This window comes from Falco peregrinus, chromosome 2, assembly GCF_023634155.1.
Source record: "Falco peregrinus isolate bFalPer1 chromosome 2, bFalPer1.pri, whole genome shotgun sequence".
In the NCBI taxonomy this organism is placed as follows: domain Eukaryota; kingdom Metazoa; phylum Chordata; class Aves; order Falconiformes; family Falconidae; genus Falco; species Falco peregrinus.
Window position 1 is genome coordinate 21,697,506 of NC_073722.1, and position 278,457 is coordinate 21,975,962.

At 39.5% G+C, this 278,457-nt stretch overlaps 5 long non-coding RNA genes across 5 annotated transcripts; all 5 read right to left on the minus strand.

Annotated features, from left to right (window-relative positions):
• Positions 1 to 112,388: 112,388 nt before the first annotated feature.
• On the minus strand, positions 112,389 to 117,479 carry LOC114013776 (uncharacterized). The gene is made up of 4 exons (XR_003556956.2): positions 117,229 to 117,479; positions 116,410 to 116,782; positions 113,476 to 113,613; positions 112,389 to 112,737 (listed from the first exon to the last, which is right to left on the minus strand). It is a non-coding gene; the product is annotated as an uncharacterized LOC114013776 (long non-coding RNA).
• Positions 117,480 to 117,555: 76 nt separating this feature from the next.
• LOC114013784 (uncharacterized) lies at positions 117,556 to 157,001 on the minus strand. Its single transcript, XR_008746101.1, has 10 exons — positions 156,884 to 157,001; positions 150,792 to 150,830; positions 149,954 to 150,019; positions 143,004 to 146,065; positions 134,118 to 134,279; positions 132,765 to 132,856; positions 129,936 to 130,046; positions 127,770 to 128,056; positions 119,249 to 127,542; positions 117,556 to 117,758 (listed from the first exon to the last, which is right to left on the minus strand). It is a non-coding gene; the product is annotated as an uncharacterized LOC114013784 (long non-coding RNA).
• A 1,521-nt stretch (positions 157,002 to 158,522) lies between these two features.
• On the minus strand, positions 158,523 to 183,540 carry LOC114013785 (uncharacterized). Its single transcript, XR_003556964.2, has 13 exons — positions 183,227 to 183,540; positions 181,303 to 181,488; positions 180,113 to 180,245; positions 178,135 to 178,264; positions 176,956 to 177,245; positions 175,674 to 175,774; positions 174,743 to 174,843; positions 168,651 to 168,793; positions 165,661 to 166,719; positions 165,504 to 165,562; positions 164,098 to 164,284; positions 163,806 to 163,949; positions 158,523 to 159,845 (listed from the first exon to the last, which is right to left on the minus strand). It is a non-coding gene; the product is annotated as an uncharacterized LOC114013785 (long non-coding RNA).
• Positions 183,541 to 183,792: 252 nt separating this feature from the next.
• Positions 183,793 to 189,189, minus strand: LOC129783704 (uncharacterized). The gene is made up of 3 exons (XR_008745524.1): positions 189,048 to 189,189; positions 188,518 to 188,612; positions 183,793 to 187,776 (listed from the first exon to the last, which is right to left on the minus strand). It is a non-coding gene; the product is annotated as an uncharacterized LOC129783704 (long non-coding RNA).
• A 1,798-nt stretch (positions 189,190 to 190,987) lies between these two features.
• Positions 190,988 to 221,056, minus strand: LOC114013789 (uncharacterized). The gene is made up of 6 exons (XR_003556976.2): positions 220,986 to 221,056; positions 213,021 to 213,172; positions 203,772 to 203,824; positions 193,643 to 193,770; positions 191,835 to 192,008; positions 190,988 to 191,191 (listed from the first exon to the last, which is right to left on the minus strand). It is a non-coding gene; the product is annotated as an uncharacterized LOC114013789 (long non-coding RNA).
• Positions 221,057 to 278,457: the final 57,401 nt, after the last annotated feature.

Here is a 278,457-nt window from a genome sequence, read left to right on the forward strand (position 1 = left end):
GGCCTTTAAGAGGTGATAAATGTGGGCAGTAACCTTCAAACTAGAACTGATTTTGGATCTTAAAGCTCATTTGTTTTCAGCAGAACACATGCTTCCAAATGTAATGAGCTGCTGAAAACCTCCTGTCTGCTGAAGTCTGGACATGAGAGACGTGTGTATTTGATCTGACTGAGTAACTCCAAAACAAGTTTCTTACTGAGCAACAACTGTCCCTCTAAGCTTAACAAGTGCTATCTTGTTAGCTATCTTGTAGGTAGAGCCCTGTAAGATTTCAGGTGTAGGTGATGAGGTACAAAAAGATTCATTTCCAAAGGTGTTATCTTTTTACATTCTTCAAATGTCTGTGAATGTAGAGGGCATCAGCTGCTCGTGGCATTTTGCAGCATCAGCTGAAGCATCAGATGCCGTGTGCGCTTACAAACGAGGGTACAGATAGAAGCCTGAGAAATGAAACGTGGAAGGTGCTAAACGAGGAGCACACTTCTGGAGTAGGACAGAAAGAGCACATACAGGCCTGCTTTGCTGAGGCAGGCGATAAATCTGCCTCCGATATTAATTTACGGCAAAGCCAGCCTTCCTCATCACTATGAATTTCAGGAGTTCACACTCATATGCTTTCTGTGTCTTAGAGGCTTGTGGGAGTGAGGAAAAAATCCGTATGAAACATGTGGATTGACATACCTCTTTATAACTCATCTACGTGGATATATTAAGTTGTCTAATTACAAGATTCAGGAAAATTATTTTGTATTTTTCCAGAATCCTGAAAAGCAAGGAAGGTAAAATGTACAGCCAGCAGGATTCTGAACAGGCAGAGGTAAGAAGATGCAGTTTTGGTTGATTCTTACCACGATCTCACGTTTTCGGGAAGAAAAGGTTCTGTGGTTTTAGAATTAATTTGTTATCAAAGACTGTTGAGGTTTGGGAGCAGGAATCATTAAGAGGTTTTCTGTTATTTGGAGAAAGAATTTAAGAGGCATTTCCTTGGGATCCTCTGCCAGGCCTGTGGAGTATTCAGCTACAGGCTGAAATGTAAGAATTGAAAATGCAGAAACAAGTACATGGAAAGGTACAAAGCAGAATGAAAACCCAAGTTGAAAATAAAGAAAAAAAAGAAAATATGTGTTCTTACTGTTTGAGGTCAAGCCCACTGTATCTGTTGCTTTGCAGAACTTTCCCACAGAGCAGTTCGTTTCTATTAAAATATGTTTCAAAAAATACAGTTGGAATCAATGAAGAATAAAAAGGTCTGTGTGTGGAAATCATCTGGCATTTAGCTTCAGTGTAGTGACCTTGCATATGCGGCCTTCCACTGAAGATTTGAATACTTGTTAGACTACAAAGAACGCTCCTTCCTCCTTGCTTCTTTCCTGAGCATTAAGCGCATCATGTCTCCCCTCTGCCTGCCTGAAAAATTCCTCCCTGAGGAGACGATCACTTTGCCTTCAGGAGGAGCATAACGTTGCCTTCTCATTTCTGCCGTGCAAAAAGCTGAATACACAAGGGTGTATACTAACAGCAGAGTAATGCCACAGCCCTTGGAAGAATGGCTGTTCTGTTTGTAATTTATTCACCAAAAAGGTCAACTCCAGACACAGCATCTGTTTTCCACCACGATCCTGATTTCACCAAACAATTTTGCATGCTGCTGAAGTTTTCAGGAAAAAGACAAGATTAATTAACTGTTTCAGGGGACTTTCAGATATATCCTGAAATACTATTACAGTTATGTGCACACAGCAAAATCATTCTGGATGAGATTTAGCTCGGTGTCTTATGGGAAGGAGCTTGGGAAGAGGTACCACGAGGTGAGGAAACAGCTAGCTGGAAGGAGAACCATTATGGGATAGGATATGTACAGTTATTAAGCTGGAGAATTAATCCTTCAGTAAGAGAAGGATACAAAGTGAGTTTATTGCCTCAAAATGTGTTAGTTAATATTGGTAACGTGCATCTGTCTGTTTCTTGGCTGTGTGCTTAGCATCGGTATTGGCTGGTCTCATATCAAGTGAAAATGATGATATAAAGCAAAGTGATTAATGGCTGAGACAATTGGAAGGTTATTTTCATCTTTTACAGTGCTGCTTTATGTACAGCATATAAGCACAGTACATGAGGTACTCTTCTAACAACACAGATAGATGTTTTATTGATCTCCTTCTGTTCCACTTAGCTAACTATGCCTATTTTCAGTGAGGCATAGCACCAGGATAATCAAGTATGCATTTAATGTTAAGAGTGCACATAGCTGTCTGGGAAAGCTAGGTCTAATGCATTCAAAGAAATAGCAGGCTTCTAAAACATATGGTGAAGGGAGGAAGAGCAGGGAAACAAAAAACAATATTCCGAGGCAGCGAGGTTAGAATGATTTAAAGCACAGTGGAGCACCTAAAAATAGGAACTGTCATTTAAAATGGCAAATGCAAATTTTACTCTGAAATTAAAGTCATCTAGGCAGATTTTGAAAATGAGAGTTGTGTCTTCTAAGCCATTGATATGCTCCTGAAAACACCCAAACCGACAGATTTTATGCAATGTAAAAATAAAGCAAGAAGAGAGGATTATGAAGTAGAATGGTGAGAAATAAAGGGATTGTGTCTGTATACATTTTCAACGTTTTTTTCTACTGGGACTTTTCACATAAAAATGTAACTGCTTGGTAAATATTGAAAAACGTAAATGCTTGAGCTGGCTGGAAACACAAAAATGTGATTAGAATTTGATTAATTATTAAAAAACAATGTCAGTAATATATTTTCCCCGTAGACATAGCTACAGTTGGTATAACACATATTAAGATAATTGAGAAAAACTTGTCTTTATGTACAAGAGTATACATATTATCCAAATAGATTCAATTAAACCCATATCAACAGTGTCTCAAAAATCAGGAAACAGCTGATATTAGCAGTTTGAGGGCATACTTAACTTATTCCCACTTGTATTTTGGTAGTATTAATTGCATGGGCATATTATTTTTTTCTGTAGAAAATATCATAACCATACAGTAATTTTACAATAAGTTGAAACATACAAAGGGGAATTAAACTAATTAAATGAGCAAAAGAATAAAACCAAAAGACATCGATGAACGCTTTACTAAGGACATCTCGAGATCAGCTGCTAGGTTTAGTCTTTCCTTTATATTTTTCTTAACAATCCTGTGAAAAAGTAAGTGGAATAGTAATTAAATTACTAATTAGCTTCACAGTTCATACTATATTGAAATTATTAATTAAATTCACAGTTCATACTCTACTGTGAAGCGCTAAGATAACGATGTGAAGATAAGTAAATCTGTTAAACTGGATTCAATAAAATTAACGATAGTGAAATGAAATGCATTATAATCCATGATTCCCCTTATTATTATCACATCGCGGAAGCCACTTATGTAAATGTGCCTTAAGCATCCGCCCAGTTGACAACATAACAGTCCCTGGGAAGCATTTTGCCCCCCTTTTTTACAGAAGGGTCACTCAGGTCCTGGATGTACAAAGTTATTAGCCTGAAGTCCCTCTGGAGCGGGGATACTAATCCAGGTTTCTGTGTTCCAGGTTAGCATCTGGAGCACAGAACTGCAAAGGGAGCATTTTACTGTAAATCTGAGGGAAAAGGAAGACAGCCTTGATTGTAAGGGCATTTATCATATTTATTAATTTTCATTGTGCTGTGCCGTAATTTGGGAAATCTTTAAGAAAGGGGGTGGTCTTAAAATTACATCTGAAGTATGCTCTATGCTAGGATTTCAGTGAACATAATGGTGGAGTAATTACAGCTAATAGGGTTATGTTGGCCCTAAAGATAGCTAAGTGCGAGTCTAGCATAATGAATTGTTCTGGTTAGATCAGTTGAACTACATTTATGCTAAAAAATAATGCAGGTTGGGATGTTAAGAATGAATACTAGTTTCAACTTCTATGTATTTATCAAATACGCTTCTCTGAATCACAGTGTTATGTCACTTTCAGATTACTTGATTTAATTGCTTTTTTGCAGTGATGTTTATGTAGTTTTTCAGAGAGGAGAAGATAATTAGTGAACCCTGTTATGCAAAATGTAACAGGAACCAATTTATGCATATGTCTTGCAAAGACATTTTCTCATTCGTTATTGACTACCCAAGTTTAGAGTTCTAGGAAAGTTCCCTGGGTGAATTCTTCCTTTTTCTTCCACAAGTTAGCGTGGTCTGAAAGCATTACAGTGAGCTTAGACCTGTCCCTCTGTTAGACATAGTATCTTTGTGACCAGTTTGTCCAGCGGTGGCAATGACCGGTTGGGGTTTGCACACCTCTGTGAAATTATCCAACTTTTTCAAAAGTGGACCAAGCCGAAACTGCAAGTATTCTTGTTTCAGGAGTAGCTGGTGTCTCAGGGTCCTAGTCCTGCAGCCACTCTGATTCTCTCAGCTAGAGATGAGAAGACCAGGCAGCTCTGTCTGGAAAAGTGTACGTAAGATCATGTTTCCTGGACATCTGTACCCATTAACAAATTTTGTAATTACTCTCACCTAAATCTCTAATTGAAGCTGATAGCAATCTTAAATTTGTTGTGAAAGCATTCATTTCTGAGGATATTTCTATTTGGTGGGCATCATGCTGAATGTATTTTTCAATTTGTGACTATTTTTCATCCAAATTCATATATGTGCTTATGAAAGGAATGGCTGAACTTCCTTGTTAGAGAAACAAAATTCGTACTGACAAAAGCTGTTTGAAATAAGCTGAATAGTTGTAATTGGACAACTCAAGTTTTGGGGAATAAAAGAAAAAATCATTCAGCATCTTCTTAATTATGAGTCAGACAGAAGGAGCCTACCAGGAGGGTGTCAGCTCTGAGGCTGGGCTGCTTTGCAGCACTGAGCAGGTGTAAATGAAGAGTTTCTACAGGAAGAAAATCAGCATTTTGGAGACTGGAAAACTGTTCATCTGCAATACAGTGTTTTTTTGTTAGGATCCTTGCAGTGATAAAAAGTGTATGGTCAAGGAGAAGAGTTGTGACCAGTTACTCAAAATTCTTGTAGTAGGACCTCAGGAAACTTTTAAGAACCATGTGGGAAGCGTATTTAACTGTGTAGGATGCAAATATGTTTTAAAATATTATTTTAAGCATGGAATTTGGCAAAAGAATTAGTATAGTCTCACTGACAGATAGAAAACTCAGTTATGTTTTCCTCCTAGAGAGTGATAAGGTACCATTGTTGGATTGCTGGAAGAGGCATTGCTTTAACAGTGTGCATGTTTTGATGATAATGAGCCAAATTTACTCTAAAACTTATGTTCTGATGACAAAGTCTCTTGTAGAATAATGTAGGATATTCAACGCAATTCAATCCTTCTGAGACTAAAATATGTCACTCTTTTAATTGATACATATTTTGAACGTAGCCAAGTATTGTATTGGTAGGGTCTGTTGTTTATGATACAAATATGATAAAAAAGGAGCACTAGCTCTCATAGGAAAAGTGAAATTGATTTTGCTCTTTATTGTGAGTGTCAAAACGATGGAGAAGGAAAAGAAACAAGGTAAGCAGTGAAAATCAGAGGTTTAACATGTGGTTCATGTTAATAGTTTAAACTATTTGGAGTCAAATTTTGACACAGATGGTTTATATGTTCAGACCACAGATTTACCATCATGAATGTCAGCGTAATTATATTTAAGGAAAAATAGAATAAATGTTGTGTTAGTGTTTCCTGAGACTTGACTTGTTTTGGTTTTCATTCTCAAAAGATGCTGCTACTCTGGGCTGGTTCTTAATGAACCACTCTTCAATTGCTGGTAATGTTCGCAGATCAAGACCCTTTGGAAAATGGCAGGGGTTTTGATGGGTTAACTCCTGTAAGGGCAGTGGCTGGTAAGAAGAGTATTTGAATGTAGGAAATTGATTAATACTGCACCTTTTTGCATCTGCTTTTTTTCTTTTGTCCTCATGCTAATAAGACTGATAGTGCCGTCTACATGAAAACGAGAAGGATTGTTCTCTAGTGTAAGTACAAGGTACTATTGAAGATGCTTGCGGCCATGTGTTTCTCTATCATCCCCACCATTTGTATTTTTGGTTTTGGGGATTACAAATTTATAGCAGCCTCTTCCAGGAGCACTGTTCAAATCCCTTTGGTTTCAGGCAACTCTTGTCCATTTTGGGAAAAACACTATTTTTCCTTTATTACTACTGATTTTCTCTAATATCTGTGTTTTGAGGACCTGCGTGAGTAGTCTGACTGAGAGCTACGTCTTTCAGTGTGCATAAGCTATAATGATCTTCATTGACTGACTTCACCCAAAAAAGTCCAGGAGGACTGTAGTTAATGCTTTATAATGTATTGAATTAGATGTTTCTCCCTAAACCTTAGGCATTGAACATTAGCTTGTATCTCCCTCAGAACAGCTGCTGTTTCTTTCATACGTACCCTACAGTAGCCGAATACTCCTGCCATTTACTACACAAGTACCCACTCCTCCTGTAAATCCGAGTGCGTACTGGCTGAGATAGCTTTCCTTCCCATTTAACACCCACCATTTTGCCATGCCAAATCCTTTATACCCGAGACTTCAGATTTTCCTGCCATAGCAACCCGGTATGGTTATTATGTGTTTTGTCAATACTTTAAGTAGCAGGAGCTATTTGTGTCAAAAGCATTGAAAGTCTTTGGACTTTAAGCAGTGCTTAATCACCAGGCTATTATGGAAATTGCTTTAAAGGATGTATTCTGTGGGATCCAGTGCCTTTGGTTCTCAGAGAAGGTCACCAAAATGTGCAAAATGAAATAACATACTGAAAATCACATATTTATGGAAAGTACTAGATATGAGAACTACTGAAGTAAACTGGTGTGAAGGGGGAATTTTTGTATTGACTGGAAGTATTTTAAGTCAATATATGAAGGAAGAATGTACTAAACTGTATTATAAAATTACCATTAATACAATGAAGTAATGAAGCTGTAAGTAAAACTGCTCGAGTAGCAACCGTAATTATTGCATAAATTAAAAAAAAATGCTTGAGAGAGAATGCTTGTCAGGCGCTTTATGCAATAGGCTACTTGAACTACATTTTTCTTACCAAATATCCAGTCCAGGGTGGTAATGGTTTCTGGGAAGGCACTGATTTTGTCTGAGATATGTGTACTCTGCATTTTTTTTAATGCGTTGTGTAAATACTCAGTTTACTAGTTAGTTAATAATGATTAAAAGGTGATTAAATAAAGGTACTGGCTGGGTATAATTAGCACAGCTGTTTGTGGCTCCATTTCAGCTACCGATACGTTTCTTTCATGACAGCCATAGAGGACAGAATGAAGCCATTGGGATCAGCTCGCGGATTCCGATCGCGGGATCTGCCTCCCTGGTAGTTCCTGGTGGGCGGTCGGGCAGAGCCGGGAGGAGCAGCAGGGCACGGTGCCCTTTGCTTGGGCTGCCCTCGTGCCCTGAAGCCGCGGCAGCAGCCCTGCTTGGGCACTGTGGGCAGAATGGCACCAGCTGGAAGGAGGCATCCCTTAAACAAACCAACCCAGTCACGGCAGCAGCCGAAGACACTTCTTACTCTGCAGGAACAACAAGCCTTTGACTGCATATTTGAGGGTGGGAGGCAACAAGCGAGGAGGATGAGTGATTTCATAACACTGTGAAAACACTGAGCAGCAGCAGCAGGTCTCAGCAGTCAGGTGTTATCTGAAGACTTACAGGGGTTTTTTTCTTTTTCTTTTTTTATTTTTTGGGGGCTTTTTTGTTGTTGTTTGTTTTCGATTGTGGGGTTTTTTTCTTAATGTGTGGGAGAAGTGGGCTGATTTGTGATTGGGACCCCTAGCTGGAGTTTTGAAACTTAACAGATCAGACTCGTTTAGTTGCAGTACCCTGCAGATACAAGGCATCATTTAGCCAGCCCAGTCTCCGATAATTAGTGCCAGAGCTTCATAAATATCTAATTTTATCAATGCCTCTGTGACTATACAGGGATGAAGTCATAAGCTACTCTGGGTGTAGACTATAAATGAAGTGGTAATATTAACTGAATGTGATGTAAATCAGGGCTCTTTAGAGCTCGTCGGTGAGCAGGAATCAATATTAAGGAAATTATAAAACTTCAAACATTTTTTGCTCTGATAAATAAATTGATTACTTTGGGCTCTTCTGGGAGGAAGCATAGCACAGTAGTTCTGCTAGTGCTGGAGTGGAAATCTGGATGTCGGCTTTTCACCTGACTCTGCTGTAAAGTAATCACAATACCAGTAACTTATATGTGCTTGAAGCTTTCTCTATAAACACAATCCTAGTGAGTTTAGGTCCTGACGGTCTCATTTCGTTTAATGTTCATCATTTACATGCACAAATAAATATGTACAGATAAATATGTCCTGGAGATACATCCTACTTATAATAAATAAATAGAAATATTGGTAGTTCATAGTTTTGGGATTAGACTAACTCTTCTTTTTAATACACGTTTCTATTTCTCATTTGTCCAGGTATCTAGAATTTTCCCCCATTCCAGCCAACGCAACAAGCCATTTCCTCTTTGAGAAAACTGCCAATTATTTCTATTCCAAGAAAGCTCCCAAAAGAGCACTTCTCTGTCTCCCAAGGCCAAGATCATCGCTCGTCGCCATTCTCACTGATCTGTTGGAGCAGGCGTACTCCTGGTATCAGGTATAATGATGTAGCCTTTTGTTACTACCATCCATTGTAGCTTTCCCCCTGTGCTGAAGTATCAAAGAGTGTGGTGTGACACCTCCCATGCTCTATCTGGCACAGTCGCAGCTGTTAATGTCATGCGCTGAATACATGTAGCATGGTTGTGGGGCTGTTGCAGTGCTCCAACAAGGCAGTTTTCCAGCAGGACGAGTGGGTGCTTGGGGATCCAGCAGCCCTGAAACACACCTTCCCTGAAGTGGTCACAGTGGGGTGGCGCATCCCAGGGGAGATGCAGATCCTGCCTGCCGTGGGGATGCCTTGAGCTGGTGTAGTACAGCGCTCACACGGGAGAATGCTTGTCTTGCCTTCCCCACTTTCACGTGAGAAACGAGAGAGCTAGATCCTATCAATTTATTGAAGGTCCAGTTTTTCAGATTCACTGTCTAGTCTGGGCTGCTTTTTTTCATATGGAGGTACAATCACCCACACATAAAATAATTCACATTAAAGATTGGTGTCCATCTATTACACCTGCTTCTGGTGAAGACTAGTGGCGGTGTATGAATGCTCAGGTCAACAGATGAGGCTTCTCCTTTGGTGCTTTGGGAAACCTGGCGACCTTCCTCTCTTTTTGTGACTAGGAGAGGAAATAAAGGTCCCAAATGAATGGGTGTGTTTTCCTGACACCAGACAGCATGTATGGCCATAGCTGATGATGGATGTGGAAATTAACTCCCAGACCGTGAAGGAGTCTGTCTTTCTCCACTTGCTATGGAAAAACCTTATGAGCCTCCTGGTTTAGACAGCCGTGTTGAGCATCTAAGGCTGGATAGAGCAAATACTCCTAATAATGGAATTTGAATATACGATAAAAATAATGCCGACAAAGGGAACTGATGTCAGAAGTGGTGTGATGGTGCAGCCTGCCCTTAGCAAGTCTAATCAGTACGCACCACCGTTGGCATCCTGCACCACCTGTGCTCGGGCTCCCAATGGTTTTCATATCCAAGTGGCTGAAGTTATGGCAGCAACATTAGGAATTACTGCAAAAAAAATTCAAAGGCAAGGAAGAAGAGCACTGAGGAAAGCAAAACCTTGTTTGTGATGTTAGAGGCTTTATTATATTTAAGCAACAGCTGAAGGAGCTTGCATTTCGTTGGGGTTTATTTTATTCTCCCATCTGTTCTACCCTTTTCACTACATACTTTCCTTTTTCATTTTAAATTCAAATTCTGATTATAATGGACTTTTCTGAAAGGCTTTGGAGAAAACATATGTGTTGATGAAATGAGGAGACTTGTGAAAATAAAGGTTTTGAAGGTATAAGTGTTTTTTGGTCAGGATGTTTAAAGAAATGCAGAAAAAAAAATGTGATAAAATAATCCAAAAATACAGAGATGTTGCTATAAGGGCAATTTTGATTTCTTTAAGAAATTTTTTGCGACGTTGCAATTCTTCCTGAAAACAAGGAAAACCAGATTTTTCTATTCAAGTAATTATATAACAAGGCAGATGAACATACATTCAAATAGCTTTCAAGGCACAAAGACTTTCTCAATTCATTTTCTGAAATAGCTTGTTTTTTTCCAAGGACCTGACCCAAGCCTAATTAAAATCAAAAGTAGAACTCCAGTAGCTGATAAAATACATTAATCTACTAATGTCTGTTAAAGTGAGTATTGGGGGAAAAAATTTCAGGCAAAAGGAAGTGAACAAATTTCAGCTAAGAGGAAATTTTGGAACTTTGTGGTTCAGAAATGTCTGCATAGCAGCACATTTCATTATTGCTGGCAATGTTTGCACAGCTTAGAGGTGTGAACCCCTATTTAAATGCGTATTCCCTGAATAATGGATTTTGAAAGTCTGTCAGAAAATCAGCCCTCTTAACACAGCATTTAAATCTGTACTCAGCCTTCAATATTGCTGAAATCTCAGTGGGACTTAAACTTACGCTTAAATGCTGTCCTTAAGAGAATGTTCCTGAGGAAGTAATTTCCTGAAACATGGCCTATAAATGCTGTGAAAAACAGCAAAGCCGCTTTGTCTTCCCATTTCATGAACCTCAGATCAATTATAGAAATACCGATTTTCAAAAGTCCTTCGGAACGAGCTCTTTCCCTGTCACGCATGTGACACGCGTGTCAGTCACATTTCTAGCCAGCAATTTGAAAACCAGCCTGCAGAAGCAGCTACCTTTGTCATAAATTTAACTTGACAGCTTCTCTGCAGGGCTTTGAATTAGGATCTGTTTTATAAAAAAAAATAAAAATTAAAAAGAATGAAAGTGTCAGTCCAAATGCAATGAGAAATTGCTGTTTTACAGGTGACCTAGACATTTTTGCTCAGAGTCCGTGACAATCAGGAACTTGCAATGGTGAATTTTGGACAAAAATCCCTTGAAAAACCTCATTACAGTGACATAAAAATCCCTGGCATTGCTGTTTGAGGCGATGTGTGTGTTGGATGCCAGGCACATCTGAGGTCTAGTGGCCTTTCCCACTGAGCTGAGGGACGAGAGCAGGAGGTAACAGAGCGCATCTAGTGATGCTACTCAAATAATCCCATCTCTTCCACCTAAAAAAAAATTAACAAACCCCTCTGGTTTCACTGTTGGCTGCTGGAAGCTTGGACTATGAAGCGGTGGGAGATGGTGTGCCTGGGAGGAGGTGCCTGAGGCGCAGTGAAGCTGTCTGTGTCCCCGGTGCAGGCTGCTGAGCCACGGTGGTACCATCGTTTGATCTGCTGCTTGTAGCCACAGTCCCTGGCTGTCTCCCAGAAAAACCCTGGATGGGTTTTAAGTCACAAGTGATCACGTCTGACCCCATGTCAGGATTGCCACCGCTGCCTTTATCAGTTGTGGTAAATGTTATCTCCCAGGCTCCGGAATGGTAAGTTTTTGTGTGGGGTGTGGAGAGAAAATTTATAATTGAGTTTCATGCTTGAAAAGTGGTAAAACTAACCCCAAAGCAGGCATTCCGTGTCAGCTGGCGCAGGGGCTCGGCAAGCCTGGAGCATCGCACACAGCAGGTGCGAGCGGGGATGGGGAAGCCCCTGTTCCTGGCTACTTTCTGCAGTCACTTTGGCTTTCTATTCATCACTGGAACATATCCCTGGAAAACTGGAAATGCTTTGGAAAGGCACAAGGGGTGAGCGTGCAAAGGAGGCCGGATAGCATCCCACACACGCTTTCTTTGGCTGTGTACCACACCAGTGCTCCTCACCCACTGCCTCTTTCTCTTCTATTAAAGCTATCACTGTGGCAGCTTAACCAGGTATGTGCTAAATTTGCAAAAGATATGCTTTTCTTTTTACAGCTATTAATTATAGATGGGCAGCAACTGAGAAATGATGCAATTGTAGAAATGGGTGAAGGTCAAAAGTTTGTTGTGAGTTTTTCTGCGTTGTAATTATTCTGATAACTTTGTGTGATTTATGTGATGATCGTTCTGCAGAAAAAAAAGATTTCTATGAAAGTGGTTTCAAACACCCTTCAGCCTGAGAGAAGCTGGGGGGGTGAGAGCTGAGGCTGATGCTACCTTGCAGCCATCAGATCCTTATGATGGCTGCTCAGAAACTCTCAGCCACCACTCCTTTAAATGCAGGGTTTTTTTTTTCTGATTCATGAATTTTGAACTTCAGGACCTTCCTGTAGCTAGAAAATGTCTGAGATGGTTAATTGCCAAATTGTCTCCCGTGCTAAATCTCCAGCAAACAACCACTGTGAACTAAAAGTTAAAAAGAGCCGGAAAACATTCTCCTTTTGAAAACATCAAGAGACCTTTTTTAGAATCTATGTTATTCTTTTACACCAACTATTTCCATTTAATATTTACAGTTCAAGAAAGGAAGATTGTAAATTAAGCTTTATTTTGTAAATTCTGGCTCAGCTCCTGGTATCTCACTATCTGGAAAATAATGGTACCTGCTGAGAGCCAGTAGTTATGAGCCACCATCTTTTGTAGCTAGACAGAGAATCAGGGGCTGGAAGAACATGGGAGATGTCGTTCACTTACCAAAATCATTGCTATATGGGTATGGTTCTGAGAACATTTTGAGATGGTAGAAAAAAGGAGAGGACATTTTCCCCCAAAGGAATCAGACTTACGGAGTGAAATCTTACCCTTTTGGATCTGATAACAGAGTTAATGTTAAATACAATGGAACCAGACAAATACTTGGCAAAAAGAGACTAGTAGAGGTAAGTAGTCTTATTTAAAATTAACTAGAAATCTGTCAAAGAATTCAAGTATCAAGGGGGAGTTTTAAAAGCAATAAGGCACCTAATTTTGTGACTCAGCTCATCTTTCAGGTTAGAAACCCACTGGTTTCGTGTCCTCAGGAACATCTTTGTGGACTTCTAAATGCAGCTGAAAGGGGAAAAAAAACAACCCACATTCATGATTGTTTTCTTTTGCTGTTGTGTTTTGTGACTTCTTGTTAGATATCTTTATAAAAGAGATTTGTAGCTGAACCATATATTTAGGTCAGTGATGCTTTTCTGTTTGTAAAACTCTTGAAAAAGGCTCAATCTGAGATCTTCCAAGTTACAGAATTTCAGAGTTTCACTCGTTGATACACAAAACTTCGTTGCATTTTCTTAAATGTGTTGATGCTAAGGTGGGATGTGGTTCTGGATCTCATTAACAAAGCCATTGGATATAACCAGATTGACAACTGTAGATACAGAAACCAACTGCTGTCGCCTTGCAGTACGGCAGCCCCTGAGCTCTGCAGTTTCTCACTAACAGGGCCTGATGCTGTGAAGGGGGATGGAAGGGTGAGTTACTAAGCTGTCGGTGAGGTGGCTCACAGGTACCTGCTGGAGGTGGGAAGGTGGTCTCTGACAGCATAAGGGATGGACGGAGTGCCCGGGGTAGGTGCACTGAGCTGGCACAGCAGAAGGGAAGAATTCTTCTGGTAGAGGAAGTCGTTATGGAATTATATTTGTAAGCTCTCCCCTGCTTTACATGTGTAAGCTGTGCTTTGCCCAGCTATCCCAGCTGTGCTTTTCCATTCTGATTAACTTCAGGCCCTGAGCCAGTTAAGAGTGCTTCAAGAAGCTCCCTTGAGCTGCTCACTGGAACAAAGCCGATGACAAACTCTGTTCAACAGTTTTGACACCCTCATACTGAGCCGGTGTGTGCCTGAAGGCAGCAGGAGGACCCGGCTCCGTAAGCCTTTCTCACGTTGCTCCCGACGGCATTGGTGCTGTTCAGGGGTGAAGCAGCCCTTCCATCAGTGCCACGCTGGCTCCCGCAGCGGGGCTTCGTGCACGCTTCCGCTCAGCACACGGGAGGCTTTTTTCATGCTTTTAGAAAGCATCGTTACCTGCTTTAGTGTTAACACCTCAGCCTGCCTTTGCTGCGTCCATATTGGCTTGTTCTTGTTAAAAAAAACCCAACTAAAATATAAAGGGCAGCGCCTTATATTCACACCCTATATTCAGTGGGTGTCTCCTTCCCCCCTAAGTCTGGCAAGATGAAAGCTCACAGCTGGGCTGTACGGTTTCACTAACAGTACTGTAGCTGCGTTCCCTCCTCTGCTGTTCTGAGATGCAGAAGGTAAGGCGTGCGGAAGAACCAGCTGACAAGGCACAATGTTCGCTGTCAGCACGTTGTTGAACTGGGCGTCGGTCTGTCTGGGAGGCAGAGGGAGGGAGCGCGGTGACACTGCTGCCAGGCTGCCCTTTTGGGTTCAGGTAACTTGTGCTAAAGTTGTCCTGCTGTTCCACACCTCATCTTCAGCTGCTCGTCACCCCATCCCTGAAATGACCAGCCTCTTTGATCCGTCAGCGTCATTCCATGTGTGGCCTCTCCGTAAGCCGGTGTTGCCCAGCTGGGCTGTGTTAGGTAACCCCTGTCGTTAGAAGCGGTTTAGCTGTTGGATTCATTTAGGCAGAACTGGGTTAGAAGCAATTACACATGCCATTAGTTGACAGTTTGGAGAAGGCTGTAACCTCCGGTAGTAATGAAATGGGCGATGGGATCAGCAGAAAGTAGAGCGATAACCCCTTAATCCAGCAAAATTGCTGCCCTTGCTTAGCATCAAGGACCCTATGTGGGCAGGTTGCATTCCTTGATACTGGGAAAGTAATACAATTATATTATCTGAAAGACTGACAGTGTTGCTGTTCTACCTGGTACTTAATAGTGGCAGAAGCAGCCTTGCAGTTATGCTCAGAATTTTCTGTTACATTAGGACAGGGGTCCTCAAACTTTTTAATCAGGGGGCCGGTGCGTGGATGAAGTGGCAGGCAGTCGTCTGCGGCTGCTTGGTTCCCCCCCCCCAACCCCCGGCGGGGGGTGGGGGGTTGGGGTGGGGTGTCTGCAAATACTGGGGGCTGGATTGAGGACCCTGGGGGGCCGTATCCGGCCCATGGGCTGTAGTTTGAGGACCCCTGCATAAGGAAGATAGTCTTCTACCAACAAGAGGTGTGGTGTAACTCTGGAGTAGTCAACGACTGAAAGCTCAACAGGTTACCTGCATCCTCATTAGGTAAAGAAAGCAGTTGTCATAAGTGTTTTACTAAACAGTAAAAGTGAGGAAGTCAAACAGAACTGAGATGGGGTGAGTTACAGCAGGTTACAGCATCTTATCAGTGTGAAACTTGCATTGAGTATGTGAGAGGATGACATTGGAAGGGGTGTCGTAAGCCGTGTGTTTTCCGCGTTCCTGATCACATACTAGTCTGTGACCTGGAGAGTGTCCGTATTTTTGTGCATGGCATGATTTTCAAATTTGACTATGAGAAGGGCTTTTGGTGTCAGCTGCTAGAAGAAGGAAAGGCTGAGTGTACAGAAGAGTCTGAGGACCAGAAATATGTGTGCAGGACCTAGGAGCTAACCTTCAAAAAATGACAGAAATTTTAATCTTCAATGCTTAGGCACTGCAGTGCTGATGCAGCCAGAGGATAATATTTTAGGTGCAAATACTATCTAGTATAGTATAATAAAGTCTAAATTTATTTTAAAAATAAACCTGATTTTCAGTGCAAAATTCTATTTGCACTTTTAACTTTATGAAGTCTTTACGAACAGTTATGGGAAGGTGAATATTTTTCCTAATTACACTATTTTTATTTTTTTAATTGTCAGTCTCTCTGTGAAGCGTCTTGCTGGGCTGTCCAGCAGAGATGGGGGCAACCTCTGCCATCCTGGCTGGGACAGGAGCTATGGGAGGTGAGATGGCAATGAACATGAAAAGAGAATGAAGTGTTCCTGTCATGTGGGAGACTTTCATACAGCCTGAAAGATAAATATAAACCAAAAACTAATTCATTAGGTGCAAATGCTTGGAAGCGTATTAGCATTTTCATGTTTACTTAGACTCATGCCTAATTAGTTTAGTTGCTGTAAAGTTCTCTCAAGGGAATAAATTACTGAAAAAAATCCCTTCCCAAATATTGTGTTTAGCGAGGTAAAACAGCAGATCTTCAAAGAGCCGCAGCAATCCAGAAGAAATGGCACATTCTCATGTAAAGGATTATCCACCCTTTTTTTTTCCCCACCAGGAAAATGATTCCATAACAGGAAAAAAAAAGCGAGTATCCCTCCAAGAAAAAGAGGCTGCTTTGGACATTTTACATCAGTATTTAAGCGTGGAGGTAGTAGGACATTGGCTTGCCTCTGAAGGTGGCTAATGGATGTATGAAAACCAGGCAAAGATACAGATTTTGCATTACAGTTTCTTCTAAACAGCATAATGCCACGTGTGTCCAACATGCACTGCCTTGTGTGTGTCCGGGTCGATTAACATGCAGTTCTGGGCATCAAGCATGGTATGTTTCAGAAAGGTAAGAACAGCGAAAGATCCCATTCTGGGGATCTTTCTTTAAAAAAATGTGTTTCTGGCTAATAATTCTGCCTTGAAGAATCAAAAAAACCCCAAACACGTTCCAAAAGCTATACCCCCTCCCAATTTTAAGCAATGCAATTAAACACAGACCTAGCCTAGGGCTTGGTGAGCAGCGTGCCTGGCCACATGTTTTAAGACCCAGTGAGAAGAGCAGCGTTTCTGCAGGCGTGTTGAAGTACTTGTGCTTTGGTGGGCACGAGAGCTGATCATCGGGCTGGCGGTGGCCGGGGGAAGGACAGAAAACCTGCTTGTGGCAGGGCTGAGTTTCTTTGGGCTTCTGTGTATTGCATTTTGTAGTTGTGTCCGAGTTCTGTGAACAGATGTGTTTTTATAAACCTAAATAAACAAGCCAGAGAGCACATAAACACCTGGGTTGGCTAGCAGACGGGTGGTCATCTGTTTGAGCCTTCAATTGCATTTTCTCTATAATTAGTTGTCTAATTGCTTGTCCAGGGTTGTAGCTAATGTACTTACACATGTAATTAATTATACTTTAAAAAACAAGTCAAACAACCATTTTCAGTTGTTTGTCCTTTTTTCTTCATTTGTGGAGTGTCAAACTATCAGGCTACGGAACTATTACAGGTTTTATTTATGGACTGCATTATGACTCCATTCTGAATGTGTCTGTAAAAGGACATACAATACCTAATTATTTCTCAGGCTAAAGAAGAGAATATTGAATATCACTTGCAACTAAGTTCAGCATTGTGGCCAGTGGTAGGCAGGGTACCTCCGAGGCTGGGGAGAGAGCTGGGACATACTAGCGAGCCATGTTTTTTTGTTTGGTTGGTTGATTGGTTGGGGTTTTTTTAATTATTATTTTATTTTATTCTTATTTTATTTTATTTTATTTTATTTTATTTTATTTGTTTTATTTTTAAGAAATGGGCCCCATTAACGTGGAACAGGATGTTTGACTTTCTGAAAACTGAATTTGGAGAGGGAGCTTAGACTTAGTTTTGTGAGACATTTGGCAAACTTTGGTGGTGGATTAAAAACTTTATCCCCTGTGAGAGAACTCTGATATTACAAGGTGCCTGAAGAACAGCTTTGCAAAGCCTCTCTCCACTTTGTGTGGTGTAAGATGATGGTCTCCACAGAGATGTGTGAGACACAGACCGTGGGACAGGGCAGCTGCATGTGGCCTGATCCCCAGATGCAAACCCTGGTGTTTCTGAAACCATGGTTGCTCAGTGTTCTAGCTGAGCTGTTGGTTTTCCTCCCAAATTTTCTTCTCTCATCCATGGTTAAATCCCTGTTTGTGCTTTCATTTGTGCTGGACTCCAGGATCCCTGTGGGCAGGATCCCCTTCCTCCCCATGCCAGCACGTGGGTATCCCTCACTACCCATTCCTCCCACATTTCCTCCTGTTTCCTCTGTTGTCAGGGGTCTGTGGAGCCACCACAAATCCCAAACCTCTTCCCTCTGTCTGGGATATGTCATCCTGTGGCCAGTGTTTTTAACTGTGACAAAGAGAGACCAGGCAAGCTGCTGCTCTGTTATTCAAGCTGCACAGTAAAATCAAAAGCACATAAAAAAGAAAAGCATCACTAATGATTTTTGCAAGTCTGTCCAATATTAATGGAACTTGAAAAGAACGACAATTTTGTTTTGAAGACCATTTCAAATGTTGTTCATCAGTATTTCTAGAATTAACTGAACTTTGGGGAAAACTCACAGGGTTTACAGATTTCAGGTTTGTCTGTAAAACAGCAAGCCACGTTCAGTCTGTGCTGTAGTCACCAGAGGGTCTGAGTGAAAAACAAAGACTGTGGAAGGAACCTGTGGAAATAATTTTAAAAAATATTTGCAGCTGCTGAATGATTTACGGGACAAATGGCAGGGAACTGATATGGCCGTGACACTGTGAGGTCAACGTGCACCCTCCCAAACCCATGTGGCAGTAAGTAGTATTGAGAACACTTATGTCCGATGCAAAAGATTAAGAACTCACAGTATTCTGGGAATAGGACTACTAGGGCCGCAGGCTGAAGATCTTGGGGCATGAAAGGTACCGGATTAGATGCCATCCTCTGCTTTAGTCTTACACAAAAATGCTTTGTTGTGGTCAAACTCAACTCTTGGATTCAGAGTCAGTATCAAGCAAATCAAACTGGGTGACACCAGAGAGAAGCAATAAGAAACCTCATCTATTCAGGCACCTCACTGAATAGATGGAAGGAGTCTCACAGGGCACCTCTGCATGGACTGGTGCAATGCTGTGCCAAGAAATCAGGTCAGGCTCAGAAAGCAGCTGCAGCCCCTGCGGCATCTGCAGGGGCTGTGCCAGTGCCCCAGCCACACTCCTGCAGGAGGTGCCAGGGATGCTGCTCCCTGTTCAGCCACATCGCATACCCATCGCCTGTCGGGCTACTTCAGCGGAGACGGATGAAGGAAAACGAGCCACAACAAAGTCTTAAGCCGCAAATAGTGAAACATATATGAAATATTTGGATTAGGAAAAATAATGAAGTCAAAAGTAAAACTGGCAGGACTGACTCACTGAAATACTAAAAACGAGGACTAGAGCCCTGTCCAATGGATTCCTCTGGTGGACCTGTCAAAATGAAAAACACATTATTGCCAGTTCATTGCCCATTAAGTTTGTAATTTTAGTGACACATTAAGGGTGAACAGTGCATGTTGCAGAGCTTAGCAGGTGTATCAAAGGACCAGCACTCACAGACTGTGAACCTGGTAATTGCAGTATAATTAATTTCTCATAGCTTTAAAATATGGTATCTATATCAAATGTAAATTTACCTTTATTCTTAACCATTAGGCAATTAATATAGCCTGACCTTGAGAAGGATATGAATTAATTACGAGGGAAGTGACTCCTTTAACTTGTATTTCTCTGACCTAAATCTTATAGTTGTATCTAATATAAAAAATACCGAAATATGGAAGTCTGCTCTTCAGAAAACAAAGGAAATGAAAAGAAGTGAAGATGCTAGTCAGCAGACAAGGAAAACAGGCAGGCTGTAAATACAGCGAAAGGAAATAAGTCTGAGCAAGAAGATGGGCTCAGTGGCTGAGCTAGGCTGTGGGATCACTGATGGTGACTGGAATTGGATGGTTTGGGAAGAGCTACAGAAATCCTGCAGTAGGCAATTACAGATTCACCTTTCAAGAGGATGAATTTCTTTCAAACCCTTGTTACCCAGAGACTCCAGATTGTAGTACGAGATTTTATGTTCTTTCTAAAGCTGTTTTAATGATGGTTAAGAGTTAACTCTGAAGGCCCTTATTGGCTGTAGAGAGATCCTATTCATCCTTGAAGCCTGCCAAACCATTAGCTTCAGTAATATGTTGCAGTAGTTAGATGAAAACTGCCTTAAGAATAGAAGCAAAAAGGAGAACATTTAGGAACTTAAAAGAACTTGGAATTGATTTTGGTGTGTACTTAACTCACAATGACACTGGCAAATAGCATTTCATTAGAGAAAATATAGCTAGGTCTCAGCACCCTGAAAAAAAAATACGACCCCCCCCAAAAAAAAAAAACCCACAACCCCAAAACACCCTTGCAATGATTTGTATAGACTTCAGATCAGGAGTAAAAAGAGGAAACAACAGAATAAGATGGCTAAAAAAAGATAGTGGCTTTCCAAACTCTGAAATAGCTCCCAGCTAACTGGTGAGATGATAACAAAGATGCTACACAGTAGCTTCAGTGGTGTGGAAAATACAGGGAGCTAGATTGATTTGCCCAAACCTAGGCATCCCACATCAGGGGAGATGCTCTGCAGTACCTCAGCACGCTGCTGCCAGGGGATGATGGACACACACCATGGGTGCCAGCCCCAGGTACCTTCAGAGCCTGTGTCCACATGGGCCAGTGGCCACCTCCTGTCCCTGGTGGAGCTGGAAGCCACTCAGAAGAGGAGATGAGTGCAGATAATTTCCTCTGATTACCTGTATATCAGACTAATGATCAGTATGAGGTGATACTAAAGAAGCGGTTTCACTGCAGTGAGTGGCTGTGATTCCCACAGGTAAAAACACTGAATGTTCTGCAGAAATGTCTGAGCTTGGTTATTTCAAGCTGTTTACATAGTTAGATGCAAAACCCAATAGAGGAAGTTGATTCTGTACAGAACTATTTACCTGAAGCCATTTGGTGATGATAGCCGATAGTTATTACTCAGGGTAAAGCTCGTTGCATTGCTTCATTTCTGTCATTACAATGAAATACTGCTTTGCTTCAGATCTGGAGCGTGGCATAAACACATCTTCTTTCTGACTGGTTTTCTGCTGGATGTAACTGCTGCTTTATGCCATCCGCCACTGAGCTGCATGTATAATTTTTTCTCTCTCTTTGACCCTCCCCTGCCTTTTTTTCCCCCATTTTAATTAATATGATCACCTGGCTTATCAGAAATGGCCTGTGCAATATACATGAATCACCTTTTTCAGTTGGTAAGCGTATTTCATGTAGCAGCTTAAGGCACTGTGCAACGGCACGCAGTGTGAAAATAAGGCTGGCAATTTTCAGGGTATTAATCGGCTGGCATAATAGAATAAATCAAAAGAGATGCGATAAGAGAAAACTTTGTTCTTTCATCCCATTTCCAGCTGTAGGATTTCAAAATGCTTTTGGCTGTGGCTCTTTTCAGCACTGGCTCTCCAGGCATCCTTGTTCCAGTCTCTTCGGTGGGGAAGGCAAAGGAGCAGAGAGGGGAATTGTCTGAAGCCATTGAAAAAAAGTCTGTCAAAACTCAGCACAGAATTTTGTGATCTTAACAGGGAAAGGTCTCACCTCCCTTAAAGGCAACTGTCTGGGGACTGGCAAGGCGGGGCGGAGAAACTGGATGAGCACGAGGATGTGGGGCTGTGGGTGTCCAGCTGATGAAAACTCTCAATTCCGTAGCCAGTGTCCTGCGAAGGCACGTGTGTATCTGAAGCTTGTAATGGTTCCAAAAATCTTTTAAACTACTTAATGAAAAAAAGGGGGAAAAAAAAAAAAGCTATAGCTTTAGAAAACTGGTTTGTTCATACAATTGCAGCTTCCAAAGGTTTAAGTGGAGAAGATGGAGAAGGTTGGGGGGGGCCTGGAGAAGTCAGCTGTCTCCTCAGGTCCCTGTTACTTGCAGATGCAGCCCCCGCTTTGTCCCTGCCTGACACAGTTCGTGGTGGTAGGGCAGGCATTTTGCCTGCACCGTCACAGCTTTTGCGAAGGCAGGTGCCTTGGTCTGTCTTGCATTATTTTTATTTTATAATTGATCATTAAATGCTGCCCTTTATAAAATAAAGATCAGGCACAGCAGCTGGGTTATTTGCCTTTGAAAAGCTGTTACTATGCACACAGCATGCCTTTCTTCTTGTCACTAATAATATCACAAAGATGTAAGGAAGGAAAATGCTACACTGACATCATGTCATGTCCAGTACAAACGAAAACACCATAAACATTCAGAAAACAAAGAAATAGAAACAGCTTCATTGACAAATGCTTCCACTGGGCCATCACAAAGGATGGTATCGAATGCATGGTTAGTATGCATGGATGGAGGCTCGGGAAATATTTCTGTAGAACTGTCAAGCTATTTTTAAAAATTGTTTCTTCTTGCAAGTCACCTATCTACCTCCAGATTTGTCCTGGTTTTGTTCCTCAAAAAGTAATTGAAGCAGAGGTAGGACACGTTAGTGGTTATACTTGTGCAACATGACCTGAGCCCCTAACAGCATCTGTCTTCATAATGCCAGAGCCCACTTTGGCCCAGTAAGCGTATATGAAACCATAATGTGTGTAACAGTCTGCAAATTCTGCCTCAATTAACCATACCGACCCTGTGAAAAATAATAGCATATAGAAGGGGTGGGAGAGGCACTGATCTGACCCACCCCACCATCCACCAGCATACAGGCTGAGGTCAGACCCAAGTCAGTATGTTGTCTCCAAGGGTGTGGGGCAGCAGGTGCAGCACAGATGAGAAACTGGAAAAGTGTGTGGTCATCCTATGGCAGCCTTCCAGGCCTCACTGGGAGCATTCTGGAGCCTGGAAATGAATTTAGAATTTCAGCCTGTGCTAGGGCATGGGTAGAACAACTGGTCCCAGACACCGTCTCGCCGTTTTGACAATCGATACTGAACACCCTGAGCATAGCAGGAGTTGGGGAATGCCAGGTAGAACCGAGCATGTCACTGGACGCTGCAAATGTTCCCATTTCGCAAATGCTATGTAAATACACAGAGGCAGCAATGTGAACATACGTTACAAGCTAAAGAGCTAATTCAGAGAGGCCAAGCAAGTGTGTGTGGGTAACTGAGCATGCACACATCAATATGTATGCTTGTGGGCAGAGGTATGTTTAAATACACAAGAAGCACTGTAAAGAGAAAAGTGAGCACACATATGCATGCCTAGTTCAAGATTTCACAGCAGCATGCAAAATCATGATAGTATCACCCTAGTAATTCTTCGGAGTTCAGTTTTATGGTGCTGGTGCAGCAGCAGAGCACTGAGTTATCAGCAGGAATTGAAGTGTGGTGGTGAAAGGCTGGTACGTGTCGCAGCACTATCAAAACTAGCTGACTGCAACAAGGCTTCTGCCATCCCATACCAAGTTAACTTCAATAAGTAGTTCCCACGCCTTGCTCCAGCACAGCCACTAATCCCCCACAAGGTTTTAAAAGTTTGTCTATTGCTCATGCTGTTTCTTCAGCCTCTTCAGGCCAGCCCACCCTGCTTCTTGCCTCTGCTACATCCCTTCTCCGGGTTCCTCTTCCAGCCAACCTCTCCTCATCCAGACCCCTTCTTTTCACTGCTTCTCCTTGTCTCTCCTATATCTGGGGTACTCTCTCTCCTCCCTGTGTTTCTTCTGCATCTCTCTTCATCCAGTGCTCCTCTTCCATACCCGTTAGAGCTATTTAACTGCCTAGCAGGAACCAGCCACAACTGCACGTTATCCATGTCAGCCAACCCACCACCTTGAAGCCAGCCCACAGCTGAGTATTATCAATGTTAATTAACCTGCTTTCGTTCCTTTATAATTCCTCTACAGGTAGGGGCTGATGGGAGCCCAGTCAAGGAAGTTTTAAAGTATTTTGAGTAGAATGGAAAGCTAGTAGTGGAGGCAATGGGTTTGGGAGTCTTTGTAAAGGAGAAGGTGAGTGGAATGCTGAGCACAAGGTCCTGTGAGAGGCTTTAGGAGTCACTCCTTCCCCAGGGGCTTTTTCTGTTTGTCTCAAATTGATGGGGTATGGACACCTATTACCCTCCCAGGTGTCTCTTTCCATTATGAATGCCCACCACGCTCAGTCCCAGGCAGGGGTGACCTCCCTCTCCTGCCAGAGGCTTCACCTACCTTCTTGCTCTGTGCCCGCTGCACAGAGCGAGGCTCCTCAGAGGGCACAAATGAGGGGCTGGGGGCCCATAGGGTGGGATTTTGAATCTCTGCTTCACCACGTGTCGGCAAGACACCTGTGTCATCCTTGCTTTCCTGCTCCTCGGTACATTATAACTGGCTCTTCTCAACTGTTCCCTTCAGATACGTGCCACACAAATGAATGTTTGCAGTGGACAGAGTGGCAGAGAAAACAATTTTTAATTAGTAACAATTTACAAGTAGCAGTCCATCTGCACATGCAGAAAAAAAGCCTAGAAGCATGTAATCTACATTATTTCAAAATAGCTTAGTCTACCTCTTGGAATATTTTTTGTATTGTTAAATAAGATTAAAGTGTGATTGATGATCTCCAGATCCAAATCTAAACTACCTGACTGCATCTACAACCCTGTCATGAAAGCACCCAGTCATCAAATACCACATCTTTCCAAGGCAGCTCACATATTTCTAAAGCTCTCCTTAGTAATTAAATGACTTCATCACTATTATAAGAAATGTCACTGATATGGTTAATGAAAGCATTAGGCTAGTGTTTCAACTGAGAGCTTAGCAGGGGATGTTATATTTTGGATTCTCGGTTTTAAAATGTCTGCATTTTTTTTAAATTGGAAGGCTAATCTGAATGTAGAACATGCAGGTTTTAAAAAGTTGATTAGCATTTGAATATTTCTTTTTTTCCCCTGCAGTGGCCTTTTCAGATCTGTTCTTAACACATTTAGTACAAAAGTCAGTTATCAAGAGTAATACATAAAAAAGATGGATGAAGAGATGTAGAACATTAATATATGGTGGTGGTGGGAGGCTTGACAGCTGTCAACTTTGCCTGTGTGCATTTATCTCATACTCTGTATTATTTATTCATCTGAAACACGTTTGAAAATGAACCAAGTGAAAGGTAACATAAGGTAAATTAAGCCTGTTTAGGGCAACTAGAGATCAGAATGGGATAAAATACTTGCAGGAGCAGAGCACTGGGTATTGGTGGCTGCTTCGATACATGAAGTGCTTCACTTAAAAACATGACTTGAATTATTCAAGAGTAGTTAGCATCTCTAGCCCCAAAGCATCTTCAGTTTGTTCTTCTGAATGTGCACATAATAAATATTTTAAACACTGCGTCTTCAAATGATTGAAGGAGGCAAAAGGAGGAAAAAGTTAAGAAAGCAAGCAATGAAGCAAGAATCTAAAGAGAAAGATGGGTACATCCAGGATACATTTATTGCAGGATTCACCTTGTAATGGAACACCACAAACGCATTAAGAGAATGGCAAAATGCTATGCAGGTGAGGATACTGGGGCTAAGCCGGTGTGTGCTGGCAGAAGCATAACTGAGCCCAGACAGTGATTAAGCATTCTTGCATATCTTTTCAGGTAAGTATAACTAGTAGAGTTTCACATTTTCTCATCTCCTTGTGTTTGATTTCATGTAGCTTAGCTGAAGGCAGTGGAATTGTTTGGGATATCCATATTTTTCAGCTGCTGTTGGGTGTTGAGCTGGTGTATTGCCACTGCTGCTAGGTGTTGCATGAAGGATGTTGGGTTGACCTCTGTCTGCATAGCTTTGTGCTGTAAAGTGTTCTTACCACTATGATTTGCATTCCCCTGGCTCAATTTTATCCCTGTTACATGGTAATAAATGGCTTGGGAAACCTGGGTAGAGTTGTATTAATCATAACAATCAAGGGCTCTGGCTTGAAAAATCAACATTAAGTGCTTCAAGTTGGATTTCTTTTTTAATGGCTGGTTAACTAATCCAATTAAGGGCTCTTGTACTTAATATTTTGCTGGTATATTTATGTGGGCAGTAGGATTTCAGGCACTATACAGCATACAGGTAATGTCAGTGTGATTTGTTCTCATCTTCTCTGTCCCCTGCTACCAGTTAGAACCCAGCTGCTCTTCACAGAGCAGTGTTGTCCTAGAATTACATCTGCAAGCTAGAGGCTAATCAGTAACTCTACAGACTCTGGGTGGCTGGTTTAATTATATTTTAGTATATTTAATTATAATTACATATTACATATCACATATAAGTGCTATATATTTATAAATATATTTATCATTGATTATGATATAATTATATTTCATTATAGATCTGGTTAAATCAATGGCTGTATTGAGTATTCACAAAAGTCAAACCATAAACCAACTTTTTTAGGTGAATGCTTGGGGTTCTCCTTACAAAACTGAAGGAAGCCTTCGTTGAGATGGCTACAGGTAATAATGGCATTTTTTGAACACAGAGGTCTGTATTAGAGCTCTCTGTTGGGATGTGGGTGCACCAGTGTAACTTTTTTTCCTTGGAACTTGGCACTTTGGAGTTGGGGAACCCTGTCAGCAATAAGTAGATCAGTTTTAAAAGGGTTGTTTCTCTCTGGTTTTGATGAATCCACCCCAGGTTTTGTAAAATATGTGAAGATGTATTAGACCAGTGAGAATGAATGACTCTGTAGTCAGAGGGATCTACTGAGACAAGGGAAAGATCCGAATTCCAGTGGCTACTTCAATTAATACTTAACCATATTATACAGTAGAAAAAAATGCACAGTTCTTTCAGCCTAGTTATCAGATACAATATTGCTGCCCTGTTGCCACCACCACCACAGGGTATGTTAACAGCTACACTGCTTTTCTTTTCAGCGGTTGCTCACAAGGAGAGGCTTGGCTATCTTTCTACACTCAGTTTACACATCCAGAGGCACTTCAGTAACTGTGAGTAGCTGGCAAATGGAGTTTTTTGAAACTGGGGACTCTGGTCAAGCCAGGTTTGGAAAACATGAGCAAGGTAATTACGTGTTGACATTCAGGTCATTCGGAGACACAGACCTTGCACTGACTGTATCCTCCTTGGAAGCCAGGAACTTACTAGACTTAGTGAACTTTGTTAAGTAAATATTTTTCAGCTCTTTTTCAGGATGGCATTGTTTCTGCTTTTCCATTTTAAAGATAGCAAAATTCTGCAGGCAGTCCTATAAAAGAAAAATATATTTTGTCGTAAGCTTAATTTGTTTTGCTGTATTGCCTACTCACATCTCTTTACCTCCTTTTTGAAATATGGACAGAAATGCAGGTATTTACTCAAAGCATGTAGCATGATTACTGCTGCCTCGGATGCATGAGAATTCTTAGTATCTTTACCACATTTCCATAATTCACATGTTTTCATGAGATTTGAGATGAGACATTCTTTCAAAATAATTTCTATCTGTATCTTTTCTTTTTATATGATAAATATGTCTGGAGAGCTGTGTTGCTTATTCAATTGGAGATTTACATTACTTCAATGCCTAGAACTTGGTTTCTAAGTGGCATGGAGATTTTCTAGCATGGTCTTAAAGTATCTATTTCGTAGTGTGAAAAGGCTTTTCCTGTCCTTTCAGATTACTAGGTGACTGATGTTGGTTTAACTTGTGTTTGATATTGGTCACGTGATTGTTCTTTTTGGTTGGAATTGACACAAACAGCCTGAACCTTTCAGACTGCCTAAAGTATTGGTTAAAAATAACTAAATTTAGCAATACCTAATAGTAAAAAATCCACTGACTTTGAGTACCTGTGTTTTATACAGGCATATTTAAACTCATTTAACTTTATTTAGTTCAGATTTTTGTTCAATAATCTGAGTGTATGGATCCAATAACTATGACCTGTTACGTAGTACCATTCTGTGGTTCTGGCTTTGTCTGTATTGTCGGTGCACGAATATGAAAAAAACAGGAGACATTAATTAGGTGGCCTTTGAAAGAAAATACAGCTCAAGCTGGTACTCGGATTTTGTGTCTAGAGCTGGATTTCCTTCTAAAATGTTGAGTGTGTAGAGCCTAATACGGCTTCTGTGTAGCTTAGCCTCACTAGTGTGTTGCTCAAGGGTCAAAAATGGACGACAGCATTTCTAAAACGCGAAGTCCTGGCTTTCTTGGCAATGCATTCATGCAGTCTGGACAGAGAATATGTTCCCCTCCAAATCAGCAGGTGTATTCAAGTTTCACCTCGTGCATTCTGTCTGTGCTGGTGGGGCTGCTGGGCAGCACCCTGGGCTGGTGGCAGGTATTCGCTCAGGATTACTGGGAGGGATGAGCAAGTCTTCACAAGTGTTTGTGAGGTGCCAAACAGCACAGCCTGCTGTCTGAATTATTTTTGACTAAATTAAAGATGCCTTTAGTTTATAACTGTCTTATTCCTAACCAGTGTGCAGAGTTGAGGTGACAACAAGGAAAAAGACTTTCCGAGTGTGGGGTCTTAGTTCTGGGGGCTTTTTACTTTCAATACAAGGTGATTTTATTTTTTTTTAAAATCTGATTCTGTTTTGGTTTGATACGGACTAAAATGGCAGTATTTTAGAGATTTATTTTTCAGTATGTAATGAATTAAGTGATGCTAAGAATGGAATGAGTTCTAGCAGTAGAAATGGAAATGATGCCGTTACAAACCAAGCAGCCATGACGCAGAGAGAAGAGAGTACATTTTTCATGCCACTTGATCAACCTCAAGCTAATGTAAATGTACCCCCATTTCTTCTGAGGAGAAAAAAAAATTAAAAAATGTTTTATTTGTGGGTTTAGGAGTTATTTGCTGTGAAAGGAGCAGTCTCCCCTCGTGCTCCAGGACAACAAAAGCAATGCCATTAATCTCCTTACCTTTCAGAGTGTCACTCATCCTTCATCAGCAATTTTGAGAAGCAAGATGGATGTTGTCATTTCAGTAATTGTATGAGCTTGGTTATTCTTTTGTACATTAACTGAATTCATAATTTAGTTTTCTTAGAAAAATAGGTTAGGGACCAGCTTTGGAAGGTATACTCATAAACAAAGAGATGCTCTATTTTCCTTTGTTTATTAACTCCATCATGTACTTCCTGATGCAGTTTTTATTCTTGAGACTATGCCTTCATTGAGTTCAAAATACTAGCAAAGTTGCAAAATAAAGTTGCCAAGTGACAACAAGGAATTAGTTTCCAAGTCCCAAAGCCCTCCAACGTGTGGCAGTATACACCTAAGGACATTCCATGTTTTTAGGCTGGCCACACAAAGCATATGCAACTTAGCTAAAAAACACTTCCATTTATACTCTTCTGAAATCTGTGAAAATTCTGTGTTTTGCAGCCGGCCCCATCCTTTTCACACTGGGTGAGGTTTCCCACACTCCTGGGTCTGTCCCTCCCCTTGCCCACAAGAGGAGGTGTCCAGATGAACAAAACTATTTCTGGTACAACTTGAAAGCAGACTCTCAGAGGCTTTCTTCTGAAACACAGCCCTGTCAGGTGCATTGAGGCGCAGAAGTAACGTGAACTGAAATTGCAAAGCGGACCTCAGGATGGGCCGGTCTCAAAAGCCTTCAGTGTGAGAACTGAGGGAGCTGCTTCAGGGCACAGGTCTGGAGGATAAGTTCTCCTCCCCTTTAATTCATCGGTGGGATCCAGCTAGACCCACATCTGAAGCTGCTTTGACACATCAAGTTGAAGTTTCGTCAGTGTTTGCCTTGCTTTTGAGTTTCTCTGTCTTTAAAACGGGGGATAATAAACCACCCCCCACTTGCCTGTCTCACAGAGGTTGTGCATAGGGCAATTTGAAGATGAAAAACACAAAAGAAATGCTAATTGCTATTAATGTAAGTCCATACAGGGATAAAACTGTAGCAAATGAAGGATAGATGTCCCAGATTATTTGATAGGTACACTCTGTGGAAAGTTTAATACCCTTTGAATGCTTCAGAGTTCAGATCTTGGTAGTTCCAGAAGTTCCGTCTCTTTGTTTCATTTTCCCCCCCTCAGTAGAAAGTGACAACAAGCTGAAGTATTATTCCAATATCTTCTTGTTTGTTGTTGTTTATAAAAGAGCTTCTGGCTAAATGTTCATTACATTTTTTTTATGTCCCAACTAATATATATCATGACTTTGTGGGTGCGCTAAATAAAATGACCCATTTAAAAATTTGGGAGACTGTGTGAAAGGCATTGTATGCTGGAAAACTGTACAGATGCTGTATGTAACAAAAGCAAATCTTTTTTTCATTGGAAGGAGAATGGCAAAATAATAAATTGTGGCTGGTGACATTTCCCTGTGCTACCATCTATTTGTAACACACTTATTTAAAGGCTGTGTTGGCCATATCCATTTATCTTTTCTCCTGGGTCAATTATGCTGTTTGCATTCAAATCAATCCCTTAATCAAGCCCGTTGATAATTGCAGCAGTGCAGGGGGAATATTTATCATAGAAATGTAATGAAGGCACTTTGTTCCAGTGCAGCCGAGTCTAGCATCGTGCTGCCACAGCGGACCGTTTATGCGTACGTGTGTAGTTTATTTTCTTCATCAACGGTCTCGGCCACGCACATGCTTGGATCTCACCGGTAGGGTTAGATGGGCAGCATGCTAGCTTTAAGACCACTGTCTTCAGGGTTTACAGTATTGTCTCTTGACACTGCAAATACAGAAGCACTCAGAATTAGACCTTGCATGTGCTCGTTAGATGTACCTTGCCACATAGTCTGGAAGTGAGCAGGGGGTGGGCTCTCGAGTGCAATCCAGCCCAGGGCAGAGAATTCACGGTGGCACTGGGGAGGCTTTCCACTATTTAAATTATGTCCTTGCTGGGGGAACGCTGCTATGCTAGGGCAGGCAAAATTATCATCTGATCAGACTCCATGAAATATGCAGGAACAACTTTATCTATTAACACTGAAAAATCATCAGTTGTCTTTAGGAAACAATCATGCTGTCCAAAGGCTCTATTGCCACTGACTTCAGGAACTTCAGTCATTTAAAAAAACGCGTCTCTCACCCCAAAGCAATGCTTTGTGCAGAGTAATTAGTAAGAATACTGTTGTATGCGTGATGGTGTGATGCTGTAAAGAGGTAGGGTTTGTGAAGAGAGAGAATATCGCCTGTTAGGTTAAAATACATAGCAGGATAAGCCCAGTCAGTTGTTTCGATCACTAGTATGTCTCCAGTCTGAAACAGAAATAGCAAGCTTTAATCTGCAGATAGTACTTAAATATTTTAATTCCTTTACATGAGAGATGAAACGAACTCAGGTTTTTCCTTTTGGGTAAAATAATTGTAAAATCTTGATTATTTTTCTTTTTTTTTGTGTGTGTGTTTTAGTTTTGAAAAAGCATTTGTAGTAGCTATCCCTTGTTTAAGCTGCCATGAAATTCTAACAGAAAGATGCTTATAACTGTCCTTGACCAACAAAAGTGTATTGCTTCGATAAAGTTCATGATCTGCAACTGGAGTTTGGAGTTAGTGAGCTGAAGCAGGTGGAGCCATAAAGCCAATGTGGCTTTGCCATTTCTGACTCCTCTGGCTTTCTTTGCAAGGGCCAAGCCGCAGGGCCAGCCGGCACAGGGGGCTCAAAATAGAGCCCATACATCTTTGTGACAGCTCTTTTTTGCCCAGTTTGCTGATTGCTCAGTCCAGTGAAAGAAAAAGAGGAGGGGAAAGGTGCTTTCCTCCCAGGCTTATCTAATGAGAGCAGTAACTCTCACCTCCAGGGTGTACACACAGATGATGCTAAAATGTCTTCCAGTTCACAGTCGTCATCTTTTCTTCCCCTGCCGCAAGAGGGCTGGTTGAACAGGGATTGCCTTCGTTGCATCCTCTGCTGTTTACCAAAGTGTAAGTAACATTATCCAGTAAATTTTAGTTCCTTATAAGGGAATTCAGTAATATTCTTCAATATTTCAGCTGATGGCATTATGTGTCTAGATTCCTTCATGTCCTTTCAAAATGTCCCCCTGCAGCTTTAATACTGAACAGTGTATGCTTTCTTGTACATAAAGTGTTGTCCCTAATTAAAAACTGGCATTGTAGATAACTACCGAACTGGGAAGGAAAAGAAAAAAATCATTGTAGAAAACAAAGTAGCCCAATTCTACAAACAGAATACTGTTCCTCCAAATATGTTGTCATGTGTAACATCAGAACACAAGCTTAAATAAATGTGATGAAACTGAGCTTACAGATACTAATTCAAAAGAAATGGACATTGAAACAATTTATTTTTGATGATTCAGTTCATTAGCGCATACTTCTTTGTGCAGCCAAGCCTAAAATAAAACTGTATTGAAGTTTTTATACATCACTTAGTGAGGGTTCTTTGAACTGCCATTCAGCTCAGCAATGTTCCCTAACTGCCTCAATTTCAATTTCACTTTATATTTCAATTCACCAGGCTTTACCACCCTTCACCCTGCCATGTATTGTCTGGGGATCCTAAACAATCTACAAAAATTCCATTTTATTGCCCTGGTAATAGTGCTATTTGAGACTTCAGATTGTTAAGGAGCATCCCAAATAAAATACTTAGCAAGTACTGAAACTTTAAAATAGTAGTTAGATGAAAGCCAGGGTCCTTGCTTTTTCAGTTCCGGACTGAAGCTGAAATTCTGTTGAATTTTGACTTTCCTGATACTTACCTGGGTTTAGGTTTATGCAAATAGTCCAAATTGAAACACAGTTCCAGGTTAGATATACATGCAAAATCTCTGCTGGGCCAGCTCAAATAAAGGAGGTGATGAAATACCTGTTCACATACGTCTTTATGGCAAACACAAGAAAAGCACTAATTCCCTTGACAAACTTTTATGAAAATAATGGTATCAAATAGAAAACCTGGATATTGATGTGACAACTGGGCTTGAATTTTCCAATCAGCTGGGACAACTTAGCACCATCTTAATGACAGGGAGTTTTCCCTATTTTTTGCATTATAAACCAAGTAATGAGCAGCATCTGTATTGCTAACCCAGAACAAGCAAGAGCTGTTGGTGGGACTTCAGCATCCCAGCTGCACCCTGGGGACCTAATATCAGTATGGGTTTTGAGTAAGTGGAATACAAACCAGCTCTCATACCAAGCTGGGACAGCTAAGCCGCCTTAAATTTATGTCTAAACCTAAATTTTCCAAAGCAGTGTGGTTCCCTGAGGTCCAAGAGAAGCACAGCGCTCCCCTTGCTCAGAGTGGCTGCTTGCTCCTCCTCTTCCTCCTGCTGCCCTTTCCAGGGGCTGCTGTGGTCCTAAGCAGCTCTAGCCACCTAGAACAGCTGGGGCTCCCTATAGAGATGTGAGATGCTCTAGGAATTAGTAAGGCATGACTCTCAACACAGCTCGTTAATTCCAGGCTGGATGTTACATGAAGTTGGTCATGCATCTCCTGGGCTGCGTAAACCTCGCTTCCATCTTTCTGCAAAAAGCTTCTGCAATGTGCAGCCTCTGTTATTGAAATTAACCCCAAGTTGGCTGGAAAATGATGTGCATGTGTCTCTCGTGCTGAAAACTGGCATTTTCTGGAGCACTGTGAGCTAAATAAATCTCAGTGTAACTCCTAGCCCACTTGGCCGTGGGTTCAGTTAGCCTGACAGGGATTACAAGCAGTGAAGTCACTGTGAGCTGTGCATTTGACAATGGCTTTGACCTTGTGTGGCACTGTTACTTGAAGGAGAACGAAAGTGCCCTTTCAGCTGGATAATCTTGGGCATCTTTCAAGTATCAGTGAATTGAAATCGCCATTGTTTAGTCTTCAGAATAAATGTTCGCCAGATTGCTGGGCAGAGAAAATAACTGGGAGTCATTAGTTCCTACTGATGGTCAGGGGGTTGCGTTGCCAATTTGTAATGCATTTGTGGATATGGTTTATAAGGAATTGTATTATTTTAATTCATTATTGACCTCCTTTTGTAGTGACACTCCTAGAATAATTTGTGACTCATGGGAGATACTTGCAGTTCTGAGCTGTGGTTGCTTGCTGTTTAAGCAGAATAAATACCATAGCACCATATTTTGCTTGGGTTCAGAAAGCAAATCCAGACAGGAGACAATAGCACATGGTTTGATTCATAGAAGAGCATGAGGCATGCCACAGAACAGCAGGGGCTTGCTTTATTAGACTTAAATCAGAGACCCCTTGCTGCCTGAAGCAAAAACTCCACATAAAAATGATCTCAGCATTAGAGTCTTTTAAAAAACATGTAAACATGCACTGACTTTGAGTTTTGAGCCGCAGGGCCCTGAGCTGTGTAAGGAGAGCCTGCATACCCTGGAGCCACTGGTTTGTCCCAGCCCAGCCCCACGCCACACCATCTCCCAGGTTTCGCGAGGTCGGGGCACAGTGGCGGCTGTGCCGGTGCTCGCGTGGGTGAGGTGCTGGCCCTTGTGGTCAGCAGGGTGTGAAGTGCCTTTCGGAGAGTGTCGCTCTCTGAACCATGGCTTATGTGTGTGTTTGAGGGGGAGCCATCCCTCCGGAAGCTGAAGATGGTCATCACAGATCAGTGGCTAGAGGGACAACCGTGGCGCTTGGCCCCTCTGAATGGAGCCTGGCACCATAAATAGGACTGTTGGAGGCAAAGAAAAGACATCAGCTTTTCGTAAGCTGCTACCCATAAGCCAGCTGATGCAATTAGTTGCTGGTTTGCTCTTCAGTTTATTTGGTTTCATTATGAATATTAGAACAGAGTGTAAAGCGTTATCAGCAGTGGCAAAACTTGTATACAATTCTAGCTAGTACCTCTGATCAAAGCAATGCTAGCAGGTCCGTTAACACTAGGCTACAAGAGCTTAATATTCTGCTGTTATGTTCATCCCCGCTCACATTTTCGTGGGCCATAAATCAAGTGTTGTCTCTGCACTTTTAGGTGGCAAGGGACCAAGCTGAACAAAACTGCGTTGACTATAGGAATCTCAGGACACGTTATATGATGCCTTTAATAGGCTACCCATTTCACAATAATTTATTGTTTATAAACAGTAGTCTATTGCTTTTTTTCTGCCCTGTGTCATGAGAATTAACAACTTGGGTTTGTGCTGTCAGTTACCAACAGAATAAACCTGTTTTTGCAATACAGTTGTGAAAGTAATTAAGTAATGTAAGCTAGTTAAGTATGTAAGTAGGTTAAAGTTACTTTAAGCTTAGGTAACTTACTTTTCAGGTACTTATATAATAGTAAGTATTGGCAGGATGATAATGAAGTGTGTTGTTCAATTCAGGAAAGTGCAGTAAGCCAAATATGAAGAGAATTATGGCTTTAAGAAGCACGTCAGTGTACTGTTCTCAGTTAGTTCTTGATGCTTAATCCAGGATAAATTGTGACTTTATACCTTAGTACTTACTTACTCATCAATCATCCATTTCATACCTGGGATTAAACTCTACCCAAGCTATAAATAATATGTGCAGTCATGCAAAAATATTCTAGGGTCATTAGTAACAATTTAAAAATCACGTTGTAAAAAACTTCCTTAAAATTGGTATCAGCAAACCCTTTCCTAGCTCAGCTAACCAACGGATTGCTTATAAATGCAGTCTTGTGGCTCTTTTCAACCTGTCCCATCGGAATGATTAACTTTGGCTTATCCTGTCTAGCACCAACAGAATAGAAGAAGTGACAAGTGAGATGGTCGTTTGCAGGGCAGACCCATCTCCTCCCCCTCCTCTCCGCCTCATACGTGTGCTCCTGTCCCTGCTGAATGCTTGGGATCAGGAACTTGGAGTCACCAGCACTCTTGCTCTTGCTTTCCCCTCTTGCTGCAGCTGAAGTGGGAGCTGCGTGTCCAGTCTGTTCCCCTCGGTGGGCGATGAGCTCCGGAGCAAAAGCCAAAGCCCAGGGTGGAGGAGCCCACTCCTGTCCTTTCAGAGGAAGGAAAAGCAAACCAAACTAAGGGCGACTTCTTCACATGCGGTTCAGCTGGAAATTACCGTCACGAAGGGGTTGCAGCCACGTGTTGTTCATCAGGGTGAGAAAGAGACCAGACAAATGCATGAAGGAAATAGCCGTTGCCCCATTTCCTATAGTCAGAGGTCATGTCTTTGCTTCATGCTGTCTCTCAGATGCACTCTGCTAGAAACTGGGAGATCACTGAAGAGAAATATGACTGTATGTTTGATCTAAGTCCCTGCACTTTGCAGTTATCTGTTATCAGAGACAGTATCCTGGACAGATGCTTGCTGTGATTTAGAACGGTCATTCTTAGAGTCACAGAAGCAAGAGTAGCCCCTCTTTCCTCTCCAGGCCCCCTTCAGATCTCCTAAAGCAAGCAAGCCCAACAGACATAAACACAAGGAAGGTAAGGGGGCTGGGAAAAGTTTTAGTGAAAGAAGGAGTAAATGTAAGAGGTTCTGAGAAAATAAAGAGCTGTGCAAGATCTTGATTTTTATTTGTTTATACCAGAGGAACATCACTGTAGTCGGGGAAGGCCTGGCACTGAGATTTTTCTCAACTATATTGCTACCAGTTGGACATGATAAAAAGATTTATATTCAGATTTGTGATTTTTTTGACACCTGGAGAATTATACAAAGAGGTGATTGCACAGATTGGACATCTGATTGCATTGCTCTGTCTTCCTGTGTCAGATCTCAGCCCACCTGTGATGTGTTTCTTTCAGATACCCACATCCAGTCCTCTCCAGTCAGTGCCCATGTGAAGCAGCCAGCTCACTCTGAAATCAGTTCCACACATTGCATAGCCGTTTTTCCATAGGGAAAAGCCCTTTTTGTTTACCTGTGGTATTAGTACCTTTCCCTTTGACTAGGAGGGTTATTACGATACCTTTCAGTAAATGTTAACTATCAGGCATAATTAATATCAAGCATAGTGGAAAGCACCTGGGGGAATATGAACTCTGAAATACTATGAGATGATTCTGTAACGTGATGGGTAAAGACCTCCCCTGGATAATAAGCAGGAGAAAAGTAATTCATGCTGCAGTATGCATGGGTCATTCTTTCTTTTAGAGAAGTGGAAGGTAAGGTTACTGTGTCTTTGAGGCAACAATTGAGTGCCATTTGTTGTTTCTGCTACAGCAGGTTGATCTTACAGGAAAGCTCACTATTGAGTCAGTTGTTTGTCTACAGAAAAGATAACATATTCAAATAAAGTAACCCAATTTTTCCACATTTTCCATACTAACCTAGTTTTAGGAATATTTATAGGAGGTGCCGGCAGATACAGAGCAAAATGTTAGTCTTTGAAATAAAACAAATTAGCATTAGGTGTGTTGCTATGGCAGTTCAGAGGACAGACATCTGTTCCAAAGCTGTATTTACTTGTGAAGAAATCCAGTAAGGCTGTGGCCAGAGACATTTTCTCCTTGTTGTGTAAGGTCCTGGTATTGATGTAGCAGTGACACCTCCTCAGAGAAGCCTTTTGGTAAAAAATGAGCCCCCCTTTCACTCCCCTTTGCCAGAGGCACCCAGCGAGGGCGGGTTTGATCCCTGCAAGGGACACATTCATGGTGGTGATTTTGGCACCACCTCCTGAAACATGCCCCATCTACTCACATCTCTCCCAAGCCCCCGCTGCAGGCTGTCGCTGGCCTGTGCTCCATTTAAGAAATAATTTACCTCCTTAAAACCAAACCCGGCTTGCTATTCTTTCATTTTGTGTGTTTGCTGTGTCCACCAGGCAGTGACGTGGGGGGTGGGCTGTGGTGGCCATCCCAATGTGTTGTAAGCAGGACTGAGGTGGGAATGGGCTTGTTGCCATGCCTCGTGCACCCAGCGGCAGTCACACTGAAACAAATGATGCTGCTCCCCAGCAGCTGGACAACACAGAGACAACAAGGCAGAAGAAGGATGTTCCCAGTCTGTAGAGGCTGTTTTTTCCAAAAGGAAATGGTCCCTTTTCCCGAACGGTATGTCTGTGTCTAACACTGGGAGGAGCTAAGGCTATTAACAGCTCAGGGAGCTGGAGCTGAATATCAGGCAAGCACAGATCCATCTGTTTGGGCAGACCGTTCTCCACACGCAGCTCCTCCATTAGCTCCATTTCATCTCAGCGCACTCGCGTGCTGCCCACATCTGCAGCTCCCAGCCAGCAGCTGCCGGTCGTATTCTCCTCCCTTCCCTTGCCTGCCTGTGGCAGGGGTGCTCGAGGCGCAGGCTGAGCCTCAGGCCACCTCGGCAGGCGCAGGGAACGATTAATGTTGGCTATAACCTGCTGTAAGAGAACAGGACTGCCATCTTGCCCAGAGCCAGCGTGACATGTGACCGGGACGCTTGGCAGTGATCGGTGGGGTGACTTTATTATCACGTCCGCACTAAGTAAATGAGGTGCTGATAATCTGAGCTGTACAGCTCCCTGCACGGTGCAGCGGTGATTCATGGGCATGGTATGAATAAACTGCAGGGACTCCTCAGCCCAGAGGAGATCACGTAATTTTTTTAGTGGAATTCTCATGCGCCCTGTAAATGCACATGTATCTGGGCACAGACACTGACGTGGTTCTGGAGGGGTTTTTAATGCGTTCAGATGAAAACAGAGTTAGTGGTCATACTGAGAACTGCTCTACCATATGTAGTGTCCATTTATTCTGCAGTTTTGGTGGGGACTCGCAGTGAACCCTGGAGTGCCATTGCAGCGCATGACAGAAAACCTGATTTTAATGCAGGTTGTGATTCTCTTTGCATTAGCTCTGTTGAGGGTCTTGCTCAGAGAAATACCAGCTAGGATAGCACTGTGCTACAAACTGGGTTTCTTTCCAGTTGTACCAAACCTAGGTCTGATTCTTTGAGCCACACAGCAGCAACACCCCTTTATATGGAAGCCCTCTAATGTGTGTATACTTAGGCCATCTTCCCCATCCCGATACAGCAGAGATGCAGCCGACATTACAGGGTGACTGAAGAGAGAAAACAGGTTTCTGCTCATGGTCTTTCCTGTTCTTAGATATCCTTGTCAGTGCAGTAGCAAATCACTTCCATAGCAAAAGATAGCATGGCTGGTCTATGGGGCTGATTGAAATTACAAACCCTTGACATTTTTGTTTCCAACAAACCCATTATCTTGAAGCAAATTGAAGGGTGAATGCTGGAAAATAGTGCAGCTGTGGTTTCTTTTGCTGAGACTGGATTAACAAGAAAATTAAGTGTTTTTGCTTTTGGGAATGTCAGTGCCTTCATCAGCCCCAGGGTGACTCGGTACTCCTGAGGAAGTTTTAGCTGGTTTGTCCTTTCACCCCACGTGCGAGTACTGATGGAGGTCGCTGGTACATCTACCCACAGCCCCGGTGCTGAGAAGTTTCAGTGGAATCATCCTGCCAAACGCACAGACGAGCCACTTACCTTCTCTCTCTTAGAGAAACCTCATCTACAGCTGGGGAAAAATAAACTGGCACAGCTAATCCCTAGGCAACTCTTTAGGGAAGCCTGATGCTATGATACTGTGAGGATGTGCTTTTGCTTAGTCTGAATCTTTGCCCCTACAAATGTTGGAATACTTGCAGTAGGTGTGTTTCCATACAGGGCAAATGCTATAAACCCCTTTTTTTGTCTAAAACTGGGGGTCTGTAGGTTTGAATAAAGCCATTCATGCTCTGAGACAGTATGTTCTGGAAGGTTTTGCTTCAGTATTTATTTTTGCTGTCCATATTTTACTGCTGGGGGAAGAAAAAGGGAGGCCTGAGGAAGACCTTGGTGGTTGTTGTGTGCTGTGAGCAGCAGCAGCAGGTTTGTGTTTGTGTTAGCTTGCCTTCCCAGTTCACCAAGGTGGCTCAAACTGGGGTCTGGCAGCTACAGGGACCAGCTGCCTTCGCTTTACCAGCTTCACCAGTTGGAGCAATAGCATAGGCTTACTTTTATCCAGCATGGAGATTCTACAAGAGGCGAGGGAGTCAGGCAGAAAGCAGGGAGGAGATGGCAGGAGGAGGGAGGAGCCGATGACCTTCCAGCAGGTAGTGCTGTGGTTCCTCCATGCTTTTTGTTTTCTTCAAAGAGGCAGGCACACTGAGTATTCAGGAATGTGAGGAACAGTAGTCAAACCTCCTGATGATGCCAATAGGGTCAAGACTTTGCCTGCATGCCCCAAAGTTCCCCATGTTCCCATGACCATGGGACCTTCTTGGCCCCTAACAAACAAAGGCCCCGGTGTGCACAACATCTCCAAAGGCCTGATGTCCTTGTAAGTGTGGGGATGTTTCCCACTGGCCCTCCAGCCAGGTGTCCTGATGGTCCCTGCTGGTGGCAGCTCCCTGGCCTCGAAGTGTGGTGAAGCCGGAGAGCGGGACTGGCACAATGGTGGAGCTACAAGGTGATGGCACCACTCAGACCTTCTCTGGGAAGCCCCGCTGGAGTCAGCCCCCCACTCCCAGTCTCCATTTATGCCCAGAAAAATCCCCTGACTGCTACATTTCTCTGGAGCAACAGTGACATCTTGTGGGTTAATTTTAAGCGTACTCTGTATGGAGATGTTCCTTCCCATCACCTCCGCCTCCGCTTGCAGGACACCGGCAGTCTGAATTCAGGCAGCATCCACGGCCATCTGCTCAGCACATCCCTAGACCTGACAGCAAAATAACTGATGGATGGCAGAACTGCTCGTAAAGTATTATGCCAAGGGCTCGCTTGGAAATTCAGTTAGCAGGATCACATTATTTGGAAATAGTGTTTTAATTGGAAACTGATTGGTAAGTGGATATTACACATATTTCATTAACAGGACGCATAGAAGGCTTAGTTCTACATGGACAACAGGAGGCTGAAGTATTTGTTAACAGCCGTGTTTTTGAAGATGACAATGTCCTAGTTTTAATTCGCGAGAATGCGATTAGATTAATGTTTCGAGTCTCCATTCTCATCATGGTAACAATCCTTTTTATTTTGGTTTTCATCGCTGAGCATAACTTTTGCTACTGTGTTTGCCAATCTGCTCACAAGGCTTTATTCGATTCAGGTCTAATTTTATTTTATTTTATTTTATTTTTACCCTGGCATATTGAATTTATTGCTCCAGAGGATTTTTCATTCCAGCTGGGCTTCGGTTATTCTCTGGTTCCCCCGGGGCTCCATTTTGAGTCCTACTGTGATTTGCATTTGTAGGCTTTCGATGGGTAAACATTACAGCTTCTCAAATGCTGTACTGTCACATCCCTTCCGATGGCACTCAGCTCCTGCTGATCTTGTAAAAAAAAAAAAAGTGCGACACTTTGCATAATATTCTGTATGACATTCAGTTATGGAGATCTTCACATTTTAAAAAACCTGTAATCGAGAGAAGAGCGATCTGCTATTAATTAGCTGTCTGATGCCCAGGACTCATGTTGATAGTAATAGTTCCCCTTGGTTATGGCTTTATTAATCCATAGGAAAACATGCTATTATAGATATTAAAAATTAATTTCAGAAGACTACTGCCAGCTTGAAAAATGTAATTCAGTCTTTTAATTTATTAATCTTTTAATAGAACAATTTTAAATAACAAGTTCTAGATTTGTTTAAAATATGTATTTCCAGCAAACTGAAAGATAATATCTTCATATGTGTGTTAGCACATGTTTGTGCACATGAGCGCTGGAATGACTGTTTAGGCAAGTGTTGAGATCTCTGTTAATGAGCATACCACCATAAACTTTAGAAATGGATGAGGTTTCTCAAGAGGAACTTCCTGAGCTGATGGTTGAGGTCCTTTCCACCTATTTCTTCACAATATGCACCTGCTCGGACCTACACACCCAAAAGGATGCCCATGCATTGCTGCACATACATGCAAACCTCTTTAATGTATTTTTGAAAATTAATGTGCACAACGTGCATCACCTGATCACGTCGTCTTCCTCATCCCCTTGCATCATCCTCGTCTTCAAATCCAGTTCCTCCCTTACCTGGTCTGGGTGAATGACTGCCCTGCTCAAAGGAATGGAAACCTTGTACCGAGGCAGGTGCTGCTTCCTTGAACGGTTTCCATGGACACTGACCAATGTATTACTTTTTTACCCATGCCAACAAAGAGATAACCAGGATTTTGTGTATCACCACACATCACCTTTCCCATAAAAGCAGCAACACCTACAAGGATTTTCTTCTTCGGATCATAGCTTTAAAAGTGAACACAACCTAATAATCTACTGATCTTCTGAAGCAGTAATTCATCACAGTGCCATCTATTTAGAAACAGTATAAATCAAATGCCTTCCCTGTACCTAAAACGATGTCTGTAACAGAGTGGTGTTTTTTAATTTATTAAAAAGAAATTAAGGGAGATAACAATCCAGCAATCTATCAGTTTCAGAACTGCATTCTGTTGGACATTAAGCATCAATTAATAAATAATATAGGTGCAGTTTGCCATTACTATAATACATTTTTTTAGTGCAATCAATATTTCCCTTTTATAAATCTCTAAGGATTGTGAGTTCTGCTCTTCTAGTGATACGTGCACATTAATGGGGCAAGGAGATGCAAGTCAGAGCAAAATATACTGCTACATTATCACTTAGAATTTATTCTACTTTCTTCGGAAGAAAATTATTTTTACCTTGATTCATTTTGCAGTACAATGCAACTACTGGTTGTTTTGGTTTTTTTTTCCCCAGGTTCTTCTGGCCTTGTTAGTAGGTATTCACTGATTTTCCTACCTACAGTTTTGCGTGCTTACTAAATCATGGCATAATTATATTGCTGGTGTGTGTTAGGTGTAGAAGTACCCCTAATATGCTGGGTGTTCACCATGAAAATGTACTTACAGGTTTATATTGGTTATACCCAGGCACTACTGATTTGCAGCAAAAAAATACATTTATGCTCATTAATACTTATACTGTATGAGCTGCGAAGACAGAAGCAGTTTCTGAAAATTATGCACTAAGTGCTTTTAGACCTTGTACTTTCTTTTCTTTAATGGTTTAAGTATGTTGTTTAGGAGAAACTTTCCTCCCAGGGAGACAAAAGACAGGTTCTTCACAGATACTGTCAGCACAGAAGTCATCTTGTGCCAAGCCCTGTCCTCATGGCTGCAATCAACCCAGGCCTTTCTGTGGCATGACGTTACCTGCTGCTTTGATGTTTCCTTCCTTTAAGCCATGAGCTAAGAAATGTCTTCAAAATCCAAGAAAACTGGAGGAAAGATATTGCCCATGTGCTCACACTCAAAGGATGGTCCAGCTGGCAAGCCCCATGTTTGGGATGATTAGCACCAGTGACTTCAATAAATAAATAAATAAATAATTTTTTATATATTTTAGTGACTCTTAATGACTTGAAAGCTAACTGGAAAATTCAGATTGGGGGTTTCCAGTCATGCTGCTGTGATTCAAGCAAATTTCAAGCATGTAGATTTTCTTCAACAAATTTCTCGCTCTCACTGACCTTCCCATGTTCTAAGCATTTGTAGTATATCCTGCTGAGACAATTTTAACACATATGACCCTGGAATTCAGGTAAATTTGGGATTTTGGCAGTGTAGCTGAGAAAAGAAGAAACACCTACCTTGAAAATGCAGTGAATTAAAACAGCTCCTGATATTAAAAAAAAAAGAAGAAAAAAAAAAAAAAAAGACGACGAAGAAAAAAGAGAGACTTGACAGTTATGTCCTGAAGACCTTGTTAAGGCTCCTTAATAATTTGTCTGGGTTTCAAAAAATGCAAAGTGCTTGACAGCTAGTGAGGAATGACATTTAACAACACAGTGATGGAAAGCAGTAGAGAACCTGAGAGTTTCTGAAACGCAAATGGTGATTGCTTCTAACTACGTGCTTGGAGAAGCTGGAGACAGTCACTCTTTTCATGTCATTTTCTAAAATATGACATGGATTTAAAAGTTTAGCTACAAAACTGACAGAATTTTCTTATTGCAAACTTTAAGGTCCTTTATTGCTTTTTGATTAAAGGCGATCCTGGACTGCTTCTGTTCTGTAACGCCAGCTCTACCAAGAGGGCAGTGGCAGCTGCATCACGTTCAGCATCTCAGTGGAGAAGGTTAGAAAGCCTTTTGCACAGAGGGGCTAAAAATGAGGGCAAGTAGCTCCTTCTTCCCCAATAAATTCATATCAACATAAAATCGGGAAAACTAAAAAATCTTGTTTAACAATAATGTCCACAATCTCTTCTCAAAAGAATATGCATGTGGTTTTGCTGGGTTTGAAAGGACAAGTGTATGTCTCGCTGCAAGGGTTTTTTGTTGTTTTTTTTCTTCTTTTCCATTTTAAATGAAGACATGCCATTTAAATAATGGAAAGTATGAGGTGTTGCTGTGTACTTTTCCATGTGTGCCAGCTGGTATCTGTTTCTGGGAGGTGAGTGGGAAAGATGTTTCTTTAGTCTAGCATTGCATGCAGCATTATAAACTGGGAGAAATACAGGCTCATTATAGCAGTGAATGAAAGCAGACATTTACTGTACCTGTGAATGGTGGGTGTTCTCTCACTAACAGAAACAAGTGGCAATTTTTTTGCTGTTGCCTCGTCTTCTTTTTTGAAAGTGCTTTCTTGGGAAATTAAAAGTGAAAAGCAGTCCAGATTGATGCATCTTTGGCATTTACAATAGAAAAGGCACCAAGTGGGACAAATCCTGCACATCACCCTTGGTGAATTATTCCTCTGCAGCTTGGCCATGCATACAAAAATGGCAAGACGTGTCCTGCCGTGTGAGCACCCGCTTCTTGCACCATTTTCTTCCCCTGGCAAGTCAGCGGAGGTATGAGTCCATCATGTGTACAGCGCCCTGCAGCTGCCTTCTGTTGGAAGAGGTGGCTGTCTAGCTCCCTTCCTTATGATTTATTTATATTTCACTTAAAATAGGCAAAAAATGGTAATGTTTTCCTCGTGGCCTGATGGTCTTTCACATTCCAACGGTATTTGTTTTCTCCTCTTCATTTATAATAGCTAAAAAGTATTAAGAGCCATCCAAATAGACAGAATTTCCCATGTGTGATGAGTTTCTACATATTTACCATAAGGATTGAGTTTTACCTGTGGGAAAGGCAGAAGCACTTTAAAATGACAAAAGGAAAAGCTGAGGTCTCTTGGGTGTCTCCAGAGATGCTGTCTTTCCCACTGCGGTGGTGGGACCACAGCAGTTGTGTGGTACTGGTTGGGGAGGAGAGGTAAAGATTGCTGCTTTGAAGGTCTGCGAGCGATCCCACAGGTTTTGGTGGTAGTGCCTGCAGCAGAAACCAAGAGAACGCTTTGAGAAGAAACAACAGTCTGTGCAAGGAGAATCAGTTGTTACTGCTTCATTCACATTTTCTAGAAGAGGATTTGAGTCCAGGCTATATAAGCTGGGAAAGGAGGGAGGGCAGAATTGTGGGTACAAGTGAGAAATCAAGGGATCTGTGAGAGCGACAAAGATTGTGGAATATTTTAAATTTTTGCTTGCTTGGGTATTTTGTTACAGAAGAAGAACTGCCTGGTTTCTGGAGAGAAAATGTGAAATGCTTGCTCAGAGGGTACTTTATGGCCTGCTAGGTAAAGTACACAACAAAAATAATAAAAAATAAAGGCTTGTATTTGTCAAATACACGTTGCTTTTGACACTGTTCCTGATTTAAAGGCACAGAAGAAACTAAAAGAGAGAGAGTACTAAGACCTGGGTTTAGATCACATGCAGCCTGATTCCCTGTAGTCAGTGACCTACAGATGAAAACCACTGCTGTGGTGTATGCTGAACCTTTGTATGGATATAATGACAATCAGACAATAGTTCCGATGCTTGCAGTAGCTTGTAGGAGTTGTCCTTTTGTTCTTTGCATGTCATTATTCCAGTGTGTTTCATGTCTCTTGCACTAAGTATGGTTTAGTAATTTGAGAAGGATGCAATACTTCCTATCAGCTTTTCTCCCCTGAACTCATTGTTCTTTCTTCATTTAAGAATCAGTAATAAAGTGTAAAGTTTGTTCTAATCTTAAGACCTTTTTAGATGCATTCAAGTTTATTTTTGCAGGCATGATTTGAGCTTATAGTTCTAAAAACAATTTGCCTCCATGAACATCCTCTCTTCCCCTGTCTTTGTATTAAGCATTTAATGTTAAAGTGGATATATTTCGAAATACTGAAGCAAGGGTTGTGGGAGAAAGGATATTTGAGAAGCCAAAGATTTCTTGGGTGATATTTTTCTGTAAGTCAATGTAAAATCAAAATACTTGGTCTGGATGCACCAGATCTGCTATGCTGGGTGAAGATGTGAGACTTTTGATATGTGTGCTGCTTTTGGCTGGGGTAATTTTCTTCATAGTAGCTGGTATGGGGATATGTTTTGGATTTGCTGGAAACATTGTTGATAATTCAGGGATGTTTTGAATTACGGCTGAGAGGTGCTGTGCTCCAGAAGGTTGCAGCAACGATGCAGAAATAAGTTGTTGACCATGTTCGTCTGCTTTTGCTCAGCGCAGTTGTGGTGGTGCATTGCCGGTCGAGGGGCCGAGCTGTTGTCCTCTTGTCAGGCAAAAGGAAACTCCAGGGCCACCTCCTTCCTTCCCAGCCTCTCAGCAGATCCAGAGGAGTCCCCAGAAGGGGATATATAGTGACTTGCACCATGGAAGTTGTGGTGGAAATTTCATGTGCAGTTCTGAGGCTGCATCATCGTCATGATGGTAAATGAAAAATTAATAACTTCTAAAGCACAAACACATATGAAACATGTTAAGTTGACCAGTATCTTCTTGAGAAGATGGACTCGTTCTGATTCCTTTCGCTAACCATTGGTGCAACGACTTTTCCTTGGGCAGCTGATCAAAGATCATTACTTCATCCAGCTTCATTTATTCACTTCACATAATTATGACTGTGGATTATGATGACTTCAGAGTTCAAAGCCACTTATATTTTCTGCAGTTTGCCTACAAGGTTACCGAGGGGTATATTTTCGAAGACTGAGCTTTCCTAACAGGGTCACTGAATGGTATCAAGCTGCATTTAGCAACAGAGTGAAGTAATTTATTTTTTTTTTTCCAAATACTGAGTGGTTGCTGGTCACCGTAGAGTCATGGCAAAAAGGAAGCACCAGGAAAGCTGGAATAACAGAAGCAGGTAGAACCCCCAGCCAGTGATACCCTCCAAAGCCTGACATGGCACCGGGCGGGCGCTGGAGGGGCATGGAGACGCATCCAGCCTCGGGTTGAGCATTTTGGAGAGCACAGTGGGATACAGCATTGTGGACCGGCTGCAGACCCCTCCCAAGGACCTTACGCAGTGAGTGGTCTGTGGCTGAGCATCTACTAGTGCACTGCAAGAGCTGTGGGAAATGAATTATGGATTTCATTAACAGCGTCAACTTGATTTACTCTTTAGAGAAAAGTACAAGAAATAGCACTTCACCTTCCCTGAATCCAGTAGCAAAGTATTCATTGGCCTCATTGTGCGCAGCATCGAGCCTTTTTCTTCAAATATTGAATCATGCCAGGAGAACATAGAGAAACTCTATGGATGATATATTTTGTGAAGAAAGACATTCCAGTTTCTGGGGTAAGCACCTAAGCCCTCTTCTGCGAGGAGCTGAGTGATGCTCCCTGTCAGGAGCACACCCCAGCTAAGCACTGTTGGTGCAGGTAAAAGCCCCGAGTCTCTTTCGATGTCAGTAACTTGTGTAATGCATTGCCTCATGCTGCTGCTTTGGCTAAGTAATGCATTATGTATATCTTGAGGTATGGTGGTTAGTGTAATATTTATGCATATAGGTATCTGTGAGAGTCACCTTGAGTATGGTGCAGCCTGCAAAGAGCAGATAAACAGTATTAGTGCCTGCAGTGAGTGCGGCAACTTGCAGGCGCTTTGCTGCAATCCAGCATCTAGACTTTCTGTAAAAAAGATCTAAATGATGTAAGCTCACTCATGGCTTGGTTTGCTAATGATTCCTTTAGTAAGGAGAAAGAAGCGTAATGTGGTATCTCATTTAAAATACATGCTTTTAGACTTCAGCAGCAATAAGTATTTTAGACACACGAACGTGATCATTTAAACCACTTGAACTCTCCTCACCTGCTTGAAGGAAGCAGGAAGAGTGAGAAAAGAGCAGACAGGACTGGTGCTGAGAAGTGCTGTTCCCACAATATGAGCACTATGTACAGTTCTGGTCTTCCCGCTTTACCATTTTGAGGAAAGAAGGTATGGAGAGGTGTGTCAGGGGTAGCCAAAAGCGCGGCATGCTTCTATGTGAGCAGCGAGTGAGTAGGCTAGGACTTTCTAACTCCACAAAAAAGGGATGAATGGGAGGTACGTGTAGGATTGGTGGGGGGAAAGGGGCTGTAATGGGCTTCTACAGCTCTGCAAGTGCCGTGGGTGTTTAGCAAGGCCTACTTTTTCACTGGCCTTCATTACATGAACCTAGGAGGCGTCAAATGAAGTGATCCAATGGATATTTCAAAACAAACCAAGACATGCAATACCTATGCTCACGTGAAAGCTGTTGGTAAATTCCTTGCTACAGGAACGCCAAAACTCTGTATGGTTAAAAAATGGTTAAATAAACTTACACAAGGATACAACATCTTTACGAACTTAAACACAAACAAACCAACCAATGCACCCAAAAGGCATCAAGACCGCCTCAAGCGTAGGGTGTTCCTGATGTACAGATGGTGGCAGGATGGGGCACATGTCGTACGGCAGCCTTTGTGACTTCCCCCATGGACATGGATTACTGGCTACAGCTGGCACAGGGCGCAGGGGTGTCCTGGCCTTGGTCTGGCCCTACGCTATCAGTCAGGTGATCCTGCATTGTGGCAGGTAGCCCTAAAGTTTGGCTGAAATCAAACTGGCTGGTGGGGTTTGAACTCTTACCGGGAGCCAAGTAGCAGGGGGACACAGCCAGAAATGGGGGTGTCGCTGCTGCCGTCCCTCTGGGCAGTGGCTGTCTGGTCTTGGAGAGAGACACTGGCACGGCCCTACGCTGCTTGGTCGCTGTCCTCACCAGGCTGCCTAATTCAAGGAATCTTCTTTAAAACATAGGCTGAGCGCTGGTGGGATGCAGGGGTGCTCTTGCTGCGGGGTCGGTGATGGCAGTAAGTGTTCAAGCCCTTTGAAACTCACCTCAGGCAATAAAGTGCACCCAGGCACTGAACAGTGAGCCCAGGTATCAATCTGGAGCTGAAGTACCTCCATCGCTCCTTCAGCTCCTGAGGCTTTTTGTGAAGTCTTCCATCCAGGTAATGAAGAGGTCCAACCCTCCTGAGCTTATAAAACCTGATGATTTCATGGTATGAATCAAATCTAGCTTAAGGCTCAGCCTTGCTATTCCAACTTCATTATTGCTACTTATTTTGGTGGGAGTGTAAACCGTCTACTTTTCAGCTACATTATTTTTAGGGTAGGATCAATACTGGCTTGATCCTGTTTAACAGAGCAAGGGTTACCACTTCGGATAAGTATGAAGCAAAGGGAGACTTGCCCTTTTGTTTTGAAGGGTGGAAGCAAGGCAAGTTTGCCTTTAGAAGTGTGAGCTTTCTTGTGTTCATAGTGACTTCCTGTCCTTAGGTTGCTGCTTTTTTTCTTTTTCTTTTCTTCTTTTTAATATAAACTGCTTCCTGGTCAACAGCAACGGAAACAGAAGAGGCTCACTACATAAAAGCTGGGTGTTTACCTGCTGCCTTCAGTCTTCTTCTGCAGTGTGTTTTCTGCGCAAATACTCTATGGCGGTACCTTAACAAGTTGCTGGTGGGAGGAATCCTTTTGTCTTGCTTATGGTTTGTAAACCCCCCACTCCCACTGACAAGCCAGACTTCACGAGAACCATCCTGCTCAGATCAACAGATTGACTCATGTAACTAATGACCCGAGACAGGAGGGCAAATTCAGTTAGTGGCCTAAAATAATTATTGTCATCTAAGCACTTGTTAAATATGTAATTTTCCAATTTCATTTAGTTCTTTTCTTACTGCTGGTATTAGTCTAGCAGCCATCATACTGCAACAATCTTCCCTTATTTCTGCTGTATGTGCTACAACCCCTTGTGGTGGGATGGGGCTGCGTTAGGCGCTGACATTTAGATCACACAATTTTTACTAACAAGGACCAGAGGCAGTGAGGTAGCTGCCTGCACCACGCTGGCGGTGCATCTTTCATCATCTTTTTCGCTCTTCCCTGAGCTGCAACAGTGCCGTTGTTAGTGCCGACAAACAAAGAGGCAAGGGTGTAATTGTCAGTGATGGTGGACAAGAAAAGACTGCTTTTCCCGTTCTCAGGAAAGAACATTTTCCAGATAGAAATCTGAATCCTTGCCTGTTCCCCAGGGGCTGTTGAAGGCTGGATGCGCAGACTCAATGGCCACATTGTGCGACTTAGACCTGCAGGAATATCCGCCACCCTTGGCGTGATTATTGTTTAACAGGGTATTGTTAAAGATTCAGTGAGCTAGGGATGTTTTGAGAGAGGGCCATTAAACACCGCCAATAATTGGACTTCCCGAGCCCGCACACCATTACACTGGCTTAATGGTGGTGAGACTCCAGTGAATACCTGTGGCAGTGTTGGCATCAAACAGGTAACAGGGCTGAACTGGGGTGCAGAGACACAGTCTTAATAGGATGGGGACATAAGCGAGCCTCTTTTTCTCACCCTGGAACACCAGGCTGCTTTTTCCTTTCCTTTCACATCTGCTTCCCTTATTCTTCCCTGTTTTCAGGTTTGTGTTTGATAGCGTATGCCTGTTTCTGCAGCATCCTCCCCTGGACCCTCACTCTCTGCCATGTCCCAGCCCTGCCGGTGCATCAGCGGGGGGAGTGAGGTGGGGTCATCGGCATCCCCAGGGATCCAAAATGAGCCACTGTGAAGTGGGCTGCTCCTGCTAGCGCAGGGACTGACATCCTCAGCGTACTCCCAGTGCACCAGCAGTGTAGTTTGCCTGGAAAATCTGTCAGGCAAAATTTGTTAGGTTTTTCGCAGCTCTGATTTCTCTATCCCCAAGAGTGTCTTTGCTAAGAGAAAGCATTGATTTTTGCCATCCAGCACACACACGTATGAATATGATTCATTCCACCCCATTCCTCAGAATAACTTTTGTGAGTTGTTATCCCTGCTAAAATGAGCCTTTTCACAGTTCTGTATTTCCACCTAGCACACACACAATAAAATTACCAGAAGCAAAATAAACTTTGCTTGGCTTGAGAAGAAATTTTATGTTGTTATAGGGGACTCCTTCTGAAGAAAAAATGGTTAGCTTTATATTACATTAATTTATAAGTAAAGCTAACACTGTATTTATTTGGTGTGGATATAGGGTCAACAGGAACAAACATAAACAATTTGAACCAAAGGTCCACTTCATACCATTTACCTAAAGTAAAAACTGTCTGTTAAAGGCCAGATTCCACCACACTTACTAAAAATTTCAAAAGCTTGCTAAAAAAAAATAAGGGCTTATTCAATGGTAAAAACACAATGTTTCTTTCTATTCGGATTTCCCCAAGTGTCTACTCATTTAACCTCGGTTAATAGATTAAAACCAGTGCAACATCTCCATAAATATTTTTAAGGTATACATATTTTATGTGTTAAATTGGTGAACACAAATGTATACTAAATAAGTAGGGCTTCTACAAAGCGAAACAAAATTTAGCCCAGCAAGGCTTAGTAAGGAAACACTTGTGTATTTTTCTGGAAAACTGGTAAGTAGAGTTAAAAATTGCATAGTTTGCATCTATCCATACCTGTGGCAGGGTTATAAGACTACACCATGTACATGCTCTTCTCCTGTTTTCACTCATTTTCACTCCTCTGCACTGAAGAAAATGCAGAATCACGGAATGCAAAGTGACTGGTCCTCGGCAGGAGACCCTAGCTTGTTTTCCAAGGCTGGATTAACTGGTGCTGTGTCAGCTGTGACAGATGTGTTTCAAAGTTGTATTTAAAGTCTTTCGGTGAGAAGACTGTGAAGCTTCTTTAGCTGAATACTCCTATCCTTAAAATAAGGAAGTTTTATTTAATGTGCAGCCTCAGTTTCCATCATTGCAGTTTGTCTTTGCTCTACAGATAATTAAAACTTGATGATTTCATTGTTCTTAGCAGCAGCCCTTTGGGTATTTTAAGATTCTTACTGCTTTTCTTGTAGTTTGACAAACCCTGTGTACACAGACTTCCTCGTAGGTTGTGTCTGCAAGATGCTTGTTCATTCTTCTTGGGGTTTCTCCATTCAGCCACACCTTTCCTTGAAGAAGGACGCCCCCAAACAGAGAGGACTTCCCTCCAGCTGATGCTAGAAGTGCTAAGTATTATAAGATAAAAAGGATTATTAACTATATATTACAAGCCACGTTACAGACTAACTTGACTAGCATTTCCTTTGCAAGAGTAGAACGTACTCATCTCGATTAAGTAATTTTTGGAAGACCTGCTATCTGCCTACTTGATATCTACTCTGCACTGATGCACTTTACCTCTGCTGTCTAGATTTACAGCTGTTACATGCATAGATTTGTATACAATGTTTTCCGTATAATTTCTCCAGTGTGTGAAACTGTTCTTTGGATAGGTAAATTAGGTCATTTGACAGATAGTCTTGAGGCTTATGTGATTTGTGTGTAGTACCTGAACACACCTCTTCTCCTTTGCTCTTTTCAGCCATTTCACACTTAATTCATTTTTCAGAAACAGACCTAGCAACAGCTCAAAACCAGGTGGTTTTTCAAGGCTCATCAGGCATATCAACTAATACTTCCTAACAACCTGCTAGTCAGATGATTTGAAATAATCAGAACTATCTAAGTTCTCTTTGAGAACTACCTAGGAACCTTTTGATGTGTTTCTTCTTTAGCTGAGACCTTGCCTTGGAGAGCTTTCCTGGTTTTCACTGTATTAACAATCTGATCTCAACTGACATTCTGATACAAAAAACATTCAACAATTTGACCATCTGATGATAATTTCTTGCCAGCTGTCCTCTCCTGTTGAACAGTGAATTTTGCATTTATTTTCATTATACATTTTTTTCCCCTTGTAATTACTTAGAATTTGTCCCTTTGGCCACATCTTAATGATGTGGGCTGCTTTCTGTTACTTACATACTTCATCATTCTGAAGGGCAATAAAATGCTCACATTTTGGCCAACTTTATATCTCATTATCTTCCCTTTCTGATTTTCTCAATGGGTTAGGTTGTGTTTGTGCCCTTCACAAGGTTTCTTCAGGACACTGACCAGCCTCCATCATTCTCCCTGCCTTTACATTCATCTCCCAGGTGAGAGCATCTGTGGATGTTTTGAGGTTACTGAGGTCTGCGCTCCTGGGGCCACCTGTTTTTCTTTTGCTGTCCTTTCTCCTACTGTCCCAAAAGGTAGGAATGAGGTTACTTCATGGCAGTTTTTGGCAAGCTGCCTTCTACCTTGCTGCACTACAAAGCAAAGCATCCTTCTGGCATTTAGATGCACATTTATGCATTATCAGAACTCCCCAAAACTTTTCCTTTAACCAATTTGGCAGAACAAATGTAACCAGCATAACCTGTAGCCTCTGGGGTAGCTAGTGTCCCATTGTGCTATTTTTGCAATAGCTGTCCTATTCCAGGTCCAGGCCTTGGGTGATTTTGACTGTGCACAAAAAGGCTTATCTACAATATCTACTGCAGCATTCTTTTCACTTTGACTTTCCCCACACCCCTTTTTGGATAAACCCCCAACTATGATACCACACAAAATCTTTGGAAAGTTTAGATCATTGGGAAGGAAGTCTTTGTCACATGCATTTTTTTATGCACATTATTCAGAAATACAGAATAATTTAGTTCTTTTTCATGGGTTCCTATAATCTACCTAAACTTTTATATAAGCCACCCAAACTTTGCTAAACTTTTGAATGTCTAATTTCATTTATGAGTTCGCATTGTAAAGCTCAAGGAAGAAAAGACATAATCTGGATTATACACCAGCATCAATTCAGGAAGGAGCACACACTTTTTAAAAAGCTAGTAAATTCCACAAAAGATGAAACAATAGAAATAGTGTGTTTTAATTTTTTTTATATAAGGTGCCATCGTTTATGTGAAATTCAGATACACATGCAACACAACTCATACATACATATGTATTGAGTAGATCTAATTCAGGTTCAAAAATCTTCATGCTCAAGCAACTGATTGTTTTGTCCATGAAGGTGGACCATTAGAGGCTAATTGTCTTACTAGGAAATTGAGAACTGGAATTAGGATTACTATGCACAAAAGAAATGTTGAAGTTTTAAAATCCCCTTTCAGATGAGAGACAGTATTCCTGTAGACATGACAGCAAGGTCCTGATACATCAAGAAACACGCCACAGTCAGAAAAAAAGGTGAAAGAGAAGCTGATAAGGGAATGTGTTTGAGCAGGCTAAGAATAGTAGCTCTAAGGTAGACAGGCTGCAGTCCCTCATTCTCATTTTTTTCTGTCTAGAAGTAAGGCTTATGCCGTAATAGGAAAAACTGTTGAAGGCTGAGGAACCTCAGCTCCACACAAAATACGCAATGTGCACTTTTCTATTTCTCATTAGGGAAAAACAAATTGTTTTACCAAGTGACCTATCTATTGTTTAGACATGGGAATTGGAACTAAAGGGATGAGACATGAAGGTACTGGCTGAGAATCTGTCCAGCAGAAGCACTGGAAGCCCTGCAGAAATATTATTAAAAAAAAAAGGCCCAAATAATACAAAACTTGCATTTCATAATGGAAAAATAAATAAGACCTTCTGTAAAGTCTGAGAAGCTTTCCTAAACAATTAACCTGTAGCAAAGATGTTCTGATGTAGCAAAAAATCAGAGGCAAAGACCACTAAGTACATGGGCTACTGAAGAAATCCTATAAAATTGATTGTATGCTACACGGAGACCTGAGTCATCATTTTGCCTTATCACAATATCTCTTATTCTTCCAGTTCAGTTAAACCTGCAAACAATTCAACCTCTTTAGTATTTTTAAAGAGACCTACGTGTACAGAAAGGTGTTTGTTCCATCAGGTCAGGTATGATATCCCTATTCAAAAATATATATGGCTCACTTGATGAGAAAATCTTCTTCAGAGAGAAGGATTTTTCTTCGGCTTAAAATCTGAAATATAAAATGCAGTGTAAAGATGTGAAAAGTCATGAAACAAGGGACAGAAAAGAAAAATGGCTGTAAACTTGTTCTACTGAAACTGTTAGTCTTTGCTAGGAAAAGTAAAGCTGAATTCTCTGTTAGTAAGCTAATCACAATTATTTATCATGTTGAGGTTATTTTTGTGGGAAATTCGAAGAAATTACTAGAAGGAGATTGTGAAAGTTGCAATTACAAATGTATATCTTTTTTTGATTGAGTAATGAAGAGGTAAGGAGAAAGGAGTGTGATGACCTTAGGGCTTGTATGTTAACAGACACAGAAGATGCTTTAGCATATAAAAAAGGAAACCAAACCATAGAACTCTTGGGTTTTAACCTGTAAATAGCTATGGTCAAGCCTTGGGTTTGTTGTGGGCATGGTTGGCAGCAAAATTCCAGCAGAGTGGTGGCCTAATACAGGAGAGATGAAGTTCTGGGCACTGAGTGGGAGCATTCCCGGGTGTTTCTTTCTGCACTCGGCCAGCTGAAAGCACCAGGAATGGTGGCACGTGGTGGCAGCCGATAACACAAGTTGGGAGCTGAAGATCTCGGCAGTGTGCACGGCTCCTTCTGTCATAGATGGGTATGCGTGTCTGTATATACAAAAAGTGCAAAACCAAACATCCTTGCATTGCATCCTGAGATCCTGGAGCATTAGCACGACTTGGTGCGTGCTTCCCTTTCTGTGGATCATTTCCAGCCCGCCCAGCACTGCTGTCTGGGGAAGGAGTGCCGTCGGGCGCTGGCTGCAGGCCGGGCTGGCGGCAGGGGGCTGCTGCAGTGCCAGCCAGAGGCTGAGCGGAGCCTTGGCTGGGCCAGGCAACAGCCAGATGGCCTGGCAGCCACCTCGCACCACCGCCAGGCAGCCTGGCTGCCTGGGCCACCTGCACTGCTCACAGGGCAGCTCTCATTCCACTTTTCTAGCGGGCATTGGGAAGGGATGAGCTTGTGGAGGAGGGATGTGGCATGCAGAAGAAATGGGGTAAATGAAGGCAAAGTTTTAAGGGGTGAAGCTTCAAGTGGTTTGCCTTAAAAAAGCCTTGATGTGTTTTTTCCCTTCATGTTAATAATAATTTTCCCTTTAGCCTCAGTGGCCACCGGGTCAAGATTGTGGTCTGGTGCTACCAATTCCTACAAAGGAAATGTTTTCTAAGTACGGACTTGGAAGGAAAACAAAGCTATATCCTGAATTATTTTTTAAAAAGCTGCAATGATCACAAAATCCAAAAGCACAGGCCTGGGACAATGCTGTTGCAGTGGTCCATGGGAGGAAGCCAGGTAAATGTGAAGCGGGCAGGTTATCCTCCCAGCCGCTACTGCGAGCTCTGGTGCCAGATTCTGTCTGCAAACGTGAGCAGCCGCGTGGCTGAAGCAACTTGAGCAGGCAAAGGTTGCCTGTCTCTCCATGCAATAATGCCGCAGTCGTTATTGTCACCTTGCCACTGTGATGCGCTGGGGATGCAGGTGAATCCTCTGGCTCATGGGCAGCAAACAGCATCCTCCACCTCCTGTGCTCAGCACAGCGTAAGAGCAGTGGCAGGCAGGCAGAGAAATGGGAAGTGGTTATGGACTCTTGCGATATAATGTTTGCTAAGGAAGCGTATTCCATGGTAGAGGTTGAAATTATTTGTCAGTGGCTCAGACCTTCACAGGAGCTATGAGTTTGGGGATAGGTGAAAATCAATCCCCACGTCTTTTTTATTCAATTACAGGAACGAGTAACTAGACCTGAGCTGAGGCTCGACCCCCACCAGGACTATGGCTCGTGTTTTGTTCCTGGGCAGAGGGTGATCTTTGGAGCGCTGCTCAGTTAGGTGAGGACCTTGCTGATAAGGTGTATGATTGGTGCTTGAAGATGACTGTTCAATTTTCACATCTGTCATTGAATTTCAGTATGATTTTTGAACTAGTTCCATATGAGCATCATCAATAAAATGTGTGATCACCCAGAGTAGGAAACAGTAAATTATCATTCAGCAAACTGGGAAGATGATTGCAATTACTCAGATAGACAACGCCAGGCCTTGTATTGTTCCATTTGATCATGATGGGTGATGTTATGAAATGAAAGCTCATCACTGGAATTTCAATCTCTTAAGATTTTTTTACTGTAAATATTCTGTAAGATGATTTTAAAATACAGGCACTTATCAAGTACCACATCATGAGGTAATACTGAGTGCTGTATGCTGCATAAAAAAGAGAAAGTCAATCTGGCCAAAGAAATTCAAGGAGAAATGGATTATATCCACAGAAACCTGAGGGTATATGTAACTCTGCGGTATCTGTAGCAAGCAGAGTTTTCCCATGTCTTTTAAGAAGATGAGCAACAGTAAGGTTTGACTCCCCCTGATTTTCAGCAGGATTTACATGCCCAGCAACAGGAAGATCCCATCTAAGATGAACTAAGTTTATTTTTATGGTTTTTAAATTACTTATTTTCAATGTTTCATGTTTAATACCTAAAGGAAAAGGGATCTGGTGCCTCAGAACAAAGGTTCCTTTCTTTGAGGAAGGAAAGAATAAACACAACACAATGTTTGAAATGGAAAAGCAGAGGCTTATTTTACCCTCTTGCAGGACGTGTTTGCTACCAAGCCTGCTTAAAAAAAAAAAATAATTAACAACGTGAAATCAGATTTTCAGCTGTGCAGAACTTTGCTTGAGGGGGATGGCAGGGGTGAAAGCATGGCTCTACATCATCACCTTCTGCTGCAGATCTCTAGACTTTCCTGGGTATAATTCTAATTTAAACTCTGCTCCTGAATATTAATCTCCACTCTTGGTCACTTCAGAGTGGACTGGCCATATTAATAGTGATGTTATCATTATTTCCAGCTCCAGAATTCCTTTTTAAGAGTTACAATACTAAATGCTAAGATACTGAAACTGAGAATATATACTTCAATAATATTATTCAGTCACTTGCTCTGGTTGTTAAAGTAAGATTTAATGCACTGTAGAAAAGGAATGGAATAAACTGTAAGAGATAATTTCTTTATGAAGCTCTGGTGTGCAAAACTATTAAAATTGTGGTCTGAGAACCCTTTATTTGTTGCAATATTGCATGTGCTGATCTCTTTTACAACCTATTAGCATAATTTTATTTGTCCCTTTAGCCTTAAGTGATCCAAAATTATCTGCCTGCCTTGTTTACCACAAAATATCATAAATTCAGAAACAGATGATGCATCAAATGTCAGGCAGAAACTGAAGCATGGGATGTTCTGTCCAAACATAAGGAAAAACATTTTTCTTGTGAGGGTGACCGAGCACTGGCAGAGGTTGCCCAGAGAGTCGGTGGCATCTCCTTCCTTGGAGGTGTTCAAAAGCCACCAGGACATGGTCCTGGGCAGCCGGCTGTGGGTGACCTTGCTTGGGCAGGTGTCTGGACCAGATGACCCCCAGAGGTGTCTTCCAACCTCCACCATTCTGTCATTCTGTGAATACTTATCTGTGACCTACCAAAACTTGAGACTGACTCCATATCTTCATAGATGGAGCATGAAAGAAATGATGTAAATCAGTTAATTTTAGCTCTGAGAGCATGGGAGAAAATCTGGGAATTCCAGTTCATTATTCCAGTGCATTTAACTAACTTTGATAAGTTCACTAAATATGGCACAAAACAATCTGCAGTCCCAAAGCTGAAGTCTTCCAAGGTGAAAGTGACACCACTCTGTCAGTGGAGAGAGTGCTCTGTCTACACCACTTGTGGTTTTATTGTTAGCCCTTTCCTTGCAAGAATTTAAAAAATCACCAAAATACACTCAGGTAAAGCAGGTATTTGTTGGTGTTTGCCACTGCTGTTTCTAGGGGAATGGGGTCTTCTGATGAGCCATAAGGGCCAGTGAGCTCTCACTCTACAGTCTTGGTAACGCTGTACCATGTATACTGTATTTGAGTTCCTGATCCATTTTGACAACGTCTTACATATTCCTGTCTTAAAGGTCAAACCTGCTTCTTGCACGCAATAACTGACAAATGAAAATATCGGTGTCTTAGAAAAATGACATCCATAATAGGTTAATCTCATCTTTATCAACTGAACTTGATAGGATGCTCTTGAAAAGTGATTGGAGATATTCACCATGAGCATTTCTGAGTCTGTGAAAAGCTCAACTTAAGCTTCCATTATAACAAACTGTAAAACCGATCAATGTGATATCTGAAAAATATTGGTGGATCAAGGCAGATGCCAGGTTTTCACAGTCACTTAGGATTACTCTATCAATGAACTTGGCTGCACAACTGAATCTGCAAAGGTGCCCTCCAGAAGAGAAGAGCTTTTAAAGGACCTTACTGTCAAAAGAGCTCACAAAAAAGTACATCATATTTTTCCAATTTGTTTCTGCATCTGAATAATAGACAAAGGAATTTTAAAATACCTCAGGGGAAAAAAGCTCTGAACAAACCCAGTGTATTTCATGTATGCCCATAGTGGCATTGGATGTTTAGCTGGTGTGTTCAATATAGTAAGATTAATATTTTATTTATCTATCAATCTATCTATCTATTAATTAATTAATTTATTTATTAAGTAAATTCAAAATCTAATACAAAGATTGAGAATGAGGGTGATTGGGATAAGGAACAGGAAAAATAAATGGTCCATAACTCTTGACGAGGAACATCTCTAGAATCAATGGTTTGCTGATTCCCACATTTCAAGATCTAAGGGTCTCCAGATGAAATCGTCATGTGACAGGTTAAAAAACAAGAGGCACTTCACCCACTGAACATACCACTACAGGCTGCTGCTGCTGCAGGAAGCTTGCATGAATCCAAAGAGCAATCCATCAGACATTCATGGGAAGAAAAAAAAAGTGATCAATGCTTACCAAACAGAAAACTCTGCTAAGACTCAGCGAATTACCAATAAAACCAGGACAGTAACCTGGGAGAGGCCAGGTCAGTCCTCACAGTAAGGCGGTTGTAGCCTGAAACTCTCCAGCCATCTTGCGTGGGTAACTGTCAGAGACTTGTTACTGGACTAGGCAAACCCAACGATGTGGCTACGTGTTTTTCCTTGCTTCTTGTGGCTGTATTTTACCGCTCTGATTTAGGATGGTAGGTGACATCACGTTAATTACAGCTTTGGTGTGGGAAAACACATTCTTTTTATGCTGAGTAGGAAATATTTCATCTGTTGGGAAAAAAAAATCATAATTTACATAAACGCTCTTAAAAGGTGCTTTCCCTCCAGTATGTCTGTATGTCTGGGCTTCTCAATAACCAAACGAGTTTGGGAATGTAGACTTATAGAATCATAGAATAGTTTAGTTTGGAAAAGACCCTTAAGGTCATAGGGTCCAACTGTTAAATATGCTTACCCTTGTCCATGAGCAGAAGGCAACTTCAATGAAGTTTTGAGTTTTTGAAATAAGCTGATAAAACACCTCCATCCCTTGTTGTATCCCAACTTGCCATTTCTTTTCCAATTTTTGTCAGGATCTAAGCTGGGAATGCAGAGCATCTCTGTAGAGGAATGGAGGCAGTGGGTTGATTAGCATTGATAACATGCAGCTGTGGCCTGGCCTCAGAGGCAGTGGGTTGATGGACATGGATGATGTGCAGCTGTAGCTCCTTCCTGCTAAGTAGTTAAATAGGCCCGAGGAGTGTGGCAGTGGTTGGGTTTGGGGTTGGTCTTGGCCTCTGGAGGAAGGAGAAACAGCATGGACAGTAGCCTCTGATTGATGGTAAAAGCCTTGTTGCAGCCTGATTGTTTGTGCTGCAACACATCTCAGCAGGATTTGTTCCTATGAGTGGGAACAAGACTGGGAAGGGTCAAATCCAAATTGAAAGGTATTTCTCTCAAAATGTAATGCACTTGTAAATGTTCTAGAAATAACAGTGCTTCACAGCTGCATCTATGTCTGATATAATCTTGCCATGAGTCAGAAATGTGACTAAGCATGTGTTCAGTTTGAAACATGCCAATGTCTTTCTAGGCAAGAGAAAAAAATGGCAGCATCAAAAAGCACTGAAGTGAATGCCTGCATGTGCCATCGTACCTTTCACCAACACCTATACTGGGTATGTATGTCTGTATAGTTCTGCAAGAGCCATCCTAAAAGGAGCCTCAAAAGGCTAGATGATATTTTTATATCAAATGGGGTTTGGGCTAACCACAAAGATAATATAGTGCTGGTTCCTGGGAGTACGGTGTGCTCCAGGCTGTTCAAAGTTCAGGCCAGCTCAGGAGTGATGTAGCAAGTCACTCTGTCTAGAATAGATTTGCCTTGAAAGCCACAAAAGAAAATGCAGAATTAAAAAAAAAAGGTAATCTTACTGTGTAAAGGATAAATCTAAAAATTATATATGAAAAAAATTAACTATGCCACTTCATAAATAATATTAAAAAACAAACAGTAAATTGAAATTATTCTTTATGAATGCAGTTAAAAAAGAGTTACTGTCAGAGCTGTACCCTTCTGCTGCAAAAAGCAGTCATTGTAGATGCTGTAAAAATGCTGAATACAATTTATAGATTCACTTTTATTATGTTAAGATGACACTAACATGGTACCATGATTATTAATTATAACAGTGTAAAAACCATCTGTGACTTGGCTTCTTTTTATTGATAGAAAAGATGTGCTGAAGGCTGTAGTAACGTATGGATAGTTTCATTCACCACTATATTACTCCAATTTTCAACTGATGTAACACAATATTACAGCAGCATGAATATGAAGTACCACAGTGGGGAGTCAGTCCTCCGGTCTGCATTATTCCAGAACAATAAGCAGATGACATATGGGTAATAGCATTATGTTCTCTAGGAGAGATGGTAAAATATAAAATAAGAAACAGAATCTTCTAAGCAATTGCACAAAGTTTAATTTAAAAAGTGTGGTCTTACAGCTGTCCAGCAGATGCCCACTGAATATTAGAAAGGCAAATGGTGGTAGTCCAAGTCACCCTCCCAGTAACTGGGTGGTATTGAAAGTCTAAAGTGAATTCCTGTCCTTGTCTAAGTCAATTGCAAATTGGATGTGGGTGTTGATTTGGATGGGGGAATGAATTCATCCTCCAACTACTCTTCTGTGCAGACTATCACAATTACTCATAGTCTGCATTTCACCTTGCTTAGAGAAGTGCCAAAGCTAAAACCTTGAGGAGCAGACCTTTATTTGGCTATTTAAATAAGTTTAATAATCTTCTCCTGTAATTTTTTTTGGAAGGAATCCTAACTGACTTTAGTTTTACAGAACCAGACAATCCAAAACATGTCTCTTCAGGCCATTTCAGTTCTTGTGTAGCTCATAGAATATTTTTTAATTTTATTTTTTTTTATTTTTAATCTTTCTCCTGGCTGGTAAAAAAATGAAAGAGTGAGGGATACTGTGAGAGGAGCTCAGTGAAGGCCAATTGTGAAGTTCTTTGCTATCACCTTGGAAATAACAAGGGAGAATATTGCCCAACAGATAGAAGATTGAACTGAAGAAGATGCCTTGTGAGGAATGTATAAGGAATTATTATATGTAGAAACCAAGGGGGTATTGAGGATGTAACGGAGATTCACTGTAGACATTTTTCCCAAACACAGGAAGAAGCATGTTATAATGCTACTAGAGATTATTAGTATTGCTATTATATTACTGCTGTTATCATTATAACTTCCACCCCAAGCCTCAAGTCAGCAACAACAATTTCTACAAGGTTATTGGGATTGCTGAACATTTCCTTTTCTGCTCAGTGATGCTCAACAGTCTTATTTCTGGTCAAAATAATTTCAGTGGGAACTATGAAGCATAAAAATAATGAGACCAATTTTCATAAAGCCATCTTTCCCTTGTGAATGCAGTGTGCAGTCACAGCAGAGCAGTGGCAGCATCTCACCGTTTGTGCTTCCAAAGCAAGAAGTGTCAATGGTGCTGAGCAACACCCTGCTTAAATCTGCATCCAGTTCAGGTCATCCTTGTTCAGGAAAGAGGAATTAAAAAAAAAAATATTTGCAGAGGACGGCTACTAGGATTTTAGGTAGGAAGGAAAGCCTATGACTTTGAAAGACACTCAGTTAGGTTTGGTAGAGCCAGTCTGAAAAAAGGATATATATCCTTTTTAATATATACATTGTAGGAAGAAGTATGCAAGGTAAAAGACAAGCTGGCAAATGAAGTATAATTTGGGGAGAAAATCAGAAAAGCAGTTTGCTAATGTCTCTGGGATGGTCTTCTAATTTCTGCAATGATGGCAAATATTTTAGCCTGGATCTTGTGGAGTTCCTGGTGGGTCCAGCTTGACACTGGTGGTACCGGGGTGCTGCAGACTGGCTTTGGCCACCCAGAAGCTGCTACGCATTTCTGTGTGCTCTAAAATACAATTGTCATTAAAGGTCGTGTAGCCCTACGTGTATGTTCTCAGGTATGTGCCCATGGTAGACTTTTGCTCCAGTTCCAAAGGGAGCCTGGGATGCGGTCCCACTCAAAGGTGCTTTTTTTTTTTTTTTTTTTTTTAATTGGCAATTTCAGCACAGTACAACTCTGAAAGATTTATATATTTATATATATGAACCAGTCCCTTTCGGGGACCTAAATAAGCCTCAGTTTTTAGCAGGAAAAGGGATTACAACAAACTGTGTTTTTTCTCCCCTTACTGGATTCCCATCTGTAGAAAGAATTAAGTGATGAGGTAAAATAATTGTTTAAAATTACTGAAAATGAATCTTGATCACAACCTCAAAACTAAGAATCATGATCATTGTATTTGCATTCTCATGAATGTACATGAAGTTATTGTTGTGTACCAGAGTATATATTTGTGTATTAACTTTATCAAATTTAAGTGTTTGTGATATCTCAGTGAGCATGAAATGTAGTTACTTGGTTGCACCTGTTCATAGTAATTGGATTCAATATTCATGAATGATTTTCCAGTAACCATGTGCATGAGTAGCGATCATTAAGACAGGCTTCCAGCTCCCCAAATGTTGTACTGCAAGCGATCTGTGAGCTCTGTGGAAACAAAGGTTTATAAAATATCAGCTGACATGTGGCAATGTATGCACAGGTGACTGCTGCTCTTGGCCAGGGTACGAAATCCCTGCTTGTTTACAGATGGGAATTCAACTTTATGTAGCAATTAGGCATGATGGTAAATGAAAAGGGATGCTATGGGAAGTGAAAAAAAAAAAAAATCATGCTGAAACTAACAACTGTTAAGTGAGCTGAACCAGAAGCAGCCTGGAAAAGGCAGAGGATGAAAATATTGAAGGTTAAATGTGCCAAGACTGGCAAAAGTTGAAAAGCAAAAATCCAAGCAAGCAGAAGAAAACACAAACTGTGAAGATAAAAAAGATTATTTAATCTACCTTGCGGTAATGAAATAGACATCTTGTTTTCCAAGAGTTTTTTTCTTATCCCTGAGCTTATCTGTCGTCATCCTGAATTATTTGAAAGGTCATGGGCCAAACCAGAATATTGTTTGAGCTGGTAGCGATAGCACCTCAGGCTGGATGAAGTAATGGGATAAAGCTAGGGACAGTGTCCACATGGCTCTCTCTGGCGGGGCCACAGTGTGTGATGTGGTGGCCAGGGATCCTGTGGCTCGTACAGCCTGTTGGTGTCAGATTAAAAGGCTTAAATCTCATGTTTTTTCTTGTTAGTTCAGGTTATTACAACCCCTATACTTGCTGAAATGCTGTCCAAACAGTATTTCTATTCTCAGATTGTTTAGTTCATGTTTTTCCTGATGACTGTAATGGTTCAGCTGTAAGTCATTACTGCAAGATGGAGATATGCTGCCTAATAAACCCAGCACCCAGGCTGGAAGATCACTTACTGTAAAATTTACATTGCTCTAAACACAATCCAGTTATGAACACTGTGGGTGTAAAATATTAAACGTTAAAGCTTGTATGAAAGGTTTGTTTTATTCCTCCGTGCGGTATGAGTCAGCTGTGGCTACGGAGTCATGCAAGGGTGGACTCCAGTGTGCCCTTCCCCCATGGTAATTGCAATCTGTAAGAATTAGAGTCTTTCATTGACTCCAGCAGGCTCTGAGCAGGTGCTCTGCTGGTTTGTGTTATGTATTCAGGGAAGTCTTCAGTCCTAAAGGTACACCAAAGCGCTGCTGGCTAATGAGAAATCAGCACACCTGAGTCGCAGCAAGGCTAAAACTGAGTATCCAGGGTAGTATGCAGTGGCTTTTACTAGAAATGTGACAGCCACGGGATTGCTGTGTGTAAAGCAAGTGCACCTTCCCATGAGTGAGGGTACCCATTTGCAGCAGCTGTGGCAGGCCCCACAGCTAGCAGGTTCTGCATCCTCTGTGTCTAAATAGCAGGATGAAAACTGGTCCTTTTCTCCTCTCCTTCCAGCTCTGCTTAGGTTGGCATTTTTCTGTTTGGGATTTCACAGAGTTGTGCATCTACTGCACCAGCTAACCCATGGGCTGGTTGTTTATAAGATATATTGGATTTACTGCAAACAAACAGATCGTGTCCAGTAAGGCCAGTATTTCTTGAAGAATATACAAACTTCTTGCAACTGATTTGTAAGGGTGAGGCAACCAAGTCACATGTTTCTGGACTGTGCAGAGCTTGTAGAGCTCCTGTGGTTTCTCCTAGTAAAATGCAAAGGCTCATTGCAGATAACATTTCCCATCACCAAAAAAAAAAAAAAAAAAAAAGAGATGAGTGCATCCAAATTTAGGATAGCCCTTTCTGCGCTAATAGCATATCGTGTAATTATGCAAACCTGATAGCTTTTGCCTTGCACAAGTTGAATGATGATCTGGACATGTCTAAACTGTTCCAGGAACCTTTAAATGTCCTCTGAATCCCATCTGATCTGCCATCGTATGGTACAGGGAATAGGCAACTCCCAATGAGGTGCACAGTCTGAAAGGTCATATGAACAGCTGGGGTTTGGCTCACTTCTGCTTTACTCTAAGTTCCCTTTGCTGTAATTCTGCTCAAAAAAAGCAGATATATCAGGAAGCTCTAAAATGACACATGGGTTGATCCAAGTGAAAAGTAGGAATAAGACACCTTAACCCCCATGGACTGCTCTTGCCTCGTGTGCAAAGGAAGGGCAAGGAAAGCTGAAGCGGTCACTTCTCTTTTGGTGACATTTTACAACAATATGTGTTTTCTAGAGGTGGAGACTTGAAAAGAGCAGCTTCATTTTTTAGATCTGATAAAGACCAAAGCAATGGCAGTCAGTTCCTTGGATAAACAACCTGCCGGTGTAAGTCTGCACGTTGGGGAAATTCAGGGGCTTTTACAGCTTCTAAGGATGGCTAAGAGCAATCCTGCTGGGATCACACAACGTATCTAATGCAATGGTTATCAGTTACTTATGGATGGAGCAAGCTCTAGAAATTGAAATAATATTTAATGAGCAATTGATTTTTACACTGGCAAAGAGTCTGTTGTTGGTTTGTTGTGTTTTTTTTTTTCTCATTTCCCTGCTTTAACGTGACTTCCTCTAACAAGAACAGTCAGACTCCATAGAAATTAATATCACAGAAAGCAGACTAAACTTGTGCTACATAGGTAACTACAAAATCCTTTGAATTTATGCAAAAAAGAAGAGAAAAAGTTATCAAGATGAATATCCAAGTTTGGCTTTTTTATGTAAGTGCCTATATAGTGGCTCATGCCAAACGCGGTGGGATTTTTTTTGTCCCTTATTAGGTATATTTTTGGCTTACAAAAATAGAGGTACTGACAAAATAAATTTTCTTAAAGAACACAGCCATTTATTGATCCTGAATTCTGAAAACTCATGAGTTTTGGAGCTGCAACTAACCTCTGATTCAGTATTCATCATTTTGAAAGCTACTCATGAATTGCATCATCTTGTTTCACAGCTTCAGCTCCCAAAAGTATGAACTTTAAATCGTACTATTTATGGCAGAAAGAACAGAGTACAATTTGTTTTGCCATTATCTATTTCATAAAAATGTGTCCCATGCTAATGTCATGAGAAAAGATGACAGCAGTCTTCAGCACAAAAAGCAGAACAGGTTAGATTTAGGTTATGGTAATGAGATTAGAGTGAGACAAAACACGATAATATAAGCAGGAGAACACGTGGATAAATACAGGGATTTCTCTAATGGAAAGCTAAATATGCAAAGATCGGGCATCGTCTTTAATTTATCACTTTCATCTCTCTCTGCTTTTGAAATCTAGTTAGTAGCATAATATTGGCCTGGAGTTTTAAGGGAGAGAATGTCAGCAGGCACTATTAATCTTATTTATATATAATTGTATAAAAAAAGTAAAGGAAAACAACATTGTTTATCTTTGTTTTGAAGCCTGCAGATATTGTGGTTATTTTGCATAATGCATATTGGTATCAGTTGCTGTGGGGTTTTTTTAAACCTAAAATGAATATTAAACACTTATAGCCAGTGTCTTAATCCCACTTAAGGAATACAGAGCAAGTTCTCCACCTCGCTGTGCTGGCTGCCCATGGGCCTGTGTTTCACCCTGGCTGTGACAGCTCCACTGGGGCACTGAGCTTTCTCCTCCTCCTCACAAAGCCTGCTGTGCTTCAGAAGAAGGGGGCCACCAGATGAATTTCATAGAATCAGAAAACAGTTTGGGTTGGAATGGACATTTAAGGGTCATCCAGCCCACCCCTCTGCAGTCAGTAGGGACATCTTCCACCAGATCAGGTTGTCAGAGCCCCCTCCAACCTGACCTTGAGTGTTTTCCAGGGATGAGGCATCACCCAGTGCTCTGGGCAACCGGTTCCAGTGTTTCACCACCCTCATAGTAAAAATTTTTTTCCTCACGTCTAGTCTGAAGCGACCCTTCTTTAGTTTAAAACCATTTCATTTGCCCCCTTGCCAGGTCCTTCATCTGATTTTGGCCGAGGGAAGAGAAACCTGTTCTGCAGTGTGTAGTTGAGCACAGAGGTGTCCAGACCCATGGCCGAGCCCCTCTGGTCACATGAGCCTTGCTGTGGGTTCTTCTGCTCCGTCTACCCCGACAGCCCACCCACATTTCTGCTGTTACTGCTCAGTTTTCCCTTTTGAACTAAAGGATCCCTTGGACAACTTGCAGAAGGTGATGCTAGAGGGTTTGGAACATCCCTTAATGCTGAGAGAAGGTGTTTTTTCAGTCTCCATGCACTTGGAGCTTATCCACCCCCATTGTTGTGCACCTGCTCTTCAGCAAAACTCATCGTGGGTGTTATGGGTGGTACTGGTGGGTGCTTCGTATCTGTTGGGTGGTGTTGGCTGGGAAAGCAATGCGGGGAGAGTCAAAAGGAGCAGGTGCTGACCTGGGATCTAAGCCCTAGGGATCTGGTTAGAGATCCCCCTACGGGAATGCTGTATTTACATCCCACGGTTCTCAGTCAGAGGCATAAGCATTCTCTTGAACTGTAACAGGAAACAAAAGTTTTCCAGATGCATTAACCCGTCCTCGCACAGGACATGGGCTGTCCCACACCAGGGGGATTGGGAAGAGGTGACTGGGTTGTGCAGATGCTATACAGGCACCCTCTGTGCTGGTTGGGGAACGGCTGTACGGGCAGGCACCTGGAAACCTTGGGAAGAACTAAAAACATTCCCCAGTTCTCCATGGCTGAGAAATGAAGTCATGCCCACCAACTTTTGTAGCTATGTAAACCTTGTTTACATGAAACATAGCTCCACATTTTTGGTGGGTTTTTTTCCTTTTTTTTTTTTCTTTTCTTTTTTTTCCCCCACAGTAATGCACAGTAAAGCAGGAGAGAAAAATGCCCTGCACATCTCCACAGCTGTGAAATACCAAATAACTCCCATTGTTTGTTTCAGTTTCTAGGGATTTTGCTAAAAACATTGAAAATCAAAATTATTTTTCATTATTGATAGAGGGTGTATTTTTAGCTAAAGGCAGCTAGAGGATCTGTAAGTCATATTAATTTTGACATTCTTTCAGGTTTTTTAAACTACTTTTGAATTTTATCATCTGCGGACACTGAGATAGATTAAATACAACCCTTTCACTGTCTCATACAGAAATTCAAATGCTGATTTCAAGCAGTAAACATCTGATCTTTTTAGGTGTTGAAAATAACAGCCCCTCTTAAAACTGTTCCATGTGAGTTATTTTGAACTTTTTCTCTGGCACCTCATCTCACACTGGCTCACATAAGTCTCGCGCTTCTCGATGTATTTGAAACAATAAATTCAATATGATTTTGTGAGAAAAAATGATAGACTGATTATAGCATGCCAGCTCAAAATTCAGAAAGGAAGCAGCCAGTTTTCATCACAGTGCTGCTTGCTTAAGGGAGAAATTCACACATAGGAAAACTTTAGATACCAGAACGTACATAATGTAACTTTAAATATTCTCTCTCATGCTTTCTTAGTAATATACGCTAACACAGTAATGTTTACATTAAGGATGAGCTTGAGCTACAAACAACAGATTCAGATTTTGCATCTAGAAGCTTGCAAAATTTTGAGAAGATGAACTTATATCACAGGCCCAGGCAGCATATGTGGTGGTGGTGGGGAAAAATCCTGCTGAAGAAAGAAAATGTACTTATTCTATACTCTTTGGTGGATGCAGTTCTGGACTAACAGACATAAGCAGTGAAACTGTGGGAATTATAATTTATCACTTTTAAATAATGTTTCTCAGCATTCTTGCATAGTTCGGCTTATACAAAGACTATGAGTTCATCTGAATTTCTCTTTAGTTTCTACACATGCTGAATATTTTGAAGAATTTGAAATGAAATGAAATGTAGTTTGCTGGCACTTGACAAACTTTGTCTTAAGCTGGGAAAAACATGGAAAGAGCAGCCTGGTTAGCTCAAGCAGAAATTGCCCTAATGGGAAGACATCTGATTTTTCAAGGTTTAATTTAAAAACATCTGTCTCGGTGGATACCTCCCAGACAGACTCACTGCATGTGCCATGGGACAGCTCAGAGGAGGAGAGTGATCTGAAAAACCACTAAATGGGAGGAAAAGATGAAAAAAATAGGAGTGGGTGATTTTTCTCTTGTGGAGGATGGCAATCATGAGTTACAGAGGTTGCATCAATGCCAAGTTTTCCTTTAAACATATACATAAATAGAAAATATGCATTTCATGTTCACATTAAGAAAAACACATTTTTAGGGGATGAAAACTGGTGGAAGAGACTGCCTGAAAGTTAGAGGTAATTAAGGAAAACAGGGAAGTCTTACCAAATTTCTTTAGCTGCAGTAAGATTTGCTGCAATACCAGCAAGGTAGGAAAACTACAGCTGCTTCTTGCATGTAGAGACTATCAGGAGCATGCCGAAAGCTTGCCCTTTGCTGGGCACAGGGATAAGTTTGTGGCATTCAGGGGGAAGAAACCTGCAGGGAAATGGGGTTCTCTGTCCCCCAGCTAGTGGGGTAACACAGAGATGCTGGAAGCTGTGCTCTGCAGTGGGAAAAGGCAGCGAGGCAGGTACTCTTGTGGGTGTTTGAGTCTTACCCAGCACTCTCTCTGACAACCCCCATGCGGAGCAGCACCGGCAGCACATGTAGAGTCTGGCTGTGAAGCCTGCATTGGGTGCACAGCTGTATTTACCGGTGTCTGGCTCTTGCCCTGTTTGCACACATGGGACAGAACAAGTATCGTGCCTCTTTTGTGCCTTTTTGTCTCTTTTGAAAGCCAGCCATGGAGGACGCCAGTCAGGGCTTTGAAAATTTCCATTTCAAATACTGAAAAGTGTTTTAATACTTTTGTGTTCATCTGCAAGTGGATGTGTGGAACGGTGTGGCAAACATACAATTAAACCGTCCTTCCCATGTGCGTATGGGATGCTTACGCCACTGAGTTTGGATCACATACTATATAGCTATTTGAGGCTAAGTGTAGTTGCCAGGCCCTTGCAGAGCAGGTCTGTTAAATAAAAATAAATAAATAAAAATAAAAACAAAGATACGACGAGTGATTTTAAAGTTGTTTTTCAGGTTTTTTCTTCTTAAGGAAACGGATCATTTGCATTCAGGAAATTTCTGACATGCCACATCTCATCAGAGCATTGCATAATTTATCTACAGCTACTTGGTTTCCAAACGTGACACAACACAACCTAAGGTCAGTAGGATGAGCATCCCTCCCGAAATGGGGCATCATGCATTCATTAATTTCTTCAGTAACATACATGTTGTATACGGTGTAGATGCAAAACTGTGTGGTGAGCTTTTAGCGCTTCTGCAATGACTGTGGATGAAGAAGCAGTGCCTGCAATGTTGGTTGTATCCTGCACAGCTGATTTAACAGGTAGCCTTAGATGTGCCATTGCCATATAAAATATCTCTATCAGCAACGCCCTCGGTTTTTCTTCATAATTAAAATAACAATAATAGTCTAACATATGGAGGCATGCTGAGTTTGTTTGTAGGGAAGATTTTCAAACATTGCTGAGAAAATACATTTTAAAAAAACATCCCTGTGTGATTGAAAAGGCACACACATATTCGGTAGGAACACTACTCTGAAAACATGCACATGTATCTTTTCAACTCTTAAAGGAGATAAAATAGCCAGCATTCTCTAGTGTTTACTCTGCCAATATTTAATACAGTGCCCATTCTTCTTCCCTTATTAAATGCTGTTCTTAAACTCAGTCTAAATTATGGGTGTACACTCCAAAACAGGATGAATGCAGTACTCCCGAGAGTGATGGATAGCTTTGGTGCCTCAGTTCTGGGTGCGTAGCATGGCACTTAGGCAGAAAGATCTGGCTTGCCATTCATTGTAAATACTTTTATTTATAGTTATATGTATATATAATATATATTAAACTTTGTAAATATTTTGCAGATAACTGTGGCTTAGTTTCCTCAAATATATGCCAAATTACTTTTTTTTTTAAGCATAATGTTAAATAGAGTTAACAATGTACCCACCAACCCTTCCTCCTACTTTATTTTTCCCCTTTTAAGTTATGTTAAGCGTGTGATCTTTTAGTCTCACTGACACAGTGACATAAGGATCTGATTTGGCTGTTCGCTTTGTGGCTGTTATATTTAATGTGTTTAGAATGACCTTCTACCTCCATTAAATTACATGTGATCTAGTTTCTCAGCAGGGCCATTTATGATCGTTTGTCTGAGATTTTATGTATTGCTTTTCATTGTCCATCTCAGAAATTGTCTTACTTGCACTGAATAAAAAGTGACAAGAAGTGATGGAGTATGCTGTGGGAAATGCTTTGGAGATTCTTGATTCCACTAATGTTAGTTTATGAGCCGCAGGATCTCTCAGGATGGATAACTGCATTACAGTGCGGTCAGTCTCACCCCGAGGGATACTTAGGGGGAGGAGGGGACAGCCCCCACACTGTCCCCTGCCTACGCTTGCCCCCCTTGCCTGGCAGGGCAACTCCTCGCCACCTGGCTGAGCTGGCTTGAAGGCTCCTCCAAAGAGGAGCTCGTGTACGACCCTGGCTTTGCTGATAGCTAGTGGGCTACCTGTAGGCAGGGCACCAGTCCCATAATGTGTTGTGGGTGGTTTTTTCTTTTTCTTTTTTTTTTAACTTGTGTTTGGATATTGTGCTGTCACTAAAAATAAAAGGCCCCCATCCAGCTTCACTTGCCTTACTTCCCAAGGAAGCAACGCTGCCGGGATTGAGAAGACAGAGGCTAGAAACAGAAAAGGTTATTGGGAACAGTCTGTTTTCACATTTTAGTAGTATCTTGAATGAAACTCTGCTGACTTTCTCTGCTTCAAAATGGTTAGGTCGTGTTTTTCTATGAATCGTAGCTCTTTGTGTTACGTTCAGTGGGCACCATTTGTAGAGCACATGTGAAAAAGGGTAGGTGGCATTTTCCCTCTTGGTGTGCTGGCTTTAGTTCTTGTTCTCAGCAAACTGAGCAAGCCCAGATAAGACGCCTCTGCATAAACAAAGTATTAACTAAGGTTCTGGGGAGATGTTCTCGCTCTGTACAACTGCCCGTCAGGAGGCTGTAGCAAGGTGAGTGTTGGGTCTCTTCTCCCAAGTAACAAGTGATAGGATGAAAGGGAACAGCCTCAAGTTGTGCCAGGGAGGTTTACATTAGATATTAGGGAAAATGTCTTCACTGAAAGTCTTGTCCAGCATTGGCACAGGTTGCCCAGGGAGGTAGTGGAGTCACCGTCCCTGGAGGTATTTTAAAGATGCATAGATATGGCACTTAGGAACATGGTTGAGTGGACGGCTTGGCAGTGCTGGGTTAGCAGTTGGACTTGATGGTCTCAAAGGTCTTTTCCAATCTAAATGATTCTATGATGGTTTTTTCTGACTGTTTCATACATTAAAATGTGCTGTATGAACATAAATTAAGGGTTCCTTGTAAATACAAAAACCTGAAGCCACATCCATAATAGACTTCAAACATGGAGAATGTATCACTATTGTTATTTGCGTTCTATGTGATAACAGGCAAATCCATAACTGCAGAATTAAAAATAAATAAGTAAACAGATCAGACAGTCTGAATACTGCAGTCTCAGAGATACAGTAGGTAGGAAGAGAAAAAAAAACATATCAGTCTTTGCAGACGGTTTTATGATTCTATGAGGCCGCATTAAATAAGCTTTGTTACTGTTCTCCATTGCTCTTCAATGGACCACACAAGACAAAAGCAAACCTCAGTCAAAGGGTAAAAGTACTAAATAAATAAGTGCAGACCCACTTTTTCTGCTTCAGGACAGAATTTGTAATAAATTGAATCAAAAAGGGTTTTCATTGTTTTGGGAGCAGTTGGCTGTAGGGTGCGTGAGAGCTCTGATTTCTGTGTTAATTTAGTTGTCTTCAGAGATAAGAAAGACTGAAGGAATAAGTGTTTGAAGATTACTGTGTCTGTCCTGTTTCTGGCCACTAAGATTGGGGTTTTAATCTTAATAATTTCATTTATGACAAATGGTGCAGCAGGAAACATCGTTTTCCTACATGTTTATCAGTTTTCTAAGCAATAGAGTCTGATACTTAATTTTGGTCGTCTTTGCCCCTACCAGAATAGGAGGTAAAACAGAGAATTTTCTTCTTTAGAGTACTTTGGGAACATCCTAACACATTAGCACAACTAGCATAGGTAAATCCAAAAGTAAGTCTGAGACTTGTCTCATTTTTCAAGAATCAATGAAAAATGTGAGTCTCACTTGTTTCCTGCTGTTCTACTATAAGCTAGCTTTTATTATTTTTATCTCCTGTGAAAGCAAAATTGGGCATGTCCAGAAAACAAATGCCATGCAGCAGAAGGAATAATCAAAAGGTTGTGAAGTGAAACAAAATCTGGAACACTGGGTGTTCAATTATATAGAATTAACATAAACATGAACAACGGTTTACCTAACTATTTTTTATGCCACATTAGCTTTTCTGTAGGAAGGAGAAAGTATACTCTGGTGCTTGAAATGCAAATGTTTCAAATGTACATCTATGCATATTCCCTGTTAGCCATGATTAAGGTCAGGGGTTTTAATTTTTGCCAGGAATGACTGTGCAGTCAACATTTGTTTTATTTCTGAAACAGCTAGATGCAGTTATTAAGAAATGTCTCTTCTCCTTCCCATTCGAAGCCAAAACGTTCTCATTTTGCCATTGAAAATTTTGATTCAGTACAGAAACACAGTTAAATTAAAGCCCAAGTGGTGTCCAACCCACACCTAGGAGATCGACACACATGCTTTATAATTGTACAAGGAAAGGGAGAGGGTATTCACATCTGAAATGTAAGAGATCCTTAGGTGGCTTTTTTATTGTTGTTGTTACCCCAATAGACACAAATAATCTGAGTATGTTCAATGTTAGCAATGTCTCTGAATATCCCGCTGTATGTACACATTAAAATACTGTCCCTTTAGAGCAATCTGGCCCTTTACCAACCTCCCAATGGCCATGGAAATAAACTGCAGTGCAAATTATGCTAAAAAAATCAAAGGATGAGAGTGAAATTCCTATCTGCAGAATTCATAATTTGTGCTTGCAGCCATCTGGCATTGCTCTCCCTTGGGACAGTGACCTCTCTCACTTCTCTCTCCATTGGTATTGCACTCACCTATCTCTTTGGTTGCCACACTGTCATATGAATGCTGCCTGTTATTTTTAAACATATTAATTTTCCTTTCTTTCTCTCCGTTTGGAGGTGTATGCCTGCTCTTTGAATAGAAATTTCTGTAACGGCAGTTCTACTAATTGAAATACAACACAGTCTTGTTTACTAAACACTCAGTGTGGGCAAGTACCTTCAGCTCCAAGGAGCGGCATGGGTGAAAGAAGGAAACAGAGGCAGCCTCAGAGGCATCTTTGAGCACCTTCATACAATATACTGGTACCACCAACCCCGGCCGGAGAGCCACAGATGTGACGCATGTAGTGTGTATGTCTTTCCATCTCACTGAGCCATACATCAAAGCTAACTGACCTGCTGAAACTACTCACAGAAAACTAAACTACCTTGTCCCCTCCTAAATAACTTTGAATGGAAAAAGTCTACTTGACGGCCTTTTAAAGGTCACAGTAAGAAAAGGAAAGTTGGCTCCTTTTTTTTCTGCTTGTATTATTTGCCTTAAATGCTACATTTGTTCCAGTCCCTGCTGTGGAGAACAAGTATTTGGGCAGTTATGAAGCATGGAGTTATCAGTCCCTGTATAAAGACAATATTAGAAAAATGCTATTGTGAGCCATAAGCATGAAGATTCAGACTGTGAAGCCAATGTGACTAAATGCAGCCTTGCAAAATGTCCTTCAGGAGGTATCTCACCATGGGTTCACAAAGTCACGCCTGTACAAATAGGGCTGGCACTCTCTACAAGTCCTTACCAACATCAGCAAATTAACCACTATTTGCTATTTCATGCTTCCAGAAAATGACTGTCGTCTCTGGCAGCTCCAGAAATCCAGCACACCCCTTCCCAGGTGCTATAGCTCCATAAGATGCTTTAACTTCTGCTGCTGCTTTCAGCTGGCACTAAGCAAGGTATGTCCTTGTCCTGTGTCACAGAGTGGAAGGGAGCAAGCACCAGTGAAGTTATTCAATCCCTCTTGATCCTGTCCTTACCCATTTTAAGTAGCTTACTGATACTCCTGTTGACGTTTCTTTGCAACAAGCATGTTTTTTGTCCCCGTTCTTCTTTCAGACCAGTCATCCATACCTGCATGAGATGGTGCAGGAACTGAATTGGTCAACAGACAAACAATAAGCACAATAATACAGTAAACATACATCATAAACCGAGTGTCCAGGCAGTGGAAATCAGCATGGTTTTATTAAAGTTAATGGGATTTTTTTACTCTTGAGAACTTGTTTACCCCAACTAGAAGTTATATTTTTGTCCAAATAACATAATTAATACAAGCACACTGAAGCTTCATACACTAAACCTCTATACATCCTCCATGTACAGGCCATAATCTTGTACAGATAAGATTATACCAAGTGAAATCCCAATCCTACTGAAGTTCTCAGAGTAGTTCCCATTCTCTGAAACCGTTATCTGCAATTCACTTTTTTCCCCCTAATAATTATGTGGTCATAGTATAATATAAAGGCAAGACATTATAGGTGGTGTAAATGGGATCATGCACTACGTGACTGAAAATTCTGTATCATGAGTCAATCTCAAGGTAAGTGTCTGGCAAACCTTTTCTTAAAATTTAGGGGCATTGCAGGAGAACTGACCTAATGGAGTCAACAGAAGAGCATTGGCTGGCTTTACAGGAGATCAGTTTTGCCCCATTTACTTTAACTCAATACTGCAGCTATAGTAGGAATGGGTTAAATTCTTCAGCTGAACTTCATTCTGATTTTAATTCATTAAAAGCTGAAATCCCCAAGCAAAACTCAGGACTTGCCATGAAGGTAGGAAACTCGAAAATGTCACGATGCTGCAAAGCCAACAGAGGTCCAATGACACTGTTCCAAGGGCAACGACGCCATCACACAGTCGTGGTGAAAAGGTACAAAGAGATAAACTTTGTGTCTTCGTGTTCTCATTTATTCTATTCTGTTGATCCTTTGTGTCCACCTGAACTTGAAGAGAAAACAATTAAAGGAACTTTAAAAAGAGCCCTGTAACGGTTGCCATGCAATTAATTTACTCGTGGTATGCTTCCAGGCATCTTCAGTGGGAGAAAGTATGTGTCCAGAAGAATAACCTGATTTGATCTGAAAAAGACACGTACATAGTTAATCATAACGTTTCTACGTGTAGCCAGTCTTCTTTCTGAACACTTGCTACATCTTGACTAATTTAAACAGCAGTATATTCAGATTTGCCTATGCCTTTTTTTTTTTTTAAGTATGTAAAATAAATCTATCTATCTATCTAAATTCTATAACAAAACCCATTGATTTGGGTTTTGCTGTGGTTAGAAGAACAAAAGGGGGGGTGTATAAAGACGCAAATGTGGTTGTTAATGTTCATATACTTCAATGCAACATTTTGATGCACTTCAGTTTATGGATGATATTTATATGGACCTATCACTAAGCATAGTCCTGTGGGTCATGGACTTGGCTACTTTGCCTTTCAAAAATATGCCTGATAACTCAAGGTACCCAGTTCTAGACCAGTAAGATCCTGGAGACCCCCGTATCCTAATAAGCAAATTAAAGCAAGCAGAGAGACTGACGAGTCTGAGTGAAAAGGAAATGGGTTGTCCTATGACATGCTATAATTTGAGGTAATTATAATTAATTATAATCGTAATTATAATTACGTTTTGATAGTGCAAAGTTGGAAGAGAGTTTAGTCATTCCACCAAGGCTGGTGAAGTTAGTTAGGGGTTTTGTATCAATTGAATGTATTTAGGTATGGTCAAGAATTAATAGGAGAATTTTTATAAAAAAGTTTTCAGAAGTATTGCTCCAAAAACTGGGGTCAAAAGTTCCTTCTAGGTACCCAGAAGACTAAATATTATCCTGTTGGATTCTTCTCAGTAAGTGTATATACAGCAAAGGTGTATAACCCCCCTGCAACGTGATATACCATAAAAAGAGCCAAAAAAAAGAGGTGAAAGATGTGTCTCTATCCTTCCCTTAACAAATCCTAAGGAAAAAAATTCCAGGGACACAAAACAATTAAATGAGTAAGACACTCGTTACTACCACTGGAGTTCAGTTTTACGTTTAATCAAAGTGCTAATGGAAATTACCTCAGTGGTTGCTGTGCCATCCTTATTAGCAGATACTCCACGTTATAAAGCTGCTGCGTATAAACTGGCACCAGTGCCACAATCTGTGAAACCATGGTGCAACACATAGCTGTGGAAAAATAATTACTTCTGACCACCAGAGAAGAAGGTGGCTTATCGGTCAAGCAGTACATGTAGTTGTGCCTCTGTGGATAAATTAATCGCTTCACATCATAGGTATGTTCTGCGTTTTCCATTTTTGGTGAACAATTTTGCAGTATACCGGTTTAAATGGTATACCGTGTTTATCAATCTGCAGCACAGCATTCAATTATCTAGATTAAAAGAATTGACAGGAAATATTCTATATCATAGAAGGCTAACTATATTGTGAAGTCATACAAGTATATTCAAATCAAACTATTTACAAAAGAAATGGCAAAACTGCCATTATTGTCAATACGCACCATAGAACATAGGAATACACGCATATACCTCTCCTTTGTCAGTATCTGAAGGTCAAATCCTGGAAGTGCTCCCAAGGTGGATCCTTTGAGGATTTATAGAAGCACGCTGAAGCAAAATGCAAGCCAAAATATATTTGATGTGAAAGGAAAAAGGAAAGCAACTGAGATCATTATTCAAGCAGTACCGCATCTAGTGCTTGGTTTAGGTCTTAAATACTGGTAAAGCACCATTTCTGCAGCAGCCCTCTTTCTGCAGAGCCTGACACGTGGTATTTTGTGGCTGGCTGGCAACGATTCATTCCGCGTTTTGATTAAAAGACTGTACAACATGCAAGGCAGTAGAGAACTCATCCTAAGACTTCTGAGTTATTTCTCTTCTGCTAGAAGCTGACATTACACTGACAGCCATCTCATACTTGCAGGTTTTCAAAGTTTCTCATCTTTCAAAGTTTCTCATCTTAGGGACACAGTCCAGTGGAATGCATTCCCGCCCCCTGCCCCCCCCCCCCCCCCCCCCCTCAAGTTTATGTACTTTGTTGATTTGTGAAAGAATACCTTAGGATGTTTGATATCTTTTGGCTTTGCATTGCAGGCAGTTTTTCTACCAGTATCAGCTCTTCTAAATCCTGAGAGATTGACTTCTTCCCTGGCTTGTTAACTTAATGTAGGTTGCCTTTCTGCCACTTCGGATAGAAGGGAATTAGAGGGAAAGGAGAGAAAGCAAAAAGAAACCCCCAAACTGCCACTGTTGCCTATTCTAGGTACTTCTGTGTTGCAAAGAAAATAATTCCTGAAATGGAATTCCTGTTATGGGAACACTTGGAAAATGAGGCTGGTATAAACTCCCCTGAACGAGAATTAGGAAGAAAGAATTTTATTTTAATACAATTTTAGAATTGAGGCATAGGCTGAAATTATATGGACCACATTGTTCTGGACTTCCTGTGACGCATGAGCCTTGATTCACTACATGACATGAAAAAAAATAATTCAGCTATACCTCTTTACCCTTTAGCCAGTAAAGGATTGCATGCTTCAAATTCTGGAATCACATCTTTTCCCCCTTATTTTAAGGTCAACAAATATATGCTTCAGCCTATGAGTCTTCAGTAGAGGTTATTACATTAAATGAATGACACAAGTACACAGGCAGAGGGAGAAAAAGGGGCATCAAACCATTTAATCTACAACTTGTCACCTTTTACAAATTGTCTTGAAAAATGCTAATCACACTGGCTTGTAATTCACTTGTCTTTCAGTTTCTGCCCCATTAAACAGCATTATGTCCCTTAAAGTCTTAAGTCTTCCAGTTTCGTGTACTTTTCACTTTTTTTTTCCCCCCATCCCCTTTGCCTGTTATAATACACTCTTCTTGCTCTATCATTCTCCCTGACAGACTCTTCTCCCTTTAGCTTTGGCAGAACACTGCTTTTTATTGTAGTTCCCATGATCTGTTTTGGTGCTCAGAGTGTCAGCTTGTTCCTGAAAAGACATATCTGCTTGAAAGCAAGGATCCTGCTTGCTGAATTCCTAACAAAAATGATTTAAACTCCATTTACGTAGGGACTGGGAGCCAGATCTTTCCTCTCCCTTTTCCCTTTAATATGCATGAAGAAACACAGGTGCCCAGTTCCCAGAGATGCATCTTACCAAGCCAGAGAGCACAGTACCTCACACTCTATGTCCAGGTCCCGACTCTTGTTCATGGGCTGAGATCCACACGTGAGCACCATCCCACCTGGCAAACCACCCAAGCAGGGCATGAGCTGGTGGGCACCATCCTTACCACCTTTTCAGTGGACAGGGAGTCTGCCGGATGGCTGGGTAACAGATGGAGGAACAACGGGATGTATTTAGTGGGCCAGACCTAATGGATTCTGCTGGTGTCTTGGGAATACAGCTGTGAGCCGGAGGAATAAGGGCACGCGTGTCCGCTTCCGTAGCAATTGCAGGAATTGACAACGTATAGTGATGTGGAGTGTGTGTGTGTGGGGGGAAAATGACATAAGGGGAGATTCTGGGGTGGGGGGGGGAGGCAGGGACCTCTGACAACTGATTCAATACGCAGACCCACCATAAGGAAACACAGTTCCTTTGCTTCTAACTGACTTGCATTGCTTTGATGGGGTACAGGTTCATGTAAGAGAAAAACTAAAACAAGATATAAGAAAAACTATTCCTGTTAAACCCTGGATTGGATCCTGTAGAGCATGATTAGTATCAAAACATTTCTTCCTCTGATAAGTCTGAAAATATACAATGCAAAAAGTGGCTGTTATTTACCTCTAAATGTGGCAAAATGGTTTAGATAAAGGGCAAAATCTTGTCTGCTCTTTTTATTGCATTAGAAAAAACCCAGTGTGAACAGATAAAATGCTCAGGCACCAGATGAGAGCAGACAGAACCAATAAAATCAGAAATAAAGATGGTGTTTTATTGTGCTCTAGTGGATGGGTGAATTATACCCCTGAAACGTATTTCACCAACTTACTGTGTACAGGTTTGATGGGAAGTAACCCTTTCTGTAATTGCTGCCTGGTGCTTACCCAACAGTGCAAGGCAGTGTAACAGTAATACTAAACCCTGTAAAACTCTTCCAACAACCATATAAAGACCAAGATTGAGGTCTCTAATAGTGCTGTAATGACTGTATAAAGAATTATGACACCTTGACGATCCTAGGGCAGCCAGCACGCCATCAGTACAGCAAGACACACGCCAGACTCTTCTGAGCACAGATAAATGAGTGACGGAGGAAAAGGTCAAGAGTATTACGTAGAGTCAGAGATTTTCCGAGCGTAAGATCATTAGATCATTTAGACTCACCACCTGTGTAACACATGGTAAATAACCTTGCCACACAGCCCTGGAATTCACCCAGGTATCTTGTGTTAAGCATATGCATACCCAACGAGGCACCAAATCCTGATCTGAAGTCACTGAAAGACAGAAAATCTGACACTTCTTTTGGCATGGTGTTCCAGCGATAAAATATGTGCATTGTTGCCTCATCCTGAACTAATCCAGAAATTTTTGAGGATCCCTGCATCTGTCTTTAGGTGATTAAATACTGCAGGAAATACACCAGAATGGCTTGACATGTTTAGACCTTATTAAAATGGAAGAGCCGTGAGAATCGGGAATGCTAGTTGTTAAAAAGAAGCACTAGGAGTCACTTCAGAATTGATTTGTCCTTCCTGAGATCAGTTTTCAAGTGGTGACACATCATCCCTAGGAAGACATCCTGCCAAAAAAGAGAGAAAAAGAAGGAAAGGGATTTTTTGGTACGGATACTTGAAGTCATGTAAATATTTTAAGAAGAGTATAATCACATATTCCTAAAGGGAGCAATAACAAGCAAGTAGGGAATATTCTGGCTGAAGAAAAGATTCTGCGTTACAGACCAAAGACTAACAGAATGGACTTAGCTACTAAGTTCAGCTGCAACTTCAGCAGTTTAATTTGCTGAATAAAAGCTACTGTGCAGTAGAAAGGCAGATGTTAGTCCAGCAAAAATAGCTGTCGTGCAAGATGAATATAGGTGTGCTGAAATAGCCATGCATCATCCACAATTTCTCTGGCTGCAGGGATGCTACGGGTTGGCAGCACATTGGCTCAAGGACTGCGCACAACGCCCCTGACAGATAGGGAGGACATTTCCCAAAGCAGGCAGCCAAGACCTTTGAGGTTTCTAGAGCCTCAGAATGACTTTCTCATGTTTTTCTAGTATTAGGACAAGGGCTTCCACAGACAATCAATGGCTTCCACAGTATTGAGAGAAATTATTTTGCGAGCTGTATTGCATGGCTGGTTAACTAGCTCCTGCAAGCAACTGCAGGCATAGGGTATGCAGAACAGAGCTGACTGCAGAAATTGGAAGCACAGATAATGCACTATGCACCAGAGAGGGACAGGATTCATAAAGTCTTCTCTAAATATCTGGGAACTAATCCCAACCTTCACTGGATTTAATGACAAAACTAAATGTCATTTCACTAGTTTTAGGTGGTTTTTTCCCCCCACCAGATTTTCTAAGCTCGTGCGTTCAGACCTTCTAAAGCAGGGGCTGGTAACCTCCCAGAGAAGCAAGAAGTTGTTTTGCCACTGGGTGAGGTGCAGGATCCCGGCTCCCACAAAGCTGCATGCCACGGTGTGGGCTGGCATCCATGCTCTCCTTCAGCATCATCACGTGGAGGTGCTTTCTCTCTATCGTATGGATTTCTCCATTTCAAAGGCCAAGACAGATCCTTTGTAATGGGGAAAAGAATATGGAATCATTTGTGCAAGACACCAAACAGCCTATAATTGAATATATAGGGAATTAAATACATATTTATTTATAGAAATGCACAAACCTTAAAATATATTGAGAACTCAAAGGATAGAAATTAGGAAATATCTTAGGAATTCAGGGAAAATCATGTATACACAAATTGCAGATGCACACACAGAAGTGACACCACTTTTAAAAAACTAATGTCATAGTATTTTGTCAGTTCTCTGGCCCTTTAGAGACAGCAGATTCCTTCTCACAGAGCACACAGAGAGCAGACCAGGCACAGAGGAGAGCAACCCGTGCATCCTTCCCAGCACGAACTCTCACATGATGGGTTAAATGGACTTTTTCTGTTCAGGGCCCAGGGAGATTTGCAGGGAGAAGATGGCAATTCCTAATAGCCTGACTGCCAGCTACAAATACCTTCCTGATGGAAAATATGCCTGGATCCCAACATCTCACAGAGGATCACTGCTTCCTTGCACACAGATAACAAGTTCTCCCTCTGCAGAAAGATTTCCTAGGGGTATGGGATACAAAAGGGGGAAGGCTGTAAGCTCTCAGCTCTGCCCACTTTTGACAGTTTTTCAGGTGTGCTTTGCTCCCTTCTGCATTTTTTTAATTGAGAGTAGCATATGGCCACTTGTTAAATCTCAACAGGATTTCCAGCAACCGTGGTGTTATTAGAGTCATTTAATAATGCTGATGGATGTCGTGGGGGAAGGGGAGGTAGTTATGGTGGCTGTGTGCTTGATTTCCAGAGAACTAATTAAAAGTCCCTGCAAAATGCTTTTCTGAGGTATTATAAAATAGAACACCCCCCCCCCCCCCCGCCAAAATGAGAAACATGAAACCTGAGTTCACTCCTGTGATATTTAGATACATTCAGAATGAAAAAAAAAAATTAAAAAAAATCACAAACAGAAACCCTGGGAGACTGGATGCAGTAGGACATACTTCTGAATCATAGATTAATTATGCACGAGAGATGGTGGAATAAGACTGTCAGCCCCATTGTTATGTCTCAAAATGAAAGTTTTTCTTTCTATTAATTACTTTAAAAAATATTTTTCCTGGCAAATATAACTTCCAGTTCACTTAACGACAGAAAAGAGAGACTGTACAGTTCACTGCTCTTCTCTCATTTCTGGGCTAGGAAAAAACCAACATCACATACACTAAAACTTTCAGCTTTTGTCCAGAAATATCCTATGTAGCCACAGTGTCGTAACCTGTAGAAATACTCCTGTCTTTAAAGGGCTTTCACACCTGGTTTTCCCCTTTCAGTGTAAACATTGAGTAACTTTTTGACAGTTTATATTGTGTTAAGGAAAAAAACACCCCAAACCTAGCAATATAAACTGCATATACAGACACATTTTGTAAATATATTCCAGAGCAACATGGAAGAACAAAAATTTGGAAATATACCAGATGAGAATTGTTTGTAAAGACAGCTGTGCTACACTGTGAAATCATATAATATGAGGGTGCCTTATCTACAAATGCCCTGATGCTGCTATATGACAGATTTTTCTCTATGAACAGACATACAACTGAATACTCACAAGTTGGTTTTATGATCACAGTAGGATGTGCTCTTTACAGTAACGCATCTGCTCATCACTTCAACCACTCTAGATTGTGACAATGAACTTTTATTTTAAGGAAGCACTGTCTTCCTAATAGAGGTTTTATAAAAAAAAAGACTAATTTGGAGTCCTTTTTAAAGATTTATATTATCATACAATGATTTATCATCATAGAAATCCCTTAATGATACTAAAAGACATATAAAAAAATTATGAAGAGTTAGAATAGTCTAGCATAATCCAGTAATTGAGTTTCCAAGTCCTACTTGAAGTTTATGGCTGTTTGCATTTAATCTACATGATCTGATCCAGCATGAAATTTTAGCTTCTCTACACCAGAAAAGCAGCTTATAGATACATGTTTTACCCCCGGCGCATGGGAATTAGTTAGATTTTGATTGTCGGTGAAAGGACCATTGATAACATCTATGCAATGTTATCTCTATGTCCACAAAACCAACGCAATAGCTCTACACAATAAACAGTTGCAGCGTTGGCTAAGGCTAGCCACTGAATGCCCTCTAAAAATCTGAGCTGGTAAGTGTTTAGATCTTTGGTTTCTGATGTGAACATTTTGCTGGTTCTGCAACACCGCCTGAACTCAGATTAGAGGTTATTACAATATGAATGGCTATCGTGTTTGCTTCTGCATGCAAAAGCCAAACTCAGATGATTAAAGCTCTGATCTGCAAGCTGATAAGTTGATTTGATTCAGCAGTTCTGAAACAGCACTGTACAAAAGGTTGTTTTTTGTGGGTTTTGGTTTTTTTTTTTTCCACCAAAGCACTGTAACTTAGTTTCATAACTTAGCAAAAAGTAAGGATGGCTTTACGTACAAAAATTTCCAAAAAAGCTACCTTATTATTGCATAATAACATTAAGTAATTGCATTAAAACTATATAAATATGTTTATCCCCAACACTGGTTTGAACCTTTATTCATCATTTGGGATTCTGCCATGAGTATTCGCATTCTAAGAGCCAAGTCAACAGACGGCACATCAGTAACCCTTCAGAGACCTACTGGTTGTGGAAGGATGCGCTCTGCCTTGACAGGAGCTGACCCATTTGACATTGTCCAAGACTAGGGCTGTAACAAACTACCAAAAATGCATAAATAGAGAACTTCCAGAAGAAAAGTTTAATACCTATGGTAAGAGCCACTGCTTAACTCTGGGACTGTCATTTATTGCTGAAAAAAAAATGTAATTAATGCAATTATCACCCATGAACAATCTTTACAGATAGACATTTAGGTAACTTATATTTCATTGCTTTTTTTACTCTTTCACAACCAAAGGCTGAAACAAGGCTTACTATAAATATGGTTAAGTTGCCAGATTTAAAAGAAAATTAGAAATGTTGATTTTTTTTTCATGGTTATTTTGTTCATAGTTTGCAGGTAGAAGATCAGCAACAAGCTCAATACAACATTCGGCTCATTAAATCTTTTCAAATATCCCGACTTCTGAAATTGTTGGCCGACGTTTATTATAGCTGTCAGAATGTCTCACTCAATTTCTAAATCCGAGTCAAAGATAAAACATCCATATTCAACACTGTAAAAAGTGCTTGGGGTCTTCTAAATGTCTGAGTACCAAAACTTAGAAACTCTTGCTAAATATCTTGCTTTAATAGGTATAACTGAAATGAAGAAGGCACAAACTTGTTTTCAATTATTGACAGATGCAAGGCTCTCCTTTTGCAGGACTCTGAAATGAAGTAGAACTCAGGTTTGGTGGAAAAATAGTTAATTTGATTTATAAAACAACATTTAACATTAAAGTGGAACATTCAACTCCTTGTGTCTGTTAAATTATCAGACAAAAAAGATAACAAAGTTGACTGAGGTCTACTGAAACAGTACATTTTGACCATTTTGAAATATCTTTGATTCTTATAAAGGAGCAGAAACTTTGAAACTAGGATGAAGATGCTCTGAGTCTAATATTCAGAAACCTGTTCATGTAAAAACATGTGTAAAAAAATAAAAGATTCCTTAATAATAAGTTAAAGGGTTTAGCATTTTTTATGAAGTCTTTTTATCAGTTTTTAAAAAAATAGCTCAGCTCAACTGAAAGAGTCATGAATATTATCAAAAAGGAAAAATGTTTGAGGGTGTGCTGTGTTTAGAAATAGCACTATATCATTCAATAATGATTAAGACAATTTCCAACAGTCTTGGTTATTTTTTCCTCAAATATTAACATAAATACATACTAAAATTTTTAGCTCTGTGTATGTGTGTATATATATATATGAACTGCTGTGCTATATTTAAGAGCCAGACACAGCACATTTTATGACTTTACCCCTCCATTTTAAGCAGGAAATCTCATTTGACCTCTTTCTTGTCGAATACAATTGTATCCTAATGGTGTCAAAATGTGAAATGAAACATAGGCAAGTAAGAGAAGAAAAGAAACTGAAATGAAATATTCTTACAACATTGAGCATCACTTTCAGCTTCTTGATTATTTTTTTGTCATGGGACATATTACAAATGAGAAATTCATTTGAGCCATGTCTTACTTTTGAGCTCAGTGAATGATCTGCAATTTAGAATAATTTTTTCCCAAACTGGGAAGATTATTCAAGTGGCCCGTGTTGGGAAGAGTATGGTTTAACTTCAACATCCAATTCTGCACCAGGAACCAGTATGAAACATCAGACCAATTCCAAAACTGGGATTTTTCACTGGCAGGGAAGGATATTCTGTGCTACAAAAAAATCTTGACAAACTTGCTCCTGTTGCAAGGATGCCAGGAAAATTCAATAAAGTGTAGATAGAACATGAACTCGAAGTCTCTTGCTGTGGGTTTGATTTAGCTGGATGAGTTCCAGAGAAAAATAATAGTACACATCAGGGTGTACATATACATCTGTCTACTGCATTTAGCACATTTTGCATTGAATAATTGAAAAACCAACCCCTTGTAAATTATGTAGTAGGAGTTTTATGCTGAAGGAATAAAAAGAATATTTGTCCTTGTGCAATTTTACATACCGCTATAATCCTTGCTTTCCCAGCAGCTAAATTCTAATGATGGTAAATAAAATATAAATAATAAAGGAAATTTGGTTAAGATTTCTCATGGTCCCACATGGATTCTTTGGAAAGGTATCGTAGCTCCTCGGGACAGGGCAAGGCACTACTAACTGTGCAGAAAGGACACACTTCATCAGTGCTGACACTGGACTGGCCAGTGCCAAAAAGAATTTTCCATGTATATTTTTAGGACCTGCCATTCAGAGATGTTAAGCCTTGGTAGCTTGTTGCGATCAGATATAAAAAGCGTCCCCTCCCATCTTTTTTACATCAGTGTATCTATACTGACTTTGTATATTATTTCCGAGTTATACACGGGGAAGTATGAAAAGAACCATTCCCCGGGAGTAAAATTCCAATTGAAGCGTAAGCTTGTGTATAGCCACTTATTCGTATGAATTATATGAAAGTCATGGGTACTCTGGGTGTAAATCCAGGTGGAACCGTGCCACTAATCTATGAACATGTTGCACTCTTGAGAGGAGAAAAAACAAATCTAGAGATCCGACAGCCTTATAAAAGCATTCCCATTGTGGCATAATCTTTTAGAAAAAAAATAAATCATACCCCATCTTTTTGTAAATTGACCTGTAAGTTACTGGCAGCAAATCAATAGGGTACAAATGAAAAATAATAATGCAATAACAATGCTGTGTATTATCTTGGACCCCAGGCGAAAACTTGTAAAACGATCAATATGATAAAGATTCAGCGCTGTTACTCTTTTACAAAGAAATGACAAAATAACATACTGATTTCAAAAGGTGGCTGTAAAAAAAAACCCAACACACCACAAACCCATCTGCCGCAAAATGAAAAGATAAACCCAAATATAAAACATTTCCTTGTTTGTTTGCCTGTTTCTTTCCCCTCAGACTTCCATTAATTTGAACTGGAATTAAAGGGAGCAATGGGGGGTTTTTTGTTTGTTTGGGGAAAAAGCAAGCAATTTTAGCATTAACCCAAGAATCTCAATGGATGAAAACTCACTTGCATACAAAAGGAATATGAAAACTGGTAGTTTCCATGAAGAACTTACGAGCACTTATTTCATTCACTATTTCATTTTAACTGTTATCTCCACTTTTTTTTTTTTACTTTTTTTTTTTTTGAGCTGTTGAGCTTAAATGCAGCAGAGCATCCTTTAATTAAAGCAAGATTATTATTTTTTTGTAAATTAGAACAAAGAGGGTGCTTGGAAAGAGTCTTATCCTCCATCCTTAACAGCTTGTCTTGTTTATGGAGCAGGCATGGTAAAGCAGGTAGCAAGCTCTGGGTACAAAAAGGTCCATCTGGGACCGCATGAGGAGCAGGGTAGCTCTGCCTTTGGGACTAGAGAGCCCTGTCACGGACCTGGGCAAACCCCTACAAACTTTCTGTGACGGAGGAATGAAACTTATGATGGTGGAGGTAGGATTACAGCAAGGCTTCATTCTTAAAAAAACCAAACAAACAAACAACAGACCATAAGCTTTACTGAACAAAATCTAAAATTAGGAAATTTCTTTTCTGTGTGTGTTTTCCACAGTTGTGGTTCAGAATAGAAAATTTAGAGCAGGAAAAGGAAGTGGAAACTGCAGAGGAGAGGGAGAAGGGCAGCAGTGCAGCCTGGCTGCTGATGGGGAAGCTCGGAGTTTGCCATCGCTGGCACGTCTGCAGCAGTGTTCAGCTGTGGCTGTGAGCCCCAGCGCTGCCGACACCAACGGAAAAACCATGGGAGGAGGATGAGCATATAGCACAGGGAAAGGCAGTCATGTTTAGAAGGATTACCTGTATCTCTGAACTAATCCTTGATCAGACTGTGATGCGCATTTATATACACAGGCATAACAGGCGTTCTGTGTGAAAGCTTCTAGAAAAGAAAATTTACAATGCAAACTGAGTAACTATATCTGTAGTTCAAAACAAACATACTCGCATGCTGCTATTTTGCAGGCAACAAGTGTGACACAGCACTGAAGTCTACGACGAGATAATTTTTAATGCCAGGTTCACGGCTGGTATGTGCGCGAGCCAACAGAGTGAACGCTAAGGCCAAGAACTACAAGGTAACTGACTAAGCATTAATCACTAATGTTATTTATTTATCCTTGTAGGTCTGCAAGGTGCTTTTCAGACAAGCAGAAAATTAAAGACTTCACGTTGATGATTTTGAAATTAAAATGAGTCATAAAAGTCAGACAATAAAGGGAGGGAGAATGAAGACAGAACAAGAAGATAAGCGGTAACCCTACAGGAGGGCACCGTTTGCGCGGAACAGCCTTCCCCTGTTCCAGCTTGCTTTCCTGCAAGTACACGGTAAACAGTTGTCTCATGCATCAGTCTTAGTAGCTACCCACAGCCACCTTGTCAGAAAAGATTTTTATAAATAAAAGCATGGGAAGATTGTGGCAACTCATGCATTCCCAGAACTATGTAAAGTAACTTCCACAATCAGTGCAACGTGGCACGTAGCAGTTACCCTTCGATCTCACTTATATTTTCATTTTGGATTACTAAGCACAGAGTGAAAATAAAATGCCTTTCCTGAAAGGCAGCCAAAAGCTACAGTTTTCAAATTTCAGTTCATGTTCAGAGCTTTATCACAATTTCATATGAATAAGTTCTTAGCTTAGAATTTTCCACAATTGCTTAAAGGTGCATTTAAAGTCATTTATCTCCATACGGGTGCATTGCTGTAGGAATTTTAAGAGTTATTTCAATATTAATCCACACTTCGTGGTTACAAGTACAGACCAGAGATCTTCACGCAGCTCCAGCCCCAAGACAGGCACCACCTCCAGGGTGACAGGAGACAGTCCCCTGCCTCTCCCATTAAAATAATGTGCATTTAATTTACTGTGACCTTGAAAGGAAGTATGAAAATCTCACTAGATGTGAAGATTTTTAATTCCTCTGGCATATCAGCCAATGGAGATGTTGGAAATTATTGCTAGAAGACTGTAACTGTCAGGGTATGGTAAGATTCTTTCATCTTAATTCTGGTTTTGGTTTGGGTTTTTTTTGGTTTTTTGGGTTTTTTGAAAATTGTCTTTGTGTGGATTTTTTGTTCTTTTTTTACAGTGTCTGTCTCCCTCCTTTTAAGTGGTATTTGTTGCAAATCAGAACAACCTCAAAATTGAAAAATCTTACTTTGGGGATGTTTAAAAAAAATAAAAATCAAAGTTCTTCATGCAATAAGATGAAGTTTTTCAGACAGCTGCAGATACCACCTGTTTGCAACATTTAAGGAAAGAAGCACACAGGCGTTTTCTCCAGATGCGCCAAACTGAGTTTTGCATTTATTCAGTCCTTCTGTTCTCTCTTGGTGTGCTGTCATTGTAAAATCCAAAGGGGTAAGTATGAGGAGAACAAAATCCCTCATTCTGAGCTTGCCTCTGCCTGCTACCCTGTACAGACAGAAAAAAACATCTTCCCACTGCTATCTGAAGAAATACACTCTGACATCAAACAGGAGTAGCAGAGGTTGTTTCCATAGTCTGCTGGACACCAACACATTTAATAAAAGCAACTGGACATCCCTTTTGCCAACATGTATGTCTGCTGAAGGCTGTGCCAACCCCTGCTGTTTCCCTCTGCTCTTTTGCTATGGCAAAATCTGCCTGCAGCATCCCTGGATGGAGGTTTTGGTTGGAGGGTGAGCAGCTGAATCAGCTTTAATCTGTTTCAGGCGCAAGTCCATCACTGTAGCTTTGCCCACAAAGGACAGGAACTAATGTCTTGCCCAGAAAAGCTTCAAGCATGTGCACCAGCAACTGCTGTTAATGTGGAACAGAAACAAGAACCATGTCTGTCTCCTTTTCTGCTTGTGTAAATTCCTCCTAGTTGCAATTGAGTTAAGATGGACAACAAATATTGCCATGCACCCATATCAATTAGTTGTCAATGGCTCACCTCTCACAGTGTCTGTTATGGGTCACAGGCTCTCCCACTTACCTCAGCTACATTATTCACCAGTTGCTGTAGTCTGAGTCCAACTCAATCTGCCTCACACGGGGCACCAATTGTTGCAGCACAATCAAACTAGCAGGCTGCAACAAGGCTTTTACCATGGGTCAGATTCTACTGTCTGTGCCATTTCACCTTTGAGGCAAGGCAACACCACTCCTCCTCCACCCAACCCCCTCTGCCACACTCTTCAGGGCTATTTAACTGCTTAGCAGGAACAAGCTACAGCTACACATCATCCGTGTCCATCAACCCACTGCCTTCAAGGCAAGGCCACAGCTGCATGTTATCAACACTCATTAGCCCACTGCCTCCATTCCTCTACACCTCCTGGCAGTGAGACAGATCCAGCACTGCTGGGTTTTGCCTTTGGAATTGAAAGAGTGAAAGAAAAAGGACAGGTTGCAGGCTAGGTAAGGAAAAGTCTTCCAGTAGAAGTGACGCAGTTTCAATGTTAAAAAGCCAGGAAAATATATCATTTAGTTATTCTTTTCTATAGTCAGGGCTAGTTATTCCCTTGCTATGCTAAATCACACACACACACACACACACATACATATATATATATTCAAAGACCAAGAAACCAACTCCATCTGTCATAAAAACTAAACAGTATTCTATTTTCTGTTTCCAAGCAGGCTGCTAAATCGCACAAGGTATTTATTTTATTTAATTTTTACTGTTATTTTAGCTGCTGTACTGTTTTCTGTACAACTCATGTCCCATAAGAGCAGCCTAAGCTCAGTGACACAGGCAGCGCCAAACAGTACACTGCCTTGAGAAGGAACACAATTCGTTTTGAAACCTTCCATAGGATGTATAATTATCAGCACCTAATTTATGCAACTGAGGTATCCCTGACTATTTAAACAGGCTGGCATAATGCTTTAAGTGGAACAGTTCCTTAATTCTGATTTTTTGTGCTCAGGTGTTAATATTGAAAGGCTACTTAGTCATAACGTGAACCAAACCAGTAATAATTCAAACAAAATACCTAAACCCAATGAAAACCTGTGGGGAGGGGGGAGGGGAAGACATGGCAAAGCCAACTTGGAGTGAAAGATCTGGAAGTAGTCTTTAGCCTGCTCAAGCTTTTGGAGAAGACTCAAGAATATAAAGGTAAAAAAATCATATATATAAACAAAAGAATGCTGCCTGCTGTAGTTAAGAAGTACGGAAGGAAACATTCCCTTGCTTTACAGCGTGCCTTCCTTTTCTCTTTGGCTAACCACTGATACAATTTGGAGATCTGGAAAGACCACAGAGTGATCTGCTAGGCCAAATTGCTTTAAAAGTAGCATGTAGGCTACTACCTATCCTAAAAATAAATGCAATGTTTTTATGTAATCATTCATTCATCTTTTGTGTAGGAAAAATGGAAGTATTTTAACTGGATTCTCAGACCTCTACACTTAGAAATCAGTATCTCGCATGTAGAGCAGAAACGTAATTAATCTATTTCAGACTTTATAGATGTAGAAGAGCTTGCAATGGCCACAGGTTGTTTGGCACTGAAACCCACTAGCAACAGCAGTAAGTTGTAGATCAGAGACATTTTCATAATCACGAGTCACGTGATGCTTTCAAAGTATTTTCCAAAGGTAGGAGGAGAAGATTCTGCATTGTAAGAATCACTCATGAAGTTTTGTATGCATCAGTAACACATTATGGTCATGATGAAATAGCTGTCTCATCGCAGATTATGTGATGGATTTCCTACGGAGGGCTGAGAACTTGAAATTGAGCTGCAAAGCAGCCACGTTCATGTGCAATACGGTTTGTTAGTCTCAAAATTATGAGATTGTGGAGAAAAATATTTATCTTTATAGTAAGACAATGGAAAAGGGAAAGGCATGGGTAAATACTTTCTGAAAATATTTTACGTTTTGTCCTCAAAGATACTTAAGCACCACTAATGTGGCCTGGTGCTGGATAGATGAAACAAAAGTGTTGTATCAAAATCATTGTCTGAAATTAAGCCCAAGAAAAAGAGCTAAAGGCTGTGCCTCCTTTCCTGGAATTTATTTCCAGAGGTATTCAGGACAAAGACACTTAATCCCTAATGTAAACATGCAGGGAACGTTATTTATCTTTGAGAAGACTTGAAGGCTAATGCAACGCAAACTGAGAATTTTGTCTTTCTGTTGTGTGGGGTGAGAAGAGCTAGACACAAATTTTTTTCTGCAGATATAAATGGATAGTTTAAAGAGGTGGCATAGCTGCAATTCCTTTGAATGATTCAAGCACCATGTTCGTTCTTTTTCATGAAAGAAAGCTTACAGTGTACAATTAAAAATGACAGAAATATGGTAGCAATGTTGGTAGAAATATTGGGTCTGTGATATTTTGATTAAGTTTGATGCACTTGAAGTAGCTATTTCATTATGGTGGACACGTACGAAGCAACAGCTAGAAGACCCAGGTGTATGTATGCCATGGTGGGGGACTTTGCTGTTTAAGGGTAATTTTATTCAACAAATAAATGTTGGCAGTCATAATAAAAAAGGCTGTGCACACCTTTGTAGTCATCATATTAGACATCTTCCATCCTTCTTAATAAAAAAAAATTAATAACAATGAAACTGGCTTCTCAAACATTCTATCACTGCCTTCAGGAAAATGGATCAAGGGTTGGTTCTCATTATTTTGTCAAACTTCAAACGATACATTTTAATGAAGCTGTTTTAAGCTTTAGACCCCCTGTCCTTCTTCTAGTCAGCTTCTGCCACTCCTTGTCATAATATTTCTGTGCTGAGGTCACAGGTGCCTTAACAACATTAAAATATATATGATGTATATAGGCCTGAAACATATGCGGTCTGTACTTAGAATAATTTTAATTTTTAAAGCTGCTGGAATGCATGACCAAAGTAGCTGCAACAGCTTTTTCAATAATCTTTCCACATGAAAATTAAATTAAACCCACCAATTTGGAAGAATTCCAGTTCCAACAATTTGCTTCTAATCAAGGAGCTAGACATTGTTTGACTGGTGCTGGCACCTTGCCCTCTCCAGGGTAAGCCCTGACTATTTCTAAAATAATGAATCCACTGTCATCTCACAACCTAGGGAAACACAGGTCCCACTGATAGCTAAATCAGACAGGATCGTGCCCTTACCGTTAGCCCAAGGAAGTAGATATCCCACCAGGACAAGAAGAAAACGTTGCGCAGAACACTCAGCCACACCGTTTAGCTTCAGAGCAGCTTCCTCTGCCCATCCTGTGATGCTATGACACTGACTCATGGATCCAAAGCCCTGGAAAAACAGGTTCCAGCCCACGACCCTCTGGCACCAACACAGCGCTGCTCCACCTGGTCTCACTGCCAACAGCTCTGCCGGGATGTGCACAGCCCCGATGGCATCTTCAGCCTGAAGCACTCGCTCCTCCAGCTAATTCTAAAGCTGGAAATGAGTTTTCCTTCTGATATTCCTAAAATGTATTTCACAAATGTGAAGAGAGGAAAGGTTTAGTTTTAGGCTCACACCCTCCACATGCAGTTCATGCTGTGCCCAGGTCTTGATATAAATTATCTTTCCCTCTGCTCATTACGAAGCTCCCTGCCAGGATCATTTTCCATGCTGTTCACCTCCTCTCTTCCCTTTGCTGGCTCCAGATTCTCTACCGCAGTAGACAAAAATTATTTATCCTCACTTTCAAGGCTCGTTAATAATTTCCTCCCTACTCATTACCTCTCATTTACTTTCCAGAGGTGAACTTTCTCCTCGGGTTAGTGGCAGGGCCAGTTCGAAGTCCGGGGGTTAACACTGGTGGGTGCAGCTGACCATTTGTTCCCTGTGCTTTGGTTCTCCTCTGGGGGTTGGCAGGGTGGGATGGGAACCAGTGCCGAGGCAGTAAACCCCTTGGAGTGGGCACAATTTCTTGTCGCAGGCCTGAGAAGTGATTTGCGCAAAGCACCCACCATTCTTCCAAGCTAATGCTGGACGAATAAATAGCAGGGAAGCAAAGGAGAATAGTGGACATGCAGCATGTAAATATTTTCTGAATAGCATTATTCTACATAAAATGTCACCCTGGTGACGTTACACACTGACAAATGAGAGCAACAAAGACAACAGGGATAGAAATGGAAGTAGGGGGAGTTGCAAAATGTGTCTCTAACCAAAAAGTGGGCTGCATTATGAAAGCACCCAACCTCCACAGTATATTAAGCCATTAGTGTATTTAAGGCAATGGTGGTCTGACTCACAGCTCCTCCAGCCAGCAGGAGCCCTTCCTTTAATTTCAATGTGGTGTGGAAGAGGCCACGAGGACTTACACATTCACCGGCTTTGAGGAGTTTGGAAAATGACATATTGTAAAGAAAAAGACCAACCAAGATGTTTTTCCCAAATGTTTGGCAGCCGTCAGTGTTCCCTGAGTATGAGAGTAGAGCTCAAATTAACACACGCTGTAGTGTATCAAGCTGAGGCTTTCCAAGCTACTAATACAAAAGATGAATTCTCAAACGCCAGACACAGGTGACAAGATAAGAAGCCTAGCACATCATGTATAAGATATAAATGGATCCATCTGCCAGCAGTTACTTTATAAGTGAATTGCTCTCAATTATGTTAGAAACAGTATTTAATGAAATATGATTTTAAAGGACTACATAGAGGAAGAAAATGTGCAAAGTAAATTCCTGATATAATGAAAATTGAGAAGAGTGATAGATTCTGCTATTATAATTGGCAAACAGAATGGAGGGTTTTGATAGAGGTGACAGTAGAACAGCTTTTGGGGTATCATTTGGCTGGGATAGCAATTTTGTAATCATATGTCCAGCCTGTCTTCAGAGGTCATTTTCAAGGTACACCTTCAGATGAGAAATAGCGCTGTTATATGACAATTTCACTGATGGCTGCAAAGAAATGTTCATTACGTTGCCTTCTTGCCACAGAAGAAGGGACCAGTCATGTATCAAATGGTGGAACAGATGTCAATGAAAAACTGGAGTTTAGGTATTCTGAATTTAAATCCTTCATCCAGTCGACATCCAGTCCTTTCTCTTATGACAGAAAGTCAATGAACCCATATGAAGTGGCAGGTAAACATTTCCCCACCCCCACATCCCAATTTCTTCTGGGTTTTGGATTTCTGCTTGCGTTTTGGTTGGGTTGTTTTCTGTTTGGATTTTTTTGTTGTTTGTTTGTTTGGTTGTTATTGTTTTGTTTGGGGGGGTTTGTTTGTTTTTTGTTTGGTTGGTTGGTTTTGGTTTTTTTTCTTTTTTCCCTTCAGTATTTATCATCTCAGTCATCATGACAGAACAAGAGAGCAGTTGGGAAGAGCCCCAGCTTGGAAGGGAAGATGTAGATATGCCTGGCTGTGAGAGATGTATAGATCCCAAAAACCAAATGCCATGGTATCAATAAGGAAAATCTAACCTGTCTTTGAGAATCAACAAACAATGTGAGATTGGAAACATTTAAACCACAGGTGCATCTATACTGTATGGTCTCATTACAGGTTGGAACAAAGGTTGCTTAGATGCCTCGTCTGTGACATTCCATATTATAGTAGATGTATTTGTAGATACATTCTAACTTACATAATTTAGGAACTTCCTAAGGTTCCATTTGCAGAATAACCAGCATGCTTACATAATGCATTCTACCCTGAACTGGTGATACCGCCTTCTTCAAGACAGTTTCATCCTTGTATCGTTTTTGTCTTGGTATGAGCGAGACATGGATTGCACAAGTACCCCTGCAGCTGCTGAATACAGATGTGAGGGAGTGTGACCTATTTCTGTAGGCTCTCTCTTAAAGCTCTTCCCATAGCCTGGCTGGTGGAGGCATGCCACATTTTTTCAGAAAAGCAGGCACTAGTCTTCTAGCCTTAGAGACAGGATTTAATAATGCTGAATTTAAAGTTATTAGAAATACCATTGCTTTCACGAGTGCACAAATACTGAATTAATTATTACATCTATTTGAGATCAGCTGAATAGTATTTCATTGACTGATTTATGTTGGAAATTCACACTTACAAATTATATTCACCAATAAACTAGGCTTAGGTATGACATAGAAGTTATTGCTGTTACTCATGAAACGTTTTCTACTTTGCTTTTTGTTCTTGGGAATGTTGTACACCAAACAATATATTTCCCATATGAAATAGCTTTCCCGAAACATCTGCTGCCAGAAAGTTTGTCTGGAACTTGCAATGATGGATGAATTTTTGACAGGTAATTGCAATTCAGATCAGATGCAGACAGATTTAGTACCTAGAAGCTTCCAGTTTATTAAAATCACCACTGATTTATTTAAGCACCCCCCTCTCTATTCACCACCATTCAGAAATTAATCACTTGGGTATGGTGTTCAGAGCTCATCCAGCTGCTCATAATATGAAATACATCAGTTTATCCTAACTTTATCTATCTCTCAGCACTTCGGAAGAACGTATCACCACAGTATCCAGTTGCTACCAAACGTGGCATATAGTGTAAGCCTTTCAAGAGCGCTGAAAGAAATTCTAGAGTTCATATTAGTTACGTGTTTTAAACTCTTCAGGCTTACTAAAGCAAATTAAATGTCACCACTATCCATTACATGTATGAAAAGGATGTTTATCTTTTTCTTAGGTAGTAGCTGGCAGGATTGAAAGGCATTACTGCTTTGGTTCCTGCCAGTACAGTTTTTTCAGTTTTGTAGCATATAACAAATTCGTTATTGAATAGACATGCACCATCAAGATAGATACACACACACATACAGACACACAGACAAACACACAGACACACACACACACAGACACAGAGACACAGAGACAGAGACAGACACGAGACAGACAGACAGAGAGACAGAGACAGAGAGAGACACAGACAGACAGACACACAGACACAGACACACACGTGTGCGCGCATATTAAGATTTTTCTAGATCATCCCTGAATTTATGTAACTGATATGACCATAGCAACAATGGCAAAATGGAAAGGGACTCCATCCAGTCATGAGCAATACAGGACAATTTTCTGAGCCATGTTAATGCTTCTCAGTTAGATGAGCAAGATGGTTTGTACTCGCTTTGGATTCCTAGGCCACCGCACTGGATTGTTGTCTTTGGGTTTTTTTTTTTTTCCCTACATTGGCTTAGCGGAGATTTTCAAGCTTCATTAATATAATTGTCTTCTTTAAAAAAATCCGGTCTAACTTCCAGCACTACAGTTCATTACAGCTTAGTTTTACAGAAGTTGAGGTAAACGACATCTGCTGCTATCTCCTTGTCCACAAATCCAGTCATTTTATCATAGAAGCACTGAGGTCAGGTGAGGTTTACCCTTGCTGCTCTCCGTGGTCACCTACTCCTTCGTGTGCCTGGGAGTGTGTTCCCAGGTGACTCACTTCATGATTTTTGCAGGAACCGATGTGAGGCTGCCTGGGCTGTAGTTCCCTGGATTTTGTCCTTTTTACATGATGTGTGGCCTTTCCTGAAGATTGTGGATGGTTTGTTTGCCATCAGACCTTTTGCAGCTTGCTTTACAGCAAACAGTAGGTAGGCTGATCTACCCAGCCTTTCTTTCAAAGTAACTGCATCTCCTTCATATCAATTCTACGTGGAGCTAAACTCAAACGAGTGCTAGCTATTGTGTTTGAGGACGAAGGTACCACCTCAGTGCTCTCAGAAGATACAGCGCATGATGGGACGACCTATGGGGCCCAGGTGTCTGTGTTATATAGGGATACACACCATAATACCGGTGGTTGAGGCTGGACCAGCTTTACACAAAGAAAAGTTGCATTGATCTCCTTAGATTCTAGACAGAAAGGACAGATCACACTCAGATATCAGATTTGATTAAAATATTATTTATCTGAATAATGTTATTGGCACCCAGTGCTCCCACCAGTTCACAGTGAAGTGAGAAAAGATTCAGTGCTGGTATTTCACTCGAGTCTGGCTGTTTCCAGACAGACTACCATCAAAGCTTTTGGAAAGTTAGACGTTAATTTTCTTTGCAACTCACATCTGTTCTGATAAAGGATTAGTTATGCACGGATAGCAGCCGTATGACCTTCAGCTATTTTTCTTGTACCTTTCCCAGACTAAACAGAGCTAAGCAAGTGTGGGACATGCTTGGAAAAGAGCCAAGGAAGGTTGAGGATGCCGAGGTAAAATGAGCATGGCAAATTCAGACAGTTAAAGCATTTCTATTTGATTTAATCCAGAACTGGCATCACAACTATTCCAGAATAGCCACTGAAATGACTCAAAGGGAAAAGTGGCAGAAGATAACAGATGATATCCTCCCTTGAATATAATCTAAAAATACACAGATGCCAGTACCTGCTCAGAGTTCCCAATAGCCTCCCACCAGCGGTAAGGCACAAGCAGACGTCAAAGGAAAAGAAGAGGGCAAGCGTACGGTACTCCCCTGAGTAATATTCCACCTGCCAGTTACTACCAGATCAAAGGGATTTTCTCAGCCATATGTAATTTTGTGCACATACTGTCAAAGGTAAGGACGGTTTGGCTCATGTGGACATAAGCGCCTGCTCCAATTTGTTTGTCATTTAAAAGTACTTTTATTATTCCAGGTGCCAGTAACTGTACTTCAAGAAGAAACCTAAAGGCACATCTGCTTTTGTTCACATACTGGAATCTCTTTCTGAAATCATGTCTTGTTTTAACAACAACCCTCTGAACTGGCTTAGCTGGTTTGCTGAAGCTAACAACCACCGCACGTACCTTCTTCTTGTACCTGCAACAGTAAATCACAAAAATGTTAATGCTGTAGACCATACTCTTACAAGAATAGCTATTCTTGCATTAAAAAAAAATAGCATCTATTAAGAAATTTAGGGTGAGTTTGTGCTTCTTCAAGCACAATAACTTAGCCAGATTTTTAAGGCACAGATGTAACATACCATTTCTTCAGCTGACTACAAGGAATGCCTGCCTCATGGACAGGAGTGAGCTTAGGCATTCCCCTTCAGCCTTACAGGGGGTGTCACCTGTCTTCTCTACCAGCGGTGAAATATCTGTGGGTGCTTTATGTATTTCTCACACAAACGAAGGAGATCCATAGTGTTCGTCCCACCTAGGGAGCCGTTACATGTTTTATGTGATGCTCTACCCGCATCCCTCTTGATGCTGTCTCATCAAACATATTTAACTGGCTGAGATTCCTCCATCTAACCACCCATAGGCCTAATTAGCTAATGCTAATTATTAGTGTCATAGATGTAAGTCCTTCTGCACCTACATTTTCATGCTTTCCTAGCTCCTTCCCAGCCTGCTCAACATTAAGCACACAGGTTCAGTGTTGGGTAGTTTTCAGTGTTAAATGTTAAACGGTAAGAGGTGAAGTACAATCACGGGTCTAGAAAAGGTGAGTTATGGGGAACGCTTGAAAGAAATATAGTTATTTAATCCAGATTAGAGAACAGTGAGAAAGGGATATGACAGCATGTTCCCTAACATACAAACGGATGAGAGTTAGCTCTGAAAAAGAAAAAGGAAAAGAATTATTTCTCATGCCCACAGTAAGCAGCAAGAAGCATTAGAAGGGTGTAAATCCCAGTGAAAAAGATTGATGTTAGACACATCAAACAATCCCAGAGGAATGACGTGGGCCATTATTAACTGAACAAGAGACCAAGCTATGTTCTCAGGGCTGATACAGAATAAAGCAGCTGTGATTTAAATGTTTCAGATTAGCTGCTGTTAAGTGGTCAGATGCATCTGACGGAAAGGAAGTTTTGGTGGAGCACGGCCAAATGGAAAAATATCTGCCACTGCTGGGAAAAGTATTTGTATCTTTCTCCAGGCATCTACCTAAACCTTTCCAGGTGGCTAACCCTGTGGCAAGCGCAGAGGTGCACAAACCTGCACAAAACCCGTATTTGCCTCCTGGTGAAGCTCACCCCTGTGTGGTTACAGCTACTTCAGGCACTGCTAGAGCAACACACCTCTGCACTCCATCCCTGTGTCTGAGTACTCGGTTTGACTATTTGAGCCCTGTGGTTTGTGATTTCTTATAACTGACCCACCTGTCTGTGCCATTAAGGGAGAGGGAAATGTAGTTTTGTAAGCTCTGATCCATCTCAGGTTCCTAGAAGAAGAGAGTAAGGAGTAATGTTTTTACCAATATTCATTTGCTCCTTCATTACACAGTCTGCTGCAGAGAAATTATTCTTCTGCCAGGATTTTCCAGTTATGTATGCTCATCAATCTTTTAATGATTTTAAATATAATATGTGGATTCCCCCTCTTTTGCTTATGAATTAATTTTTTAAATTTTAGTAAGCTAACATTTTGAAGAAAAAAGGTCCATAGTGTTTCTGACAAACGATTATAGAATGTCAGATTGAGGATACGCTTCTATTAAAAAAAATGCTTTCTAGGGAGTGAAGATTTGTAGAAGTGTTCTGCTGATTCATGACAGCTAGATATGGAAATTAATTTCTAGAAGCTGCTCAGCGATGAAATATGTAACATATAATGCATTTGTCTGTAAGACAAATATGTATGTTGGCTGATTAAAGAAGATATATAAACTTCTGAAAAAAAAACAACCACAAAAGGAAATTATTCTCAGGATCAAACCAGCTAATTATAAAACCAACAGGAAATGAAATGTGTATTTTTAATAACTATATAATTTTTCCTAAACAGGAAACCTTGAATATTGATTTCTAATGTACTACATATGCAACTTCAAAATCTAATGGCGCATTATATATATACTACTGAATATCTGAATCCTGCCACTCTGCTTGTCCTAGTCCATTTTCAGACAGATGATGTTGGGCAATGTTGACTCACTGCCCAAAAGAATGAGAAACAGGGGACAAGGGAGGAGGAGAAGGAGGAGGAGAAGGAGGAGAAACTCCCTTTGCTGCAAAACACCCCCAAATGTGGCAAAGGGCTGGCTGTTTCCAAGGAGGATCATTTCAGGACACCAGGATACAAGTTTATTCTGGAGTACAACTATGGCAATCTACTCTCCAGTTAGAAAGGGAATCAAATAAAACTCAGCTGGGCTAGCCCCTATGGCACAGCATTAACCATTGTGGCAGGGATATATTGCAAATTTGACCATGATTAATCTGATATAAAAAATAAATCCTGATTTCATTGCCTACCTTAAATGCTGTTTGTAATAGGAGACCAAATATAAAGGCAGTGAAAGGCCTACGAATAGTTAAAAATGCACAGTTTTAAGTGAATCTGAGTCCATAAGCCAACTGATGAAAAGCCAAATTTTTATCATATTTTTTTTTACGCAGAAAACATGTGGCTCCTTGCATAGCAGGTGCAGAAAGGTGGGTGAGTTGGTCGGGGGTTTTTTTGTTGTTGTTGTTGTTGTTTGGGGTTGTATTTTTTTTTTTTTAGTTAACATAAGAATCTGTCAAACTAAGGAACACTTTTTCGAGAAAAAGCAGTTCAGCTTCAAACAGTCAACAAGTGATAAGTGAGGCCTTTCAAAAATAGAAGTGCGTACATGTGTTGATGAGACAATATGTGAATGCTGATGAATAAATATAATCTGCCTGAGTAGGCTAAATTTCAGCTTGTCCTCACATGTAAGCTATTTGCATTTCTACAGATGTGTTGATTTTACATGGCTTATGGACAAGAAAGTGGAAATGTTAAAAGACAGCTTTTCCCTGCTTTTGTTTTTTTTAAAGAAAACAACAATTCAGTTGTTCTGTCAGGTTCAGAGACTTGAAGCAATTGACGCTGAATGAATAAAAAAGATCAGTGTCCGCATCATCAAGCTACTAATTTAAAATTTCTCTAGTCCTTTTGCAAAAATAAGATCAAATTGTGTATTAGGTTCAGGCACACATCCCTGAGAGATGAGGGCTTTGCAAACTGGTGATTTCCCTGAGAATTAACGATTCCAAACACGTTGGCATTGCTAAAACAAGAGAGAGTATGTCTGTATATGTCTTCTAATTCAAGAAGGCAGATTATGCGACAGCTCAGAATTGACTCTTTTTCAGATTTTTTCCTTTTTTTTTGCTCTACAGGGTCCAAAAGAATGCATGATGTTCAAAGGACTTGTTGCTTTTCATATTTCTTTTCTCCATTTTGTCTTCTATCCTGTAAGAGAGTGAGAGAGCGTGCTTATTGCTTTGTGGCATACAAAATAAAGAGGGGAAAAAGAAAGAAAAACAAGCAGAAAATTTCTGAAGGTAATAAGAAAAATATTGAAAATATGTTTAAATTTCTATGAGGTAGAAGCAACTACTATTCTTTACATTTTCTAACTTTAATAACTCCTATTTAAGACCCAAATACTGTTTTCTTTGCACATCCATGTGCATTTTTTTTTTAACATGTGAGGATGGGATACAAACCCACAGAGTGCTAGTCAAAATTAGAGAACTGCAAAGCAGCTGCATTACACCTTTACTTTTGGGTGAAGAAATACTACATATTTGCAGTCTATAATCCCTTTTCTTTTCAGAGAAATTCCCAGTGGCAGAGCTGGAAGAAGAGCACATGTGGACAAGACCTCATAGTGCCTGTTCGCCTCACGGAGGATGATCGGAGACCCCTGCAGCCACCGCACAGCGGTACCTCAACCCCCAGCCTCATTCAGCTCCGTACGCCTCTCTGGGAGCACACGGAAGCACCTGGGGAAAACAGAAGCTGCAAGTCGTACAGATCCACATGAAAAAACAAACCTGGGCTCCAGATGGTCTCTGTCTGTAACCATCACGAGAGATGCCCTCTTGCCAGTCAGGAGATGGGGCAAGGAGGGAGCAACCTTCCTTGAAACCAACCAGGAAAACTGCAGAAGGTAATAAAAGGAAACGGGAACTGTTTTTTTTTTTAGCCTGGTGCTTCTCAGTCTTTGTATTCACCCTAGCCTTTCCAACAGTTAAGCGCTGGCTGGCACTTCATCTTTAGTTATTAACTTTATCACAGTCCTCATGATATTATAGTATTCTCTGTTGTGGTCCTCGCACATGGCACAGCTGGGCAATTGGCACAGCACATCCAACTTGTGGGTTAGAGATACACCTCTGTCTACGGGGTCCTGGTCCCCACCAGTGAGAGCCCACCCATACATCCCCCAAACGTCACAGGTCCCAGATCCAGCACTCACCCCAGTCTTGGAGCTAGAAATCACACTGCAGTCCTGCAGCTCACAGTAGCCAAGGAGAATCATCTTCAGTAAACTTCAGGTAACATGTTCATGTGAAAATAACAATATTAAGACTGAGATGATGCATATGGTCTAAGACAAGATGCTGGTGTTTCTCATTTTGTTGTCTCCACTGATTCTTTCCTGTGTCATGCCCAAAGCACAGTCTGAGGTGCACGCTGTCTTGTTGACCCAGATATATACAGTGCCCAGGAGGAGGACAACCTCATTTGCTACGGGGAACAGTGGATACTAACAGCAAGAGTGTAACAGGTGACACTTTTTTGCTTTTCTTCTTCTATTAGATTGCAGTGAATAATACTCCAGTCCTCAGATATGAGCTTAGAGCCACTCTGGCAAGCTGTCTGAAGATTAACCTTCTGGTGGGTCACAGCAAGCTGATACATCTCCATTTCCCCTAAGAGCCGCACACAAATCCATACTATGAATACTCGTGGTCCCGCTGCTTTCAGTGTAAGGAGCCATGAATTGAAGTTATGTATTATTTTGACCTTTCTGATCTCCCAACATCACACTCTCCCCACTTTGCTTGCTTGCTTTGGCTCTTCAGATTGGTAGTCTTTGTCTGACCTCTCCCTTAATGTGTGCAGAGGTCACTTTTTTGCCTGCACTGCCCTTTGTAGCTGGAGATTACTCCCCCTTAATTTGATCTACCGTGTCCATTTTGTAAAGTTCACATTCAACAAACTTGTTTTCTTTTAAAATCATGACAGATTGTTTCCCTGCTCAGTTGTTTACTCATGGCTTCGCACATGTCCTGAACTCCTCTCTCTGGCTCTCAGGTGTGAGTGATCCTTAGGATCAAATCCACTTAGGCATAGTTTGAAGGAATACTCCACTACTGCTGGAGTCGAGAAGAGAAGGGAAGAGGAAAAAAAATCTGTTGCATGACTACTACATCAATCTGATAAGAAAGGTCAGAGGCATAGGGCCCAACTACACAAGAACAAGAATTGCTCTTGTACTGAGAATTTGCTGGTCAACTGTAATTAGTTTCTAGCTCCTTACATCCTCCTCACTAGTGACGACAAAGAGGATAGGTCTTTCTAACTGTGCAAAACTGGGTTTGTTATACAAAATATTTTAGGTCCTTTATTTCATAAATTTTGAAACCTTAGCTCATCTACTCCAAGAACACTGCATCTTTTCAACACGCCTTGTTGACACCCTCTAGCTAATATGACAATTCATCATTAGCAATTCCCTATGTCAGAGTTATGGTCTCAGTTCAAGAAAAGATTTAAGACATGCCAGAATCCTAGAGAAGCCGGGAATAAGAGTTAATATCACGTGCAAACATAGATGTAAATTTAAGTGGCGTGCTCTATTTTTTGCCACTATGGGCCCCTGAAACCTGCCATGGTGTTGGAATCATTAACAAATACTGCCCAGGATGTGCACACCTGCTCAGGAATTGCATCCTCATTTCTATTTCTTATCTTATTCTTTAGCCTTCAAGTATTTGGATTGAAATGCCCAGCATAATTATTAACCTTCAGTACAGGAATCCCATCAGATAAATAATTTGTTTAAAGACTGTAAAAGATTAAAACACAGCAAAAGGTCTGAGCCCAAAGCAGAGGTTGCAAGGGAAGCTGTGCGTGTTTTTCAGAGTGCTTTGGTTTTGCTACTCTGTTGAGGAATAAACATACTTTAAAAAGCTTGAGGGAAGGAGATTTTGATGCCATAGCAAATATGAATCAGAGCTGAATTCATCATTGGTATGATGATCTTTGTAAAGATAATAAAAGAATTAAAATACCAAGTTATGAGGCACTGAGAGAATGCAATATACTGTTCCAAATATTCCTTGTAATCAGTGTGTGATGAATAGTCAGTTGAAACTAGTACCTACTTACCCATCCAATTCAGAAGAAAGAAACACCAAACCTGTTGTCATTTATACTAGAAGTAACCATAAGAACTGACCTGGTGTATAGGTGAAAGATTAGCTACAAACCTTTTTTACGTTTCTTCAAAAACTGACAATGTACAGAATATAGCTTTAAAAATTAATGTGACTGATCCTATTTTAGTGTTCACTTACTAAACTGTACATTAATATAATAAAAAAGATCATGTACATTTGATAAAATATGGCATGCTTTGTGATTATTTTTATATATACTGTCAGAATTATTCGGAGAACAGTAAAAATTATTTAAAAGCTCTAGGCTGAAAATAAATCCATCTGATGCCATTCTTTCAGAAGCTGTACTTTTCTCTGCCACTGTTAATGTTGTTATTCTGAGCAGAACAGTCCACACAGTTCTGATGGCTATCCAAAAAGGACTAGAAAATGGAGGTTTAATAGCCGAGAAAAAAAATATTTGAACATACAGAACAACAATAGCCAAAGGTGTTAAATGTTAAAACCCTCCCCTCCATATAAACGAGAAAACTAATGAACTTAGATAACCTGTAAAATCCTAGTAGATGCAAAAGAATTCAGAGATTGTTAATCACAGGCAGCTAAAAAACATCTCCTTCGCCTGGTTACATTTGGGTGAAAAAACTATAGGACCTTTTCTCCACTGAGAGTTTCCTGAAAAAATACCTAAAGTGTATAATTCTCTTCCGAGAAGCAAACCTTACCTTGGCCAGGGAATCAGGTATGGATCCTGCCTGCTGTGTCTCCTGCTCCTGCTTCAGGCAGAACAACTTCTCTACAGTGCAAGTTCTCAAGGACCATCTCGAGGTCTATCTGGGCAGCCCCACGCCTGGCAATACAGAGAAAGATTAGTTCCTTATCCATGTTGTTTTAAGTAAGAAGGCGGCATAAGGTCTCTGGAACCATGTGAATAATATAGAGCAGTTAATCAACATTTTATTCTTTACAGTTTAAGGCCTTCAGCTGAATGGGTTTAGTCTCTAAAATGACATCTATCATTTGAACTGATGAGCTTTTGTTGATGAAAAGACAAACAGGAAAAGATAAGAAGAAAAAATAATTGCTTTCCAATGAAATCCTCAGAGACAGAACTATACCAAATAAAATTTTAAAATTTTGTCATTTTCACAGGGAATCAGCTCTCATGTTCCACAAGAAACTTTGCTAAAGCTTTCAAGAAGCTGTGAAACCAAGGTTCAAAATTGTACAAAGGTTTCTGGCGATACCTGACTTCAAGGTAGAGGTGTTTCTATGGTCAGTGAGAGCTGGCTGCAAAAAAGAGACAGCAGGGGGTGAAGTACAGAAGCACAAACTTTGGTGGATTCACATAAGAACTTCAGAATATTTCCAGATGAAATTCCTGAACCTTCTGCCTTGCAACAAGTGTTTCAAGAATTGGCATCACATTGCACTTGAACCCAGCATGCACCAGTACGGACAAACCAGGACGTCACATATTTTCACACAATCAGTTAACTAAAGACTAAAGACTTCCAGAATCTGACGTTTGCTCACTTGCTTGCCTTGCATTCTCTAAAGGCTGCTGATCCCCTGTAGCAGTTGGTTACGAGGTATGTTTTTACTACTTCACCAATGGGCTTTGGCATGAAGTCCTAAATGAGAAAGACCTAAGCATAGATTTAAGGTGAACAGTTTGTATGACAAGGCAGAAAACTTAGCCAAGGACTGCAAATAACATTTTTAGATCCCTAATTCTATTTCAAATACTACTTCCCTTACAATTGTTACTCAGCTGTGAAGTGCCTTTTTTTTTTTTTTTTAGTAGAAACAAATAATTTAACAAGTATTCTTCTTGAGAAGATGGTTTGCTGTCTGTTGAGAAGTCTAGGCTATAATATTGCAGATCTGATTTACAGGAAATAGGTTATCTAATAAAAAGCTATTACAAAAATGACAGGATTGGAAGGAAGGAGGATGGGTCATTTATCATAGGGAAGTGATGCATTACTGATTCTAATAATGTTAAAAATATCAATAGTTCTCTTATTTTTGTCTTCCTCTGAGGCCGATAGATTAATATCTCTTTGTTCCACCTGGGCTTCCTTCCACTTCACAACTAGTAGTGGGGAACACCCTGTTTCCCCTTTGATTTCTTCACTCTGAGGTGCCACTGCCCCGTGGAGATTAACACAGGGGTAAGAGGAGTGCCCACCTACAGCTGTACCCTATTCTATAGATGCAGCAAAGAGACGGGTTGAAGGCACACCCAGCCAGTCATGGATACAGTTCAACACATCAGCTATTTAAGCAAGTTATACAGGACTGGATAATTTCCTACTTGTACAGAATTCTTCGGTCACTCAGATGTCTGAAGCAAGAGAAAATGTTAGGAGCTGGGGCAGCTCTGCTTCGGTAGGGGTAATATGGGAGTGTAACAGAGGGTCAGTATCACAACTTTAGGTTTAAAATATGAAATGGACTGTAGATTGCCACTTCGTGAATACTAATTCAGGGTAAGGTGAAAAAATACTCCTATTCCTGTATTTCCTCCACCTTGGGTCTCATTTTACATACAACATAACCCTCAGTCTGTGAACCAGATCCATCCTCCCCACTGCTTTAGCCAAAAGCACTTTAAAACTTAAACTAGAAAGTATCAGCAGCTGTGGAAAAAGTAAATTGTCCTACCATACATTATACATTTGTGTCTTTAACAAAGGTCTGACTTCCTCCAGCATTTTAATCCAACTTTGGGGCTGGAGGTGTTTAAAAGACTCTACACACAGAGGCTGGGAGCGTATTGCCTACATTTCACAAGCCAGCAGCTATAGGAATAAGTAAAGCAGGCAGCCATGAAATAGTATTTATAGTAAGAATGAAGAGAACTAAAAAAAGGTAAAATGGTTTTACGTAAGATTTAATAAAAAAAACCCCACCACCACCAACAAAAACCAGGTAAATTTACTGCAGCCAGAAAGGTTACAAATATTAGACAAATGACATAAAAGTTAATAGAATGTATGTCATTTTAGGTCCCTCTTCCAGCTCATGCACTGTCCTTTAAAATACAGCAGCATCTGAGATTTGGAAGGTCAGGAGGAAAAAAACCTGCATTTGTACCATCTCCTGTTTCTTCTCCCATCTCATTGTTTTCAGTTTCCTTTGCAGAGACCTGATGAGAGATCATTAGCCTGAAAACTGAACTCAAACTCCGTAATCAGGATTATAATGGGAAATAATTATTGGGTAACCTCAGCAGACGCTGCTTGTTTTTTCCTCTCTGCAGTGACACCAGAAAAAGAATGAATTTTTGGACTCACGGAAAATTACAAACAAAAGAGCACAAGGTCATGACTGGAAAATGAGCACCTAAAAAAAAGTGGGCTTTCTTCTTCCACAAAACAAAATCCCCAAATGACAGAAAAACATAGATGAAGTTTCTCTGAAAAAGAGAAACTGTATATGAATAAGAGCAAAGCTGAATCTAAAAGAGGTCCATGTGTTTCCTGTGCCTACTCAAAGAAGGAAGGAACGAAGCAGAGAACTTGGGTGGATGGCAAGTGGAGTACGAGTAAATGATGGAGGGCAAATGGTCAAACACTACTTGAGGTGGGGGAAAGCTGCATCCGTTTTCCCTTTAATAAAGATCCTGTAAGTCTAGAGATTATTTTTTCCTTCTCAATACTAACGTGTTCACCAGGCAAGTATTTCTCCTCTAATAAAAATTAATACATGCTAAATCTCCACTGAGTGTGGTTAAACACCATATATAATAATTAATGCACCACCCCCCACTCAATAATGTCACTGAAACCAAACTTCAGCATTTTATATTAATGCAATTTAAATAAGCAATCAACAGCATATGGTAATGCTAAATCAAGGAGATGAGTCACCATATAAAAATGATTATTTTTTTTTCTCCACATGGAGGAAAGATTAAGCACATCGTTAGTGATAGAATCATGAGAATAGCTGAACCATCGATCTTAAACAATGTCCAAATACATTTGAGATGCACAGCTGAAGGAGCTAAGGGCAGTGGGTGATTCAGAGGACTGTGTATGGGAAATACTCCAAAACGGGGATACTGTCACAGAACCAGCTGTAAAGGGATGGGATCATCCCTCTATATGCAGGCCTGGGCACAAGGTGCTGCACAGCCAGACCATTTGCAGAAGTTTATGGAGACACAGTAGGTTACAGCTACAGGAATGTTTTTGGCACAGCCCCAATGGAATATGACGAACTATTAAAGAGGACCTGCAGCAAGTCGTTTGCCTAAGTAGGGGGTCGGGATAGGACCAAGATGTGACTTTTCCCCCTTATGTTTCTTTTCACTTTAAGAAGAGTTTCTGTGGCTAGCAAAATGATGAGGAAAACCAGATCCTAACAGGCAAAATGCCCAGAGCTCACGAATTACGGAGAATTCCACTGACTTTCCCAGCCGTTAGAGAACGATGATCAGACTTACATGGGAGGAAGCTGAAAGGAAATTCCCTGTTGCTACCAACCTACCAAAGCAGCAAAGATGGCAGCACCAGTGGGGGACAAATATTAAAATGTGGCTACATTTCAATACTAAAACCAAGAAAACGGAAAACCCACCCAAACCCAAAAAATTATGGAAAGCAGTATTTTACCTGGTTTCCCAGGTTTTGGTGCCCTGGAAGCAGATCCCTGCTTTGGTCATCTCCTCTTTGGGTACCAGTGAGTCCCCAGGTCTGCTCGATTGCCTACGGGATCAGGTTTGCTCCCCTCTTCTCACCAGGACCGTCCCTGTCTGAGCCATCAGCACCTGACTGCACACAACTGACTGTTAGGGCAATATAATATGCTTGAGTGTCTGTCTTTTATACTCTTGAATTTTTATAGCAACTTGAAATAGAAAATATTTTAACACAAATATTATGCAACAGTCAGAATCAAATGAGTAATAGGATACCCTTAATGAAAGCAATCAGCACTAAGTCAGAAAGCTCAGGAGACATTTATATGATATGTATGCCAGAGAAAGATTTTTGCATAGGGGAAACTGACAATAGAAAAAAAATAATTAATCATCATTAGTAAGTATTTTTATGGGGAGGGGGCAAAAAGCCCCAACAGAAAGCTGTTGATGAAGAATAAGAACTATTAGCTCCACACCTACAGAAAGATTTGAGATGAGGCAAGTATTGCTTGCTTCCCTTTCTTCCATCATTCCATCACAGCCATATGTTTTGCACTTGTTTTTCTCATGTCACAGTGTGATACGTCATCATAACCGGGCTTTGATAATACAAAGAGCACATCATGAACAGATATTCTACAGTCCTTACTTCTTCAGATTTTGTAGCATCTAGATTTTGAAAAATATTCACATATTGCTTCCACATATTTTCTTTTATCCTGACAACTCTTAATTAGAGAAATTTCTCCCCGTTGGTCAACAAAGTACTCTCCCTGATCATCTAACACAGGTTCTGTTGTGGAGTAACAGTGTAAATATGGGAGGTAATTTATAAGTCTCCAGTGCATTATTCACCATCATATTCCTAGATTTTTAAAAAGAAGTGGTAGCTATAACATTAAAATATTTGACAAATGACCAGAATATAACCAAGTTCTACTAAGAGCAAGGTAGAAGCCTTCCTGGTGTTCCTCAGCACTGAGCTGGGAAGGCCAGAGCATGGGGCAAACCATACCGCTGTGGCCTTCACAGCTACCCGAGTCAGCTTGCTGGGAGAGGAAAAAGAAAACCAAGGCATCTCCTGTGCCGGTCCTACAGGCACAGAAAGCAGTCCAGAGTCCCCATTTTGGTACTTTCCACCAATTTTCTCCTGAATAAGTAAATACCGGTGGTCTGAAGGTCTTGACATGAAGCCTAGAAGATGAGAGCAAAGGCCTTTGCTTTATCCTTGTAACTTTTAAATTGCACAGTTCATCTTCGTTTTGCATGATAACTGTTAGGCATCCTGGACAGGCTGAACCAGGCACCTCAAGCTGCCTGCACACTGAATCAGTGTGAGCTGAGCTCAGGTAGGGCTAGTTCCTCCCTCCTGCCCCCCTTCCAAAATGTTCAGATCTCCAAGAGCTCAAACGATACTAAAAAAAAAATAATAAAAATCCCAATCTAGTGATAACCAATAAAATCCCACAGAAATACTCCCAAGGCTTTTATAACAATTCCTGAGTTCAAGGTGGAAAGACTTAGGCAAAATCCACTGCCTTCAGATGCTAAAACCTACACTATTTGATAAATAGGGATTTAGTTCCAATTAATAGGTTCAGAAGTGGGATGATTAAAGAAAAGAAAGCTCAGAGAATAATCAGCACTAATTATAGTAATGCTGCTAGTGTAATTAATCAGTTTTGCAACCTGCAAAATCGAGATAAAGAGTTATAAGATCCAGAGATGAAAAATCACTACGTAGAAACTGTGGATTGTCATTATCTAAAACAACACATTAACACCGATTTGGGTCTTGGGGATGGTTTGTCTTTACTCACCTTTCCCCTGGCTGCTGGAGGGAGAAGGCTGCTCTGTTCTCCCATGCTCTTTGGCCCATGGAGCTGCAACCATGAGAGCCTTTCCAGTGCCAGCCATGGTTGGTCTTGCCCTGCTGCTCTCTCTCCCATTTTCCTTCTACTGAGATGTGGCCATATCCCTGACTCATGGCCAGCAGGTTGAGGGAAGTGATTCTGCCCCTCTGCTCTGGTTGAGACCCCACCTGGGGTATGGTGTCCAGCTCTGGTGTCCTCAGCACAGGAGAGACATGGAGCTGTTGGAGCACATCTAGGTCACAAAAATGATCAGAGAGCTGGAGCTACTCTCCTTTGAGGACAGGCTGAGAGAGTTTGGGTTGCTCAGCCTGGAGAAGAGAAGGCTCCAGGAGACCTTACTGCAGCCTTTCAGTACTTCAAGGGGGCTTGTAAGAAAGATGGGGACAGATACTTAGTTGGGCCTGTAGCGGTAGGACAAGGGGGAATAGTTTTAAACTAAAAGAAGGTAGGTTCAGACCAGATATAAGGAAGAATTTTTTTTCTGATGAGGGTGGTGAACCACTGGCAGAGGTTGCCTGGAGGGGTGGTTGATGCCCCATCCCTGGCAGTATTCAAGGCCAGGCTGGACAGGGCTCTCAGAAATCTGATCTAGTGGAAGACGTCTCTGTTATTCAAGGCCAGGCTGGACAGGGCTCTCAGCAATCTGATCTAGTGGAAGACGTCTCTGTTATTCAAGGCCAGGCTGGACAGGGCTCTCAGCAATCTGATCTAGTGGAAGACGTCTCTGTTGACTGCAGGGGGCGTGGGCTAGATGGGCTTTAACGTTCCCTTCCAACCTAAACTATTCTGTGATGCATCTCAAAGCCACCAGGGTGCTCTTGACCACACAGTGAGTCTTGTCTCTCCATGTCTCCTTCCCCACTCCCCAACAAATGTGTCCATCATCTATTTTATACTGTTCTCTCTTCAGCTACAGGGCATATCATGCTCCAAGAAAATTCAGAGTACCCCCAAAAGGTATTTCCATTACCTCGTTTCTCACTTCAGATCACTACAAGACATCCTAGCAGAAAAAGTGGGAAGACTGAGAAAGGAGACAGTCCTGCACCAGTCCATAACACAGCGGGAATACTGAAGTATCCCAGACACTTAAAATGTCTGCAGTGACCTAAAAGGACAAATAATACTAACCTAATATAGGCATTCAGCCCCGTATCTATGCACTCAAAGAACTCATGTGACAGACTGTTGTTGTTTATGAAGCTATTTTTCAAGAGCATATAAAGTTCTCTTGCACTATGCACTAGTAAAATAAACTATAAAAACAATTTTACAGTGACATGAAAACAATAAATCATAAGGACAGAAATTCATCGATGTATCTTTGTCTAATGTGCCGTCCTTGAGTCCTCCTGTTATGCTTATATAGCAAATGCTCCCAAATAATCTGTGATTTTACATATTAGCTGCACAGCGATGTTTGGCATAATGGATGAGTAAATAAAAACTGTTCATCTCAATTGTGTTTCAACATTAGTTTTATGTTGTCCTGGCCCCGTAAGTTTAAGGAGTATCCTTAGCACTAGTTAGAAGTAGTTTCTGTGATTTAATTTTATATTTATGTCTTTACTCAGCTGCAAGAGATTTTTCCAATAAATAAAGAGAGTGGCTATGAATCTTACATTACAGCTGTAAATTCTTGCAGCAGGCTACATTTTTAGTGATGCAAAGGCTGGCGCTCGTGGGCTCTTTCACGATAAATATATCAATGTCCGTCTGAACCCCCTGGTGGAAATATGGCTTCAATTTTTTTCTTAAAAACATGGATCAATCATTGTTGCCCTTGCCTATTCTTTTCTGTCAAATGCTTCAAATGTGTTGGAGTATCTGTAAAAAAGTTTGAGAAGCACTTTGGCTACATGTCTTACAGCCCTATTGTATAACATTTAACTTCAGTGCGGCTCTTGCTGGCTTTGAGGTACACGAAGAGCTGATCCAGACCTAAAGATCAGGGTGATTAATGATAAACCAACGAATTCAACAGACTTTATAAAGTAATGTAAGGGCCTTTCTTGCCTGCAGAATACCCTGTAATCAGGATCTAACCCTATGCCACTGGGCTCTAAGTTATATATTCCATATCCTTGGAAGAAAGCTCTGAATGTCCTACCAGTAGATACAGGGGAGAAAAAAACTATAGGGTTTACACACTCATGCTGCTTTTTTCCAGCTTAATTGATGGTAATTTTGTGGTTGGAACTACAGTGTCATTAAGACATTGTCACTTTGCAAAATAATGTCAGAAACTTTCTGGTTTACTGCACTAGCTAGAGCCATTCTGTGCTTAGTTGATTTATACAGTCTTTTGTTAGATGAGTAACTCTTCCTTACTGGATAAAAAAAACCCAAACAAACAAACAACAAAAACCACCACAAAAAAAATCCAAAAGGAGACCTGGCAAGCCAATATGCATTAAACACTTCATTCTTTAATGTGGTATTTGGGTCTTGCCCACTAGTAATGTAGGAGAGCCAGCATCCATCAGAATGCCCAAGTCTCTTACCGGAGTTATATCAGTTCTTGCAGGTGGATTACAACATAACTCTTCTAAAATTCAAGAAGTTTGTGACTCAGTGAAAGGAAACTGCAAAGGAGAGAAAGACAGGAGGTGTGAGCTTCCCTTCATGCAAAGTTTGCTACTTCAGCTTTTTTTGTCAGCAACACACTCACGTCTACCCGAAATGTAACGTGTGGAAGTGGCTTTGATCCTTTTCTCTCTAATGATCTGTTCAGTTAGCAACCTTGTCATGAAAACGTGACACTACTGTCTTGTTAAGGCTCACCTCATGGAAGAGGTATTCTTTGAATGAAAGCATCAAAGACGTTCCTTAATCTACTTTATGGGAAAGTCTCTATTTTATGGTCATGTATACCTAAAGAATTGAAATATTTCAAGTTATAGTCTTGCATAGCTGAAGCTGGCACAATATAACCCACCAGCGATTGCCGGGACAGCTTCAAAGATCCCAGAAATTGTCAAAACCTATTTGCAAAGCAATATTATCGATCCTTGCTTTGACAAGTAAATGCTGCCTTTTTCTCAAGGAAAAAAACCCAACAGATCTATTTATTAACGACATTTATTTGAGCGCATTAAAAACCAAAACCAAAACAAACAAACAAAAAAAACACAACCAAGAAAAAACACAACGATGTGAGTAGGGACTGAGCACCTATGTCGCAACACGATGAAAATAAGCTTGTCTGCACTGCAAATGAAGCATCTTCCGAATGAGAACCCTCCGAGGCGAGAACCACATCACGTGGAGCTGGGGTAAATCCAAGTGCTGCCTGGCACAGGAGAAAGGCACCCTCCGGCAGCACGGACCCTGTGCCCACACGTGTCAGGGCCACGAGAGCTGTTGGCCTCCCGCACACTGTGCCCACCAGCCATCGCAGGAGGCAGCGACTGCGGCAGGCTGCACAGCTGCAGCATAGGTGAGCCTTCCGGAGGGAACGGTGACAGATCACAGGCTCTGTCCTTGAGTAATTCTACTGAGATCAGTGGTTTTCCATCTCAATATAAGCGTGCATGTATGCATCAGAGCTGCCTGAAATCATGCTCTTGTGTTCTGTGTTAGTAATACAGGCATTGCTCACGACTTGGTTTATGACACAAAAAAAAAGCAAAAAAATTCTTCTTGATCACATCATGTGGAGTTTCATCAAAAGGAGCCTGTATGAGACTCAAACTAATGAACAGCATGTCTCACAAAGAGAGGACACGCTGCTTCCTACAAATAAGAAATTATTGTGGCTTCTTAAATGAGTTGTCTATGATACACTACAGTGAAGCAATTAATGTAAGGAAGATTATAATCCTCAAGAGTAATTTAAAAAGCCTTGTGATGCACGGAGACACAATAAAAAAAAAGGAGGAAAAAAAAAAAAAAGAGCCATTACCAAAAGTAGTTCCAACCAAGGCTGCTGGCAGGGTTATACCACACTCCAGTCCAAAGCAGTAGAGGCTGGGGAAGTGCTGGGCAGCGATGTCCACTGGAAAACTGGGCTAATGCTTTCTCCAATATTCCACAAGAGAAGCTGACACAGAGCCAGGTGACAGGCTCAGCAGGAGAGCAGGAGCTATAACTCCATCAGACCCTGCAGAAACGTCCCTTTCCCTGTTGTTCCCAAGCCGCAGGCTCCAGCCACAGTCAAGGATGTGCATCTAGCAACACGAAAGGAATTGTGACTGTTCCTGGGCAGCACCACAGGGCACCACAGCGCTCACATTACTGGACGGGAACTTGTTCTGGCCTCTTGTGCTTCCTTGTCCCTGCAGCAAATGTACATATTTCAGGCACCCTCATCACTCCTCCTGGCTCAGCAGCAGAGGCATGTGCTGATGTACAACATCATAAAATATCAGCAACATGTTCCAGAAAGTAAACATGAGCTCCACAGTACCTGGAGCCTCTGCAGGTTTTCAACATGCCAGCAGAGGTGAAGCGCTGGGAAGGAAAGGCAAGACTTTTGGTAGCTTGCCTGGTCTGAGCCAGCCTCCTACAGCCCAAGCACCCTGCATTTGTGCTGCAGTGACAGATGCTAATATCTACCGCAAGCATTTGGCATTTTTTAATGTCAAAATGTGCCACAGATGGCTGCGAACATCAGCTAGCGAGACAGCAAAAGCTCCATATGCAGCCCTCCGTGGCCCTCCATCCCTGGCCATCAGCAGTGCTGGCTCAGGGCGCAGCAGGGCTCCTCAGCAGCCCCACGTACCATGGTGATGGGGCAGCTCCACGTGCCATGATGGGGCAGCTCCACGTGCCATGATGGGGTAGCTCCACTTGCCATGATGGGGCAGCTCCACGTGCCATGATGGGGCAGCTCCACGTGCCATGATGGGGTAGCTCCACTTGCCATGGTGATGGGGCAGCTCCACGTGCCATGATGGGGCAGCTCCACGTGCCATGATGGGGTAGCTCCACTTGCCATGGTGATGGGGCAGCTCCACGTGCCATGATGGGGCAGCTCCACGAGCCATGATGGGGTAGCTCCACTTGCCATGATGGGGCAGCTCCACGTGCCATGATGGGGTAGCTCCACTTGCCATGGTGATGGGGCAGCTCCACGAGCCAGATGGGGCAGCTCCACATGCCATGGTGACGGGGCAGCTCCACGTGCCATGGTGATGGGGCAGCTTGTGCTGCTTGTGAGCAGCTGGTACAAGCATATGCAGGGATCTCTGGCTGGGCAGAAAAATCACACCTTCGTACCTAGTGACGTAGCTGTTGCTGATGGGTTACTTGCTGTGACAAAACCAGAGTAAAACAGAAAGAAAAGATAGCCAGGTTTGGGGTTTTAGTGCACTTTGTCTATAGTTTTGTTTTACTCAGCGTTAGTCTCAAAATGCTAATACTGCATCGGTTAAGTGTAGCATAACTTGAAAAACATAACATAGGTACAGAAGTATCCAGAATTTCACTTCCAGGCTGTTCATGGGCTAACCAGAAATATTTTCAAAACAATTCAGATTAGCAAAACGCATACCAAAAATCATAGCTTTTGTGTGGACATTTTATGAATAATAAAAAAATAAATTAACAGGATGAACTTCTACTGTGAACTTCTTGCCTGCTTCTAGCTGCCAACTAGCAGATGTTCACATCTATTCCCACTGTTTTTCACATATCGCCCTTATCCAATGAGCTAATAATACAAATGGACAGCCACAATGCAGTAACCTATAGCTGAAATATTAGTTAATTAGCAGCTACCCCAAACATTATGTGGCACTAAGCATAGCCAGAGAGGTAAAATAACCTTGGAAATCCAAACGGGTATGCCTTATTTTGTGCAAAAGGGAAAACAAATACTCAGTAATTAAAATTTTAAATACAATAATTTGTGCTGTTGATTTTGATAATACAAAAAATGGGAGGTAATATTCCTTATCAATCCACATCATATGTCTATTATTTTAGGCAGTCTGTTCTCATATAGAGCCTCAAAATCACGGCTCAGCCCATTTTTGGTGGCTGGATGCTCCAGCTGCAGGAGAGCAGGATTACACAAAAGACATCCTTTATTTTTGAAAATAAACCTCATTTTGAATGCTGAAGAAAGGAAAGGCAGTAATTGAACGTCTATTTGCAAATGCTCTCTGAGAAAACACGGAGATACGCCGGTGGCACGCAATATTGATGCACGGATATAAATGCCGGTCTGTAGATACAAAGCAGATCCTCGCTGACACCGCCAAGCAGCCGCAGTGAGGTGAGGTGTCTGCATTGAGATGTGAGCGCCAGGCAGGTGCGATGACGGGCACTGGCAGAGGAAGAACACACATTTCAGATGCTGGCTCTGACCTGCTGGTTTGTGGCTGCGAGCCCTTACTGGGAAAGGTCCAAGAGGCAGCTGCCATAGTTACAGCTCATCCTCTCCCCTCGAGATGGCTTTTCTTTTCTGTGTGGGGTATGGCTATGGGTAAACGCACAGACAGGGTACAAACCGAGTCTTTTCTTCCCTAAATCCATGTGCTTGAGTACAAAGTAAAACAAGTATGTGCAGCCCTTCGTGGCCTTCCATCCCTGGCCATCAGCAGTGCTGGCTCAGGGCACAGCAGGGCTCCCTGGCAGCCCCACGTACTACGGTGATGGGGCGGTCAGCTCCACGAGCCATGGTGATGGAGCAGCTCCTGTCCACAGGGCTGCCTCCTGGCCAGGACCGAGTAAAGCTCGTTTCAGCATTAAAACATCTCCACTCAAAGGATCGAGCCATAAAAAGAAATTGGTCATACCTGTAGTACTTAAATAACTTGCGTCCCCTCCAGAAATAGTATGGCTTTTGTGGATGGTCACTTTGCACAGATTTCTCCAAGCATCTTTCGCAGCACCTAAGAAGGCTGCTCCCAACCTGAGGACTTGCCACGCTTGTTCTGTTCAACAGACTGAAAAAACCCACCCAGCGACAAATATGCACCTTCCAACACAAACCCTGATTTCTCACTGGACTAAATTTTCATATATCTTAACAGCAGTTTAGCAATATACACACAAATAAAGAGCTTTAATTAAAAGAAGGATACCATGAAGAATGTAACTCCTAATTACATTACTAAACCCATAAGAAAATAAAAAAAAGATGACGGTTTATGTACTCGGCTTAAAATCTGTCCTCAGTTAGACCTATAAGAATCACAGCTGCTGTAATGGTCCAGTGAGGGCAGCTTTTAGATCACATAAATTTAGATTTTTTCCTCTTAGCAACTTCATAATCATGAAGTTATATAACAAATCTGTAAACCAATTACCAAATGTCAGAAGGTGCCCTGATTAAAATACACATATCCCCTGGAACGTGCCATATTCACAAATTAGCCATGTGTTATTTATAGTTCCTCAAGGCACAATAACGAAGAAAGTGGTAATGAAATCTGAAAGCCTGAATATCTCCCTTATGTCTGAAAGCAAATCCCATGAGACCCATCTGTAGTCCAAGCTGGGGCGGGGGGTGGTGGGGTGGGGAATATTCCTTTCTAAAACAAACAAAAAACCTACAAACAACCTCTCCTGCCTTCATAGTTTCATATTTGGTGCTTCATTTTTAAACCTATTTAAGCTGCAAATTAAAATCCTACCATCCTCGTTGCTCCCACACGTTCATTTTATTGAAATGATTCTTCAAAATTCCTTCTTGTGTTCTGCAACACCACAACATGCAGCCCAAATGCTTAAAAAAAGACAGGTTCAGCTTTACGGGTGCAATTTGCACTTGCAAAACCCAAGTTACACAGTACGCCTCATCGTCTCGGTGTGTGGCTCACTGTCCTTCCGTGCCCTGCCACTCCTGGCCCTTCACAGGATGACCAAGGATGCCTCTGTGCCTGTTCCTGCCCATGGAAGGCTGAACTTGTATGCATATCAATTCCTGCTGCAAGTTCCTGCAGCGAAGTTATTCAGCATTTTCATTCAAAACTCTGACTGCTGCAGCCACCCCCTGAGGCAGCACAATCCCACTGGCATGCTGCTCTGTTTCCATTGCCATAGGTGATGGCTGGTAGGGTCTTACTGACCCCAGTTCAGGTCCTTAATAAGGCATATTTACACCTACCCTGCAAGACACTTGCTTTCTTCTTCAGGGAGATATATCTGGTTCAACGTACCATTTTCAACATCCATATGTTAACATTTGGAAGGCCTTTGCTAGGTTATCTCTGCCTCTCTCACTTCCCACTCTCCCCAACACTGACTTTTGACTCTACATTATTGTCCCTTATTTTCTCTGTTCACTATTGATCAGAGCTGTTATTCTGCTTCTCACATAAGTTTTTCTTAAAAGCCATGCATTAATATTCTTTCTTCTTTATTTATGGTCATATATACATGTACTCCATCATATGCAGAAAAGCATTTTTGAAACATATGGTGATTACTGCATTGAAATATTTTACACTCATCCAATTTGATGCAGTCAACCTGTAGCATTGTAAGACACGAATAATTCATCATGTTGTAACATGAGTGCATAAGCACAAAACAAGGATAAATGAAGGAGACTGCCTCTTTTTTTGGCACATGAACCAATTCCCAGGAACGTGTGGTGGTTTCACCTTTTTTTGATGACGGATGCAAACGCTGCAGAACTGCCAAAAATATTTGAAGGTCCATCAGAATATTTAAATATGTCTGTAACACTTTATGGATAAAATAATTAGTATCACTGTCTTTCAACCCCCCAACTCAGTAACATCCTCCTCCTACCCCAAGTCTTTCCACAAAAGGCTCCCCTCATCCATTCCCCCATTTATTTCCAACAACAAACCGAACAGCAACAGAGCCTCTCCCTGCTCCAAACCTGGCGAGCATGCATTGCCTTCTGGTTTTCTTGCCTCTCTCTTGCTTCTTCCTTTGAATGGCTTTTCCCCTCTTTCTTTTAATCTGCCTCTCTCCCTCCTTACATTTGTTAGCTGTTTTCTTGTGTTGTTGGAGAACTGATTTCAGGCAGCTGAAAAGCTCTTGGAGGCACCTGAAGGGGTGAAAAATCGTACTAGAACCAAGAGTCGCATCTTTATATTACTTTTGCAGACCTGACTCCTAGCCAGAGGGTTAGCAGATGGACATACTTTGCCAGAACATGTTTTGAATTTAAACAAAATTACATTGGCTCTTGCTGGGCTGCTGCAGTAGCACAGTGACCTCAGGAGCCATTTCTACCTATGCACTGTGTTCAAAGGTGAACTGTGTTAAGGTTTAATTGACTTCATTTGAAACTTCTCTGTATGTAAGAGATGTGAATAATAGAAACAATTAAAAAAAAAATAGAATCCAAAACAAACCAGAAATAAAATAGTTCTCATCTTACCTAGCCTCCTTTTCTGCAATTCTTTTCACCTTTTCTTTATTACTCTGCCTTTTGAAGAGCTCCAAGATACACGTTTTTGAAGGATATCTAATTAATACAAGCCTCTGACCTTTACTTTTGAAGATAAATGTGTAGCTGGAAACAGCAAAATAACAAAAAGCCAGCCCCAAAATATCGCTGTGTCACTTGGCTTCAACCACAAATACAAAGCAGGAGATTTCCATGGGAGAATGTCTCCAGGATAGGGTTCCCACAGAGAAGTGGTAGCTGAGCACAAAACCCTCAGGTTTTGCATTTTAGAGATTTGGAACTATTTAAAACTACAAGCACACTTAAGCCTTTCAGCCTGTGGCTACCATCCCTTACAGATGGATGGGGTCTTGGCAAAAGCCACCTCGTCCCTGCTAACTATGCAGCAAGTGCCTTGACAGACCTCTAGCCAACGGGAGGAGTATGCTTAGGTCAGTTACCAACTCGATACAAAGGGATTCCTGTCATGGGGGAGACCTTTTAGGGCTGTCCCTCCACCTGTTGCTAGTATTTTTTCTGCTGAGTTTCAGGACTGCTGGATGGGAGAGTCCCGGTTCTCCCTTTGGGAGCCCTACGTGCAAGGGAACAGGCTGCCCTGATGAAGAGCTGTATTTCACTGCCTGCACCCCTCGGGCCAATTCCTTTTTGTGACTTCAGACACCGCAATCTGCACATGTTTGTTTCCGTTGAATTTCCATGTTGAAACCCACGAGCGGCTCTGTCGGCTTCTGCTCTCTGGAAGGAGCTCGCCATCAGCCGCACGTGCACTGTCCTACTGCAAAGCACTTTCAGACCACCCTGGGGTCTGAGAGGTGCTGTCCTGCCACAGTGCTTGTAGAAACCTTCCAAATTTAATTTTCAGCAAGGGATAGGAAAGTCTCTCCCAAAAGGATCGTGCTTTCCAGGAAATCCCTTCATGCCTTTTCTGGCCAGCGGTGCTGTCACACAGACATACCGTATCCTGGTGGCGCGCTCCATGCTCCATGCAGCCATGCCCCAAGGGGCTCTTCCTGCATCCAGGCAGCCTGCAGATGTCTCCCCCATGACTCTCACGTCGAGTCATCGAGTGAGGATGGCAATAAATCAAGAAAAGTGGTCAGGGACCTATTCTGGACTTCAGGCTGCCTTTGCCATTATTCAGCATTGTGGTGTCAGCGGAGACGGGAAGTCTCGCTTTTTACTGAGGGTCACAGTTCAAGTATCTTAACTTCAAATTTTAAATTATCATCGTAAACCCACACTTTAACTATTTTGTTCATTTCAGAATGTAATTACCTTTTCTTTCCAGGACTGAATGGATATGCTAGGTGGTAAAGATTGTCTTTTGTTAGCAGAAGCAGACTCTATAAGCTATTGTGTTGTTAATTTTGCAGTTATCTTGGCTTCCTTAATATCATTTAGCTATTTCTTTTCTTTATGGTTACCTTATTCTTCTTGATTCTGTTTCACTTTGAACCTCCATTGATGTTGAGGATGTAACGCATTTTTTATCATACTGAGCAAAATGCTGATGGAATCTTTGTGCAGACTCTCTGGCGACAGAAAAAACTTATTATTACTGTACCGTTTGTATTGTATCACCAGAAATCTATGCACATGCTTTGTAGCCACCCACTTTGCACAGGAGCGTGAAGAAATAATTTTGTTTTATTCACTACAAAAGCACTTTTCTTAAACATGTGTCTTTATAATTGTCTTTTTAAAAATTTGTGCGTGCATAACGCATCGCTTTTAAAAGAGACTTGAATGATTTGCTCCAGTTGTACATACCTTACCTCTTAGGCTGCTTCTTAGCTCAAAGGTGAAACCATCTAGGGTGAAATCAAAAAGTCTGTTAGATTTGAATGTAGAAGGAAAAGAATTTCATTCACTGAGGGCAGGGACAAAAGAGCCCCGTCTGCAGTCTGTACCAGTCATCCAATTACTCCCTTTCTGGCATTTTCAAGGATCTCAAACCCACCCAGACTTTTCATGACCCCGAGCCACCCAACTCGCAATCCGTAAAGGCAGAGAAGAAAGAATAAGCTCCTTTTCCTCACCTCCAGACAGCTCCGTATTTCCATTAATTCGAACCACCTGCTACCTTGACTTCTCAACGATCCATGGCAAGGATCAGCAACTATCCAAATTCAATGGCAACTAACAAAAAGTATTCAGAAATATTTTTAGGTAAGCATCAGGCTCACTCAGCATAACCCAGCCAGCCATTCCCGACATCCATGTGAATAGCAGCTGGATATTATGACATAGTTGTGATAGCCATATATTGTCCATATGCTCACTTTGAGAAGCTGGAGAGACTTCTGTCTCTGAAACAGGGTTAAATGAAAATAATTTCATAAAAAAGCAGAAGACTAAAAATGCGGTCTAGTGAGTCTGTTTCCTTATTATGCTCTGTATTCCTACAAATTCATTTGGCAGTCAGGACACACGGGGTTTGAATAATTTCCTGCCGTTACATTTTCCCTGCTGCTAAAAGTAACATGGTGATGATTTTCAATAAACAAATCTGCTCTTTTCTCTCAAGGTTTGTGTACACTCCAAATGCATTTGTGACGTTAGATTTTCACCAGGGAAATGAAAAAAAGCCAACAACTCACACTGCTGAAAACCCAAGAAGCAAACCTGGCCATCTTTTTGTAACACTTTATGAAAGCGTTTACTATTATTTAAGAAAATAATAAAAATCAGCATTGCCCTCTTAAGACACCCAGTACAAATTGGGACATGACTGAAAGAGGACTTTCATACTGAGGCTGCATCCAGTTGCCTTTCTTCTCAGCTCAGCTTTATCAGTTTTGAACTGAGCTCTTCCTCCTGAGGATGCTCTCAGGCCAAAATTCAGGTGACTCACAAGCACCAGAGGTCAATGTGAAGCAAAAGAACCATCAGAAAGAACCTATGGAAGATTTCTGTGAAATATAATGGAACTTTGGGCCACATCAGATTCTCTTTTTCTCTTTTTTTTTTTTCCTCTTTAATTGTCTTTTATTTAGACAATAATTTCTATTCCACCTTTTCTTTTGAATCCACGTGACAGGCAAACCATGTTTGGGTGTGGGTAGGCTGAGGAACGTAATTGCAGATCAGATCTGCTGAACCTGGGAGGCAGAACTGAACATTTCTAGTGAGGAAAACCCACACTTTTAGAACTTACACCCAAATAATACATTAAAAAACCTCATGCTTGAGGGAACAGATCACTCCTATCACCAGCCCTGCCCATTACTGTCTTAGGACTCTTTGGAAATAGTGCTCATAGTGGCCTGAAAGCAAAGCTGTGACACAAATTAAATTAAAAAAAAATAATTTAAAAAATTTAAACAGAGTTCCCATTTTTACATAAGGCCCCAATGACACAGTCAGAAATATTTGTCATATTCAGTATGAGCATTCCAAAACAACTCTTTCTTGAGCCTGTTTCCTTCACTCTTTCAGATGGTGTTAGATTAGGTGTTTGAAAAGAGCAATGCTTCCTTCCAGCTGCAGCCCAAAAGAACCACCAAACCTTTTCCGAAGAAAAAATCATACCCAGGCAGCCTCTTCACTGCCTTTTTATTCTGTGTATTCCTCCTTTCAGGCTGTGACGGCGCTTGTAAGTGAAGCAAGGAGAAATTACCTCTTCTGCAGTAAACCCCCACCTCATCCATCAAAGCCATATGGTCACTTGTTCATTTACTGTATACTGTTAGTTTAATAGTTAGGTAAATATTGCAGTGCCTGGATACTACAGAAAAGCGTATTTTTACACAATAATAAAAGACAGTAATAACACTAAGAAATGCTCTTATGGCAACTTGGGCCCTATAAAACTCTCCTGGCTTCAGGTGCTATTACTGCCTCAGCAGAAATCGGCTCTGACACCGGTGAAAAAGGACTTGGCATCCCAATTCTTTAAATAAGATCACTAAACAGGACTGACACTTTCATTTCAATTGGACTGTCTTGGGAGAAAATTCCATATAGGAGAATTTTCCTGGAAAAAGTCAACCAACAGTTTGTAGAATATCAGCTGTAACAGCTACCATTACTATTTCTAGTAAAAATTATCAGTCTTTCTATTAAAGATGAGCTGGAGACAAATCGGGATCTAATGTTTCATTGTATTTACACCTGCATGCCCAGATATGTAGGCAAAACTGCTCGCTCAATGGAAATCTTTCCTTAACTTCAGTGGAGCCAGGATTTCCCACTGATAGTTTTAATTTTCAGGATAACAACTGCAAGCACGTCACTAGCAATAACATTAATGATCTTCAGCGCAGTTTAAACATAATTAGAGGCAGACCAATTGTCCATGTTACATTCTCTTTCCAAGAAAAGACTGAGAAAAATCACGCAAAGCTGTATAACCTGAGGGGAGAAAAAGAAAACAAGCATAGAGGTGAGGTCTAAATCAAATATGAGGCAATCTATATTTTCCATTAAAGCCATTGTGAAATAGGCCATTTTGCAAAGGTCTTGATTGAAAACCATGTGAAAGTTAATGGTTTTGACTCAGATGATCCTCAGCACTCAAATAAGAAACAAGAGAAAGGAGACCCACAGAAACAGAACTTCAAAAAAATGCCAGCACAAAACCATACAACATAAAAGAAACAGTTTAAATAGCTCTAGCAAATAGTATAAATTTCCTTGCCCCCACAACTAGAGGAAGATTCAGCGATGCAGGTTCTCATTAAAATGTCTTTTTTCAATAAACAGCCATTCAGTAAGTTTTACCAATATTGTTTCTATATGCTGAAAGCTTTATCTATTCTTTGACATTTGGTACTTATCTAATCCTTTAGTTTTAATAAAAAGCTATTGACAAGTGTACTAAAGACTTCATTTTTTAATGTGGCTGATTTGAAGGCTAATTAGCACGTTCATATCTGTCAAAAAATCCAATGTCTTTTGTACACGTATTTCTGGGTTCTTTTGTGGTCATTTTAATTAAATTTGTTGATAAAATATTTGACAAATGAAGGAGGAGAGAAAAAGAAATATTTAGTAGCTCAGGTTAGGTTTTTCAAAGGCAATTCATAGTTAGTGCCCATTAAACTAAAGAAGGAATCGGCCGAATAATTTTCTAGGTTGTTTATTTTTTTTAATGTTATCCTTAAAATTTTAGCACCTCTTTTAAAAGAATAGTCAGGAGAGAACAAGGAGCAGTCATGATCCAAAACGGCTTCCTCTCTTCTTCTCTCCCAAAGGAAGAAGCAAAAGAAAATTACTGAGATGCTGAAAAACAGGACTTCACAGTTTAAAAGGCTGCTGACAACCTCTTATGGCCCTCTGCTTCAGAAGCTATGATTTCAAGAGCAAGCAAAGTGGGACATAAACGTTACCGATAACTGAAAATTAGGAGATGAAGAACACTTCAGAACGTTTAAGTGTGGTAGGTCTGATTACAGCAATCAAAACACTATCCCATTTTGCTGCAGTTTATCTTGAGCGGCAAGGTTAAAAAATAAAAATAAAAAGAAAAAACCCTATATGATCTTAAATTATACAGTATGCATAAATATTACAAACAGTCCTGACAGAAGTCTACACAGGCAGTTGACCCAAAAGGTAACATGGTATTTATCTTGTTTTGTACTTCCAACCAAAAAGATTCCTGCTGCTTCTTCAGAGAAGTTTCACTCTTTCCTGGCAGTCTGAAATATTCCTTTTGTCGGTTTGGTGTTGCGGACTGACCTGTTTCTCCCAAAATACCTATTAAAAAAAAAAAAAAAAAGAGTTTTGTCCTTAATTATAACACCGGGGTGTTTGCAACGATGTTTGTATATGTGATTCTCTAGTCTGCAATGGCTTAATTATACATTATCCCAGAAGACCAGTAAAACAGCATAGCGACGTTTGTCAGAAGACGTAAATTTGGTCTCATGACCATAGGCATAGTCCCTGTTGCTCCAGAGAGTGAACATTACCCAGGCACTTACGTATACTATATAAGTTGTAGTTTCTCCTCTTCTGTCAAGTGATTTTTGACGACTTGGGATGTTTCCTCCTCTCCTCACATCAGATTCCCAGGCGGATTCGAGCAGGTGTTTGTGCTGTTACTCCTCGTCGGGCAGCTGCTCCATAGTCTGGGGCCACAGCTCGTACCAAGGGCTCCAGGGTTAAGCTGGCAGTAAACACCATCACCTCTTCCCTCTCCTGTGAAAACCTTCTCCTTGCTAAAGATGCAAAATCTCCAAGGATCATTGCATAAACCTCACTAACTTCCCTACAAAGTGCAAAACAACTCCATAAATACACAGTGACACAAACATTAAAAACTCCAGTCGAGCCATCCACAGTGAGATTTCCTGTTTCAGCAGAGGACAAGAGAATAAACAACAGATGACAAATGTTAGGTTGTTCTCATCTTAAACCAATGTAACTCCATGCTGCTGCCAAACATGAATCCTCTCTTCCTTCTGTCAGGTGAATCAGCAAGTTCATCCCAATTCATCAGGGACCTGCACTACCGCTAATGGACAAAGGGGCTCAATAATATAGAAAGCATGATATATTAAAGGCACTAGAAAACAAACACTGTCCTCACCCACCCCCCCAAAAAAAACCACCCAACCCCCCAAAAAAACCCCAAACCCCTAGTATTAACAATAGTACCCAATGCAGATTAAAAATGCAAATAAACAAAAGAACTTCATGTGGGTTTAACCCTAGTACTTAGGGATGACTTGAGCACAAATGGCCACATGCCGTGTTCACTATCCTGTACGCCGAAAGGATGCAGAACTGAAATAAAGTCTCACATCCAATAATTAAGACAAAAATAAGAGACCCAGAAGTTGTGATGAAAAAATACAAATTAAATGAAAAGCAGTCCCCTTTGGTTAGGAAGCAACTAAACGTCATTCCCAACTTCTTCCAGGAACTGAAAGTAAATCAGCACAGGCATGTGATGCTCTCAACTGAAGACCTGTACTGCAAGCACAGAAGTTAATTGGCAGCTAGCTTCTTTGCCATAGATTTAAAGATTTTAAGACCCAAAGGGATCAGTGTGATCGGCAGATTTGACCTTCCATATAAAAGAGGCCAGGAAATGTCATGCAGTAATTCTTACATCAAATCTAAAAACTTTTAGGCTAAAGTAGAATATATATTCGGCTAAGGTATCCAGACGGAGCTTTTAAGATTTAAAGAGATGGAGTGTTCATTGCCAGCCTTTTGAAAATTGATCTACCTGCCCTTGTTGTTAAGGAGGTTTGCCTAATACCCAGTTTCAATAGCTCTTTCTTCAACAGAGGTAGCCACTGCTATTCACCCCCAACTTCTTATTACACTCTTCATCTCCTTTAAGCAGTAAAATATAAAACGTATTTTCAAAAGTGAAATAAATAACGAGATTGAATTCAACTTCACCAAAAAAGAGGAACTGTGTGGCCCACGCAGTTTCAGGGTGCTGCTGATTGCTGCCATCTGGGAGAATCAATGGTAGATACTTGCATTAAAATATTCATTAAGCACCAAGTGACTTAGTAATTGCTTTAATCACCTTTCATACATGAACCCTCACTGCTATTCTTTGCATACTCCTCTGCCCAGTGAGTTTCAGGGCCATACTATTTATGCACAGCATCCACTGGAGTCAAAGGAAAAATGTACCGTAGGTAAGCCAGCAGCCCAGGGGACGGGCTTGCCAGACGTGTCACATCAATGCAGATTCCCTGCACTACCCACTTCAACCACCCACTGAAACTGTATTTAGAATTAAATTGCTTTCTACTATCTTTGCCCTTACAGAGGATCTACCAAGTTTCTAGCAGCTGCCCTGAAGTCACCCAGCTGTTTTTTAAAGTGTGCAGGGGACAGCAGCCCTGGGCTTGACAGCACACAAGTGATGCTGGAATGCTGGAAAACTTTTTCCCTTTTTTCCTTCCCCGCCCCCCCCCCCCCCCCCCCCCCCTTTTTTTAATTGGCTTCCAAGGAAGTCCCTTGCTGAGCTGTCTTGTTCTCTGCCAGCCTGATGAACCCCTGCACCGAGTCCTCTCTTGCAATAATCTTGTAATGTTATCAACAGCAGAGAGAGAATGAAAATCATGCCCTCATGGTCATCAGAAACCAGGATTTACCGACATGAAATTTTAGCAGCTTACATTTTCAAAAGCTTGTGTGTAGGACTTATTCATAGGAGTAAGTACAAATGCAAAGCAAAACCAGCAGGGCTTCTTTAAAGTCCAAGCAAGTACTTCCACCCAGCAAACTACCTACCAAGCAAATAAAATAATTGCAGTGATTTCCACAATAACAATAATAATGTCTGCCACCTAAGTGGAAATCTGCTGATGGTAATGCTGTGAGCAAATATCAACCCAGCCCCCTACTCCCATCCCTTCCAAAGAATAAGAATAGTCATATATATGTGTGTGTATATATATATATATGATCATATTACAGACAGTTCTCTGCAGCCTTTTTATTGATTCAAATGCACCCAGCTGCTGGTATGTTTTGCAGACCAGAGACTAGATGCTTGCATCTACCACTGCTAAAGGGGATACTTCTCCATGCACAGCTCAGAAAGGCAGGCTTATTTTTTCCTTACTTGAAAGAAAAAAACGTATTTTTTTTTAAATCATAATAGCAATATAACAAAGCCAAAATTCTGTACAAACTCTAAGGTATCCATTAGCAATACTATATAATGCTGGACTAGACTGTTGAAGGGGGAAGCTTATTTTTTAATTTGAAAGAAAACATAGCTGTTAAAAGCACACCAGCTGCATGAATTCAAGTATATTTTTTAACATTTAACATCTGTTTCATTAAATAATCCATAGTGAAGAGGAATGACCGGTAAATTCAGGCTATTTATGTCAGTTCTCTGACATGAAAATACTTCTTGGTCCAGCATTCAGAGGCTGTACTTACCTTCACAGCACTATAAGGTAACTAGCAAAATACACAGCCTTAAGTTAATCGGGACAATCCTGATTCTTTTTCTCATCTGCTGGAACAAACTCAACATGCTAGTGACATACTAGAAGCAAAGAGGGTCTAAGTTAGAGGTAGAAGGAAAAAACCACTGTCTTTGGAAAAGCTCAGTCTGGCAAACCCTCTGCAGGGTAGTGCCAAAATGGGTGCCAGTTTGTTGCGTGCTGGATTTCCTTGGGAAAAAGACATACACATGCTTCCATACCACCATCCAGAAACTGTTTCTCACCTGGGAACGTAAACATTTCCTGCAGGTGCTGAAAGACTCCTGCCTGATGTGCTGTTTCAAATGGCAGCAGGTCTTGTATGTGTACGTTATTGCTGTGATACAGTCCTTCAAATCCATGGAATATGCTCGTGTTGAACTTCAAATCCTTTGAATGCATTTTATTAATAAATAGAAAGCCGTAACTCACAAAACTTTTATTCTGCTGTTCCACAGACAGCATTGATTGCAATAAGCAGCCTTTTTACTTAAACCATCAATGAACCTTGAGTCCTTAAAGCATGATAATTAAAATCACAAGAAGACAGCCATCTAGGACTAGAGGCTTATTGGAGGATTCATTTTAAGAAATCCATTTGTTGAGAATAGACTTTCTTTTCTGTTCAGATATAATTTATAACATTCTGATGTATTTTCTTCAGAAGTGGTCACAAAGTAATCTAGACTAACAATATAGGACTGGTAAAGTGCTTATTCTGACAACCCTCTATTATTTCTCATGTTTCCAGAGTTTCCCCCTGATCTTCAGGGACATGTATTACTCCTACACTACTTTATACAATAGAGATAAAATACAGAAAGGTAACCGATATGCTTTAAGGTAGGCAGCCAGTGAATCCTACAGAAACTCAAGGAGCTACACCAATACCCGAAATTAAGTATGAACTGTTTTTTTTTCCTTGCTGAAAGCTGACGCGTTGTGAGCAGTGTTCCTCTCTGCTAGACGTGACTCTACTCCCCAGTTCAGAAGAAAAAACCCCACACATTTAAATGTAAATAGTTGCAAATGTTAAACAAATGAGTATTAATGACTATTTCTTGCTGCCTATATATTTGCACAAGTAAGAGCCCACCATAAATATTAGTGTACCCGGAAGCCTATAGGCTTAAAACGTTGCAGTAAAAAAACAGAAGTGCCAACACTGTTGAATCAAACAGTTCTTAAAATAACCTCTTTCAAACGGAACTTGGAGACAACTCTGAAAGTTTTAAGCATATTCTCTGCCAAAACTACTGAAACCAGCAATTAAGCACACAAAGAGAAAAATAACTATTTCATCTTTGATTAAATCCAGTGCTATCTACAGAAGAAACTGAAGACCGTATGCAGGCATATGCACTTATGGCTTATATATGCACATATATTTGGCTTATATATGTGGCTGTCCAGAGACACCTTTATGACAATTATCAACAAACCCTCCTCCAAAAAACCCCCCCAATTTTGCCTCACCAAAATTACTCTGATTGCATGGCAGTTGTATTGGTCAGACAAGCTTAGTGACAGGTGTTATGGTAAATAAAGGACTTCTGTAACACAGAAAATTTATGTCCTCATCTGCTTTTGTCTGAAATGACCATTAAAGCCGGCTGAACTGCCTCTGTGTCCTGAAACACAACACCTGGGACTTTGCACCTATGGAGCTAGGAAGCCTTACACCTTACGCCAGCTGCAGTGCTGGGCTCCTGCCTGGACTCACCGCCTCGCAGGGAAATCACAGCTTTGGACTGTGCTGGCACATGCTGGACACTCAGCATCTCCATATTAGAAGATGTTTTTTGAAAAAAAAAATAAATTAACTACTTGCATCTTAGTCGCTCATTTAAGAAAAAAACTAAGGAAATGAAAAGTAAGTGTATACGGTTCCTTCCCTTCCCTTCCCTGGATTCTTGTTTTCTCAAACTTCTTCAAGAATTTTGAGGTTAATATAAACAAAAAGTGTTACAGAGAAAACCAACTATATTCATACGAACTGAAACGTACCTTTTTGGCAATGTGGAAGTGCCCCCAAATGTTTGCACATTTCTTCAAGTGTCCTTCCAGTGCAGCCGCAGAACATGATTTCCCTGAAAAGGCTGGTAAGAAGCAGAGTGACGGCAGCGTATTAGGAAGATACAGATACCGGTATTGAGTGGAAGTAAAATACTTTCACAAAGAAGTTTTAACTTCTTTAACAAAGAAATAGAAATAACACTTGAAAAATTATATAATCTCCTCTGAAGATTTGAAGTTGAGAGACAACACATTTTCCTTTGAAAAAAAGGAAAGCAAACTGAAATCCTATTTATAGAAAATTCACGATCAACTCTAGTTAATAGAAGTATAAGGCTGGAGATGTTAAATCACTGCTGAGGTTGTTCCTGGAACCTTTCATTCAGACCTAACTACCCAAGTATCAGAGGATTTTCAGAAAAATTACACAGAACTCTCAGCACCTGCATCACGAAAACATATTTCAAGACTACTGAAAAATAATTAAATAAATGTAGCAACCTTTCGGGGGACCAGGAGCCCCTCCATGCAGACCACCAGCTGATACCATCACATCCCACCTCGTGGTCCTGTCCACAATGGTGCAGCACTGCACCAGCCCTAAGGCCCCTTTTCCTGCGCCCTCTGGAGCAAGCGTGTCCTGATGCTCATGTCCTGATCCTGCTGGAAGTGTCTCTCCTTTGTAGGGAGAACATGGAGATTGCATCTTCCGCCTGCCCCACCAACAGCCCCAGCCCTGTGGTTCACCATGTCTCCCACAGCTCTTCTCTTACTCCTTTCTCATTCTTTGACTTACTTGGGCACTGGTTTTTATAATAGACACTTTTATTGTATGATCAATATTATTTTTCCTCCTTCGTGTTCTTCCTTCGTCAGTGCTTTCCAGTACAGTTTTCTTAACTCATATATGTAACCACATTGCCGAATCTTTGTTTTCTTCTAATAAAGCAATCTTGTCATAATTCAGTTTGTTGAGCTGTCTGTCTAACTAGAGCTGTCTCTCTCAACCTGGCAAGTGTTCTATCTCTAGATGATTTTCTCAACACATATTGGAATTTTCAGAAAGCGGAGAAATGTAGTAATAGAAATCCCTGCTATGTTTCCTTTTCCCCAAAGCATTACATTTGGCCCTTTCAATATTTTCTTGGTCAATGAATCACCAATCATAAAACAATTCTAATTTCTCTTTTAACTTGCTCTTTCCCTCCTCCGCACGACAGCACGGAGTACACCGTATGCTTGCTAGTTTTCAGACTTTCTCTCTAAAGCCAAAAAAAGCCTTCAGGATCAGTGTAAATCTGGATCTAGCAAGAAAGTGAGGATGCAATTCTCCAAGACAGTTACCTGTGCTGCCACTCCTACTGCTGGGCTCAGATGAAGCCCCTTTCCCCTCCTGCTATTGCTTTTGAGGTCTCCCCTAGTTTCTTCTCCACAGGTTGACCTCACAGGATGCCAGCGCTTCTGCTCATGCCTCTGTTGCCCATTCAAAGAGAGGTTTCTGACCTTCTGTGCCAGGCAAAAAAAAATAAAAAAAAGTCAATATCTCAGCCATGATAAGGAGTAAAAAGTTTTGCAATGCAACTTTCTGGATAGACACCCCCAGATCTTCTCTCACTATACCCTTTACCATTTCTAGCAGTTTTCCGACCACCCTCTCCCCAGATCACCTGCGGGTGGGAAAGTCCGCTTTCCCAACCCATTTTAACTAAAAACATCACACAGAGAATAAAGAAGTGGTGGTGCGGCCTTTCCAAATCCTGCTTGCCTTCCTCTCCCCACGGGAACAGCGGAGCAGCATCGGTGTGCCTCTGCAAGGCAATCCACATGGCAGGAATTTCCCGTGTTTATCTTCTTCTGCAGGGGAGCAATAGCTTCTCGGGGAGCACCAACTCCTGTGCCAGCAGCATTTGCCGTGCAGCTCTCTGGCTTTTTTGAACTACAGTGTTTCAGGAGGAGCCCTGTTCAAAGCTAACTTCCCTCTATCACAAAGTTTCCCTTCGATGCAGACCAAGCACAGCAGGCGGTGATGTTTCTCATTTTATGCTTTCAGGAATTTCTACAGTTTTAGCATTTTTAAAACAGATGTTAAGCTGTTCTTTGTTGGTGGTTTTTGTTGTTTTTTTTAGCTGTGAAAATGTCTTTAAATCTCCTGAACATGCACCATTTGACCTCCTGAGCTCAATAATTTAATGGCATAAGCACTCAATTATGAAGTCAACAGACAGATGAAGTGTCAACGGGTTGCAGGCAACAAGCTGACATAAATTCTAAAAAATTTAGCTTTTTAAAAAACCTTAATTCCTTCTTTACTTCAATTTTCTTCCAGGGCGCTCTGAAAGATCTCTTTTGAACTTTTTCACTTGGCTCTTTTAAGCTATTTCAGCAGGATGAGCAGTAGCTTATAGGTATAGCAATGAAATACTGAGCAAACATATGTAAAAACATTGCATAAGAATGTTTCCTAAAATGGACTTTTCAGAAAACAAATACCTTTTCACTATGGTAGATCACCCAGCAACATCAGTAAAAGAATTTTACTAAAACAGCTATAGCAAAAGAATAAAACCTAACCACCAACACTGAAAGTAATTATATTTATTACGAACCCATAGGACCTCTTCAAGTGACACAGCATTATCACAAGGCTATGCAACTCCGTGGAGCCCCATTCAGATCTCAGCTTTATCTTCATGCAGTTCCATCTTTGTATACTCAAAATACAGTAACAATAAAAAAGCAAACCAAAACCCTAATTCTCAGAAATTCAGCAATTTTTGTTTTACGCAGACTGTGAGCGTCATTGTGGGTGTTTGATTGCCCTAAAAACATCGTCAAAGCTGTGTAACCGCTGGGAGCTGCTGCAGGTTCTCACAGCTCTAGATCCAGAGGACACTGTGGTTTGCAAATGCTCCTGTGCAGATAGTTTCACAGTAAACATCCAACATTCCACATTATCTGAACTTGAAGTCGAAAAACTGATGAATCAACATGTTCTTCATTAATTTTATTTTAATCCTGGTATTACACTGATCCTTGGGGAAGGGAAATCTTTTTTCAGTGACTTCAGCAGCAGCAGTGGGGGAGCACCTGTTGGTGTTTTTATGAGAGATACTGCCTGCAACTTTTCAAGTAAAGAATTGAGGTCTCCCTTTAAAAACAAGTATTACAGATCAGCCTTCTTTCTTTCTGAGGCATAGAAGTTTTTTACAATGAAACTTAAGGCTCTAAGGCTCTTTCCTGTAATATATGTCAGTAAAAGAAAATATAAGCCAGTAAAGTTGCTCATGTAAGCATTCAGGATTTAAGGAATTACTTAAACAATCAGTGCACGGAATTATTAACCTTGGAGAATTAAAATGTGCCACTACGTGATGAATCACAAGCAGCAGTCATTTCAGATTTGAAGGAATGATTTTATACATACAACTGAAACATTATTAAAACAATAGGCAATTGTGTTGCATCTACAGAAAATTTGACCAGACTTTTAGACCTTTACAAAACCTTTGCAACAGCTTTTGTTTGGTACATTCATACACCAGTTACTTCTTGACAATGGCACAGACTTAGGAAGATTATACTCTAGTATTTATCTTCAAGTAAAGGAACAGCCTAGTAAAATTAGAAGTTTTTAGGTTTTATTTCTTTGCAATATTCTGCTGTACTGGGAGCATTAAGAGGATCAACATGAGTAAGTAAAATTTTGGTCATGCATGGCTTATTGCATGAAAGCAATAGTGACAAAACCAGCCCTGATACCAGACTAATCTGGGCACAGGTTATCTGTGTATGTCAGGTATTTAACAGTACATTTTATAATAGAAAAGGCTTAGGTATTTTTTAACATTTTCCCTCTGAGACAGGTCACAGGAATGTTCACTGTTTAAACCAGCTGGAACATTGATACCATGAGATTAAATAAAACATAGAAAGGATAAAAGATTACCATATATTAAAAACAAATCCCCAAACACAGCTCCCCAAAAACCCCAGAACTAAAAACCAAAGAGCAGAAATGAGAGCAATGAGAGGTATTTTGTCAACTCACTGAAGTGTTCTACCACTTCAGGTAGAACTACCACCCTCCTCGGTGCCCTTTTGTGTGTCACTGATACTGTGTGTCCTCATAAATTTATTTTCCATTGATATCCTGCTTAACTTATTAGTCCCAATCTGTCATTGTCCATTAGGAATTCAGGAGATCTTCAGGTTCTCTTAAAGTGGTCACTTGGCCATCAGATAATATCAAACCATCATTACCATATCATTTATCAGATATTTTTTTTTTTAGCTTTTCCTAAATTGTTCAGCTCCTGAGTCTTCTGGATGTTGATGAATATAAGATGTGCATTATATTGCTAATGTTAACACATGTTGTCTGTGTCCTACCTACACAATTAATTATAAACCCACACGCAGACACTGTTTTTGTTATCTGCGTGGAGCTGGCTAACAGCTCCTATACAAATGATTATTAAACAACACATTGAAAAAATATGTAATTTCTCACTGGCTGTATTCAAACAATAATCCATTTGCATATTCTTAGTAACTGAAACATAACAAGCCGACTTTGAAAATAAAGTTCAGATCTGTTTTGCCTTCTGATGAAAGATCTTTCTGAATGAGCAATTTAAATTTTTTTCAACCCATTCTATTGAACATAAGATAGATAGACCTAAACAGCACAAAACCTGGGCTTCATCTAGAGTCTAGTAGAGTGCCTATCTGTCCCTAAGGCCTATGAAAGCTCTGTTAGGAATGGAGGCAAATTATTATTTGGAATTAGCCCTGACTCCCACTGCTGTTCTGTCCTGTCTCTCAGAGCACCCTGGAATGTATGCTTAAAAGGATACAGGAACAAGCTCAGTGAAGAAAATTCCTTCATCCCACCAGTGCCCCGGTCATTATTTTCTCTGCTAACAGCAGGGAGAGCTGCCACTAAAAAGCTCACATGATAGCCACTTTCTAAAACAGCAATTTCCTTATCAAGAAATAATTTCCTCTTTATAAAACCCCTTTACTACTTCTGAGGAACAAAATTGTGCTCTGGGAGGACTACCCAAACACATTAGGGGACTGTTGCGACAGGAACCTACACGTTACTTTTGATCCATCTCCTCCGTGAGCAGTATCAACACTACTCTTTTGAAACAGGTCATTGGAGGGGAAAAAAAATCCCAACCCAAATCCAATCAAACCAAACAAAAAACCCCACCGTACAAGGAAGACAAGCTCTCAACTGGTCACTCTAGCTCTCACCTGGCTGCTGAGACTTCTCTAACAGTTTTCATGTGAGGACAAAAGGAGGCAGACTTGAAGAAAAATGTTTTTTTAAGGAGAAGGGTTTCACAGGACATAGTGGGGCAATCCAAAGTACGTATTAAAATACGAGTTGGTGACATGGAGGGTGTACATTGATTCTCCCTTTTTGGTTTGTTTTCTTTCTGCTTCCCCTATGTCCATAAAATAATTTCTTTCTTCAACTCTCCTCTTTCTCACCAGGCACTTCCGTCCTGGAAGCCAGCTTCTTGATTTCTGTGTGCTTTCACCTGCCTGCCTTCCCACTTTCTCCCGTCTCTGTCCCCTTTCACACTGAAGCCAGAAATGGACACGGCCCCAGTAACCACCCAGCATCCACAGGCTCGCACCCCGCACCCTCTCTGCTTACTGCCTGGCAGGCGTTTATGGCACAGTTTGTTTCTTTAGCAGTAACTGGATTCAGACCAGCGCACCTTGCCCGTTGCCATTACTGAGATCCCCCGGAGTCTCTAGCTAGCTAAAGGTAACTCTTTTCGTTAGCTCAAAAGACCAGTGCTTACTCCCTGTGGTTAGGAAGCAACTTTCCTTATGGGCAAATTATTCCAAGTTGTCCAATGCATAATTAAAGCAGAATGATCATTGCCACGTTAACCGCGGATAAGCAGGTCAAATACTAAATGAGGTAATTTCATTCTCCCATTTCCTAATTTCATTTTTATTCTGCTGAAACAGGTCCAACGGAGTGGATGATACATGTAGCTTTACACCAAATCTATAACTGAGTGCACCAAAGCTACAATTTGCCATGAAGAACATGACAACAGCACAAACTAATCTACTGATGCAAAGAAGCCTGGCCACGACAGCACCCACGGACACACGACAGAGCTAGTACCTCAGTGTGAGGCCTCAGAAACCTTTTACAGGTAAAAAGGAGTAAGGCTGCTAGAGTTTCCATATGAGATAGACACAAAATTTTGACTGTTAAATCACGGAGCTGTCATCCCAAACAGCCTCTTCTCACATCAGCCTTCTTTTTCTAAAGCCTTTTTGCTTCCTTGTTTACTTCCTTGCCACTATTGCTGAACTTTCCTGCTTTTAACTCTTTTCCTTCAAGAGTGATAGCCCAATACTATCATACATTTCCATCACAAACTTTGTGATATAATTACTGCTAATTTCTCATGCTTTTTTTTCTTGTCTTGATCTCTGATGCCACTTGCAAAGCAACTGTAACCAGAGAAGAATGCAAAAGTAAAGAGAAGTTTTGGTAAGTCCGTTGAAGACTTCCCTGGGAATCACAGTGCCGACCTGGGTGCACATCACGACACTAGTTACACTATTATCCTCCAGGTACTTATAGATGTGCAAGAGCTCCAGCCCTCCAAAATGCCTTACAGAGCCTGTGCAAAACCTTTCAACACAGCCAGGGACAGAAGGACGCAGCAGCCCCGTGGCCCCCCGAGCCAGCAGAAGCGGTGATGCGGGGCACCCGCGCACCTGTCGCAGCAAGCAGCTGGAGCAGCCATCCAGTCGGAAAGGGTATTCATAGTTTGAAACACAAGTGAAATGCTTCACTTTCCTCTGAAACCATCAGAGATGCTCAAACCCGGTCTAAATGTCTAGCTCTCTTCTCTGCTGCCGCTATTTTGAGGGCTCTGCTATCTTTTGCATAAATCTGCATGGAAGCAAAACCTCCCTTACCTACTGCTTCAGCTCAGCCGACATCAGGTCGCCTTTATATCTACCTTATTCTCGTGTTTCTGTGAAGGAAAGCCAGAGAATGAGGAGAGTGGATGCGTGTCTATTGTTGAAATACACATGCAGGTGGCCAGAGACAAGTCAGGGCTTCTTTTCCTTGTGGAGGAGGTCACAGTTCGTCTTGCACCACTTGACATCTCACGGATGTTACTAAGAAGTCTCATTGACACACGATTTGAGAGATGACACAACTCACTACCAATAAGTTGGCAGCACCAGGAAATAATCAGGATTTGGGAGCAGGCTATGTCAGTGACAGCCTTCCTAAATTTCCCTGTTTCAGCCCAGAGATGCCAAGCTTTAGGTGTGTTAACATGCATCCGTGAGGCACAATGCTGCAAAGCGGGGTAGCTGCTCTAAGAGAGGTCTCAAAAACTTTTATCACAGCTTTATATCCAACTTTATTGGTTCTACCTTTTAGCAAATCTACCTAGCTCAAGCTGAAACATTTCTACTAATTCCACCTCTGAGGCCCTTCCTCTCTCTATTAGATGTGGAGAGGAAGAATTGCAAATGATTAACAGAAATCTGCAATAACATCAACACAAACCTATTGGTGAGATTATAGTGTTGGCCTATACATAAGGACATGGGGACTGTATGTCACTCCTCAAGGATGGCAATAGCGAGCAGAAAAGGGTAGTTTAAACTCACCTACTAAAAATTTGCCTAATGCCAGACTGAAGAAAGGCTGATGAAACAAATCCTTAACTCCTGAACAGATGTTCTCGGAGTTGTATGTTCTGCAGTACATGAGGAAAACCCATGTCCCGTCTTGAACAGGACTGGGTTCTGCTTAAGAGTCATATGTCTTTGAGCCAACACAGACTAAAAGGCACCCAGACTGGTAGTCTGGCATTAGACCGGAAAAAAGAGGTTTTGTGTGAAACTGGGAGAATAAGGATGGAAAATAAGTACAGAAAGACAATCTTGTCTTGGCATAGAGCACTGAGTAATAATGTGTGCTTTACAAGCATACAGCATCATTTTTTTCTTACCTTGCACTGGCTACCATTGCCCCCAGTTAGCCACACCTATAAACAAAACCCATGAGGATGAAAAAGTATAAAGAGAAAGAAAGATAAAATGTTCATTCCCACTCCACCCCCCACCCCCACCCCCCCAGTCACACACCTTCAACTGGAAGGGGTGATTTTGGCACACCGGCACACTGCTAACAGCAAGCTCTTTTGCTGCCTGGTCAAGTGACAGAGCAGTTCACATCCCCCAAACCCAGCATCCCTGCCTCATCAGGCAGGAACAGCGTAAGGAAGCTACCTGGAAATCACACGCTGGGGCCACCTTCAACTCAGCAGCTATTTTCACACTCTATAAATGAGGGCTCCTGGCTATCTAGGTACAAACCGTTCCCACCAGCCCTCCTCCTGACTGAACACCATGTATCTTTTAATTCCAATATTCCTATTCTCTGTATAGAAATATGTGATTCCGTATATACATCAGGGATTTGGGCCAACACGTACTTCAGACTTTTGCTTGCAGTAACAGGTAATACACAAACCCAACTCTTGGCCAAATTTTCCAGACTGAACAAATGTGACAGGGGAACCGCTGGTGCAGAATGAATGCAAATCAGGATGCCAGTTTATTTTCCAGCCAGTTCTGCACATAACTAGAATCTAATCCAGTTATGGTAAATATTCAAAATCTTGAAGGAAGGGTGAAACATATGTAAATTGCCATTGTGATTTTTTTTAAAGTAAACCAGAATCCAGCAAATCCATCTCGTTTCATTATTCTCTGCAGCAGAGAAGAAAATTCCGTTGCCAAGAGCAAATTAAAAATAATAATACTAGCAACACATATTTTACAAACGTATTCTGCTTCTTAAAAAATAAAGTCCCTGGATGCTATAGAAGCCAATAAATTATTGTACAGGCTTTATGCAAAAGCATCTCAGCACAAAGTAGATTATCTGCTCACATGTAAAAAAATTAAACCGTGCCACTTCAAATCTGAGCACACCGCTGTCGGTGTGTCCTACACTTTTAATGACATTTTAGAAGCAAGCATTGATGACTCTGCAAAAGTCATGTCTGCTGCCAGAGCTGTCAGTTTACATAAACACCTAGTGAGGAAACCAATATTAATGGCTTAAGTTCCTCCGTAGCCTGGAGCTACGTTTGGTTGTGAAGACAGGACAAGCAGGAACGCCAGGCGCTCTGCCCTGCTCCCCCGCCAGCCTATGACGCAGCCTTCAGAAGAGTGCCATACACTGATGCCAGGGCACGCCTGGCTCTTCTGTCAAGGTTTTTCAAAGCAAACTTGTTGACCGGCAAATGAAAGCTAAATGGCTGTCTAGCCAAAATTACGCTATGCTGCTGAAGGGTTTTTTAACAGAGGAAGTGCTGAAAGCTCACTTTTCTTTTTTATGCAGCTTTGTATATTGAGTCAAGTGACAACACAATTTATGCATTCAAATGGAAATACAGAACATGTACTAAATAAAGCCGTATTAAGGCTTTGGTTTTGCACATTATTTACTCTAACTAGTTTTTAGCCAAAAAAATTATGCCGCTAGATACAGGAGAAGATCAAAAGCATAAGTTTGCCTTCAGAAAAGTTCATAGAAACGATACAAAATATTTTATGTTAACATGAGTCAGTAGCCATTTGGTTCCAGAAAAAAAAAGCCAAGGTTGTTTCACTGCCAGACACAGATTTAAAATCCTCTCAAATGCTGGTTGGTTTTGTTTTGCTTTGTTTTTAAATTTCATGATGCTTTATGAGCAACTCAGTATTTTGTTAGAGAAAACGACATGATGTCTAGAAATCTAAATGATTTCAAAAGCACAGCGAGAACATTACAGTGTCACTCCTGAGCCTTTTCTTGTAGAAAAAATACGTCTTCTTCTTGGCACCCCATTACACTGAAAACAGAATGGTGAGACCCTCACTGACACATGCACCTACAGAGCAACTGCCTTTGTCTGATGCATTTTTCTGCATTGCCCTTGCTTCAAACTTCCTCAGTTCTTGTCCAAAACCTGCAGAAGTCAAAAGACAGGCTCTCAATAGTTCTACTGGTGCCTCTCAGGCTCCTAACTTTATAATCTGATTTAGTATCCCACACTATCCACTATTAAACAACACAAATTATTACCACTTGACTTAATATTCAAGAAACTGACAACTTATCCCCATAATCGATATTGATAAATACATAGAACAAGTAACAACACTCACCTTTTTTAGCTGCGTGTTTATCAGAAGCAGAACATACATCACAGCAGATAGAAGCTTCTTTGCTTTGAGAAGTGGTACCCAAGTAGAATATTTGTGGCTGTTGTCTTGTGAACTACAGGTAAGCCTCCTTGTTTGTATAGCAAACTTCATCTGCTTTCAAGAGTCATAAATTGAAAGGTTACAGGGTTTAAGCCATTTCCGTGTTATGATATGTCTACCAGGCAGCAACAGCTGGGCAATAAAATTCTAGCCATAAATGTTTCTGAAAGCGGTAAGTTCATGGCCAAAGCCATAACTATGGTAACATCAATTGATGTCAAAAATGCAATCTAGCTGCATAGTTCCCTTTAATACAAAATGATATCTTACATTGCAAGGTACTTACCAGCAGCCTCCAGGTTAAATAAGACGGGTTAAGGTCGGGTGGGATGGCCCTGAAAGGCTTCGTCAAGTCAGCCTGAGATTTGTGGCCTCCTCTGAGCCTCCAGCGTTCCCTGATTTCATCCCCATCCTATCGAACACTCTCAATATCACTTTAGACTGGATATTGAAATCACTTAGTAGCAATAAAAAAGAGAAGTGCTGCAGAATTGAATCCCATTTTGCTCAGCACACATCTCTAAACTATTACCAGTGTGAAATGAAATCTAATGTCTCCCTTAGCAATCCCATCTTCTTTGTCCTTTTGTTTTTCTAGGAGCGTTATGATACACTAAATCCACTTGGACACACAATAGTTCACGGGTTGTACCACAGATTTCAAGAAAATATTTCCAAATTTATGTAGCCACTGCATCAGGTTGCTTTTCAACCATCACGCTCTCATGGAAAAAGCCGTTAATAAAGGTAAAAAGAAACAATGCAAACATCTCAGATAAAACACAAAGTTACACAAAATGGTTAGAAAATGGAGAATGGTGAAGTTATCTCAATAAAATAATTTTATCTTGTCTAATGTTCAGAGCGCTCATGCTAGTCTGACTTTATGGGAAGACAGACAAAACCCTTTGCTATCATTTCACAAGTCCAATTCTTATTATTATTTCATATAATATTAAAATGAAGTAACCTCCTGTTAGGCTTAACATATAGGCACAACGCGCAGTCTCCCTCTCTATTGCTAGGAGTTTACGTTCTCTTTCCCCATTGGATTCTTAATTACTGCAGTTTGATTTACAGATAAGATGGCAATAATGAAGCAATGGTTATTCGTGACCCACTTCCTTTTCCTTATCTTAGCTCTTATGCTAGTAGGAAATAGAAAATGTGACTGAATCTCTGCGGTTTCATCTAATGCCCTCTTCAGGAACACGGGCTCTACGGTTGTTCGAAGGCTGTAGGGACAACCCAAGTGCCTTGCTTTCCATGGGGAAAACAGGGCAGCAGCAGTGGGCCCGTGCTATTGGGGACACAGCCTCTTAGCACTGCCAAACGCTTTCTGATTTTCAGTTTTGTTTTTCTGTTGTTCATGATGCTCTCTCGCCTCAACCACATCTTCCATAGCATTGGAAGTTTTGCTGAAATAAAGTACAAGGCAGGTGACTGATCTGCGGAGCCAACAACTGAGTGAGTGATGAATTTGCAGGGCAAGTGAGGATACAGCATGCCCCAAGGAGGAGTTTTGGGGGAGGATTACTGGTTGTCAATTATTGAGAACAGATGTAGCTTATAGAGCTTGGGCGGAAAGCTCATCTGATTGCTTTTGGCCAAGTTTAGATGATGGCTAGTCAACAAAATGCGATGCCCAAGAGACTGTGAAACTAAACCCTCTGGAAACATGTCCAAAGAATAAACCAAGTGTAAGGCAATACTGTACTAATAAATCAGCTGAGCTTCTTAACAGTAACAGAGTCAGATATGCGTGTAACGATTCTGTTTAAACTATCTGAGGAGACTGTCAAGGCTGTTCTATCACAATAATATACATAATTACTTGTATTAAATACAAGGAGGTAGCCTCTAGTTTTCCTCAAATTTAATAAATGCTATTACTTTTTGTTTTAATGAAGATAGCAGTCTCTTTAGATAGCTGCATGTCACAGTGTCTTCTTAGATAGCATTTTTAACTCCTCACTATTATTTCTGGAGTACACTAGTTCCAAAAATGTCATGAAGACAGGATCTGGCATGGCAAGTCCTTGATGCAGCTTATCAGAATTACAGACTGATATTATAAAGTAAAAACTCCTAAATAAAAATAAAACAGTGTTGGAAAGGAAGCTTGCTAAATATCTGCACTGGTACTCTTGGGCAGTCAATAGGAATGGTATATAAAATACAGAAGTATACAAAATCAGCAAAATGCAAGCTACAGATGGATGCTAATTAAAATATGTATCTACTCTACAGAATACAACAGTGTAAATTTATTGCCTATTACGAGGTGATTAATTACTTCATGGTAGGATCGGTATGTAGGTTTTCTCCATATGACTTCAAAAAGAACATGTCAATCAGTGCTAGACCAGAATATGAAGCTATAGCTCACATTAAATAGCATCTCGTGGTGTGGAGTAAGATAATATTTGGCATGAATAAGAGTATCACAATGTGCCCTTTCATTCATTTTCAAAGTTCAGCAGAAACCTACTGGAAGTTGTACTTTTACTTTTTTATTTTTCATCTGCAAAATATAATTGCTGCTAAAATCAAAACACTTGACCCAGTTGCCCAAAAATATTTTGGATGTGGAAAATGGATAACTTCAAAACTGTGTATTCCATTTCTCCCACTTCCACAATCAATTGGCATAAGGCATGATTTAAGTGAAAACATACATTAAATGTTGGAAATTGAATATACTGGACAATTTGACACTGAACACCCAGAATCACCAGCAGTCAGGAGTAAAGCTATACTCACTGGGGGGAAACTCCTAGCTAAAAACCTAGGGAAGTAACAGCCTACACGACACACAACCTGCTGTAGAAGCACCCATCTCAGACATGGCAGCCCTTTCTCTGCCCATTTTTCAGCCTGGACTTCACCTTTGATTCTCCATATCCCAGGTGACAATGGAGTTTTTCTCTTCCCCGAGATGGCTTCTCTCTTTCCACTATTTTCTGTAAAGAAACGAGAAAGTCAAGAAAATGAAAACAAGTGCCAAAAAAAAAAAAAAAAGAGTTCTTATTTTCTAGGCCCAACATAGATTGCAGGATGTAAAGTAAATGTTTGTTCTTACTTTTCCCTGATTAGACTTGAATTACTAGTATTAATAACCACTGCAATTTGCAGTTAGTTCCCTGGAAAGAAATTTCATGCAAAAGTCGTTCATCTTTCTTTAGTTCTTCTGTTTCCATAGTCACTGGAAACAGAAGAATAAAAGCTCTCAGGATTCCTTGGGTGATGAACAGATGGGTGGAAGGACAGGTAGAAGAGTGCCTTTCTGAAGTGCAGGTGTAGGGTTCATAATTACACCAGTTCTCTCCCTTCTCCCAGACCATATTTCCAGGAGACAGATGTTATAGCTTAATGTATGGGTTTTTTTCCCTTTTATTCGCACATGTATATCTGAGCAAAAGCCTCTTTTTGCCATTTATATGAGCAGTAATACTCCCATTGCAAACAAAGGTGAAAAGCTCTTTAAATGGAATAATATCATCTCATCAGGCACAAAAGTTTGCCCCAGCACTAAAAGAGATAGCTATTGATGCTTCCTCTCAAAGTTCTTGCTATTTGTGTCTCTAAGCCAAGTTATATGGTAGCCAACCATTTTATATCAGTTACAGGTTAGGTAAGTTATAACAGCATCCTGATGTCAAAATCAAATTTTATTTCATGAGACATTGCTTCTTAAAAGTACCTTCTACACATAAATGTAAAGCAAGACTATTAGTGTGGCTCTTAGAACATAATGAAGGATGCTCATGATTTGTCTCTTAATTATGCTTTTTCACTATCATTCTGTGGCAGCACAATTCCCTTTTCAACCACAAACCATGTTCATGGCATACATATAATGCAATAAAATTGACACAGATAAGAGCAATGGGTCACATTATTCTGTGCGATTGAATCAGTAGTCAATGCAACTGCAGAGAATTTGTAATTCAGCAAGCCTGTTTCAGAAGATTTTGAAAGATCCCATTGCCTCAGATAAATTATAAACCAAACAGCAATAAACTATACAATTACAGAATACACGTTTTCTATGAAATGACAAGTGAGCTTCTCTTTATCTGCTGATTAAATAAGACACCACTGGCCCATGTTAACCGGGCCAGTGTTGATTGCTATTCAGTACATGTGCCTCTTCATGCAATTATTCTGATCTAGAAAAAAAAAAAAAAAAAAAGCATAATTTCTCAGATTAATGCTAATATTGGGTGGGTCACCATTAGCCAGCTGCTGCTGATACAAACCCTAACAAAGGAGGACACGGCACAGCATGGAAGTACCCACATTACAAAAGAGTTTGGCCCCTTAGAAGAAGTTGAGGATCAAAAATCTTATCTCAGAAACCCTCCTGGCCCCTGTAGCACATCCAGTTGTATTTCATTAGATAGTGGAATGATGTACGTGGAAGGGTCTCTAGCTCTGGAGAAAGGCAGAAATGTGCTGCAAGACTGAACTGAGCAGCACAAGGTGATTGTCTGAGGAAGGTGGCCATGAAAAAGCTTTAACCTTGGAACGTTAACAGCAAAACTTGCAAACATAAAAAAAAAAAAAATAATTGTTTTGGGGTCTTTTCCCCCCCGAAATAGCTCTTTAACATTATAATTAAAAGCTCTGTAGCCTTGATGGTGAGAAAATGCGAATTTCTGTAACGGTCACCCCAACAAGGACAAATGAGTCTAACACAAAGGGAATTTTTACAGAGCTTCTCTAATATGGGTTGCAGTCTGGGTAGATGAGATGAAATGGAGCCTCACAGTTTCCAAAGTTCAGCTTTTTTTTTAAGGTGTGAAGTCTCTGAATAAAACAAGACCTAAAAGAAAAATCAAAAGCTAAAGATTCATGGGACACAAGCATATAAAAAGTAGAAAATTAGGCAAAGTGCGTATGTATACACATTCAGTCTAGTCACAATTACATCTTATATGTCAGAATGCATTTCCTTATCATGACAAATTAACTGACAGTTCATTATGACTTCATACCATAACTAGTTACACTTCTTCAAAAAGTTATTTTTTTTGGTTCAGCCTGCTTTTTATGCTCCATGCACAATAATTTCTATGTGGTGCACCCTTGCTTTCTTTACCAAATCACTTTGACATAAAGCCATTGAAATGGGGGCTACGATCAAGAGCCTTGTTTTACTGGCTGTGGTTTGCATTTACATGACAGGCATTTGTCTGCTTAGGCAAGAGAGAACTGTTGTTTGAATTCAGTAATATAAAGACTTTTTCTTTGAAAAATGGGTCTTCTGGACCAGAGGATTCTATTAAAGAGAGAAACGTGGGGGAGAAAAATAAGAATTAAAATGTATTTCACGCTATTGGAATTTTCCTTGTCCTGCACATCTAATTACAATGTAGTATCTTGTTCTGTACACAAATGTTAACAACTTCACTTTTTTTCCAATCTGAATAATTTCACATCGATCTGAAGAAGTAATATCCACATGGGGATTGGCTTAAAGCAATGAAGGAAGCTTTTACCAAATGTTGTCCAGGAAAAGCTGATGTTTTGAATATATTTGGCAGATAGGCGCAGCACTGAACCAGGTATTTCACCTACCACATGGTGCAGCCTACAGAGACAAGCCAGATGTTTAGCACTATCTCTGAGACCCTAGCATCTATGGGGAATTTTGCAATTATTTGGAAAAAGAATTATTTAAAAAAAATCCAATACATCAGCAGCACATAGCTTGTCATAGCATATGTACAACCTAAAGTTTTTGAGAACATCAGATATTTCTTTTATAAAGAAAGAGGGTTTTAAAAAGTACTCGCACAGTTCAGCTTTAAAAAGCGCAGTCTTTGTGGTTCTAAAATAGGTTGGGCCAGTGTAGCCCAACTATTTCTGAATAATAGCAGGTCGTTATTAAAACGAGAAGAACGGTAACACCAGACACATTATAAAAGAGATTGTCAGATGTAAGCGCCCATAAGAATAATGTGTGGGGTCTTGCATGTTCAAGAATAACTCCCACAGAATAAGATGAGGAATGTGGGGTTGGACTTCTTACGCTCTTACGCTTTTTTGTTCCGTGTGAAGACAATAGCTCTGGGTTTTTAAAGTGTGGGCTTATTTTTCAGCAAGCTGAAGATACCTGCAGTTTTAAAAGGTCACTGGAGTTGGTTGCTCATTAGTCTTCAGCCATCTTTTAAATAGACAAAAGCCAAATCATTAGCATTGTAAATTGGTCTACGATGCCATCAGCATATAAAGATAAAAGCTCTGACCCTGATACTGGTTGGCCACCATTCAGCAGTTACACTATTTCCAACAGCACTAGAAAACCCACTATTCTTTACACACATACTACCTGCTGGTCTACAATTTCCTGTAATTATTTATGTATTTATATTTTTATATTATTTATTTTATATATATATATAAAATAATGCTAACATTAGCCTAGCCTACCTTGCATGAACACCAGGCTGCGAGGGAGGCTCACAGAATTAGTGCTGTCTTTGGTGTGCTGAATAGTGTAATGCTTTCATGGTCTGAAAAAACACCAGTGAAAATGACATCCAGGTTCTCTCCAGTTTCTCCTATAATATTTTCTCCTAAAATATAGCTCCCATTAGACAAGATAACATTTCTACTCCAGGCAACATGAAAGCTCAAACCTGATGACGTGAAGCCAGGGGACAACAACTGCAATACCACTTCTGAGATCCAGGCTGCACATAAAGCCATACCTGCAGACAATACGGGGCATTTGTGCAGGCTATAAATGAATACAGAATCTGAGCTACTTCTTTTGCAGATGAGACTAGCTGTAGTCTTCTCTTAAGCAGTCAAATAAAGCAGGCTGAGCCAGCCAGACCTACCCAGTTGAATATGCTTAGAGCAAGCGGGCAGTTCTTGCTGAATTCAAGCCATGGCACCAGCCATCACTGAAAACCAGAAAAAAACAGAAAACCTAAGAAATGTTGGGGGTGGTTTTTTTTTTGGAGGGGTGGGGAGTGGAAGAGAGAAGCAGAAACAGCTTTGCTATTGGTTTATCATTGCACTGTTATGACTACAAACTTATTTATACCGGCTAGCTATAGGGTGCCTTTCAGTCCGCTGGCAAACTTAACAGCTGTGGGGTTATTATGGAGAGCACACATCTCTCCACGGGGACTCAGTACCACACCGCTCTATTTTAAGTATGATATAATGGAAAATAGACCCACGAACTGAAATGGCCTGTAGCTGTTAACCTCAGAAAGTAGCTTTAAAAATAATGTATTTGTTATTGTAGTTGTTAATAGTTTCCAAAAAGATGACTCCTAGGACTGCAAGAGCTCAGTGACCTCCCATACGTACATCCTTCTCGGAGGTTAAACGGGAATCGTTCATGAGCACACAGTTGAGAGAAGAATTACCTAATGAAGTGCTCTTGCCTGAGCACATCCAGCTCACAGCACTTTCTTGTGAACATAAAAATGGAGCTTTTAATGTGAAAACCTGGTTTTGTTTGAAACTTGGAAATGTTTATGGGAAATTCTGCCTCTAGGCTCTGAGACATGCACATGCATAAATGCACAGAGCATCCTTCACATTTACATCATTGTGGTCTCAAGGGGGAAAAGGTCTGAAAAACAAATCTGTTTTTACAACGGGACTGAAATGAAATTATCCAAGTTAGGACATCTTAGTAACAGTGACAGCAAAGATACTTACCAAGGCAGGCTTAGTTTAAATCCACTCTGTTGATGGACTCTTCAAGAAGCAAGAAACAAAAGTAAAAAGCATGCATTTCAAAGTTAACACTGCAGAACTCTGCATTGAACTTCACTCATTTAGTGACGAGAAAAGAGGGCATTAGACAGTGACATTTCTTTTGGGAACTGGAGAGAATGAGTGATGGTGAAGTGATTATATTATGGACAGCGTCACATCCACAGTAGCTAATTTGATGATAAATTCAGTTACCAACACATGACAACTCCACAGTGTATGAAGATATTAAATAGGAATTCTCCTGAAAACCTCAGCTGAAATTTCAGGTGTGACTCATTTGACTTTAACAGTGATTTTTTCAGACCATATCTTAGAACAAGGCAGACATTTTTTTAAAAGTTTCACTAAACTTTTGGAGTTGTTTTTGTGTACAGTGAAAGCTCTCTTTTCTTTTCATAGGTGGTATTTCAATAGAATATCAATAACGGGCAAAAGTTAAGTTCAGTCATAAGAACCACTGACCGCTAAAAGCACTCGCCTCTTACACAAAAGAGCTCCAAAAGCTAAAATAACAACTGGTATAACTATATTTTTGAGTCAGCTAACTGTTTGAATTATTCTGAAGTGTGCACAAGACAGAACAAGAGGGAATGATGAACAAAGTCACTGACTCAAGAGGAGGAATGAGGAAGAAAAAGTCTGTAAGGAAATGCATGTGCAACAACAAGCTTATGCTTTCTCATTTTTAGGTTTTTTTTTTTTAGTCTGTGAGGTTGTTGGTATCATTAGGTGTTTAGAGTTTTCAAACCCAACCTGACCTGGCAAACCTTAGGGTTGATACTCTGGTCCCTGTTGAGGTGGACTGAAGGGCCGGAAGGAGTGGCAGGTGAAGAGCTGGGATGCAAAGAGAGGGACAAATACAAACAAACGTGGTGTTGGGAGTCACCAAGACAGCCAGGTGGGAATGTTCAGATGGGAAGCGCTAGTGATGGGAGCTTCGAGGGCCCAGAGGATGTCTGAAGCTGGGTGAGGGACCAAATGAGTGATTTCTGATGGGGTATGGAGATGACAAGCAACAAAATGTCACATGGAAAGGGGAAGAGAATGGGATGCTAGATGCAGCGCAGTAAGGCCAGGGCTTGTTGGGTAAATAGGATGGGACTGGGATTTACTCGTAGAGATGATGACCACCAAGTGCTGCTGCTTATTCCTATAGCTCAGTGGAGGGGAGAGAAGGATGTGGGTGACTCAGAGATTCCCTGCTACTGACGGTCTCTCCACATGGCACGATAAGCTGTTCTACAGTTTGCTCATCAAAGGCCTAGCTAATTTCACACCACATGTGAAACAACCCATTAGGGTTTTGCTTTCAAAAGTTGGAATATGCCATAATCACAGATGTCTCTGCAGGCTTCTTCAGACACCTTATGTATTACTATTGCCTCTTACTCTATGACGATAGCCCGTTTTGCCAATATTATCTGCCTCATTCAGTGCTAGAATGGCACTGATCTGGGATAGCTGTCGGGTGGAAGGGGGTTGCCTATAAAATCCTAGTTCCACCTGCAGAAGGGGTTGGAAACGATACATGGGCAAAGAAACTGAAAGAAAGGCAATTGCAGCTGCCCTGGAGAATACGATTCATGCTCTGCAACTGATCTCTCATGTGATGCTAAAGTACACATAGAAAAAAAAAGAAAACAAAACAAAAACAAGACACAAAAAAACCCTATTTGTGTGTTTCTCATCCTCCAGCAGCCTGACTCCTAGTCTGACTGTCAGATTCTCAAAAGTACATCTCAAGGGCACAGTGAACCACTACGGTCTGCTGTTCTGCCTTTCTGCATGACATGAGCCACAGAATTTCACCCAGTCCATTTCTGTATCTATACAGAACATGGTCTGATTGAACTAACAAAATCCAACATCTTTGATTGTATAACTGCCAGTCTTCACCTTGGAAGCGTAATCAGATTGGATTGCCTACCAATATTTAGAAAATTAGCAAGGAAAGATTCTGTTAAGCAATGCTTACATATTTAGATTTGTATTTTTGGAACTTCTTGTTTGTTATTGAGCTCTTGAGAATATGTAAGATCTGAGCAGGCGAACACATTAGCTTCTGCATCTTGTCCCTACTATGCAACAGGAAAAAAAAATAACAACAGAAACCCTCTCACAAACAGTTACCAAGGATTGACTATGCTCAAATCGCGAGAGTGAAATACAAAGACAAAAGAGGCATTGACTCAGTATTATTATTAGATTAGAAAAAGGAAAGGAAATACTTCAAACCTATCTGTTAAGCAATTCTGTTTGGGAATGCTTTCCTTTCTTTTCTAATTGCTTCCCCATTGGGAGGAGGGTGGAATGCATGTGTTGATTTTACTACACTTCCTTGTAAAAGAGCTGTTTAACTTTTAAGTAACACTGAAACACAAATAACCTCACTCAATTTACATACAAACTACTCTGGCAAGCCAAGGGCCTTCCCTTGGCAATAGCTGAAGCAACACAGGCTGTGTCTGAAGCATTTAAGCTGGCCTGCTCCTTCAGCGCCGCGCAGACACTCCACATTTGGCAGCAAACGAGGATATGGTTACTTACAATAAAGTTGGGGAGAAAATTCAGTCAAATTTGAGACTTTAAGAGTCCAGTCCCAACGTCCTTAACAGTTTGCTTCAGCAATGCACTTAGGTATTGATGACAGCGAGGGAAATTGCTAGTGTTTGTTATTCACCTTCTCTCAGGTCTGTGAACTGAAAAAAAGGAAAAAATATTTATGGGTGGATAGTCAGTTTCCGTCAAAAAACTGAATCTGATTACAGTTTGGTTTTACTTTTGATAGGTTTCTCACAGAAAAGGCCTCTTCTTTTTTTTCTTAATCACAGAATCATTTAGGTTGGAAAAGACCCTTAAGATTGAGTCCAACTACTTCTCCCAGTCTTCCTGTTCTTCTTCCTCCTGTTCCTTCTCTCCTCCCTCTCTTTTTCTTCCAACTTTTATTTCTTCTACTCTTTTTTAAACACTTCCTCCTGATTTTGTTCATTCTTATCTTTCACCTTCCTGTGTTCTTCCCCCTGTTCCTCTTTCCCCATCTCCTCGTCATCTATTTCCTCCTCATTTTCTTCAAACTCCTCTTCCTCCTCCATTTGCTTCCTGTTGTCTCCTCCTCCTCCTCCTCCTCTCCACTCAGGGACCCTAACTCTGCATAGAAGCTTTTTTTTTTACACTATTTACAGAATTTTGTACGCAATTACTTTGAAAGCCTTCTTCCATCACAGCATGGCTGCCTCTTTAAAACACTTAGTATATTTCTCTTTCTCTCTTAGTTGTTGCTGATGGTAAGTCAGCTGCAGACTGAACACTGCAGGCCAGACTGCCTGTTCCTGGGAATCCCCTCGGCAGAGAACAAACCAGCTTCACTCTTCTCTGACCACAGGCCTGTACACTCCAGGAAGGGCTACCAGCCTGCCTGGCAGGCAGAAGACCCCCCCACCAGCCCCCACTGCTAAGCCGCTGCACGTTCGCCAAGCGGGAGAGCCAAAGCCCTGTCAAGTGCATTCCCTAAACACCAGAAGTGGGGGAATACAACTTTCTGGTTCATTAACTGTCATGCTTACCCAGGAACTATTTTGTTCAATATTTAATCCTAGAGCTCTTTTAGCAGCTTGTTTGAGGGAAGGAAGGGGGGAGGGGAGGGAAGGAAAGGAAGGGGGAGGAAGAAAAAATCACCAGCATAGATACAACTAGCTAAGACCTCCCATCACCACCACCACCACTCAGCACCAGCTTTGAGTAATCAAACCTTTTTGTTCTCTCTCACTCATTCCACTCATGTTTAGTACTTCTACATCAAATAAAGCAGATTCAAAAGGAGTGATTGGCAAATACTTTTTTCTCAAGTAGCCCAATGATTCGAGGGCCATTTTGAATGGTGCAAGCTCTCTTTTGCCTTAGTTAAACTACACGCATGCATTAAAGCAACCCGTTCAGTGAAGCACGAGGAAAGCCTCATTCTTTCTCTGCAGATTTGGGGCAGGGGTGGGGGAAGAAAAAAAAGATACAAAGAAAGGGCTTAGACATGTACTCCAGGGAAGGCTGTTGATGCCACTAACATGTAAGTACCAGGAGTCAGGCAGCCTAATGTTGGTCATAGAGAGCCTAAATCTCTTTCTTGCAGCCCAAGCCCCTCATCTCAAGCGTGTCCCTTCCAAGGTATCCAATTCAGAGTGTCTAGCTCACAGGTATGATCAAACCTACAGGTAACAAACGTTCCTATGGCACCATATATAAACATAACACCTTATTAACTCTTATTAACTCACACTTTCCAAGAGACTTTTGTGGAGAAACGTAAAGGCTGGAAGCATCCGGGTCTCTCTGAAAGCAGCAGAAATGTGCCCCCTTCCCAGTGAGACATGTTGTTCCTGCAGGCAATGTTTCCTCAGCAGCACTATGGAAAGGAGCAGCTGCCATTGTCACTGTGCATCACCCACTTTAACAAATACTAGGCAACCACTGCCAGGATTAATCCCTCTCCTGACTGTCCTAACATGTACGATGGTTCTTCTTGAGCAGCATTTTCTACTTATCCCTATTTTTTTGCTACAGAAGCCATGTCTACGCAAGAAAAGGGGTTGTATGCAAGAATGAATAGGCTCTGATTTATGTATATCATATCAGGCAGCCTTTTGGAGGCTCCTCCTGGGTCAGCATGCTCTATTAGTCTCCAAATGTCATGAAAAGGTATTTAAATTAACAGTCAGGAGAGCATGGATTAACAAGCAGAGAAACACATGGATAACAGAGCAGCTGCTGCAATCACGGTAAATACTGCACACCCATGTCTCCACTGACCCTCTCTTTAACAGCGGCTGGGAAATGTGCAAGCACACTTATTTGGGATGGGAACTGTAGATGCCAGCTGGACCTGCTTTGCTCTTCCTACCTTGCACTCAACTATTTTTGATGACTTTGAGGCCACTGACACACATGGCAGGACCTTAAGGCCTCAGCTCCAAGGCTACCAGCGCAGCCTCTTCACCACCAGGCTCAGGATGAAGCTGCACAAGCTGGGACACACCAGACTCACAGCTCTTCCTGTTCCCCATTCCTTCTTTACACCTCTCTTGTGTCTCTCCTTGCCCCTGGATGCCCTCTGGGGGTTTCTGTCTGACCCTGCTGGGGGTTGATTCTACTCACTGAGTTAACAGAAAAGACCCACAGCAACAGAAAACAAAAAACAAAACAAGAACAAAAAAAAAAGTGAAAAAAAAGGAAAAATAAAAAAGGAAAAAAGGAAAAAAAAAGAAAAAAATTCAAAAATGCAGATATAGTCTGCCTTAAGGGGATTAGTCCGTCCTCACGGCAGAAACTTCACCCCTGCTTCCCCACCTTTCCTTCCCTCCCAAGCACAGCGTCATTTCCCAAGCTTGCCCTCCAGAGCTGTGCCCTGCACAGCTGTGGGTCTCTCTTGCTTCACGGGTGGTAGCCCTTGCGTCCACATGAGGCAACTGCTGGGTTTAGTTCTTTCTGGTGGATATAGATTGCAGTGTAGTTCCCTGCTTGTGCTTTTATTTCTGCTGTCACAAAGTGCTGCTGCTCTCCCTCATTCCTCCACAAATCCTTACTCTCGACTACATCATCATCTTAATCCAAAGCTTTCTTCCAGTTTTTGCAATATTGCAAAAAAAAAAAAAAATGCTCTTCCACAGAACACAAAAATATAAAGCAAAGTTACGGCAGAAGGCTTGTAGCAATATTTATAGATTGATAGAAAGGCTCTTGTGCCTTTAGGTTGAAATCCAAGATAGCACTCCCAACTTGGTTTTCTACGTGTTCCCACTGAGCTGTCCAAATTCTTGCTAGCAGGAGTCGAAAGCAACAGTTAAAGGTACTTGTGGTACAGTTAAAGGTGTATTAGAGTGGATAGGCTGGGCAGCTGCTGAGCATCTGCTGGGCACTGAAGACCAGCAGGCAGCCTCCTCCTGCACCTTGGCAATGCTCAGTCCCTCCCCACATGCTGCAGGTCCCATCACCTTCCACCACCAAGCTGCCAGCACACCCCAGTCCACAGCAGGAGTACTCACATTTATTTTATTTCCAGGCATCACGCTTGTAATCGTTAGCTACTATCACTAACTGATTACACACTGAGCAGTTCCAAAAATACCAGTCTGGGGGTGACAACTTTCCGTCATGTGAAATCTGACAGCTAAAAGAAAAAAAAAAAGATGCACGCACACATGCAGGCATTTCATAGCTTTTAAATATTAGCACCAACAATTATTTCTGCTTCACTTCTTACATATTTTTGCGAGTTTTAATTATTTAGAATTCAGCCTGCTCAAAGATTGATTTTATTTTTGATATTTACTTTTTAACTGTCACAGCCTCGAACATGCTGCAACTCCTAACTTACTGAGGATGTGTCAAGGGATTTGGTGCTGGTACCAATTCACAGATCTACATCCTGTAGTCATGTTGTCACCTTCAAATGCCATTGAGATGCCCTGGTTAGAGTCCTCTCCCCAAACATTGCTCAGGTAACCTGTTACCATTTTTCTACAAAAAAACCCCAACAAGCCCAAAATTACTTTTGCACATTTTTCAGAACAAAGGGACTTTAAATGTACAGAATTACAGGAGGTGATACCCTCCTCACTGGATTATAGGCAGGCCTGGTATTTGGGACATTTGGCCAGACCGAGTGACTTCTCTTTGTTCACACAGGAGTGAGCTACTCACCTGAAAAGAAAGGTCTTCATAGGATGCTTGTTCTAAATCCTCACACTGATGCTTGTATTAAACCTTAAGTGTTTGTTGACATAAAAGCAAGAGAGAATGAGTCTTTAAATTTAGCTGTAGAGCCTCAACTAGAATCTACAGTTTTACAAGAAATTTGCTATCATGCAACAAAGAAAGAAGGAAACAATCAAAACCCCAAAGCCAAATGCACCACCTTACCATTATGGAAACATGATTCTTCATGAATAGTCTTCCGATCAGGCTAATGGATATTTTTTTTTCCTTGATCAACAAGAAACCTCTGTGACCTTTATTAGACCTATGTGGGCTGCATGCCTATGTCTAGATGGCCGTGACACACGGTTCTTAACTCCATTTTCCATTTTCAGGCCTGCTAAATTTGCATTTTGAAATTTTTGAAATTCAATTGAAAAAATTGAAAATTGCTTATTTCACCATAAACCTTCTACTAGTAGCTGCTTTTCCAGTATTAACCCAACAATTACACTAACCGATATATAGTATATTACATCTGCATTAATATAAGCAAAGCAGCACTGTCTCCGCTGAGAAGTCAGGACAGATGTCTGTCCATGGAGAACAGATTTTGGAAGCAAATAATTTTTACATTTTTAAGTCTCATGCTGAATAGGTAGGTGCTGAGAAAATAGTGGTCAAGCATGGAGGAGGAGCAGCATGGTCTGACCTCTGGAGGAAGGAGAAACAGCACAGACAGTAGAATCTAACCGACAATAAAAGCCTTGTTGTAGCCTGCTAGTTTGATTGTGCTGCAAGTCAAGAGTGCCAAATCAAAATGCAGAAAGGCTGGAAAGTGCTGGCAGTGCTCTGGAAAAATTTGGAGGTGAAATTGGGAATCAGGGTGGTTTCCAGGGTGCGGAGCTGGGAGCTGGTGGGATTAGCCCTCCTTCTCTCAGGAGCAAGAGCCCCCTGAACACAAGACAGTCAGGGCTGCAGCTTCACCACTCCTATATCCTCCTGGATCTGGATATTAAAATATGGAAGGTTGGGCCTCCGGCCTCAAGGGCTGGCTCATACTTCCTGAAGGTCCATAAATCAGCCTCCAGGACTGAGGCTCTACGCCAGCCAGAAACTATTATTTATGGTTTGGAGACATGTTTCAGGTGCACAGGGAGCCTGAGAGCAGAGTGGATGAAGCTGTCCATACAGACATAGCGATGCTGCAGAATGAAGCTGCTTGTGCAAGCAGCCTTCAGGTACTCGAGGACTGAGCAGACCAGCTCTTAGTTAGGTGTCTGAATACAGATTAAAAGGCTCTTGGTTTTCCCAAAATCGTCTTTGTTCTAGGTTTCTTTACCCCTGCCATCATCCAGACAACATGCTGCCTGTAACATATCTCCCAAATCTGCTACTGGCATTAGTACTCACAAAGAGTTTTGGAGTAAAATAGAAAATAACATCAACTTACATGATACTATAATTCAGTATTTGTTGGATATTTTGTTTTTACTCTAATAAAAAGGTAACTGTAATCTTTCACAAATTGTCATACACAAGAAAATAAAAAGGTGTATAACAGTATGCACTGACTGCAAATACGTATTTAAATATTCAATACAGCCGTAATTGTGCAGAACTGACATAGAAAAATCCCTTGCTCTCTCTTCCTCCTCAGTCAGCAAATCAGGTGGAGGATTTTGAACATAAATTCAGAAGGTGTTTTCATAAATAGAATATTTCAGCAGTTAAGGTTATGGTTTTAAGCAGTTCTGACTCTTCTCACATCCTCTTCCTATGCCGCGGTAGAAATAAATTAAACTCTTAAGCTGCTGCAATAATGTCTAAGAGACAAAACAGATGGAAAAAATAATGGGATAGGGTACCTTATGAGTAAGATTTTGGCAACGCAAACCCAACACCTCTGTTCTTTACCTAAATGTTTAGACTTTCAGCTGCCAAAACCAAAATAAAATTGTGGGCTTTTTAAAAAAATACGTGGTACATCTTATATATAGTACACTCCACATCTTTAAACAAAAAAAAAGTAATATAAATCTGCACAGGGGAAAAAACCTCCAAGAAGCAAAATACTCCAACATTCTTCACTAGATTTTGTATCAGACCCCCAGAGAGAAAGAAGGCCATACATAGCCACGCAGACATTGCAGTCCTTTGTGTCAGCAGCCACAGATCCACCAGCCTCATGCAGAAGGTCATGAAGGGCAGATGATGCTGGGCAGTTCCTCAGTTGCTCCCATCCGTGGCTGGTGCTGGGATGAGCTTGTGGGGATCCATGGAGGCCAGGGAAGACACGCCATCTCCCTCCTGGATAGAAAAGTAAGTCAGACAGGATTATGGTGGGGGCAACTGCATTGATTTGGCATGGAGCTGCTTAAAAGGAGCCCTGGAGCAGTACTGATTTCTACTTCTTTTATCACCTTGTTCCCCTTCCCATGTTCATCCCTCTCAATCCCCTTGTCTCTCCCAGTTATGCAGCTTGTCATGTGTGCTTTTACCCCAGTGGCCCTGGATTTGCTGTCCTAATACCCCTTTTTTGGTATTTACCGTACGGTTTGCTTGATAATCTGCCACAGCTATCTGCTAACTCCCCATTTTATTAATTACCAGGTCTGTCCATTTCTCACACTGTTGTCTTGTTATTGCAGCCATAAACCAGGGTGAGCCTGGACAGCATGGACATGACTTTCTCTTTGATTTCTAGAAGGTTCAACAGCTTATTTTATTTCTATTTTGTTTGTGCAACTATACAGCCAGGGTAGGACACTCGCTTGGGCATTATTTGCTTTTGATATCGGTAGTTCCTCACACTGCTGTCTCAAACTACACATTCAGGACAGGTCGTTTGTCTGTGTACCTCGACACAGCCACGGCTCATCTTTGCTAGTTATGGACTTTTTTGATTTTTCACAAACAGCCAAGCAATTTTGCCAAGGAAAAGGTATTTTCTTGACACTCGCTCTGTTGCAACATGGGCAAACACAGCCCACACAAGCTGCCCCCAGCAGAACTTAGCGGACTGCAACCAATTTTAGATTCATGGGAGGCCCAATATGGTATTTGCAAGGATTTTTCCAGCAAAGAACCTGAGAAGAAATAGGTACAACTATCAGTTTTCAAATCTAAACACATTAAAAATAACCTGCATACTGCTGCGTTTTCCTGACTGACAGAGAATTATCCTCCCTTACTGGAAAACCACATAATTTTTTGGAACTGTTTTTGAACCAGGTGATGAAAAACAACTGAGACCACATTTTTTTAAAATGGTCTGGAACAGAGCTTTCACGCATTTGTATAATTCTAATGCGTGCTGTAAACTTCCAGTGAGATATCAACTTGGATTGTCACCTGCTCTCTGAACCAAGTAAGACTAAAAAACAGCAAAGTACATACCCAAGGATCCCTGTGCAACCTCATACCTATAGAATTCAATTCTTATGGAAAGTTTAAAGAAATGCAGCTAATACCTTGAAAGAAATACATTGTACGGAACCTACTTTGACTAAGAAGAGGGGAAGAAGTTAGAATTAGAGATAAGGGAAATAGAAGCCCGTATTGATATATAAGTAATAATGTGTGCATATGTGTGTAGAGTCATGCAGCTTAAAAGCACATACAGCTCTGGGGGCTTTTGGTAACTTGGGTTTAATCTGTTCCAAGTCATGATCCTCAAATTGTGTTTTCCATAATTGGTTTCAGCTGAGCTATAATGCACTGAATTTGGAAACCCTAAATCTTCTTCATCTTATGTTGTTTTTTGGAGATGACTATTATAATCAAGTTTGTATCTCATACTAGAAACAACTGCAAGAATCAAGCTAAATATTTACTGTTAGGAAAAATGTAATGCTTTTCCTTTTGAAGAGGAGCAGCTACAAAACCACCTGTAAATGTTTGTCATTTTTATTTCATATTAAAAACCAAGTTTTTATGACCTCATTCAAGAAACCCACAAGAATCTGGCTGTGCTTTTTATATTCTGTTTGTGCCCTTTACATCATTTCCTACTTTTAATAACTAATGATGATAGGTAATTACTTAACAGATGGTAAAAGCTCTTTAATTGCTTTTAAGGACTACTGAGCTTTGCTGTATTTTGGGAGCATTAACTTCTGTGACTTCTCATCTTCCTCAGGTCATTCCAAGTTTGTTCAGCCATCATTAAATATTCAAGGGCCTGGGCTATTTTTTTTTTTTTTCCCCTCCAGCACCACTGAACGCGAGGTCAGTAACGTGTTCCTTCAGACTGTTATTTCAAATACATTTCTTTTGTGAGGCCACATATAACACTGAGAAAGCATCACCCTTCCCTTTTCTCCCCAGGTCTGGTCGGCACATCAGCCCATGCGGCCCAGGGCGGCTGACCTTTAGTTAGCAGCACTGCATCTTTCTCTCTTTCCTCTAGCAACCTACTATGAGACCATTAAGAGGAGGCCGGGGGGCGGGGGAAAGAAAAAGTCAAACCTCAAAGCTAAGTGGGCTGGTCTCATTAATGCCTTACACTGCATTTCCATTATCTCCTGAGTAACACAGGCAGGAGACATTTCCAAATCAGAGGGGGTAAAACTGAGGAAGGAAATTAATTGTTTAACACAAACACAGTTAGTGACCCTCTTTATAGTCCCCTTGCACTCTGAATAAATTGCACATTATCCAAAGTAACTGCTAGCCTAATTAGTCAAGGTACACTACACGCCACCAACAACTTCACTGAATGCTTTTTTCAGTTCTAATAGCTGTTTGTCTGCGTTTGTATGTAAATGCATACGAGTAGCTGTGGTAAAAGATACCAAACCGACTGAAATAAATTTACTGCCTCACAAATTAGCAAAGAGTATGTCTAGAAACAAATAATTCAATTTTATGATTGCTGCTAAAATAAACTATATGGCTTTTGCATTTTGCATGAGACTACGAAGCCTGAAATAATAAACAAATAAAGTCAGGATGATTTCTTCATATTTAGGATCAACAGCCCTCCTGGTATATAGCAAAGGTTACAATTGATTAAGTTGTACATTTTTCTTTTGATGCAGGGAGCTACACACAGGGTACTAGATAGACAATACATAAGTTCTGTTAAGTGTACCCAGAAGTGTGATTTATTATTAAAAATATATCTTTATAACTGACTTGTTGCTTGAAATAAAATAGGTACATAATATGAATGTAACAAATGGATTTTAAGGTAGAGGTTGTGAAACTTTTATTTGAAGCGTGCAGTGTAAAGTTTGGTTGCCTGGGAGGAACTCTGAGTCAGCCCTGCATACAGAGAGGCTGAAAATCTTCCTCCCTCCTTCCTTTTGCTGAGGGATGGCCATTTATCGCCTTCGTATACCAGTGTGTATTTATAGTAAGGTGGCTGTCCATGACTACATGAGACTCAATAGCATTGCCACCTTTTATGATGTTTGGGTAGTGTTCTGATATTTAAGAAACAGCCCCTGGAGTCATATAATGCATCTGTTCTCGCCACTAAGAAAAGCATGGGGTGACGTGCTTATTTTCCCCTCTATACCTCTGAATTGCTGGGAGCAGAGATATCTACTTCCCATTTGTATGCACTGAATCCGAGTACCTCCTCTAACATTGCAATTTCATTTTTGATTGAGAAGAAAATGATAGTTATTTGCCCAATGAAAACCCAAACATGACCTCAACTTGTATTTTGTTCAATAATCTCCAGTACATTTAGCAAACTGCTGCTCTGAGCAGATTATGTTCAAACATAGCGTGAATACTTATAATCATCGCCAGAAAAAAAAAAAAAAAAGGGACTCGCTAGTTATTAATTTTAGATGTACTAAGCACTTCCTTTGCAATTCCATTGTCATCTAGCATCATTGTACCATAAATTTAGAGTGTTGCCTGGAACAGCTCTGCGTTGTTTTGTAACATGACTCCTTATGTTTTCGCAAGTTTAAGCAGATACAGCTCATTGTATAAGCCATTTGCATTTACTACTCTTTAGGAAGATAAGAGATACAATCTAAAAACTTAAAATAGAGCTATCTTTACACAGCTTAATAAATTGCTATGAATAAGCAAAATCCTCAATTATGTTACGCTCTAAATTAGCCTGGGTTTTCCATGAGTTTGTAACCCATAGGGGGAAATAATGAACAAAACAGAACAAACCAACCATAAGTCTTGGAAGGTGCCGTATGCATAAAGCCAGAGAGATGATGGAACAAGGAATAATCAAACTTTTGAGGAGCCACTGGGAGGTAATTCTTATGCCCCATTTTGCACTGTTCTTCTTACCTGTGATCCGAACTATGGATCCTGACATGCCACACAGGATTCCCTCCTGAGAAGGACTCTGAGGTTTGGCTCTTGTTTTCCTGAAGATGGATAAACCACTGCCGAGTACAACGGATCGGTGTGCGCACACTTACTGCACTGTTTCTGAAAAACAGGGTGTGGGCCACTCTTGAGAAACAGAGGTAAAAATAAAAGCTGAGGAATCAGCTCTTTCTGTAGCCAGAGGAAAGCTGGTCTTCAGACCCGCAGCTGGTTGCAGCTGGGCTGTGTGCTCCTCCCTGGCCTGCCAAACCTTTCGGCCGGTGCTGCCCGTTTCGCTGTCTTCTTCAGTACCCTCTCAAATCACTCAGAAAAGCCTTCTCACGTGAAGGACTGTGTGGAAGAGATAGCTAAGCTCTCCTCCACCTGGGCTAGCATCCAAGCATGGCTTTGGAGGGATGAGTCGAGCCTACATTCCCAGCTCCGGGAAGTACCCCTGCCTGAAACACAAGGGAAAGAAACACAGAGTGTGTGCCTCAAAATCTCTTCCAGGATGCTTTTTTTTTTTTTCCCCTTTTTCTCTTTCTTTTATATTTTTTTAAACTTAATCTCAGAAAGAAATATTTTTACATTTTAATATACTGGTGAATCAAACAAAATCATATCATGGGACTCCGCATCAACAGTAGGTATATATAATATATAGTATCTACTCTTGCAGCCTGACAAAAGAAATGGAGTTCCTCTTACATACCATATTTTAAAAGCTGAAGCAGAAAACATCCTTTCCCTGCCTGAAATAATGTAAAAGGTTTATTGCGGGAAAACAGAGTTCTATTCTTCGACAATGCGCTGTAACATTCTGTGGGTACTTAGAAAAGCTGACAGGAAACAATGTGTTTGCAACTAAGATTTGTGTATTTTTTCTATCTTTTTTTTTTCTTTTCTGTTTTTTTTTTTTTTTTTTCTAAATGCAAGCCTCACGTACTTCGAAGTCCTCCAAGATCCACTAAAAGCAAGCATTTTGCAGGAGGGTCCCTGAACCTTACAGAATTAAACTCCTGAATGGTCTATCGCTTTAGTTACAGTACATGATTTCCAGCCCCAGCAAGCGTGCTAAGCTAATTCACAGCAAACCACAGATTTGCCATCATTCTGAGTGTGCCAGGCTGGAGCCATTTCTGAGACAAAGCACGATCCTGAAGCATTTTAGCCTTTCCACCCTCGATAAAAGCAAAACATACGTAGGAAGAGGAAACAAATAGTACTTATGGTTTAATTAAGGGATGAAAAGCCACAGGTATCTTCTGATATTTGAACTAATCACAATACAAAATTTTCATTTGCCACATATTTTTAGATTCACTGCATTTTCATGGCTTTAGCAGAAGGCATGTGCATGAATGTGTTTTCAAGGTTCTTAGCTAACGGGTTTCTTCCTGTCTTTATCGTATTTCTTTTGATTGAAACACTAATATTAGGGCTGCTTCAACTGCCTCTGGGTAATGCAGCACAGAACTAGCACTATAGTAAAACTCCCTCGGTGCTAAAACAATCACGTTAGCAGGACCTCTGTGAATTTGTAATTATAAAGCAAAACTATTTCACAAAGCAAAATAAGCATATTGACTTTACTAAGCATGACAGCAGGTCAGTCTGGGGAAAGGGCATAAAAATGTGTGGAAGAAAACATCAGTAAATAATATATATTCACATCACCTGTCCTGCTCAAACTGTTTAAAGCACTGCTAGGAGTCACCTCTGAGCCAGTGGGCCTTCTAGAAAAGACAAGAGAGAAATCAACATCTGACTGACACAGCCCCCACAGCATGCTCCAGGATCCTCTCCCCACATCTGGCATCTGCTTGAAGCTTACTTTGATTTGCTGCCTTCCTTCCAAGGACCTCTGGGAAGGAAGAGGAAAGGAGATCTCACCTTAAGGGAGAACTGACTGGCACCTGGGATCTCTGGATCCAGGGGCCCTCTGGGGTGTGCTGGTGCAGAAGTACCCACGGAGAGTGGGGACAGTCCCTAGGGACAACCTGTATCTTGAGAAATAAAGATGGAGATAAAATTCAGTACTTCCACAGATCCTGGAGTATCTACTATAAGATTTCTAATTCAGATTGCATTTACTCTAAGGAGATTTCTAATCAGAGCAGGTGTGTGTGGACCTGGTCCATCACTTCAAAACTTCAGTAGAGATATCAGAATCTAGCTCAAGGGTTTTATCAGAGAATAGAGTACAAGAATGGCCGGTTTTCATTCTTTGGTTGGAACCTACTAAGTTGCCATTAGTAGAATAATGCACCAAAAGTGGATCAGGACAAACTCAATAGATCATATTAAGATCTTTATCCTATTGAACACTTGTGTGAGTCAGCACAGCATAAGGAATTACAGTCCACATCAAGCTACTATAAAACAGATACTTGCAAAGCCAATCCCATGCTTTGCTCTTACACCGTGAGGATATTTCATGTTGTGTGCATCCTGCCTTGGTTCAGCCTTGTGTCTGGTTATGCAGGGGGTGGAGCAGGGTACTTCTTTGTGCAGATTGCTGGGGAATTAAGAAGAGGAGGGCAAAGTAGCCTGCAGTGACCTGCTGTCTGTTGGGGCCGGGGTGCCTAGCAGCAGAAAGGGGTGAAAGAATGGTCTTTCTGTTCTCCTGTTGCTCTATGAGAAACTCTACAGGCATTTTTCATAACGTAATAGCTCTGCTTGCATAGCTAATGCTTCTGTGGAAAGGTATCTGTGTTGTAGGAAAGTACTGAGCAGTGCTGCCAAAGTACTGTGAAAGTTTGCAAATCCAAATGACTATTTTGAAAGCTCTGACAGAAGACTTGAAGACTGTGAAGTAAACTTCATAGCACTTATTCATCATCCCAATAATCCTCACAAAATAGAAGCTGTGAATCTTCTGCAGACGGGGAGGCTAGGGGGAAGAAAAAAAAATGTTGGTGGTAGTATCTATGTTTCTTCTATACTCTTATAGCACTTTTTTTTAAAAAAAAACATCCTTGTCTCCACTTTAGCAGAAGAAAAAATAATTAGAAAGAGGAAAAAATAGATTAAATTATATTAAAACTTGATTGTTAGCTAGCAGCTGTGATTCTGATGGTCTGGTGCTTAAATCTACATGATGCTTTCAGGAGCTCTATAGGGATACCACCATTTGTAATTCCAAAGCTAAAAGACGAGCACGATTTGAGATAGATGATATGAAATAAAGATAACTCGTGGTATTACGATTTTACCCCCTTTTCTTTTTCTATTTAATTTTCTATGGTTGAAGAAAAGATACAAACAGGTGCGTATTTCTTGTTTTTTTACAGCTAAAAATTCAAACATTTTTGAAAGGTGTAAAAGTATTGTGGCTGTGTGTCTACACCAACATCCTGACTCCTGAACTACATGCACCTGCATTTTCATTTAAGGAACCAATCTTTTTTAATCTTGACGATGTGAAATAAAAAGGATTTTGGAATGAAATGACAGGTTTTATTTTTAAACACAGGCTTGCATCTAGTATTACACCCCATAGTCTCAGTCTGTACAATTAATATTATCCATCTGATGAAAAGGGAATCCTGTTTTCCCTGGCAATAAATAATTTTATACAAGACTACATTTTGAAGAAAGGGGTCAACTATGGACAAGAATTTCTTACTGTAGGAAAAGGTTTCTATAACCCTATGGCTGAAAAAAGTTATCTTGGAAAAACAGATCAGACAATTTTCTTTAGAGCTCGGCCATTACGAAGTGTGTTTGCTGTTGGGTTTTTTTTTTAATCCTTGGAAATCCACCTTCTCTGCTAGCATCTTGGAGATTCTTTCTCTTTATATTAAATAAGGATAGATTTTCTTATATAAAACATTTGTGGAAAGAAAAATCCTGCTCAATTCTTCATACCAGATCTTTGAGCATAAACTTCCATAAGTGACTCCATGTCGCTCTGAAAAATGGGAATGGAGCTCTGCTTACAGCTTACAGGCTCTGATTCTGCTCTAGGCAGGCACTATAAAGATAAAGATGAACATTATTCAGCTAAATCACTTCATTTCCACCCTTACACTTCAGTACATGTTGAATGTGATTTCAGGAATGATCATATCTGAGCTTTGGACTTTCAAAGAACCGAGAAAAACATGTGCCACTTAAAAGCTTTTTTTTTAAAAAATCTGGGAATACAAACTGTGGCCGGCACCACAATGCAAGCAGAGTAAGGCACACAAGGACATCCCTCTGGAAACACCTGAAGGAATTTAGACTTCCATGCTGCTGAAATTAGTAATATTATTTGCCCCATTTAACAGTGGGTGCTCAATTATTTCTTCTGAGCAACATTACTGTTACTCTAACGTTCAGTTTAGGAAATTGAAATATGCTTGGGGAAAATTATGGATAACATTTTTCACACTTTTACTTAAGGTTCTTTTTGATCATTAAAAAAACGTATCTCATGTAAACTGAACGCACCACATCATCTTGTAGTTATGCAAGTAAAATTCACTTTCTGATTAAAATTACACCTATTCGGGTTGCATGCAGAAACACGTAGCCATCTATTCTAGTAGTTTTATCTTGTAAATGTAAGAAGGACCAGAATGATGCATGCAAAAGTCATTATACATAGATATGTATGCAAAATAGGTGCATTCTAGCTTAACTTGAGACTGGGGTGGACAAGAACATGTGCTCTTTAACCTCCTTCCCACTGGTGCCCTAGAGAAATGCTATCTGTGTTGCTTCTTAACGATCTTACCAGTAAACCTACACAATGTCTCTTGCATTTTAATATTTCAAAGTCATTGTTTTGTTGGGGTTATGACCAATCATACCAGTCATCAGAGTTTATTTCCTTACCTTCTTGTCTCTGTCCTTTGGTGGTACCCTTCCGTGTACTGGCATTAAACTGGCACTTCAGAGATCTGGAGCTGTATTTTAGTTCTGGGTGTGGGCAGGCTGTAACCCAATGGGATTTGGCAGTGCTTCACACTTTTCAAAGCCTGAAATAGTAATACCAATACATTATTAAATGACAGCTTTAAAATAATACAGCAACAAGTAAGTTCTTTCATAACAGCACAAAAATAATTGCCCTAATACATTTCTATCCAAAGTGTACCTTACATACCATGGAAAAGTTGGTTCTTTCAGAGAGTGCAACACAGTTTTGCTAAAACAAGGCTCACAGAGCTCAGATAATATTGAGTGTAAGCTTCCAGCATTTTACAATCCTCTGAAAACTAGAAATCTGAAAATATAGGTTTGCCCATTCCCAAACAGTGCATTTCCCATCTGCTAACAGAAACGTGTGTCACAAAAATATTCTGTTCAGAATGTTTCTTACTGTAGTATCACTTAAATACTTGCAGAAAGGGAGAAGAAAGAAAACTTTGAATTATAAACAAGAAATTAACTAATCATGATCAATTATTTTTTTAAAAAAACCCACCTGTGCTTACAACAAACCACAAAATATTTCCATAGACCCAGGAATTTAGATGATATAGTGTTTCAGAAATTTTCTGCCAGAGGGACATTTTTTTTCCTTCAAGAATTTTTGATACATCAGCAGCCATATGCTTTAGTTTACTGGTTTATGCTGATTTCAGTGACATTTTGCTTCTGACGAGAAAAATCTAAGTGATCTAAAAATCTATGTGATGTTTCAAAACAAGTTTTCACTTAAAATGTGTAACACATATGCACAAACCTTTGGAAGAAGAGATTTTGATTTTATCAAAACTTCTCAGTGATATAATGAAGAAATGTAAATTTTACTACAGAAAAATAAGCAGAAGTCATGAGAGGAGAAGAATAAACTGTCACTGAAGAAGACTGAGCCTTGGTGTTATAGAAAACCCTCGCTACTGTTAGGCAATTATTATTTTTTTCCACTGGCCAGGCAAGATCACTGCAGAATTTTCTTTTTTGGTCAGAATTTAGGAATGTGTTAGATGTACATATTCTTGACCCAGCCTCACTGAAAGAGAATGGATTAGAGATAACTTCCAACCACAAATTTCTTTAGCTTTATGATTTCTATAGTAAATTAATACCCTCTGGACAACAAAAAGACATCTCTTCAAGTATGCTTGTGCCTTTTGAAAAGAACATGGTGTCTAGTAGAATGCTGAGGAGCATGTGAAAAAACTGTTTCCTAACTCAGATTCATCTTGATAAGAGTTAGTTACTTGATCTATGTAGGAATAGTTGAAAATTAGATTAAATACATTAATACCTTTGAAAACTGTCCCAAATTCTAGGGTTACTGGTTAAACAGACTATCTTTTTTAACTTCCTCTATTAAAACAATGGTGATTACAGAGTGCTTTGATGTTCTGCTTTCATACGAACCGGAGATACTAAAACAGATGTGTTCAAATACAGGATACTATGTTATTAATGAAATTAAGTTGAATTTTTAAGAATGTGATCTAGCGTGTGGATTTGCATTAGAAAAACGTTTGGGGAGATTCCATAAACAAGTAAATCCACTTGGGATGCAGGACTTCTTGACTCAGAATTATAGGGCAGGTATTGGTATCCTGTTTGTAAGTGAATATCATGGCCCTTTCATGAGTAACAAGTCTCCAACGAGGTTCCAATGAAAGATGCACAGAACTGAACTTATTTCTGATCCCTTTTTGGAACGTGTGGAGTCGTTCAGTTTATGGCTTCCGGCAAATCTGGTGCTGTTTTAAGCAACTTGATATCAATACTTTTGACAATGGAAGAAAAAAGGGAAATTGGACTTTGACCCTGATTTATGGAACAACCTACATTCTTTTTAATCCAGAAAGACTGCATTCATTTTGTTCTTACAGAAAAAAACAACTATGACATTTTTCCAGGTATCTTCCATGAGATTCAGCTACTGCCATCTATTGATATATATATTGTGAAGGGTCACTATGAAAGTGCACATCTTCACTTTCTCACCCCTGTAAAATATCAGAGGTGAGAAAAGGACACTGAAAGAATGCTTCTCCTTCCCAGCAGTGAAAAACAGTGATTTTTGAAATGCAAGAAAATATCAGTAGTAGTTTGAGGGTGGGGTAAAGGCATGAGCTACTTTTATTTTAGAGATAAATTTTCCAAACAAGAAGGGCAACATCTGCATATATATAGGGGTGGTCTATCACTAAATGACTTATCTAACAAACTCGTCTGAGATGCATAGTTGTGTTATCCTCATTAGCTTGTATTTAGGTGAGTTGGCCAACGTTCAGCTCTTTAACAGCAGCCCAGTCTCACTGGACATGCTCATTCTCCAGGCCTTTGGAAAACAGCCTGTTTCCAACCATCTGTGGAAGGAAGGCACTGACCTGAATTAATTAACTGAAATCAAGCCAGTTTTATAAAAGAACAAGACCAAAGAAAGAGACAAATTGAATCAGAATAAGAAGCAAGCCGTGACTTTCAGCAAAGCCCTGACTACGTGATCAGGAACAAACCATGACTTTGAGGAAGTGGCCACTATGGCTAAGGAAAGTAGCTGAAGCAGAGCGACCTCATGGGAGTGAAGGAGAAAGCAAGGCAGGGTCTGAGGTAGAATTTAGTAATTTCTTGTTATTGCATATCACAGCAAAACACTGCCATCCCTCACCATTTCTGGTTTCTCTTGTGCTGAGCAGTAAAAGCAGTCATTACCTCCTCTACTCTAGGACCCAAGGACTGACAGTTATATAATACACCTAAGGGCTTTTTGAATATTATTGCTCTCCCTTTCACAAATGAACAGCAAGGCTATTGCCAGGCTTTCGTGAACATTTCTTCTCTCAGTGCCTCTGATGATTCAGTTGATCGTACCAAGATAAGAATTTTTCTCTTCTGAAAACAAGCTTAGCTCACCTATACAGAAATCTGCTTTATTAATTTGTTTTCAGCCGAGATACAAAGTATCTACTGCATGCTTCCTACATTTTGTCAACATCTTGCTAATTACTTAAACAACAGTTTTCTTCTTTTTTTTTTTTTTTTTTTTTTTTTTTAAATGAGACATACTGGGAAGAGGGAAAGCCTGTCTTCAGTTACTCATTTCATTTATTCAAATTACAGCTTTCCAATCCAATACTGCAGAAAAAGTGCTCCAGGGTAAATTTGGAAGTCTGTTTCATTATGATCTTTTAAGTATAATGCAATTAGAATCATGCCATGAATGACTAACAGTTTAGAAGCAATTATTTTATGACTAGGTGAATGCCTACCTCACAGCAAATATTTCTCACATCTTTGTGTGCTAGCCTTTTCAGCTGGTGCTAAGAAGATTAGCAAGATTAAATAAGCATTTATAACCATGAAAGGAAACCAAGAGCAACCTGATTTGTTTGAGGAAGCTGAACTGGGAAACCGGAGAACTCGGGCCAGCTGTGTGTCCTGCAGCACAAGCTGGAAGGTACTGGGGGCCCAAGGACTCCGTGTCCCGGGAATCAGGCCCGTCAGAGGTTGCTGACCCATGGCCAAGCTCTCTTTGATAACTGTGAGGCGGGAGGTAAGTCTCAGCCTCTGCCTGAGAGGTGAGGGCTAGGGAGGTGGAAGCACACGGCTCCATCGCAGTGCGGTTTAGCACAGAAGCATGATGGACGCTGAGAAAATGGAAAGGAATTAGCATTAACAAACCAATTAACTGCTCTATTAGAGAGTGCTAAAATGTGTGGATATCCTTACTGATACTATGGGTGTTATTCAGGCAATTACAACTACTTTACTCTCTACTAGGGATACAAAAGTCATAGACATCAGTACCCAATTTGGCTATGTTTTTACTTATACTGTTCCAGTGTTTTGACAGCACAGGTTGTCCAGAATTACCATTTTATTTTAGCCAGCACCTCCTGCTGCTTCCTCAGGCTCCTGAGCAGCTCTGTGACAATGCCTGGGCTGCACAGCTCCTCACCACCCCTTCCCCATTGAAAAATCCATCATTCATACAGAAACCACAGATGGAACTATGCACATCCTTCCCAAATCTTGTGGCTCGCACTAAAGCTGTATCTGAGGAGTTCAGGGAGTGATGCTCAGGGCTTGAGCCCAAGAATCAAGCCCTGGGAGTGCTTTCAGGTTCCTGGCTTCCAGGTAGGAATGAAGGCCATCAAGCTGAGCTAACACCCAGCTCCTTGTCCTCAGAGTCTCTGCTTGAGTTTATGGCTCCCAACGCTCCTGGGCTCCCCTGTGTGAATTCAGGGCACTTCTGCTGCAAGAGCCCAGCTACAACAGAGAGCTTCCAGGATTGCTGCAGTTTTCAGGTGACCTGACAGCCATCAGAAACTCACCTCTGATTTGACAATTATTTTAGAAACTATCAAAATTATGGCTGAAACACACACAAGTGATCCCTTCAGCCATTTGAAGGGATTCTGCCCTTTGTCATTAGGATTGTGAAGTTTAGCATCCATTATTTGCCATTCCACATGAAAAAGAGCAAATATAAAGTGCATCGCTGGTTGCTTCTTCACTAGAATGTTGTGCAAGAATAATGAGCCTTTTCAACTTGAAAATGGAGCTCCACACATTTGTGGTGGAACTCCCACTTTAAGGACTTTAAGCTCACCAGAAGCACATCCTTCCTTTCATTACTACTCTATTTTCCTCTTAAAATAAAAGTTACATTACTTAGTATTGTAACAGTCTGCATATAATCTGCTGAGAATAAACACCCATGTAATGAGTCCGAAATGATATGGTAATTACTTAATTCAAAATAATTACATGGCTATTTGTGCCCTCTAAAATAAGGTATTACTTATTCAGCCCAAACAAATTGCTATTTGCCCAGGTTTTGAACTCTGGTAAACAGTAGCACAGCAGTCATCTGAATGCTGAATCCTGAAACAATTTTATGTTAGATGTTTACTTACACAGAAATGGAAACAAATATTTGTCAAGGCAACAAGCAGGTTTTAGCACAACCAAGGGAAAACCAACAGAAAGCCCTTGAAAACACGGCCAAGTCAGAGTGCTACAAGGGCACCAGCTGGCTCAAAGTCACCCAGGTGCCCTCTAAAACATCTCACAAGCTTGAAAATGTTAGATGAAAGAACAGGATTTGTTTAGTTTATTTTGGCTTGTCGTTTGCGTCTTAGTGAGCTGCCTATCTCCCTGCACCGCCTGGAGATACAGATAGGAAAGCCACTGCGGAGACACAAACTGGAAGGAAGGAAAGAAGGAGCGAGGGCAGACATACATTCAAGCCATTGATTCCAGCCAGCTTTCCTCCAAGTCGATAAAGTATCTTCCTCTGGCTTTAATGGAGGCTGGAGAAGGCCTGATTTCAGAGCGCTCACAAGATTTAAAAGTCGCTTCATTCTAAGCAGTGGTAGAAGGCTTTTCATTAATTTGAGTAATGTGAGCTAGAGCCATGGATGCTCATGACTACTGTCTCCTCGAAGGTAATTCTCTGCTTTCTGGAATGACTGATAATGAAGGACTTGCAAGCGGACTGATGCTGCTTTGTGGATGAAGGCAGAGCCCCTCAACACCCAGCGTGGAGATCAAGTACTTCACAGACAGGCACAAATGTGCTCCAGGCATTGAGTGAACTACATGAGTGGACTAAATTGAGTGCATTGCTTTTCATTTGTGATGATTAAATATTTGGGCCTGGAAAGAAAATTAAATCTACACTTAATTTTGTACTCCTGTATCGCACAGCTACTCCTCATTTATTTCCCTTGTCATTTAAAGACGTTAGATTGAATACTTATATTTTTGGAGTTACTGACTTCACGAGGTAGACCTATATGCAAGATCTGGCATGCTGTTTCCTACTTCCAGGAAAAAAAAAGGAAGCAGCTGAAATCTAGTCCATCCCAATTTATTACAACTTGGGTGAGAAATAAAGCTCAGTAATCAATTTTTCCACTTCAAAAAGAGGCAACCTGAAGAAGCAAGATTTTCAGAGGCTCATAGAAATAATGCAGGCTCTCTTTTTTCAAATGTTTTCAACTTACAACAGGGAGATCCAAAACGTATGATGACTAACAGAATCGCCGCTTTGCATCCAGAGGCACCTCAGACCTGCTGCTAACAAGAGTCACCTGCTGTTCTAAACCTGTAAGGAAGAAAATGATTGCTTATTTTCTGCTAACATATATGCAGAAGAAAAAAAAGTAAAACTGCATGACTTAAGTGGTAGCATTCATTTTTATGCACAGCTTTAAATTTTTGTTTCAGCATTCCGTGCCTCTTCATGTGTTTGTATATCATAGGACTATTCCAATATTTTCACTTACCATTCTTGCTGCAGAAAAATCAACATTGTACTCATTGCTTCATTTGCTGAAGATGTTAAAGGTATTATCTGGAAAAATTGCAACTCTTTTTAGCATTGATAGAGTTAGCCTTAAAATCCCTTGACGTTATGTTTTGCATTGCTTGAAAATAAGCTGCCTGTAAGAGTACAACTTAATTCCATGCCAATTCCATACAACTTAATGCCATACCATTTAATTCATTAGTTAATGTTTTCCCAGAAACCATGTTGGGTTTGTCTCGTTATTTGTATTTCTTACGGTTCAGGAAGCAGATTACATGCCGCGAACGGTTGTCTTCCAGGAAGTAGTGTTCCGGTCGTTTTATCTGAGGTTGTGTCAAGATACTTGAAGTGTCCTATACATCTTTCCTATGGCTAAGTGGCCCCAGGCTACTTTGTGCTCTTTCATGCCAGGTCAATTTAATTCAGCCTTGGTTTTTGCTAAGGTTGCTTTGCCATTCTGCATACCAGTATTGTTTTAGGTGTTCTTGATGCTAAGTAGCTTGCATATTTTCATGACAACATTGCTGAGGCCTTAAGCTAAGCTTTCTACAGTTTTCTATACAGGTTCTTTAAAGCACCACGAGAGAAAGAGGAAAACAACAACAAAAAGAGGTTTTGGCCCTTACTTTAGTTGTCAGTTAACATTTTCTTTTTTCATTTTGGCAGAAACAGTACTGAGTGTGGTGGTTTATGGTAGCACAATAGTAAATATCCCCACCATTCTTTCCTGTAAACAACAGAGAAAATTGCCTGTAACTTATTTGTTCCATCCCACATTTTTTACAGTACAACTGATGATTTTTAACAACTTTGGCTGCCTACAAAATGTTATTCCCTCTAGCTCTAATGGGATTCAACATTCCACATCTTGGTAGAAGTAGGATGCTTGTGCTGTTGCCCATTTTGAGTGATAATGTCCAGCTTACCTTAAACAGATGAGTTAAAACTTTGGCTTTTATTCTAGTGTGTCATTATATCCACTTGAATAAATTTATTTATCCATCTCAATGATACCGCTTGTTTCAGCTCATTTGGTTTTAATTCAGGCCTGAGCTGCTCCATAATCATTTCTTCAAGTTTATGACATTACACATTGTTGACTAATAGCTTCATTTTGCTGAGTTTCCATTTATTACTGTCACTATTGCAGCTGGATTTGAATTTCTGTAACTTGCCTATCCTAGCATGAATCTAATTTCATTGACGTTTAACACTGATCCTGAGGGCTCCTCTTTGACTCTTTGTCAACTAAAGATCAAATACTTTTGCTGCTGACTTTTAAAATCAATTATAATCTCACAGGATTTGGCTGAGAGGATAACCCAAAGTGAAAGGCAGTGAGTCTTTAAGAGAGAGAGTTTCCCAATGCATTAAATAAGATTGATTTTCTGTGTGCAGAAACAAAAGGTCTAGTAAAGGGGGGAAAAAATACCCACACAAAACGCCTGCAATCCAGAGTCAAGTCTTTTCTATGATATCCGGTAAATGTGCATAAGTCTGGATTGCAGCTGCTGAATTTGAGGATCTGGTATAAAAGAACAACCCCACAAATTGTTGGAAGGATGCTCCTACAAAACCCGTGCACAAGTCCTCTTCAAGGTAGCCTTTCCTCTTTAAGTGCCTCACTTTTTCCTGTGACATACTCTATCTTTGGTTCAATTAATAGAAAGAAAGGATCATAGAACAGCCCATGTGCGGAGGGACCTAAAAAGATCATCTGGTCCAACCCTCTGTGGAAAAGGGAGCCTAGACGAAATTATCAACAGCCTGTCCAGTCATGTCTTCAAAACCTCCAGTGATGGAGACTCCACCACGTCACTGGGGAGGTTGTTCCAGTGATTGATTGTTCTCACTGTAAACATTTTTCTCCCTTATATCAAGATGAAACCTTCCCAGTGCAACTTGTACTCATTCTGCCTTGTCCTCTCCATGTGGCTCCTGGAAAGTCTCCCTCCTCTTTTGTAGCCACCCTTTAAGTACTGGAAAACTGAGTCCCCTGAGCCTTCACTTCTCCAGGGTAAAAAGACCGAACTCCTTCCATCTTTCCTTACATTCTCCAGCCTTTTGATGATCTTCATGGCCCTCCTTTGGACCCCTTCCAGTCTGACCGTCTCTTTTTTGACCTGTAGGGTCTGAAACTGGACTCCAGGTGCCACCTGACAAATGCTGAGCAGAACAGGATGATCATATCTCTATCTCTGTTAGTAAAAATAAAATAATAATAAAAAAATAAAATCCTCCTCAATTAATCCTTTTATTTAACTTAGTATTAAGAAAACATATTTTAAAAAATTAATTAAACTACAATTTATCTTTTCCACAACACCATTCCTCTCTCTGCTTTCCAATATTTATATTTGCATTACCTGGATCTGAACTACATCTCCAATTTCAACAAAAAAACCTGAGGCAAACTGAAGTACTGTGCTATGTGATTTTTCATCAATAAATCAATGCCTTCACTTTCAGAGTCATTCCTGATCTATATAAATGACAAATACAGATTAATGGAATCCTAAAATAATAATAATAAAATGAATACAGTAACTTAATGGAACAAGGATATGTTTTCTTGAAAATATCCTTTCACACTATGAACAATAATTCTTCTTTAAATTCCCAGCAAGTAAATATATTTGCTTCACACTTTAAATTAGGTTAAATATCATTTTAGGTACTGAATTTGAAAACTCTTAGAGGAATTATTCACATATGGATAAGCAGGAGGGTCACTAAAACCAGACCGAAAATAAATGTATTTTAAAAGTTCATTTTGACAGCATATGAATAATCACAGATGATAGACATAAAAATGTAAAGTCTGTTGGCCAGTGATTCTTAGTGACAAGCTGCTGTTATTTGATCAATAATAGGGAAGAAGCTGGGGGAATGACAGAGCCAGAAAGCAGAAACATGTGATGGAAAAGCAACTCATGGAAGATGGAAGAGCTGCAAATAGAAAACTTGTAGAAGTTAAGGAGAAGACCAGATGGGCTGGCAGAAAAAGCTACTCAGAGAAGCCCAAGATAATATAATTGCTTAACTGGCTAGCATGTCTGAGCCAGGATCTGCAGGATTGCCCTTTACTTGTCTTTCCAGGCTGCAGGTTGCTAGAGGTGTCTTCTCTTCAGCCCTTATGCTTCTCAGTTTCTCCTTCCCACAGTTGAGAACCTCCCCATAATGTGAAACAGTCATTACAGAAGCAATCCTGCAGTTCCTGAGAGAGAGAGTGTGACCTTTATTGACATAGAATTCAACTTCAGAACTATTAAGAAATAATTTTACTTAAAAATTATGTTTGGAAATTTTCCCAATGCCAAATTTTTCTTTAGAAAATTGAGCCTTGGGTCTGTTTTAAGCAAAGCAGAACAATTTATTACATTAAACAGGACAATACATTTTGCTTAGAAACTAATGATTGTCAACTGCATTTCCTCACAATATTGCCTTCTGGGAATTTGGGAATTTTTAGCACAAGTGAGCAAGAACTTTAAGTTGCTGCAGACGTGTAGGTCATTATCTAACTATGTGTATTTCAATTACCTCATCGTGGGAGGGGTATTTCTCAGCCCCACAGAGAAAACTGGAGGCCAGGCAATAGTGACAGCTGATCAGCTCATGAACGAAAGAAAATGAACCACTTCACTTTCAGGAATGCAGTGCTTTATTTCAATCAAAAATGCCAAAACAAAATATGTCAACATTTCCAAATGAATATTCTTTGAAATCTCCATGTTTTGAAGGCAGGTGTTAAAACTTCATTTTCTCTTGAAATAAAAGCAAACACTGAAACATGCGTGAGGAGGAAAATGTGCAGTTTCTTCTCATCTACTTATATCTACTCCCCATTTTCAGGACACAGCGCAAATAATGGAGGCGCTCAGCAGCGAGGCGAGAGCACATTACAAAATGGATAAAAAGAGATAATCTAAGCTCCACAGGAAAAGTCAGTACAAAAGTACACCAGTCTAGGGAACCCTACCCATGCAGTGAAAATTTTATTTGGGGCAGAACATTTGTAATTGAAATCTAAACACAAATAAACACATATATAATGTAGCTGTTCACGCACATACAAGACACTAAAAGCAAAATTATAAAGATGTCCTGTTGTCAGAGCTCAGCATTGATTTATTTTCCAATTCTGGTCAATTTGTTATCACAAATGCCATCGATTAAAATGTTTTATTTGATACCAGGTGAATTAAAACAATCTTTTTATTCTAATGATAGAGATGCACTTAGCAGCATATAAAACAGTGATTTAATGGGTACTTAATGGTCTAAAGCTTTAAATGAACAAATCATCAATTAAAGCTTTCCTAGCCTTTTATGGTTCCCCATTTGGATCCTAAAAAAACAATTTGCATTCATTATGTGGGGCTGATATACAGTACCTTGCCTCCCACTGACATTCAGCTGCATCACAATATCAGCCCCCACAGTATGCTTGATGCTGTTGCCTTTTGAAAAGCTTTTATTTTAAGGTCTGGGTTACAATCCTTCCATGCCAAGGGTGGACAGAATGATTTCAGACTTCTCCAGGGAACTCTACATTTGCTGTAACATCCAGATTCTGAGGAATCACTGACAGTAAATCCATTCCTTTGTCTCTAGTTCACCTCAGAATTTCAAGCCAGGTAGTAGAGGTGGATTTTCAAAACACCATGTGAAAACTGAGCACAGAACCTTGATAAGTAAATAATAAGTTGGCATGGGCTGGTTTCTTCCAGTGATACACTCTGAAAGAAACTCCTTCCCAAAAACAAACATTAAAAGAAAATGTACCTTTGTATTTTCCTAAATATTTTATCTGTGCCCAAGAAGCCTGAATATTCCGCGTCCAAGGAGTTTTTCTATATTTCTTTCACATCTACGTATTTGCTATAAGGAACCCAGCAGTCTCAAACCACACCACCTTCACGCCACAGAAAACAAACCAGAAAAAGTATTAAAAAACCCAACCTATAGAAACTGAAGCGGCAACCTACGTAAGTTCTTAAACACAGCCACATCTATAATTCTAAAACAAATTCAAATGTGTCCTTAGACTCAACTCCAATACCTGTCAGCTGGCAGTTTACGTCCTGGTCCTTCTTGCCAGGGGAGGGAAGGCAAATTGGTGGTCACCACTGTCCACAGCCACAGCTAGATGGAAGAGAGTGTCCTCAGGAGGATACTGAGTCTTATATATTCACCTTGGAAAGGAAAAAAAAAAAAAAAAGGAGAAAAAGAGAAACAAATACAAACCAAAGCAGATTTCCCTCCAGCTTTCATTCAAGATATTCATGAAATAAACAGTGTCTTTTCAAATTGCAGAAACCCAAATTGCTCAGTAGCTGCTACCAGATTGTGAAACCTTAGTGCTTCAAAAGCAACAAAACTCAGGAGTCCATTGGCTTCACCCCAGCAGGTTCACACTGCATCTTACATAGAGGTGCCTTAAAAAAACCTCAGAGCCTGAGGAGAGAGGGGTTTGGTTGGTTGGTTGGCTGGTTGGGTTTTTTAACCTGTAATCATGCCTATTGTAAAGCTCTCATGTCCTTTTTTGCTTCAGAATACTCCTTGGCTGGAGAGAATCACAGTTGCCTTCTTGAAGTGCTGTTTTTATACACTGAAAAATATTGCTACTTGAATCCTATACATCAGGCAGTCTCCCATTCTTCCTGAGTCCCTGTGATTTTCAACACGTCAGTGATTCAGGAATTGGAAAAAAAATAAAAATAACATAACGCACACATTCACACACACACATATATATATTTATGTAAGCATTTAAAAAAACATTTGGGGGTAGAAACATTATTTTTGATAAAAATAAAGTATTGATGTAAATAAAAAATAACTTCTAAAAAGAAAAGCTTAAAAAACTCCAAACCATGTTTTCCTTCTTATTATATTTTGAATTGTAAAATAGAATTTGTTTGGTTGGTTGGTTCTTTTTTTTTTTTCAAAATAAGTAATTCAGTGAATTCTACAAGCAGTGGAAATAATTTTAATCCTACTACTAAAAAAACAATAATTCTAACATTTTTAATTAATTTCCTGTTTGTTTTGTTTTTGGGTTTTTTTTTTCACTTCTGAATTATTTCTCAACATTCTGTGCTGTTACCTTTCTCTTTACCACCAGTACCTGCCAATAGGACATTTTCAGATGGTTTCAGTGGTGCCACATAAATGGGAACTTTCAGTTCGTTGATCCATAATGTGGTGTGTCTGCATTTTTTCGCTCTGTACTGCATCATTAACACTTACCTCATTTTTACAGGCCCTGTCATCTCTAGGTCATTTCAGTCATTTCTGCCTTCTGTGCAGTTTCCTCCCATTAAGGATCTAGGTCTGCAATAATTCTCTCCTGACCGATTAGTTTTGGAAGTACTGTATTGCATTTCCTTTTGCTTCCTTTCATATGCCCATTTTCAGCTTCTTCCAAACTGCAAGCTTAACAAGACTATATAATGACAATATTACTATCTCAAATGATATCTGAGAGCTTACATACTCATACTTATTTATTGTGGCTGCTATCATCAATTAATGATTCCCCCCACATACCATAGGCTGTTTTTTCAAAACGTTAGTATACTTTTTAAAATAAAAAACCCCTTTTCATATCACGTAAATTAATATATGAACCTTCTGCCACAAAAAACCTGTTTATACCCAGAAAAGAGATGTGATATTAAGAAATGGCTAAAAGAATTTAAATTATATTTCTCAATGTATTGTGTCTTTCCAAAATAGATTTCTAGTCAAATCTAGTCTGACTCTTTCATCTGCTTCAGAATAGTATTCATCTTAATGAAACAAAAATCACCTCTATAAGTTGTCAGGAGATGCCCACTCTTTGTCCAGCTGCCTTTGGGACTGTCAGTGCAGCATGTCATGTAAATAGATAGCATAAAGAAAACAAAAACAAAGGAACAAACAAAAGCATTGCCCACTTTTCAGGGTGGTGGTGGGGGGAAGGTAGACTTCTGTAAGTCTACCAAGATTGAAATTTGATGTAAAAATAAAACACAACAAAAAAACCCTTGTAAACCATCATTAGACCTTCAGAATTCCATCTGCTTACACTCTTCATATTCCTGTCTTCTTTCACTGACTTTGGGATGTTATCTGAATTGGTCTATGACAGTCTGCCAAGAAAGGATTTAAAAATGTTGCATAAAACCCAAGTACCCTCAACTTCCTTAACACAAATTCACTACTAATATCCTATTAAATGTTCTGACTAACATCCATGCACTTCTGCTGAATTTATACATCAGAAATACTGGAACAGGCTTAGAGATGTGACAGTCTGCACTAATATTGGGGTGTTGACACATACCAGTTCTGTAATATCAGTTTTCTGCAAAGGTTAAAGCTTAACAAACTTTTTGAAATAAGGAAGGCTAACTGCATTTTTTGTGGTTTGCACCTCCATTGCCAGAGATCACATCCATAAGGTGTGCTGCTCTATAAACGTAGCTCTGTCTTCTGGTTAGGTAGCCAAGAAAACATTAAAACCTAACCTAAAACAATGCCTGTAGTGGCACCCTAGCACATAAGCTTTATGCCACTCAGGAGCAAATGTCATGTCATGATACTGTAATATCATGTAATAAATGTTTCATGAGAAGTCAAAATGACAATGTTCCTTTGCCTAAATATCTCAGAAGTATTGTGTTCTCTAAATGCAGAGGATAAACCCTAGAAGACCCTTTGCTTCAGCAACAGTTGCACTTCCACAGTGAGTTTCTTCCAGAGCTGCTGCTTTCTTTGTGGCTGACTTCTCATTTCCATCTACCTACTCTGCCCTTAAGCCCTTCCACCTTTATCATTCCTTCTTGCCTCCAAGTTTGGGTTATCTCAGGATCCAGGTAATATGAAGACTTGTTTTAAAGCACAAGACCATTTAAAAGAAATTGAGATTTTTTGACATGTGGGTTTTATGCATGAAAGTATTGCAATTATCACAGTAAATGATCCTTAGCGTTAGTAGTGCCATGGTGATGAGAAAAGTCAAAGTCCAGTTAACACGCAAACAGTCCCATTTATTGATTTACAAGAAAATTGCTTCAACACTCTTGCTGAGTAAGTAAGCACAGTAAGTATTACTATGCTTTGAAAAGCAAATTTTTATCTCTAAAGTTGTTCATGAAAGAATAGAAAACCCCACTTAAGTGAGTCTTACCTTAATTTTAGGCCAGGTTCTTTCCAAAACATATGTGCATCCCGCTCTCAGGGGAACCCAACTTGTCAGACTTGATCTCGTCCGAGCGTGGAGCCAGACCATGCCTGGGAAGTCCTCCCTGGTTCCGCAAGACAGACACAATCTGCAAAATCCTGGCTTCAGTAGTACTTTGGCAAGAAATTCTAGAAACCAAGAATTTTGCGCCAGAAAGCTTTTCCATTTGAATCTTCAATATTACTATTTAATTGCAGATTTTCTGCCAAACGCTCTTTCATGCAAGTCCATTTGCATTTTCTGCTAGGTACTGACCCAGAACAAGAATAAGAATTTTCTAAGAAGGCTTCAAACATAAGCATGGTACAAAGCCAATGAATACTTTCAAAACTGTCCAGGAATAGTTTATATAAATGTAAAGAAGAAACAGCAAAATGCTCCAATGTAAAATTCTGACCAAGAGCTGTACCAACCACATTCTGGATTTGCAAGCAGGTGTTGAACTGCAAACACTAAAAGCATTTCAACTACCAAGCTACATGAAAAGAAAAAAATGTTTATTCAAGTTTGAATCCTTTATTTTGTCAATATTGTATATTTGTGAAATATAGAAGTATATAATACAATCCATCGAGATGTTACTTTAATACTTATGTTATCATCAAATCTCCACTAATCAATGAAAAAGAATTATCATCGGTGATGAAAATACTCATTGTTCTATGTACTGAAGACATATCACTGAGAACACATTATAGCATAGTGGTGCATACATTAGACTATTACAGATTTCTACAATATTAGGCAAATTTATGAACAAGATGATTTTTACAGGCTATATTTAACATTTACTTCACTGCTTATATTATGCAATTTGGTTATTTCATTAAATGCAAAGCATCAAGAAGTCATGTGCAGAGGCATATGTGAGTATAAACACATATGTACCCAAATCATTATGCAGGTTTTATATTTTTACATTTTTATACTATCAATGTTTTAAATTTACAGTACAAGGACCAAGATGGCCTCTGCTACTCACTCCCTTTTCTTTTTTCATTCTCCAACAGTGACAGAAATCACCTACAGCATCATTCATACTACTACGTTGCTCATATTGACAGAAGAACATGCTTAGGTGGATTTCTTCCCTTTGCCCCAGGATAACCAAGGCAAGTTCCACTAACAAAGCAAAACCACCCAGCTCACTGACCTAGGCCTGAAAAGACAACCTGTCTTGGACAGACCACCGCAGAGCAAAGCCCAACTCTGACCCTCGCTACACAAGGCCATCCTGGTGGCTCTACATAAGAAACTTTAAATTTGTTTTCAAAGGCTGGTATGAAATGCTTATAACGTTCTGGTTTTGGTTCTGCTTTATACATAATATTATCATTATTGTTTTCCAAGGGAAAACATCTGGGCAAACAATAAGTGGTTCATAAAAAGTGTATGAAAGTCACCAGTTTTACTGAATATTAGCAAGGATCAATCCATCTGTTCACAAACGTCACTTGTATGAATTAACAGCCACTTAAAAACTAAATGCTACATCTGTTTAAAAGCAGACATGACAAAAATATCCAGAAATATTCAGTGATTATTTACAAATGATAGCTGCTGGAAAACAGTGATCAGCACAATATTCTTCACATACACAGAAAAGTGAATAAAAATTACTCTTTAGAGTTACACACCTGTTCAGTCTATGAGAAATGGTTAATGAAGTTTTCTTTAATAACTCTTTAAAGAAAATATCAGAATCTGACATGAATATTGGAAAATTATTGTATCCAGGGATTTTGACTGACAACTTCTGACACTGGTTTTTAAGGTTAATTTTTAGGTTCTGATTTTTAATAGTTGCTAATCCATACAGCCTCTGTAAAGGAGGCTGTAGGTTATTCTGAATTGAGTGCAGAGGAAGCAAAGCATCTTCTTTTTTACAAAAATTATATGGTCCATTATAATCAGTTATGCAATTAGAGTGTTAGGCTGCTTTGCTTTCACAAGCCACCAAGAGACATGTTTTATTTCAGCACCTACAACTCTTCCTTTTACTACAGTGAGATGAATACAGAAGAAAGAAAACAGAAGTATATATTTTGTTTTAGAAGTTATTGATTACCATTTAAACATGGAAAAAATACAGTTATTTAAAAAGTTATATTATCCTGCTTCTGTCTCTCTGTGAGGAGTGACTGAATTTAGAGATACTGACAAAATAAGTTCAAGTCATTAACAATTAAGATGGAAAGCTAAGGAAAGAACACAGTGCCCTGACCCCTTCTGGTGCAATCAAAGAATCACGTGAACTCATCTGGAGAAAAGAGAATCGCCTCCTGTATGTAAGGATAGGCTCCGTTGCAAGGTACTTACCATTTTCTTTAAAATTAATTTACTTCGTGTATATAGTACTTGTACCAAATCACTCCATGACTTTGCCTTTTTTACGTATGTGCACAATTAGACATTTGACTATAAAATCCCCAAGATGTTTTGATATTGCTACTGTTGCTGTATTGCCAGAAGGATACTTTTTCTCTTACAGAACTCTAAAATCTGCACCTGGAGCAAAAGAGAGACTATGCTAAGCAACCAGCAAGAGACACACTAAGCTAGGTTTATTTATTTTATGAGTTATACAATCAGATAAAGTATTTGGGATCAGACTAAGTACCACCTTCAAGAAGCCTGTGTGGTATGCACTTTTCATTCCTACCTGTGTGCATTCTAAAATGGCATCCGACAAGCTTTAGACTCCACTTTTCATAAATATTATTGAAATTATTGATGTCTTTCTTGAATGATTACTTCCTGTGAACCTCAAGTGAATGAAAATGATGAGACTTGCAGATAAAGTCATGACTGAAATTTTTCATGAGACTTACATGAAACAGGTGCTTAGCAGTGAAAAGACACATTTAAGAGAATTTATAGGAATATTTCTTTATTCACCAGCTGCTGGGAGTCCTTTTACTTCACCAGAAGCTGCTGAAGCCCTGGCAGTCCACACCACTGGTGGCCGTACACTTTAGGCACCAGCCCAGCAAGCACTTTGCTGTGCAGTCATGCACTGATCAACACGTTTGACTGTCAGTGGAGAACTGGGAAAAAATTCCCTGCAATTTCCTTCCATGATTTTAGTAACTTGCCAGAGCTCCCATATATTACTGTCAATCACAATCATCTGTTTTCAAGTCTATTTTTTCCTCTATGGATTCCTAAGTTCAATGAGGATTCCCTAATCAGATATCAATGACTGACTCACAAACATACTTGTCCTAGAGGGGAAAAAAAAAAAAAAGATCAAATATCACAGTTTTCTTTCTTCTCTTCGTATTTCACCTTAGGTTGAAAACAGTTTTGCCATGCATGGCTTTGAAGACAGTTGCAAAACTCCACGTAAAAAAACCCCAACATTTCCAAGGAAGTACTATTAAATTTATGTTTTTAAATATGTTAGATTTACTCATCCCCTTCCCCATTCAGGGAATAGTAACATTCTTTTTAAACATGACAAAGCAAAACAACAATTCTTAAATTTCATTACATATTTTCCTATGAATAACACTTCAAATGCAATCTTTGTTTAGTAGTAACTTAACTGGTATGTCAGTTTTGCAAGTACTCAGGGTGTACAACTCAGGACACAACAGAAAACACTCAAGTTGTAAATAGTGGGAAACAACATTTCACAAACATGTCCATAACCCTCTTCAGAAATCATAAGTAAACAGGGCATTATCCACTTTTAAATTTTTTCTTTTTAGAGAGTTATGAGTTTGAACCAAATACTTAAGTTGGGTCGGAAGCTTAAACATTTGTTAGGAGTGGGCTTTTTTTGATCCAATATCAATTTTTGCCAGAGTTTTGTAAGGCTAATAGGTGGGTTTATGCCACTGAATTCCTTTAAGAATTGATTCCAATCCACCCACAGAAAGTCATATATTACTCATGGCAAAACATATTTAACACAGTTTTTAGACTTGAAAAATATATATTTTGATTCTGATCTTCCACAAACAAATACCAACCTAAAACCCCCACAAAAATTCTAGTTTTTCACATGGATTGCTACCGTTCTTCCCTTTTGCAAATCAGTTGTTTGGTGTTTTTTTCTGTTTTGGCTCAAAATGTCTGTCAAACTCGGTGAAATAGTGCACAACTCCATCATCAGGATAGAGCTGTTCACTTTGCAGGCTTCAATCCCAAACCATTAACATCAGTGAAAGGTTTTTATTCAGCGCAGTGGATGGCAGAACAAGCCGTACCCAGGATTTGTTGCAAATTGCATTTGATCTGCTCTGGCTTTTTTCCTTTAGATACTTGTGTGATCACAGTAATAGAAAGTTTAGCTTAATTTGTTACTGACTTAGAAGTGGAGTTTTTCAAAGACTTGCCTAAACAGAGTTTCTTCTGATATCCAGCCAGTTCTAAGGATTTTCTCTGGTTTTGGTTTGGTTTGTTGTTTTTTTTTCCGTTCACCAGCTCCCTCAGGGCTTCACAGAATGATGCTACATAGAAGTCTGAGGGAATCCAAAGGTCCTGTACTGCTGCAAGATTAAGATAAATTAAGGAATGTGTTTATGACCTTTGTTGTTCCAAGTTACTAGGAAAAGTTAACGAATTAAAGTTAAGCATTATATAATTCCAATATACAATACAGACAGAAGTTTTCCTTCAGTCGGTCTCATTTCCAAGTGAGGTAGGTGCCGCCATATTTCCTTGTCACTTCCAGAGGCAAAACGCTAGCAAGTAGTTGCTTACTGAAAATGATTTTTAGCTTTCCCAGTGAGTAAATTAATTGCCCTCACACTTCAAAAATTTATGGGAAATATGCAAGGTTATTTTGGATCCAGCTGTTGCCGACGTGGACATGATACTATTGGTGGTAGAAACCAGCAACAGCATATTGTATCTTGTGGCACCAAGGCTCTGCAGTAACAAGCAATTACACATTCCTGCCTGCTTTGCACCTGTGATAATACCACTTCCAAAGCTATTAAATACACATCTGTGTCCAGAGTGAGTCCTGCTTGCTTGGATATGATAGATGAGAGCCAAAGCCTATTTTTGGTTGACAGTGATATTCTATGTAGCTATTTCTGTCACTCATACCACATCATAAGGATAGTCTTTCTCAAGTGGAACTCAGTAAGGCTTTATTGGTCTGGAATACTCACACTAGTGATGGCAAAATGAATTCTTAACATCCAGATTCTCATAGATATCAAGGGTGGGAGTCACACATGAAAAGGCAACATGCTATTTGGGTTAGTCTACAGTGGACATACCTTGGTGGCTGCACTTTCTTGCAATTTTCCGTACTTGCATCCCAAACGAGAAGAGTTTATGGCTATGGTGTAATATCGCTTTCCTTTTTCTTCACCTGAAAGTTTTAGAAAGGAATAATCATGTTTACTTTGTAAACTTTACTTTGGATTTTTCAGTCCTAATCATATCTTGTCTGAATTTCCCTTTATTGGGCTGAAATTTCAGGGTAAGATGCCTGCAAGAGCTCCTCCTACACCATTAATCTGCCGAATACTCTTTCCAGGACTACACAGAGAACGGAAACTAAAAGTAAATCCTCACAGGGATTATTTCCCCTCCTCCCACCTCCACCTCTGGATTTTTGCTGTCATTTATTTCTGATTTACTCAACCAAGTTTTTTCTTAACTTACATTAAACTCTGTGCTCTACAACTTTACTGTGTTTCTGATTTACATCTCCCATCCCCTAAGTGATATTCCCTGACAAGTCAGAAGACAAATAAGCTGTCTGTCCTGTGGTCTCTTCACCTGTATCTTCCCAGGTTTTTACCTTTTTTTTCTCTTCTTTTCCTCATATTTTTACGTAGTTCAGCAGCCTCTAGAAAGGTTTGTACTTTCCATCCACCTCAGACCAGATAGAATATTTTGGTTGCATTTTTACTTGCAAAACAGGTAAATGCTACTTGAAGGCAGTACTTCTGGAAGGTAAGCCGTTTTTAAAATTGTTTATTACTAAACCCAATTTTGTCTAGAAAATACTTTATTTATCATTATAATACCATTTGCTAATTCTGGCCCATTTAATCAATACCTTATGAAACAATTTTCAAATGGAAAAGGAAAAATTGGAATACTGTGGCTGCTTCGTATCGTACTGTGCTTCGGTCGGAGCACTTAATGGCCAACATACCAGAAATCTGAATTGCAGTTCTCACTCTGTAAGAACAGTTACCTACTGTCTTCCACCTGCCACTGAAGTGGGCATCTCATCAGACCGGTAGGCACTCTAATACATCACATTGGAGCTCTTTTACTTCTTTTTCAAAACTGAAATATCCACTGGACACAAATGGGCAATCTGAAATTTAAGAGGTAGCCAATAGCCATTGGCTCCTATGAAAGTCTGGGAAGTTTGCCACTTCATTTCTTTAACTGTTTTTTCACACCTAAAATAGAAGACTTCAGTTAGACCAAAACCAATAACATTCTAGACGACAAAATAATTTTAGTGAAGATTTGTGTTCTTCTTCAGTGAAACAGAAAATAAAAAAACTCAGAAAAACATATTAAGACTTGTATTTTCCTCCAGTGAAATGGAAAACAGTAACAAAAACCATTCTTTCTAAGTCATAATTAATTAAAATGCTTTTAAGTTTTGAATTTGGTAGCCAAAGAAATAAATAATTTCTGAGCAGCACTCCATTGTAGCAAAAGAAATCTTACCCTTAATTATCCAATGTCAACTATCCTGATTATGTTCTTTTTGCATCTGCTTTAAAATTTAAAAATATATTTCTGTGTTTAAAAACACCTTTGTATTTAAAAAAAAAACATAGCTGGATATTTTGAGAACATACAAATAAACTGAGAATTTTGAATAACAAAATGTTTTTGTACTTATGTTTATTCCATCTTTTATGTTTGGCCTAATACAAATGCCATTTCTGTTTCTCCCAAAGGTAACAGCTGTAGGCACGTGTGGCTGCATATACACAGAGCTGGGATTTTGTGTTGACAAGGTCTACACAAAACAGATAAAGGGGTTTGCCAAAGGTTAAGTATTTCCACCTCTGCTATTGATCTGGAGATTTATGGCTAAAATTGAGTAAATTCTGTGACCTTGAACTAGAGCTCCTTGGATTTAAAATGCGACTTGATTCAGCCCTGTTTTATATATTTACTTAAGCATACATTTTGACTTCTAAACATGTGACTTTCCCTGTCTTTTGAGGGAGAGGGGGAAATAGAAAAATCATGATTGAAGTTGGAAACTCTCAGCGCTTTGTATCATCAGTTTTGAGACGGACCCTAAACGCTTTGGCTTGAGGTTTTTTACTGCTTTCACAATTGCACAGAGGTGCCTGTGGATGCTTAGATATTCAGAGGCTTTTCTTATACTATGTAGCAGAAGTCTCGCAATTCTCCTGCTGAGATGCTTACTCCCATAATGTGGTGAGCCACTCTGAAAAATCTCAATGGCCCATAGCTGCATTTTTAAACAAATGTATTGTTTTGATTAAAGACAGTTAAAATTTTATAAAAAAGAAAAAAAAAATAAGAATTCCTATGGTCCCATTGCAAGTTGCTTTATATCCACCTAACTGGGTATGGTAACACTATATGGCATGACTGTGTAATGAGGGGAGAAAGACCAGAAAATATAAAATATAGCATTTGTTTTTTAAGAGACTAGCTCAACAGAAAATCCCAGCCGCAAACACTTAATGCTGCCAAAGGGCTTCAGGTAGGACACCAGTAGCTCACCTGTCCCTGATTTTGACTGCAAAGGAGATCGTTTGATCTTAGTGATGCGCTAGGGACTTGCCCAGGTGTGAGGGACTGAGCCCATACCAGGGCTCCTACCAGCCTGCCGGCAGTGACGGCCTCCGTGGAGCATGGGTCATGTACTCAGGTGAAAAGCTCTTGAGGTGCTGCTTGGCCCCTTGAGCCACCCAACCCACCAGCCCAGCGACTCTGCAATGGAAGGAAACACATAGGCTATTAAAACTCGCATGTATATGGGAAGCGTCTGGCTGAAAAATTTAAAATGTATGATGCTGCATTCACTAGAAGACTTGTAAAATACTGTTGTAATAATGAAATATTAATATTTAAAGTAGAGAACTACAACCTCAGAACATAATGTATCACGCTACAGTTTAGTCACTAACAATTACTATTCTACACTTTTGGACTAAATGTGCTGACATACAAAAGGGAAACAGGTAAGGACTTTATTTTTACTTCCCCATATCCACAATAAAATTAATTTTAATTAAGATTTGTTTTAACTATGACAAAGGCTCATTTTTTAACTGTTACTGTTAACCTTTAGTGCAAAATGTATTGTATCAAGCAAGCTCACAGAAACTTTTAAAATAAAATAGAAAATAAATTAGGCCCAGTTTCTTTTGAAAGATCTTCAGGTGCTGTTGTATTTTATGTAGCATTCATATAATTTCAAGAGATACGTCATCACCTGTATGTTACCTTTAAACTTAAGATGATACAGTTCCATATATAGTAAAATATATATAGAAATGTTTATACATATTTATATTTTTATATATATATGTACACAAAATATATATAGAAATGCTGGAGGCATTTCTCTTACTTTTCTGTGTACAGGCCCGTGCCTCTGCTCATGCAGATAGAGAAAATTAATCCAGCAGATCCTCAGAAGCAGTATTAAGGTTTGGGTTTCACACAGGAGAAGATTATTGTCAATTTAAATAATTTTATGTTTCAGATTTATCTCATTATACGATTCCTTGCAAGTTTCCACCTCCTAGTAATAGGAAATGAGAGGATAAGACAAAGGCAACTGCTGGGGCCACCCAAAATACTAACAATAGTGAAAATGAGCTAATTCAAAGAGTAGGATGGTAAGCAGGGTAAGGAGGGAAGGGAAGTTTTGGTCTTAAAAACAAATTCTTACATAATACAATCCAAATGGAAAAGAAAAAAACAACCTCCAAATGGTTTAGCCAACAGATTTGACAACAGTAACTGCATGGAAACATCATAGCAACTTGAGATAACAGTCAGCAACTAAAGCATCTTGTGGCTTTCAGTGATAAGACATGGATTAGACACATTATACACTTTTTTGCTGAGTTGGCAGTTTTAATTGTTCTGGTTTGGGCTTCTAGGGAGGCCCAAAATTGGGAAAAAAAATTAAAAACTCATAGTACAAATATACAAACTGAATAGATATGATAACCAAGCAAACTCAGGCTCTAAGGAAAATGTATGAGCAGAATATTAGCAGCAGAATGAGGCGTTTGACAGTCTCAGAACGTTGTATATTACAGAAGCTGGAAAGTTCAAGTAATGAGAGAGCTATACCCACAGAGACATAAAGCGGTAAAAGTGATAAGGTGGATAGAGAATAGCAATAGGATTAGACAAAAGAGACCAGGATTAAGGTTTGGAGTGAAAGTTGGATATGGTCTGACTCAGCACAGCAATGATAAAATCATCATCATAGAGGAAAAGAAGCATCTACTTTGAAAAAAAAATATAAAAAAAGAGCTAGAAATGTCAGCAATGTGCACCCAGAAACAAACAAGCAAACAAACAAGAAAGCAGGAGGGGGAAAACAGAGAATACTTTGAATACTTCAAATGCAGCCTTTTGGAAGGTAATAGCTGTTGTTAGAATTGTCAGCTATAAACTAGTCAACAGACAGATGTACTTGAATCGTCCAATAAAGATCCCAAATGTCAGTCAAAATGATCAGACTATTTATTACAGAATTTGTAATGGAAACATGAAAGAAGGCATGGAACGATACCACAGAGACAGATGGACCGTTGGCTACATATGTCATTTAATATCAGTCAGTGGCTAGAATTTATTAACACAGTTGCTGCTTTAATGGATTGAACAAGCTTAAAAACACTCAAAGCACTAGATGGTAGGTAATAATTAAAATGCAAGACACATGGTTTCAAAAACTGTAATAGTCTCCTGAAAATATCTAGTATAATTTATTTATTTTAAATAAAATTTAAAATAATAGACCTCACTCAGTTTTTGAAGAAATAAAGTTGTTTCACTACCAGTATCTATGGGAAAATGAACTGAACACTGGCATTATATTCATAACACTGTTTTCTGCTTTTTCTTCAGCTAACTCTTCTTGTTCCCTTAACTTTTAAGTACAATCCTGCAAGATACCCAGTGGTAGCAGGACAGAACGACTGCCAGCAGTAATGACAGCAAGCCCTTTGAGAGCAAACACCAAGCTGCTGGAGACAGCCCAGCTTCCCAAGCACATTTTCATCTTTCTATTCATGTAGCCTACAAATTATTTCCTATAAAGCAACCTTAATTCAGCAGCACTGTGTATTATATTTGTATATAACGCTTGTAGGAGAAATACTCCGAACAATAATTACACTGAAAAAGGCTGGAGACCTTTTTCTCATTCCCTCCATTGACATAGTCCTCCACCCAGTTTCGAGCTGCCAGCTCTGGTGAGTACTTCTTTTTGGCATTTCCAAACAGTTCTCTGTAAACCAAGTTATTGGTGTAAAAGTATTTTTCTAGGAGGAAAAAAAGAAAAAAGGAAAACATTCAGAAAAAAGAATACAATGATCTCACTGAATACTTTTAATTTCTAGACTATTCTAAAATACAGAAATCTAAATACAAGTGTCCATTTTTACCATAAATAATAATGAAAAATATATTCATACATAATATATTTTTGTAACTGTTTCAATTACTTTACATTACTATGAAAATCCCATGTGGCAATTGAATCAGAGCCTAAATTTCCCTGAAAAGCTCATATTTTCAGAAAAGTTCAGTGGCAAAAATTTGAATTATTTTAGTACTGAACTCAAAGATAGTTTAATGTCCAAAAGCAATTCCCTTATGCTGCTTTGCAAATTCCAGCTCCATTTGCTAGCTTAGTTCCATGTTTTAAAAGATAAAATTTATTCCTGGTTCATACTGGTATTAGTCTTTCATCTTCCCAGGTACAACAGTAGTAAATACCATGAATATACCATAATTATGAAATTAAGTGCACAAATGATCATTTACTCTTTCACTTTGGAGTCACACTGCGTTATCTTAACAGAAACCTGAGTCACTTTTTTGATAAGAGAGAATATTGCACTAAAAAAAAAAAGAAAAAAAAAAGATAAAAAGAGGCCTTTTTCCCACCCTGCTGCTTACCCCAGTATTCAGAGCCTTCTAATAAGTCCTTTCAGCAATGTTTATATACCAATAGTCTTAAAACACTAAAAAGCAGGAAAAAAATGGTTTCAAAAACATATTCCAGCGGGATGTTTGAGAAAGAAAAATGTAAAGCCTCTGTAATTTTTCATGGGAACATGTTTTTGTTATCATACTGATGCTGTCAGAACATTTAATTTTGGCCATCTCTTTAAAATCACGGAACCAGCTGACTTCTGGGTACACAACCAAATCTGTCTGACAGACACACTGACCTGATGTACGTCGCTGAAAACTGGAGGGGGGGGGGGGAGCGTTATATACGCACATATGCACAGAAATTTTCCACTTCACATGAACTGAGGATCTGGCCTTTTTCTTCAAGCCCAGTTGCTTAGCAACTCATGGAAAGAACTCATGGAAAGGTTTTTTTAGGCAATTTTTAGAAAATAAGGCCTAGCTGTTTAAGAACAGAGTTCTAAGGTTTTAAATTGTGGGAGTTTTTAATAATTGAGACTCAGTAACATAGACCTTCAGGAGAAAATCATACTCTGGTTGAAGATTTTTCATTCATTTTAGAAGGCAAGGTTTCCTGGTCATTGCCTTTCCCGTTTCTTTTTGTTTTACAGCCAATATTGATCACGATCTGCTGCTGTTTCCCTGACTCTCCCCAGTTCTCCCCCTGAGCACGAAAGGTGCTGAACGTGTTCACGGGCTTCAATTACACCTTTGATGAAAATGATCCCTTCACAAGTACTTATGAGGAATGACAAATGACGTTCATAATATGCCATGTCACCAGAGCACTAATCAAATTAGACTTAGTACCTTTGCAATCACAAGTGGGTCTTCATGTTTTATATCCGAACACAATTTGAGTCAAGTTAGCTTGGCAGAACATTGCTCCCATCCTCATAAAAGTATATGACAGCTATAACAAGCGTTTTGGGAGCAGGCAGGTGCAGTACAATACCGCCACAGGAAGCTGAATGAAAATATACAACAGCCTGTTTTCTTCACTAAAAGCTGTATTTCTATTAGCAATTCAGACAAATATCAATGGCAATCAATTAAGAGTGATTTGGGTAAGACATTCTGCAGGTGTATTATATTAATTATGATCACATTAGTTTACTGATGTTCTAATTCTGTGTATTTATTTAGACAGCATATTATGGCTTGCCTCTAACATTAATGCCTGTTTTTTATTTCCTACCGTGTGGAATGAGAAAGACAAAATGCTACAAAATTTTGTTTTGCCTAATGAAAAAGCTTGTGCTCTAGTGCTTACAAATTGTGATTCAAAAACCAGGAATGAACATAGTCTGAGATATACATCATTTACTGCTTGATTAAAACACTTAAATAAGTCCTGAGCCGTTAAGAATAATAAGTAGGTTCTCAGTGCATGATTTCTAGTGCAATTATTTTTAAGAACTCCTAGAAATATAGCTAAGCATTACCACCTTTGCCCCCAAATCACTGCAGTAACAGAGCAAATGAATAATTCAGGCAAATAGTATTAGGAATTAAATTGTAACTATCCCATGAGAATCCACTATCATGGATCACTTAATAAACAGACATAAAAAAAATAAATTTCACGACTGTCTCACCAGGTAGACGTTTTCAAATAGGGTGCTACTTGTAGGGATGAATGGGTTAATATGAGACTCAAATATTTGAAAGTCATTGAATAAAACACATATTGTGGTTTTTAACTGACATTTGCGCTGTCCTATCTGAAAGAATGTTTTATAAATTTCAATGTTTTTGCAAACATTAACAAATTTAACCTCCATCTGTTAGATTTCATTTCCTGTTGCTTAATGAGGGTCTTGCTTTTCACCTTTATTGTTACTGGTTTAGAGTATTGCCAAGCTGGATATGAAACAAAGCATCCTAGCAGATTCCTGACATATTTTGGTTAATTTAGCTATCTTTAGCTCAAGGAAATGCTTTGGTTTAAATTGTGACATTTCTCCATATTGCATATTGGATACCATATCCCAGTTTTGGTACATTTTCACCAAAGAGAATGGAGAAAAGGAAGAAAAAGCAGGGTCTGATATTCTAAGCAAAATTAATATTCTCAGATTCACACAAATTTTCATCATTTGTGTCCCGTGAAACATAGAATAGTTAAGCAAAACCAAGATCACTATACCCAAGGGGATAGAGTAGAGACCACACCAGTGAAAAGATTCACAATTTGAATTTAAAATTAAACCTGCACTGGCAGTGTCAGGGTTCTCTAGATTTCTTCTTTCACTTGTAGAACAGTAACCTGAAGAGAGAGGGCAGATTTAGGTAAGTCAGCTACACCCGTTGGGCCAGGCAGATACTCATTTGTAACTAGATCATCTCTTGCAGCTGGTTTAGTCACACAGGTATAACAAGAAAAGGAAATAGGCCCTTGGAGCAGAAATAGCACATATGCTTTTATTAGAAGGGCAAAAAGAGGAAAACTTCATGTGAAAAATCCCATAAAATGATGCTAACACCATAGCACTTTGCTTTGTAACCAACACCTTACTCAACTCCTAATTTTACAGCTAAATTGAAATTAATGTTTGCTGCAAAAAAACATTAACTACCTTTTCTCTTTACAGACTTGCTCTTTTTTTGCTTCTTCAGAAACAATAAATACGTGGGTATTAAATCCACATAGAAGAGACCAAAACAAGGCCCCACTGTATTCCTCCAAACTGACTTGGAAAAGTTATGAGAACTGGATACAGAATGGCTGAACAAATTTCAATGATGACAAAAAAAAATGTTAACTGTTCTTTGTATTGTTATTACTAAAATTTACTGCACTGTGGTGAAACTTAAGAATGAAAGGATCAGATCAGAGCAAGTATATCAGAGTTTAAAAATGCAAAGTAATCTTCAATAGAATTAAAAATTCTAATTAAATAAAGTGGCAGAGTGTATATTACTGAGGGATCTTTCGGGGATCTTTTGGAAATGTGCAAGTTATGATTCAAATTTTCATTTAGAAACTCTGTTATACACTTACTTAGCTTACATAATTTAAAAAATAAATGCAATGAGCTATAGTAATTCACTATATATGCCACAGCTGTGGTTTCAAACCCCCAACTACTTTCAGAATCTCACTAGAAACTTGTGTGATAGTCTATAAAGATTCCATCTGAAGCACTGAGTACAAGAAATTTAGCTGATGACAGACTTCAGCAGGTCATCAAGGTTATTGTTTAGGCATCAGCTGTTTCACACATTATGCATGTCTCAGCCATTACAAGATGCAAACTTCCAGAATCCAATCACATTAAAGGCTTCCTTTACTTCTAAATACAGCAGGATTAAGAGACCTACCAGGGAAGGATATAAAATTGCTAAATGACGTGTCCAACTTTTGGCAGTCCCAAACACCTGGAATCAGCAGTTGAACCTCCAGAAATCATACTCGGAGAACTCAAACTTATTTCTGTCTCTCAGAACCAGTCCTGCCACTTCCAAGCCTTTCTCTGGATTCACAAGGACTAAAGTCTCCAGGAAAAATATCAAGAAAAATATGATGTCTGTCACATTTACCTTCTCCAAACACTTAACGGTTTTATTACAATTGTGAGGAAAGGGTGCATCATGCGTCCTATTTCAGGCTGAGAGGCAATGGGAGCAAAGACCAGTCTGCCAGATAACAGCTAATACGGGCTAGCGTGTCCTCTGTACCGAGCAATCCCACGTCATGCGTGATTTTGAGACTTCCATCAGTTGATCAGATAACACATCACTAATGAATTATCCAGTAAGATACAAAACAAGCCTAACACAAATAGGTTTTCTAAACATTTCATATCCCTGCTAAAAATAAATAAATAAATATTTACACATTGTCAGTACATTTTCCCATGTCTCAGTTTAAGCAGATGAATCATTACAGATGACCATTTTCTCACTTTAAACTATGATTTCTTGGAAAACATGGCCTAAGTCAAACTGATGCAGCCTACGTGGATACTTTAAACCCATTTAACATTGATGAAGTTAAACAACTGAAAATCTGAATGTCAAACCACCTGAATAGGTGCTGTTCCCATTATTTCTTTCTTTCAGCTGTTTTATAGAAATAGTGCGGTGAACTGACAAAATTTACAGATGACCCAAATTTTTTCAGGTAGCTCAAGAATGGAAAAGATTTTGAATAAATCCATAGTGATCTAACAAGGCAGAAAACATGAGCATATGAACAATCGAAGAATATGAGCATCGTGTATAAGTCACTGCATAGGAACAATCAATAAGCAATTATTAAAGTTAACCCACGGAATTTAGAAGCAAATAAAAATATCAACTGAAAAAAAATGAAAAATATTATAAAGATTAATATTATTCTATAGGTAAAAGACGTTAGCCATTCCCTGCAGAGGAAAATACAACTGTACCCAGACATTGTTTCATAAACCAGGGTATCTACCATTTAGATATTTTATTCACTTCCCGATTTCCAATTATTTATGTCAACTTTTAGCAGTGGAACTCTGAACTTGTGCTGGCTGATCATAAATAATCTCTAATGTTTGATTCCAGACAAGGATTAGTTCTATAACCATGCCAGTTTTTTGAATACCAATTCATGTCTAGACTTTTTTTTTATTATTATTTTTAGATCAAAACTAGAATCAAATTACTGGCTGTTTTAATTTACTCATTCTGTTCCCTGGCTCCATTTTCTTATTAAAGATGTCAAATACTATTTCAACACTTGTCAGAGAAATGGCAACCTCTTGGGAAAATATATGTAAATCTCTATGTGTTTCAGGCTGACAAGGCACCAGCATGATGAAAACTTGTAAAGAGGCTTCACTGTTCGCAGTCTTCTGGTGCTTCATCAATAATGACATTGAAAAACTAAAAATTAACAGAATTCAGAAGTATCTATTTTTGAAAAAGTAAAGGTTTTTCATGTGATTACTTCCATATTACTAAAAGTTGCAGTTGTTGTTTCCCAAAAATCAGGGCTCCACACGAGGGTGGCTGAAAGGACTGCCACCTTTTCAGTTCTCCTTTCAAGAAGAGAGGGCTTCATTGTGTTCTCTGTTAATATGTGACTTCCCGTGCCACGTGCTCCATGTTCTCCATGCTACACACAGCAGTATGTATCTGCTCTTAAAGAGGAACAGGGAGACCTGATCTGCACACCTTTCCTCGCTCCCCCCTTGTTCACGGGAGGCAGGCTGATACAGGCTGCCCTTAGAAACACCCAAACTAGGCTTGAAAGACCCTCCCTGAAAGCAGCAGGCAGGACAAGCTGTCACAAAATAGTTCCACACTCCTACACCAGGCCCTAGGACCTGCAAGTTTTCTACGAACTTGCTTTCGTTTTGCTTTTTATCTATGGAAAACCAAGCACAGGGTTGGCAAAAAGCTGTAGCGGCGTGGCTGGTGTGCAGACACTGTTATCAGCCTAGTATAGCCAAATTATTTCCATTGTAGAAATCCATTAGATTTCTTTAAGTAGGCGACCTACATAGTAGATGTGAGTACATTACAGAATCCAGCAGGGAAGCGCCGGGGGTTTTATCATCTGTACCATGTTCCACACTTCAGAGCTTTCAGCTTGTTTCAACAGTACTACAAATTCGCTGTGCAGAACGAGATCAAATGCTTTGCCTATTTTTAAAAGAAGATCCTCTTAATGCTTCATGGTATCAAACAAAATGAAGCTTGCAGCTTTGCTGGTGATGTGAAGGAATAAGAGAGGGGCAAAGCTAGAGATCACCTGGCACATCCCCTGTGCCCAAGTTATGCTGCTGTCAGAACTACTGCAGGTAAAGAGTCTGCTGGTGCTTTGCTCACCCCGTCCCCAGCAAAGGCGCGGAGACGAGGGATGAGGGAGCTACTTTTCATGCTGTCAGAAGAACTGAAGTGGTACTGCTCCTCAAGAGGCAACAACTAAACAAAGGGTCACGGGCTGTTAATTATTTTTCCGATGTAATAAAACTGTTTCTTAGTCTTTGTTCGAATTTCACATGTGTCATTGGCTAGTGCATATTAGCATTGAAACGAGTGGAGCATGCAGTGGCTGACAGGATCAGAATGAGATTTCAGATGCAATGTAAAACACCATGGTGAGATACTGATGTTTTCATATTAATATTTTATTTTTCTCAGAAAATATCTATGACCTGAAAAAAATCTTAATGTCTTCTACTGAGATGTCAAGAATGCAACCTTTATTTTCAGTACTGCTACATTAGCCATTCAGATGACGGCATGATGACAGTCCCGTTAGATAAATGTTCTTACCAAAAAGCAAATCAATATGAAATAGCATATGGCAAACAGCTAATGTGAAAATATGTTGAACAATTTGTAAATTTTCAATAAACTATATTCCCCAAGTTTAACACTCATTCTAAAAAGAAATCTAAGTCTGCTTATTTTTTAATTTACCTTGAAGGCTGCACACAGATCAATTGTTCACAGAATAATTTCCTTTACAAGGACATTCTGCCCAGTTCCCAGCAACAGCAGATTTATGTCAAAGGCTGCCAACAGATGATGTCATTGAAGGAACAAATTTATATTTATCGGAAAATGAAACAATCTTGCAAACATCTTTACATTTAATCGCAGAAGTCCTGTTCTCCTGCCTATGTTCCAAACACCCATGAGGATTAAGAGCATTATAAGAAGAAACACTTTGCCCAAATAAATTATTCTGTTACAAACATAGAACAGAAAGAACACCAGATGTTCAAAAAGAATTGGGTATAGATTTAAGAATCAAAAAAGGATGATGAATATGGACCATGAAATAAAGCATTAAGCAATGTGATGAGCATCTGTTGAGTAATAAATTTAGTCTTTACAGTTCTCTTTTCAAAGTGAATTTAATGGGAAAGTTTTCCAGCTTGATGAAAATGTTGACAAGTCAGAGAGAAAATATTGGTCATTTTAAGACTGGCATTTCATCTGTTAATACAAATAATCACTTAACAGTAAATAAAAAATATTTATCTGTGGAATGGATGTCTTGCACTTTTACCAATTGGTAAAATTGCTGCTTTTGTTTATATGTCATCCAGACGATGAGCCATAATTGACTTGCCTTACAAGAAAACTGGAAAAGCTAAGGCTAACCATTATGCTCTGGTATCAATGTGCATGTGGAAAAAACTACTAGAGTTTGAGATTACGTACAGTCCTTTTCTATATTCTCTAAGTTTTAAATAACATTTGAAATTATGAAATCAGGGTTGGTTTCTGAGGGAAGATAAGTATTTGTTGAGAGACTAGAAAGATGCCCTGTAATCTCCATACTGAGAGGGAAAAGGAGGAGGAAGACAAGACCTTTTCTTCTTTGCTGTAAAGTTGTTGTTGCAAACTTCTTCCAAAGATATTTGCAACTGAAACAGCTGGGCTGGGGAGCACAAATTTGGCATGAAAGGGCTCCTTGCTGAGAGCTAATTGCCTTTGAATGGTCTTAGGAACTTTTTATTGGCTTATACAGAGACAGAACCCTTGAGAAACTCTGTGCCACATGTGCAGTGTGCTTTCGTCACAGGTTTTTCCACTGAGCATGTAACATGTACAGCTAGGAAAGGGCATACTTGCATCACGGCAGGACCTTGACTCAGGCCCACAAAACTTTATGAATGACAAATGTGACCTTGTCAGCATTTTAGAAGACACTTATTTCAGTATAAGGCAAATGAGGTTTGGATAGGGAAGAATCAAAATCTGATCATCTCATCTTGGAAAGTAAGCAAACTCTGGGCTTCTTCCTCGGTTCACCACAGAACTTCTCACAAGGAAAACAAAACCATACAGCACATGCTCTTTTAATTGCGTTGCATATTAAAGAGGGAATAGTTAATATCTCCCTTTTGTTCCTTTTTTTTCTTTTTTTTTAGTTATGAAAAGTGGAGTCAAAATAGTCTGGGAAGCTACACTTGTCAAGTAACTTGAAAAGCATTTTCAAAGAAATAATGTGTTAATTTTAGCCAGAGTGTTCTCTTTTAGTATAATGACAGCCAAGATTTACCCTGGCAGTCTTTGCTGTATGATAGTATGGCTTCAACAGGGATGATGGGACTCTACACATACCGTTTCAGAGTAATGGAATTCAACTTGAGTTCAAGATATGAAACTCCCGTGTGAAAAGCAGCAAAACTGTTCTTTAAGATTCACATCAAAGAGAAATAAATTACAAATGCCTTTTGAAACAGTGCTTGTTTTCCTGGTGTGTGTTTTATCAGTGCCCTGGTTTCTGGTGTGAAGTGGGAGCTTATTTGCCTAATTGCTCTGGCCAGTTCTGGGTATGTGTGGAAGCTCACTGCTCTGGAAAACTTCAGGGGAATACCAGAAGCCAAGCCTGCTTTTCTGTCTGGCTTTGTCTGTGCTTTGGTCCATCCCTGACTGCCTACATGTGTATGAGTTCTGTTCTAAAAGCAAAATCACAGTCTGTATTTCCATACTGTTACATTAGAACAATGGCAATACTCTAAGTGAGTCTGCAAGCAACAGTGCCTGAAGAGGGTATGTATTCAGTTCCTGTCTTAGCATCTAAAATCATTACTGAAGTTTTAGTAAACCTTCAGTCTGAGCAAACTCTTCTCTCTTTACCTTTTATTTTAATGACTGATTAGAATTTCTAACTTGATTACACTGGGATGTGTTGCTGCTCATCTTTCACCTTCTCCCCTTTGGATGTTTATTCATTATTTATTTAACTTCCTGCTTTCTTATTAATTTTTATCTGTGCTCTGCAGGTGAATAGACCAGTTTGTTCATCTCGCACTGAACTGTAGATCACCAGCTGTTACATTGCTTGTAACAGTTGCACTAGAATGGGAAAATCATTTTTGATTATTTTAGCTTTTGGAAAATATCCACATCATGTAAATGCCTCAGTGTCTTAACATAAAAAACATAATCTCTGCAAATACAGAATTAAGCTGCAATATTGTTCTAGGTCAGGCCTCACATACTTTGTACTAATCAACAACACAGAAACACATCTATCTGCTACACTCGTAGCATAGCAGTTATATTTCCCACCCTATCAAAGTGGAAGATTCAGCATGCTCTGTGCAGCCTACAGCAGGACAGGCAAACAATTTTTTGCTGCCACTAGCAAGTGTAAAACTGTTACCCTTTCTTTTTATGAGTAATAGAGTGCTGATAACCAAAAGTGCTGATTATCGGAGTTTTATCTTGTCTGAGCACAATATGGAAGTTCCCAGTTCCTGTTAAGGGCAGCAGCATGTTTGCAGAACCAAAGGCAATGGCCCTCAGGTTTTCACAAGAGTGTACCCGAGTGAGAAGGGAAAGGATCTCATCTGACGAAGGCATAATAGCATTTCAACAATTATTTGTTGTATCTTACCCTTCAGGACAGTGTCATCGGGCTTGAAGGAATTCTTCACAGTACCTGAAATACTTAATGGAGGAATGAAAAACATATTTTAGGAGAAACACTCTCTGAAACAACAACTTACCAGAATACACCATTTTGAAAACAGAGGTACAATTGCTTGTTACTCTTACATTAACTCAGAAATCCAAATTCATCATACTCTCTCCTGTCTACCAACTATCATCTTTTCTTTGCATGGTTTATCTACTTCAGCCATGGTAATGAGAGCAGAAGTATATTTCTAGAAGATGAAATATTAAAACCTACATCCTCCTATAAATGTTTTAGCTCAGTTACAGGTCTGCTGGCCCAAATGATTAACCCACCAAGATTCAGAGTATTCTCACACGTGAACAGTGTACTGCAAAAAATGGCATTGCCTCCTTTAAAAATCAATTATACTTAAATTAAGCAAGTCAACATACATTTTAATCTAAAAATATTCCATTATTCTATATGCAGCCATAACATTATGCAGCATTTCTGGGGAAAAAATAATAAATCTGTAACAAAACACAAAATCAGCTAAAAATTTGCTGCAACAGTGAAGAGGTCATGTACAAAAAACTCTTTGCTTGAGCTTGAAGTAATTATCTCCAGGGGTTTAGCAAAAGTTGTCTTCTGCTATATCTGTCATACTACACTATGGATATTTCCTTCCTTTATGCTTACTACAGTGTTACTGAGGGAGTGATTGTAAACTGTTTCGAACTAATCTGTTGTGATACAATGAGCAAAGAGAGCAAGCGAAGTCCCTTCATTTACCCATATTCCAACAAAAAAAGTCTAAAGAACAGAAACTCTTCTAAAACATGACTTGCCTGAATGAATTTTTTAAAAAAATATTATATATATATATATATATCTCATATGGAAAGAGATGGAGATCCATTCCATAGTGGACTCACAGTTGCCTATAGAACCCTTGTACAACCAGAGCACAACAAAGTTGCAATCTCTTGAAGGCAAATACGTAATTTTCAAGTAAAAGCTGCTGTTTCAGAACTACTAGGGAAGATAAAACTGCAGTGAAAATTTAGATTTGAGTGCAAACTCTCTCAACTGTTTCCTTTCCTTTCTTTACTAGAGCCATTTCAGATCCAGCTTTAGACTTCTATATGCCTCAAGTACTTTCCTGCAAAATCATAGTTTTGATTTTAATTTTTTTACTAAGTATTTTACAAATGAAAGGTGGGAAATGCTGATCAGTGAATACTGTATTGCTCTGCATTTCCAGGAAATAATGAAGTCTTGAAAAGCTAATGAAATTTTGCTTGAGGGTTGTTGCTCTTTACAAGGTTCACATGAATGTCCCACCTCTTTTAATATTTCTTAATATTTATTCATGTGATTTGAATAAAATTAATATTTTTCAAAACATTGCTTCATCTTAAGAGAGTGTCAATACTACATTTTTGGGAAATGTATTTCCTATTATTCTTTCTAGGCCCCAAAGATGTAAATCTTGCACAGAGCTGGTCAGTTGTTTGTGTGGGTAGAGGCTGGGTCCAGCTTCACTGTATAAAACCCCACTGGAGCTACAACCGCTGTCTGAATGATTGAGATCAGAAGCTTTAGGACAAGGTTCAGGGAGTCCCTGAAGGGGGGAAATGTGGGAGAGATGCTGTCTCTGCAGAACTGCACCATGGGGCTCCCCCGGCTCCATGGGCAGGGAGCTCTGAAGGGCTCTGCAAAACTGGGGCTATCTTCCAGCCCCCTGCGAAACTGTGACGCCTCCACTCCAACACTACCAGGTCTGAGGTTTGTTGTGTCCAGGTTAATATTGCTTAAACAATTTGCTCGTTGTGCTAATTCATTGTACATGAAAAGATAAAGGTCGGTTCATTCTGGTCTTTTAAAGAAAAGCTTCTTACAGGATTTTTATAGTGAAATTCTGTTCACATAGGGACCTAAACCTGTACTTCTGTTTATGTATTCTAGCATAATTATGCAATTTAAAATGTCAGGTGCTGTAGATGTTTATTTGCAAATCATACACACAGACACACAGAGTTCTCCAAGTGCAGCTTAGGGCAGGCATGGTCCACATTCATTAACCCTTAAAAGAGAGTCTTCACCATAATTTCTGTTGTTAAAATTTTGTATAAATCAAATGAAGGAAAGTGAGAGTCTTTGTTTACAAGAATGGAGGAAGAAAAACAACTACTGGCAACTTTTAGAGCTGGAGCTCTGAATGCACATTTATAGTATTCATGAATAAACAGGAGAATCATTCTATTGAATATTAATATTCATAAGAGTTGGGCTAAACAACATCAGATTCTTCCTACTGACTACTGCCTTCATCTAGAAGATTAATTAAATTAGGTTCTATAAGGGCCGCGATTTCTTTTCAGAAGTCATTTGTAAGGGAATGGTCTCTCTATCCAAATGTTATCTTTCAGCAATAAATTCAGCAGCATTACTGCAGGCGACACTACTCATATTAAATTAACGGATTTGAGAGCCTGATACTTCTTAACGAGCTTAATACACAGGGAAATTATTTAAGTCAAGATTTTTGTTTAATATTAAAATATGCTGATTTCTGTTAGAAAATGAAGATGGTAATGCTCTTGAACCAGAAAAAAATTATAATTCCCTACACTATGTTCCACAATGAGAGAAAGGCTGGTAAGTAATGTTTCATAGAAAAATATTAATTTATTAGATTAGATACTTTATCATGTTTTGAGCAAGCTCCTGGACAGGAGTCAAATGCCCTTAGGCTGATAGATGAATTGAACCCAAGTTTCGTACTTTTCAAGCAAGCGTAAGTATCAGTGCTGGCCTCACAGATAACAGTGCAGTGTCACTACTGCCTTATATTAGTTTGGTAAGCAAAAATTTTGCCTAAGTGATTTAAAGAATGAATGTTTCAAACCATGCAGTAAGCATGTTCTCAAACTAACATTTTCCATAAAGGTTTATTAAACTGAAATGTAACTTTTCACATTCTCACTCCAGCTGCTGACCCAATTTTTCCTGTCCTCTTCCTCTCCTCCCATTATTTGTTGGTCCCTACTCAGGACAGAGCAACCATCGGGGTCCAGGAACCACTCTTCAGATATGTCAATGCCCAAATTACTATCTGATAAACTCCACAAAAAGCTTAATTTCCTCCTTACACAAATGAAGAAACTTCTAAAGTCTCCAAAAATGTTCATTACCTGGGAAAACTTTCTTGTTCTTTTTGTGTAAGTGCAGGGATGAAATCTTCCTACCTCCTAAGGTAAGGATTACCTTATATTGGTATATATATTGGTGTGTATATATATGTAGGATTACCTTAGAAGAACACCACCTCTGGGGTTTAGACCCTTCAGTAATAACAGAAAGGTAATTTGGTCCTTCTAATACTGAGGAAATCTTCCAGTAAAGAAAGGAATTATTTATATATAGCTAGACTGACAAATTTATATGCCTCAAAAATGTAATTGGTTTTATGTCATTTTGAGCTCATAAAGCTCCAGTAGTTATTCCCTCTCCCTGCAAAGACAAAACAAGTTGATCTGTCTGGGTCTTAGCGGAGGCTCATGAGGCTCATTTAGCATTTTAGGTTGTGAGGCATTCGCATCTTGAAGCCTTATACTAGAATACATGGTAAGGCAACTTCTAATGAGTTCCATTTCAAGATTAAATAATTTCCAAAGTCTTTAAGTAACCCAGATACACACGTCTAAATTGAATAATTGCTTCTAGCTTACAATTCTACTCCAGAACAAACTCAAGTCATATGTAATGTTTTTTCTAACATCTTAACTTAATCAGAGAGTGAACCTAGGTCAGCAGGCAAATGGCAGAACACAAGATGGCACTTCCAGTGTGGTTTTTTCACTATTTTCCTACTGAAGTTATCCCTCCAGTTCAGACTCCCAGGGAGGAGGGGCTGCAGAGCATGCCTAAACATTCCCAGCTGGCTCTTCTGCTATGCAAGCACCTGGTCCCACAGAGCTGTGCTTATTTTTACTCTCCTTTTTACCATGCCTTTTTAGTGAGCAAAGCTCTGGGACAATGGACTCTCGCTGACCAGATGTGGCCAGAAAGTAAAACAAGGCCTTCAACTCAGTTTTGCATCTCTAGGTCACACTGGAGTTAGGCGGTATCTCCTATTGCACGTGGCTTGCAGTGGTTTCAGAGCCCTGAACAAGCCAACCCATGTAACATTTCCTACATACACTTGAACAGAGGGAACTCAATCATGTTACGATGGTTAAAATCATGCCCGTTAAGAATAAAACATCAAAACTATGATCTTATCTCACTAAAGCAAATCCTGATTTATACTGACCCTTGAGCACTTCATATTATAAATCTTCTTTTTTGGTTGGGTTTTTGTTTTTGTTTTTTTTTTTTTAAATAATGCAAAAAAAGATTTCTGAGTTAGGTCCAGTGCTCCGGCACTGGAGCTGTAATGACTATTTTAAATGGTTGGTTTTCTAGAATTTTACTAATACTCATTTCACGTGGAATTTTTATGAAGCAGCTATGTGGTGCAATGATACAAAAAATAAATTTAGAAGTGCCATGAATATATAGATATATCGGTAATTACTTTTATTTTAATAGCAGCTTCCAGTATTTATCATTCTCCCCAGCCGTACTGATTTTTCAGCACTGTATATGAAGCAACCTTTCTTAATGCTTTTCTTAATCACACTGGTATCAAAGATTACAATATGAAACTACTTTGTTTGAGGCATTACATATTCATTTCAGTTACTGGGGAATGAGATGGAGAGCTGAAGCTAAAATCCTACTTAATTCTTGGAAACGCCAGCATTTTTATTCATTTCCGGAACGTTATGATGTACCATTTGTAGTTGAAGTGCATTTCATAAATTATTTTTTCAAATTAGTATCTCTATGTTTGAAAAACAGCGTATTGGAAATCCACATTGGTTGTATTTTGTTTTCTAATGGATTATAATGTATGCATACCTAATTAAAAAGTAAGCTTTATGTGTCTAACCATGAAGATATCGGACACATTTATAAACTTTCAAAATCTGACTATATAAAGAAAAGATACTCTACTTTTGCTTAGTATTTTGCCATTCCCCTGATGTGAGTTTAATGCTCAAACTCTTTGTGAACTGAATTCTAGGCTTAAGTGTTGCTTTCAAGTCAAATTGACACAGCTAAGTTTATTGATATAAGTATATAAAATTTTTCTTGTGAGAATTTATCTCAGACTAATACTGTGTTCTATTACAGATAATTAAAGTGGCTCTAAAATACCATTTATACTAAGGGAAAAGTTAATTTACTGTGAATTTTTAACTAAGGGTCACATTCAATATTACTTATATAAATATGCTAATGGCCTGAAAACTAATTTCTGTTAAAAAAAACCCCAATAAACAAACCATATCTTCTTCTTATTAGAATTCAAAGTCTAATTAAAAAAACCCTACAAACCCAAGACAATAAGCCAAGATACAAGATTTGTTGTGGAAATATGAAATTTGACAGCTGGAATGTTTTGATGTGCTAGCTTTTTAGCATTGGGGGGTTTGATTTTTGTTTTTAAGTTTTTTTAAATTTTATTTTAGGTGCAAGTCATATTTGCATTTCATAGTTTCTGTTATTTCTTAGTATTAACAAATTCTTACCAGCACTTTGGAACAATCAAAAACCAAAGATTTTGAATTTCAAAAGAAAACCCCAATGCATTTTCAAAGCATACCTTTTGAAAAAATAAACTTTTGGCAGGGACTCCATTCTAACATTACAAATAATAAATTTATGTAAAAGCAGTTTACTTAAGTATTATTTACTTGTCACAGTCTTTCTTAGCAATACCATTATACTTCTGATACCTGTCACAGGGAAAAACTGCTCAGTTCACATAGCTTAAGCCAAATCGGGATTGAAGCGGTTTATTGATTCACTAATGACTTGTAATTAACCTATGTTCATGATCAATATCAGTCATACTACATACATACCTCAACACTAGACACTTGTGAAATGTTAATAAACACCCACACATTCCTAAACACCTAGCGCCAATCTCAAGAGGCTGTAGCCCAACACCCGCTACCTGCAGGCTGGGGGGATGGGTGCAGAGGTCTCACACGCTCACCCCAGCTGTGGGTCCAACCCACTGCACCCTGAGCTGACACGCTGTGCCCATGCCTGGCCCTGCTGAGGTCACCCTACGGGTGGGGTGATGCCTCATGGGGTTGACCACTGCCATTTCCACTCCAAGGAAATTTTCCTGCTTTCTTTAGACTCAGAAAAAGACCTAAAGCGGAGGATGGCAAATATTAGAATGAACGGATACATTTGAATCAGAGCAAAATGAATGCCTTGTGGATCACGAATGCCATGGATTTCGTTTTAATATCTCAGCACAAAGAGACACTTTGGAAGTCCTGTGCCAGCAAAGGTGCCAAAGCACATTCTTCCCTGTGAGGCAGGATTGCAGGAAACAAATTCTGTTGCTCTAGGTTTTCTGGGTAGGTCAACCATGTACAAGATTTCTATAGTTTTCTGTACAGAAATAAATTACACTGATTTGGCTACAGCATCATAATAATTACTAATGCAAAACACATGCATACAGGGAGAAATAAGAAAGTGCAGCAGTGATGAGAAAATCTGTCAAGGGTGACAGAGGGAATAAAATACAACCTACAACTTAAACCAGAGCACCTTTAATCTCTGGAAATGCTTTTCACGCCATCCTTCCAAGAAGCCCGTTAGATGTAAGAATATTTTGTCTTACTTGGCTTGGACAGATCTGCTATTCATTTCCACAGTTCATAATGTAAATGTGGCTTCTGGTACATAATACAGTTTCAGTGTTTACTGTTACTTGAACTTTCAGCCCTTCCAGAAATGTGTGCATATATGTATCTTATCTTTGCTTGGACATAGTCAAAAAAAGCCTCCCAGAACATTCAGAACCAGACTTGTCAAACCATAAAATGACACTTCTCCATAACCTGAATAAATTTAAACTGCATAGGTTTAAAAAAAAAAAAAAAAAAAAAAAAAAAAAAGCTGTAATATTTTGTATAGGTATTCTCCCTAGTTCTCATTATGGTAAATGAATATTTTTTTTTTATTCAGTATAGGCTACATGGAAACCTACTGCTCAAGTTTTCTGGATTCTGTGCAGGTCACAAATGTCAAAGTCACTCGGAAAGCACAGCAGACTTTCAACACATCCAAGATAATCTAAAAGTTGTCAGTTACTGAGCGGTAATGTGGATAAGTGGGAAAACAGTCTGATTAGCACTTGATACAAAATCATTCCCAGCATCCTATCAATTAGCATTTATGGTGCTGTCACTGAGTCTTGCATATATTTTGTTTGACACACTGAATACTGAATATGAACAAGCTAATGTTTAACCCACCTTAAAACTTAGTAAAGAGACTTAGGTTATCTGTATGGCTCAAACCATTTCTTGACTACTTTTTCATGAGATCTAATGATGCTTGACACACTTTCCTTAAAAAAAATACTTGGTGCTAAAAAACAAATCATATTCTACCACTGCTTGGCAGTGTTCTCATCAATGTGACGTTTATTTGTATTTTGGAGGAAAAATTACAGGCAAAGCTGTTAGAATGAAACAAAACAGGAGCTAAAAATGACTGAATGTCACATCTTCCTCTCTCATTGCTTAGGAAAGCAGTTGCATCAGTCTGCACAGGCTTGTGGTGCATTGGAGTGTTTCTCTGCATGTTACAAGACCCTGCTTTTCCTTTTCAGAGGAAAATCAGGATTCAGTACTTTTGTTTCTAAATTGTTTTGAAAAGATAAAATTTCAAGAACAGAATTTGGTCCTGTTTTAAAATATAACCCCTAAAACACAAGGCAGGGCATCATACAATCACAAATACCAAAATATTATTAGTTTTATTTATGGACTACATTATGACTTCATTCTGAATGTATCCATAGAAGAACCTAAGCTACCTAAGTATTTCTGAGGCTAAATAAATAAAGAAAAAATGTCATTTGCAACTAAGTTCAGCATTGTGGCCAGTGGTGAGCAGGGCAGGAATACCTCAACAGCATGGATAGAGAATAAGCTGAGACATGATAACTAACCATAAATTTTATTCTATTTTTTGAATTAAGAAATGGTCCCATTGTCTTTAACAGGACTGAATCTGAATTAAGTAGATTTATTAATTATTAGATCAGTTTAGTTCAGAAAATTGCGAATGCCAGAGGATAAATAAACTGAGACCCTAAAAGAACTGTTAGCCCCAAGTGCTACAATATCCTTTCCTCAGATGGCTCTGCCCCTCTGAAACCCAGACTCTGGAGTCAGCACCCAGGTTCACTCCAGCCAAAGGAAGAGCCAAGAAAACACATGCAAAATCAGAGCTCTCTCTGGGAGAAGCATCAAGTTTGACAATAGAAAATACTAAGTACAGGGGAAAAGAGTACCTAACATCCTTCCTACCTCTAAGTGAGGGTATGTGAATCACAGATCAGCTCCTGTAGAAGAATGGCTGCAGAAGCATGGCCTTAGAATCTCTGAAGATCTGCACAATCCAGGCCTGGTATTAGAATAGGCCTGTAATCAGAATTGTACTGAAGTTGCTGTGCTGAAGTTAACAAGAAAGGTAGCCTTGAGCTATTCTTGAATCCTGAGACCAAGTAATTATGTTGTGCCAACAGGCCATGGCTGTAACAAGCTACAGCTGCTGGGAAAGCAGGTGCAGGGCCAAGAAAGATAGGGACCGGTATGGGAAAATAGGGAGTAACAAACTACAAGGCTGAAGCACAGCAACACAATTAGCTACATGGATAGAATGCTTATTTTAGTCATGATAATTAGGGGTGAGAACCGCGCGTGTTTAGAGACTACTAACCAATTATATTTCTGCTTTACGAATATGCATGTGTATCAGTTCTATATAAGTAGTGTTAGAAACTAATAAAGTTGAGCAAGATGCATAACTCATATTGAGCGCCTTCTTGACTCCGGCGAACCCTTCTTCCAACAAGCTCCTTCCCAAGGCATGTAACCAAAGAGGCATTCAGGTAGAAACATGCAAGTACCTACTTGGAGAAACCCCAGTTCTCTGCCCTCCCTACAGATGCCCCAACACACAAACCTCCACTCCTATCACCAGTCTACAGGAGCCACTTTGAGGCCCCAGAGCAGCAAGAACATAAAATTCAGAAACTAGACAGAAAATAAAGACACGATTGTGACTCTATTTGCCACTAGTAAAAGCATTTACCTCAGGTCTGAGTCCTGTTTCAATCCTCACAATGCTCATTCTTCTCCTTTTAAAGACTTCTAAAATATGGCACATGAAGAGTACCTCGTCTTCTCCTGCTCAGCATGGGGCTTCTGGATGACTCTCCCATCACAGACTCTGGGGGCAGGTGGCTGTAAATTAAGTATTTCCAAGCTCAGATCCCTTCTAACACTTAGACCTTAATTCCTGGACATAGAGAGAGGAAGATGAGCCGTTCAGGCCAGCTACATGAAAGTGAAACACTTGGTGTCTCTAGGTTTACCCAGCCTTACCTCCAGCTTCCACTGACCATCTGCCATGTTCATGTGGCTGGATATTTGCAGCTAATCCAAAACAGAGCCCAAAGATTATTTTCACTGTTTGAGTAAAGGCCTACTTTTATCCCAATGTTTATGATAATACAAAAGTTTGCACTGGACTGGTAAACACAAACAACAGTCATAACTAGAAATGTTTTTTTTCTTTGCTTACCCTTCTTTCAGCTCCTTTTTGCCCCAGAGACAGCCCACTACATCTCCAAATTCATTAGCAATGACCACCTGATACAGAATACCTGCGTACTTACTGTACCCTAAAAGCTGACACCAAACAGGCATGCCGCTAGAAACACAAGTGTCTACAAGGAAACACTTTCCTCACTTGCAAACACTCACAAGTCCAGTTTCCATCAGTTTCTAAAAGGAGGGGCTCGATTTTTTTCTCATTCCTGTCCTTTCTTTGTAACAGGACTTAATCTAATCAGTCTTGCTAGTGCTAGTGCTCTTTTAGCTCTACTAGTTCATCAATTTGGCCACTCCAACAGAGAAAACAAACAAAAACCTTTTAATTAAATGGTTTCATTTTCTGGATTCTATTTATTTTTCTTTTCCAATGAGTTCTGGACAAAGAGACCTCACACCAGTGGCACAAATGGTATTGCAAGGCTTGAGAACTGCTGTGACCTAACCATGCATCACAGAGGTGATATAACTAACCAGAACATTTTAAAAGTATCTCAGGGACCAATAAAACCATTCCACTGATAATCAAATCTAAAACAAGTACAACCATACAGATTTTAAATTTTCCTTTTTACTTCTTCAGTTCAGGGTGTTGGTACACACCTGCATTAGAACATTTTTATATCCATCAGTTAAAGTGCGGGTTTCAATCTGTCAGTAAACTTTGCTTTTTAAGGATTACCATTAGCAACAGTGATTTTTTCCTATATTAAAAGGCAGATTAATTGGCATTGTAAAGCACAATTGCACTGACATTTTATTCACCAAATTAATACATGGCAATCTCAAATTTTTGTTCAGGTTAAAAAGAACAGGGAATGGGAGATTGCTGTAATTTGTTTTTACAAACTGCTTTAATATCTCACAAAAGTAAATGAAAGCTGTAATTTTCCATCTATTTCTCTTTAAAGTCCTGGAAATGTTCACAACATCCTGAATGACGTAGCCTATAAGCATCTGTAGCGTGTGATCTACAGAATCAGCATATGGATGAATATGGGTCACATTAAAATTTAACTGAAAGCCATGAATTTTTACTGCTTCCTGATGTTACGAGCCATACCATTTCAATAACCATTGCACTGGATCTCAGAAGCTAACAGGATTAACACATGGCACACTGAAAATACTAGACAAGCAACAGAAGAAGGAATGGTCATTTATAAGATGTAACATCACGGCCTAATAAGAATGGGTAGAAGATGAGTTTTATTTTTTACTATGAGTTTTTCTGAAGAGTGAGTGAGGAGGGATGATTCCAAGTCTTGGTCTTGCTGTAAGGGTTGGAACCACCTGGACATCTTCCATATACATACTGGTACAACATGGCACCTACTAACAAGGGAGAAACTTTGGTGGGCTTTTATATTTCTGCTATGAGTCTGTAACGTCAGATGTCATGTTCACAGCTGCAGTGTGTTTTCAGAGAAGCATCATTGTTTGCCATTTTGACACATGGGGTGTCAAGTGCTCTTAGGTTTGGTTCAGCAGCAGACAAGGCATCAGCAGCGTATCAGAGCACGTGTGCTGTATTCAGAGGATGGTTCTCTCTGTTCAGATTGACAGCTTCATCTGTGTTGTCTTCTGTATATTGTAATCTGTCGATTCATACCACATTTCTCACAGTGTTTGAAAGGTGGTCGAGGCGCTCAGGTATTCCAGATAGATCAGTCAGAGGGTATTGGTTACTAAATCTGTAGCAAAACTCATGAAAGAGGGCTATGTTCAATTCATCTGCTGAGGCTGCCACCCATGCATTGCACAGTGTGTGTTGCAATGCCATTCTTAGAAGCCGTTTCCTCTCTTTCCTTGGGAATAGAGACACATATACCGGAAAGCAAGCTCAGACTGCCAGCAGTCGTACTATTTGTAGGTCAAGCCAAGGATGAAATTGATATGGGTGAAGTTGACAAGGATATTTTTGGTCATATATTTGGCTTGGAAGTCTTAAGCTCTTGCAGATACTTCAGATAACCATCACAATACGGGATCTTATGGAAAAATATTTATGGTATTTGGTTTATGGGAAAAGTCTGCTGTGTTTTGAAGGGCTGAACACTCGCAAAGATTCTGCTTTTTGAGTAATGAGAGGCGCTAGGACAATTTCTATGAGTATAATAGCTTTCCAGTGAAAGTAGCATGGATATGACAGATCCACCATCGTTCCTCTGTTCATCAATTTTAGTGAAAAGGTAAAGGTTTCTAAAGTGATGCTAAATTAGGTTGCTCTGAATTTTTCTGAACCTCTTAACAAGGGATTTGATGCTGTGGCTGAGTCATTTTTAAGACTGTATGGAATCATTCAATTTACACCTGTCACAAATCTTGACACCCAAACTGTTCTCCCTAACAAACAAATATTTGTGAGCCATTGAAATTCCGTTTTTCTTCTGAAGTTAATGAAAATAGAATGGCAGAAAAATACTTGAAAACATTATGCTCGGCTGTTTTCTATTGGTTTGTTAAAGTGTAACATAAAATTATTACTTACGTAGAAGTTTAGTACAAACAGTAAAAAAAACTCCATTACTATCTTGATGCTGCTTTGGGTTTGTTTAATATCACATGGATAATTATAGAAATGGGCTGGGTGTCTCTCAGTAAGAGTTTATGGGTGACTTATGCTTACACAAAAGGCCGAAATATGACCTTACACTAGAAAATTCTGGCTATCAGTTTCAGAAAATATAACAATGATTTTCAGTTTATGCAGCATATGAAATTAAGCATTAAAACACAGAATATTTAACAAATTAATCAGATTCAGTTTAAGTCAGGTTTAAACAGGATCTACATTCTCATCAAATACTGTAAATTAAAGGAATTGTATATTTGATAACACACCTCATAAATAAAAGCTGAAATTATGCACTTGCTTGAGTGGTAAATCAATTTTAATGTAGAGTGGTATTTTGTGTTTTATACATTCATTTATTCCTCTCATGCAAATTCACTTTTTATTACGGGCACCTTTATGTCCATACTTGCAGGTCAGACCTTTGCAATTTGCAAAGAGTCAAGTCATTCTGTAAGCTGTCAGCAGGAAGAATGCTTGCACATTGCAAAGCAACCTTCATGTGAGTACTGGTGAAGGTAGATGCGAAGCATCGCTCTAGGATGAACAGGAAAACCACCAGTTTACAAATAGGTTAGATATTATGGTTCACAGATGCTTTCACCTTAATTTTTTAAAGTGTGACTTTAAGATATACAAATATTGTCACATCTTCTTCCAAGACAGATTCCTATCTTTCTTAATAATATATGTGTGTGTATATATATATCTCCAATCTTTACTAAAATCATATGTTGTATTTTCTGGAATTCATGTGGAAATACATTTTAGAGGATTTTTGCATACTTAAAATGAATAAAAGATGTGAAGGCAAATTAATGTCATATCTCACCAAAACAACGAAAAACAAAACTATAAAGTGAACAGCGGGAACTCTGCTGTAAATGGATAAGGATAAATCACATTCAAAAAAAGTGTAAATTGCTAAGATAACATGTCGAACATTTCCTGGAGATCTTAGCAAACAAAACCAGAACTCAAATATGAAATTAATTTTCCTGACACCTTCACTAATATCCTTAGATTTCTTTAACCCCTTCACTTCCCTGTTTGTTGGTTTCTGATGCGTATCCCTTGCAGTAGCAGAAAGAAGCTGATGCCTGTGGTGACCAGTGATGAATGTGATATATTTGAACGAATCTCATAGGGTGATAGATAAGACAAAATGACAGAGTACTGAATTCATTGAATTCCAGCTCAGGAAAAAAGATAAGCTCGTAGCTGTAAGCCTTAGCAGCATCATTAGCCTCCCCACCTTGATGCCACAAGGGCTCCAAGAATACTTCACAATAGGCCAAGGCAGCTGAAATTAAAAAGATTATTTTTGCACCTGCCTATTTTACCTGTTCTGCTTCAACTAGGATCCCCAGAAAGGTATGGGGAGATCAGGAACCCAGCTGCACTGAATAAGGAGTTTAGAGCCTGAATCACAATACTTACTTAAAAACAAAAGGCACAACAGAAACTTTAGAACAGGTTTACTTATGGACACCCTAATCCTGAAAATATCTCACCGGATGTTGGTACATCTATACTCATAACAGAACTAGTCCATTCCTTGAATGGAAAGTCCTCCCAAACCCAAATGTTCATCCCAGTTACGGTCAAAGTTTCCAAGCGGGCTAGTAAGGGTGTTGACACATACAGTCTGGTTTCCCGAAAGCAGCAGAGCTGTGAGTGAGGAGCTGTGCAGTGAAAGACCACCCTTGGTGCTGCCCCATCAGCCTTGACCACCCCTGCGGGGCCACACTGCAGCCACCTTGACCAAACTCCATCACGCCCATGTCTAAGAGGGATCAGTCAAAGTTTTTAAAACTTGGAATAGGTTTAACCAGTGGTAAAGGAAATTTTCAGTGCCAACACAAGAATCTCTTCTGGTAACATGACATTCTTAGTTAATTGAGGAATATGCTCTGAGACAATGTTTTGAGGGTTTTTTTTGTGGTGTGGCTTGTTTTTTGTGGTTTGTTTTTTTTGTTGGGTTTTTTTGTTTGTTTTGGTTTTTGGTTGGGTTTTTTTTTGTGGGGGGGGGTGTTTGGTTTTGGGTTTTTTTGAGGGGGTGGCGGTTTTGTGTTTACTTTTAAATCTTCTTCCATTTTTCTCAGCTGTGTTTCAGTGGTGTCACATAGCAGATATTCTTTTGCTCTTGGCTTTGTACAAGTGTCTTGGTCCAGAATATAGACTCTGGTGCAGATGCCACAGTCACAGGATCAGCCCTCCAACTTTACAGAATCACCTTCTAAATCATCTGATTAACTGCTGTTGGAAGCATCAGGCTATCAAATAGCACCCTATTACCATTTTCCTTAATTTCATACCAAATCTGAGCCTATCCATGTATTTGTTATTTGGACTAACTCTTAAGAATAGAAAGAGGAAATTGCTACAGTCTAAGAGCGGGCTCAAGGAGCACTCCTCCTCTTAATGGTAGTTATTAATATGGTATAGGCAATACAGTGTATTAAATACATTAAATTTTTATTTGTCTGTAATAGGCTGTTTTTTCCATTTGCTGCCTGAGATCTTATTCACTTACCCCTCACAGCAAAGGTGACTCCAATTATATGGGACTCAGTTCTGTTCTCACAGAAGAAAATAAATCTATATTCTAAAAAATAGAATGAATTTTGAACATTGCAACTGTGGCCATTGGTAAAATAGAAGAATGACATCTGTAATACAACTAGCCCCAAACGCTCTGTACAGCAAAGCAATCAAACCAACATATATATATATAAATAAATAAAAATAATCTGTTATCTCCATCTCTATCAGCCAGAGGCTGTTTCTATAATGCATACCTGAAATGCAGTTCATGATTCATAAAGCTTTATATCTGCAGTGGTAAAACAGAGAAAATCATGTGAAGACACCTGCAGTACATTTCATCTTAACCTCTTGGGGTCTCTGTCCCATGCAAAACCATGACCTTAACATTTGAGGAAAAATCCATTTTAAATATGCACCAGCCAGAACCCCAAAGGTATGCTGATAACACAGTGATTTCATGGACCTGAACACAGCTGTTTGGACAATCTTATAAAAGATGCAAAGCTGCTAAATGATCTGAAAGACAATATTCTTGTCAATACTTTTGCAAAAAAACGTAACTTTAATTACTTTTTCAAAAGAGCATATTCATTTAAATTCAGATTTGATTTCAAATCAATTATTTCCTCTGCAAAACAACTGAAAAAAATACTCACTCTATTTGTATTTTCCAAATGTCTTGGTCTTTAGAAAGATAGAAGCCTAAAATTTAAAGCCTCAGATCTTAGATAATTTCCTGAATAAATAACCTCAAGTCAAATAGAAAGTGCTGGATGCTCATGGCCTTTTCCAATCTAAAACTGAATGTGTAGAAAATGCTTAAACATGAAAAAAGGAACAAAATTTTGGAGTTTTAATTCTGGCAATTAATGTAAATAGTAAAACTCTTTTTTGCTTGCTTTCACTTTGCTTTAGCGGACTGATGGATCTTTAGGGCATCTACTGTATTTATTAAGTAATTAGATCCTAATACAGATATCTATATATGTTTTTAAACCAGTGGCTCCATCTCTGAGTTATTTCTGGTTCTTCAGCAAGGTCATGCTACTGATACGATTCCTCTTTTCCTCTCTGTAACAGACATATGAGTGACTAGATTGTTCAGAAAGATGCTACAGTTTCATCTAAATTGACATGGAGCCTGAGTTTGGAAGACCTTAAGTGCCCCACTGACAGATAGTAGCCCTTACAAAGAACTTGGGCAAACAAATTGGAGCCCAACAGTGCCCATGAAATATTTCATCTAGAAACCTGCCACTAATTTGCAGCAAATTTGTCTGGGAGAAAAAAAAAAAAAAAATCAGTCCACATATAACCCGAAGGTGTTGGGTTTGATTTTTTTTTTCATATTAGTATTAAAACTCATCAGAAAAATAGACTGAAAACAATTACACTGTTGCTGACCTGATGCACTTATTCTGTTATCAGTGGAAGAGTTTAATGTATGGAAATCTGAAAAAAATGGCAAATTCTTGTCTGAAAGGCAGTGAGGAAAAGGAATAGGGAAAAAAAAAAAGAAAGAAAAAGAGGAGGAGATTACTAGTTCTTCATAAACATTTGAAGGTATGTCCTACCTGGCTCATCAATCGTTTGAGTAATAGTATTGCAGTGTGGTATATTGTTATATTGTTAATGAAATGCTAATAGTTTGCTACTTTGCCCTGTGAATATCCGTGCACTGGGACTAATATAATATTGATCTGAGAAGGCAGTAAGACAATTGGCTACACGGATTTCCTCTGAAAGGCATTTCTGGGAAGTCCAGCAATTATAAGCAATTCTTGGGCAATTATAATAATAATTACTTAGGGGTCTTTTTACTCCAAGGACATTCGTAAACATTTCTTACTCCTAATTGTAACAGGAACAGTGCTAATCACTCTAGCATAAATGTCTTCAGCACATCTATGTTCCCCTAATTGAATTACTAGCATGGTAGATAGACAGAAGGGTGGAAATAAAGATTCCTAGCTTCAGTCTTATCTTCAGCCTTGGCAAGAGGAAAGTCACGAGGGATCCTCTTATTTCTTAAGCACCAGTCCCTCAAACCTCTGCATGGTTTATGATTACATTCTCTAAGTACCCAACATTTATTTCTCGACACATGCCATCTCAAACTTGGCAACACCATCACCTTTGCTACCTTTGTTACCTCTTTCACAACGGGACACCGATTCATTACACCACAGCTTGTATCACTTCTAGGACAGATGTGGATGTATTCATTTGGAGACTGTGTTCTCTCAAACCACACCACCATCTAGGCAAAGACCTAGTGTTTGGCTTCCTCACCTGAAATGCAGAAGACCCAAGCCTTACCTCATGACTGAAGTCAAACTTAAAACCTGTTTCTTGAGGAAGTTCAGTAACCAGCCTGGAGACAATTACCTGGAAAGGGAGAGAAAGTCTTAATGCCTTCTGTTAAATGACAGGAAACGTGAATTTAAATGCCCTGAACAGAAACCCCGGCAGCAAGAGAAAGAAAAGCCTTTCCAGTTTCTGCGCCAGAACAGAAAAATGCAGAACTATCTTTCCTACCAATGTTTTAGTTCTCCTCTTTGCTACTCCGCCTTCTTGAAGACAGTGTTAACGTGATCGGTTGTAACTAATCCTCCAAGCATGAGAAAGTCAGGGTCTCCAGAGCAAAGAACCAAGAGTATTGAAAATAGGCTATTTCACAAACATTATCTGAAACAATTGAAAACCACTGTCACAAATTTGGGGTGTTTTGGGGTGGGGGTAGTTTTCATAAAACCAGTCTTGCATGAGGGAGAATGCTGAGGAGTTGCATTTCCCACCCAAGACTGTACAAGTGTTACTGACCTCTTTCCAGGTAACGAGAGTAGATCCGAAGGCACAGCTCCACTTTGATGTAATATAATTTCAGAATTGCATCTTTCTGCACGCTGTCTCTCAGACACCCAATTTTATTCGGCTGTGATAAGGCTGGCTTGCTTAATACAATGTTAATGTTATTCAAATGACTCCCCTTTCTGTTCCACGTAAGTGCACACTAACGAGATCTCCTGCAGCATTGTGCTCTCGAATTGGAAGTTTACATGGGTCATAAGACTTGTTTTGCATTTGTGTCAGTTGGTATTTGTCACCAGTTTCCACCCTGCATATTGATCATTCTGTTTCTCCCACCAAGCTACGGCAATATGAAAACAGCAGGTTTCAAGAATAAATTGCAATGCTGTGATATTTTTCTTCTGTCTTTCAGCTTCAGCTTCTGAGCAATCAGAAAGCTTTTGACTCTGAAGACCAATTTCAGAAGCGATATAGAATTTTATTCAACAATGTTCCCTGAAACCAGAGATATGGAAGATGCTGAACTAAGATGATTGTTACTAGTTGGGCTCATCTAATCCAAAGCACTCAGCAATGACTGCCTCTCATGACTACACCTGACGCTGTGGCTCAGCTTTACGGTATCGCATTCTTCCTGTGCGTTAGGTGGGAAAGCTACTTAGTAAGGAAATGTGTTTTCTAGACATAATCATAAATAAGCTTTAGATCAAAGACAAAGCTCACTTTTAAAATAAATTAACATAAACTATTAATGAGCCTAGATGAGGAGTGCTCACAAAAGCAAGATAAATAGCAAGCTATTTTGACTCTTTACATCTGTGAGCAGGCGACTGAAACACAAGATACTGTTCTTCCTAAATTGCCTCTGTAAGTCAGAAAATTGCAAACTCAGACACTACCATTGTCACACTGAAAGACAAAGAATACTCAGTTTTGAATAGGTTTCCTTAGGTTTGCTGTAAAGATATACTTCAGATTTTTTTTTGGTCTTTGGACTTCAGTTTCACGTTTTCCTCAATATTGTACCAATGTCATGGAGAAAATGACTTTTTTTTTTTTTTCTAATATAGAGATTTCAGCCTGCAACTTCTAAATATCAATACATGTGATAATTTTTGCTGTTGAAACAGTGGATAACTAACTGTTAGGCTTAAACTCCTTACCAGAATATGTCTGACTTGTAACATGACTTTGATACAGAAATACGCTAGGGAAAATCAGGAGAATTAAAACACAGTTGCTGTCAGTCTTAGATATGTCTCCTCAAATTACATCATACCTATTTTAACAGTATTTTTCACTCCAGCTTGGTGAGGTGCTTCAGCATTTACGTAACTTGAAACATTTCAGCATTGCTATTGAAGCCAATGATACCCCTGTATTTAAAACTAAGCACATGCTGAAGTACCTTCCTAAAGTAAGGCCAGAAGTGCTAATCACTGTGATTTGATTAGGTTTATGAAAAAATATATGTATTAGAAAAAGACAGAGAGAATTCTGGCACATTTACTGGGTAGAAAGGAAAGGACTGCTTTTTTTCTTATCATTTCTATACAAAAATCCAAGCTACTAGTCATCTTCCATTTTGTATGTAGAGAAGAGGCTGTGTGGATGCATTTGCAGAACAGTGAGCTGTCTATCACCCATTTAACATGTAGAAATGTTTGTTCAAGTGTGGATATGCACTTAAAAACACTCTGAATTCCTTGTACACAGCAAAATGGAAGATAGTAGCACTGATACACCAGAATGGGCAGAAACTTCTGAATAGTAGCTGTTAAAATGCATCTCCTTTAATAACATGACTTTGAATAATATTACAAAATTTTTGAAATCATATTTCCCCGTTCTTGAACAACCACAATTCCAAGCGTTGATTTCATTAGAAGAGCAGTAGGTTTATGCAAGAAGCAACTGTATATTTGGCCAATATATGTTGACAAGTTTCCACAGAAATAGAAATTTCCTGCTTAGATGCAATTTTGTGACTATTTACCCAGTAAAAGCTAGGCCTTTTCCTATCACTCTAGGAGTGTATCTTCAGTAATTCCACAAGAAACAGAGAGAAGCAGCATGATGTGAAGAAACAACCCGAAGCAAAATTCTGCTATCAGCCACCAGAAGATGAGTCTAAAAGACATGAAGAAATGTCAGATGTACCTCACTAAGAGAAAGAATCTGACATGTTTAACTTTTCCTAGAAGACCACACCTTTCCACTTTCCCAGAGATTAAATATGCCTGGAGCTGGGGTTTATTGTAATGATACAAACTGCGGTTGCCCTTAATTGTTTTTATACTTTTATATAAACTAGAATATTTATTTGCATGGAAAGATGATTCTTCCATGTTTCTACTTTTGAAGGATACTAAACCCACTACAGCATGATATTTTGTGGGAAGTAGTAGGATTGTGCATATGAAAGAAGAGTATTATCTGCAGACACACTGCACTAGTTAAGGTTAAATTATAAGGTCTATCAAATTTCATGGCTAAGAGCACTGATTATTATTATTGTTACGCATATATGTAGATCCATAAGTGTTGCCTGCGCCTCAAGGCACTTGCAGGTATTCCTGCCTAAAAAAGGTTATCATGCTAAAAGAATGACAACCATCAGAGATAGGACACATTTCCCACATGCCACAGATGGGGGGGTTGCATACATTATATTAACTTACTTCACCTTCCTAAGACACGTTGGGCTTTAATTCCTGTTGGAGTAAGGATACAAGATCAGATGGCCCTTTGGTCTTTACTGGCATTTCAATCACTTCCTTTATGAAATGGGAAAAAGTGGTTGGGAGGATAGAAAGCAGTGCATGACATATTTTTTATACATTATGGGAAAGAGAGTGAAGCCGTGCCTTACCAAACAGCAGCTGAGATCTCTGTTGTGGGGAACAGAAATCTTTTCTCCATACTGCTTCACCTACATTTTCCAAATCTGCATGCAGTGCCCTTTCGTGTGACTGAACTACAGCACTGAAGCCCTGCTACTGCAATGACAGCTGTTTTGTAATTGCTTTGAGATGTACATTTATAAACTGTAATTTTATGTCTGGAAACCTGAAGGTGGTGGGTAACAAAATAGCTGAAGAGTCAAGGAGAGCTGTCAGGCAGAGTGCTTCTAGACTGGAGTTTTCTGTGCCCTGCTGCATTGCTCTAGGGCTGTGAATCACACCTTCATGTGTGATGATCTGGACTGATCACAGTCCTTCATGTAGAACCTGGACTCAGCACCATACAGAAGGTCTGACTTCATGGGTTTTCTAAACCTTGCAAGTCTGGGGAGTGCTGGTGGTCCAGATGTACAAAGACTCCAAATTTTGCAAGTCCCAGCCTTTAACCTGGGTTTATCTCTTGCTCTCCTGCAAGGAGGCTGGAAGGTCTAGAAGAACACCAACTCATACATTTGGAAACTCTAGGACCTAATGTTTTGACCCTATGATTGATCTCTGAGGCTGGTATTTAAACTGATCTCTGGTTTTGGTTCCATTGTGGTTTAGGTTGCACAGCATTATGAATTGTTTCGGCAATGTAATTTTTTAAATACATTTTAAATATTTACAGTTTTCAGAAAACACAGAAAAGTGGTGTCCTGTAACCTGGCCAGGTCTAACATGAACATTGGTTTTGTGGGAAATGCACTTAAAGCAAGGTCTCTCAGGCTCAGTAGTTCCCATATGGGAAGTTTATACACTGGATGCCCCAAAGATTTTTCTAGCTGGTCCCTGCAAACAGCTTTTTAATCTTAAAAAAATGGAGTGCCTAATCTTGTTTTCCTAGAGAAAAATGAAGAATAATAAAAAAAAAAAAAAGAAAAAACTCCACAACCAAAAATACCCCAACCAAAACCAAAACTTCACTGAAATGTGCATTTGCAATAATGGCACAAAGTTATGAAAACACAAAATAACAAAACTTATAGTCAATTGTAAGGATCCTGCTTAGTTGCTTCAGCAAAATCTCAGTGTTTGGAAAACTGGTTAGTTACCTTTTCCAAGCAGCTGGCACTGTGCAACTCTTGGAGCTGCATCTTTCTTGCTCTTTCAGGAAGACAATTAGGATTGCCAAAAGCAACTGCTTTGGGCAAACTGTCTCTTTTCTACCCGAGAAGGTAAAAGGACCCAGCACAGTCTAACAGCACCACAACAGACACTTGTGATGAGGCAGCAGAATAACATCTACAGACAATTACATTCTTTTCTCCCCTGCTCCTGTCAAAGTTGCTTAATTTCTAACAATCTATATGGATTTTGACCTCCACAGTCCTCCCCTTGCTTAGCAATTGGAAGACATACAAGTTGACTGTTTTGTGTCATATTCTAAGATGGTAATTGTAGGCTTGCTATAATCATAACTAGCCTTCCCCCCCCACACACCCCACCACACACACCCCCCGGAGCATCATAGAAAGAGGAAATGTAGCACAAAAGATGGTGTTACTCAGCATGTAGTATCTACACTAAGAAATTCTCCTGATATGAACTGTTAGTTTCAAGGAGACGCATTTGTGGAAACCATTCCATCCCTTCACAACCCTTTCTCCCTTGTTTCTCTATTTTACCACATCAGTTCATCTAAACAGGTGGCATTTACAAGAGTGTGAAGATGGCAGGTGTAATGGAGATTCAGATTCTTGCTATTTTCTAATAAGGTGGAAAGGTTAAAAGCATCTTTCAAAATCTAATTAGTATAGCCATTTATTGCCAGGCAAATTTTCAGTTGCAAAAGTGAATGTTCTATATGGTTCTGGCTGCACGCCACTCAGGTTTTAGATCAGTGGAGGTATTTCACATACATTATTCTTTAACAAACTGGAGTTATTCTTCAGAATGAGTGCTTATGCTCGATTTTCCACTTGATTTGTTCTCCAGCTGCCATGTTAACACAGGAAAATAAAATTATTTCTCTTCCTGCTTCTTCATTTCTCATCCAAAAATGTTATGAGGCATAGCTGCCTCACCTGGGAACCCAGGAACTGCCCAAGCCCATGCCGTGTCACTTACCTGTGGCCTAAGCCCCCAAGCTCTGAGGAAAGTTTAACTTTCCTGGCAACTATGCTCACTGCAAACTTTCAGTACCTAGAGGAATTTCCATCTTAAATTTCCTCCTTTTGCAGGCATTAATCCCAGTGTGCCGTTACAGATGTTTGAAGAGCTGCATCAGAATCCTGGGTCAGAAAGCCAAACCTCTCTTGAAAATTTTCCAGTTGGCCCCCACAGCAAGTTATGGGAGCCCTCCTTCAAAGTACATAAGAATCAAAACACAGCCCAAAACCAAGCTTAATTAAACTGTTAAGCTTCTATTCACATGACTGGATGCAACTGCAGGATAACGCTCTTGGCTTGCTGTTTTTCCCCCCTCCATATTTTCCTTTTTATAAACACAGTGCCATGGGGTTGTTTCTTATTTTATTTAGAGATGCACTGACGTGAAGCAAGTGCTCAGTATGACCAAAATTTGCTTCTAGTCATCCAGAGTTCAGCAGTATACGCTTCATTGATTATCTTCTTCCCCTGGCTAGTGATTCCCTTATGATAAGCAAAGGAATAGCTGTGGCCATGTCACTGCTTTTTTTCCTCTTTACTTTTGTCATTGTTATATAATTTAAGAAAATTGTTACATTATTGTAGAATTGTCATTATTGTCATTGTTATATAATTTAAGGAAAAAAGACAACAACAACTTAAAAACCCAAACACTCAGGAGCAAACACACACTCATCAACGACTCAGGTTGTTTTGTGGTACTTGTGGGCTTTTTAGATAATATTTAAATTATTATTTCCTCAGATGAATTCCTGGTAAGTCCTCAAAAAAGTTCTGGAGAACCTGCCATAACGGGAAACTACAGCACCTTCTGTTATTAATTCTCAGGGAAGACATTTCCTTCACAAAAAGCACTTGCTCCAGATTTTGAGAGCATGAGTTGTAAATGCAGCTTATTGGCATCTTGAAGACACAGCAGGAGATCCTATTGTAAAGTTACTTGCCCTCAGGCCATCTAACACTGAAGTCAGTAATACAGAGTATTTATAAAATTACACTTGTAATACCCAAGACACTGTAATTACAAAGACATATAACAACACACATGTAATAAACTCATTCAATACCTAAAAGAACCCTCCATTCAAGCTCCACGGCTGTTTAAAACTTTGAGAAAGATATTTATTCTTTGAAGACGTAGTAGATTATTTCTACTTCTTTCTTGATTTCTCATTCTGCTATACTAGCAACAGCAACTGTAGCATTTATCTTGATACAAGACAATCTTCACTGTCAATGTACTATTAAAAGGCCAATTAACATTGAAGTAATTACGGCAAAGACCCTCTGCCTCCCGGAATTCTTTGTCCCCCTCAATCCCTGCTGATCTCAGAGGTCAGTGTCAAAATGCTCTTTCCAAATAGCTTCCCAAGTGCACTACAACCAGCGTAGCAAAAGTCTAGAGCTGTGTAATTCTGTGGCTCTTTGGAGCCAGAACTAAATATATTTTCTCCCCAAGACTCTGCAAACACCTACACAGAATTTCACAGCTTGCGTATGTCTCAAAGCTAGGAGTCAATTAACAGAAAGTTTAAACCAGAGTTTCTAGCTCTGGTCTGCTTCAGAGCCTGGGACTATTTGAACATCACGGCAAGGTTCAAGCTTCCCATCTGATACGCAGGAGCTAACCTGAAGGATTAGACAGCCTTTAAGAATTGCTGTAAACTCCAGCAGGGAGGCTGAGTTGCCAAGGCCTAATTCTAAAATATATCTTTGTTCCTTATGCTCCACATGTGTCTAAATTATCAACTTTCTACTGCTAAGCTCGGGGCTGGAGTGAGAATTGAGACTGCATAATGAAATGGTATAAAAAATAAGAGCATGACAGAAACCTACAGAGAAAACCAAGTACATTTTGATTTCAGGCTTTCGTAGATCTCAGAGAAGCTTATTTGTTAAACCACAGCAATAACCGATAGCATGTCCGTGGCAGCGCAGAAGCAAGCAGCGCTGTGTCTGGGGAGAGGCAGCCGGGCAGGTTCCCATTACACACCTTCCGCACCTCCTTCCTTCAGGGAACACGCTCGGAGTGACATGCCGGATTCATCTCAGAGAGACCATTCAATGCCGAAAGTAGCACCTATGCATGAATTTCCTGACAGATTAACGTACTATTTCCATCTGAATAAGGGTGTATAACCTCAAAAGCCCCAATCAACTTTTCACCAGGTTGTAATCACTTACACCAGAATGCAATCTGCATACACCCCCCACCCCCAACTTTTAAATGCAGAGCTGTCACAATATTTTTTCCTGGGGAAGGAAATCAGAATGCACTTCTTCATTACTGAGACAAAGAGTAGCCTTAGGTGTTAGAGAAGCAGCACCAGACCTCTAAGTACCGAACAGTAAAGACAGAAAAGAGTATTTCACTGAACTTAAAACGTTGCCAAATACTTCACTCACATGCTGACGTACAGAGTTTAGTGAAAGTGGGGGTGTCTTCAACCTAAAAAACCCTTGCTTCTACAAACAAGCAGGGATAGTACACACATATATTTTCTTTGGTATATTATTAAAAAAATTTTACTTCAAGTAAGTATTTAAGCCTGTGACCTTTAAACTTCCTTTCCTGACGTGAAAGTTCAGTAATATATGGCAGGGGGATATTTGGCATGAAATGAAAATGACCACAGATTTAATTAAAATGTAAGTTATTGTTAGCAAGAAAGGTCATGCTAAGAAAATGTAATTTCAGGAGTATATTAGCAACAATACTCCACTGTTATTTGCATGTAAAATATATATTTTGTACTTGACATTTAAAAAAGGAAATCGGAACTGTTTATAATGGATGCTTGAACACTTCTGTGTTCTTGTGCTGCTTTTGTTCACATTTTTGTGTAATTGGTTGGATCTCACATACAACAGTAGTTACATTTTATTCTCTGTGCCTGACTGCCTAACTGATCTGGGAATTAGTTCACAAAAGCTGATGTAAGTTGCAATAGAAAGCACACTGCAGCATAATCTTTACATGGCTCTGGCTGCAGACGAGCACAGATCTTCATAGGCATTCCTTATTTTGGGGTAATCACCCACCTTACTTAGGAATTTTTTATCATTCTTTGGGCAAAGTAATTTTAATGGTGACCAAGACCCCTTCTCCATTTTGTTTATAGGACACTTAAGTGCCTATGGAAAAGAAGCTTAGCTTTTCCTTTGAAGGCGCATATGTTTTATGATCTGCTAATAAAAGTAACGGTGTGTCATACAGATCAGTCTAACTTCAGGGAAAGTGGGAGGTGAAGGAAAAATGCATTGACTTAATTGAAAACATTTGTTTAAAATAAATCAATACAGTGGGTTGTAATTTGAAAGAACACTCTAAATATAACGACACTGTCTTGTTGACTACAAAGAGGTGTCTGCTAACTCAGAAGAGGTTTTTACTGATTTCTGTACTCCTGTTAGACATTGTGAACGATCTTACAGATGCAGCTTCTGCTTCATCAACAGAAGTCACTACCCTTCAGCGCACTACACATGTGACCAGATGTTGCTGAGAACAGAGACAGAAGACTGGCAAGCAGTTGTAGAGATGACATTTAGGCCTCCAGAATGCAAACAGCTAGTAAATGTCCTTAAAAACTCTTTTTAAGCTCAGTACCTGGCTGGAAATAACATGCATTGTTTTGGGGGCATTTACTTGTAAATTAAACAAGTATCATAGTAAAGATATCTCCTGGCACCCCGTAACTCCACTGCTACGCAATCTCGGCTCTTCACAGTAAAAATTACCTTGTTACAGGGAACTAAAGTAAGGGGCACACTGGGGTGGAAAACCAAATTTCCAAAACAAGAATGTGCACAGAACTTGCACTAACTGCCTCTAAGTATGACTCATGAAGGTAAAAATAACATTGTGTTATTAGCCTTTATCCTTTACCACCACAGCACAGAGGAACAGGACCCTGTGCGAAGTAGACACACACGCAGCTGTCCTCAAGACCTTGCAATGCAAAAACCAGCCTTTAGTATGAAGCAAGCCTTCCAGTACCAGATGGAAATGGTCAGCTGAACGGGAAAATGGAAACAGAGACTCCCAGGCATCAGCTGATGGCTGCATTACAGAGAGATTTGCCCTCCAGGCTTGGACTTCTCTTAATACCTTGGAAGCTAGTTGAGTAAATCTCTCTAGCCTGTTTCCAGATCCCTGCATTTGCAGGAGCCTTTGTAGCCTTAGGTAGTATAGCCAGGTTGTGTGCAGTAGTTCACTGAATTTGGAGATGCTGCCTCTGGATTAGGGTGACTTTTTTATTAAGAACCTTAACAAAATGACAGGAAATGCTCTGTATGTAAAAGTCAGAATGGACTGTATTATCTGCTGTATGACAAGCAGCTCTATATAATTGCTAGCAGTCAGTCTGGCATGGGTTTTTTTCTGCCCATGCCAGTCCCTTAAATTCTTGCCAGCCAGTCAGGTTTTATTTCAAACACTAGAAGATGCTTGTTAAATCCCAGCTAAGTAGTTTTGGAGAAAGAAGAGGAATGTATGTGGTAGAGACACAAAAGAATAGGCTATGGGGTTGTGCTGGATTCTGCAACATACAGTTGTTTATAAAGTGCTATCTATAAACCTAATGAAAACAAAATGGAAGCACAACACTCGTGTCATCCGTGCTTACCACCATGCATCTAACACATTGTTCAGTAATAAGCAATGCATAGAGTATGGCCTGAGTTCATTCTGAGCAGGGGAATACGAAATAACACTTACAAACATGGCTATGTTTTGTGCTGTTTTTCTTTGGGTTTTAAGTTGGACAAAAAAAGTTGATTGGTGTGCTGGGGCTCTACAGCTGTTATTTGCCTTGGGCAGTGATAACCCTCCTGTCCCTCCCAGCCAAACAATCATCACAAGTTGCTCCCCCAAAAAAGAGGAGACCCCTGACTTTAACCAGCCACATCACCGCTCACCAGCCAGTTGGCTCCAAAAATCAGTAAGCTGAGTCTCGCCATCACCCCAGGATGAGGGGGCTCTCTTCTGTCAGCCCAGGAGATCCACACATGCCCTGATCAGCTTTTCTGCACACAGCAGGACTAGCTCTCTTCTCTCCTCTGAGTCCCTGATTCTCACAGAGTCCCAAACAGAGGTTTTGCATGTTCTGACCAGGCACAGAACAAAGGTAAAGTGATTCTACAGGGGACATATCAATACCCCAACTGTAGCCAGTGACACCCGTCTTTAGGTACAAGGACTGCATCTGCTGCAAGTTCAGTTTGTGAAGGCAGAAGCAAAATCAAAGGAGCAGAGTTAACAGAAGCCCAACCAGATCCAAAAAGTCAACAGAAGGTGTTTTCTGATTGTGTAATTTAAGTCAAAATTTCAAAATAGGCTATCTGATTTGTGCTCTAAAAAAACTTCTTAGCATATAGGCACAGTAATAAATCTGAATATTTTGCAGCTGCAGTTTCAGAGATCAACCTTTTAGGTATCAGTGCATTCCAAGTAGATATGGAAAGTATGCCTTAAAACTCAGCCTTTGAGAAGAAAGGAGTTATCAAAAGCAATAGAAATAAAGGTGCCACCCAGTCGGGTGTCTTCCAGGCCAGTCACAAATACAACACTTTGTTGAACAACCTGGACAGATCTCTTCAGAGCTGCAGAAAATTCCCCGCCACTGATGAAAAGCCATTGCAATTAGTGATGTAATCTTTTCTTAAACTTGCCTTTAACCTATTTGGTAAATAACTTGGTTTCATTCTTTTAAAAAGAATTTAGGGTAAACTAATTCAAAGACTTGACAGACATCTAGACACATTGCACTGCAGTTATCAGCTACGCTTGTGGTGTCCAAAACATCAAGCTCCTTTGACAACCTATAAGTTCTACAGTATCAAATAACTCATTACCTATTACGCTGCCTTTTAATTCTTTAGCAGCTGATTCATGCACTATTTTTTCCATGATCGATTTTAAGTTCACTTGGATTACCATTAAGCCAGCTACCCTATCATTACCCATTTCATCCTAGCGATCTTTTTAAAATACTGACAGCAGATTAGCCTCTCATATGCAGAAAATGCAGCTTTCATAGTCTATCTTTGCTGTAGCCAGGTTATGAAAACTTTTTCTGAACATACTAGGGTGATCTTCTTTTCCATTTAGACCAATCGCTGCACTAACATAAAATGGAAGTAACCTAATTCTCGCTCCTAACAATAAATGAAATTTCACTAGTCACTATTCTCTTGGTCTTCTCTCACAGGCACAGTTTTCTGAAGCATGGTGGGGTTTTTTCCAAGTAACTTTTTATCGGATAACATAAATAAACTCCTTTCATAAAGGCATATAGTCTTGGACAAAAGGAGTAAAGGAAAAAGGTGGGACATGCTAATTCCATCTACAGCTATGCTTGAATGTCACATCAAGTTTTCTTTCCAAGCATGTAGGAGTATTACATAGCTAAGAAGAAGACAAATACAGGGCAAAAATATAGATTTCTGCAGATGATGAGGGGGAAAAATAGCACTTTCTATGTATACTTTTATAAACCAGCAAAACTCAAATATCACAATAACAATTATAAAAACTAAATTACGTAATTATCAGCAGGAAAATCACTGTTAATAGGATACACTTACACTTTGGGAAAAAAGCCATATACATTGAATATTCTATTTCAGGCGAGCGCATCCTGCTTACTATAAAGCAAATGTTCTGAGGAGAAAAAAAATATAGGCTATGCACAATAGGGAATTAGGGGGAAATACCACAGCAGTATTTCATTTATTATTAATTATTACATTACCAATGAAATGAAAGATTCTGTATGGAGGGAAATTAAGACCTTAGAATTTTGTCAACAATCCTAAAAGTATGCTGATTCAGGAGTGACTGATGCCAGGTGACACCAGAGCATGTAACAGGTTAATACTTAACCAAAGACAGAGGTGTACTGGAATCATGCCAATCAATGAACACATCAGTTATTCCCTGCTTTGATATATACATGCAAATATAGCATTTCTACCTCCTTTAAAGAAAAAAAAGGCTCAACAGACCTACTGTAGGCTATTTATGCTGCTTGTTAACAGGACCCGTGCTGCAGGTGCATAATTGCCTAAAGCAATTACTTTCAAATGAAATAAGGAAGTTTTAGTGTTTGCTTCCTTTCTTCCTTTACCTCAACAGAAACCTTGCATTTACTTTTGTCCCAATGGGAGGGAAAACTGCTGCCAGCAATTCAGATGGGACTGAACTGATTAACTGATTAGCATCCTAGAGTAGGTTAGAAAGTGAATTTTCTATTATGGAGCAATTGCCACTGGAAAGTAATCTTGTTTATTAACTGCATTTTTATCATCTCTGGAGGGTTCCTTGACATAAGATAATGGAATTTGCTCACTCTTTAGTGTTTAAAACTATAATCATATCCAGAAAAGCAAGCATTTACTGTGTCATTAAACCAAGGTAGGGAGGACTGACTTGAAGAGTTTCTTGATGTCTTACAAACCTTTTTATCATTTCAATTAACACTGCCAAATGTTCTGTTTTATATCACAGGCATAAACAAAGTTTTACAGGCTTTCTAGGTGTGTTTATATCCTAATTAATTTCAGCAACTGAGATCAGTAGCAAGAGTGAGACTACACACAGAAAGCACAGGAACAGCTATTAAAGGCCAGTGCCATGAAAAGCAATTCTGTTGCCATCTACCCAGGGAAAGTTGCTCAAAGGTATTTGCAATATAGTGCCTGCACAACTTGTTCACATGCTAAGTTTATACTTCCCAAACATCAGTTTAAAAGTTTTGTTGCTGCTTCTGCCTGTTATTCAACACAGCAAAAACCGACCCTCACAAAACCGTGTTTCTGTTTCCTTATTCTCTGTGAAAACTGAATGATGCTGTATCAAATATGCCTCTTCCTAACACTGAATTCATCAATTTTTCCCATGTAGAAGAATCAGTCAGACCAGAATGTAGGGTGCTTGCTTGTTTGTTCATCATTCTGCTTCTGCATGAGAAGATCTAGCACTGAGATGAATGAACTGGAGAACATTCAGAGCACTTGCAATTTCCTTAACCTAAAAATTATTGCCTCACTCAGGTACTCCCGGTTTTTAGTCCTGGTTTTATCTCTCCCTTTTGCCTTTCTGCATTCTTAGGAGATCCAGAAAATGTCATTGACTTTCCCCTCTGCCCTTGTACACCATCTGCAAACCGCACAATGTTCTGTGTACAGTACATTTACAGATTTGGTGATTTGAATGCAAGTTCAATCTGAGGGGGAAGATTGATTGATCTTAACGTATTGGCAAGCCCTAGTCTCAGGCTACGAATATAAACAATATTTCTCAAGTCGTGCATTATTACTTTTCGTTTGTTACTTATTGATTAACTGTCAAGAGTAAGATCTCAGTTTTTAAAACGAGGTAGCTGTAGTGGTCTTTTTTTAAAAAGTTCATAAAACAGAATATATAACAGCAAATGCCAAGGTAAAACCAGACAGTATTCAAAGTTGCACTGCTGCGTTTTAAAATCTCTGCTCACAATAACCTTGTAAAATACAGCACTAATTCAGTTTTCCAAATCAAACGTTCATTCTAGTCTCAGGAAAACTTTCCGTTGCTCTTGTGGAAACTGCACAAAATAGGAAGCTGCTTCTCTTTTTTTTAAATATTTTTTGGTAATAAAATAGGAAATACATTAACTGTAGTAAGAAAGGAATGCGTTGTTTTAAATCAACAAAGAATAAGAGAACCTGTTCTTAAAACAAACTGATCAAGTTTGAAATACGTTTGAAATGCTCTTTGCATCTCAAAACAAAATCCCTATCCCTTTAGCTCAAACCCTAGACTACAGTCCGGGTAAACCAAAAATTTCTGTAGCTGGCAATGAAAGACAAAACATACAGTTTTGCTGAAAGGGGATGGGATGGTTCTCAGAGCCAAAAAAAAGTCAGACAAGACAGCTCTGTAACCATAAGCCCACATATAAGCAACAGAATGAAAAGCAAGTGAATAAAGCCCTGTCACGCCAAGGCCATGGCACAGCAAGGATGTCATAATTGCTACTTGTACCCTAGCTCAGTACCTTTGCTGCCTGCGAGACGTTTCTAACCTCAAGCATCTTTCTGCTTCCCTCTTCTCCTGCCATGCATCATCCCAGCACACCAACCTGCTCCCATGTGTGCCACTACAGGTACTCCTTCACATTTGGTCTGTACAACACCACTGGCAGGTTTCTTTTGTGCTTCTTTTCCCAGTCCTGTCGGCATCTTACAGTTCTTTTGCAAGAAACCTCAAGACTGACCCAGTTTGCATGGGGAGGTAATGGTTTATGAAGGCTCATTTTCAACACCTGGAAAAAATAAGAATATTGCACAACCTCCCTATGTCCTGCCCCACCCTTAAAAGGATCAGAGATCCAGTGAACCCTAGAAAGATTTTGACAAGCTGCAATCCTGGAATGACTTCACAGTGAATACTTTCTTGAGAAAGTCCTCTCCTACTTAGGATTACTACCCTTTCAAACAAGAGCTGCTATTTTTTTTCCATTTGGAGGAAATTTCTTGTAGATATTCTGCTCCCCTTCAATGCATAATAGTACAGAAGAAAAAAAAGAAAAAAAGAACCAAAAAGCAAAATTTAGATGAAAGCTAATATTCCAGAATTATTTCAATTAAGACAATAAAAGACTTTCCATTCATTAAAAACTAAACTTGTATATTACAATTAGAATTTCAATGACATAAAACTAGGTAAAAAAAAAACCAGTATGAATTCTGAATATTTTGAAAATACTAAAATAAGTAGCTTCAATATATTGAAAATATATTTTCTTCCATGTATATATGCATTAATAGTTTGCACCTCTTGTATTTTTAACATTTTGTGTTCTTTGCCTTTTAATGATGCTTCCTTCATTCATGTGTTTATAGCTCACAGAACTACCTGAAGATTAAATAACTGATCTTGACCATTTCTGTTTCAGAGTGGCGAGTGCCACTCCACAGCTTTTACTATGGGACACTACAACAAAAGCTACATAATGCAGATTACATCAAAAGCTCTGCACTCTACATTTGCTTTGTTGTAATTAAAATAACTTAGCAATTTTTCAGCAAACAGCAAATATTTATAGACGATCTGAAATTCCCTGTGTTGTAGGTACAGAAGGAATGACAGTATCCTATTTCCCCAGACTTTTGAGCAGGCAAATACTGTCATTACCAAACTGCTGTTTTGTTCTCCCCTCCTCCCCAAGCTGTGAAATGTATCCTGCGGCTTGAACGTGGTAGGCACTAAGTCAAAACCAGTATGGACTGGTTTTTTTCTCACTGAAATGAAGTCCCCCTCCTTTTAATTAAAAAAACAGTAGTTTGGATATTTTGTCTCAAAAGACTAGGTTTATTGTTGGATCTAGCTTTACAGAGTAGTTAATATCTACTCTAATTTATTGATAAGAGCATGTGTACCAAGTGATGCACCTAAAAATTCGTTCAGTAAGAGATATAGGTCAATCCTTATCAAGAAGGTTGCTTTGTTGTACCGAAAAAGGTCTTTTGGTTTCTCCACCTCTTTCCAATATGTACGATAGCAATGAACATCACTATTGATTAACCAGACAGAGAATATTTGAAACATGAATATGTTATGTGGCTGTACAACGGTATAACGTAATAGTTAGTAAAGGTAATAAAAGAGTGATTGTTTTCTATTTCATGTGGTAACAATGAAGGAGCATAAAGATCTGTCAAGAAATAATCAGAATAAGCCACTTTGGCTAAGAGAGCAAATTGTTTTTCACTTACAAGCTTCTATAAGTTATTGAGTTTGTAGGGACTTCAGATGTAAAACATCAGAATTAGATTTATCAAGCTAAGATGACAAGTGAATGCTCCTTTCCATGGAATTTAATCAAGAAATTTCAGTATAAATCAACACAGAAAATGTTTGCTTAATTATTAAAGCCACCCTGCATATAAATATTCTGTTTCTGAAATGTTACTTTTCATCTCCTTCTACTCTGGTAATCAATAAATGGATTGACAAGCAGCTGTAGGGTGGAAAAGAGTCTCCCTCTTACCTATGGAAGGGTTTATTTGGGGCAAGCAAAAATAAGATGTTGGCACTGGGCCTAATTTATGAATGAATATAGAAGAGGAGATGGTGATATTTATTACCTAAACTTTTTGTGAATTTTATTTTAAGGATACATAAATATCCTCGGTTTCTGTGACAGAACTTGTTGCCACATTAAAGTTGATGGAGGCAGGTTTCTTGGTTTCTTCATTAAGTCAATGACCATCATTTTTTTTTTTTCTCTTAACCCTTCAATAAATGTTGAAAAAACAGTGAGAACTGAAATTTATTTGAAACATTATTCCCAGGACAACCAATGTCAAGCTAGGAGAGGAGAGATTTATTGTAGTTTATTTATAAAACAAATGTGCTTTAGAAGTACCCACAGGCTGAATCTAATGGCTTTGCAGGAACTATGCTGAAACCCAATTGTTTATATTTAGTTTTGCCATACTGTGAAGGAAAAAAACCTATTCGTTTACCTATATATTCCTGGCATATGCTCCTATTTACAGTATGTTATATTTAGCAGTAAATTAAATCCCTGTCCTGTACTTCTATAGCACTTGCTCCAGCAGCCGGCAAGAGCAGATATGTAGCAAAAGGTCCTTCAGCTGAGCTAGGGCAGGCTGCATCTGCAAACCAACTCAACCAGTCCAAGGGGGGATTTCAGATGCTGCTTGGGTGGGTTTAGACAAAGTTCAATTGAGCTTCAGCAGCCAATTAATATCATAAAGCATTTTACATTTTCAGCACTGTATCACAATGAATGATGTTTGTTACAGGAGTGTGGTGACAACTTGTTCTCATTTTGTTATTGAGCAAACAAAGCTGTATGTTAGTGCCATGTCTCAATGGCTGTTCTCCCACCTTCCTGCAGCCTCAATGGGAGGGTGAGCACAGAAAAAACATGCTGCGATGGAGAGACGGGACGCAGCTTGATGCAAGCAAATGTCAATTTATTGTATAGAAACACGGGTATATATACTTTCAGAAATCGTGCGTTTTAAACAGATTGGTTCTTTTGAGCTAAGCATTGCATACTAGGTAATCCCCAATTGGTGGTTAACTACCATCAATCAACAGCAAGGTGTTATCTTTCCTTGGCGCCATCCGTCCCCCAGTAATTGTCAGCTGATTGCCACACATGGTCCTAGTTTCAAGCCCGCTCCTGCAAAAACATGCAAAAAAGCGCCTAGTTTCTTGAGGCCTAAAGTGGGAAGACCGATGAAGTCGGCCTGGTCATGAATCCAGGCGTGGCCTTCAGACCATGGTGTGAAGTCAGGCAACAGAGCTGTAGCACATTGAGAAATTTCTGCCCTAAATCTAGCCAGGAGAGTTTATAACACAACAGATTCAATTACAGAGGCAGTAGTAGTTTTCTCTAGTTTCTACCCTGTGTTTCTTCTTCGACTGCTCCTGTTTGATAATTTTGCCTTCTACCCTAAGCTTCTCTCCTTTCCTATAGCAGTTGAAACATCAGATAATTGACTCAACATATTGTTTCACATTTATCTACTGGTGGCAAAGTTCACTATTTTGACTGCAGTAAAAGGCAAACTAAGGTCATAACTTAAGACCTTTTTAAAACATTTGGATTTTACCCACTGCAATTTACAGTCTAAGAATAGATTTCCTTCTATTGTTAACTTAGGATCTGGCAGATGATGGAAGGCCCTACCTGGGGAAGATGGATATAATCAATACTATATTGTTTGCAACCAGATTTGAAGAAAGTTCACATGCATACACAAAATTCTAACATGAAAAAAAGCAGATTAACCTTAAAGGAAATTTGAGTGATTCAGAAAATTTAGAGAATAACTAGGAAAATGAGCAGTGATTTAATTTGTGGGTAAGAGAATGTCTCAAGTTAATTTTCAGCATGTTCTTCAATGATTTTTTTCCCTGCGTATTAGTCTAATGTATCGTAAGTTGTGCATCAAGAATCACCTACCAGTGTCACAAAGTCTGTGACTCATTGACAGCGTACTTACGTCTTCTTCATAGTTTTATCAAAGGTCTGTCAATGCATTTTGCACTTTAATTGGTAGGAACAGTATAAGGCAGAAAACATTGAAGTAGAAAAATTTTAGGGAGTAGAAGATAAGCAAGGTTTCCAAAGTTCAGGAGTATTAGCTGTATTAAAAAAATCGCAATAAGATCTGTGAACTTATGAAACATCAATAGTCTCAGGTTAGGCTGCAGACTGGAAACTGTGGTATGAAATGGAACTACTTTCAAGAGAGTCATCCAAACTACATGGGAAGTGATTTGATGAAACCATCAGCTTCAGGGGGGGAAAAAAAAAAGTAGCTGCAAATTCAGTAGCGGAGATGAAAACTCACTGTTGACCTAGTTAGTTCTGTGGTTACATTTTGGTTCCATTTGTAGGTTAATTTTCCCCTATATGCCAAAGTCCATTAAAAACATCCAGCTTCATGCTCACAAGCAGAACAAATGCAAGGACCCAAACATCTACCCATCTTTGCCTGTACACAGATAAACATAGAGCTACATCTCAGAGGTACTTCTGGTCCTGCTCTTCTTCCAGTGCAGGCAGCCAGCAAAGTTACGGTTCTTACAACTGCACTTTCTGCATGGAGAATAATTCATTAAGAGGGCTCATTTACTTCAATAAGCAGTGAAATTTTTCAGAACACGCTTTGTGTCTGTCATATGCTCAAACTGTGTTAAGTTTTCAGGCTATCCGATAGAAACTTCTGTAGGCTCTGGTCCTGACAGATAATAAATTACAAATGTGCATAGTAGATCAATCTCAACAGAAGAACTTGAGAAAGTCCCTCTGAAAGACGCTGTATCTCACAGAGAAGCCCAACGGTAGTAACAGGTTTTGGAGACTGCCAGGATACAGGTGCACAAACAAGAGTACCGCAAACATAATCCAAACCACATCAGCACGTTTTGATGTAACAGCTTTTCCCTGGACTCCCAGTGCGGTCTGGGGTAAAAACTGCCCTTAAAACCAGCAGATTCTCCCATACATGTAGCTCAGCAAATATGAGTAACTGAGATGCACTATTACTTCCTGAAAAAGATTAATGTTTTTAACTACTGAACCACGACATCCTTCAGTAATGCAAACTTGTATGAAACTCAGATCAGCTGGTCTATTTCCATCCTGGCTTACCCGTCCTTCCCAGCTCTGTAACACTGAAGCACAGCTGCAACACTGAACTCAACAGTGATGCAGTTTTTCATTCTCCAAATATCTTTGGAAAAATTTCAGTTGAGTGTCTTTTTTTTTTTTTTTTTTTCTTTATCCACCATTTCTTCTGCAAAGCCTACTGACCTCTCTATTTCTCTGATATTTTTGTTGTCTAGTAAAATACAGGTAATTCATTTCACTTTGCAATTTCAACCCTCTCTCCTTCTGAGTAAAAGAACAGACTCCATTCTACATGTAATCAAAAGACAATGCTTTTCATATATATATAAAGCATTTTTAAGTGCTACAATATGATTTAACATTTTAATAGACAGTGAATGATGGATACATAATACTCATTCTACCCTTTGTTCCATATACTCTGCAGGTTGTACTATTAACTTTCATTTATCAAACATGTAAAGAGTATGTTTTCCTTTCTTTGCATGTACAAGAAACAACAGTTAAACTACTTGAGGAATTTTTTCAGGTTAGAACATTTTACTGTACTTTTCCACAATGTGTACTTAGGGTTGATGTTGTTTTTTTAATAATGGTAATGTAACAACACTTGATTAAAACCAAACTGATCAGCCAAAAGCTCTTCTATAATCCCAAAAGTAATTCTCTTCGGTTTGCTTTCCTGATACCAAGACTGGCTCTTGGTACCTACAATCTGCTTTTAGAAAAATAATTGCTCTAGTAATTTCCCCATAAATGGCATTTTTAGTCTTTGAGCTTCCCCCATAAAGAAAAGCCAAGATATTTGGAAGTTTTGAAATTAATTAGAAATTTGTTTTGAAGAGCTATGAGGTTTGCTCTTGCCTACCCAGAAACAGTTTTGACAGTTAAGTTTTGGGATCTACCAGGGGTTACAAGGATGGCCACTCTGCATAACAAAAAAAATCAACAGCTAGTGTTTAATATCTATTTCTGTTAGTCAAAGCAAATCAAGCTTTATTGCCATGAACTCAAGAAATTTCCTAAAGGTCAACGTTACTCTTTGCGTAATGAGGTCATCTATTACGTTATATTGACTCTAACTGCTTTGGGAATAATTCACTTCCCTTCTTTTGTATTTCAGTTGAGCAGTTAAATTAAAAAATATGATCTGTTAATTGAAAGAGAACCAGTGAGAAGGATAACACTCCTCACCTGAGCTCCTACTAAGCTGAAATTCATTATGTGTCGACATTTGTCTTCATTAATTGCCTTCAAACACATTGAATCCTGCAGCCAGGATTATCATTTCTTGTGGAAATGTTTAAGTAGTGTATTTGTACCTGTGACCCAGAGTGTGAAGTCTATCAGATTTCCTCTAATCTGCTACAGTTAGTAATGGGACAGTTGGACTTCATTACAGGTCTTATTGTCAAAGACAACATTTACTTTATTTCCCTTTCACTCTCTCCTCAATTTTATATGACTGATGAAGCAAAATGAGGAATGCAAGCCAAAATATCAACCAAAAATTTAAGAAAAAATGTTCACCTAAAATGTCTGGTTTGACAATCACAGTTACAAGCGTGTCCATTTTTCTTATTCTTTACAAATGTTAAATCAAATAAGATTTTTAATCCTTAAAGCTTGCCAATTCATAGTTACTGTCTTTGTCCAGCAGCTGTGAGTTTTGCCCTAAGCATAAACTGGTAAACTGTGAAAGTATATGAAGACAGGCTCAGGAAAAATATATTTAATGGGAACTATTTTCCTTTAACAAGTTATAACTGCATTTTTTTGTATCCTCTCCAAGCCTTACACTGATCTCCTTGTTCTGTTGCTTCTGCTGAATTCTCCCTCACTAATTTACTCTCAGCAAGCAGAAAAATTTGTCATGAAATTGGTCTATAGTGGTATGACAGTCTGTACACAGGGTATGACACAGAGTCCTGTATACAGCTCTGAGCCTGAGAGATGCAGACTTCGGATTTCTGCTGAGTGAAGAACTTAACTTGAAGCACCAACAGAAGAAAATGAAGAGCAGGTTCCGATTAGATCTAATCCTTACTTAACAGTCATTTTCTTTTACCAAAAGGGAGCCTGTCCTTCCCTTTCCTCTTCTTCAAGACAAGCAAAGGTTTTGCTCCTAATTGAATTCTGCAATTCAGAAAACAGCTCAATATACTACAGTTATATTCTTCCAGCACTCAATTTCTCTATGCATCATCTACAATGATGCCCTAGTTAAACAAAGGCTAAGAGTTCCCCAATAGACCAGAAAGGTTTTCTGACTGGGTTACCCACTAATGTACCATGTCCTAAGAATATACAACCTGAGGGCTATCAGGTAAAAACACTCTATAATTAGAGTTTATCTCATAATTTTGATGGAGTGAATTACAGACCTTTTCACACAATTAGCATTTTTCATTTGCTATACAAAGCGAAATTAAAGGCCTACATGAACACTTTAGAGACCACAGCAGTCCTGCACGCTGCTCATGCAAAGCTTCCCGCTGGAGGTGTGTGCTCTGCAAAATATTTTTGTCTTGTTTCCTGCGGAGAAATTAATTTATCTTCTGGCTATATTAATAATTAAAAGAATACATATTTCTTCTATCCTGCTCAACTTGATTATGAATAAAAGACCAGCTCAAAGAAACAGGTTTCAACTGATTTAGGGGAAGAAATCCATATTCTATTGGAGGTTTGGAGCTTTCTCTTCAAATAAGTGACCCAAAACATTGGCCCAGAAATGTTGCCAGTGCAAAAAGCCTAATCAAAGCCTCCAGTCTGTCAAGAACAAATTATTGGCCATGGTTCATTCAAATACTTATGCACAAAATTCTATTTTGCTCAACAGCATTATTCATACACTGTCATGGTACATATACCACCGATGCATACACTTGAAGCTCAGCTTCTACAACCTCACCTCGCATGTGCATAAAGGTCCTGTTAATGGCCGCTCTCCACATAGGCAGGCTTAAGAGTTTTAACCCATGTAATAATACAACCTCTGATCTGCTAGTAGACTACTCAGAGGGAAAAGAAAATCACAGGGAGACAAAAACTACTGTATCTCCTTCCTTTGTACTCCTCCACGTAGAATATTTCTACAAAGTTTATAATTAAAGGTATTAGATCTGCAATATAACACACTCAAATTCTGCTACCTCAATAAATGAAAAACCTGGAATCAGTATTTCTGGGTTTAACAATGGTGACTTTGAATTTAAACTGCTTCTGAGAATATTCTTCATTGCCTCCATCTTTGTTGTGATGAGATCCACCACCTGATCGGTTGCAGAGAAGAACAGTGCAGAAGGAAAACAAGGCGAAGCATAAACCTAGCAAGAGGAATTTAAAAACTGACAAAAATTATTCATCTGGTTTTCTCTTTTGCATTCGCTTTTCATTTTTTGCCTGAGATTTTCCCAGTTGTGTTTGAGTAACATGCAACACCTGACGCCAGTAAAGTGATGCAAATTTTGGGTCAGCATCACTCAAATTATTTAGAAAAGCACACAAAAGCTTGAAGACAACTGAAAAGACTGAAAGCTTTTAGATTGGTTTTAAAGCATGTGTTTTTTCTGTTAAGCTGTATTTCTTTCTTTGAAAGTGGTTGTTTCTTGGCACTAGACTGTGGGTGCTAGGTACCCGTTTTCCCCATCTCATCACTTTTGAATCCTCATCTGAGCAGCAGGCATTCCTTCAAAGTGCAGGAGTCGAGATCATACCATCCCAGCATCAGCGTTATTTCTGTTGGGCTGTCACTTTCAGCCATCAAGTTCTTCCTATCTTTTATCATCATCTGGAAAGCATTACTGTATTTATTTGCATTTACACTTTTTTTTTTTTTTTTTAGTTTTAAGTGCTTATTAATTTGTTTAATCTAAAATCAAGTATTACCTTGGCTTTGTACTTAAGTACTAAAATCTGAAATATGCCTGTACCATCATAAAGCTGCTTCTGAACAATGAGAAGCTTTTTCTCAGCCACCACAATCTGGCATCCAATGATCTCTGGAAGTTGCACATTTAATTAGTCTGAGAAACTCATTAAGGTATCTGGAATATTAAGATGATAGCATTGTTTTAAATAGCGCTGTGCACAACCTAATATGGCAGATGGCACAGACTGCTGACACCTGTGCTGGTTTGCTATCTTGCTGACAGATACAAACAGTCAGCAGTATAATTGTAAGAAACATAATCATAAAAAAGGATCTGAAAATAAAATACCCATCAAATCTTCAGTTTTCTGGATGCCTGTTTGTTCATAAAGAAGCATTTTGCATTCAATCACTGAATTTGAAACAAGAGAGGCACAGGTTGAGGTTTCATTTTTATTTCTTTAAATGCTACTTAGGTTTTTATGTACCATTCTACTTAGGAGTCAACCGTATTTTTTCCTTCTGTGGAAATGACAATGCAGTGCTATTGGGGTCATAAGAAACTTTATTCCTCTTCACCTGAATGCTCAGATGACATATTCACTTTTGCTTCTCATTAGTCCAGACTCAGAGAGTACTTTCAATGCTCCGAGGCATCTGATTAAAAATGGACAAGCTTTATGATGCTACAGCATGCAACTACTTTACCTCTACTGATAACAGTGTTGTGATGAGAACTCTTATTTCTCTCTTGCAAATTGTAAGATATTTTTAGGTTTTAAAGACATATGCAAAACCCCACAAACCCTAAGTTAATTAACAAATCTCACAGTGAAATGGTGTACCTGAAATCATTTCAAGTATGGAGAAAAATGTCACTTAAGGTTTAAGGTTTATTGTGTGTTTTGGCTTGAGATGGAAAGTGGAAGATGAGAGATGACTCAGCTGTCACAAGATTAAAGAAACCAAAATGTTCAGGGTTTTTTATGTTTTTGGAAAAGTCTTATTTTGTTTGCACACTTTAGTAGTCTGATAGGCAACAGCATAGTACCCTTTCATGGAGAAGGAAAGAAGAAAGAATATATACGCATTATCTTCAGCTTCCAAAAACAAGCTCAGCCAACAAACATTTCTCCAATACCCAGTCCATTGTACAGTCAAAAACAATTACAAATCTTCCTCGTCAAGCTTCCTCAGCATTTCAAAAATACCACACCTCCTTTTGTCTTGTCTTTAAAGAATAGAAAAATAACAGTGATCAACATGCCTACTTACAAAGACTTAGAAAGATTCAGGACTACTTCAGTTGCCAGGACCATGTCAGACCTCACACACAGTGGGCTGTTCATTGAGGTACCCGAGGAACTGCCATTCAAGGGAATGAGGCAAAACTGATCTCTGATTCCTGGAATATATTTTCTATCATCCAGGTTATTACTACGGAGAAGAAACTGAGCACTACCCATGGAGAACTGCGTGTAGTAGAAAGTTTCTCCCCTGGACCACTAGTTTTACCTAGTGAAATTACAATCTGCAGTTGACCTTTTAAAACCTATCCACATAATTTTTACATAGAATTGTTCAAGAAGTTTGGTTTGCTGCAGGTGGCTTTGTCAGAAAGCAAACTGCAAGCTTTAATGCTGCAGTGCTTCAGGTTTCTTTTTCATTATTGAAATACGCCTGGATGCAGTTCCACCAATCAATGCTGAAAATTAATTTCTTGTATTTCCTGGCATAAATATGTCTCATCAGCACTGACTTTTTGTACCATAACCCCAAAAGGGCAAAGCATGCCAACCGGTGCGTGCTGACAGATTTGCAATTATTGGCAACCAATGTAATACCATCATGTTTTGTGAAAGCCTGCATTTTCAGAAAACTATTTATATATGCATATATATATATATATATATGTGCCAGCCATTACCTCTTGTGGTGCTAATGCCACATTATCAGTTTCTTCAGCGTGATCTTTCATCTTCAGGTCAAAGGTTAGGCTACAACTTTTCTATTATTAAGTATTCCTTCACACCAAGAAAGACACTTTCCCTGCCCTGTGTCAGAGAAACTGTCCTTTAGTGAAGAATGGTCTTACAGAGAACACAATGACATACTTATGAGAAGCTAATGGTATATTTTTCTTCCGTGAGAAGAAAAACAACTCACAGAACAGCACAACATTTTCTAAGCTTAAGAAAATAAAATGCTATAAAATATCAAATTACTCTTCTGATACAAGTTTTAAAATTTCTGTTACTGCATTATCTATTTATTAAGAGCCCATTGAGATTGTCCACTCAGTTAACTTAATATTAGAGAGATAATGTTAACATTTGCACGATTCTCATTTAGTTAAGCATAAGTATCCATACCCTATTTGAAGAGGTTTTTAATGCATAAGAAATAAGCAGTAGAGGCATACAAAGAAAATAAGTATACAACATGAAATGCTCTATCAGTTCCAAGCAGATCTCTAAAAATATGATGAAAAAATTAAATGAGGTTGAGGCATGGTCTCTTATAATAATTTGCTTAATTAAGCAAAGCAAAAACAATTGGCTAGTTGCTATGAAAAATGCAGTATCTCTTCTACCACACTTCTGACACTGATCCACATTTTTTCCCCCTTCCAGGACAAGTCTTATTACACTTTGGCTCAATCAGCTTTTTTCATGAACTTTCCCCAACACAAAGCATTATTTATTTTTATCAGATGTACAAAGGGAAGGGGAGAGAGGGAAGTTGCCAAGAAACTATTTGAAATCAGAAAAAAACTAAGCTCTCCCCAGGCATAGGTTCATATTAATCTTTATACCCACGGGAAAAGAAGAGAGTCTGAGAGACTACAGAAGAGCAAAGTGTATGAAAAAAAGAAACAGTCTGTTTCTTCTTCAGAACCAAAATAAGAGAATACACAATTATCAATGCTCTTCTGAAAATAGTTTAAATACATATGCTCCAGTCAGATTAGGCAGATTCTTAGCACAAATTTGATTTGCTTTATTTGATAGAACCAAACACAGATGAGATTTTTTTTCCTACTAGAATGGATTTGTCAGTTATATAGTAAAATTCGTATCTCCTGAGAAAGCCATGGCCTTATAATATGACACAATGAAAAACACAGATTGAGGAGGAACAGTAGGCCTGAGAAAGCTGGTTCTTCAAATGTTTACAGATTTGGTTACAAACGATCTGCAGCTTGCCAGCTGCGTGTGCCATAATCACCCTTTTCTTCCACTCTTTTCCCTATTTGATATTACACACTTTGTTTGAGGACTTTGAGTCTCACGGCACAAAACACTTTTATTCTCAGGAGTGGTAGATAAATGAGTTGTCTCCTCTGCTACAGCCTACCCTCCCCATTGCAGATCTTAATCCTGGGTACACTGCTGCTGCTGGGCCTACTTGCATGATGCTGCATTTATCATCGCTACAGAAAGTCTTTTGCTGCTGATCACCTTTAAAGAGCAGATTGAATTGGTGAAGATTTAATTTTTTAATATTTTTTTTTATTTTACCAGCAGTTCCATCAAACTCTTCTAAAACAAACCCAGCCAAGCAACTGCCTAGTATCAGTGTTTCTCAGCTGTAGACACATGTATTGGAGAAAAATCTGTGGTGAACAAGGGGACTTGATGAAAGGGGTAGAAAAACCTGCCCTGCAAGACCGAAAAAACTTACAGGGTTTCAGTTTTGATAACTCACTATAGTCTAGTCCTAGCTATACATTCTCCATGCATAAAATGTGCAGTTATTTTATTTTTCACATAAAGACTCTATACTGGATTAGGATTATTCTGCTAGCTAGCCTTCAATTTAAAAACTGCATATCCTTTTAAGAAGAATTTCGAGAATGAAAATTTCCTATTTAACATGATTTTATTTTGCAAAAGGTTCTTAAAGGCTCCTTGTAAAAGGCTCCATAAAGGTTACTTAAAGTCATCCAATCTTTAAAAATAATAACACTACCAAAGTACAAGTGGCTACCATACTAACATGGATTTTTTTTTTCTTGTGAGAGCTGCTTTAATTATTAGCTGTCCTTCACATGGAGCTGATTCAGAAGATGATGTTACATGCTTGAGGTGAGGGCAAAAACCAGCAGAATGCTATTAACCCCCTCCTCTGTCACATTTATTTTATCTTTCCATTTAAAAACATATTTTTATTCCAGGTTGGTATATGGGACAATTAATCCCCAGGCATTTGCAAAGGATCTCAATTTGACAGCAGGACATACATTTATATTAGTTTTCGGAATGTGAATGCTCTCGGATAGCCAATTCCATTCTCAGCACTTCAGTATGAGATTCAGCAAAAGAAGATTATATTTGAACTCAGCCTAGCGGGAAGCTTCTAGCACTGTATTTTGGACATTTTCTCTGGTCCTCCTAGTCTTGCCAACTACTCACTTGTATGAGTGACAAAACTCTGAAGACTACTGGAATATTTTGGTAACAGTTACGAGGTGTTATCAAATTTATATAAGGTGGCGAGGGTTTTAACTCACCTCTTCCCAAGAGCAATCAGAGATACAGCATTGATTTAGGAATGTACCATTTCACATCCAATCTGTAGGAATATTGATACACCTCTCTCACCTTCGTATCAGCAGATGAAGGCTCTACCTTCAACAAGTTTTTCACAGAAACGTTATGGATTGCTAACGCTATTGGATATATGGATATATTGGATAATATGGATTATTTGTAGCGCTAAAAAGTCCCTGTGGGACTTAAAACACCCTCTCCTCCCACCTTTAAACAAGTTTTGCTGTTCAAGCTTCTCTGATAGGGATACAAGATACAGAGAGGTGACATCAAGGTGCAGGTACCACTTTCACATACTCGCCAAAAGAGGTCTCCACTCTGTAAAGGCAGACCAGTTTACTGTCACATCAGCAAATTAAAGCAAGAAAAAAAGACCAGAAATCTAACTCTAGCAAATGTAATTTTCATTTCCAAGGAATTATGGTTTTGTAGGCATACTGCCTTTTTCAGCCCATGCTTTTAAAACTACCAGAGTCTGAAAAAGAACTTTTCAAATAATCTACATCAAGCTAAAAGCAAACGGGGCTAGCCTACTTGGAAAAGAATACTGCCCTCTGTATCACTCACACGCCCATAAAATTCACCCTGCTATTAAGATCTGAGTGTTTGCCTGAATTTGGCATTCTGGGGGTTTGGTTTTATTTGTTTTTTAATAGGTAACTGATGAGTTTTGCAATCTAATTTATTTCTTAGCTTCCCAAGATACAATTTCATGTGCCCAACATACAAGAAATCTCCCCCTACAAGGATAAGAAACATGCTGTATCTTCTTTTAAAAATATACAAATAAGGCAAAAGTATTATGGAACACAGAGTGCAATATTTACTCCAGGGTGTGTAAACCACATTTTTTGGAGGTTCATAATAATGATCAGCTTTGATTAAAAAAAAAAAAACAAAAAACTAAAATATTTCCTGGTCACTTATTTTGGGGATAATTTAAGTTTTCTTCCTGCCACTGTTTCAAATATCAGACTGGCTTTGGAATTAGAAGTCACTTATTTTGCTATAGCAATTATATAGACCTGTTTTTTCATATCAGACATTGCAGATTTTGGTTGGCTGCACCTTCTTAGATTTGGGTATAATAGTCAAAATCATACTTTCAAGGTTACCAACAGCTGTGCTCAAGTCATGATCTATGTTCATCACTTTGTACTTTGATTTTCTGATTAAGAAATCACTGACATGGCAATACAATAGCTAAATACCAGGGAAATCATTAATCAAGAATCTGAACTAATGCTGGATATGGCTTCTGTCTTACATTCCTCCCTATTCTTTTCCCACATCATCTGTTCTGAATACAGCATTACCTACCTCTGCTGGAACAACACAACCTATGCAGCTGATGAAGGTATATTTTTAAGGTAATGCATTTGAACCAAAGTAAATTACATGGCTCATTTACCATATATTTAATAGTCAAGTGACTCAGTCCAAATCCTTTCACATTTTAATTTTCATCAGTGATGCAGTGGCTGGGTATTCCTTACTTTCAGGGAGTTTTTAGACTGTGTCGTACAGCTAAATGCTGTGCAATGTTGATTTCCTTTAAACAATTTTTTCTTAATGATTCACGCACATACTGACACCATTCACATATCCAGAACGTCACTGGTATATTAACATGTTTTTATAAAATTATGTGTTTACTACTGAGAACGCAGGGAAGAAGGCTGAAAAAACATATTTCCTGGATGATTTCAAGTCATCCAATCCACCAGCCAAAATCATACTTTATATAGGTTTAAAATACACTGTGCTTTTACAGACTGAGTGCATCGTTGTAAGTCAGTCACAGTTACATATATGTACTTACGTGTGCATTTATTTATAATGACTAAAACAAAAAGGGAGGAACCACACTCATTAAGTGCCTGCTCAACATAAAAACTAACCTGAAACTGCTGAATCACTCTGTGGCTTGTGAAATTCACATTCTTGGTAATAAAAAATAAAAATAATTAAAAAATACTCCTTTTTCAGCTATTTCAGATTTAAGGAACTAGTTATTATATTACCACTTTTGTTTCTGCTTTATTCTTATATGTTGAATATTAACAGCTCATTAACAAGCTGCAAACATCCATTGTGACAAAATCTAAGTAATTCACATAGGGATAGAGCATAAAGTGGGTTGTAACCAGATTTTGGGGAGGTGTGGGGAGGTGGGCGAGAGAAGCTTTTCCCAACCTGTAAAGAACAGATGAGTGTGTGTTGCATGTGAAAAGAAATTGCAAATCTTAGTGGGGTTTATTATTAGCAAAAGGACTGCGTTTATTTTTTGACAAAATGTGGCGAGGAGAAAAAGCAAGAGAAGATTCAGACACTGATATGTATTTTAATGAAAGAACTGTGTGAACCTGAAAGCCAAACCCCGCACCCTTCCAGTGCGAGCACTCAATCTTTTGCTGCCAGCCAAAGACACACATGTTACAGCCTAAACCCAGGATTCCTTCTAATCACTTCTTCACCCAGCTTCCCATCCAACCGCCTTGAAAACCTGGGCCTGGATCTGATGTACCACCGAAACACACTCAGATTCCAAAAAAGGATTCAGACATGCATGATGTGAGAGAACAGACAAGGGAGTACAGCAGCATTGGCTAGACACGAGATAGAGCCTATCCTGCAGTTAAACCCCATTTGTAAGATGCTGTCAAGGCAATGGTAGATGCAAGCACTGGGGGAAAATGACTCCTATTCCAATATTCCTTTCGAAAAGGAACTTAGAACTCTACCTTGTATAAGTTCTTTATTGTGCAATATCACCCTTTCTCTTTTAAAATAAAAGGTAAAAAACAAAGACCAAAAACCTGCTGGTTAAGGTCAAATACAGCGGGACTTGTTTGTAATGGAAGATACAACAGTGGAGCCCAAACTCTGGGAAAATTCACTGACGTGTTTCTGTAGGAAAACAAGGACCAAAGGAAAGTCCAGCAATGAAGCTACTTCATGTAACAAAAATCACACAATACCTTCTATAAGCATTAGAGTTTAAAAATCTTTGCTCTGAAGGATGTACTATACCAAAAACATTTAGGTTTTAGGTAAAATGGAAGTAAAACTTGGTCTGTGTTCATTAGTCAAACATGTTCAGCTACCACATACAGAAACGCCTCTGTGATCACAAAACACACACATGAGGTATCTCAGTTACTTTCATCTATCCGATGATTGTACTTAGGAAATCTGCCAAAATTTAAGACTAGGATTTAAGTAACGGATCTCTACCCCTGCCCTGAGAAACATCAGCTGTAGTCCCATCTCCAGGTAGCTGCTTCCCACTTTCAGACTACAGCTGGCAATTTAAAATTATCAGTAACTGGTATCTATACACTTTAAGAACCCCTGTGGTATGAAATGAAGCAGTCCAAAACTGCTACAGACAAAGTGAATCATTCCTGTAGGAAGGAGAGGCAGCTGGGTGAGTAGCTGAAGGCTGGGAGCAGGGCAGCACGGGGGAAGGCAGCCCAGCCAGAGCCCCCAGCACTTGGAGCACTACACTTGTTTCATCTCCCCTTTACTTCAGCTCCCCTTTCCCATCTTTTGACTTACCTTTGTAGTTTGCCGCTACAGAGTTGTGGTTTGGTGGTTTGGGGTTTTTTTGGTTTTGTAAGTGCCAGATATACTGCAAGTCTGGCTTTAATTAGGCCTTTGAGGCATAGTTATACCAATAATTGCATCCTCCCAGCTATTAGAAACATCTTATTTGAAACCAAGACATCGTACTGTGCTTGAACACGGGTCTGGAATTCAATGATTCTCCTCTGAAACATGGAGCCTCAGAACTTTACAGGTCACACTGAAATGATTAAAAATCCCTCGTGTGCAAAGAGGAACAAGAACTCTTCTGAGAGATTTTCCTTTTAGCCTTTGTATCATTTTACTTTCTATGTCTTCTAGGCAATTTTCCTCTAGCCAAGAGAGGTTCAGTCCCTCAAATATGCCCATGGGACTTGATGCAACTTTTATTGACTAAATGGGGAAAAAATTATCAGTAGTCTTGGAACTGCAAGGTTTTGGTGAGCCACCTAATAAAAATCAGTGTATTCAAGTTGAAAACACTTGTTTTATTAAAAGTTAAGTGACCTCTCTGAGCCGTTAAGAGTTGACAAAGAACAGTGAAGCTCTACTCAACACATTCCCAGAAATTATTTATATTGAAAGATTTTATGATGAAATTATCAACTTTTGCACCTAAATATTCAAGGTATTTATACCTAAAGCTATTTTGAGTATGTCAATGACCTTTAAAACAAGGAAGAAAAAAACCAAAACCTTTCTTCCATATCAACAATGACAGCAGAAACAAATGGATAATACCACTGGATATTTTCTATGGAAAACCAAAGGCCTTAGAAAAAACTTGTTAAAAATGTATTTAAAAAAAAAAAAACAAACAAAACACGACAGGTTTGTCCTTTCTGTAGTGCACACTAAGAGAACCAATAAAGATTTTCATATTCCGAGTGCTACTTGGTATTTTGTTGATCATACATACAACTGTTCTCTTACCCCAACAATTTTTGTATACAGTTTTTAATCAAGGGAGTTCAGAAAGAGGCTTCAGGCAGTCCTAGACCGTGTACTGAGAGCTCCAAGGGGAACGTGCCTGGGGGACACCTCATTGCTCAGCAAGAGGAGACCAGGAATGTGAGAGCTAAATTAATTCTGCTCATTAACAAACCTTGAACACTGACCTTGTATAATACTAGGAATAATAATGTGCCAGGCTCTCATCCAGTGCAATATTGCAATACATGGTATTTTTAGGAGTTTTAGTATTTCCATTAATGTTCACATGATTATTTGTATTGGACCAGGGTGATAAACCAGCTCTGCCTATGTGCAGATAAGCATCTATCACACCTGATATCAAGAATAAACAGGTTTTTAAATGGACGTGCCAGGCCACAGCAACATTTCAGACCACTACAAAGACATCTACTAAGTTTTATTCAAAGAGCTTAACCATCTGTTTCACTCACAACACTATAATTTCTCTGTTCTCCATTTTAGTGTCCTCTTCCACACACATGGTACACAGGGCACCCTAGCCCCAACTCAGACTCCATTTCCCAGTCTGCCAATTCCCATTTTTCTTAACTCCCAGTGAAGAAGCCATTTCCCTTCCCTTCTCCTCTTCCTCAAGGAAGAGCAGGAGATGAGGCCAGCTTCCCCCATGGTGGAGCTTGGTCTCAAGCCCAACAGCAGCCATCACTGCTGAGGGGGGTGGGCATCCATGGGGGCAGCAACAGATAATGAGGCATAGAATACACTAGGTTATACCATTTGGAAGCACACCATGTTAAGCAGTAGCATTCTTCACCTGTTTTCTTGAGCCAACTTTGCTCTACCTCATAATAATGCTGGGGAGTGATGGTTTGGATTGGCGTTTTTGAAACAAAACTTATATTGGATATTTTACACAGTTAATTCTGCTCCCATATGCAATAGCTACTATGCTACCAGTTTCTAGTCCCAGAAAATCCATCCCTTTAGATGAACTAACACATTTTTAATGTAATAAAATGTAGTAAATATAATGCATTAAAAATAAATAATTTTAAAAGGGAACAGATTCAGTTATTCTGGTTAAAACATAATGGGCAACAAGCAGTGGCTTACTTCTGTTTACTTGAAATTATTGAGGATGGCTCCAGAAGTGAAATTAAGATCTAAGTAAATACAACACCACCACAAAAATTCTTCTACCGCTCACATCTTTTATTAGTTCCTGGGAGAAAGAACTGCCTGAGCATCTTAAGCTTATAAACTTGATGTACACAGAGGGACTTGAAGGGAATGATCCCTACGGACTGATGTACAAATGCTGAAAAGTTCAGCACTACTCAAAGCCAGCAATTGAATTCTCTCCCCTGTTGAACTTCTCAGAGTCTCTCTGAACATTCAATATAAAAGGGAAATTGTAAAACGTACAGCTTCAGATTTGGAGAATACACTGTTATCTGGCAACATATGCACAATTTGTCTGGACTAATAACTAATGAACCAAGTCATGCTCCACTGAAAATAGAGCATCTCCACAAGAATATGCCAGTCTCAATGAAATCTCAAAAAAAAAAAAAAAAAAAAAAAAGGAAAACCCCTTCTTGATATGTCCAGGAAGCCATCTCTATGAAAAGGATATAGTGCATGCAAGAGATGGCATCAAAAAGCAGACAGTTTGATGATTTAAGTAACTATTTGAGATGTGGGAGAGGTATTTCAGCTCTTTGTTCCTCCTGAATCAAAACAGGGCATCCTGGCAAGAGCCTTAACCACCAGCTACCCTTCTCTCTCTCATTTACTTCACAAAAAGTGTTGGCAGAAACTTAAAAAAAAATAATGGTTTAACCTCAACAACTTCTGCCTGCTTTTGCAAAGCACTACTGCAGTATCCTTCCCTGGAGCTTCATATTTATAAACGTTGTTAATTTCTTTTTAAATTTATTTGGTAAAATTTGCCTCCCTACTACAATCCACATCTCTTTAAGAGAAGTGAAAATAAATGTGCAGACAGACCATTTTGGACTGTCTTTGCTAGTAAACTCTTTCACAGCTGAAATTCTCTATTGTTATTTTATGTTAAAGGATGCTTATTCTTAAGTAAAAATCAATTATTTATGTATGAACCCTTAAAAGAACACCATTAAGTCAATTCACATTAGCTTAACCCCAGTATATGCAATTTGAACACTTCAATATTCATATTAGCTATTAAGGACAGACAGTATTTCTGCCATTTTATATTGCTGTACTTGCAGAGTAGTCAAGATGCTTTAACAAACTGTTTTATCTAGTAATCTCATGGCTTCAGAATTAGAGTGAAAATTATGTACCTGGTAAAGTGTATAATAAGACACATTTATTTTTTAGTTTTATTAAGGCATATTTCCCACTGAGCTGAATATTCTGTTTTTTCATGGGGATAATGTTTCACAGCTATCAAGAAAAATGTTTGTCATGAGCACTGTGGTGTATGAACTGTCATAATATATATGGTTATTTTCATATTTAAACCTAAGACTTTTCTTGTACTACATAGTCGCAACATTATTTGCAGATTTGAGGATGCTTCACTTTATAGCACACACCAATCTCTACATATTTCCAACTCCTTTCATTTTCCAGATACAAATGCTCCCTCATGCTTTCTCAGAAAGAGGGAGAGGAATATATTTCTTGCACACAGCACAAATACATTCTGATTGATCTCCAGCAACCACGTGGCACATGAAATAAAAGGATAATCCAGCAACTGTCTTGAAATATTAGAGCATATTTTCCTTGTGTCTAATTAGCAACTTCAAGCTTTTAAGTAGTAAAAGCATCTACACACATCAGAGCATTGTGCAAACCACTCACCAGTTTCTTAGGTATTGGTATGAAAATATTTTGTAGGAAAACCTATGCCTATTGGTTTTACCAAGCTGTGTTTACTCATTGTGCTCAAGAAATATCTACGAATTTGCAAAGCAGTTTGCAAAAACAAGACAACTCAGTATTTGTACCTTTTATGTGTGTGCATGCAGTTATCCTCTCTCCTCTCCAGATCTTCAGTTCTCCCTTATACCGCCTGAAAAGCAGCTTTAGAAATCCCAGCTGAAGCTGCAAACACACACCAACTCAGGAGGTCCAGAGCATTTGAATTTGAAGAGCCATCTAAGGTGGGAAGACTAAGCTTAACCAATTCTTAGGAAACATCTGAAGAGGCCATGCTGCTTAATCACACACATACATACACATACACACACACGCATGTGCTAAAGTGCTGTTATGCTGAGCAGAGAAACAACCAACAGGAAATGTTAATTGAATTATAACTACAAATCCTGCATAGATGGTGTGTAGTCCCAAAATCTTATTTTTCTCTTCTGTAATAAAGCTATCAGGGCCTATGTCTGATTTTTCCTTCATTGCTCACCAACAGCTATTAACTCCCTGTTTCTTTCTACATGAATCCCAACCATGCAATAGGGTGGTAGACACTGGCCCAGCCTGCCCAGAGCAGCTGTGGGTGCCCCATCCCTGGAAATGCTCAAGGCCAGGCTGGACGGGGCTGGGAGCAGCCTGGGCTGGTGGGAGGTGTCCCTGCCTGTGGCAGCAGGGTGGGAACTAGAGGGTCTTTAAAGTCACTTCAACCCAAACCATTCTATGCTTCTACAGTTCTGACATCTTCACATTTATTTGGGATAACAAATGTGCTTGTTCATGGTTGGCAGTATTTTCAGCTCTTTGAGGAGAGGGAAGAGTACAGTCCTTTCCTGCCTAACAGCATTTTCCATTTTTAAACCACATCATAGCTGGGGTTGGAGGGGACAATGACAACACACACACACACACACCCCGCCCCCCCCAAAAAAACAAAAACAAACCACAAACCAACCTATAGAAGGGAAACAAACTTTACCACTTCCCCGTCTGCAATTCAGATGCCCATTCCCTACTGCTCCACCTGTTGTGTGCATCATGTTTCTTGGCAATAAACTGTTGAATAATCAGCCTGTGCAACAGCTGGGTGAAGTAAGCTGGTAAGGACTGCTGGCATCAGGTCTGGCAGGTCAGCTCTGTGTTTAGCAGCACATCCCACCTGACACAGGACAGTGACTTCAATTCCTGTGCATCAGACACTTCCACCCTCCCCTCCTCTTTTTTTTTTTTTTTTTTTTTTTTTTTGGGGTGGGGTGGGGTGGGGAGGGGGGTGTCACATCCTCCTGGTATGAGGAAGGCTTTTTTGTGCTTCTCGGCTCTGTGGAGACTTTAGTGTTGCCTCTCATTCTGAATGCCATTCATTAGCTCTTTGATGTTAGCTATAGGACAGCCATTGCTCTCAGGAAACAGCAGACAGCATTTGAAGTCAGGAGTTATGAGAGGATGGTAGCTAAAACCATTTCCCTTATACAGCCGGCAAAACAGATTTCATCAGAGGTAAAAGATTTCAAAGTTTAAGAGATTTAGCAGAATTCAAAAGCAAGTCCGCAGGACAGATAAGGAAGCTACTAGGAGACATAAGTGAAATAAATTTAGATAATTCCCTTTTACCTGCCAGGAGGGAGAAACTTATAAGAAGAAAATATTGTATAGCTTTAAAAGGTATTGTTAGGTTATATAATGGTCAACCATCAGCCATTTTCACATCCTCAACAAAACACGCAATCTTTCTTCACAATTGCTAGCTCTCCATAACTGCATGCTTGCATATTTATTCAAATGACTGCATCATACCCCATCTCCCTTTTGCTGAACTCATAGCTATTTGCTAACTTAGATCCATAGAGTCCAGAAACTCTTCTTTCAGGCTGTCTGCTTAACAAAATTTAAAAATGCACTATCTACTTTTAGTTTGCATTGCTTAGTTGCTTACTGTTAAACCAGATGGAAGGCCCCAAAGCTAGCCTCCAGCCTCGTCAGCTTACCCAATAAAAGATTATATCTCTATCTACAAATTTCCCCCTTATTACAGGTCCAGAAAACGAAGCCTACAGCAATGCTGCTATTGTTTCACTACATGTGTTGATAATAATACTTCCTCAGTTACTGTAGCTTCTCAATAAACAAATGACATACAAATCAAATATAGGTCCTCAGTATTCTTCTGTCAAAAATGCAATGTTTTCCATAGGTCAGGTTCTTAAACATATAAGGTTAACGGCACACCGATCTTGACAACCTTTCTCAATTTCTGGACAGTAACAAATAGTCTATTTCTAATCTTGTTATGAAGTGTGGGGTCATAAAACCCATGATTGTATTGCTCTGAAAATTCACTGTAGGCCTGAGGCACTAAGCCACTAGGTATATTAGATTAGGTTTCCCTTTTGCAACTGTTCATTTATACTTTTAACAGCGCTCACAGAGCAGCACCCTGAAATCCATTGTTAATTGCTTACGTTTAGTGTTTCTTTCTTCATGCGACATGTATCAATCTTGCTATCATAATGTCAGCAAATAGCAAAATGTCCATTACCTTAGTTTATAGGGAAACATTATTTTTCTGAGACTAGAAACCACTGACATTTAAGCCTAGTAAATAGCCTTGATTTAGAAAAGAGAAATAGTAATGGATGTGCCATATTGTATAGGTGACATTAGCTGAAGCTTATTTTGGTAAATTTGAGGGGGAGCAAGCAAGGAATAATGTCTTATTTCCTCTTTCCTATATAAACTCTTTTAATTAGCTGGGTGGGACAACTAGTATCTAGCTGGTATAAAACAATTTAGTTTAACTAAATCTCCAAAATGCAGTTAGCTATTACACAGATGACATACTGGTCTTACCAGAGGTCTGTGGTGATACAAATTACCTGACGGCTTAACTGTGGGCCTCAAAGCAAAGCAGCGGCGTTGAAATCACAGGCCCACAAGAGAATGACAGATCAGGCATGTAGATGGTGATGCCTAGAAGACAGGACTACAGAAAAGTCCTGCTGGATACCTAAACCACAGGACAACAAAGCTTTTCCTTACTGGTCTAGTTAAAACAATACAAATTAAAACTGTTCTCAAGACAGGTGACAGAATGGTTGAGGTTGGAAGGGACGTCTGGAAATCATCTTGTCCAACCCCTCTGCTCAAGCAGGGTCACTTCAAGCTGCCTGCCAAAGACCACATCCAGGCGATGTTTTAACATCCCCAAGGAGGGAGACTCCACCACCTCCCTGGGAAACCTGTGCCAGTGCTCAGTCACCTTCACAGTAAAACAGTGCATCCCGCTGCTCGGCAGGAACCGCCTGTGATAAGGAAAGCTCCACCGCTGCTGAGCAGGCTGGAATTATGGGCACTCCGAGTTGTGGGAGAGCCTGGGGAAAATAAAGGGACCACTTTTCTTGGGCTGAAGTGTGACAGATGCCTGAGGAACACTCTCTAGAATAAGAGATATTTTGAGAAAACATTTCTTCTCACAAATCATGCATTTTCTTCCTTTAAGGAGAGTTTGCTTATTTTCTGTAAATAAGGTAATTCAGCTATCACATTCAAACATATTATTTAAAAATTACACTAATTGTAAGAATATAAATACATCTTGGTTTTGGAGCCATCTGAAATAAGAATAGGCAGCATCCAGTTACTGGAAATATCTCTGAACTATCCACAGCCTTATAATTCCAAGACAAAATAAAAAACTGCAATAATGCAATCCTTAATGTGTAAATATAATTTCTAACAATTTAATTTTAATGTCCATACTATTCCAGAAGATAGAAATAAACCATTTTCTAGCACATGCCTCAATAATATCCACGTACTCATGGCTGACAAAGAAATATTCATAAAATCCCTCTTTCAGTAAACAGGTGTTTTTGAAAGCCGCAATTTGTCTGTAGCAGACTTTGAGATATCATATAGATTAATTTATACACAATTCCTCTCCCCAAACTGAATTCAATATCTTAAAATGTTAAAAATATTAACTTTGGAAACCAATGAAGATATACTATTAAAGCTCAAACATTTGATAGCGATATATTTCACATTTTAAATATTCTTGACATTTCATTGATATTTTGAAAATAATCAGGCAGAAAAGGACCGACGCTTGTACAGTAAATATGCTCCTTTTACATAATCTAGTGTTAAGTATTCACCTGAAGTGCAGGACTGATACAGATGTAAAATTACAGGTAATTAAGCTGTGCGTACTTATGTACAGGGACAGTAGATGCTCTGCTTTCTGGCTTTGATGAAAAGTATTTACATCAACAGGTTTCAAGAGGAACAAACATATAAAACCCCCTTTATATCACCCCAGTCAGAAAGTTTTCAACCAATTCTAGTTACAATTCAGTGAGAGAAAATGTTTGATTATAAATTGGAATTGCAGGAAACAGAAGACAAATGCTTGAAGACACTTTATGAAGGTAGGTAGGTCTTTGCATGTTAACACTGAAGAGGCCCCAGAATTTTCTATGAATACGCATAGAAAAAAAAGGTTAGAAAGCCAGAACATAGAAAAAGATACTTACTGAATACAGAGGATGAAATAACATAATCACACATTTTCATAGTTAAGATACTAACTAACTGTATTTTTTTCCCCCAAGGCTCACTAAAAATCAGTATTAGGTCTTCAGAAGAAAAGTAAATAATTTAATAATGCATTTGTGTTGAGAAAAGAAAATTAAACAGGCAGCTCAAACTTGGGGGAAAAAAAGTGCTGAAAATAGATTAAAGTTGTATTTTACAATTTAATCTGAGGTCAAATTGCAACATGTTGCTTAGAAAGCATAAAAAAAGAATTAAAATATTTCAGTCAATTTGTGACTCAGGAGATGCTTCAATAAGTCTAAATATGGAAATGCTAATTACTGTAAGACATTTAAATGAGGGTACCATACAATGGTTTGCTCTTTCTCTAGGATGTCACTTTGGTAAGTGCATTTGAACTTTTATTAGGTTTGATTTTTGCACTGAATTCCAGTTTGGAATTCCTGAATTCTGTGGTGCTGCTTGAGGGACTGGGAAAGTGCTGGTGTTGCCAAAGCTCTCTGTACACCCCCAAAAAAAGCCAATTTTGACAGATTTTAAACTATCAGGCAGGTAAAAAACAGAACCATTTTATGTTAGCTGAATATTAATATTCTTTAAATTATCAGTCCCTGGAAGTTTTAGAAAGTGTAGGTTTTTAAACTAATGTTACAAAAATAGAGCCTGCTGAGAAAATACAGCCTCTAACTCATTTTCTTCCCTTATCCTACCCTCCCCAAAAGATACATAGTTGTTTTGAAGTTACTGGAAAGCCCAACTGGGAAGAGAAATCTTGTTAATCATATCTGCAGCACTCATCCTTTTAAAAACCCCATGCTAAAAATACAAATGGATATTCAGAGATGGCCTCGATGTAACTATGAGGGTTATAGAGGAGTTACAAAACAGAAATCAGCATAAATGAGTAACAAATAAAATGTCCCAATAAACTCAAAACCCAAAAGACGCATTTACAGGGGACAAACACCTCCTCAAAACAGCTCAGGGGAAAGAAAAGCCCTAGTTCTATATAGCATAGATCAAATATCAATGCAGCATCAGGGCAGCCTCCAGGAGTTTGGTCCCTACAGGCAGAAGTCAAGGAGCAGGAAGAGATTTTTGTATAGGAACTATAAAATGTATGTTATAAGCATAGCTATACTCTTCCTACACTAGCTGAGGATAATTTAGTTCCAGGAGCACCCTTGAGAAGTCACATAGTCAGATATTATATGGGAACCCAAATATGCCTGTGCTAAAAAGGAGGTATTTTAAAACTGCTTTGAAGAAGAAAAAGTAATAGTCACAATGTTCTCTGAGTCTTCAGTATTCAGGGGTATACACAGGATTGTCCTTTCCTATCAGAGACACTGATAGGTAGATTTCCTCATCTCCACATACTGTTCTCAATATCCCACTTCTAGAAAGATATTAAGTGGCTTGGAAGGAATCAAACAAGAAAAAACAAATAACACATTAGAACTAATGAAATATCCGCAGGATTAATAAAGGTAATAAAGAGTGAGAATAATAATGCTGTTCCAAAGGGTTTGGAGCATACAAAGAGAAAAACAAGACAAAGTGCCAAGGGAAAAAAAAAGGCTATACACTACAGCAATAGCTTGAAGACAGGTTAAAGAAAAAAACTAAACGCAGAATCAGGAAAAAAACTGGATGAAAGAGTTTCCCAAAGGAAAATGGGAAAGCTTTGTCACTTCAATCTCTTAAAATTTTATGGAAAAAGCATATGAGCATATACTGCTGGAAGAATGAGAGTTGCACAGACTGATACACAGCAGATGACTTGATGGACTCCTTCCCACTCAGTGTCCTCAGCCAACACAAAAGTCAAAACGGTAGATAAATGCAAAGTGCCCAGCCTGGACTTCCTTTTTGGTCAAGTCTGGGATGCTCCTTAGCAGAAGAACAGGGAGGGAGAAGAGTAAAGCTCACTTCCCCTGTGATAGAGTTCCTGCAGCTTTAGATAAAATTAAATATAAATACAGAAATTGCCCTTATAAACTTTCAAATGAAATCTCAAATTTGGATTAAGACGTACTAAGCTTTTACCCAATTTTCTGCTAAAGGAGATCTTTTCAAGCTCAGGCGTGTCAAAATGGAGATATCTGCTTCTATCACAAACTAATTTGAGCCAGCATTTTCAGCTCTGTCTACCACAGAGATTAGATAGTGCAGGCAATTTTTTATAACAGGTCCCAAGCTAGAGCAGTACGATTGCTCTTGGTGAGATTTATGGAAAGTCATTACTGATTAGTATTACTGATTGACAACGATTAGTACTCCTGTAACGATAAGTCTTATTCTATAGTACATGGTTACAAAATATCAATTACAGTCAAGAAATGGGTGGGTTTTACACATTTTTGTGCTCATTTCTAGGGGAAAAAGTAAAGCTGCATCATTCACTACAAGCATCCTGAAAAGCTGAAAGGAACATTTTGTGAAACTTCATTGCTTCCACAAAATACCTGTATTTTACTTTCTTACTTTTACACTCTTACACATCTGCATAGGCATGTAAAACTGTTTATAAGTCAAATGAGCCAGGCTATAATTGCTATACTAATGATAACTTTTCTCTGAATTTAGAAAGGCTGAACATTTATCAAACATGAAATTATACATCATCATGTAGGAAACTATACTGGTTGTATATAGCAGCTAGCTAAACTAATCAGCTCCAGTATTTTCTCACTCTTCAGTTCATGCTATTACAATTATACATTATTTCTTCAGTTTCTCTACTGGGTCACTGAGCGCACCTTACACGCTCTGTATGATAGCTGTACAGTAGGGATGCACCACAAGAACAGCTCATGGGTCTGGTAAGACATGTACAATCTAGTTTTGGATCTCAGCAGAAATTAGCTGAAGAAGCTACCTAAAATTAAAGTGGTCCTGAGCATCCTCCAGAGGCAAATACTTAGTCATCCAGGGACTTCATGAGTAAAAAATTACGTGTTTAGGAGCATTAAGCAGGTCTGAGATACCAGAGACAAATTTTCTGAGTTCTGAATTTTTAGTATGTGCATCACTTATATCCTTTTTGGAACAAGCCATGTTCTTTAAAATAAATTGAAAGAACATTTGCAAATAAATAATTTACTTTTTGTTTTGGACAGGAGAACAAGAAAACAAAATGTTGTTCAGTAACAAGCCATTCACATTCTGCTTCCAAAAGGCTGAGCACCTATGTATGTAAATAGGAAAGAGTAAACTTTGCTCTTCCTTGGAATAGAATAAAAATTTACTGCCTAGCCTATGAACTTTTAAAAAAGGGGATCTAAACCCTTCGTCTAGACATTTAATTCGCCAAAACTCTCTTCCAAGCATAAACAAAATAAATACAATCTATTTACATCAGGTGTGGTAAAAATGTGACTTCGCAAGATAAAATGAATTGCAAATTCTCTGTTTATCCTCTCAGAGCAAAACTACAAGCCTGTAGTAGAACACACTGTGCTTCACCTTGCACATACGTTTTAGTTTTAAAAGTGCAATGCTAGCAAAAAAATCTAATCAGGACTTGTTCTGCATTGATTTTCTTTTTTGTAAGGTCAGATGCCATGTTTTGTGAACATAATTCTAATCATGTCATGCAGATACATAATTTTCTTGATCTCCAAAAGAACTTCAGTGCAAGAACACCATCAGGACAGCTGTGCCTACTTGCTGTCTTCCATAAAGGAAGTTATTATTCAAAAGAGAAGATTTTTATTCAAACATATCCATATTATCCATAGTCACATTTCCAACATATTTGCATATTTCTAACTTGTTCTGAAGCACATAATTTGCTTTTTTCAACTGAAAGTGCCTTTACAAGCACTTCACACATCCTTAGCCAGGACTCGTTTATTCCTTTCGACTCACTTTAGGGCCAAACTCACTAAGTTACCACACTTCTTGCACACAATAGCACTAGGCAGGCAGCCAGATTCCACTACAAAAAATAGTAGGTAGAAGCCCCTAAAAATAATGAGACTATGGTAAACAACACTTGTTTTTCTGTCCATTTTGACCAAGAATAAGCAAGATTAAAGAAAGTGAGACTGGCCGATTAAACAGGAAAGGGAGTATGTGAGTGTCCAAAGGTCACAGAATGGATAGCCAAGACTAGAAAAGGAATTTTTAATTTTTTTAAGGTCTGCTAAGAAAATAATCACTCCATTTGGCCCAAGATGCACTTCCTGTAAGGCAGAGGGAGTCACTGGATTTGTAAGGCAATGAGGAACGAACATTAATATGTGCTTTAGCTCAGTTAAATTAAAAATACGCTAAAGCACTGTGCAAATGTTGCAGCTGCCAGCAGTGCATATTCACAGGCTGAAGCAGAACATATTTTGAGTGGTTCTGAGCAGATCATCTTCATGCTTTGCTCTATCTATGGATGTCACCTTTAGAAACTTCAGGACCAAAACGGCTGTGAATATGGATCCTCCACTGATACCATCAGCTGAGGCTCACATGCCTACATCTTTTGGTTATTGGGTTTCCCTATGACATTTCAAGAAAAAGACATTGCAGAAAGATAAGATAAACTAAACTGATTTGCTTGTGCTCCCTTGCTTACAACTTAACCAAAACCTGCTGATGGGTCAACAAAATTTGGGTTAAAGGAAACACCTTCTGTCTTTATTTTCCCATTCCAGCTGATGTTGGGGCTGACAATGAATAGCTTTCTTTATAACCTGTTCTAATCATGTCTCACTTCTTTCATCCTTATACCAAAACATGTATTTTGTTTTGTAATGCATTGTTTTCATGCCTTTTATTTTTGACCTAGTCACACCTGCATGACATTAATCCCAAAACATATTTCCCTATTGCCCAGTAAAGCAGGTCCCTAATCAAGAGTATGCAATCTCTGAACAGAAATCTTCCAAACAGAAAGGACAACCAACATGTGAGCAGAAGCACTATTATCTCCTGGCTCGAGACAAAAACTTTTTAGACTATGCTTTAAGTTGTTGAGAACTCTATCAAAGCCCAAGTTTCCTAAGTTTCAGAGAAGAGTTAGTGCCAAACCAGCAACACACATTCCTGTCCCCGTGTTGAGGAGTTCCAGTATTTCTTTCCTGTGTGCTCATGATTTTGTTATCATTAACATTTTACTAGAATCTTTGCACTGTTAGGCATTCAACATGTTCACTTTTGAAGGAACATTTCAATACCTAGCATTCACATGAATTCATCCTGTGCATCACCTATCTCACATAAGCAAAAAAACAACCCCTTGACTCCTCAGGTTTGTTTGGTTTGCAACATAATTAAAAGCATTTCTGCTTATCCTTGCAACCTTCGGTATTACACAGATACACATTTACTACAGGGTCTTTGCTGTTATTTAACTGCCTGCAATATATCCAACCTGAAAAATGCTATGTTCCCAGCAAAAGAACTTTCTCATTCTGACAGCAGAGGAGAAAAAGCCTCTAATGGGCTCCCAAGATGCTCGTGTAATCAAATTAATATCTATATCTAAGCTACAGCAACATATGACCTATGGTAAGTGGGAGGCAAATTCTGCAGTGGTATTGAAACTGAACTGAGTGGCAGACCTTTCCAGTGGACCTTGCAGCAACCAAAATCTCGCTCACAGCAGCCAAAGGTTCCCTGCTTGCAGGAAACACTGCTTTAGCAACATTTCAAATCCTATCACAGTCTGATCTTGCACTGGAAAAGCCTTTCTCATCCCCAGGAACACAAATTATTATAAGTAAGGAAAGTTTTAGAAGATAAATTGCTTTATAAATTTTTTTTTCAAAGCTGTGGTTGTCATCAACAGGAAGAGAAGATCTCTTGCTGCTAATGAATAAGCTAACTGAAGAGTTTACATGTCATTTTCCATGTAATAACAACATTATTTTATTTTTTAAATACTGCACCCCCCTCCCCAAAAATACTCAAGACTGAGCCAGGATTCCCAAATCCTCTTTTTCAGAATTATCCCCATCATGTATCACCTTAGTGCTTGGTGTGATCATGATGATACAATAAAATTCTACCAATTGTCTGCGGCTGATGTATTAGATCTATTCACTGCCATCCCCCCAAGAGAGAGTTTCTGAGAGCATTCCCTTGCAAGTTTCACCATGGATCCTGACTTCAATTCCACCAGAATCTCTAGAGACCAAAATAATTTGGTTTGCCTGTGAAAAAACAAAAGCATTTCTGTCAAGGTCTTACCCCTGGATTTGTGCTGGTTCTAAAAGCCGAGCACATTTCTAACTTTTTTTATTATTTTCCAGAGTGCAGGCAGAACCATTTCGCTCCTTTCAACTTGTCACAGATAATTCTTCTCCCATAATATGGGAACAAGTCTAGGTTACTATCATCAGATTCTAGCAATGACTGTTAAAATAGGAACTCATTCCTCCTGTATCTATCTTCCTAAGGAAGGGAAAACATCAAGAAACATCCACTGGGGCATTCAAAAAACTGTGAATAATGTCTGAGAAATACCTTTCAACATATGAAAAATGTCTGTATCTGCCTAATGCTTTTTCCAACAAACATCACAACTCCTGAAGTAAAATTTGACAGATAACTGATTTTGTGATTTGCCTGGCTGTGACATCGAGGCACTTAGCATGATTGCTTTCTCATCTGTTAGAAAAATGCTACTTTTATTTTATTAAATTCAGTACACAGAAATAAAAAAAACCTAACCTGTAATAAATTTAGATCACTTCTTTATTATTTTCCCCATCTGATCGCATATTTGGGATGTATCAGTAAAGCTTTTCACAAACAACTTACAGACTGCAAGCATATGGGATGTCTTTGAGGAAATGGTGCCAGGTATAGCCATATGCTGTGCTGCAATAACAAATATATCACATGTTCTGAGAATCCGTCTTTGAGGAATGTGAGATTATTGATTTATTTTATTTTTTTTTCACTCTCAGATCTGGTAATAGTTCTGGGTCTTATTTTCTGAATGGTGGTTTAGAAAATCTAGAACATCTTCATTCCTTAGGCATTGACTGTGCAGGGCATTCAAGGGCCACGTGCCCTCATTTTGAGAAATCAGTACTTTTAATTAATATCTTCCTTAAGACTAATAATATTTTTAGAACACAAAATAGCTTCTTTCCTAATTTCCATTCATTCAATATTTCCTTTTCAAATAGCCTGCAGGTACACACAGTTCGTAACCATCAAATGAAATCACTGTTTTAACTTTTCAGGTTCTAGCACATTGGATTCAGGAAAGCTAAAGTCTCACCCTACACATCTTTACCTCCAGAATTTATGCAGCCCTTATGACCACACCACCCTTAACTGATCAGGTGTTTCCATCTTTATAATGTTCTGTGAAGTAGGGAAATAAAACGTCTGTTTCATGCCCGGATCAGTACATCATAAATTCCATTAAGTGATTTACCCAGGGTTATGAGAGACATACAACCGAGGCAGAAATGGATCCCCTGGCTCCCACTGCAGTGTGAGCTTCTATTGGAACCATATTTTGCCTTCTCAGCCAGCCTCAGCTCTATTTTCCTAACCATGAACAGGTCATCTATTTGAAGAATAACCCACATACTCGGGCTCTCATCACTTCTTAAGAGTACATCCACAGATCACTCACCAACTGCTGAAACTCCCAAGTCCTGCCAAGTCACTGATACCCTCATTTCCACCAGGCCTTGGATGCTCTTTATCATCTTCTGGGCAGTCCTTTCCTCCTTCATGTCTACTAGCACCTTCATGCTTTAAACTGGGCACATTCCTTTCCAGTTGTTCCTTCATTATTGACTAGATTAGCCCTTCACGTTAACCCCATCCTTACCATTCAGACCTTATAAATACTAACATGACTCTAAATACAGCTTCTTGAGTTTATGCAAACAGAAGTGAAAGACTTCATCTGACAGGGCTGCCATAGGTCAGGTTGTCCTCCTAGCACAGGGGTCCTCAAACTACAGCCCACGAGCTGGATACGGCCCCCCAGGGTCCTCATTCCAGCCCCCTGGTATTTACAAAACCCACCCACCCCCTCCCCGCCGGGGGCTGGGGGGGGAAACCAAGCAGCCGCAGATGGCTGCCTGCCACTTCATCCGCACGCCGGCCCCCTGGTTAAAAAGTTTGAGGACTCCGGTCCTAGAACTACAGTGAAATTAATGAATTATGTTATTGACAAATTTGTCCTCACACATTTCAGCAAAGGGCTACCTACAACAGGGATGTTTTTACCCTACTATCCTTCTTTTTGTCATTTGTAGTTCAGGTAGCAAAGGAGGCTTCTATAATGTTTGTTCATAGAGGACCAACTGCTGGGCTGGGTGGAGTGTCAGCCTGTGGGCTGCCTAACAAATTCATCTGCAATACCATTACCTTCTATAGGATGCTGACAGTTAAAAAAAAAAAAACACCTGTAAGTCTGTATACATACACTTTGGAGTCCAGAAGTTGCACTTAAGGAGCCACAGGTTAAAAATGAGAGAACCAGATGCGAGTTCCTACTTATAGGTATTTCTGGGTGATTCCTTCCCCTCCCTTCTTTAAAACCTGAGTGAGCAATGCCACAGTATAGCAATTAAGTAATTGTTTTTTCTTGACATGCATTGCCATTCAAACAAAATATTGAACTGTAAACACATTTCTGGCAGGGAGATAACAATGAAATAATAATTCTTTTTGATTAGGCATTAAATTTGCAGCCTAGTAACCTGTAGTTCAAAGCTAAGTTATATCTAGTTCTCAAAAAACCATGGATCTTAAACAATTGCCTTCCAGACAATGCAAGCCATCTTTCACTTTATTTCATTGATATTTCAGTTATACTGCAGCAGGCAAACAGAATTTGGAAACATTAGAAGAAAAATATATCACACTATCTGTAAATAAACCGTTCCAGTCAACAGACTGCTATTCACAGGGTTCTGTAAGCAGCACTAATTAGTGACAGATAATTAAATAATTTATTATTCCTTTAGCAACTGTACTAAAATGGTCTTAGAGACTGAGTGCACACATATGCAGGAAGATGTATTTTATGCTGGTTTGCTGCCCTGAGATATTTTAGGAAGGATAAAAGTCATAAGCCCTTGCCTTCAAAGAAATAGACTAAAAAAGAAAAGGCACACAGCGGAAATTAGAAAAAGAATGTCTCTAAAATATTCAGGTCTTTGTTTTAATTGGACTTTTTTTTTTTTTTTTCTTTCTGCTATCCATTGGTGAAAGTTTCCCTTTAAGAGTTGATCACACAAACCTTATTCACCAAAAACAGATTCATGAAATCAGTAGGACTTGTTTTGGAAAATGGAATTCCTTGTGTAAACACCAACTTTCTGAATATGCTCATTGAAGTATATAAGCAAATTTCTAGCTATTTTCTTTCTTCCAAACACATTAATGCATTGCTGTGACAAAGCCTTTATTTATTTGCATTCACTCACAACCCCTTGCACTCTTTACAGAACTTTGAGCTGTTTAAAGTAAAGCGGATATTTATTCTCCCAATTGTTTTCATTAACAGAAATGTCAATGTAAAGCAGTGTAATTGTTTCTGTTTAAAAATACAAAACTAATTATATGAGAGGTAAGGCTACTCATTGCTTCTCATCTTCAAAGAGGACAAAAAACAGGCCCAGACATATGAATTCATTAATTGTTCCTGTGGGATGCACAGCTCTGTTTGCAAGAAGATATTAATAAAATAAATACACAGATATTAAAATCCACAAAATTTTAATTTATTCCTACTGTATTTTTCAAAGTGAGGTTTAAATTGGAGTCTTTACTTTCTTAAAATACCTTAAACTTGTCTACAAACCAGAAGTTTCAGAAGCTAATACCATTATTGTCATCGTTCTAAAACCTCTTAAATTTCAAAGTATGAAATGCTACCAATTGTAACAAATTGCATATTTCTTTTAACGAACAAATTTCATTTAGCAAGCGTATCATTTTCAATAGAATATGCCTACCTGGTTGAAGTGTGCCATTAAGTTAAAATACGTGGAATTTCCTGCCTGAAGTGCTTCATAATTAGCAGCGATAATAGAAATGAAGATAAACTGAATCAAGGGAACTTATTTATCTGCTATGTTTATGTTTTTATTTGCTTGCATCACTTAATAAGCTTTTAAGGTTTATCTAGAAGAATGACCAAACTGATTTTGGGAAGGAAGCTACAGCATTCATTGCCATGAAGGGAACTGCAAAAACCTGGGTCTGAACTGATTGGTTCCTCCCAGAATTCAAGGTTATTTCCTGAACAGCTGATCGAGTAGTCAGGTGTCAACAAGGCTGGACAGAAGAAAACCATTGCAATTAGTTCCAGCGCTGTGCTCACAGTACTATTAATCATACATCCAGCCAGGAGCATTTACTGCTGTCAGTTAAAGTCCATTGGCAAGACACCCAGGCAGATCATTGACAGAGCATCTGGTCACGCATGGTTCAAAACCACAGAGCAGACAAAGCTTCTCTCCAACGTCTATGCCATATTTTAAAAAAATAGTTATAAGGTATAGCTTTTATAATTGCACCACTGAAGAAAAGCGAGGAGTAGTATTACTTTCTCCCTATGCATATAATGCCTTTTAAAACTGGTTCCAGTTTTTAGTACAGACAGCTGGATCTTATTACAATGCAAATAATATCCCCAATAACTAGTAATAGTTACTAAAGCATAATAAACCTTGTTTTGCTACAGCAATTATGTCATTGTACACAACGACTAGGTTAAAAGAACCGTCACATACATATGGGCAGATATTAGTTGCAGCAGCTACCAGTGACCTCATATGCAGCATAATTCAATTTGGAAGATCTTAATGGTCAAACTATTCATTATAATTGCAGTCTGGAAACTATTTGCACTTTTAACATGAATTTACATCTGTTTTTTCAACAATAAGCATTAATCATCAAGATAATGCAAGTAAAAAACCTATTTCATTTGTCATATAAACACAGTTGAAATCTAAAATCAATTCTGGAATCATGGTGCAAAACAAGATAAATCTTATTTTCCATATGTGTCATACAATGGGTGACAAAGCACAATGGCAAAGAAAAAATGAGACATGACATCAGAACATTTACTTCTTCAGTCAGACACAGTCACGCCAAAGAAATTCAAACCATGCTGCTATGAAACAAAGTAATGTTTAAAAGTGTATATATAGAGACCACCTGACTACCTGTAAGGAATGCACATTACTCTGCAAAACATCAGAAGCTTAATTTTGGAAACTGGGATACAGAGAAATTTTGGATTATCTCCTACTGTCCTTATTGCAAGATACCAAGAAAAAGCACAGAAACTATTTTCTTCCATGCCAGAAACATACTTTTTTTTTTTTTTAATGAGATTAGATATGCTGTTGTTGAACATCTCAGGAACACAAGCAAAACATACCTTTGGCATGCCTCCTCTGTGTCAGAAATAACAATATTCAACCACGCAGCCCCATGCAGAGGCTGGGGAAGGCTAACGTTTACATGCCATAGCTACAACTCTTTCTGCACGGTCAAGCAGGATGCTACAGCTCACTTTCATTGCTGGGACAACCCAAAAGTTAACATTAAAAGGGTGGCACAGCTGCACAAAAAAGCCACTTTTCTCTGAACACAGAAATGCCTTAATTACCAATTATCTTAAGGCTGTCTAAACTACTTAATTTAATCACATCAGTAGTAGACCAGCAGGTGTTAGCCCTGAATTAAACTAGATACCAGCCTGAAATAAAAAAAAGTTTTCCCTAGTGTATTCAAATGTAAATTTACACAAACTTAATTTATAAGTACTTTTGTATGGCCTTTACTTCAAAGAATTAAGAAATTTCCTTAATGATAATGATTTGCTGTAGAACAATGCACAGACACTGCTTGATTGTGCCAGGCAGTTGTGTATGACAATGAAACATACGGTTGGGTTTTTTTAAGATCAGAAAAATCATAAGTTCAGCAACTCCCAAAGAAAGCTTGATGTGTAAGGTAGCGTACAGGCAGATGATTTCCTTTTCTGCTTTGAAGTAGTGAAATTTATATAATACTCAGACAATTGCATATCCTTTACTTAAGGTTTTAACACATTAATAGACCCTGTCCTTCTCACAGAGCATGCTAAAAATCAAAGTGCAGTGTCTTTAGTGCTTCACAGTCCTCCCCTTCCCCATCTAAGAGGTTAAGGTATAAGGAAAAGATGCTAAATTACTCATGTTATATACCCTGAAAGACTGTCTACACTGCCTTCTGCAAGCAGACGCAAGCTTGTTCCATGCTCTGCACAGTAGCTGATTGCTCAGCTCATACTCAGCATTGATCAGAAACTACAACACAGCAGCCTGTGCCCTGCAAAGCCCAAAATGATAACCCTTCCTCCTAGCCAATGTCAACTTCCACTAGAAAGCAGTAATACACACTTGCTGTATTTTCAGTATTAAAAAGAAAAAAAAAAAAAAAAGAAAATTAAAAGACCGATCTCTGACCCAGCGTTGGATTCATGATAATACTGTTACACTTCATTTTCACTTTGTAATGAAAAATTCAGAATCAGTTACTAAACTACCCAACCACTGAAACACACATTTACATTTCTAAGCTTGAAGCCAACCACTGACAATTTAGCAATTAGCAGACTATAAAATAGTAAGTTAGAATGACAGGTTTACATCTCGAATTTATACTAGGTAGCTTTTTTCCCCTGCATAGATGTTAGTTAAAGTTCATACAGAAGACTACTGCAGAGATGTTGGTTTAAGTCCATATTTAAAGCCCTACTTGTAAGAACTGATGTCTTCAGAGATCCTTCCACCCTGATCCTCTGGTCCTACACTAGTGAAAATAATGAAAACTTTCATCCCATTTCTTGCCTCTGAAAAAGTTTGCCCTGATACTAGCAGGAAATCAAAACCTTCTTCAAAGTCTGTCCTAATGCCAGGGAATATTTTCTACTGGTATAAATTAGTGCAGGTATCAGTGACAGTTTCTCAAGTTGCATCAGCTCCTGCTGTCGTCTTTACCTCCAAATGCGCGTTGCACCTTTTGGAGGGAATACAAGATGCTCTGTACAACTAAACCTGATCCAGAAACTGTAACATGGTGATTCAGAAAGAGATGAAGAGGGTAAACAAGGCAAGGTGATACGCCATCTGTTCTCTGGGAAGGAACTGGATATGATGCTCATCACCGCGTCTGCTTTTTCCCAGCAGAGAGCTTTGAGCACCTGCAGCCTAACCTGGGCAAGCCAATTCATTCATTCACCACTTGATATCAAGGGCACGGATTATCTCATAGGATGTGTGTTGCCCATGAACTTTCAATTTTGTTGTTTCATCAAAAAGCAAGAATAAAAACAAGCGGTGCCCAGGTGCCTCAGCAAAATGCGGTATCAATAGGAGATAATTTCTGCCTATGCAAAAGCTGCAGGCAAAGCAACAACCACCACCTCACTCAAGTCAATGGCAGTTTGCCAATAACTTTAGTGGGATCCATATTTTTATCCATAACATTTTATTTGTATCTGGAAAGATAAAAAACCCAAACAAAACACAAAAATTACACCCAAAAAACACTGAAGAACAAACTGGGTATTTGAAAGGGTTGAAGCACTGGGCAGGATTGTTGTTATGAATCAAACAAGACAAACTGCTGAAATAAAAAACTTATGTTCTATGCTTACACAAAAGATACGTAAGATATCTATAAAGGCATTGGAAAATCCCAGTCAATAATAACATCTAGTATAATCTTATTACATGTTCATTTTTTTTTTTTGGCTGCAGCTCAGAAAGAACCATTTCCCCTCTATGATGTAAGAAAGATTGTAGGCTTAATATAGTTTTTGCAAACAGTTACTATGATTCACGACGTTATCCCCCCACTTCAACTCTGACCTGTGTTCCTGCTGAAAACATGAGATCTTGAAGACACAGCCACCTGTCTATTAATAGAAAGCTGTATTACAGCCTGTACCTATAAAGGAGTTCATACCAGCAGGTGGCAGCAAGAGATTCAACTTCACTTTTTAATGCTTGAGATGAGGCTGTTCATCAATCTTTTCACACTCAACAATAAGCAAGGATCATTATCTTGCATCGAAGTACACCTACAAAATATATTTCAACAAAGATCACACAGCTAAAACCAGCTAACATCACAAATACTGACCTGCTCTGCTGAAGTCCTTGTGAGAATGCTAATTGCTCACATGATGATAAAATAGTAAGATACGTGCTTTTAACGTAAGGATATCTAGAAGTCATACAATCAAAAACATCCCAGTAAAATTCATCTGAAGCTTAGGGTTCTAGAAGTATTTTGATGACTGTTTTTAACATTGAAGTTCTGCAAAAGTCTTGACCACTGCTTCAGTGCAACTGTCCAGGCAAAGCCTGGGAAAGTGAGACACAACGCAGTCACTCATCTTCTATATGTAGGCTCTGCTATTAACTGTTCTCCCAGAATGCGGAAGACCTGGATCTAATTTCTTCCTCTAACACGATTCTCTGCATGTAACCCAAGGACGTATTCCAACATTTACCAGGGGTTGATTCAGAACAGAAAAACTTGAAGAAATAAATTAGAAAACTGTCTACACAAAGTACCTACACACCAAGAAAGCATGCCATTTCAGAATCACAAAACTAGAAAAAAAGATCAAGCTAATGATAATTTCATAGCTCCATGTTCATCTGTTTTACTTTTTTTTTGTTTGGGTTTTTTTTGCATTCTACTTGGAGTTGTCCTGTCTTTTCACCTGCTGGAAATGAGCCCAGAACACCAACACTATCCAGTAACTTCTGTTATGAAGAGCAGGTATATAAAGCTGAGATAGTACCCTAACAGTTTGTGTGGTTCTGACTATGAAAAGCTCTCTATATGAACACAGTAATCAAAATCTGGTCTTCTAAGATGATATTTATGGTTATCCTCAAGCTGTCTCATAAATAATGGCTTAAGTAAGTATAAAAACGTAGATAAAAACTAAAGCATTTAAGGAAAAAATATAATTAGTTTAGGTGACTGGAAATCAGGAGCTTTTGCTCAAGCAGAACAGAAAAGACTCTTGGAAATGTTTTATATGGTAGCTTTCTGTGCTTACATTTCTAAGTATTTAGAGAAAGAATAGGAATAAAGTAAATGTTGTCTGTTAAAGGAATGGGAGCCCAGTCCTGAAATATATTGATGATTTACAATTCATACTACCTAGTTCAGTGTCAGCAAACAGTTCAGTAATTTCAAGTTTAGACAGTGGTTTAGCTGATAGAAGGCAGCAAATAGGAAGCCATGTCCATTTTTTCCCCCAAAACTTCATAAAAAGGAGGTCTGACTATTTTTTAAGTATTACTACTTACATAACCACTGAACCTTATTACTTAGTGTATTAACCTAAAATATAAGAGCTCTATTAAAGGCTGTGAGAAATTAATCCAATTTATAAAATTCTCTGAAGAAAAATAGTAAGCAGACAATTACAGATAAAGCAGATGACCTTCTCTGGTATTGTAGAAGCACTAATTCCATTTCAAGCAACAGCAGAAAATTCCTACAGTATATACTACTACTGTTACATACAATAATACATAAATATGCTGCCATTAGTCATAATCAGCTATAGGAATAATATTAACAAAGACTACTCTCTCACAGCTGAAGTTTTCCCTTGCCTCTTTAACCTTACCAGTGTTCTGAGTACCAATACATCTAATTCATACTGATCTATGTTTATTTTCCCCATTTCTATTGTTTTTGTCAAATAACACACCGTATTTTCCTTTCAACTTTTTCCACTTTTCACAGCTATTAGGCTTCCTGTTCATGTAATATATTCCTCTTAAATTCTAACCTGCACCAGTATTTTTGTTAACTGTTTTTTTATTTGAACCACTTTCACGTATTTCTGTATGTGCTGTAATAGGTCTTAACTAAATAAAGTTTGTTGCTTCCAATGTTTCTAAATATCAGACTTAGAAAATTTGGCATTCATCCGTGTGATAATTTTGTTCCCAGCCATCATCTATACAAAACTCTCATGCTAGCTGTCCACAACTGTCACAAAAAAAAAAGACAAATAATGTTTATGAATTATTTTTCTTCCTTTTTATCATTAAAAATGATGGGGTTTGTAGTCACTCAAAAATTTCAGTAAATGATGTTTCAGTTACAGCAGAAGAAAGGATACTGCCATCAAAAGCTAGCTTAGAAAACCATTAAAAACATATCAAACCCAGGAAGAGAATAGAAATCTTAATTCAAAGATGTTTCTGGTATTCCAGATAATTATAACTGCCACTTTTAATTTCTTCTAGCTCAAAAACATTCAGAGAGGGTGAAAAGAAAAGCACAAACCCCCCACATAAAAAAAAAACCAAAACAAAAAAACCCAAACAAACCACCAAAAAAAACGCCAGAAAAACCAACCTGCAAATAAAATTCTGCTTTGCTAGGATTTACATATTTTGGTTCAATTGGAAATTATTTAGATTTTAAATCTATATTCCATATCACCTTTTCATATAGTGTATTTCTTCATAAGAAATTTCTTTCTGTCTTGCAAAAAAAAATAAAAATGAACTGACTGATTGACTTATGCTGCAAAAATCCATCAGTCAAAATGCCCTCTCCTGTCAGGGAATCAAGTTTTCTCTTCTATCACTGTAACATAAATAACTGTCATGCTGAGGAATAAATAACAAAAACTACATTTGCATAGGTATTTAGATGCCCTAGTGATAAGATTCTCTATAATATGACATGAAATTTTATATAAAATGGGAGAGAGGTCACAGTGAAAACAGACTTTCAGTCACACATTAAGCTTGTATTCAAATGACATACTAGTAACTACAAAGAGGCCATAACCAAAATTTGGATGTGAACCATGCTGAAATGAATGGCTGTTGAAAGTCAGAGCTCTTCAACTACGGATGCTGCAACAGCATACTCTCTGCGTTCACCCTCCCCCCATCCCCAAGAAACTCCAGCAGCTACAGTAGAACTATATTCAGAATACGATCACAAATTTTATCAGCACTGGAGCACAGATATAATATGTATGATGATAAATTTATGAATTGTGAAAGGGTTTGCGTTTGTCCATTTTGATTTACTCTAATTAACAAGGCACAACATGGAACTGAAAAGTTGCATAAAAATGAGTACCAAAGGTTTTTTCATGTGGAAATATTATGCAATACAACCTTGTACAAAATAAATGGACTCCCTGTGCATTATCCATTATTAGACATCTTTTTTCATTTTCTCTGTATACTTGAGCTGACAACAAGAAGTTGGCCCTTGTACATTCTCATCAGAAAAATCTCTTACACCATTGTAATCTGTTGTCACTTTCAGAAGCAGCATTTCTGCATCCTTTCTGATGGG